This window comes from Stegostoma tigrinum, chromosome 23 (genome assembly GCF_030684315.1).
Source record: "Stegostoma tigrinum isolate sSteTig4 chromosome 23, sSteTig4.hap1, whole genome shotgun sequence".
In the NCBI taxonomy this organism is placed as follows: Eukaryota; Metazoa; Chordata; class Chondrichthyes; order Orectolobiformes; family Stegostomatidae; genus Stegostoma; species Stegostoma tigrinum.
The window spans coordinates 43,640,814-43,929,171 of record NC_081376.1 but is presented as its reverse complement, the minus strand read 5'-3'; the positions used below and the strand labels follow the sequence as shown (position 1 = coordinate 43,929,171).

The window sequence follows — 288,358 nt, the reverse complement described above, 5'->3', positions numbered from 1 at the left end:
CCAAGCAGCAATCAGATTTCCTGCTCCTCTGATGCTGCTTGGCCTGCTGTGTTCATCCAGCTCTACACTTTGTTATCTCAGAACTTCTGACATGCCTGTTCTTATCTGATTGGGCTGGATTAACAGCCCCAGTCAAGGAAGTCATATTCTATGAGGCCCACCAGGCTGACCTTGTTACAATCACTACAGATCTAACTGTATTATCCAGATTTTTTAATATAAGTACAAATCCCATCAACCCCAATAGTGGGATTTGAATCCATGTCTTAACACTTTATCTCAAGCATTAGGATCAGTAACATAAGCACTACACTACTGCACCACCACCCCCACCCCCTGTCCCCCCACCCCCACAACAACTTGCTCATGATTTCACTGGTTGCCCCCTGTTTTAGACTGAATCAGAGAGTTTGGGCTGGAACTCAGTTTCTGACCAAATCTCCCTGCCTTGAAGCACAAACATACATTTCCAAATGAGCATGTCTGCCTGAAATTAATGTTAAATACACTTCTGCACGTCTTTAAAAACAGAATTGCACAGCAATTACCGCAGGCTGTTCAGCCAAACCAGTGTGTGTTGCTGTTCCTCTTCCACACAACAATGATTCTAATCAAATGCACTCACTCTTTCTCCATTTTTCTTCAATCTCTTTCATTCTGCACGAGTCTAACCTATTCTTAACCGTTGCTACGAGCTCTGTTTCAGTTGTTTAGTTGGTCATGCATTGCAGTTCTGTGTAAGAAAGGTTTCTTTTGATGTTTGTCCTTGAGCTCTTAATATTTAACTTTTCCCTTTGGTTTCGACCTGGAAACATTCAATTCAGCCAGTTGTTCCCTCTCCTTCCCATTCCTTCATCATTGGAAGCACTGCTTGCAAATGATTATGCAAGATCCTCTGTATCAATGAAAATAACACAAATTATGTTTGCAATTCCTAATGCTAAAGAGTATCCTACTAAATCAGTGTGTAGCCTTCTCTTTGGCCTTCCCATTGTGAGGAGTTCAAATCTATTTGCTGTACTCCACCAGTAGCCAACTCCAATCATGTAAATAAGACTTTATGTAGAATTACCACCATGTCTTGCGTTTGATATTCCACAGCCTTTTCAGAAAAGTATCCTGTTAATAATTCCAAACCACTCTGCTCCTGGTATTCCATTTACATTTCTAGGTCTTAACATGTTTGAGATGCTACTTGCACTGTGATCCTGGGCCTCCCCAGTTCCAATCCCATTGTTCTCCCACACGTCAGTTTCCATCCAATTAATACACAGGCTTCCTATCCCAGCAGTTCTGTGGCTCATATCCGACCTCCAGAGTGATGCTCCTTGAGTGTTGTTGAACATCTTGCTTCAATGATAGTTTTCCTCCCGAACCGCAATTAGGTGAGTTAATGTGAAATAGGGTTAGACTAAACAGAAAGGTTAACTTGTCTATAATATTTCATAACATGCAGAATTTAGATGCTGTGAAGATTCGTTAGCTGATTAAACAGAATTCCAACTATTGTGCTTTGTTTGTTCTTTTTTCTCTCAACATTTTATTTGTAACCTTTCAACAACCTCAGCTTCTGATTGGGACTCAACTGTACAGCTTGTTAATGGCAGGGTGCCACCAAACGGTGTCACTAGTGTCAACTTCAGTCCCCAAGATTGTGCATGATGAATGCTCTTTCCAGAAAGCCTGATGGTGAAGGATGGAATTGGACCTGATCCTCTTTGTAGACATTGATTTACAGAGACACACATTACAGACACTGCCCCCAAACCCGACTACCACAGTTTCAGGATAACAAAGTGGGAAGCTGGATGAACACAGCAGGCCAAGCAGCATCTCAGGAGCACAAAAGCTGATGTTTCGGGCCTACCTCTTACCACAGTTTCAGTCTGGGTCTATCTACAGTGAGTCCCAGTTGTTGTTTGCATGCAATTAAACACAACTGATAATACACAATTGTCGACGAAGTGGCAGATGTGAGGAATGGTTGGACCCACAACCATGAGCAGGGAAGAGGAAGTTCCCAGTTACCAGGCTTATTTACAGACAGACAAATAGGCTATAGGCCCAGTCCCCTTGTCCCTGCTCCACCATTCGATATAGTCAAAGCTGATCTGATTACATCTCTTTCCCACTTACCCCCAATTACCTATCACCTACGTTCATATCAAGAATGTAACTACCTCTGCCTTAAATATTCAAAGAGCCTACTTCTACCAGCTTTTCAGGAGCAGCGTTCCAAAAACTCATGATCCTCTGTGAGAAAAATATTTGCCTCATCTCTGGTTGTAACTGTGTGACCTCTGATTTTTAAATTATTACACATACTTCTTGATTCTTCTGTGTCAATATTTTTCTCATATCTGCCCTGTCCAGGTTCCTCAGGATTTTAGATTTCAATCGAGTCACCTCTTACTCCAGCAGATACAAGCCAAGCCAGTCCAACGTCAACCCATACAATTCAAGATGGCACCGACACAGAGTGACTCCCTGTGAGCTCTCGACAGCACGTCCTATTCTCACATTTCTTACAATCACTCTGCACTTTTAATTCCAATTCTGTTAAAATGACCAAATATGGTCTCTTAAATCTACTTGCGGGTCTAAAGCAAATCTAATGTTGATCCTATTTTTTATACACCTTCTTGACAGCCGTAACTTTGTCATCTTCCTCACTCTGTCCTCTCACCCTATGATCTTTTGTGTGCTATGGTTTGCCTGTGCTGAATGCAAAACAATACTTTTCACTGTACATAGGTACATGTGACAGTAATAAATAAAATCAATCAAATCCATTGTTGGTTTTGGTCTAGTAAAGTTTAAAATGTTTTCAATGCATATTCCTCAGTTGCCTAGATGAGTACACATCCAATAACGCTGAAGAAGCTTGACACCATCCAGGACATAGCAGCCGGCTTGATTGGCACCAAACCCACTCCCTTCACCACCAACACTCAGTAGCAGCAGTGCGTACTATTTACAACATGCACTGTAGATATTCACCAAAGATCCTTAGACAGCACTTTCCATTTAGAAAGACAAAGGCAGCAGATACATGGGATCACCTGCAAGTTCCCCTCCAAGCCATTAACCATCCTGAGCTGGAAATCTATCATCATTGCTTCACTGTCACTGGTCAAAATCCTGGAATCCCCTCCCAAATGAGGGTCTATCTACAGCACAGGGACTGCAGTGGTTCAGTAAGTCAGCTCACCGTTACCTTTTTGAGGGCAAAACTAGTTTTGGGCAATAAATACTAGCCCACCAGTGATGCACCCATCCCAAGAATGAATGATTTGCTTCCCTAAATAAGGAGAACATTACTAAACACTATTCCAGATGTAGTTGCACCTGTACTCTGCATAACTAAAAGTATAGCCTTCCTACTTTTGGATTTAATTCCCTTTACACAAAATGACAATATTCTATTAGATTTTCTCATTACTCAATGTACCTGTGTAGTACCCTTCTGTAATTCATGCATCAGGACAGATCTCTCTGCACCTTAAAGCTTTGCAATCTCCCATCATTAAGTGAATATGCTTCCTTGCTTTGCATTCTGCCTGCCAAAATGGACAATTACATTCCATTGCCAGATCATTGCCAACTCACTTAACCCAGCAATATCCCTTTGTAGCATTCCTACGTCCTCAGAATCCCCTCCTCATATATCATGGAATAGGCGAATTGGGTGATCAAAATATGGGATAGACAACATTTGTTTCCAGATGTCATGCTTCTCTGTTGCTGCACGAAATCTGTTGTCTTCCCAGAATTTTTGTTGCGATTCTAACTCAATTTGTTCTGAACTCAATAAACATGCAGCAGTCCGGAGGGCTGCAGGATCTCAATATTGAGTTCAATAATTTTAGGGCCTAAACTCTGCCATGTCCCAGCCCTCTCCACCACACACCAGGCCTTGTTACCACACAGCCTGCCATTACACACCCCCTGCTGTTAGTCACTAACAGCCCCCATTAACAACTACTCACCCTCCCAGTCTGATCATTATCAACTCCTGATTCTGTCCAACTATATCTCTCTCTTATGGCTCTATCCTATCGTTTACTGCCTACCTCACCCACCTCCCTATTTCCTGCGTATAAAGTGACATTTTCCCAGCCACCATCAGTTCTGAGGAAGGGTCACCGGAACTGAAACATTTTTTATCTTCACGGATGCTGCCAGACCTGCAGAGCTTTTCCAGCAACTTTGTTTTTGCTCCCGACTCACAGCATCTGCAGCTCTTTCAGTTTTTATTCGATAAACACGCAAGCCTGGTTTTAATTACATCAAATTGTTTCATTTGAAATGGGCGTGCACAAGCTACAGATGCTCTGAACTCCATTAACATTCGGTTGATGGCAGTACAAGGATACGTGACTTTACACTTCCACTCCTTCTGTGTGCTTCTTTGAAAGCTTCGTCAAAACTGAAGTCTTAAATTGCCTCCACATGTCGAAAGATGTTGGTGTTCCCTGGGTGGTGCTAACTTGTGCTGAACAAGTTTAAAAACAACTTACAACAGACAGCCTTAGGACAACAGATGGTTTAATATTTATGGATTGTAAGAGCTGGAAATGAAAACATGCAATATCTGAAGAGGACATTTCCAGATGTTAGAAAAACTGGTGTGGTGTAAAAACCCCAGAAAACACAAAGTTCCCCAAAAGCTAATGGCACTCAAGTGATCATAGAATCCCTACAGTGTGGAAGTAGGCCAATTGGCCCATCAAATGCACACCAACCCTCCAAAGAACACCCCACCCACACCGTTCCTGTAAACCTGCATTTCCCATGTGTAACCCCCCTAGCCAGCACATCCTTGGACATTATGGGCAACTTGGCACGGCTGATCCACCCAACCTGCATATCTTTGGACTGTGGGAGGAAACCGGAGCACCCGGAGGAAACCGATGCAGAACGAGGAGAATGTGCAAACTCTACACAGTCATCCGAGGCTGGAATCGAACCCGGGTCCCTTGGCACTCAGAGGCAACACTTTTGAAATAACACAGCGAGGAGCTGACCTCACTGACCAATCCCCACCACTCCCTACCTACGTTCACCTATCACCATCCCACCTACCCTCTCCAGCCCCAACACCATCTCTATTTATTTCAGAGCCCCCTTACCTTCTGAAGAAAGCTCCTGACCCGAAATGTCAACTTTCCTGCTCATCTGATGCTGCCTGGCCTGCTGTGTTCATCCAGCTTCACACTGTATTGACTCTGGCTTCAGCATTGGCAGTTTTTACTATCTCTCCTCATCGATAGAACTTTTTATTTGGATAAACACTTTTACTAAACAAAGGAAGTAGCTGCAATTTTACAGCTGTGAAGTTACATTCAGTTCTATGAAGGTGCAAACTCAGTGGAAATTTCAACAGGGACAATGGTGTCCTGGGGGTGTGAATGGCTCTTTCCTTTCTCATCAGTTGCTAAGGATGAATCATTCAGAAGTTGATGACTGAAATATTAAGAAAAACATCGAAGTGACACCGAGCTTCCAGTTGCCTGCCACTTCAACACACCACCCTGCTCCCTGGCCAACATCTTTGTCTCTGGCTTGCTGCAGTCTTCCAGCGAAGCCCAACGCAAGCTGCAGGAACAACATCTCATTTTCCGCTTTGTGGACCCTACAGCCCTCCACACTCAATATTGAGTTCAATAATTTTAGGGCCTAAACTCTCCCATGTCCCAGCCCCCCACCCCACACGCCAGGCCTTGTTACCACACAGCCTGCCATTACACACCCCCTGTTGTTAGTCACTAACAGTCCCCATTAACAACTATTCACCCTCCCAGCCTGATTGTCGGAAACTCCTTTGTCTGTCCAACTGTCTTTCTCTCTCTTTGGGCTCTATCCTATAGTTTACTCCCTACCCCACCCACCTCCCTATTGTCTGCATATCAACTGCTGTTTTCCCAGCCACCATCAGTTCTGAGGAAGGGTCGCTGGACCCGAAACGTTAACTCTGTTTTCTCCTCCACAGATGCTGCCAGACCTGCTGAGCTTTTCCAGCGAATTTGTTTTTGTTCCTTTTTATCACAGTCTGTATTTGCACACAGCCCATTGTTAGCCACTAACAGGCCACATTAATAGTTATTCATCTCCTAGCCAGATCATTATCGACTCCTTTGTCTGTCCAACTGTTCTTCTCTCTCCTTTGGGTTCTATCCCCACCTATTGTTTACTCCTTACTTCTTCCCCCCATCCTATCTTCAACGTACAAACCCACCTCATCAATTCTGAGGATAGGTCACTCAACCTATAACGTTAACTCTGATTCCTCTCCCCAGATACAGCCAGACCTATTGAGCTTTTCCAGCAACTTCTGTATTTTTGTATCAAAAAGCAGATGTTGGAGCTCTGAAATTAAAGCAAAACGTGATGAAGAAACCACAATTCCAAATAAGATTCATTCTCGACCCGAAACGTTAACTCTGTTCCTCTCTCCACAGACACTGACAGACCTGCTGCGTTTCTCCAGCACTTCCTGTATTTATATATTAAACAAAAACTGACCACAGCTATAAAGCAGATGCTAAAGGGAAGGTCTGTGAGACATGGGTCAGCACTCTGTGTTCCTTCAAATATACAATCAGCTTAAAGAGTCATTAAACGATACAACCTGTTGTGTGCAGGTTGTCATTGGAATCAGAACTGAGAACAGACCAACTGCTGGAGTGAACATCTCTGCCTCTACACGATTTCATCCACGTTTGCACTCTGCTTTGCTGAGATAAGTGTCCACCTTCATGCAGAAAACAGACACTTTACCACAAAGCTGTTGGGATTTTCTTCAAGGAGTGGGATGAAAATGGGTCTACCAGCAAATGATTCCAGTGATGAGCCACAGACCAGTCACAATTAGTGAATATTTGTTGACTTTACTGTTCCTTCTGTATCTTACGTTCTGTAAAGTCACATTTCATAGAATCCCTATGCAGCGGGAGCAGGATCATTCAGCCCATCTAGTCCAGTCTGAACCTTTGAACAGCATCCCATCCAGTCCCAACTCCCCCTATCCCACCCTGCATTCCCCATGGCTAACCCAACTAGCCCACACATCCCTGGACACTGTGAGCAATTTAGCATGGCCTGACGCGCACAACTTTGGATTGTGGGAGGAAACTGGAGCACTCAATGAAATTGACACACATACAGGGAGAATGTACAAACTCTACACAGACAGTCACTCGACAGTGAAATCAAACGCGGGTCCCTGGCACTGTGAGGCAGCAGTGCTAACCACTGAGCCACCGTGCCACCCTTACTTTTCTACAGGTTTGAGAAGTAGGACATATTTGTGCACTTTGAACATTTTCAATATTTTGAGCTGACCGATTTGCGCAATAGGACTAATCTCTCACATGTTTAACTCAAGAGCACTAATCTGCCTTAGTTCCTTCAAAACCGCACACACAAGTACATACTAAATTGGCAAATCAGCATCCTTCTAAAATTCAAAACCTCTGCTATGACCAAATGGGGAATGGGAAAAAAAGGGAGACCATTTCTTCCCTTCTCATTGTGTCATACCAAAATCTAAAATTCTTCCCAAGATTCTGGAGACAACAAAAGCAATGCCTCGGAGGTATTCCGAAGGGTCTTCTTCGTATGCAGAAACATTGGTGTTAATGACTGAGAGAAATTTGCTATTGACTGCTAAGAATGACAACACCCTGCCAATCGAGCTGCGTGACATTTCAAGCCTTGATGCCTTATTGATGAGGCAAAAAATAAAATTGCACTTTGTTTCCTGCTATCTCTTGGGTTGTCTTAACCCACATCTAAAAAAGGGATGGCACGGTGGCTCAGTGGTTAGCACTGCAGCCTCACAGCTCCAGGGACCCAGGTTCGATTCCAGCCTCTGGCGACTCTCTGTGTAGCATTTGCACATTCTCCCCGTGTCTGCGTGGGTTTCCTCCGGGTGCTCCGGTTTCCTCCCACAGTCCAAAGATGTGCAGGCTAGGTGGATTGGTCGTGCTAAATTGTCCGTAGTGTTCAGGGGTGTGTGGGTTATAGGGGAATGGGTCGGGGTGGGATGTTTCAAGGGGCAGTGTGGACTTGTTAGGCCGAATGGCCTGTTTCCACACAGTAGGGAATCTAATCTAATCACCCAAGGACCTGCAGATCCAGTCGCATGAGGACCCGCCACAGAAATCCTGGAACCCCAAGTGAACATCATCCTCAAACTGACAGACAATCAGCAACAGCATCTAGAAACACAAATTCTCAGGAACTGTGTAGATAGCCTCTTGATTTTGAAGAAGGCATTGCAAACCTTGCATGAGACAGAAGGAGTTAACTGTTGTCTATAAATATACCGCACATATTTCGCAGTCTAACTGTAGGGAACCTGTGCTGAGGCATTAATCTCTCACAATCTGAACTAAACAAGTGACAGTGTTGAAGGTAACATCTTGGCTGGCACTGTGTTTCAAAGATAATTAGAGGTGCAAAAAGAAAACAGTCTACGCTCTTTAATTTTGGAAACACACATACCAACATTAGTAACATTTAGATATTTAAAGCATCACCACAGTGTGATTAACATTAAATGGGGCTTAACTGCTCAGTACATTACAGGGCAATGTCAGAGCAATGGTGCCACTTGAGCTCAAACATGTTATTCTTAAAATGCAGCATTGAGTGTCTGCTGAAACTGTAAGGATCACGTGGCTGCTGTGTGCTCCCTCTGATGAGCACCCTTTCAGTTGTGTAGTGTGTGACTCATACAGCAATGATCGACTGATAATATCATGTTGTAGGCTTTCATTCCAATGAGAGTCAGAGAGAAATTATATAATGTGTATATCCCAGGAAGCTGCACATTGTCAAACAGTGCTTTTCTTTTAATTCAAGATAACTAGGAGGAGTTGAGGTAATCCACTGATATGCCAAGCAGCATTCACCATCCCAAAATTTAGGATTGCAGTTTTTATTTATTGCAAGAGTTGATAAGCTAAATAATGGTTTGAGAAAAATAATAATGGTTTGACTTATACCACATGAGAAGCAAGCTTTTTTTAAAATGCATTCATTTGTGGAATGTAGGCTTCACAGGCTGGCCAGCATTTATTGCCCATCCCTGACAAATATATTTGAATTCTTTGAGGAGTTATTAAGCAGGATAGATAAAGGGCAAATAGTGGATGTTGCCCTTGAGAAGGTGGTGGTGAGCTGCCTTCTTAAGCCACTGCAGTCCACCTGCTATGGACTGACCCGTAATGCCATTAGGGCGGGAATTCCAGAAGTTTGACCCAGTGACAGTGAAGGAACAACGATATATTTCCAAGTCAGGATGAAGAGTAGCTAAGAGGGGAACTTGTAGGTGGTGGTGTTCCCATGTATCTGCTGCCCTTGTCCTTCTAGATATAAGTAGTTGTGGGTTTGGAAAGTGCAGTCTGAGGACCTTTGGTGAATTTCTGCTGTGTATCTTGGAGATAATAGACTCTGCTGCGACTGAGCATCAGTGGTGGAGGGAGTCGATGCTTGTGAATGTAATGCCAATCATGTGGGCTGCTTTGCCCTGAATCGTATCAAGCTTTCTGGCTGTTATTGGAGCTGCGCTTATCCAGGCGAGTCGTGAGTATTCCATCACACTTCTGACTTATGTCTTGTAGATGGTGGACAGGCTTTGAGGAGCCAGGAGGTGAGTTACTTATTTAGCTTATCAACTCTTGCAATAAATAATGTATTCACAGCCCCTGACCTGCTCTTGTGGCCATTGTGTTTACTGGTGACTCCAGTTGAGTTTCTGGTTAAAGATAGCCCCCAGGATTTGATAGTGGAGATTCGTTGATGGCCATTGAATGTCGAGGGTAGTGGTTAGATTGTCTCTCATCAGAGATGGTCATCGCCTGGCATAGCCTGGCACAAATGTCACTTGCCACTTGCTGGCCCAAGCCTTGATATTGTCCAGATCTTGTTCCATTTGGAGACGGACTGCTTCAGTATCTGAGGAGTCATGAATGGTGCTGAACATTGCGCAATCATCTATAAGTGTTCAAATTGAAGGTTTTTTCTGATTGATAGGGACAAGAGGATACAGAGATGAGATAATTGGTGAAAAATACCTGAGGGGAATTTATCTTTCTACATTATGAGTTGTTTTTGACCTTGATGTTAGACCTTAAGCAGTGAACACGGGGTATTAAATATATTTTCCCACCTTGCATTCCATCTGGTAGGGTTCTGCATATTCACTTAATCTGTCTGTATCCCTCTATGGAACACTCTCTCATCCTACCTAACTGCCTTTCCACGTATTTTTCAGCTTTTTGCAAACTTGGCTGTTGTACATTCATATACTCCTCCTCCACATCTTGGGCCCTTATCCTATTAAGCAGCCTAATGTGTGACACCTTATCAAATGCCATTTGAAAATCCTAACATATTACATCCATTACTTGCCCTTTATGTATCCTGTTCGATAACTCCTCAAAGAATTCAAATACATTTATCAGGTAATGATTTCCCTTCATGAACCATGCTGATTATGCTCGATCATATTATATATTTCTAAAAGCTCTGCTATTACATTGTGTATAAAGGACTCTAACCTTTTCCCAGTAAGAGACATTAAGCTAACTGACCTTTATTTATTTGTTTTTATCTCCATCCCTTTTTAGATAAACGTTGCTGGTTTTCCAACCCCCTGGGACTTTTCCAGAATCTAAGACTTCGTGGAAAATTCCTACCAGTGTATATACCACCTTTGTACTACTTCTTTAATAATCCTAGAATGCATCCCATCAGGCTCAAGGGATTTATTGGTATTTATCCTCATTAGTTTTCCTAACACTTGATCTCTAGTGACTGTCGTAATTATTTCCTCTCCTGCTTTTGCTCCTTGACTTAACTTCCCTGGTTAAACATGGTTAGCTTATTCCCTCTTAGAATATTTCTTTCTCACTGAAATGTACCTTTCTGTGAGCCATTGACCATTTTAAGTATTTGCCACTTTTCCTCAACCATCTTTTTTTTGCTAAACTCTTTTTCCAATCCACTCCAGACAGCTCTGGATTTATTTCTGCACAATCACCCATATTTAAACTTAATACACTTACAGAGTCATAGAATCATGCAGCACAGAAATAGACCCTATGGTGCAACTAATCCATGAACAAAAACAAAGTTGCTGGAAAAGCTCAGCAGGTCTGGCAGCATCTGTGGAGGAGAAAACAGAGTTAACGTTTCGGGTCCGGTGACCCTTCCTCAGAACTGAAGACGGATCACTGGACCCGAAACGTTAACTCTGTTTTTTCCTCCACAGATGCTGCCAGACCTGCTGAGCTCTTCTAGCAACTTTGTTTTTGTTCCTGATTTACAGCATCCGCAGTTCTTTTGGTTTTTATTTAATTTCCAACTAGTCCTTGCTGACCATAATCCCAAACTAAACTAGCCCCACCTGCCTGCACTTGGCCCGTATCCCTCTAAACATTTCTTATTCATGTATTTATCTAAAAGCATTTTAAACACTGTAACTGTATCTGCATCCACCACTTCCTTTGGAAGTTCATTCCACACACACTGTCTGTGTTAAAAAAAATTACTGCTCATGTCTTTTTTAAATCCTTCTCCTCTCACCTTAAAAATAGGCACTATTGTTTTGAAATCCCAAACCCTAGGGAAAAGACACTGGCCATTCACTTTATCTATTCCCCTCATTATTTTATAGTCCTCTATTAGATCACCTCCAAACCTTCTACATTCCAGTGAAAACGTCCCAGTTTATCCAGCCTCTCCTTAAACCCTCTGTTCCCAGCAACGTCCTGGTAAATCTCTTCTGAACCCCCTCCAGCTTAATAATATCCTTCCTAAAACAGGGAGACCAGAACTAGACACAGGACTCCAAAAGCGGCCTCACCAATGTCCTGTACAACCTCAACATGCCATCCCCACTCCTACATTCAAAGGTCTGAGCAATGAGGGCAAGCGTGCTAAATGCCTTCTTAACCCCCCTGTCTACCTGTGATACAAACTTCAGTGTGTTATGTACCTGAACCCCCTAGGTCTCTTTTTTTAACACACTTCCCAAGGCCCTACTTTTAATTGTATAAGTTTTGGCTTCCAACACATATTCTTCCTTCTCAAACTGAAAACTAAATTCTACCAAGTTATGGTCAATGTTCCCGAGGGGAATTTTTACTGTGACATCATTTATTAAACCTGCCTCATTGCACATCAACAAACCCAAAGTTGCCTGATGTCTGGTTGGGAACTGTACCAAATGCATCCTATGATTTCTTCCTCATGGCTTCCTTTGCCAACCTGACTATCACAATCTCCATTGAGATTAAAGTCACCAGTAATTAATGTGCTGACTTTGCTACATGCCCTCACTGTCATCTGATTTGTTCTCTGTCTCACTACATAGTTATTGGTAAGGGGCCTGTAAACTATTTCTAACAATGCATTCTTCCCCTGTTTTTTGCCTACCTCTGCCCATATGGATTCTACATCTTCCATTCCAAGATATTTTCTTGCTATCATACTTATTCCATCCCAAACAAACAATGCTCTGTCACCACCCTTTCCTTCCTGCCTGTCCCTTTGAAAAATCACATCTCCTGAATACTTAATTCCTAGCTTTGATCTCCTTGTAGGCATGTCCCTATTGTGGCTACAAGATCTTACCAGTTAACCTGTATTTGTGCCATCATTTCATTTAACTTTCTCTGAACACTACACATATCCAAGTAAAGAGCCATTAATTTCGCGTTTTTACCATTTTTCCTTTTGCTTATTACTCTTTTTCAATGTTTGTACAATGCCCTTCCTTTCTGAGTATTATTACACAAATAGCTGCCCTATGATGTTGCCATGCCCTCTTGCTTTGTGGGCCTATGTTTCCCTCCCTGAACATCCCCGTCCTCTTATTAGTTTAAAAACCTTTTTCTATAGCCCTAGTTGTTTGACATAGCAGGACACTGGTCCCACAGGGTTCAAGTAAAGCCCATCCCAGCAGAACAAGTTGCTTCTGCCCTTGAAGGAAATGAGGGAGGGAGTCACTGAGCACATTGTGACCTCCTCTGTGTGAGCAAGATGGCTGCCAACCACCTGTCTTATCTGTTGTCCGCTCCATACCCAGTCAGGGCCCTCTGTCCAACTCTATTCTAACATGTGCCTGAGGAACAGCAACTCATCTCTTCATTGGGCACGTTTCCAGTCATCCAAACTCAGAGCAAAGTTCAACAATTCCAGATCATACACTCCACCAGAGAAACAGCCATTGAAGATGATAACACGGCCGGTTCATTTTCAGCTCACTTAGATTCATTTTTTGCTTCTTTAGTTATTCCATGACTTATCTCTCCCATCTTCCATCTTATCGCAGACTTTTCATTTCTTCTTTTCTTCCGTCTGTCCATCACTGCCTCCAGAAACCCCTCGTATCCCGAAATCCTTTCAGATCTGAACAAAGGTCATTGACCTGAAATATTAAGGCTGTTTCAGTTTTCACAAATGCTATAAGACTTGCTACATCTTCACATCAGATTTCCAGCAGCCACTGTGTTTTGCTTTCTGTGCAAGCTTCAAGGGTCCATAAATAACAAAAATTCTGTACCAATGCATAACGGTAGCAGCAAACACCATCTACAAGATGCATTCCAGCAACTCACCAAGGCTCCTGCTGCAACAAAATATTCCAAACCCACAATCACTACTATCTAGAACAACAAGGGAGCAGATATATGGGAACACCACCACAATGTCATTTCCCCTCCCAGCCAGGCACCGTCCTTACTTGAATACGTATCGTTGGTCCTACACTGTTGCTGAGTTAAAATCCTGGACCTCTCTAAGTGCATTGTGGGTACACTTGCACCCTCAAGGGCTGCAATGGTTCAAGAAGGCAGCTCACCACCACCTCCTCCACTGCCATTAGGACTGGGCAATTAGAATTGGCTCAGCCAGCAATGCCCAAGTCCCATGAAATGAACAAAACAAACATAAGTTAGTTGCTTGAAAACTGAACAAGCATGATGTGTCACTCCTCAAAGAATTGTATATTAAAATAAAACTTTCTGTTAATTAAGACCTTTCTTTATTTTCCATACTCTAACATGTGTCACATAAAAGATTAAACTACACCGAGTATAGAGTGTGCAGTAACCACAGTGAAGGGTGCAAATTCATTCTCAAGTTTCTCCTCTTTAATAGCCCAGTGCTGTTGTAGATAACATCGCACGTTGCCGTTTTTAAAAGCTGTTATGCAAGGGAAATATGTTGCTATGCTACAATCTGCACAACACACTCAGCCTTCGTGCGTCTTTAATCAGGGTAAGACGACAACGCAATTCTGCACTTTGATACTCATACTTTAACTGCCTTTCCACCCGCTGCCAAGCACTGTGCAACAAACAGCATTCCTCCCCCCAGTCTTAACTGATGCTTTCGGCAAACTGCTTGGTTTCAGGGGGTTGCAAGTATTTCTTGGCAGGTTCATAAGGATCATGTGGTGTGTTGATGGTGTCCTTACCTTTGGGCCAGGAAGTCTGCATTCAAGCACCATCTGCTCAAGAGGAGTTTTCACCACACGGGGCATCAAGCCAAATCAAGTTAGCCTCCCTATCACTTGATGTGTAACATTCAATGAGCCTCAAAATTGTTTCTGACCAGACTTTATCAATAATGGATCTTAGACACCAAGTTTATAACTTAAACAAAAAGTTAACAATTTATTATTTGGAATATATTTTTTGCAGAACACACAGAATTACAATGCAATCTAATTAATCAAACTAATCTAAGCCCCATCATATTTGAATACAAACTGCCACTCTCTCACTGACAGACAGAGTCAAGAGATAGTTTCTTTTTAAATCGTAATTTTATCATTCAATAACCATGTCTATGATGGATGTCAGGCTTACATGAAATCCTTTGACTGGCCAATGCGAGCAATTTCCATAGGTCCCTTAAGACTGTTACTCATGTCTTATGGACTGGGTATTTTTTCCTCAGAATTTTCAACATGTCAATAACTGGAGAATAAAGCGAGGGAGCGAAGTCAAAAAAATAAAAGCCAGTTGGGCAGTTTCTAAAGCTGCCTTCTGCCCGAAACCCTGTCACAGCCAGTTGACTCCATATTCTATTTATTTTTCAACATTCTCTGTGGTTGGTTGGTGAGCTCCAGCACCCCCTTGATTCACCAAGATGTGAAGGTGCCTATGTTAGACTGGGGTGGGCAAGGTCAGAAATCACATGACACCAGGTTATAGTCCAACAGGTTTATTTGAAAGCACTAGCTTTCTGAGCCCTGCTCCTTCTTCAGGTGTTAGTGAGAGAGGTAATATTAGACACAGAATTTATAAGTTAAAGATCAAAGGTTCACGCCATTGATGTGAATGTTCTGAGCAAACCTCAGATGCTGTTAAATCTCCAACCAGTTAGAAGGTTTTAATTGATTAATATGGATCCTCGAATTCCTTTCAAGTTCCTGTCCTATGGGATCTAGAGGTTTTATCAGTGTGAGGAAGAGGTGACATTTTAGGTCAGACAATGCATGTTAGGTGTGAGGCCTTGTTCAGAATCTGCCTGTGCTTTGGTTTGGAGTCAGACTGGTTTTATTTCTAAAGTAGGAGTTTATAAAACACCACATTGACTGACTGTCTATAAATTATGTGTTTTTTGAACAAAATGGAATGTATTTGCATATACAAATTCACCCCATCGATTCACGTGTGTATGTGTACATGTGCGTGTGCGTGTGTGTGTGTGTGTGTGTGTGTGTGTGTTGTGTGTGTGTTTGGCTATGTGTGGGAGAGTTCACCAACTCAACATCTAACCAGTGCAACAACATCTTTGTGCCAAATTGTCTACAGTGTTCTCAAAGCAGTAATTAACTTGCAGTATCTTTCCAGGCCAGTTCCCAACAAAAAACATCTCTCTCTTAAAAAAAATAAGCTGCTGTTCAAAATTCAATTCTCAGCTGCAATTCACAGTTCCAAACCAAAAAAGAGAAAAATAAAGGAAAAATTACAGTGATTTCAACAGTGTGTGGTAACATCTCTAAATAGATTGATTAAAAATATTTAGTTAAGTGTGGCTGAGTAGTCTAAAATGTTGGATTCAATGTGCAGTATCAAACATGGCGTGGGTTGAAATCGCACTCCTCCTAATGTTCTGTTATTTAGCTTTTGAGCGTGCTTGTGGTGCAGTGGTATTGTCCCTATATCTGAGCCAGAAGGCCAATGTTCAAGTATCACCTGCTCCACAGGTGTCATAACAGACACCTGTTATTGATTATAAATGGTTTCTGAATAACTAGAACAGAGATTGCCCCATTAAATTATATTGGTATTGCATACTGTCACTCTGTAGATATAATTGAAAAGAGTGGGAGGGTGTCAGGATGATAATTCATGGGAATTATTTGCATCTAAGCTTGCTGCCAACAGCAAGTGAGCTATAGCCTGACAGGTACAATAAGCTGTGAAGAAATTTTGTTTGATTTGATTTGATTTATTATTGTCACACCGTACAGTGAAAAGTTTTGTTTTGCGGGCAGTACAGGCACATCGTACCATACAAAGTGAGGAATACAACGTTACAGCTGCAGAGAAGGTGCATAGAGAGTGACGTCCACATTAAACTTGACAGTTGACGGGTCCACTCAGAAGCCTAGTAACAGCAGCGAAGAAGCTGTTCTTGAATCTGTTGGTACGTGTGTTTAAGCTCTCAGATCTGTCTGACAGAAGATGTTGGAAGAGATTATAACCAGAGTAGAAAGTGTCTTTGATTATGTTGGCAGCCTTCCCAAGGCAGTGAAAAGTGTAGATGGGGTCAGTGAATGAAAGGTTGGTTTGCGTTCACAGCTCTAAGTAGTTTCTTAGCAGTTGCTATTCCAAGTCATGATGCATCCAGATAGAATGCTATCTCTGGTGCATCTATAAAAATAGGTTATAGTCTTTGTGGACATTTCCTTAGCCTCCTGAGGAAGTAAAGGTGTTTATGTTTTCTTGACCATTGCGTCCACTGAGACAAAAGTGGGAATTTGTGTGTGGACCCTGTGGACGTCGGCGAGGTGCTAAATGATTATTTCTCATCTGTTTTCACTGAGGAACAGGAGAATATTGAAGAGGAGATGACTGAGTTATGGGCTACTAGAATTGAAAGGATTAAGGTTAGTAAGGAGGTGTTATCAATTCTAGAAGGTGTGAAGGTAGATAAATCCCCTGGGCCGGATGGGATTTTTCCGAGGATTCTCTGGAAAGCTAGGGAGGAGGTGGCGGACCCTTTGGCCTTGATCTTTGAGTCCTCATTGTCTACAGGTTTAGTACCAGAGGACTGGAGGATTGCAAATGTGCCCTTGTTCAAGAAGGGCAGTAGGGATGACCCAGGTAATTATAGACCTGTGAGCCTTACATCTGTTGTAGGAAAAGTTTTGGAAAGGATTATAAGAGATAGGATTTATAATCATCCAGCAAGCAACAATTTGACTGGAGATAGTCAGCATGGATTCGTCAAGGGTAGGTCGTGTCTCACAAACCTCATTGAGTTTTTTGAGAAGGTGACCAAGCATGTGGATGAGGGTAGGGCAGTTGACATGGTGTACATGGACTTCAGTAAAGCCTTTGATAAGGTTCCACATGGTAGGCTATTGGAGAAAATACAGACGCATGGGATTGAGGGAGATTTAGCAGTTTGGATTAGAAACTGGCTTTCTATAAGAAGGCAATGAGTGGTGGTTGATGGAAAATATTCAGCCTGGAGTCAGGTCACTAGTGATGTGCCTCAAGGATCTGTTTTGGGACCACTGCTGTTTGTCATTTTTATAAATGACTTGGATGCGGGTATAGGTGGATGGGTTAGTAAGTTTGCAGATGACACTAAAGTTGGTGGAGTGGTGGACAGTGTGGAAGAATGTTGCAGGTTGCCGGGAAACTTGGATAAACTGCAGAATTGGGCTGAAAGGTGGCAAATGGAGTTTAATACGGATAAATATGAGGTGATTCACTTTGGTCAGAATAATAGGAAGGCAGAATCCTCGGTCAATGGAAAGATTCTTGGTAGTGTACATGTGCAGAGGGATCTTGGTGTCCATGTACATAGATCCCTGAAAGTTGCCACCCAGATTGATAGTGCTGTTAAAAAGGCTTGTGGTGTGTTAGGTTTTATTGGTAGAGGGATTGAGTTCCGGAGCCGTGATGTCATGCTGCAACTGTACAAAATGCTAGTGCGGCCTCATTTGGAATATTGCATGCAGTTCTGGTCGCCCCATTACAGGAAGGATGTGGAAGCATTGGAAAAGGTGCAGAGGAGATTTACCAGGATGTTGCCTGGTCTGGAGCACAGGCATAATGAAGAAAGGCTGAGGGACTTGGGTTTGTTCTCATTGGAGAGAAGAAGGCTAAGAGCGGATTTAATAGAGACATTCAAGATGATCAGAGGATCAGATAGGGTGGACGGTGAGAGTCTTTTTCTGAGGATGATGACTTCAGCTTATACGAGGGGACATAGCTACAAATTGAGGGGTGATAGATTTAAGACAGATGTCAGAGGCAGGTTCTTTACTCAGAGAGTGGTAAGGGCGTGGAACACCCTACCTGCAAATGTAGTTAACTCAGCCACATGGGGGCATTTAAACAGTCCTTGGATAAGCATATGGATGATGATGGGATAGTGTAGAGGGAGGGGCTTAGATTAGTTCACAGGTCGGAGCAACGTCGAGGGCCGAAGGGCCTGTTCTGCGCTGTATTGTTCTATCCCACTCCGTTACTGACAGATGCCCTCCCCCATGGCTCCAGACTCGTGCTATTCACCCGTAGCCATCACTCACATGTGGGCCTGGGTGCCTCGCAGACCCTGAGCCTTGTTTGGATTAATTACCAGCAGCAGCCACCGCTCCTTGGTGGCGCTGCTGAGCAGTGCACAGCTGCTAGATACCAACTGACAAACAGCCCCTGTTGGGTGGGGTATCACAGCGGGGTCTTTGATCCCAGGAAAGCTCAATGCTGTCCAGTTAAGGCAGTTAATGCAGTGGGAATTCCCCTTGTTCTGCAGATGACCAACAGTGGCCGGTCACTTAAATTAATTTTCACTCACTGGTTTTATTAAAAGGATATGACTGAATTTCTCAAGCTATTAAGGAGAATATGAGGATAGGTAGAACTTTTGTCTAGTTACCGAATCGAGCACTAGCAGTAATTTAAGTACCAGTCTTTTGAGGGATGAAGTTGTTAGACTGTTCTACTAGCTGTATCTTTGGGACCTGTTCTGTAGATAGCAGTTAGTACTAGCTTTATTGTACCTTTTAAATTGAGATTGTTAGGTTTGTTACAAAGAAAAATATTACAGCATATGAGGCAAGGGTGAAGCTGGGCCAGCCATGACTTGTGGAATGGCAGTTACAGGTTCAAAAGTGCTGAACGACATCCTCCTGTTTCCATATTTCCTTATACTTAAACTGGGCTTTCTGGTACATCGACTCTGTATCTTTGTAATTTCTCCCAACACAACAATCCTCCAAGGTACCCCTTTAATTTTTCCTTTAATTTTGCCCCTTTTTGCACTCCCAGTAATGATCACTGTTCCTTTAGTGACTGTAGTTGTGTAGGTCCCAATTATGGAAATCCCTCCCCAACTCTTCTACCTCTGTACCTTCTTTCTCTCCTTTGGGGACCTGCTTAAAACCTACATCTTTGACCCAAATCTCCATTTGTGGATTGTGGATTGTGCTTTCTCCCTTTCATGATGTTCCTGTGAAGCACACTTAGATATTTAAAGGTGCTATCTGAATATCAGTTGATGTTGTTGTTGTGTCAGTGTTGGCACAGGATTTGTGCCCAGCACAGCCGATGTGCCTGGCATGGAATGAATTGAAAGAACAAATTATTACTGATGATATTATTACTGATCCTCTGCATGAAAAATCCAATAATCCCTCACTCTTCTTAATTTATTCACCACCAACATCATACATTGACTGGCTTATGAGTTCATTGCTAGCTGTTGGACTGGCGTGAAGATACAATAGTGGGGGCAATTTAAAATAGAATAGGAAGTTGATCACCAAGACTTCATGTTCAACATTGTTGCTATGGTTACATTGTATGCGATAATGCCAGCATGCATCAATGCAAAGACAAGCAATTATCAAATGTAGACATCAATTAAATTAAAGTTAGTGAAATTCCTGAAGATTTCCTGTAATCTCTCAGTGAATTATTTACTGTTGCTCAATTAGAGACAGCTTTCTTGTCTGTACAAAGCAAAACAAAAATTGTATTTCCCATTGTTTACGAACAAAAGTTTTGGACTGGACAACACAGCATCAAAACCAGTCAAAGCATTTCATACAACTAATGACTTTGTTATTAATTTATTATTAATAATTGTATGTAGCAATCAATCAATATTAATACAAACAATCCAATTAATATTGATTACTCCAGTCAGTATTTTTTATTCATTCAATGAATGAGGATGTTGTGGCTACAGCAACATTTATTGTCCATCCCTAATTGCCCAGAGGACTGTTAAAAGTCAACCACATTGCTGCGGGTTTGGAATCATATGTAGACATTTTCTTTCTCTAAAGGACATCAGTGATGGGTTTTTTTTCCTGACAATCAGCAATGGATTCATGGTCATCATAGACCCCAGGTTTTTATTGGATTCAGATTCCATCATATGCAGTGGCAGGATTTGAACCCAGGTCCCCAGAACATTACCTGGGTCTCTAGATTAGTAGTCTAGTGATAATATCACTAAACCATAACCTCCCCTTGTAATAACAATTGTTATTATGATAACATTTACTAACAGTTGCAATAGGAGTTGTTTGATGTTTGTATATTAGATCATTAAAAATGTCAATGTGTACTTGATGCGTTTACATGTCCCATGCACCCAATGGCAGCTTTTCTGCAAACAAAAACTTGAAACTCGATATTGCCCCGATTTTCATTGCTCTCCCATTGAGATTTCTCTCCAATCATGAGGCCCTAAAATCTAAACTACCTGTTAACAATGAGGCCCACAGATCTGGAGACTTTGCAGAATAGAGTCATGGAATCATAGAGTCATACAGCACAGGCACAAACCCTTCAGCCCAACTCATCCACACTGACCCAGACATCCCGATCTGACCTAGTTCCGTTTGCTAGCATTTGGCCCGTATCCCTCTAAACCCTTTCTATTCATGTACCATCCAGATGCCTTTTAAACATTGTAATTGTTCCAACCTCCATCATTTCCTCTGGCAGCTCATTCCAAACACGCACCACCCTCTGCCTGGAAAAGTTACCCCTTGGGGTCCCTTCTAAATCTTTCCCCTCTCACCTCAAACCTATGTCTTCCAGTTTTGGACTCTCCCACCCAAGGAAAAAGACCTTGATTATTCACTCTACCCATGCCCCTCATGATTTTATAAACCTCTATAAAATCACTCCTCAGCCTCCGACACTCCAGGGGACGAAGCCCCAGCCTATTCAGTCTTTCCCTATAACTCAAACCCTTCACTCACAACAACATAATTGTAAATCTTTTCCGCATCCTCCCAAGTTTAACAACATCCTTCCTGTAGAAGCATTATCAGATTTGTATGCAGTATTCTAAAAGGAGCCTCACCAATGTTTTATGCAGTGCTACACGACATCCCAACTTCTATACTCAGTGATCTGACCAACGAAGGCAAGCATGCCAAATGCGTTCTTCACTACTCTGTCTACCTGTGACACCACCTTCAAGGAAGTATATACCTACACCCATAGGTCTCCTTGTTTGGCAACACTCCTCAGGACCCCACCACTAACTGCATCAGTCATGCCCTGGTTTGCCTTACCAAAATGCAACACCTCGCACTTGTTTAAATCAAACTCCATCTGCCACTTCTCAGCCCATTGGCCAATCTGGTCAAGGTCCCATTGTACTATGAAATAATCTAATCGAGTGAGCAAATGTACCATATGTTTCCTGTCTGTGTACCCATTTTGTTGCAAGTCTTCAACACTAGGTCTTTATTGAACTGAGTCTAAAATGTCTGCCTGCTGTGCACATGACTCATCAGAGAAGTCACCTGACTACAACAAGCTTGAAAGGACATGTTGTCCATGATTGCAAACCCTCTGTGTACACCAGCTCCCAGACAGATAATGAACTAGGGATGGATGACCCTTCACTGTAAGTGTAGTCCACTTGCACATGGCAACAGGCTTTGCGAGGTGTGCTTAGAGATTGAAAAGAAATTAGACAATCTCAGGATGCTGAAAAATAATTTCCAACCAATTCATTCCAGTTGATAAATGTTCATTGCTGGTGCGCAGCTAAGGTCCTACAAACGGAAAAATTAGACAAATGACTGGATTTGCTTTGAGCTATCCTGAGATTCTCTATTCCTGGTGAATCAACAGACAGGGCCTCATAAAGGCAGCATCTGTGACATTACAGGGCTCCCCAAGTACTGCAGTGATAAACTCAGCTTAGGTTATAAGTTCAAGTTATAGTCACTCCCCAGGGCTCTACTCTGGAGTCTGTTCACAGATCAATTTGATTTGATTTTGATTTGACTTATTCTTCTGACACTGAATGGAAAGTATTGTTTTGCATGCTGTTCAAGCAAATCGTAACTTACATAAGCACAACGAGGTAATAAAACAAAATGCAGAATATAGTGTTACAGCTACAGAGAAGGTGCTGGGAAGGAAAGGAGGTTTAAGAGAACATTGTTAGTAATTCTGACTGACTTAAAATTGAGATTTAAAAGACAATTAGGGCAAAGCCATTGAAACGTACAACAGGGAAACAGACCCTTCAATCCAACTCGTCCATATCCTAAATTAATCTAGTCCCATTTGCCAGCATTTGGCCCATATCCCTCTAACCCCTTCCTATTCATACACCCATCCAAATGCCTTTTAAAGGTTGTAATTGTTCCAGCCTCCACCACTTCCTCTGGCAGCTTATTCCATACACGCACCACCCTCTGCATGAAAAAGTTGCCCCTTAGGTCCCTTTTAAATCTTGCCTCTTTCACCTTAAAACTATGCCCCTCTAGTTTCAGGTTCCCCTACCCTGGGGAAAAGACCTTGTCTATCTACCCCGTCCGTACCCCTCATGAGTTTATAAATTTCTATACCATCACCCCTCAGCCTCTGACACTCCAGGGAGTACAGCCCCTGCCTATTCAGCCTCTCCCTGTAGCTCAAACCCTCCAAATCTGGCAACATTCTTGCAAATCTTTTCTGAACCTTTTCAAATTTAACATCTTTCCTTTGGCAGGGAGACCAGAACTGCACACAGTATTCCAAAGGTAGCCTGACCAATGTCCTGTAGACAATGATCACCCAACTCCCACAGTCAAAGCACTAAACAATAAGGCAAGCATACCAAACATAGATATATGGAGACGATCTGCTGGGGACAGGTCACAAAGAGTCTCTGTGCTCCAGTGCCACCTTGGAATCCTTACATACGCACATCGGAACCCCACAACGCGGGGCGATGGAAAGCAGCATGTCTAAGTGCAGGAAATGTTCATTTGTTGGGTCTTTAAAATTACAATGTGGGTTGCGTTCGTAGGGATGAGCGTAAGTAAGATGGGAACACTAGAATTTACAACTGCTGACGCGGTGGGATCAACTCTAGGTTCAGGTCAAGCTGAACAATGTCTCAGCAGTTGGTAGGATGTCTCCACGAGCCTGTGGCAACCAGCTATGCATAAGAACAGAAATTGCAGGAAAACGTCAGCAGGTCTGGCAGCATCTGTGAAGATGCTTCTGATTTACAGCATCTGCAGTTCTTCTGGTTTTCATTTAGCTATGCATAAGATTTGGTACTAGCTGTATGGTGAATCAGACTTGACTGCTGAAACCAATACCTTTGTTGTAGTCAACCTTCATTATGTGACTGAAATGTGTGACCCATACATATCTCCCTCTCCTTACTGTGACAGGGTGTCAGTCCCAGCCTAAGACCCCTGCCACTAAAGCCAGCTGACAGAGACCCAGCAGAAATAGCTGGTACACAGCATGCAAATCACATCATTCGCTGTACGATCCCCGTATTCCTTTTAAAAATAAACTGGAAAGGCTTCCAACTGCTCTTCATTGAATTGCAACTGACAGACAAATGTAACTAGCAGAAATCATTTAAAACACATCCAACATGTCTGTGTGCTTTGGGAATACACCAAGGATAGAATTCATGAGTCAAACTGACAAAGGGATGCTCGCATTGTACTTTGTAAAAGCTGTACAGTAAATGGCAGAATCCTTATTTGCTTCAACATACAGAAGGATCTTGGTCCACAGCTTCCTGAAAGTGGCAACCAACTGGATAAGCTGGTGAAGAAGAAATATAGTTTGGAATATTGTGTACAGTTCTGGCTGCCACACTACCTGAAGGATGTGGAAGCTTTGGAGAGGGTACAGCAATGGTTTACCAGGATGTTGACTGGTTTGGAGGGTATTAGTGTGTGTAGAGATTGTAGAAACTTGGTTTGTTTTCACTTGAATGTCAAAGGATGAGGGGCAACCCTGATAGAAGTTTACAGAATTATGAAAGACATGGACAGAATGGCTAGTCGGATCTTCTTCCTTGAGTAGAAATTACTGGGAGACATAGTTTTAAGGGTATGTTTAAAGGAAATGTGAAAGGCAGATGATGGTAAGTGCCTTGGATGCTCTGTCAGAAGACATGGTGGAGACAGGTACAATAACAATGCTTGAGAGACATAGGTAGGGAATAGAGGGATTCAGTTTGTAGAGGCAAATGACTTTTTTGTTTCAAAAGGCACGATGTTTCAATGCAGTCTTGTTGTTCCTGTGCCGTATTGTTCTTTGTTCATACTGTCTGCAAATTCATACTAACTGAACCGTACCACCTTGTAAAACAGAAGAATGTAATTTTTTTAAATAAAAAACATCCATTTGCATCAAAATCACAAAATGCCCTGTGATTACAAATTTATTTGACAGAAAACCTCTACTCTACATGCCTAATGCCAATGTAACAAATAGATTAGTAGGTAGAAAGAACTTGAATTTATGTAGCACCTCATCATGTCTCTCAGGATGCCCACAAAGTTCTGCACATCTATGAATGTCCGTCTAAAGGCCTGATGTTCTATGGATGAACCTGACAGCCAACATGGCGCAATGGAAATAAATAATTCAGAGATGTGAAGAAAGGAAGAATTAATGCATTCACAAAATCATACAATTGGTTATTGGTTAAGCAGCCATTAAACCAAGGTACCACTTGCCTGTTCCAGTGATTGTGTCAACTTCAAAGTCGAGAAAAATACTTTAGGATTCAGTGTTTGGTTGATTATTAATATGGAACCCAATTGTATAACCAAAGCAACACAGTAAGGAAAGCTATTCAGACTAAAAACGTGAACTTCACCTGACGAAGGAGCAGCACTTGGAAAGCTTGTGACTTCAAGTAAACCTGTTGGACTATAACCCGGTGTCATGTGGCTTCTCACTTTGTCTACCCCAGTTCAACACTGGCACCTCCACATCATGGCTTCCCAAAAGTTTAACATTTTTATTCTTTGTGCTATTTTGCCTTTCAAAGATCACTAGTAAACCCATTTCCCCAGCCTGCTAGTCAACGCACTACAATTCCTAACCATTCATTCAATAAAAACAAGATTTTGTGCTGTTAAAAAAAGGCGTATTGAGTGAAACTTTATTTGCAAGAATAGCAATGTAAAAGGCAACAAAATTTCATACAGCGTCAGAAGAGAATGCTGATTGGTTGGTTAAGTGAAAGCCGAAGGGCCTGTACTGTGCTGTACTTTTCTATGTTCTATGAACTGATTGGCAGTGACAACAAAGTCTCTATTTACTGTTCAGCCTCTGGAAACAATTTCTCATTATTAACTTTTGTCATGATTTTAAACATTTCTATCAAGACTCTGCTTAGCATTCTCAGTTCTATAGGGGATATGGTGGCAAAAAGTTGAGTTAATCTGGACATGAGGACAACTCCTGCCTTTCTCCAGATCTTTTATGAACTACTTTTATGAATCACTAAACTAGGCACCTTGGGTTTAACAGCTGTAAAACTTTCTTTAATGCTCCCATATTGGTTTTCAAAGCTGCGAATGCACATTGGAATTCAGTGCTGGGTTCATTCTCAATGTGGAACAAAGCAGACCTTTGTATGAACTGAGTTATGCAACAACACATTGGCGACAAGAACCTTTGTTTTACTAACATAGCTGCTTCTATGATCAATGCCTTTCATTGACTCTGCAAGTACAATTGCTACTTCCTCTGGAAGAAGGCCAGGCACAGAACAATACCTTGAGGTAATGCCTGGAGAGTACAATTAACACGAAAGCATTGCCTTTAATCGTGACGTAACACGTCAGAGAGAGAGTGGAAATTAACCATTTTGCAGATGGCTGGCAGAAGATAGAGAGATAGCAAATGCCACATTTGGAAGGCAGTGATGAGAGGAGTTATCACAAAAGTGAACAGTACATATTAGTTCATTCTTCGGGATAGATATTGATTTTGTGCTGATCAGCCAATTTTTATTTCTGATGTCAAGGTGCTGGTAAATTGCTGGAAAAGCTCAGCAGGTCCGACAGCATCTGTGGAGAGAAATCGGAGTTAATGTTTCGGGTCGAGTGGCCATTCCTCAGAAGGAGATGCCAGTGTTGGATTGGAGAGGACAAGGTCAGAAGTCACACAATACATCAGGTGACAAAGGAGCAGGGCTTCGAAAGCTTGTGATTTCAAATAAACCTGTTGGACTGTAACCTGGTTAATAAAATGTGAGGCTGGATGAACACAGCAGGCCAAGCAGCATCTCAGGAGCACAAAAGCTGACGTTTCGGGCCTAGACCCTTCATCAGAGAGGGGGGTGGGGGGAGGGAACTGGAATAAAGAGGGAGAGAGGGGGAGGCGGACCGAAGATGGAGAGTAAAGAAGATAGGTGGAGAGAGTGTAGGTGGGGAGGTAGGGAGGGGATAGGTCAGTCCAGGGAAGACGGACAGGTCAAGGAGGTGGGATGAGGTTAGTAGGTAGCGGGGGGTGCGGCTTGGGGTGGGAGGAAGGGATGGGTGAGAGGAAGAACCGGTTAGGGAGGCAGAGACAGGTTGGACTGGTTTTGGGATGCAGTGGGTGGGGGGGAAGAGCTGGGCTGGTTGTGTGGTGCAGTGGGGGGAGGGGATGGACTGGGCTGGTTTAGGGATGCAGTAGGGGAAGGGGAGATTTTGAAACTGGTGAAGCCCACATTGATACCATATGGCTGCAGGGTTCCCAGGCGGAATATGAGTTGCTGTTCCTGCAACCTTCGGGTGGCATCATTGTGGCAGTGCAGGAGGCCCATGATGGACATGTCATCAAGAGAATGGGAGGGGGAGTGGAAATGGTTTGCGACTGGGAGGTGCAGTTGTTTGTTGCGAACTGAGCGGAGGTGTTCTGCAAAGCGGTCCCCAAGCCTCCGCTTGGTTTCCCCAATGTAGAGGAAGCCGCACCGGGTACAGTGGATGCAGTATACCACATTGGCAGATGTGCAGGTGAACCTCTGCTTGATGTGGAATGTCATCTTGGGGCCTGGGATGGGGGTGAGGGAGGAGGTGTGGGGACAAGTGTAGCATTTCCTGCGGTTGCAGGGGAAGGTGCCGGGTGTGGTGGGGTTGGAGGGCAGTGTGGAGTGAACAAGGGAGTCACGGAGAGAGTGGTCTCTCCGGAAAGCAGACAGGGGAGGGGATGGAAAAATGTCTTGGGTGGTGGGGTCGGATTGTAAATGGCGGAAGTGTCGGAGGATAATGCGTTGTATCCGGAGGTTGGTAGGGTGGTGTGTGAGAATGAGGGGGATCCTCTTGGGGCGGTTGTGGCGGGGGCGGGGTGTGAGGGATGTGTCGCGGGAAATGCGGGAGACGCGGTCAAGGGCGTCCCAGGCCCCAAGATGACATTCCACATCAAGCAGAGGTTCACCTGCACATCTGCCAATGTGGTATACTGCATCCACTGTACCCGGTGTGGCTTCCTCTACATTGGGGAAACCAAGCGGAGGCTTGGGGACCGCTTTGCAGAACACCTCCGCTCAGTTCGCAACAAACAACTGCACCTCCCAGTCGCAAACCATTTCCACTCCCCCTCCCATTCTCTTGATGACATGTCCATCATGGGCCTCCTGCACTGCCACAATGATGCCACCCGAAGGTTGCAGGAACAGCAACTCATATTCCGCCTGGGAACCCTGCAGCCTAATGGTATCAATGTGGACTTCACCAGTTTCAAAATCTCCCCTTCTCCTACTGCATCCCTAAACCAGCCCAGTCCATCCCCTCCCCCCACTGCACCACACAACCAGCCCAGCTCTTCCCCCCCACCCACTGCATCCCAAAACCAGTCCAACCTGTCTCTGCCTCCCTAACCGGTTCTTCCTCTCACCCATCCCTTCCTCCCACCCCAAGCCGCACCCCCCGCTACCTACTAACCTCATCCCACCTCCTTGACCTGTCCGTCTTCCCTGGACTGACCTATCCCCTCCCTACCTCCCCACCTACACTCTCTCCACCTATCTTCTTTACTCTCCATCTTCGGTCCGCCTCCCCCTCTCTCCCTATTTATTCCAGTTCCCTCCCCCCACCCCCCTCTCTGATGAAGGGTCTAGGCCCGAAACGTCAGCTTTTGTGCTCCTGAGATGCTGCTTGGCCTGCTGTGTTCATCCAGCCTCACATTTTATTATCTTGGAATCTCCAGCATCTGCAGTTCCCATTATCTCTGGACTGTAACCTGGTGTTGTGTGATTTCTGACCTTTTATTTCCCTTAAATTTCAATAACATGCGAAGCAGGCTGTTGACCTACTGGCACCTATTTTACATGATGTCACAGAAATTCAAGGGCTTTTCCCCGTTCTCCCCTCCCATTACAATAAAATCTTAACGCCAGCATAAATTTCTCATTTCATTCTGAGCAAAACCTTCAGCCACCTGCTTACAATCAGCATATGTTACAGTCTGATCACCCAACCATTCCTTTTGACTTCCTCCAGTGCTATCATTTGCCCTCTGTCAATTTCTGTACCTAAATCTTCAAACTCATCACTTCAGCATTCATCTGTCCTTCAGAAGAGATTACCTGGTCACTATTATATTGCTGCTTGTGGGAGCTTGCTTGACTCGCATTTCCTGTATTATAACAGTAGCCAGGCTTTAAAATGTTCTTCATGGGCTAAAAAACATTCTTGAGGCTTCCAATAGTTGTGAAAAGAAGAAGCTGTCCTTTGTTTTCTTAATTTGGTTTTGGTTTTATCCAGGCTGACACTCATGGAATCACTTCTTGAGTTTGTTTCTCCAAGTTTCTGAAGAATTCCAGTTCCCACCTGACTGAGAATGCAGAGGGATTTTGCACACACCCTCTAGTTCCATTTGGATCGGTTTATGCCACATCTACAGTACTCAACAAGGTCAATCAATGTTGTGCTACCGGTATCAATTAAAAACAGATTGATGGATGATCAATGATTTAGCATATTATTACATAAGCTGCATCAGCCTTGCATCTGACACCATCCCATCTTTAGAACTGCTTGGTGTTATCTTTGGGAACATATGGAAATTAGATTGAAATTTGCTAAAGTCAATTGGCTAAGTCAAATGAAGAAGATTTTAACAAATATGCCTTTCAGAAGACTTTTGTGAAAGTGTCACTCTGAATTGTGGGAGCTTTGCTTTGCTGACAATTGTTTACAGAATAGAAAATGAGAAATTTTTTTTGCTTTATTTCTTTTTCCTACGAAACAGAATTGCCGAAAGTGTGAATCTCCCTGAAGACAAATGTTTCATCTGACCTTGGAGAGTGACAAGATCTGAACTGACAACTGCTGATATTAAAATCTGCTCAGCAGTTCTGTGAATTGTGGCTGTGAAAAAAAAACAAATCATACTGTCACCTGATAATACAGAACTTGAATATTGATGGAAAGAGTGACATAAAGTGCCATAACATTTTGCCTTGCACTCATCAGGGCAACTGCAAGAATGCCAAATTTCAAACAGACATCATAGCTTATACTAAAGGGGAGAACGGTGTTGATTGGTTGGCAGATCAACTCTGATTGATTGAGGTGTTGCCATGGAGACAGCAAAGGGGAACTGTGGGCTCCCCAAACTCCTGGATAATTCAACATATTCCTTTTGTTTGCAGAGAACAGGTCCGTTCTTATGAAGTATTGTCTTTCTAACAACCATAAATGAGCTAACTTATAAGATCAATTGATTATCTTGTTATGATATCAGCTGATTTGTTACTGGAGAAGTTAGATCCCAATCTGAAATCTAGCTTGATAAATCATGTTTGTTTTGATTTGGTTTTTAAGAGGTGATCTCTCACTGAAACAGAAGCACATAATCTCACAGATCTGGTTTCAACAATAAATCTAAAGTTTATTAAGAAAAATAAATGAAGATACAATAAAATAAGCTAAAGTATTTACATATAATATAACTTTAAATATTTTGAAACACTTGGTAGAAATATAATCCTATTAATCCCAAAACACAAAGAAATCCCAAAAATATCCTTTGACGGTATCAAAAAGAACCCCAGTACAATGCTCACATCGGAAAATAAATCACTTTTTCTAACACCTCAAAGGATTTAAGTGAACTCCCAATCTGGAAAATCTAAAAGCTTTTTCCTAGAACTTGTAGTTTTCTGAGGTTTTAAGCAAGCACAGTTCTAAAGAAGAGTCATATTGGACTCAAAGCAATAACTCTGTTCCTCTGTCCACAGAAGCTGCCAGACCTGCTGAGTTTCTCTAGCAGTGACAATGGGAACTGAAGATGCTGGAGAATCCAAGATAACAAAGTGTGGAGCTAGATGAGCACAGCAGGCCAAGCAGCATCTCAGGAGCACAAAAGCTGACGTTTCGGGCCTAGACCCTTCATCAGAGAGAAGGGTCTAGGCCCGAAACGTCAGCTTTTGTGCTCCTGAGATGCTGCTTGGCCTGCTGTGTTCATCCAGCTCCACATTTTGTTATCCTGAATTTCTCTAGCACTTTCTGTTTTCTCTTTCTGGACTGATTCTGTTACTAAACTCCTTGCTCTAGAGTAACGTAATTTTATCATCTTTTCCCTTTGTCAGGTGCACCTCTTTTTCACATCTGTCTTCATCAAGCAACTTCTGCAGAACTACACTAATAACTAGAATAGCAAAAAAAAACTTTTTCCAAGATGTGGGTGCATGCCTTAATTTTAAAAAGAAAATCCAGAACTTTCTAAATAAAGATCCAATGGTTCTGAAAGGCACTTCCTTAAGCTGTTTTGAACTAAGTCATCAAAGCTACTTAAACCTCTTCAGAAATATAAAAATTAACAAATTCAAAATTCAAAAATCAAAGCTTAAATGTTACTAAAATGCGAATAAATCACACAGTCTGCATCACAGTCTTAAATTGGTTGTTGGTGTATCTATTCATTTGAGATTGTTCAGAAGGTGTGCCCAGTATACTCAGGAAGCCTATACTTCTCCATTATTTTGTCATGCCAACATCTCAGCCAATCAGTGTTGACCTGCCAAGCCGTTTCTCTTCTGTTATAACTAGTGGTGATCATTTGAAATTTGATGTATAAGAAGAGACTGATTAGATTGCAATTGTTTTAGCTAGTGTTCAGACGAATGGCGGGGGTTGGTATCATAGAGATATGTAAAATTCTAACAGGACTGGACAGGATCAATGCAGGGAGGATGTTCCCAACGATGGGTGTGTCCAGAACCAGGGATCACAGTCTGATGATTCAGGGTAGATGATTTAGGATGGAGATGAGGAGGCATTTCTTCATGTATAGAGTGGTGAGCCTGTGGAATTCTTTGCCATGGAAGTAGTTGATGCCTAAACATTGAATGTATTCAAGAAGCAACTAGATGTAGCACTTGGGGTGAATGGGATCAAAGATTATGGAGAGAAAGTAGGATTAGGCTGTTAAGTTGGACAATCAGCCATGCGCATGAAGTATGGTGGAGAAGGCTCGAAGGGCCAAATGGCCTCCTCCTGCTTCTATCTTCTATATTTCTATGTTTCAATGAATTTTTGTGGTTGTTCTGATATATACAAGGTGAAAAGCTTTGGCAGCATGTTTCATTTGTCAGCAAGATCATAGCGCATTGAAACCAGATGTTGGGAGCTACGTGACACCTGCAATATACTAATGTCATCTTCCCAGCAGTGACAAACACACTCCCTGATCCTCAAGTCTCAACCAGGGCACACCTCTACACAAAAAGAGTGGTAGAGGTTTGGAACTGTCTTCCACAAACAGCAGTGAATGCAGGATCAGTTGTTATCCGAGATAGGTAACATTTTGAGAAGCAAAGGTAATAATGGATTTGGACCAAAGGAAGGAGTATGGAGTTAGGCCACAATTCAGCCATGATCTTATTGAATGGTGGAACTGACTCGAGGGGCTGAATGGCCCACTCCTGTACCTACATTCCTAATTGATAGCAACAACAACTTGGATGTTTATCATGCTTTTGGCATCCTGAGAGTGTTCATCAGAAAACAGTTGACACTAGATGGGGACATCATGATAAATGGCCAAATTCTTGCTCAATGAGATAAGTTTAAGCATATCAAATTTTGTTCTTTTCACACATTTCATTAAAGCTTCAAAAAAGAAATCACTCGTTGAATAATAGCTTCAAATTTGAGGATTTCTATCACATTCACCTTCAGTGTCTTTCCTATGGTTCTCAAGATTTTATCAGGGGTTTGTGATGCCAAGAATGGGATCAAATGGAGATCTCCAGCCCACACTCAGAAGGTCACTGATCCTGCAATCTTCCTGGTGTAGTTTATGTTTGGCCTCATCGATGTTTGCTGTCCTATTAAGTCGGGCACTGGGTGCTGCCATCCCGACTGCATTATTTGATCATCCATGGTGTTTCCCCCTCCAAGGAACATAGAACATAGAACATTACAGCACAGTACAGGCCACCTTCTGCCCTTGATGTTGTGCCGACCTGTCATACCAATCTGAAACCCATCTAACCTACACTATTCCATGTACGTCCATATGCTTATCCAATGACGACTTAAATGTACTTAAAGTTGGTGAATCTACTACCGTTGCAGGCAAAGCGTTCCATGCCCTTACTACTCTCTGAGTAAAGAAACTACCTCTGACATCTGTCCTATATCTTTCACCCCTCAATTTAAAGCTATGCCCCCTCGTGCTCGCCGTCACCATCCTAGGAAAAAGGCCCTCCCTATCCAACCCTCTGATTATCTTATATGTCTCAATTAAGTCACCTCTTAACCTTCTTCTCTCTAACTTAGCCAGGAAATCTCTTCTTCTCCGCCAGGTTCCTTGGAGGAGGGTCCCATTGCTGGGTCATGTTGCACTTGGACCCATTATTATTTTAATAATAACACAGGGTCAACACAAACAATTCTTTTGGCACATTCACGATAAACACAATGACCGCACGAATACGCTCATCACCATAGTTACACAAGAACATGTATCAGTATATTCTGCTCAAACTCAGCTCGGGCAACACCTGTTCCTCAGCACCCTATGGGAGCATCCATCTGTAGCCTACAGTGGGAGCGCTTTCTGAGCCAAATGGTCACCTTGAGTTAGAATTGGGTTTTATTCTCACGTGTACTCGGGCACAGAGTGCAGTGAAAAGTCTACAAAGTCACCAATTTCTGGCACCACCTTAGGTACAAAAGTGCCTCGATGCAAAATCTTAGGTACAAAATAGAAAAATAAAGAAACAAAATTAAAAGTTCAATGCTACGGTCCTTCTTAAGTGCCTAGCCATGGGCCTAGGTTGGCCTGCTCCATCCCGACGCTGAGACCATCACCAGCACAAAGCATTCGGCCCACTTCAGGTTCCTTTGCCATCACTGAAGAACCGCACTGCCATTGTTCGGCCCCGTTTTGTTTCTGCCAACAATGAAGCTGCCATGAGTCCGCACTGGGCCTATCTTGGAAATACAGTTGCTGCTGGAGCTGCCGGGTCCCAAACTGAGCGCTGGGTTCAAACCTGCCTCCTTCTGCCACAAGTAGCCAAAGAATGAGTGGGGGGTGGCCACTGAGTCAATCTATAACACACAAACATCAGGGAGGGGTTCGTTAGCTATTATTATTACTTATTAGGATTATTCCACGGCACAACATCGTGGGCCGAAGGGCCTGTACTGTGCTGTACTTTTCTACGTTCTATGTTCTATTGATTTTCCACCTCTCTGTAGACGAGTTAAATAGCAATGGAGACTGAAAGGCTTCAAGACCTTGGCACAAGTACATCTCTAACAACATGTGTTAAGATCTGTTTGCTTAAGGACAATCATATTGGAAAGTGCCCAGAACAGCGGCACACACGCATGTTTAACTATGGCTCAAGGAGAGGTACAAAATAGACCGTTAGCACTTGGAAACCTGTGCTCTTTTCATTTATATATTATGAGTCAACACTTAGGTTTATAATCGCAGTCTCACTGGAGATCTTCCATGTAACAGGAGAAAGCCTGTGTAGTCCTGGTGAGAAAACAAATTGCTTTCTCCCCAGCCCCACTGCGACACATGAGGTGCCTCCCCACTCCCCCTCCTCCCCTACCCTCCACCCCACCCCATACTCTATTTCTGCTCAGGAGGATCACCAGGAAACTGCTCCTCTGGGCAGAAAGGGCAGCTCTGCTCCAGAAGGTGGAAACGAGGTCTCAGAGCATGGAGGAACGGGGCCAGACCTGTGGCGCAAGATAGAGGTGGGCCAAGGCACAGAACAAAAAGCTTGAGAACTCACTACATACATGCTTGGAATCAGACAATTACATACAGCTGAAACATGCAGAATATAGCCCAGTGGTGTAACAAAATAACTGTGTAACAAAATAACTATGCAACAAAATAACTGCCATCCATTTCTTATCGTGGCTAGAGGAACAATGTTTGGGATGTAGGGATGCATGATTTCAAAACAGACATTGCACCCTCCCCTTCCCTTCCCTTGGAGACATGGCTACACATCTGTGCCTATCTGTTGATGGCAAACTACAGGGTTCCCAGGGCTTTGCCCATTCACTGGGAATAACCACACACGCAGCACACATTGCACAGTTGATAAATCTGCAGTACACGCCATATTTCAACATATTTCCCGTCATTGATGTCTCCTTCATCTCACTTTCTGGTGCAATTAATGAATGACAAAACGAAAGGGATGCCAGTGAATCTGTGTTGATCCCACACGGTTAAACAGAACTGTGCAAAAGGAGCACCCAATGATATCCATGAATGAGTGGATGACAAAGCTGAAGAAGAACTCAATCTTCACCAAGTTCAAAGCAAACATTGGCTTTTGGCAATTCACCTTCGACAAAGAACCTAAACAGTTTAGAGCTTTCATGATGCCATTTGCGTGATACCATTTCATTGCCTACTGTTTGCTAACAGAAAGGAGTGCACTTGACAATCATTCTGGAAAGATTAGAGTTTGCAATTTGACATCCTTATCCACAGGGCCACCTTAACAGAGCATGCTCCTACAGCGTCACTAATGATGTGGGCTCTTGCAACCAAACATGACATTTCTAGGGGACATTGTGCATGCTTCAAGATTACAGAAGGCTCTCAGAAGACCAAAGCATTTAATGAGAAACCATCACAACATCCTCTTGGCTGCTAAAACACAGGTAGATTGTTACCTTGGCCAAACAGCAAGGGATGCCGGGTATATTAGCCAAATAAAACTCTAAAGCCACAAAACCAACACATTAGGCACTGCAAATGCAGCATACAGGCGCTAATGAATATTTGCATAATGTAAAAGGCAACAGTAATCCTGGACAGGGATATCTCCAACAACTTATCCATACAAAGGAGGGCCCAGACAAAAAGGCAGTGGATCCTGCTACATAATGAAAGAACCAGCAACAAGCCATCCAAATAGTTGGCAATGTATCAAAATATTAACTGAGTCTCTCTGACTGCCCAAAGCAATAACAAGTTCCAGAAAACCTCCAAAAATACATATAAAAACAGGGTTCACACGCAGACCAATCTCCTGGACCTTCTGGAGACCTTCCGAGTAGATCAGCACGGCCAAAGGCAGAGACCCACTGACCATCAGAGAGAATGGGAGAGAAAGCAGCTTTGCAGTCCCACAGAGACAGAGACAGATAGAGTGACTGCAAAAATCTATGAGAGGCTTGGTAGGTATTATAAGTTTAAGGTGACAAATAAGATTAGAGACAGCATTATTGAGTATTAAAGGTTATTATAACTTGCTTCCCAATAAAGTTGAGACTGTTTGCACTGGTATCTGCTTGTGTTTGTAATGATTTGACCATTTCGGTATTGTAGACACATGGGCAAATTCATTCATAACATTCTGGCTGGAGCTGAATAACTTGCTTTGAGGAAGGACTAGACAACACCATCATCTTGCAATTTCACAGAGCTTTAGCAAGTTGTTGATCTGATGAATCCAACAGGAGAATTCTTATCTAACAAACTACCTGTCAATATTGGTTACTAAGGCAAGGCTGAGCATGGTGCTGGGAAGGGAACTGAGCAATCTCTTTCGAAAGGATAAAAGAGAAATCAATTTCACCCAACATATTAGCTCATTATAATCTGAATGCAACATCAACCAGACAGCAATAATTTTCCAAGTTCAGGGAGGTGCAAACACCTAGACCAGTGTACTCTGCTTCATGTTCTTTGAAAGAAACAGCAAAGCTACAGTGTAATTGATGGTGGCGAGATAAGTATTTGTTTAAGACACCAGGGACAAGCCTCTACTGCAGAATCTTTTACATCCAATGGGGTCTTGGTTTAATGCTTCATCTGTAAAGACCATCTTCCTTCACAGTCAGTTTACATGTTTGCCAATGAGTCATGCATATAGCATGGAAACAGACCTTCTGTCCATTAGGTCCATGCCAAACCGAAACTAATCCCACCTGCCTGCTTCTGGTCCTTAACCCTGCAAACCTTTCCTATTCATGTTCTTATCAAAATTTGTCTATAATTGCACCCACATCCACCACTTCCTCAGAAAGTTCATTTCACACGCAAACCACCCGCTCTGTAAAATGTCCTCATGTCTTTTGTTAGATTGATCTCCTCTCACCTTAAACATGTGCCACTTAGTCTTGAAATCCCCCATCCTAGGGAAAAGACAACTATCATTAACTCTATCTATACTCCCATTAGTTTATAAACTTCCAAACAGTCACCTCTCAACCTCCTATGCTCCAATGAAATAGTCCCAGTCTATCCAACCTTTCTTTATAACTCAAACCTTCCATACACAGGGACCTACGGACCCCCCGAGTCAGGCAATGCTACCCACTAAGTTATAGTTGCATCAAAAGTTGGAGGAAGCTCCTTTGGGACTCAGGTTTTTTGTTTGTTTTCAAATGGTACCACAGTACAATGACATGTCAGCAGCACCCAATGTAAAGAGGTGTGTCATTTTACAAGTTTACATGCAAGAGGGCAGGATTGGAACTAACCTAAGGTCTGCCAATGTTACTTTCAAACATTAAAAAGCATGGTCATTAAAAGCATGGAACCTTTCAGACAAGACACCCCAAAAATTACTTCCAAATGTTCCTCCCCTTCCTGGGTTGTCAATAATTTCCCATTTTTAAAAATCTTGTACAATGTCTTAGGAGCCTGTTTAGGGGAGGTGGTGATGTAATGGTAATTCTTTTATAATTCTGTTGTGTGATATGGGCATCACTGGCTGGACCAACATTTATTATCCATCCCTAGTTGCCCCTTGACAATGTCGTTTGAGCTGCCTTCTTGAATTGCTGCTGCTTTTTTTAGACCCACAATGCTTCTAGGGAAGTAATTCTGGGATTTTGACTGGGGCAACCGTGAAGGAACTGCACTATATTTCCAACTCGGGATGCTGCGTGGCTAGAAGGGGAATTTGCAGGTGGTGGTGTTCCCAAATATCTAGTGCTCTTGTCCATCTAGATGGAAGTGGTTGTGGGTTTGGAAGGTGCTGTCTGAGGATCTTTGGAGAACTTCTGCAGTGCATCTTGTAGATAGTACACACTGCTGCTACTGAGCAACAGCAGTGGAGGGAGTGAGTGCTTGTGGATGTGGTGCCAATCAAGCAGACTGCTCTTTGTCAAGCTTCTTGAGTGTTGTTGGATCTTCACCTACACGGGCAAGTCAGGAGTATTCCATCACAAGCCTGACTTTGCCTTGTAGATGGAGGACAAGCTTTGGGAAGTCAGGTGTTGAGTTACTTGCTGCGGTATTCCAAGACTCTGACCTGCTCCTGTAGCCACTATGTTTATGTGGCAAGTCCAGTTTCTGGTCAGTGGTAACCCCCAGGATGTTAATATTGGGAAACATAGTGAAGGTAACAACATTGAATGTCAGGGGGTGGTGATCAGATTGTTTCTTACTGGAGATGGTCATTGCTTGGCATTTGTGTGGTGCAAATGTTACTTGTCACTTGTCACCCAAGTCTATATATTGTCCACGTCTTGATGCATGTGAACATGGACTGCTTCAGTACCTGAGGAGTCACGAATGGTGCTGAACATTGTGCAATCATTGGAGAGCATCCCCACTTCTGACCTTATGATGGATCATTAACGAAGCAGCTGAAGCTGGTTGGGCCCAGGACCCTACCCTGAGGAACTCCGGCAGTGATATCCTGGAGCTGAGAAGACTGATCTCCAACAACCACAACCATCTTCCTATATGCCAGATATGACTCCAGCCAGTCAAGCAGCATCTTAGGAGCACAAAAACTGACATTTCGGGCCTAGACCCTTCATCAGAAAAGCCTTTTCTGATGAAGGGTCTAGGCCCGAAACGTCAGCTTTTGTGCTCCTGAGATGCAGCTTGGCCTGCTGTGTTCATCCAGCTCCACACTTTGTTATCTCAGATTCTCCAGCATCTGCAGTTCCCATTATCTCTGATGACTCCAGCCAGTGGAGAGTTTGTCCCTGATACCCGTTGATTCCAGTTTTGCTCGGGCTCCTTGAAAGGCTCGCTTGAAAGCAGCCTTGATATTAAGGGCTGTCACTCTCACCTCACTACAGTATCCACAAGCTGGCAGAGTATGTTCTAATCTCATTATGGTAGTGCTGGAATGTGAATTCAATGAATAAATCTAGAATGCAAAATTAGTCTCAGAAATAATGACCATGACAATTATTGTTGTTTTTAAAAAATATAATTTTGTTTAGAGAAGTAAATGCACCATCTGTATCTGGCCCAGCCTACATGTGATTCTAGACTCTCAGAAATATGGTTGAGCCTTAACTGCCCTCTGCTACATCCTCATTAGCCCCTTGGCTAAACAATGGGCAAAGCCAATCACATCTATATCCCCTAAAAGAATAAAGCAAACAAAGAATCATCTCTCTGTTGTGATGTTTCTCCTCAAGGCTCTCAATGTTTTTCTCTACACTCTGAGCTACATTGTATTCTGTTTATTGCACTTGTGTTTCTGAATACCCCTAAACTGTCCTTTCAACTGTCCCTCTGAACTCCTCCACTCCACTCTGGTTCCCATTTTTAGTTTTCCTTTTGTCATCTTTTCCTGTCTGACTCTGAGATAATGAGTTGCAAAGCCGGTCTGAACTTGAATTACTGGGATTCTTGGCGAAGATCTGATCAACAGATCTACTCTGATAATCGCTGCAGCGACCAGTGTAATTCACCATTGCCCACAAAAAAGCTTGCAGGGACAAGTGTCTGTCAGAAATCTTTTCCAGATTTGTCTGCAAATCTGTGTTCCTGTTGAATACAAATGGGAGGAGCACCATGATGACAGCACATGTGAGTGTCCTGGGCAGGTTATAGGATGCTCAAGCACAACATTGAAAATATTGAAGCTAATGGCCTCGATCTCTGATGTTAAAATAACTATTTCTGAATTGTGGATTGGAGGTGTCCATAGAATTCCCAGCTTTGCAGAATCTCAACCAATTGCCCTGGAATTCGAAGATTCCATTGGATGATACCCCCATGCCTGGAAATCTCTGGAAGTCTCCATTTATATTGGAGAACACTGCAATTAAGCAAACAGTTGCTCAGGAAAAGTGAGATTATTAAATACAATCCCTGCGGTGCAAAAATAGGCCATTTTGCCCATTGAGTGTGCAGTGGCCCTCCGAAAGACATTTCATCCAGACCTACCTACCACCCTATCCCTGTAAGCCTGCATTTTCTGTGGATAATCCACCTAGCCTGCACATCCCTGAACACTACGGGCAATTTAGCATGACCAATCTACCTAACCCGCACATCTTTGGACGATGGGAGGAAACTGGAGCACCCAGAAGAAACCCATGCAGATACAGTGAGAATCCTCACAGACAGTTATCCAAAGCAGAAATCAAACAGGGACCCTGGCACCTTACCGCCAATCTACAGTGAATTCATGGTCACCGTTAGACTCTTAATTCCAGACTTTTATGGGGAGGCGAGGACAATTTATGCAAGAGGAGCTGAAATGGGAACAGAAGCAGATGATGCTGCAGATGCTGTAGTTTGTCATAACAACCCATCTGGTTCACTAATGTCCTTTAGGGAGGGAAACTGCCATCTTTACCTGGTCTGGTCTCCATGCGACTCCATACCCACAGCAATGTGGTTGATGCTTAACTGTCCTCTGGCAATTAGGGATGGACAGGTAATGCTAGCCTAGCCAGCGATGCCCTTATCCCATGAATGAGTGAAAATTCAACTATTCAGTTTGAATCTCTCCTTGCTGCCCTGCCAACCTGATACAGCGAATACAGATTTCCCCAGTTTTTCAGGTGAAAGCTGGACATGTTTCTCACTGGGGCACAGACTCCCGTTTACAGCAGGAGAAAGAAACCTTACAACATTAATCAGGGCCAGCGTGATCATGTGCACTAGTTCTGATTGATAATTGTATATTCATTTTATGCAGGTGATGGGCATCATCCCCAAATTCCCTTATGTTGCTATGAAATGAAGTAGATGGGATCTTATAGCACAGTAACACTGTCCCTACCTTTGGGCCAGAAGATGTTGGCTCAAGTCCCATCTGCCGTAGAGGTGTGTCTGAGCAAGTTGATGAAAAATAATTACTTGAAGAAGAGTCGACTAAAAATATAGTTGTTGAAGTATGTGTATCTCTGTTAAAAAAAAGTGATAAATGGCTGTGAAGTTTAGTTCCAGTTGTATCCTTCAACTGGCTTTCCAGAGTCGAACACGGTAGTGCAAATAGGTTACCAAAGTATCAGGTTAAACACACAAAACGTATTAAATTGTATCACTATGTAATAATGACCTTTTCTCCACTAAAAGAAACTTGAGTATAAACAAGGCAGACTAAAGAAGCATTCTGTCAGAAATTTACTTTAATCAGTAGTTTGAACCATCACCACTGCTATTAAACATAATCCTGGTAATTAACTTTGTCTCCAAATCTGCCTCTTATACTCCTGCATTTAATCAATCTGGTATTTGATACAAAGACAGATTATATTGGAAGAATTTCCCAGGTGGATACCTGAAAACGTGACAGAAAACTGCAAACGTTAGCAGTCATATCCCAGAGGTACTTCACAGTTTATGGTGTGCTGTGGTAGACAGGAACTACAGAGAGATTGCTTATGAATAAAAAATAATTTCTACTGATAGGGACTAGCTGAAGTTTCCAGTTACTCATTAATGGTAAATAATTTCTACAATTAAAACTGAAATTTTAAAATTGAAATAATTTAGCACCAGCACAGCAGGAATGTTCAATCAAACTGGACAGTTACGCATGTTGCCCCATTTGTAGCTCAGCAGCTTCAACCAATAATAGAACTAAGAGTATCTCAGAAATAAAACTGGAAATTGCTGGAAAAGCTCAGCAGGTCCGGCAGCATTTGTGGGAAACAATTAGAGTTCACATTTTGGGTCGAGTGTCCTTGCCTCAGAACTAGTCACTCGACCTGAAATGTTAACTTTGATTTCTCTTCACAGGGGCTGCCAGACCTGCAGAGCTTTTCCCGCAATTACCAGTTCTGTTTCTGATTTACAGCATCCTGCAACTCTTTTGTTTTCATAATCAAGAATATCTCAGGATTGATCCCTTAGTCTGATTTGATGGTACAGGCAAACAATTGGCTACAATAATGCTGGGGGGCCATTTCTCCCAGGATTCTCTGTTCATGGAGTCCTGCCACACCATCTCCAGCCCCTCCCCCACAAATGCTTTGGAATATATCTTTGTGCAGATGTCAGGTAGTTTGGGTACAGTCCTTCCTTCCTGTGTGCTAAAACCATCATCTTGTGCCATTCACCATTCACACATTAATAGTGACCACTTGGATAAATTATAAGTAAGTGACTGTTAGCTATGGAACCATATTAGTAGCAAGCTTCTGCAGCTTCAGAAGAGACATGGAAGGAATGAACTGACAGAGAAAAACATATTTATGCTAAAAGCATGTTTGCCAAGGCACGGCTTCCCGACACGTTCCGCAGTGCCTTGTTCAAAAGATCAACTAGATGAAGAAAATGTTTGCTTTGAAATGTGTTCTCTTGTAACAGCAGCAACCTGATCAATGCTGAATATACTTAGCTCAGCACATTATACGTTCCACCTGGAATACTGAAGCAAGTAATCCCATGTTCTCCAATAAGGTGACGTAAATTGAAAAATGTTGCAAGCCCCCTTGTAGCTAGCAGGTGATTCAGGAGAAGGGAAAGCATCATCAAGCACCAAGGTAGAGACATTTTTCCATCCCCACCCTTGTCTGCTTTCCGGAGAGACCACTCTCTCCGTGACTCCCTTGTCCGCTCCACACTCCCCTCCAACCCCACCACACCCGGCACCTTCCCCTGCAACCGCAGGAAATGCTACACTTGCCCCCACACCTCCTCCCTCACCCCTATCCCAGGCCCCAAGATGACTTTCCACATCAAGCAGATGTACACCTGCACATCCGCCAATGTGGTATACTGCATCCGCTGTACCCGTTCTGGCTTCCAGAATGATGCCACCCGAAGTTTGCAGGAACAGCAACTCATATTCCGCTTGGGAACCCTGCAGCCCAATGGTATCAATGTGGATTTCACAAACTTCAAAATCTCCTCTCCCCCCACTGCATCCCAAAACCAGCCCAGTTCGTCCCCTCCCCCCACTGCATCACAAAACCAGCCCAGCTCGTCCCCACCTCCCTAATCTGTCCTTCCTCTCACCTAAATGCTCCTCCCGCCTCAAGCCGCACCCCCATTTCCTACCTACTAACCTCATCCCGCCCCCTTGACCTGTCCGTCCTCCCCGGACTGACCTAACTCCTCCTTACCTCCCCACCCATACTCTCCTCTCCACCTATCTTCTTTTCTCTCCATCTTCGGTCTGCCTCCCCCTCTCTCCCTATTTATTCCAGTTCCCTCTCCCCATCCCCCTCTCTGATGAAGGGTCTAGGCCCGAAACGTCAGCTTTTGTGCTCCTGAGATGCTGCTTGGCCTGCTGTGTTCATCCAGCCCCACACTTTGTTAACCAAGATAGAGGAAACTTTTTTTGGGGGGGAGGGAGCAGGTGAAGCTGCTTAATATGGATACAGCACTGAATCCCTCCAAAACTATGTGAGACAAGAAGTCTGAGGGGAGGGGTTGTGAAGTGGAGGAGGGGGCGGGGATGCGCGAGGTGGTGAAAGGAGATAAGTAGTGATGGCGCACAAGGAAGGTGACCATCAAATGTTGCCCTTCAAATTGCTTATCTGCCCCACTCAGAACTAGATATAGCTTCTGTTACTGGACATCTATTATAGATTGCTCCGAATACATTCAATAAATTCTTCACTTTACCTTATATAGCAAGTCTTTACCTTATATCAGACAGGAAAAGATGATCCATGCATCAATTAAGTCTGCACAATACCTTTGGGACACATGTGTATCACAATACACTCCCGGGCTGAATAACAAGATTTAGAGAAAAACAAAAATTAATTAGGAGGACAAGAAGCTGAAAGATTCTTGTCTGAATCCTTTAGGCATTGAAACTAGTCTGGGAGACCACCTGGCCTTAATTAATCTTGCATGATAACTATCTCCTCCTTAAGGTGATCCCTCAGTCTGTCCAAAATAAAGTCAGGTTGCTCGAGGATACATTGGTGGAAAACCTAATCTAGCCAAGACAAAAAGAAGAAGGAGAAACATTAAATCTATTTCTGCTCTCCAACAGCATGCAGAAAAGATCCTTGATCCGACCTCGTCAAATCAATTTCATTAACTGGGCTATGTTGTAAAGGGAATGATGTGTATTGTTATCATTCTCTCCATGCTCAACGAAAACCGATTAATGCTTACCCAGATGAATGTGGACCTCACCTTATCACAGATGTCAGTCAATTTAGAACAGATGGGCTAGGTAGGCCAGCAGCTGTGAGATAGCAAATAATTACATTGCGGCCGATAGAAACTGGAATTTTCAAGAAATAAGCATAGAGTATGGGTCCAAAAGGGATGGCTTGTTTTGTGGGCAACATGTACGTCGTCCAAAGATCCCTAAGTTCTTCACAGCAAACAATTCATTTGCAATCATAGTCATGTAGCATTTTAAAAATATTCTTACATGGAATGTGGGTGTCACTGGGAAAGCCAACAGTTGCTGCCCATCCCTAGTTGCAATCGAACTAAGTGAACTAACCTACTGAGAAGACATTTAAGCGTCAATCACTTTGCTCTGGGTCTGGTGTTACCATGGAGACCAGGTAACGATAGCAAATTTAATTCCTAAAGAGCATTGCTGAACCAGATGGGTTTTGACAACAACCAAGAGACTATTGCCAAATCTAACTTTCAATTTAATATTTATCAATTGCATTTAAATTGCACTTAATGCTATTTGAACCCATGGCCCCACAGCATTAGGCTGAACCTCTAGATTGTTAGTTCAGTGTCATCACCATTGTCCTTCATGCCATACCAGCCAATTGCTCACAGACTGAACCTAGCAATTGGATCAGTGCCTGGTCAATGTGTTTTGCAATACAGCAACAACTTACCAGATCTTAGCCAATATTCTCAGATCTGGCATTTGGAGCTACACAAGTGGGCTTTTTTGTTCTGTTTCCTGGATTTCCTCCAAATATTGCCCTGTATTTAAGGGGTCCTCTGAAACAGCCAGCTTGATGAAGTATTGTTTGTTGTTGAAGTAGAGATATTAGGAAGAGATTTTTAAAACATGTCAAAATGATATACAAGTTTTTATTACATCAGAATTAGCAACAATTGGATCGTCCTATTCACATTGCATGTTGTTCGTCTATGTCATCATTGTGGGGATCCATAAGACTACGACTGAATGCCCAACTGTAAGTAAAGGATTTTACCGATTGTTTCTTAGGTTTAGTAACATTGAGTAAGTCAATCCATAATTAATGGATGTAAATAATTTCAGACACTCAGGCATTCTCTCTTCATAGAATCCAAGGCACTGTCATCTACAGTGTGTGGATTTATGACTGGCAATCTAATCTTAGTATCCATTAGCTTCTGAAACTTCCAGATTACAGGAAAATTGCTTGAACAGCAATATGAGAATTCATCGTTTCGGTCAGACCCTGTAAAGCAATATGACAAGAAAAAAACTGATGTTCCAATTTCTCCAGAAAAATGACAAACTAAATAGTCACATTAAATATTGGAGACAATGGGAACTGCAGATGCTGGAGAATCCAAGGTAATAAAGTGTGAAGCTGGACGAACACGGCAGGCCAAGCAGCATCTCAGGAGCACAAAAGAGATGCTGCTTGGCCTGCTATGTTCATCCAGCTTCACACTTTATTACATTAAATATTGGGAACATTTTAGTTTGTACCATAGCAAATTACCCTCAGAATTCAAGAACAAATTACATTTTTCAACCAATGAGTAATCATCAATTAAAAGATCCCTTACATTTATTTTCCAGCAATTTCACAAGACTATAAAAAGGACTTAAATGGAAGAATGTTAACTGCCGATGAGAGCTTTGCTTTGGAAACTTCTTTTCAAAGTTTTCACCCCCTCACTGTTTCATCGTCCCATAGCCTTGTGACCATTGGCTTTCTCAGTCCAAAGAAGAAAGCTGACAAACTGGGTCCTTGCAATGCTACTAGAGCTGGGGAGGAATTTAAGGGATGAAATAATCCCTAAAGTATCTTACTCCTGTGCGACACATTCCACAGTCTTGATCATATGCAGGAACTCTACGGACGTATACATTTCCTCACTTGACACTCAGTCAGAACCGAGCTTTGGAGTTCCTAATGTATGTGACATACAGCACTTTCTTAGTAGAAAAGTTAATTTTTATACTTGCACAATTTTCCTTTTTTTAATTTATTAAAGTAGGATTTGGGAACTCTACGCTCTTGTAAAATCTCACATTTGACCTGTTTCCAAAGGATACGGATTAAACATTTAGTAAACAGCCTTTGAATTCTGATACTATCTCATCTCTTTAAAACTAGATTCAAACAAATAAATGTCTGCTTGATGTTGGACCAATCTCATCATACTGGCTGGCTTGCTGTCAAATTGATTGTAAGTGAGTGCTGGTGCCACTGTGTAGGCTGAAGAGTTAGAGGAGCAACTTATATTACAGCAAAGAAAATGTATTTATTTAACAAACAGCAGGTAATCCTTGCACAGGCTGCTACAACAAACGACACTGGAACAAGCAATAGAGTAAAGTAAACAGAGTCTGCTAAATAGCAACTCAAGACATAAGGAAACCATAAGGAAGACTCCCTGTGAAGCAGAATCATGGACCAAAATGTATACATGATGGAAATTGAGTGTAAATCATTCTCAGTCACTTATAGCAGATTGTGGTCCCCCACTCGATTGATGAGGCGATTTTTACTCGGGCCTATGTTGGGCTGCCAATAAATGATTATAATGTTCCAGCTTCAATGAGGCTATATTCAATTTGAGTAAAAGCTGACATTACAGTCAACTTGACAATGGGGGAAAGAAGTAGACTGCGGTGATAGCATGCCTTGCTTTGATCTGAAGATGAAACTGCAAAAATAAAAAAAAACAGAAATTGCAAGAAATGCTGCCAGACCCGCTGAGCTTTTCCAGTAATTTCTGTTTTTGTTTCTGATTTACAGCATCTGCAGTTCTTTCTGTTTTTATTTAAAAAGCTGCAATACAATGTTCTCTTTCAGCATGATTCAATGTACAAGGAAGCATTGCATACCCATTGTTTTGTATTCATACATAAAGTCTAATTGCACTGATTAAAATAAGTGATTCCAATTATAACTATTACTCTCTATGTTCGCACTACATGGAGACGAAAGTTTGCTCTAATAGTTTTATTGAAGAATTGTAAGAATGTCACATTTGGTTCTGATTCTGTCTCAAGTTTCAGTTGTATCAGTGGCTCTTGTGAACAATCTGAGCATCTTCCTCAGATGGGAGTTGATGGGCACTGTCTTATTTGGCAGCATCACCCAGATTTGTAACAAGAGTTCATCATTTCTGATCTGACTTGGATAAGCTCAGATTGTTCTCTTTGGAGCAGAGAAGGTTGAAGGGGGGCCTGATTGGCATGCATAAGATCATGAAGGGCATGGACAGAGCTGATAGGAAGCAGCTAAACGTGTAGCTGGATGAACACAGCAGACCAAGCAGCACCCCACAGGCACAAAAGCTGACGCTTCGAGCCTAGACCCTCCATCAGAGAGGAAGACCCTCTCTGATGAAGGGTCTAGGCCCGAAGCATCGGCTTTTGTGCTCCTGAGATGCTGCTTGGCCTGCTGTGTTCATCCAGCTTCACGCTTTGTTGTCTCGGATTCTCCAGCATCTGCAGTTCCCATTATCTCAGATAGGAAGCAGCTGTTCCTTTTAGCTGAAGGGTCAATAACAAAGGGAGAACACTTTTAAGGTGAAAAGCAGGTGGATTAGAGGGGACTTGAAAAGATTTTTTGCCCAGATCATGATGGGGATCTGGAATACACTACTTGGCAAGTAATTGAGGCAGGTAACCTCACAGCCTGTCCATCTTCTCACTCGCCTATCTGCTCTAGCCTTCCCACTGACCAATCACAATAGTCCCCTAGCTGCATCCACTATCTTCATCTCATCTACCCTTCCCCCAGCCCCACCCTCCTCCCTCTATTTATGTCCCTACATCCCCCCCTCCCTCTCCCCAGTCCTGACGAAGGGTTTAGGCCCAAAAGGTTGACTTTCCCTGCTCCTCAGATGCTGCCTGTGTTTTTCCAGCTCCAAGTTTATCAACCTTTAAAAAGTACTTGGATGAGCATTTGAAGTGTCAAGGTGCTGGCAAGTGGGACTAGTGGAGACTGCGGCAGTACGGGCTCGATGGGCCAAAGGATCTCTTCCGCACTGTATGATTCTATAAATTCGTCTCTTTGAAGTGTATTTCTTCAATCTCTCAGCAGGTAGACTGAGCGAAGACGGGATACAAATCGTTGAACTAATTTGTTTACAGCAATTGAATTTTTGCAGCAGCAGTTGTGCGATTGGATTAATTTATTTCAATTATACATGTCTCTGTATAATCAAACAAAATGATGAACATGCATTGCTTCCCTATTACAGTGGATCAACTTTAGTTCACAGAAACAGAATAATACTTAGTGTTTTGGTCTTCAGTTCAGAGCTTGGTTCTTTTACTAAAGTGTCACAGGAACATATACAAGAGCCTGTGAACATGGACCAGTATTCCATTCGGCTGCTGGAGCCTTCCCCTGTCTTTTCTACCCTCAGCTAGCCTCCAGTCTCAGCATTTAATTCAAACTAACTACTTCCTCAACAAAGCCTAGCTTGACAATGACTTACTGAATTTAATTGACCAGCTGCAGTATTGACTATAAAGCATCAGTACAGAGTTAGCCTTTCAATGTTTGCAGTTGCTGGCTCAGAAGGGCTGTCTGTCACTAAATCATTACCCTCGACAGAACCTATAGTCTCATGGGAATTTAACCCAATACACCAACATCCAATTCAATAATATTTTAATACATTTAATGTCAATTCTTCCCTCTCTTGTTGTGAGGTTATTGTCAGAATCCTCTAAACATGATGAGAGAGACATCCAATTTTCTTGTAAGCCAACACCAATTTAAAGAGTGATAGAGTCATACAGCACAGAAACAGAAATATCAGTCTAACCAATCCATGTCAACCATAATCGCAAAGTCAACTAGTCCCACCTGCCTGCACTTGCCCATATTCCTCCAAACATTTCTCATTCATGAACAAAAACAAAGTTGCTGGAAAAGCTCAGCAGGTCTGGCAGCATCTGTGGAGGAGAAAACGGAGTTAACGTTTCAGGTCTGGTCACCCTTCCTCAGAACTCTTATTCATGTACTTACCTACGTGTCTTTTAAACACTGTAGCCACATGCCCCACTTCACCTGGAAGTTCATTCCACATATGAACCACACTCTGTGTAAAAAAAAAGTTACCCGTAATCTTTTTTAAATCTTTCTCCTCTCACCATAAAGTACGCCCCTTAGTCTTGAAATCACCCCTCCTAGGGAAAGGACAGCTACCAGTCACCATATCTATACCCCTCATTATTTTATAACCGCTGTAAGGCCACCTCTCAACTTCCTGTACTCCAGTGGAAAAAGTCCTAGCCTATCCAGGTTCTCCCTGTAACTCAAACCCTCCATTCCTGGCAACATCATGGTAAATCTATTCTGGACCCTCTATCCCAGCTTGATAATATCCTTGCTATGACAGGGTGACCAGAACTGGACACAGTATTCCAGAAGAGGCCTCAAGGACCGCAACTTCTCCCCCTCGCAGTGGTTGAGAACTCCCTCGACTGTGTCTCCTGCATTTTCCACAACTCATCCCTCACACCCCACCCCCGCAATAACCACCAAAAGAGAATCCCCCTCGTTCTCACACACCACCCCACCAACCTCCGGATACAACGCATCATCCTCCGACACTTCCGCCATCTACAATCCGACCCCACCACTAAAGACATTTTTCCATCCCCATCCTTGTCTGTCTTCTGGAGGGACCACTGTCTCCGTGACTCCCTTATCCACTCCACACTCCCCTCCAACCCCAACACACCCGGCACTTTCCCTTACAACCACAGGAGGTGCCACACCTGCCTCCACACCTCCTCCCTCACCCCCATCCCAGGCCCCAAGATGACTTTCCACATCAAGCAGATGTTCATCTGCACATCTGTCAATGTGGTATACTGCATCCGCTGTACACGGTGTGGCTTCCACAACGATGCCACCCCAAGGTTGCAGGAACAGCAACTCATATTCCGCTTGGGAACCCTGCAGCCCAATGGTATCAATGTGGACTTCACCAGCTTCAAAATCTCCCCTTCCCCCACTGCATTCCAAAACCAACCCAGCTTGTCCCTGCCTCCCTAACTTGTTCTTCCTCTCACCTATCCCTTCCTCCCACCTCAGGCCGCACCTCCATTTCCTACCTACTAACCTCATCTCGCCCCCTTGACCTGTCCGTCCTCCCTGGACTGACCTATCCCCTCCCCACCTATACTCTCCTCTCCACCTATCTTCTCCTCTATCCATCTTCGGTCTGCCTCTCCCTCTCTCCCTATTTATTTCAGAATCCTCTCCCCATCCCCCTCTCTGATGAAGGGTCAAGGCCTGAAACATCAGCTTTTGTGCTCCTAAGGTGCTGCTTGGCCTGCTGTGTTCATCCAGCTCCACACTTTGTTATCACCAACGAATTAAACAGCTTTGGAACTTTTAAGCAATTGGACTTTGTAACTGAAGCTGATATGCGTGCAGATTATCAATAAGGATGCCTATTTGAACAACTGTTAACTGAGCCAGCACTGAGCTGAAATGATGGGTGGTGAAAAGTTAGTTAATAATTCAGATCGAGACTGGTTCTATTCATAGCTGTTTGATAGAGCTGCAGAGAAACAAAAGGCAATGATCTGTCGTTTTATAATTTAATTCAACGTATTCTATTTTTTATTGCCTATCAATTAGAGAATACATATATGGTAAGGTTACAAGGATTGAAGAATTCAAATGTTGTTATACAGGAATTATCGCTAAAGAAAACAAAGAATTGCTGGAAATCTGAAACAAAAACAGAAAATACTTAAGAGATCAGCAGGTCTGGGCAGGATCTGTGGACAGACAAAAACAGAGTTAATGTTCGAAAAGATGGATCACCGGACTCAAATGTTAACTTTGTTTTCTCTCCGCAGATGCTGCTAGATGTGCTGAGATCCTCCAGCAGTTCTGTTTTTTGCTTCATGAATTATAATTGTTTTAGGAGATCCTAAGTTAAATTAGTCCTGAATTTCCACAGTGGTATTGGTTATTTGAAACGTTGCACACTCACCTCCTTAAAGTCGAACTTGTTTCTGCCCCTTTTCACTGGGGATTGAGATTTGAGTGACCTCCAAGGCAATGTCATGCCTGCAGTTCCAGTGATTCAATTTATCACAGTTACTCAGACCCAGCAATATGTCAAACTCTTTTAACCAGACTACGTTCTATAACATGTATAACAATTTTAAAAGGGAAATATGTTTTAAAATAATTCTCCACTCTAGTAGGGCCCTGGGGAGTGTTGCCAAACAAAGAGACTTAGGGCTGGAGGTTCCTTACAACATAGAACAGTACAGTGAGTACAGGCCCTTCGGTTCACAATGTTGTGCCAACTTATTATCCTATTAAGATCAATCTACCCTGTATACCCCACATTTTACTAACCTCCATGTGACTATCCAAGAGTTGCTTAAGGTCTCTAATGTATCTGACTCCACTAGCACTACCAGCAGTGCATTCCCCACACCCGCCACTCTCTGTGTGAAGAGCCTACCTCTGACATCTCCCCTACACCTTCCTCCAATCACCTTAACATTATGTCCCCTCACAATAGTCATTTCCACCCTGGGAAAAAGTCTCTGACTATCCACCCTATCTATGCCTCTCAAAATCTTGTACACCTCCATCAAGTCACCTCTCATCCTTCCTCGGTCCAATGGAGCTCCTTGAAAGTTAGGGTGACAGGTGGGCAGAGTACTGAAGAAGGTGTTCAGCACACTTGCCTTCTTTGATCAAGGCACTAAGTACAGGAGTTGGGATATCATGTTGCAAATGTACAGGACATTGGTCAGGCCACTTTTACGGCCACATGCAAATCTGGTCACCTTTCTACAGGAAAGATGTTATTAAACTTGAGAGGGTTCAGAAAGGATTTACAAGGACGCTGCCGGGACTGGAGGGTTTGAGCTATAGAGAGGGACTAAATAGGCTGGAACTTTTTCCCCCTGGAGCATCAGAGCCTGAGGGGTGATCTTATAGAAGTTTATAAAATCATGAGGGGCATGGATGGGGTGAATAGCCAAGGTCTTTTCCCAACAGTAAGGGAGTCCAGAACTAGAGGGCATAGGTTTAATGTGAGAGGGGAAAGATTTAAAAGGGTCCTGTGGGGTAACTTTTTCATGCAGAGGGTGGTGCACGTATAGAATGAGCTGCCAGAAGAAGTGGTGGAGGTGGTTATAATCAGAACACTTAAAAGGCGTCTGAGTGGGTACAAGAATAGGAAGGGTTTGGAGGGATGGGCCAAATGCTGGCAAATGGGACTAGGTCAGTTTAGGATATAGAACATAGAACATAGAACAGTACAGCACAGAACAGGCCCTTCAGCCCACAATGTTGTGCCGACCATTGATCCTCATGGATGCACCCTCAAATTTCTGTGACCATATGCATGTCCAGCAGTCTCTTAAATGACCCCAATGACCTTGCTTCCACAACTGCTGCTGGCAACGCATTCCATGCTCTCACAACTCTCTGGTCAACACGCATCGATTGGACCAGGGGGTGTGTTTCTGCGCTGGATGACTCTACGACACTCTTACACAGCCTTCAGCTGAGAGGACCTCATACAATCCAACCCCAAATTTCTGCATGTGCCATTGTCTAACCAGATGGTAGGAAATGTGAAAGAAAGACAGGAGTGAGAATTTTCCCAAGAATTTTGGGAAAATCAGCATTTGATTCTGGCTTGTCCTTGCATCTGCACAGCTGCAATCAGTAACCCAGCTTTACTGAATCAGAAGTTAACTCTCTAAAGCAACACTTTGTACAACTTTACCCATCACGCAGCCCACTCAATCAAACTGCTTGTGAGGTGCGAGGCTTCCGGTCTCTCTATGGTTTATTATTCTTTTGACAATAGCTGTTGGCTCAGATGTCATACTATCTGTGATGCTCACATCGCCTGGCATCATGAATGGACTGGCAGGAAATTCTATTCCACTTGAAACTGTAGCTTATTAATCAATACTGCCCCGAACAAAGTACATTCTTTACCACATGACTAACAGTGCTAATAGTTTCAGTACCGCTGAAGGAAGACACATTTTGTCGATACTTGCACTCATTACAGCAATTTGCAAGAATGCCATGTAAAGGAAAAAGAATGCTGTTTTCCAACAACACTGCTAATAACTTCAGATAACTTGTTTTAAGCATTAAATAACTGCTCTTGAGGGCCCTTAGATCACCCTAACTTGCCACAGATTACTCACCAATTAAGAGGATAAATATTTGTGCAACTTTAATTTTTTGGTGTTGTTTATCCCTTAGTTTTTTATTTTCCCTTGTCCATCTCCTTTACCTCTCACTGACTTCAATTCTATCTCTTACAACTATAAACTATTTCTCTGTTTTCCTCAATCTCTCTTTCTCCATTACCCTGGGTCTCTGTAACAAGGGTCCTCCTGATTCCGATGGCCTGCCAAGAGATTTGGAAGTGAGCAAGGGCCAAATACTGTCTCTGGCAGCAAAAAAAAGTTGGAATGCACTGTGCTATTGTAAAGAATTCAACTTTGATTTGGAAGTATATTTATTTATTTGCAAAGCCTTTAATTCACATTTACGAATTCACTGAATTATGATCAACTTAAAAACAAATGGTAGTTGCATTATTTAAATGAACTGGTTGCTTCAAAGCTGACCTGCCTCATCTTTTTCGGTGCACTTTTCAGCAAAAACATAGTACAATGCTGTGAGGAAGAACAAAGAACTTGCATTTAGATAGCAGCTTGCACGATCAAAGCAGTTCAGAAGCAAAAATTTATTTTTAAATCTTCCTGCCACCTTAGTGGGAATTTGGATACATTCCATGACTGTGAGCTCACAGCCCACCCAACCAGACAAGAAATTCAAATTCAGTTTTGATGTGGATCACATTGGTACTGCATCCACAAGCATTCATTCCCTCCCTCCACCACCGACGCTCAGTAGCAGCAGTGTGTACTGTCTACAAGATGCACTGCAGAACTTCACCAAAGACCCTCAGACAGCACCTTCCAAACCCGTGGCCACTTCCATCTGGAAGGACAGGGGCATCAGATATATGGGAACACCACCACCTCCAAGTTCGCCTCTGAGTCACTTACCATCCTGACTTGGAAATATATCGCCATTCCTCCGCTGTCACTGGGTCAAAATCCTGGAATTCCCTCCCTGACAGCATTGTGGGTAAACCCTCAGCAGGTGGACTGCAGCGGTTCAAGAAGGCAGCTCACCACCACCTTCTCAAGGGCAACTAGGGATGGGCAATAAATGCCAGCCCAGCCAGCAACACCCACATCCCACAAATAAATATAAAAAAAATTAATCAAATGTAGTTGGAATTAGTAGTTTTGGTAGTGGTGAATATGTAGTTATTGTACTCTTGGAACAACTCAGCCGATTTGTAATATCCTTTAGACAGGAAAATCGATTGTCTTTTGCTAGACTTGTCTACATGTGACTCCAGACCCACAGCAATGTGGTTAACTCTCACATGGTCTAGCAAGCCACGATCATAGGCAGTTTTCCATCTTATGAAACCATGGTGTGTGCTGTGGTGGTCACTTATGTTAAGCATTGTGGAACATGACTCAGAAGCCTCACCCTGGCTTGGCAGTCCCTAATTGCTCAATGTTCAGCACCATTCACAACTCCTCAGATACTGAAGCAGTCCATGTTCAAATGCAACAAGATCTGGACAATATCTCAGCTTGGGCTGACAAGTGGCAAGTAACATTCAGGCCACGTAAATGTCAAGCAATGACCATCTCTAATAAGAAAGATTCTAATCATCGCCCCTTGACATTCAATGGCATTACCATCATTGGATTCCACACTGATCAACATCCTGGGAGTTACCATTGATCAGAAACACAACTGGACTTACCACACAAATACAGTGGCTACAGGAGCAGTTCAGAGGCTAGGAATACTGTAGCAACATACTCACTTCCTGACTCCTAAAGTCTGTCACAGGCACGTTAGAAGTGTTATGGAATACTCCCCACTTGCCTGGGTGAGTGCAGTCCCAACAACACTCAAGGAATGTGATGCCATTTAGGACAAAGCAGCCCACTTGACTGGCACCACATCTGTAAGAATCCACACCATCCGCCACCGATAGTCAATAGCAGAAGTATGTACCATCTACAAGACACAACACAGAAATTCACCAAAGATTCTTAGTCAGTGCCTTCAATACCCATGATCTCTTCTATCTGGAAGGGCAAGGGCAGCAGATATGTGGGAACAACATCACTTACAAGTTAAAATAAAATAAAGAGCAGCAGATACAGGAAATCTGAAACAAAAACAGAAATCCTGGAAGATTTCAGCACATCTGGCAGCATCTGTGGGAAGAAAGCAGACTTAATGCTTTGGGTCCACTTACTTTTCATCAGGATCGATTCTGAACAAAGGTCACGGGACTTGAAACATTGACCCACCACTGATGCCGCCAGACCTGCTGAGTCTCTCCAGCAATTTCTGTTTTTGTTTCAGATCTCCTGCATCCAATGTTCTTCACTTGCAAGTTCCCCTCCAAGTTCCTCACCAGTGCAGTATCATCAGAGTGACTTGGAGCACATTTGTCCTGGACCTCAGGCAGGGAAGGCTGACCAGCCTTCCGTCAGTTCAGGTAGACAAGTATCAGGTAACTAAGTAAGTCTACACCTTCTGTAGATGACCTGAATGCATAAGACAGCAGCAAAGAGAATTAATTTCCAAACGCTGTCAGTGGGTCAGAACACCACCTCACTGACTGTCCCACAATGGAAAGGAATTACAGAATACAGCAGCCTGAATATAGGGGCAAAACACTGACATTTTCAGAAAGGCAAAATCGACTCACCTAATTAAATACATAATGAAATAAACTTAATAGGAATGAAATGAAGGCTCGAGTATCTAATGTTGGCCCATCATCATTGTTGTCATGGAGAGGTCACATCAAGCACCTTCGGTAGACAGCCAGGATTCTCCAGCAGCTCTTACTGCCCATGGCGTTGGTGAAATGAATGTGGTTGATATATAAGATAACAAAGTGTGAAGCTGGATGAACACAGCAGGCTGAGCAGCATCTCAGGAGCACAAAAGCTGATGTTTCGGGCCTAGACCCTTCATAGTTGTCCTTCATTTCCTTTGTTCACCTCCTCATGTAGCTGCTGGACTGAGAAGATCAAGTCAACTGTGGACCTGCCAGTTCTGAAGCCAGACTGGCATTTAGGTCCAGTGCCTGCAATGAGACTCTCCAGGCTGACAGGGGCAATGGTAGGTTTCCCATGTGATGCTCAGCAGGGAGGCATCTCCATTGATTTTGCAGGCACTGTAGACATCATTGTCCTGGGTCAGGGTCACAATCTCACAAAGCCAAAGAGGTTCATGCAAATGCTGCAGGAGTGACAGATTCTCATTTCTGATGAGTTTATGTGGGGCTGCACTAGTGCCTCAAACTTTAGCTTATGGATCAACAGCCTAACAGAGCCTCCCTACTGTGGGTTTGATATCCAGCTCTTCCAGCACAGGCAGACCTCCTTTGGTTTCTCAAGCAGAATTCCTGAACTTTTTCTCACTGTGACCCTCTTTCGAAGCTCGAAAATTCTCGTGACGCCACGAGGATGGACAGCCTGTTAGAGTGGGAACAAGAGTTGTAATGACTTATTGTGACCATTGCTGCAACCCTAAAACCTCAGCTCATTCTCCGCTGTGGAGTTCCAACTTCCACTTTGGGAAGCGCCAGTCTAAGGCTTCCTGAATGGCAATGTTCTCCCTGGAGTACAGCTCAAAGATGACAAGATTTAGACTTTATTAATACTGACCACAAGCTCCTGTGAGAATTATTAAAAATGCATTTGCAGGTTCCGAGCGTCCTGTTCTTTAAATTCAGGCTTGTTTTAAGAGAAGTAGCAGCTACAAATCTACAGTTCCTCCAGCAAAGCCTCAACCAGGTAAATTATTAATTATAAAAATTGGAAATGTTGCTTTTATTTATGAATCAAAAACATTGTATTTTGGCAAACAGCAGCAGGTCTTAAGACGCAACATGTTCTCACAATGGAAAGGAATTGCAGAACACCGCAGCCTGAATATAGAGATAAAACCCTGACATTTGCAGAAAGGTGAAATCAACTCACCTGATTAAATACATAATGAAATAAACTTAATAGGCATGAAATGGAGGCTCGAGTTTGAAATGTGGGAGCTCGAATTTGCAAATGGATTTTGTGGCTGCACAGGGGTTTAATTCACAGTAATTTGTGGAAAATAGCAATCAGCTTCTTCCCCACTCCTCAACAACAACAAAACAAGTTGTCTTTATTATTAAAAATGGAAACGGAAAAAAAATCTATAATTATTTGAGGGGAAGTCTACGCTAGTGTATGTGGACAGGACCCACAGAATAGTTACACAAAATTGAAATGTTGTCAAAAATTCAATGATCCAAATCATTTTACAAACAAAGGCGAAACGGTAATTTGGTGCAAATGTAAAACTGAATGATTGAAGGAACCAGTTTTGAATCAAGAACAAATTATATAGATCTCACGCTGTTTTTAAAAAATTTTTTTTGCTGCTTCATTTTTTTGCGAGGGCAGCCCGTTAAAATGGATCCCAGCGCCGAAAATAGTGCAATTTGCAAGAGAGAGACTAGAAGCTCAATATTGCATTCTGCATTGAGACTGTCAAAATGGAAACTTCACCTGACAGCCTCTTCCCCCTTGGCTGGTCCGGACTGTGGGCGTCTCAGTCTATCTCTCTCTCTCTCTCTCTCTCTGTGTGCCTCTGTCAATCATGAAGGAAGCGGATGAGCTCAGAGGGACGGGCGGTGCTTGTAAGACCGGATCAGCCTCTCACTGCCAGTGTGTGAAAGTGACAGGGGAGCGCGGGGGGGGGGGAGGAAGAGCGAGAGGCAAGCGGAGCGGGTTCCAGCAGTTGGGACTAGGACACGGACTGCCGCTGAATAGCAATAAAATGCAGAGAGAGCCTGGAGTTTTCTACAGAGAAAGCTGCAAGAACCGGGGAACGATTCACGCTGGGGCTGCAATGTGAAAAGATGGTGAGCAATCGAGTGAATATTGCAATCGCTGCGTTTTCTTTTGATACACAGACGCCTGCTCTTTTTTTGTTCTTACTGAGCCTCCTGTACATTGAGCCACAGTGTTTAGGGGCGCTGCGGATACTCTGCTCCTGCATTGCTACAAAAGTGGAGGATGGCGAAGGTGGAAAAACAAAGCGTGTTGCGTTTTGACCGTAACATTGTTAAACTGCCGAGAGCCCGCAACATTTGGGTGCTAGTCAGAGCCGGTACATTCTCTTGGGGGCAAACCAAGCATGTGTCATGGGGAATTAACAAGCTGCTTTCTAGATGTACGTGGTTTGTGATACATTTTGACCGTAATCGCTGCTAAAAATTGAATTTTTGTTACTTCCCTGGATTGCCATGTTTTATATATTTACATATGCACTGGATTTTTTGATAGCATACCCGCATAAGATATAAAATAGTACGGTGTAATTTTGTATATGTTATATACATTCAGGGTAATGTATATATAAAACACAATAATGTGTAAATATAAAAATGTATATAAATTATTTTTTAAATTCATTTGAACCTTGTGGTTGGGTGAACTGCCCTTTTACTGTATTTTGGTGAACAACACTGATGGTTTATTAACAGTTGTGTTGCTGGTCATTACTAAGCTGTTTTAACACGTGGATACATGGTGAGTAGGTGAATATTAGAGAGTACAGTGTCAGGATAGGTCGGGGTGATACTAACTAACCTATTGCTGACTTTGGAATGTTCAACCGTGGAAAAACCTGTTTGTGGTTGGGCGTTGGGTCATTCTTGATTGAAGAGTATAAAGTCCCTTCGTAATTCTCTGCTTTGTCACCAGGGCATTTCCCCTCTCTCCCCATTTTTTTTTGTCTCTCTCTGGATGACCAGTTCTGTCCTGAGAAAATATTGACAAAAATTTTGCATGAAAATGGAAGCTAATTCTATTCAAACATTACAGCTGAAGTTGGAGTTTTGACTGGTATATTATTGTTTCTATTTAGTTTTGAGTGTGTTGCACTGCGGTTTGTCAGAGCAAGTATTTTTTTTAAAAATGTATTTACCACCAGCTGCAATAACTCTGTAATGGAGAAATAGTCACAATTTTACTGAACAGCAAAGCAATCCCGATGGACTGAATGGCCGACTGCTCCCGTGTTCATAAATGTCCTCAAGGATCTTCAGGATAGCTGCATGGCACTTAATACGACCTGGGTGCACCATCAAGCAAACACATTTAAAATTGCATCAAAACAAAATTGTTGGAAAAACTTCGTTGGTCTGGCAGAATCTGTGGAGAGAGAAACAGAGTAAACGTTTCAGGTCCAGGTTAGCTTCTTCATACATTTTGTGTCACCGGACCTGAAACGTTAACTCTGTTTTCTTTCCATCAATAGAGCGAGACCTGCTGAGTTCTCCCAGCAATTTTCTGTTTTTGTTCTAGATTTCCAGAATCCGCAGTTCACTCTGCTGTTTGCTCCCTACTCTTTTGAGTGCTCGTTCTTATTGTCTCCATCACCTCAAAACATCACTAAATGTCTGATTAAATTTCCAGTCATCATTCCTGATGAGTTGCTCTGGGTCTTGATACCCTTCTACTGTCAGTTTCTGTGTTTTGTTTTCACGTTGCCACTAATTAAACATCTTGAGATTTCCTTTCTAAAATGAACAGTGTACATAAGGCAGATGTTGCAGTAGTCTGTATCAGAATTCATTTCAGTGGGACTTGTTCGGTTTTACAGCCACATGGTACACTAATGACTAGTGATTGGTGAAGGACTTCAGTGGTAGAAATTGGATAATATGAAAATTGTTGTAGCTTTTTTATTGTTTTGATGAATGAGAAGTTTATACCCTGCAGTTGGAAAGAGCAAGTTACTTCTATGAATGTTGCACAATGCAGTTTCACACTAAACAACGAGGTGGTTTTAAAAATCTTAGTTTGGATATGATGAATCATCTTGTTGAGATGTACTATTGCATACATCTGGAGCTTGTGGCACTTGAACCCAAGCCTCTTAGCTCAGAACTACAGAAATGAACTGTGCCACAAAAACCAGAGCTCACAGTTTTATGTAATGGAACCGCAGGAATATTGACTGAAACTAGATTAACTGGTTACCAACCTGTGCAGGAATTGTGCTAATGGCTTGGGAATTACCACACTGACTTTTGTTTTAATTCATCTTATCCAACTGGGTGTAGGAAAATGGCTCTGAAAGGGTTTTGCCCTGCTAACCTAACTGTAAGACATAGGAACAGAAGTCTATTCAGCCCATCAAGTTTGCTCTGCCATTCTATACTTTCCACTTTCTGGCCTTTTCCCTATTAACCTTGATTCTCCTACCAATTAAAAATCCATCTATCTCAGTCTTGGATATACTTAAGTAGAACCCTTAGGAAGCCCTAAAGGAGGGTCAAAGGGTCTGTTCTTGCAGAACCCTTAGGAACATTAACACATAGATGGATCTGGGCGTGCAAGTCCAAAGTTTCCTAAAAATGGCAACACAGGTGGCCAAGGCGGTGAAGAAGGCATACGGCACGCTTGCCTTCCTGGGCCGAGGCATGGAATACAGGAGTTGGCAAACCATGTTGCAGTTTTATAAAACCCTCGTTAGGCCGCATTTGGAGTACTGTGTGCAGTTTTGGTCACCACACTACCAGAAGGATGTGGAAGCTTTGGAGAGAGTACAGAGAAAGCTCACCAGGATGTTGCCTAGTCTCAAGAACATTGGTTATGAGGAAAGGTTAAAAAGACTAGGATTGTTTTTACTGGAAAGACAGCAGCTGAGACAAGACGTGATAGATGTATGTAAAATTGAGAGGCATTGATAGGGTGGATAGTCAGAGCCTTTTTCCCCAGGGTTGAAGTTTCAGTTACAAGGAGGCACAGGTTTAAGGGAGATGTGTGAGGGATGTTTTTCACGCAGAATGTTGATAGGAGCCTGGAATGCGCTGCCAGAGGTGGTGGTGGAAGCAGGCACATTGGAGACATTTAAGAGGCATCTGGATGGTTACATGAATGGGGAGGGAATAGAGGGAGACAGATAGAATAAGGGCAGAAGATTTGTTAGTGCACGACAGTCAGCATAGGGCTGGAGGCCCGAAGGGCCTGTTCCTCTGCTGTATTTGTCTTTTGTTATTTTCTTCTTAATGACCCACCTTGACAGCCTCCATGATAAATAATTTCACTGATTCAGAACCCTCAGAGAAGAAATTCCTCATCTGTTGTAAATGAACAACCACTTTGAGATTATGCTGTCTGATCCTAGACTCTCCCACAAGGGGAAACAGTCTCTCTACATCTATCCTGTCAAGTCCCATAAGAATCTTGTGTTTCAACAAGGTTGCCTTTCATTCTGCTAAAGTTCCAAAGGGTACAGAGTCAAGCTACTCAAATGCTTTTCCGAAGGCAGTATTTCCATTGCCTGGTATCAACCTAGTGAACATTCTGTGGACTGCCTTCAGTGCCAGTGTATCTTTCCTTAGATAAGGGACCCCAAGCTGTTCAGTGTTTCAGCTGCAGTCTGTAACTCTGTGAATTGTACAATTGTAACTCCTTGCTTTTGTACTCCATTTCCCTTTGAAATAAAGCCAACGTTCTATTTGCTTTCCCTATTACCCACTGAACTTGGATACTCGTCTTTGTCATTAATGAGCACTCCCAAATCCCTGTGTTCTGTAGTTTTATCCTTTTTAAATAATATTCAGCTCCTCTATTGCTCCTGCCAAAGTGCATAAGCTCACATTTTCCCACATTATATTCCCTCTGCCAAGTTTAGATAGGAAACAGACTGGAATCCTCACAGCTGCTGTGTTATGCTTAGGTCATATATATAGAAATACAAAGTGTGCAATATCCTTTTAGCATTTTTCTTCCTAAGCGCTGGACTCAAACAGACCTTACGTCAGCACATCCACTTCAGTTCCAGACTGCTGACTTTTGTCGAGCTCCCGGACAGTAGTGCTGTAGCTCCACCATCAAGGTGGAGTAAGATTCTCCAGAGCAATTCATTTGATTACTACTTGACCAAATACACCACTACACAGATGCAATGATAATGGGAAGTTTGTGCCATTCTGCTAAAGAACAGACTCCAAATTCCAGTGTAGCATCACTTAATCTGACCTGGGCACAGCAATTTTACACAAGGAGGGCAGGGAAACAGACCGACCTCGATTTGTTTTCTTGAATTTTTAAGACCACTTTGTAATTGCAGGAACTGCTCGCATTTGAATGCAGCACACACCATGTTCAAACTAAAGTTTTTAAGAAAGTTCTGTTTTAAATCTAGTTGCGGATATTTGTTATTTTCAAATTCCTATTGGCAGCAATAACTAACAAAAAAAGTACTTGCAGCATGATGACAGTCGTATGACACTAGAATGTTGCTTCTTTAAGGCACTGTATTTCCTGGTGAAGATTTCAGAAACTTTGTACTTACAGAAGCCTTCTGTTTTGGCAAAATTGTTTTTTCCAATTTGCCTTTTAACTCAAGAACAGGGTGTTGCTAATGAGGTAAGAAACCAAGAGTGAATATTTCCTCTGCATCCGGCTTACTGGTTTGAAGTTCTGTTTGTTTAGGTAAAGCTTAACCTTTTGTAAAAAGAGAAATGTGTAGGTTGTTCAAGAAATAATATCCATTTATAATACCATTTCATGTCTGCAGGAAGCCTGTCACTGGTGTTAACCCAGTAGTCAATGTATTTTGGTAATGTTGTTTGCAGCCGAGACCAGACGGAGAACAGCAGTTGATAATAAAATGTGAGGCTGGATGAACACAGCAGGCCAAGCAGCATCTCAGGAGAACAGCAGTTGACTGTTTTACACACACTTTAGCAGGAAGAAGAGTTGATTTACAACAATTGCTTCAACATAACACTAGAATACTGGATATTTCCTGGCTGTGAACAGATATGTAAGCATGGAGCCAAACAACAGCAATCCCACTTAGCTCAACAATGGAAGACAAACGTGGACACATGGTTAGAAACAGAGAGGAACACAGTAGCATAATCTGCTAGTTTAGAGCAAACCTTCTCTCTTCCTTGGTTAGAACCTTTTCACTACAGTGGGATAGGTACAAACCTGTTTGGAGAAATTCACGTAGGGCATTGTGGAACACACAGAGCTCCTGGACAAGATCATGTTCAAGAATTGTAGTTGGTGGGGGGGGGGCGCAGGGGTAGAGAAGAGGAAGGGTTAGAGAGCTGGGAGGCCAGTTTGCTAGGACTGTATCATTTGATGGATTTGAATGGTTTTGAAGGGTGGGGAAGGTACAACAGAATGCAAAGATAAGGATCCATTTACCATATTAATAACATTGAGGCAAAAAATGGGTGTTGGGTACTCAAAAGTTGACACATCATGGAGTGCACCTTGAATAAAAATGTGGATTACATTAGAATTGACTCACATAGGAATAAAAATGTTGACCAGTCACCATGAGTTTTGATTGTATAAACTTAGAAAATTGGAACAAGCACAGGTCATTTGACTTGTCAAATCTGCCATGTCATTGAGTACTGTCGTAGAGTATCAGTCAGTCAATCTCACTACCATACTCACTCTCTCTCTGTCTCAATATACACACATGTATACCCCTTAATGCCTTAATTGTCTAAAATTCAAATCTGTCTTGAATCTTTTTTAAAAACTGAGAAACTTGATAACTATAGGAGATGCTACTGCTCAATTTAGAAAAATCTTTGATAAACAATTACAAATAAAAGGCTTCAGTGATGCACTGTATTAATTTATGATTTGGTTGTCATAACTGGACACTGCAAATGTTGACCTATTGTGTTTGAGTTTCAAAGTTAGTCCTCAAAACTAATTGCAGCAATTGAATTAAAATGCAGGAACTCATTCTAATGTTTTAATCTATTCAATGAAACATGCTTTCCAAGTAATACTGGATTGTCCATCTTTTAAAATCTGATTAAGACATTGATAGACATTTTCTTTGCAGATCCATAACTCGTCTAATAGTGTGGAAACATGTTGCTTGAGAGCTCCAAAAATTAATCACGATAGAAAACACAAAATAATCATCTCTTCAAAATCACTGATAAAAAGAATGTCAGATTTACTTTCCAAGCTTTGTTTTAGGTTTTGACTCTTTTATGGGAGGCAAACTACCTCAATATATTTGAACTGCCATCTAGCCATTTGTATCTGTGATAAATTTTGGTCAGAACAGAGGTGAGCCCATCTTTTTCACATAAATTTTTAAGATAATAAATTAAATCTTTCAAACAAACATCTAAATTCTCTAAAGTTAATATTTAAAGAATAGTTTGTCTCCTAGATAAACAGTTTCATTAATACCTGACAGTAACAACTTCGAGAATGCCAAAAGTGATCCAGTTCAAACCAGTTGATCTGAAATATTTTCTCTCTGAAGGAAACAATGTATTTATTCAGCAATTTACTGGTCTTGTCACTTCCTACTCATTATCCACTTGGTTCTGGCATAGTAGAAATGACAACAACAGGAACTTCAAGTGGACAAGATTCTTCTTTTGTGCAAACAAGAAGTCCCAGTCTTCCTGCGCCCCATGGAAAATTTTAAATGTAACAGGGACATGATCAAAGTTCAGCTCAGCAGCCTAAATAAAAGCAGATTACCATCTCCACAGAATTTTCCTCAGCAGTAAGAACTCAACATCAAGATGTGTGTTGATACTGTAGGAGTTATTTCATTCACATTCTTAATCAGATTAGATTTCACATGCGGCTGTAGCTGAAATATCTTATTAAAGCCATAACAATGATGCAGATAGCATTGAAAAGGATCAAAGCTACAGTGAATCGATTTAATATTTGTTACAGAGCATAGCCACACTACATTTTGGAAGGAAAATGGTACTTTAAAAAAAACACCAGTTAGGTATTATAGAAAAACCCAGAGTAGGACTTCTACAATTGTACAGCTGCATGCTTTTCATAGTTCAAGTGAAGATGATAAAGTTTTGCATGTGCATGATTGTGACTGATTGAAATTCCTCTGTAGCAGGCGTGGTTTGTATTCCTGCTTAACAGCTTTCCCCAAATCATCGCAACCACGATATGGGAATTCACGAATAATTTTCTTTTACCTTCTTTGTTACTTTGTTCTTTTAAAAATGAATTGATGTGGAAAGGTTAATACATACACACAAGCAACAGACGACCACAGAAATCCCATCAGGTTTGCTGATTTACTGTGTGGTATGTGCTTCTATCAAGGTATACATTACCCATTCATATAGAAGTCAAGGTTAACTGATTTATGATCTAGGTGGAATAATTCTGGGTGTAGCACAGTAGATATAAATTTCAGAATATTTTCCGACTACTGTCTATGCCAATCTGAATTTTGCGCTCATCTATCAAGTTTTTCCTCTGCATCAGGCAGTTGTGAAATGCAGTCAAAACTGATACTATTTAAATTCTACTTCAAGGCTCCAACTTCAATTTGCTGAGTAGGTAATAAACTATTTTAAAATGTTTCCTTCTCCCTCTACTCTTTCCCAACAAAACACTTATCAAGCAAAGCCAAATATATGTTTCAGTTCCTGTTGATTTCAGCAACATGTAGTGATTTGACCTGAAGGACGTTTTATTTTAAACAGGAGTCTGCCATAGTTCAAAAAAATTTAAGGCACACATTCTTAGAATCTTTTCGCCAAAAGCAGAAACTTGTTCTAAGGATGTTTCACACAGAGCCTTTGGCAAACCTCTAGCATACTGTTCCGGAGACCACTGGTCATCTTGCAAGGGGGGCAGTGTAGCTCAGGGGGCTATTTTATGGTGGTGATGTCATTAAACTGTTTTGTCTTCAGCCAAAACATTCAAATATAAATCCATGACATGGAAAATCACCTAGTTTCCTTCATGGATCCTGGATCTGGAATCTGAGTCAACGGTAACAAGTCCTTTCAAACCCAAATTGGTTAACTCTGCATAGTCTGATGATCAAATCATACACATTCTTGATCTGTGTGTGACAGCATTAACTATCTCATTACTTAAATCGAGGGAAGAGTAAATAATGAAATATGTTCCTCGATCAGCAATCTACTGTAAAAGATTTTGATCACTTGAAATGTAGCATTCTTGTAATTTGCCCTGATGCTTGGAAGATTAGAAGCTTCAGCCTTATTTTAGGAATAAGAATTAAAGTCTTTACAGTGCACTAGACTAAAACTTCATGTAAACATTCAGACCTGCTCAAAGTGCTGCATTGCATTTCAGTTATAGATTAATTAATTTTATTTCCAAAATCTTGGAAATACCTTCTACTGCAATCTGCCGATAGTGTTTTCTACTTCTGTTTTCAGTGTACATGCATTTAATGGCACTTGCAGATCTTTTTAGCAGTTGCATTTCTGCAGTTGTTAAAATGATTTATTATGCTATCACATTTTGGCAGTTCCAGACACTTACAAAAAGGTCCCGTAATAGAAGGTCAGTTTCACTTTGATCAGCTGCATAGATTCTTGCTCCGGCTTTATAAATTTAAAAAATCTTTGTACCACTTCAGATTGTTTCATAGTCTTCCCCCTTCTAATTATGTCCAATATCCGGTCTTCCCTTGCATCCTTTAGACCTCCAAGTAGGCTGCTAGGTTTTGTGACTGGTAGCAGAGACTCCAACTGTCCCTGGCTAGCTTGTGCATCTATCTCTCAACTACTGCATCCTTTTCAATTTTAAACTGTGATTTACCACGGTTTCTAAAAAAGAAAGTGGTTATAAGCTTCAATCAGGCTTGTCACTGATTCTTTCAATCATTTCAAATCTATCCCATTCAATGTGTAGCATGCTAAATGAAGAACTGTCGAGCTGGGGCATCAATGCTAATTAAATAAAAGTAAAGAAAAATGTATTTCATCAAGCCAGTTTTAAAAATCAATTTTATAACATACGTAGCGTTAAAGGGTGGCCGTAACACCATGCATCCTGAATATCATTGCCAAAATCAATCATGAAGGACCAGAGGCCTTTGAGATATCCCAGTTAAAAGGAGAACAGATCTGTTTTTATTTTAAACAAACCAAAGAACTGTAGATGCTCAATCAAAAACAGAAGTTGCTGGAAAATCTTAAGTCTAACAGCATCTGTGGAGAGAAAGCAGAAATTACATTTTAGGTCCAGTGACCTTTCTTTAGGATTGTTTTTAAAAATCACTGTGGTACTCATATTGCATATTTTTGGGGCTGTGACTGCAAATCATTGACCAATGTCAGTTCATGTGCAAAGTGAGGATCAGTAAAATGTGTAAATTTGACCTTCCTACAAAATATGATTGTGTAATGTACTTTACTAACTTAAGCACAAAATGTGGTACCTCCAGCAAGCTGATGGAAATACTTTGCCATACAGGATATACTGGCCAAGTCAGTGAAGGTCTCACCTTCTCAACCTCACCTGAGGTAAGGTAACCCTCAGGTTAAACCACCACCAGCTATTTCTCTCAAGACTATGGTGACTTTCCCTTTAAAAGGATATACAAAGCAGAAACAGGCCACTTGGCCCCGTCATCATCACCCTCTACCCCCTCATCTGCTTGTCTAGTTTCCTCTTAATTGCATTTCCACTTAAACTCCCTATGGTATGAGAGTTCCACATTCTCACCACATCTTGAGTAAAAAAAATTTCTTCTGAATTCCCTGCTGGATTTCTTGGTAACTATCTTTCAGATAACCTCTGGTTGCACTCTTCCTACAAATGAAAATAACATTTCCATCTCCTCTCCACCAAAACCTGTATTGATTTTTTAAAAAATCTTTGTTAGGTCATCCCTCTTCAAAGAACTGATACCCATGCATTTCTGATATCATCCTCATAAATCATCTTCATACCTAGTCCAGTGCCTCTATCCTTTTGGAAGACAGCAAAGTTACATTCAGTATTTGAGTTTTATGTAACAGAAGTTCAAAAAGGGTTTAGCTTAATTCCCTTATTTCCCAATTCTGTCTCTAGAAACTGAGTTTTTGTGGTACAACTTTGGTGAATTTATACACTTACGACATCCTTGTTCTTGTATTCAACCTTATTGCAAGCAATAGGTGAGCTTTCATTCTGTCTGATAAAATATGCTGCCTTATTTTTAAGCTTTGTTCAATTTTTAGAGATCATAGTTTGCAAATTAATGAAAGTACAGAACGAGCAAAAATAACTATCCTCACCACTCTTTCCACCACCCCAGCCCCTGCCAAAAAAAAGCAGTGGGAGTCCGCTGCAAATGTAGCGATTGTGTTTCTGATTCCAAAGTCTAATTACTTCAAGGTCAAATTACCACTGCACCAAAAGAGTCCTTATTTCAAAGTCTAAAGAATTTAAAATAAATTGTGGACAGCAGTGTTCCCAGTATTGATTATGGGAGAACCTGCCCACACACTGTTTCTGCTTTAAAGCTAAACTAGCAATACACTTGACCACTTTGTCCCCTGACTGAACACACTTTGACCTGAAACCTTAGTTTATATGGCATCTTACTGAAGGCCTTTTGTAAATCTAGACAAATCGTATCTACTGTATTTATTGTCTATTCTTTTCTCCTAAAGATTCCCTCAGTTGGTTAAGTATATCTGTGCTAAATGTGCATGACATTTAATTTCTAGAATGTCTTCCATTCTGTACATTTCTAGGGAATTTTCTATTTTCCTTCCAAGCAACGTTCCTTACGAGCGTATAATTCCATGGACATTTTCTGTCCCAATTCTATACTATAGGAGTTGTACTATTATCCACAGGCCTATAGCACCACATTTTTCTGATGAATTATGCAATATGTATAAACCCTCTAATCCACGTAACACAGTAAACCCACATTTAATTGACACGTACTAGCTATAAGTATCTGAAACCAACTTCAGTAATTTACATTGATAATGGGAACTGCAGATGCTGGAGAATCCAAGATAATAAAATGTGAGGTTGGATGAACACAGCAGGCCCAGCAGCATCTCAGGAGCACAAAAGCTGACCTTTCGGGCCCAGACCCTTCATCAGAGAAGGGTCTGGGCCCGAAAGGTCAGCTTTTGTGCTCCCGTGATGCTGCTGAACCTGCTGTGTTCATCTAGCCTCATTTTATTATTCAGTAATTTACATTTTGTTTTAGACAAGAGGAAACAACTCTGGCAAAGAACAATGATGGCTCGATTTGGTTGACCTGTCTACTTTGTATTGTACTTAAGTGAATCAATCAATTGCTAATTGTTTTGCTAGTAAAGTGATCTGTTATTGAATGAAACGTTCCCAGTTATCTGTTGAGCATTAGGTTGAAGCAGAATGCATGGATTACTCAGGTCATAATTGTACCCATACCATTTGTATTGTTAAACTGCACAGAAGAGACTGGGTCAGGGGTTCAGTGTGCCCCTGATTTTCCCTAACTTTCACAGAAATTCACACAGTTTGGCCTTGATTAGATTCCTGATGGAGGGAAACACAATGGTCTCGTATATCAGATTCAGTGTGTTCAAAAACTTAATAGAAGCACCAGGATCATCGGCAAAGCTGCTAAGTCTATGGCGTTATAAATGGAAGGGAAATTTTAAAAGCTTGTTTTATATAGTAGAGGCTGGGGATTTTCAGAATTGTGGTATTCCCCCAGCCAAAACAAAACACCTTCAATATTTTGTAACCCGAGTGCTATGGAAAAATCCCTCACTTTATTAGACAAAAATGAGATGGAGAAAACACTCGAATCTTACCTGGACAGTCAACCAAAATCTTGTGTCTGAAAAATTAAAAAGTGTAAATCTTTCTGTTGTAGTACCAGCTAATAAGCCTCAAATACGGTATACTTACTGAAACATTTTTCTTTCAGGTCTTTTTGCAAGCCTGTTGCCTCTGTCAACCTCTCCTAGCCAGCAATTTGAAGTAGTACTCTTTTCACAATCTGAAACTGAAGGCCTACACTGGACAGTTACCATGTCTATGGACCACAGCCCCACCACTGGAGTGGTTACAGTTATTGTGATTCTGATCGCCATCGCAGCTCTTGGTGCATTGATCCTGGGCTGCTGGTGCTACCTGCGGCTGCAGCGAATAGGTCAGTCGGAAGATGAGGAAAGCATCGTGGGAGAAGGCGAGACCAAAGAGCCCTTTCTGTTGGTGCAGTACTCAGCTAAAGGGCCACGGGTAGAGCGGAAAGCTAAGCTGACAGCTAATGGGACGGAGGGTCATGGTTAACATTCAATCACAGTTCACAACTGCAGATTTTGCCATTTGGACTAAATAACATTTGTAGGATAATCATTTTTCATACTGTGAAGGTTTAATTCTGTTCAAGCTGCTTATTAAAAACAAATAGCAAGGTTAGCAGAAGACTGCAAGGATTAGCCAGCATTCTGTTGATCTGCAACTGCATGTTATCAACAAAGATCAAGACTAGCTATTTGAAATTCTTGTTTATTTTGCAGTGTTTCCTACTTGAATTCTAATGCCTTTTTATCTGAGCCTGTTTTGATGGAGCAACTACTGTAAGTTTCATCCCCATTGAATCTGTGGATCTCTGGAAATAATTCGTATTGATCAGTATGAAAATTTTTTTCTGTATCGTGCAGGATAGTAGTAAAAGGACAAAATGAATTGCTGTAAATGTTACCAGAGCAAAGGCCACATTAAAGTGATCATCTTTAGTGCGTATTTTTGTTGTTGAGCTTAGGTTGTATGGTGAGGGGATGGAGATATTGGGATAAGGCAGTATTGAAGATACAAAACTAGGAATGAACTAGGAATTCAAAGTAACTTTCTTTTTAAAAAAAAGTTTAACACACTATTCCTGCTGATCATTTACCCAAATGATACAGCTATTTCAGCTGACCGCTGCATCACCTCAAATTAGATCCTGTATTGTCTTTAGAAAGGGGTTTTCAGAAAAAAAGTCAAGGGGAAAAAGAGGGAGCCATTATTTCAATGGGATCACAAAACGAAAGATGTAGAATTGTTATTGCATTTTGCACACTGAAGTTGTGCTGAAGTGTTGTGCAACTGCTAGGATGCTACCAAAGTACTTTTTCCTAAACTGCTTCTAGGCTGGGCCTATGATGGAGAAGGCTGTAATTCACAGTCTACAAGTGATCCGGAAGGTCAGCAGTGGAGTTAAAATGGTGGCTGAGCAGTTTTGTGTTTTAATTAAAAGCATGTTTAATATGGTCAAATTGTACTTAGAACAGTATCATTTAAAAAGAACTTGATATGTTGTCGTATCTTATGACCTGATTTTTTCCCCTTGTAATTCATTAGTTTACTGAAATAAAATTTAATGTAATAAATTTTACAATAGTGCAATATTCAAATGTAAACAAATAAAGAATTTCCCCTTTTAGCAGATTTTTCATTATTTACAAAAAAGATGCTCAAGAATGGAATTTGAGAAATGAAGTTCTTGTAAAAAAATAATCCAGTCCAAAGAAAGAAAGTTTTACTGACACTTCAAACTTCACATGAGAACTCCCTCACCCTGATGTCGAATAGTTTGTGTCTCTGGTGCAATTTAAAGATAGGCAGCAAAATGGCTTGCGTCTCTGCAGTTTCATGATTATCCCACTTCACAATGTATGAGTGTCATGACTTGAGAAAGATTCTGTTTCAGCATTATTTTCTGAACGGGAAGTTAACAGAGCTTCCTCTTCAGCAGGAATTGGAGTTGAGGAGGGGTAAGTGTTTTCCTCCAGTAGTTCTTCAATTGATGCCATATATGTTTTAAGCAAAGCATTTTCTTTGAGGAGTTTCTCAGACACTGCTGTAATCTCACTCAGTTTCTCTGCTGTTTCAGCTAGCTCTGCGTTTCTCTGGTTATACAAATCTTGCAGTTTCTCATTATGACTTTTAAGCTTTTCGTTTTTCTCCTCCAGAGCTCGATTATGGAGCTTCAGTTGATGCTCCTCCTGCCTGGCTGCTGAGAGCTGCAAAGCCATTTGCTTCTCAGCTTGATGCAACGCCTGCATCTCTGCACGGAGTCTCTGAAGTTCCTCCTCCAGTTGGCTAATTCGGTCTTTCTGTAATGCTGCTGCTTTTTGGATACAGTCTGGATTACAAGACTGGAATGGGTCTTGATGAACTAACTGGGTAGAATGCGATACAATGAACCTCACTAGATTAGGAACAGTAAATGGCAGATCATCAGGGTACTTCATGCTCAAGTCTTTCCTGAAAATTAAAAAAAAGTGTAGAAATAGTAAATTTGTAGAAAATAGCTTGATGTTGACAAATATGAACATTTTTCTATTACCCAAATTTTTACTCTGAACACTCCATTCTTGATGTAACAGGTAATGAATCAATGTTTTTTTCCTCCAATCCACATTTTTCACTGCTCCTCAAAAATATAGGATATCAACCAACCCAGACATGATGGATTCAACAAGAGGAAATCAATGTAGAATCACAAAGGGTATTTATCCAATGTAAAAGGTTCAAAATTGGATAGGTTAAAAGAATTATTAATCCTTCAACTTCATACAACTATTCTCCAACAAAAGTTTCCTTTAATTGTGGTGCTCCCGCATGTGTGCAATACCTCACACGGTAACATGATTCCTTCAGCAGCAGCATTCCTTTGGTGCATAAGTGAGTGTTGTTTATAGTTAAATACATATTGACAGGCTTGAACGGAGGAAGATACGAAAAGAAACACTGACAAGTATACTTCTCAGTAAAGGTTGCCCATAACAAAATAAACCCTTTGGTTGACATTCATCCTGAGTGTAATTGGCTTCCAGGCCCTTGGACTATCTTTTAAGACAAAAGCAGCATTCAGGTTGGAATTAAATGAGACCTCTAGTCTATAACAGTTTTTGGAGCCCGAAGAAAGGACAACTCACATTTTGGTCTGTTATTCCAAAAAATTTCAAGAGATCCTGAAATAGCTGATCTGGGATCAAACTGAACGCTTGTAGAGTTGGAAGAACTTCTTTCCAAAAAAGGTTTGTGCTTTCTGTAATTATTCAACCACAAACTAAAGTAAGCAATTTTATAACTGCTTTCTCATTCAAGTCAGTCGTAATGTTGGTGCTTTAAAAAGAAACCCAAGTTCAAATTAAAATCAAAAGGAATTGAAACAGATTTTAAAAGAAAAATGATACACAGCATTGGCAAGGGCAACATCTATTGCCCTTTATCAATTGCATAAAGTGTTGGTGAGTTGCCTCCTGGGATGATGCTCCTACAGTGGTTCCATCACTGAGTCAAATTTATGGATGAGGAAAGGGTGATAGTTCCAGGTTAGGATGGCAAAAGAGATTTGGGAAAGGAACATGCCAATGAAGTTCTCCTGCACTTTCTGCCCTCTTCCTTCTGTTGGTGGTAATTTCAGGTTTAGCTTGTGCTATTGAAGATGCTTGGGGTGGCTGGAGTCTCTCTTGTAGAGAGATTTTCTGCCATATAAACATTTTCTCTCTCTCTCTCCATCTCAGGTGCAATGCAGTAGATGGGACGACAATCAAGTAAACTATTGCATCTCACTCCCTGTAGATGCTGGGCAGTTTTGGGTTGGGGTTCAAGAATTATTCACCTCAGGATTGCCAGCATGTATGTGGCTGTGCCTTTTAATAGTGACTCCAAAATATTGATAGTGGGGAAATTTTTGATGGTAAGAAAGAAGTTTCTGAAAACAAAGGGGTAAGTGATTAAATTCTGTTTTACTGGAGATGTTCATTATCTAATGCTTGTGTAGCACAAATAGTTTTTTGCCATGAATTATCCCAAGTTCAACTGCTGTCTAGGGTTTTGGTGCATGTTGGCATGGTCTGCCTCTTTATTTGAAAAGTCTGCAGTCATCAACAAAATATTCCCATTTATGACTCTGAGGGAAGGTAAAGATGATGAAGCAGCTAAAGATGGCTGAGCCTAGAACACGGCCCTGAGGAACTCCTGCAGTGATGTCTAGGGGCAGGGATGATTGGACTCTAACAAATGCAAATAAACTTTAGCTGGAATTTAATCAGGCCCAATGAAAAGTAATGTCCAAAAGCACACTTCTGTTTTCTAGGTCTTCCTGATGTCTCACTCTGTCCTTAAGGACAATCACAATCACTTGTAGAACTCAGTGCTTTTCTGCATGTTTGGGAGCCGGTGAGTGAGTGCTGTTTGATTATACTGTCAACTACATCTTCCAACTCTCTCCTGATGATCAAGAAAAGACTAATGGACTAATAAGTGGCCAGTGTGCAAATGGAAGCTCCTGCACCCCTTTAGAATTGGATGGTGTTCTTCTTACACAAGTGAATCACATCATTTTTCTGCGTCAATGTCTATCTCAACGTCCAGTAACGATTACTACTCTGGTAGTGCTGACTGAGCTGCCAGACTGGGCCTGCTGCAAGTGGGGAGTATTGTAATCAAACTCTAGCAGATGCTTCTGTCCATGACAGTACCAGTAGGACTTTGTCTCCACAAGGACTGTGTGGTAATAAGTCTTGCCATCACATAGAAGAGATCATCCAACACTATCCTGAATGGGATAGATCTTGAACAGCAAAACAACTCGAGGCAATTAATTACCATCAGCAGCAGAATTGTATTCCACCACAAATTAAAATCTCTCAGCCTGGCATAGCCTCCACTCTACAATTACCAAGACAGACGTCCATAAAATGAGGTGTCAATCTGGTAAAAGCTACCACATAGGTCTACTCTTATGACAAACAGCACATATAGGCTGTGGTAGACAAAGCTAAATGATGCCACCAGACAGACAAACACAAAGGTCTGTTCAACACTATTTCCAACTTCAGATACTGAAGCAGTCCTTGTCCAAATGCACAGATCAATCAGACTTGGGCTGATATGGGACAAGTAACATTCACATGTGCCAGACAAAGACAAACCAAAAAGAAACCACACTTTGCTCACTGATATTCAATATACTACCATGGCTGAATCCAATTTTATCTTGACATTGCTACTGACCAAAAACTGAACTGGAATAGCTATATAATGTGGCTCTAAGAGCAGAACACTGGCTGAGAATTTGACAGATTATTCACTTCCTGCCTCCCCAAAGCCAGTCATCATCTATAAGGCACAAATCAGGAACATGATGGAAAACTCTCCTCTTGCCTGGATGGTTGATCAGCTCCAGCGACCTTCAAAAAGCTCATCATCTAGGACGAATCAGACCACTTGACTGTCACCACATCCAATGCCTTCAACATTCACTCTCTCCACCAGCACTGATGTAGAGTGGTGGCAACGTGTGTACTATCTGTCAGATGTACTGCAAAACTCACCAAGGCTTCTTTGGCAGCCTCATCCAAACCTGCATCAACCACTGAGAAAGACAACGGGAGCAGGTAAGTGGGAACACCCCATACCTAGAAACATTTCCTCAAGAAACAAGTCAGCCCAATTTGGCATTATATCACTGTTCTTTAACAGACAACGGATTAAAAGTCTTGGAATTTCCTCTCCAACAGTACTGGTGTACCTATGCCACATGGATTTTTAGGAAGGCAGCTCACTATGACCTTTGGAGAGCATTTAAGGATGGGTAATTAACGCAAGTCTAGCAAGTGACACCTACATATGTCCCATATGTCTTAACTTCTGTTACAGGTAAGATGGTTGCAGTATTAGACTGGTGTTAGGCAGAAGAATGGTTCATCTTATTGGAGTTGAAGGGCATGAGTATACATTTGTTATTCCTGCACATCTCTCTTCTGGTCTCAGAAATATCATCAGAAGATAATCAGAGGTCAGATGGACATTTCCTCTCACAAGAGGCAGAGGAGTTATCTTGGAATCTTCTTTTGTACAATTAACACTGTTTGAAACAGCAAGTGGGACAGTACACCAACACTTCAGAGGTTCACTGATGGTTTTAACTAGCAGGGTGACGAAACGTCTGCAATCAAACACACTGGCTTGGCGAGCAAGTCTACAATCTCTTCTTGTACAATGTAAAGGTTGGACTCCAAAAGGTGACGGACCCCTGTTTGCAAAGTTCAATATACTTAAGAAAGAGACATTTATGCTAAAATGCTCTGCAGCATCTTTTCAATCAAATGTTTCCTAAAACACGTCTTTTGGCTACAATGAGTAGGATGCAGCATGTACATACTTGGTCATTGGAGAGGCTGCTCACTTTTAACCAGAACTTTTTTTTAAAAAAAAATGTATTAAGTGTTTATTAGAACCCAGATAATGTCTGGCAGAGAAAATTCAAAAGGCTGTTCCATAACACATTTGAGGCTAACTTCAAGGAGTCATTAGGTAGATGTAATCTGTTGTTGCTGAACAGGTTCAATGTAATGCTCAGAAAGAACAAAAAGCTTAGACGAAAAGCAACATCCTTACTGTGCGAACATACTCTCTTGCATCTTTTTAAAATTTTTTTTTAAAATAGACTTCTGCTTGAAGTATTCCACATAGATGTTGTTGAAGTTTCTGTTTTTAATGAAAAGTTAGCGATTGTCTCCCAAACATGGTCAATGCTGACTTTGTGACCATCTGTTTGTCACCCTCAGCAAGTTACAAATAACACTATGCTTTCAGTTTTAACAATTGATACTTCCTCTGACATACTTAGCGACTGAAAAATACTCATGCTGAGTTTGCACATTCTGCCCACTCTGCTGCAGACTCTCTCAGTGATTGCAATAATTAAAATAAAAATCAAAAGCATGGCCTAATGTGCCTTGTGAAATGCACAACTCAGACTGTATCATGGATTAGTTCAGCACAATGCCACAAAGTACCACTGACCTGATATCTTAATAATAATTTTAGTTTCAGGTTCATTTTCCTGCATTTGTAACAATAAATGATTACTAGGTCATTTTGCAAAATGACTGAATGGCTTGAAAGAATTGTGGATTAGCCTGATGTTGTGAAAGCCAATGCATAAATGTAACTTCTTGCTTTCTTCAACACATTTAAATAGGAAAGGGTCAGAGTCACCATAAAATATTTCAAACACACCACTTCAAATAAATTACAATTGAGTTGCAAGATAAGGAGCCTTGTTTAAAAACAGTTCATGCTGAAGGAATCATCAGCAATAGCTGAATTGGTTTTGAGGTGTTAATAAGAATAACGGTGCAACAGAGCTGAAACACCGCTGCATTAAAATGTACATTACTCGCTTGTGGTTGAAAACCTTCAAAAAACAACTCAGTCTGTTTAACTGGCTGCCTTAACCCAAACCCCTCCTTCCATGTCAGTTTACCCACCAACTCTTGGGTTGCTGGCACCTACCATTAAAAAATAAGTTTTGTTCAACACAAAGGAAACAGCAGGCCTAGACAGCATCACGTTTCAGTCCATTGGAGCTCAAAGATTCATGCCCACTGTGTAGTGTTACCACACACACACCCTAACCACTGAACTCTGTAGTGAAGCAAACTACAATTATATTATTAAGCCAAGAACTGCAGTCCAGGTTGTTGGTTTCCAAAGCACAGCCACAGCTTTCAGAAGCTGATGTTGAAGTCGTGGTAAATTTATTTTCTTACTGCACAAGAGCTGGCCACACCAGGAGGACCTGGGCATGTAAAAGTAGCTCTAACAGTGATTAAAAACTAGCAATTATTTTTATCATTTGTCCAAGTATAATCAACTCAAATTCCAAGGTTATTGCAGTTGGGAGTTATACAAAAAGGTAAGCAATGAGCCCTAATAAAAATACATGCAGTTTATCCATTCACGCATTACCTGTTTCTGGGGAAAAACAGAATAGTTGGAATTCGGTCAACCATATACTCCCAAGGAAGATCATTTTTGGCAACATTGATTCTGAAAGTACAAGAGCAACTTTGTGAATGAGCTGTGAATCCTGTGAAAAAGGAGCACCAAAACAGAAATCAGGATCTATTTCTTTTGAGTGTACATACCAATGCTAAACTGCATGAAGAATTTAAATAACAAACTCATTCGTAGCAAGTGGAAAGATGTTTGAAACCATGCAGTATGATGTACTGCACTCATTCATGATAAGTCTTGTTTGGATAATACCTTGATGGCATGCCTTTACCTGCAAGTTAGTGCCTTATAACTTTAAATTTCCAGTTGGAACAAACACACTTTTGCAATTTTTGGCAAATCATTTTGCATTTCATTTTTCCAGTTACTATATTTTCATATATAAATTATTATACAGACACATCTAAATCATTTTGAATTTATGAATCAACGATGTAGCTTTAGAAACGTACACTGCCACCATGCACAGTTTCTGAGAAATAAGTGTTCCTGGTTCAGTTCACTCTAAAAATAGCTTAATTGTTGCCATGCTGACAAATCTGCAAAGATGTGGTAACTAATCAAATGTCACATACAATAAGCTTTTGTATCAAAAGCTGTACTTTTAAGAGATGAAGGTAATATTGAATCTTTATGCAAGTCTTTGAAGTTCAAACAACCCATTGCAATATGTTAGTTTAAATATGATAATTTAGCTAAACACTCCTCAGTTTAGAAATGCAATGCAGAATCTGTGAAGCCTTATAAAATTTACCCTCTGCAACAATGCACAAAAAAATTTTCCATTCATAATATGCCCAATTGCATTTGTCAAGCGTTTCTGAAACAGTTCTTAGAAAATGAAGCAGGCATTCTTTTACAGAAGACCCCAGTAAGCCATGAGCCGAACAACCAGCGAAAGCAACTTCTTCACACAGACGGTAGTGTGTGTATGGAATGAGCTGCCAGAGGTGGTGATGGAGATAGGTACAATTACAACATTTAAAAGGCATCTGGATGGCTGTATAAAAAGGAAGGGTTTAAGAAGGATATGGGCCAAAATGCCGGCAAATGGGACTAAATTAATTTAGGATTTCTGGTTAGCGTAGACAAGTTGGACTAAGGGTCTGCTTCCATGCTATACATCTCTATGGATATCACCTCGAGGAGAGGGGCCAAGTTAAGCAGACCTGTGGGAGAACAGCCAATCCACCTGCCCAGGTTTAAGTTCCCCTGCTGGTGGTGTAATAATATGCATCAGCAGGCTGATTAGTAAAATAGGTTGCATTAAAAAGATCTATCCAAACAAGTGGGCACACTTCTGGCTACCACCTCATTTAAAAAAGTAGCCCAAAGAATGTAGCATCTGCTCAACAATGTACTAGCATTTGTATGTAATACTACATAACTTCCAGTTAGCTTCAACTCACAGATGGAACATAGGAGTGACAGTAAGCCATTTAAGACCTTCAAGCCTGCTCTGCTAATCACTAATATTGTAATGGATCCGATTGCGATCTCAACCCCATTTTTCTGGCTGCCCCAAGTAACCCTCAACTTGCTCATCAATTTAAAATCTCTTTACTGAATAAACTCAGTGACCAGCCCCCATGGGCTGCACACTGGCTCAGTGGTTAGCACTGCTGCCTCACAGAGTCAGGGACCTGGGTTTGATTCCATCCCTGGGTGACTGTGCGGAGTTTGTACATTCTCCTCGGGTCTGTGTGGGTTTCCTCCGGGTGTTCTGGTTTCCTTCCACAGCCCAAAGATGTGGAAGGGGGATGGGATGCTCTGAGGGTCGGTGTGGTGGGTGGTGGGTGGACAGAACTCGATAGATCAATGAGCCTCTGGAGGGGGGAGGTGGGTGTCTCATCTCAGCTACCAAAGTGACACTTGCCAATTTACCTCCTCCCTTCTCAGTATCCAAGGGCCCAAAACATACCTTCCAGATGAGACAGCACACTACCTGCTTTTCCCACAATCTAGTCTATTGCATTTGCTGCTCACAATGTGCGCTTTACATTGGGGAAACAAAGCGTAAACTGGGTGACTGCTTTGCGAACACCCACATTCCACAGGTAAAAGAAGACCCTGAGCTTCCAGTTGTCTGCCATCTTAAAAGACCACCCTTTGCCCTGGCCAACATCTATCTCAGGCCTGCTGCAGTGAAGCTCAGCACAAGCTGGAAGAACAACACCTCATTTTCTGCTTGGGAACCCTGCAGCCCTCCAGACAATGTCAAGTTCAATAATTTTAGAGCCTGAACGCTCCCAGGTCCTAGACCCCTACCGCACACACCAGGCCTTGTTATCACACAGCGTGCCATTACATGTTACCTATTGTTAGTCACTGACAGTCTCTATTAACAGCTCCTCACCCTCCTAGCCAGATCATTATCTACTCTAAGATAATAAAATGTGAGGCTGGATGAACACAGCAGGCTCAGCAGCATATCAGGAGCGCAAAAGCTGACGTTTCGGGCCTAGACCCTTCATCAGACAGGGGGATGGGGTGAGGGTTCTGGAATAAATAGGGAGAGAGGGGGAGGCGGACCGAAGATGGAGAGAAAAGAAGAAAGGAGGAGAGGAGAGTATAGGTGGGGAAGTAGGGAGGGGGATAGGTCAGTCCAGGGAAGACTGACAGGTCAAGGAGGTGGGATGAGGTTAGTAAGTAGGAAATGGAGGTGCAGCTTGAGATGGGAGGAAGGGATGGGTGAGAGGAAGAACAGATTAGGGAGGCAGAGACAGGCTGTGGCACTGCAGGAGGTCCATGATGAACATGTCATCTGAAGAACGGGAGGGGGAGTTAAAATGGTTCATGACTGGGACGTGCAGTTGTTTATCACAAACCGAGCGAATGTGTTCTGCAAAGCGATCCCCAAGCCTCCGCTTGGTTTCCCCAATGTAGAGGAAGCCACACCAGGTATAATGGATACAGTATACCACATTGGCAGATGTGCAGGTGAACCTCTGCTTAATATGGAAAGTCATCTTGGGGCCTGGGATGGGGTGAAGGAGGTGGTGTGGGGGCAAGTGTAGCACTTCCTGCGGTTGCAGGGGAAGGTGCCGGATGTGGTGGGGTTGGAGGGCAGTGTGGAGCGAACAAGGGAGTCACGGAGAGAGTGGTCTCTCCGGAAGGCAGACAAGGTTGTGGATGGAAAAGTGTCTTTTGGAAACCAAGCGGAGGCTTGGGGACCGCTTTGCAGAACACCTCCCCTTGGTTCGCAATAAACAACTGCACCTCCCAGTCGCAAACCATTTTAACTCCCCCTCCCATTCTTCAGATGACATGTCCATCATGGACCTCCTGCAGTGCCACAAGGATGCCACCCGAAGGTTGCAGGAACAGCAACTCATATTCCGCCTGGGAACCCTGCAGCCTAATGGTATCAATGTGGATTTCACCAGCTTCAAAATCTCCCCTTCCCCCACCGAATCCCACAGCCAGCCCAGTTCGTCCCCTCCCCCCACGGCATCACACAACTAGCCCAGCTCATCCACTTCCCCCCACTGCATCCCAAAACCAGTTCAGCCTGTCTCTGCCTCCCTAATCTGTTCTTCTTCTCACCCATCCCTTCCTCCCATCTCAAGCTGCACCTCCATTTCCTACCTACTAACCTCATCCCACCTCCTTGACCTGTCAGTCTTCCCTGGACTGACCTATCCCCTCCCTACCTCCCCACCTATACTCTCCTCTCCTCCTATCTTCTTTTCTCTCCATCTTCGGTCCGCCTCCCCCTCTCTCCCTATTTATTCCAGAACCCTCTCCCCATCCCCCTCTCTGAAGGAGGGTCTAGGCCCGAAATGTCAGCTTTTGTGCTCCTGAGATGCTGCTTGGCCTGCTGTGTTCATCCAGCTCCACACTTTGTTATCTTGGATTCTCCAGCATCTGCAGTTCCCATTATCTCGGATACGATTTTCCGAGCTACCATCAGTTCCGAGAGGTCACGGGACTCAAAACGTTAACTCTGATTTCTCTTCACAGAGACTGCTGAGCCTTTCCAGCAACTTCTGTTTTTATCTCATTTTTCTAAACACTGTTCAATTTTTCCTTACGATAAGCCCTTCATTCCAGGAATGAGTTACGTGAACCTCCTCAGAATTGCTTAATCCCTTTGTAGGCTCTCTACATCCGCCTGACAAAGTATTTCCTTACCTAATTTGGTATCAGCAGCAACTTGGTGCCAGCATACATTAACTCCTAACAAACAGATCAATGCTAGGGATTATAAGTAGTTGAGGATCCAGCATTGATCCTTGTGGTACTCTACTAATTACAGTCTGCGAACTTGAAAAAGACCTTTTGTCCCGACTACCTGCAGGCTGTTTTCTGGTTACAGTGAATGCTGTCTTTCAGAATGACCACATTAGAGAATTCTATCCTTTTTCTTGCTCCCCCTACAGCATCCAACCCGGCCCCCACCCAAACTCTCTAAAAGCATTCTCTCATCTGCAAGATAACCAGAACTTTGAAATAAATGGCACTTCTGGCAATGGTAATTCTAGACACAAATCAGAGTCATGGCTTTATCCAAAGGCAAAAAAACTGTATGGAAGCCAATCTAATAAAACAGATACAGCTATCTCCATCACCTGTCTAATACAAGCAGATACAACCCCTTGGCATTTTCTCATTACTGGCACATAATGCCCCAACACGAAGCTCACAAACACACAAAAGAAAGAAATGGAATATCACCCCCAACATAGTCAATTTTGAAGAACAAGATTTTGTAAAGCATGACTGGATCTACGTTTGCAGTTATTCACTACTCAAGTGGTTTACATATCTCACTGATCCTCGCTGAACAGACTCTATTCACACGTGGGACTTGGGCGTCGCTGACTAGCCATCAATTATTGCCCACCCATAGCTGTCCTTGAGAAGGTGCTGGTGAGCTATCCTTTTGAACCACTACAGTCCATATGCTGCAGATAGGCACACAATGCCTTTAGGGATGGAGTTCCAGGATTCTGCACCCTGTGACCATGAAGGAAAAGCAATATAAGCAATATATTGCCAAGTCAGGCTGGAAGAGCTGCAGGAACAAAGACACACAAGGGGCACAGGGAAAAACAAAGCAGGGCAAAGGAAATGTTTTTTGAAACAATTGCAATTATTTCTCACCTGGCTATTATGATTCCATCATTAGCATGGAACAGACGGGCAACCTGAATGAACACATGATTGAGAACAGTGCAAAATCCACACCATTGAGTGTAGTAGAGTAACAAAACATTCTGTAAGAGAATACAGTATTGCCAAGTCAGTCAGCACAATATTATGCAAAGACCTGACCAAAATGATAAGATTATGTTGCCTTACACCTATCCATTACTTTAGGACCGGAGGGAATTGGAAGCTATTTGGGATGGGAATGAAAAGGAGGAGATATCGGCTATTCACATTCCCTTTTATGCACTGCTTTACTAAAAATAAAATTACACACATTTATTGCGAAATTCAAGTAAAGCTTATGCTGGTATTCCAGTAAGAATCAGAATACAAACATCTTTAAAAAAAATAAAAATCGAACTTATAGAACAATTCATAACCAGGTCCACGGAACAAATGCCATGAAATTGTTGGAGGTGGCGAAGACAGGTTGTCATTTGAACATGCACTACATCAGTTCCGCACTGGGAAGGTAAGCAACACACTAGGTGGAGTTTACATAGGCTTACTGACTTCCCGGACAAGTACTGATCATCTAAGAGTGGTGAGAACTAGGCGTTTGCTAGATGTTTGTTCATATGGATGAAGACAGAACAGGATCTTGGGTGCCACACTTAAATACATTACTTTTCAAACTTTCAATTTTAAACTATTCCCATCCCAAGGCTTTATTTACCACCCAAATACCTTTTCCACAATGACTATGAACAGTACTTGAGCTCAATTATGCTTGAAATTGTAAAAACAATACTGGCAGGATATTTTATTAAAGAATGAGGCTAAATAATCAAAGATTTAAAACAATTAGTATTGCACCAAACAGGAAACTGCTCAAAAGTCTGGCTTTCAATGAAGGTATTTTTTGAGCATGGCACATAATGGCAAAATGTTTTGTTACTGAATAAATGCCACTGAGAATAACCTCAGATGTATAAAGCTTGTACAGATTATGCAATGGTATCTGAATGGCTGTGCATAGCAAGTTGAAGACTAGAAAGAAACCACATGTCTCACCACTAATTAAGCAATCACCAAAGCACTTAAATCTTCAAATATACATTGAAAGGAAACACGCTAAACCAGAACTTCAGAAGGTGTGCGATTCTCTCAGACAACAATTTACAAGGATTGTTTAAAAAAATAAAGAAATTGCTAGTTTTGTCTAAGAAAACCTGGTTACAAACAATAATCCACTGAGACATTAACTTACTACTGGTATGGAAAAAAAACTAGAAAATATGATATCATAATTACGATGTATTGAACTTAAGCAATAATAACTTCAGCATTTCCAGCATGTTTACAAAAGGCAGACTATACTTTGTACAAATTCATTGGCAAGTTTTTTAAAAGGGGTAACAGAAGCAAAACACTAGGTGCTGGAAATCTAAAAACAAAGAGAATGGTGGAGAAACTCATCAGATCTGGCAGCATTTGAGAAGAGTGTAACTGAGATAATGTTTCAAATTGTATGTGACTATGGGCAAACAGAACTAACTAGATTGCTACACAGAGTTGGCATGGAACTTATGGGACAAACGGCCTCCTTTGTGTACCAAGAACGTTATGGCAACAAAAATTAGCGAAGACACTTGTCAGCTCTTTTTATTCTGCAGTTTATGTGCAGGAACTCCTCAAAACCAGGCTTAAGCTGTCTTGCTGTACTGAATGACTAACCTTGCCACAGCCCTCATTACCTATCCATGTCACTCAAGGAGGAATTTCACACAAAGACTATTAAACAGCTACCTTCAACCAATAACTTCAAACAAAAGACCAAACAAGGGAGGAATACAGATTGTGTAAAAGCATCTGCACAAAAGATTTGTTTGCAAAAATTACAGTTTTACAATAATTCAGATTTTGAAAGTAGCGGTGATACACTAGAAGTTCAATCGTTGCATGTGTTAGGCAAGCCATCTGATAAAGTGCTACAGAAATAACAAAGTGTGGAGCTGGATGAACACAGCAGGCCAAGCAGCATCTTAGGAGCACAAAAGCTGACGTTTCGGGTCTAGACCCTTCAGAGGCCCGAAACGTCAGCTTTTGTGCTCCTGAGATGCTGCTTGGCCTGCTGTGTTCATCCAGCTCCACACTTTGTTATCACAGATTCTCCAGCATCTGCAGTTCCCGTTATCTCTCATAAAGTGCCACAGTTAGGTTTCACTAGCCTCAAGTTAGGCAATGGGGGCTAAGAAAAAAAACCAGCAGCCAGGGTTACTGTTCTTTCATGCTGTCGCAACAATGACCAGTTCTGGAAAATGTATAAAAGTCAGAGAACAAGATCAAGATCCATCCTGATGACAAATCTTGTGGAACAGATGACACAGCATCCAGGCTCCAAACAGAATTAAGCTGGTGTTTAGGCAAGAAGCCAGAGGCTTGCCAGTATCTATGGAATTGTATCAAAGCATTAACCTCTCCTCTGCAAAGGAAAGGAGATGCAAAAGCTTAAACACATACCAACAGTTTCAAGAACAGCTTCTTCTCTGCTGTTATTAGACTTCTGAATAGACCGCTCAAATTTCAAAGCTAATGTTGATCTTGCTTTTTGTACACCTTCTTTGCAACCATAACTTTGTATTCCTCGCTCTGTTCAGTCACCCTATGATCTTTATATGTTATGATCAGCCTGTATTGCACACTAAACAAAAAACTTTTCACTGCACTTAGGTACATGTGACGATAATAAATCAAATCTAATCAAGACTGCAAGTTTCAAAACAGGTTTCCTAATTTGTGCCAACCTGAATTTAGCTATATATTGGACGCTAAAATTGGCATCAATATCTGCAGGAATGCAGTGGAGGGGCATAACAATCCTAAGTTAGCTTCCAGGGCTCCTGCTTCTGTTACTTCACATTGTTTTATTAAAGTATGGCCAGAGTAAATCCAAATATGATACTTTGCCTCCCCAAACACTATCTGGTATCATACTTGTAAATCGCCAATTCAGGCAAGCCACTAGAAGGATGCCATAGCCTGCAATAACCAATTACCATCATGAATCATGACTTTCAACAGTGGAGGAAAACTAGTTTAAAAAATCTCATGACAAAAACACTTGTCAAACTGTAAGGTTTCCTCAAAAATGACACGATGTAAAAACACATCTTTATCTGCAGTCAGACCTAAATTTGCAACAGTGAGCAGAAATGCAACAGAAACACAAAATCAGCATAAAGCCTAAACAAATTTTGCGAACGTCTCCCAGCTGGCAGTGTGTCCAAGAACTAACTTTTAGCTTGTGTGTTTTACAGAGAAATGGGAACTGACATTTCAGAATTTGTTACATTATAATGTCTTGCAAACTAAACATCATATTTACAAAAATATACAATAGCATTTTCAACAGCATATATACCAGCTGTTATCCAAACATAAAAATTGAAATAACTCGCAAGAAAGAATTAAGGCTAACCTTTTCAGCATCCAGAACTATGCTGTCAAAGGTCTGGGTCGTGACTTCAGCAATTAAATAATTTTCCTGAGCTTGAGACGTTGTTCCAGCAATAAGGTATCGATTTAATGGACTGTATGTCCTACTATAGTTCTTTATAATGTTTTCTGAAACAAGAAAGCAATAAATAAAACTTGTTTCACGTTCTGACCATTGCATATTCCAGACGATTGACATTCCACAGTTTTAAGAGTTCAAAATTCAGAATATCAAGCAGTAAAGAGCCAGAATCCCAGAACTGGGGTCCACACAGTACAGATTCGAGCAGAAAAAAAACATTAATGGGCTGTATAAATAGAATGAGACTGCACAAACACTTACACAATTTGCTGTTAATCCTATGAAGCAAATCATATTGAGAAAGTGCTTAACAAAAGTTATGTATAAAATGGGAGTTTTCACATTTTCTCCATGGGTTTGCTCCAGGTGCTCCAGTTTTCTCTCAGTCCAACAGTGTGCAGAGGTGGTGGATTGGCCATGCTGAATCGCCCTTAGAATCCAGGCACCTACAGGTTTGGTAGATTAGCCATGGGAAAGGTGGTTGGGTTGTGGGAATGGGTTTAGTCCGAGTTGGATGCTCTGCGGAGAGTCAATGTGAATTTGATGGGCCAAATGGCCTGCTTCCACACTGTAGGGATTCTATGAAAACTGGAAAAGGAATAGGACTTGATTCTAAACTGTTGAAACAAATGTAGAGACAGCCGTCATCTGTTTTTGAGTATACTTAAGATAACCTAGTTTCTGGAATGAGATGTAAAGACACCGTACAATGTCTCAGCTGAATGGTAGACGTTCAGTCTTGATGCAGCATGTTGGCTGGCCTTTCAAACAAAATGGGGCGAAGCAGTTGAGTTAGACTCCATCCTTAGCTGCTGTCCATACCTGCACGCTTCCAAAGGAGGTTGTGAACAAGTGTGCGAAATGATGTTAAAACATTGGCCTTTTATTTGAAGAGGCCCACAATATCAAGGCCCAAATACAAAACAACCAGAATGCCTCACGGTTCAGCGTGAGTATTTTAAGCTCTTGATGCATTCATATCTAACATGCAACACTTTTAGTACTTCAGTGATCGTATCAGTCTTATTTGTTCCCAGAAAGAATGCTTCAGAAAAGGAGTAATGCAAATCTGAGCTAGAAACATTATGCCTATTAAGCTCTCAACTAAAAATTCAAAATTGAAAGTGAAGACAGTTTAATTTGGGTGTAAAATTTAGCTTCTAGCTGTTAATTTTACAATAATCATTTTCCTGCGATGGTTAATTTGTAGGAGATTGAGGTTGGTAAGGTGGAAGTGCACAGCACTTAAATTAAGTCTTTTAGGATGTTTTTCATTCACTCACAGGATATCGGCATTGCTGGCTGGGCTGGTCTTTGTTGCCCATCCCAAGTTTCCCTTGAGATGGTGGCAGTGAGCTGACTTCTTGAACTGCTGCAATCCACGTGCAAAATTTGACCAAAATTCACAATTAATGAATTCAAAATAAACTGTCAAACCAATTAATTAAATTTAAATTGGTCATGATCATTTTTTGGATACCTTCTTTGTAAAATAATCAATGTTATGGGAGGGTATTACTTGTACCATAAATGTTTTCAAAAGCATCTTCAGTAAGAGTATCAGCTGCAGAATTGATCCAAAGTATGCAAGTATGGAATTTTTTAGAAAATAAACTACAAATAATTTCTGCTAAGGCATAAGCCTCCATTGAACATGTGAAATTCAAGAATAAATCATATGGGGATTTAATCTTCTAATTCAGGCACTGAGATATAGTCATTATTCCCTCGTACAAATCTTTGCAATTCATTTGTGGTGCACAAGATGGCCCACAACCAAAGTGACATTGTTGTAGGGATTCAATTTCAAATACCCATTTCCACCTCAGGAGATTCTCTCAGGAGGGTCAAGCACATATTTCTAATCAGCCTGTTCAGATATGTTATGTCACATTTCTGGAGCAGGTGCAATGTGAACTTGAGCCACCAGGTCCACAGGGAGAAAGACTACCATTGTGCCACAGGAACCCTGCGAGGGGCAAGCATTAAAAGTGAGGGAGAAGAACAAGGAGTTAATGCCCTAAATAATAAAGGTTATTGAGTAAGGCACAACATCGTGGGCTGAAGGGCCTGTTCTGTGCTGTACTGTTCTATGTTCTATGTTCTATGTTCTATCATTACCCAAGTGGTCAATGCAGATAATGAGCTCAACTGAACCTCGATGAAGAACTAAAGTAGAGGCCATATCTTTAGAAGAAGCATGGTAAATTTAGTACACTGGTTAACTGACAATCGATCTTGAAACCATGATTTCAGAAAGTAAATAGTGGATTACATTAAGTAGAATCAAATGCCTATCTAAATTTAGAGCACCTTCATTAAGTTGATCCGGGATTGTTAAATGTAGGGACCAATTGAGAAGGGGTGAAATTTGATCAAATTCATTTCATTGAAATAGCATCTATACTTGGACTGGAATCTGGAAATTGGAACCAGAGATTAAAATCAGCAGTTAAAACTACACAAAGTATTACAGATCATCAAAATCTCAGCTACAATCAAATACATCTTTTCATAGATACGTACCAATAGAAGATTTATCAAGAATTTGCCTTTGGTCAAGGACATAATGAACTTCGTCCAACAGATCAATAATTGTAGCAAATTCTTGCACCTGTGCAGACTCATTGGCTCCCAATCTAGTGGCAAATCTCCAGTGCAAATTTGAATCCATCAAATAAAAATTCAGAGTTTTATTGGTATTACAGCTAAGTCCTGTAATGTTGCTTTGAATGAGGTGCAGTTCTAGAAGAGTTGATACTCTGTCCTCAACATGAGGAAAACTGTCAGAAATCAGCCAATGCTTCTGCTCTGCACGGAAACACAGTTCTGAAGGGGTAAAGGGATTAATTTGTTCAGAATTAAATGAACTGTCCAATGTCCTACAGCAAACAGTGTAGTAGTTGAAAGGATTGTAATAGCTCAAAAAGTTGCTGCATTCTACAGTGTTTGATCGCAGATGAAAAAACGTGCGTTTTCTGAGGTAGAACAAATCCAGTGCTGCCTCTATCTCTATAGAGCTGCACTGTCTAAGGTGGACCACACTTGGTCGCATTCCAACTGTCTGATTAATGCATAATTCACAGATGTTGAGAATTTGGGGTATACGATTCCACTGGGGAAGCATTATTGAATTACAACAAGTTTTCCTCATCTGGAAGAAAGGTTCCACTACATGTGCAAAAGAATCTGTGGCCTGATCTTTGTGGTCAGCCTGCTCGGCCTCTTCTATGTGTTGTAGCACACGATGAACGCTCTTGCTGTTATTACAGTTGTGATATTTAAGGGCAACTTCAGTTATCTAAGAGAAAAAGAGAGGAAAAAAAAACAGATGATACTGATCTCAGCTCTGCATTACTTAACTAGCCCAGGATGCAATAAGAACACAGGCAGAGTACCCCACCCTGACCCACTGAGTGAGCTCTGTGTTCTTTCTTAAAAAAAAAGGTGGAAGAGCAGCATATATGCTTGCTAGGATGTGCTATTCCAGATTGCAGTAGCATACCCACACTCAACACTAAAGGCCTACGCATGAAACAGGCATTTGGATAAGGCTATGGAGGGCTGCAGCAACCATGGAAACTAAACCAGCATGATATCACAAACATTATTTTGGGGCAGAGAATGGAATACAAAATTTGAATGGTCGTTACAAAACTTCCCTATCTTTAAGGGGTTTTTGAGTCTTAGTGCATAACACAAGGACCACATCATTGCTCGGAACTGTCATTCTCGACCAAAAGAACAGCAACCCAAACAACAGAATAAATTTAAAAATACAGTTACTGCCTATAAAAAGGTTTTCCACATATTACACATTCACATTTATGGACCATACTAAAAATGATTTTTACCATTTAATACTAGGTTTTAACATTTTCCTCCTCCTCCTCCTCAACACACAGTAGTTGGAACACAGGTTTATTTGTGGCTTAAGTTGTTCGGCAGATTCTACAAGCCAGAAATCAATGAGCAATCAAATACGAATTCCAGCTACAGCAAGTACATGTTCATAATGAAAACTGAAACTTATTTTATGCATAATAATTGGTACAGGTTGAACTGCTGTTAAATTTAGTATTTTCAGTGACTGAAAGAAGACAAATAGCAGCAAATTAAGTAGATTGTCATGATATAATTTTAAAACTGAAATTTTAAAAACGCATATCTTTACAGCTTCACTTTAAAATGAACAAAACATTCCAGACTTTCATTTTTTGAAAACACATATCATCGGATGACATGAAAAGCAGTATTGCTTTGAGGCTGCTCATTCTCTGAATAGGTGGGATTGTTGTTTTATTGAAATCAAGTTTAGGAGCATTCTGTTTCAGAAAATACTTGTGTGGAGATACTACAGATTAGATACTCTGCATCCCTTGTTCTGTGCAACGTAAGTGCATAAATTCATTCTTGCAAAACAGATTTACCCATAGATTTGAGAATTTTAAGTATCATATAAAGAGGCACACAAGCTCATACATTTCTTTTTATTGCATAAATAGGGAGAGTACGGTTTGAAGTTCCTTTCCGTAAGCATACTGCTTCAACTTGTTGAAATGAACACCTTTATTAGAACTGGATGTTCCTACTCATATCTTTTCATTACTAAAAGAAATGACTTTTGAAAAATAGGCAAGTACATTAGACAACTGCCTTGGCGTCAAACTTCAGCTCAAATTCAAACCAGAATAAAAAGGTTAAAGGAAGTTAGCCTACTAGCTATGCTGGTAATGACACTGAACTAACTTGGGTAATTTTCAATTCCAATAACTCTGCAACTGAGTACTCTTAATCCAGCAGTCTCACTCACCAAAGAAAGACAGAGGTGGGGAATGAAAAATTGTCAAACTGGTGCAGAGGTTCTGAGGTTGAAGCAAGAGTAGAGTCGATTTTAACCTGCTTTGATCACTCCAGGCAATGCCCAACCTGCAAATGCTTAATCGGTACACTGTGACCCAAAACAGGAAACGTTCTCATGTTCTAAACTAAACTAAATTACTCACTTTGAAGACCAAAGTAGTGAAACTAATTTATGCCAAACATTTTTGAAGTAGCATCATGCTAAGGCTGTAGTATCTATGGGGGTAAAACCATTTCCTCTCTTCTCACGTATTACATAAAAGGTGTTTTCATATTAAAACCATTAGAGGAAGCAAAAATGGCATGATTTTGCAGCCTTAGCTCTTACAATGATCACAAAAACAAAAGATACTGCAACAAAATTTGTTTCTAATTTTTGGAATCTCTTTAAAATGCTGAGAAATCTTCTTCGATCAATTATTCAGCTAAAGAAGAGAATGTTTGTTTGTAAAGAACAATTTTTCTTTGCATACATTATAAATAGCATCGGGAGGTAACTTACTGTAAACCATGGCATGTTTAAAAAAAGTTGAATCGTTTCCTGGCAATTTCCTTTTTAAGTACCTGTTAAAAAATTCCCTCACAGTTAAACCACTCGCTTTTCACATACCAGTGGCTGTCTTTGTGTTTTTGTAGTAACGATAGATTTAAGGAAACTCCAAGTGTAGTGCAACCCCAATGCATTTGAGCATCCAGCAAAAGGAAGCACTTTAGAATGACCACTTATAGGTCACAAGATTCTGCTTCAATTCTACTGAGTGACTGAATAACTAAGCAATTGTGCACACTCTCAACCGCAAGGGGAAAACTGTATGGATTTTCCAAGCAGCTCCATAATTTAAACTTGAGTGTTTGGAAATATAGTGGCTACCATGAACAGTGGACCCAAATTTCTAGACTGTCAACAGAATGAGGATTGGAAGTTATATTCAGTTGCACCATCTGGGCTACAGAAGTGAAACAGCCAGAAAATTGTGAAGCCACTAAGCACATTTACAGAATCAAGACTACAGAGGGAAATTCCAAAGTTTTCTATAGGTATATAAATAGCAAGAGAGTAGTTAGAGGTGGAATAGAGCTGATCAAAAACCAGGAAAAAAAAGGGGATTTATGCATAGGAGCAGGGAGCATAGAACCTAAGAATGGTACAGCACAGTACAGGTCCTTTGGGTCACGATGTTGTGCCAAACTTTTACCCTAAGCCCAAGGTCTATTTAATCTCCACTCCTAACTTATATTGTCATTCACATGCCTATCTAATAGCCAGTTAAATGCCCCTAACGAGGCCGACTCCATTATCCTTCTCCAGCAATGCATTCCACATCCCAGCCACTGAGTAAAGAATCTACCTCTGACATCTCCCCTACATCTACCTCCACTCACTTTAAGACTATGCCCCATGTGATAGCTACCTCCACCCTAGGAAAACGTCTCTGGCTGTCTACTCTGTCTATACCTCTCACCATTTTGCACACCTCTATCAAGTCACCTCTCCTCCTTCTTCGTTCTAAAGTGAAAAGCCCTAGATCTCTCAACCTTTCCTCGTAAGGCCTTCCCTCTATTCCAGGCAACATCCTGGTAAACGTCCTCTGAACCTTTTTCCAACAGTTCCACGTCTTTCCTGTAATGAGGCGACCAGAACTGGACACAATACTCCGCATGTAGCCGAACCAGACTTCTGTAATAGCTGGAGCATAACTTCACGGCTCTTGAAATCAATCCCGTTATTAATGAAAGCTAAAATCCCTCTATTAATGAAAGCTAAGCTGAGGCCTTAAATGAATGCTTTGCACTGGTCTTTACCAAAGAGAGAGATACTGCCCAGGCCATGGTGACAAGGAGGGAAGCTCAATCACTATTCAAATTGATAGGATCAAAGTGTTGAATAGGCTGTTAGTCCTCAAAATTATCAAGGCACTTGGACGAGGTGAGGCACATCCAAGGATTCTGGAGGAAATGAACGTAGAAATTGTAAGGGCACTGGCCACAATCATTCAGTTCTTTCCTGGACTCAGGGGAGATGCCAGAAGACTGGAGAAATGTAAGCACTATCATCTTGTTCAAAAGAAGATAATCGCAGCATTAACAGACCAGTTAGTCTAACTTTGGTGCTGAGGGAACTTCTGGGAAAACTTAATTTTTGTGGTTAATTAAGAAGAGTCAACTTGAATTTCTAAAGGGGAAACAAAGGAGATCAGATGAAAAATCAGAATTAGATCAATCTACAAATTGATTTAGCAAGTACGGTAAACAAACTAAACAAAACCAACCTAAGATAATAAAATGTGAGGCTGGATGAACACAGCAGGCCAAGCAGCATCTCAGGAGCACAAAAGCTGACGTTTCGGGCCTAGACCCTTCATCAGAGAGGGGGATGGGGGGAGGGAACTGGAATAAATAGGGAGAGAGGGGGAGGCGGACCGAAGATGGAGAGCAAAGAAGATAGGTGGAGAGGGTGTAGGTGGGGAGGTAGGGAGGGGATAGGTCAGTCCAGGGAAGACGGACAGGTCAAGGAGGTGGGATGAGGTTAGTAGGTAGCTGGGGGTGCGGCTGGGGGTGGGAGGAAGGGATGGGTGAGAGGAAGAACCGGTTAGGGAGGCAGAGACAGGTTGGACTGGTTTTGGGATGCAGTGGGTGGGGGGGGAAGAGCTGGGCTGGTTGTGTGGTGCAGTGGGGGGAGGGGATGAACTGGGCTGGTTTAGGGATGCAGTGGGGGAAGGGGAGATTTTGAAACTGGTGAAGTCCACATTGATACCATATGGCTGCAGGGTTCCCAGGCGGAATATGAGTTGCTGTTCCTGCAACCTTCGGGTGGCATCATTGTGGCAGTGCAGGAGGCCCATGATGGACATGTCATCAAGAGAATGGGAGGGGGAGTGGAAATGGTTTGCGACTGGGAGGTGCAGTTGTTTGTTGCGAACTGAGCGGAGGTGTTCTGCAAAGCGGTCCCCAAGCCTCCGCTTGGTTTCCCAAAACCAACCATCAGGATGTAAAGTAGGGCTTAATTTGCACTTGATCAAATAAATGAAAAATTAAAATTTCTTGCCTTAACAAATATTTACAGCAGCTTGGCTCATAATTACAATTTTGAAAACAGCTGAAGCAACGGGTGAATCCTGCTGGGTTTGGATGGTGCTTCAAATTTAAAATGTTTCTTTTGTCTAACAAACAGTCATTTAGATATACAGCACTGAAACAGATCTTTGGTCCAACTCATCCATGTCAACCAGATATCCTAAATAAATCTAGTCCCATTTGCCAGCATTTGGCCCATATTCTTCTAAACCCTTCTAATTCATATATCCATCCAGATGTCTTTTAAATGTTCTAATTGTACCAGCCTCCACTACTTCCTCTGGCAGTTCATTCCATACATGCACCTATCTTATACCAGAAATGAAGAAGGGTTTAGGCCTGCAACGTCAGCTTTCCTGCTCCTCCGATGCTGCTTGGCCTGCTGTGTTCATCCAGCTCTACACCTTGTTATCTCAGGCGTTAAAAATGCCCGTTATTGGCAAGCACACAATCGTGCCATCAGACGTAAAATTCCAATGCACTGTTTGCATTTCTTTTACCTCCTTGAAAAGATTGCATAGGATAGAATGAGACCCGTTTTGCATGTACTTTCAAGTAATTCTTTTAGGAGTGAAGTATATTTTTGCAACAAAAAACATTGTTTGATTATAGGCTATGAACATAGCACTGCCTAATCAAAATAACATTTCTCACATGCATTCAATCAGTAGTACAACATTGTCAATTACCTGGCACCTTCAACTCCACCTTTATTCAAAGCCATATATTATCAATGTTTTTAGTTCTCACCTCCTCTATCAGCGGCTGTTTCTCAGCTAATGGGCTGAAGGGGAAAAACAATAATAATGCTGGGCCTTTCTTCAGTTCATTGTTTAGGAGAAGGCTCTTGCTTCCATGTGGTCGCAACCAGTGTATAAAGGTCTCCCGGTTCTCAAAGGCCCAGCTGTAGATATTTACTGCAGTGGCGTTTAAAACCTCGTGAGGAAATATCTACGATAGGAGAATAAACCAAAGTTTCAGGATGTTATAGCAGTTACTTTACAAAGAGAAAAAACTCAAGTGGCCAAAACTACATTTTAAAAGAAACACAAACTGACAATGTATTTCACTGCATTCTTATTTTCCCTCATCCTTTAGGTCACAAACAGAACCTCAGCTGATTTATTCCCCATATTCCATCAAAGATGAGCCTAAAAGCAGGTTTGGTAAAAAGACCACACCAGGGAGCTCTCATCCACCAGTCTTTCCAGACTCTCAAGGAGGGTAACATATCCCAACTCACCTTGCAAGTAGATCCATGTTCTACATGTAAGAAACAAACTATATTGGAAAGGCATCAATTTTCTATCCTAAACTGTCAAAACAGGCTGTTTGACACAGGTAGTTCAAATTGCTGCCCATCCTTTCTGTGACAGTATGTCCAATTCATGTTTCCATTATTTCTTTTCTTCATCATCTACCTGATCTCTCTCTCCTTTATTCTTTCATCCCTCTTTATCTAGGAAGGGAGTGGCTCGCTCAGTCATTTCAGAGGACAATTAAGAGCCAACCACACTGCTGCGTAATGGGGATTACAATAGTCCAGACCAGGTCACAACAACATATTTCCTTCTAGAAAGGATATCAGTGAAGGAGATAGGCTTTTACAACAACTGATAATAAGTAATGGTGACCATTGGATAAGGCTAGCTTTTACTCAATTAATTCATAAATCTGAAAATGGTGTTCCACTGCTACCCAAGTGGGGTTTGAACTTTTAGCCCCACAGTTTTTGGATTAATAGTCTCGTGATAATATCACTAACTGACCACATCCCCCATTCTAAAAATGTTATGACAAGCTCGTCTTCAATTTAGTCATATCTAATCTTACAAAGTTTTGAAAGCAATATATCGCAAACTATTTCTCCAGGATTACAGCTATGCATAAAATACATATAAATAAAAAGACTGGCTATAAGTTATCACTTACTATGGAAGAGTTGAAATGCCTATGCATATAAATTGTTCCAGGATTGGTTACAGATATCTTTTCTGCCACCTGTTTGCTGGTTATCACCCCAAAACGAATGGTTCCTTGATAATCTGAAATCACAAGAACGTCCTTATATAAAATAAATCTCAAAAATTCATTCAACAATATCTTAGAACATCCAACGTAATAGAACCATACTTTCACATGAGATTCCCAGGTACAATTAATAGGTTAGAGATATCACTGTTTTAACATGCTGGTTAGATGAGCTGAACAATGGCAAATGGAATTTAATCCTGAAAAAAGAATGAAGCGCATTTATGGAGAACTAACAAAGCAAGAGAGCAACTTTGAATGGTAAGGACCATTGGAAGTAGATAGTATCATCGGAACCACAGCGTGCACGTCCGTAGGTCCTTGAAGACAGCCGAACAGGGAGACAAGGTGGTTAAGAAAGCATATTGAATATTGCCTTGACTAATAAAAGCAAAATGAACAGAAAAGCCAAGGAGGTTATGATCAAGCAGTATACAAGTGTTAGTCGGGTTATAGCTGGAGTTCTAAGTGTCACACTATAGGACTGACATGATTACACTTGAGTTGGTGCTGAAGGTATTCACCAGCATGCTGCCGTCTGGGCGCAGCAATTCAGCTATGAATGTTGCTTTCCTTATAGCAGAGAGGGCTGAAGGAGGATCTGATTGACGTGTGCATAGGGTGGATTGAAAGAACCTTTTCTCCTTTTAGTAGAGGGAATAACCAAGGGGCAGAGGTTTGAAGAAAGGAACTAGTGGTTCAGAGGGGTTTTAAAGGAAAAGAGCTTTCACCCAGATGAATGTGGGTATATGAAACTTACCTGTCTAAAATGGTGAAATGGGCAGGAGCCATCAATAAATCTTACCACTATTTAGACAAACACCTGAAACACCACAGCATTCAAGGCTACGTGCCGAGTGCTGGAAAATGGGATGAGAATGGAATGACTAACACTATCACAATGGACCAAAGGACCTCTTCTGAAGTTGTAAAAGCTCTATGACAATGTTTTAAAAATCAAAAGCACACACAACCCCAAACCCTGAAAAAGGGGAGTTACGGAAACTGATGAGATATTTTATGCACATCATCTAGCTTCCAAAGATTTAAAAAAACCAAAATCAATAAAGATATTTTAGATTGCAATATTAAATACCAATCAAGCAACTTTGTTGGCAGATTAGAAAGCCACCTTTATTCATCTAAACAAAATATGCTGTGGTAACATAGTATAATTTTAACAAAATATCTTAGCATAGAAATTTTAAACAATAAAACCTGACACAGCTATCTTTAAATCGGCAGTACTTAAACAGAGACCAATTAGCAGAATGACGTATCAAGCATAATGACTTTAAACAATGATCTCTGTAATTCTAGCTGATATGACATTTTAGACATTAGCACAAAGTATTCATAAAAGGGACTTGCAAATTCCATGCATATCCACTGTAGCTTGTAATGCTCTGCTTTAAATTAGAATTCAGAATGAGTGCACATGCCCATTCTATTGACGTCTATCAGATCTGTACCACTAGTACAATGGAATTAAACAGATTGACTATGCATGTAGTCACTGAAAATTTTGCTGTACTGCAGAAAAAAAGTGAATAAGCTCGCAATGTCAAGAGTATTGCCAGCATAGAGAGGCAGGTTGAGAGTTCAACTTGTCTGAAGTCAAAATCAAAATGACAGCAGTGTTCAAAATTGTTGACTACATTATTCTCTGCAGTGAAAAGGAAATCTTTTAAACACCGCATTTTTAATGCATTTTATTGATGATGCAAATTTAAGTGATCAAATTCCAATTAAGTAAACATATATTCAAAATAATCTAAATAGTAAATGTTAACTTTTCAGTTTTCCCCTCTATATTTCTCAAGGTGTTAAAGATCAAAAACCATGCATATTCCTTTTGCAAGAGTACATGACGCTCAGAAGAAACATGTGTTTTCCTCACTGAAGTAAACACCACCAAACTGGCTTTTATTAATGCCGTCAAATAAATAACACCATGCTACATTGTAATGATAAAACATGCTGATATTTTAATCTTAAATCAATGCAAAGTGTCCAGAAAAGCATATTTATTTTGTCTTTTCACATTTCTGAAGGTGGAAAATCGCAAGCATCTTGAATACAACAGCAAAAGTTTTTTGGCTTCCTTCAAACAGATTTAACACTTTACTTTAGTGAGATTATATTTTTAAATTATAATTTTTTCCCCTTAACTAGACATGAATTCATCTTTACAATCCTCTATTGTAGTTTGTGACCATCCTGCCTACTGTTTTACTTTCTTCTGAGAAGGCAGGACAGGACCACTGGCAGCCAAATGATTTGCACTTCTAAGGCATTGCATTGTTCGGTTACAGTTTTCCTGCAAATCCCTCATTCCAGTCAACTCTGCGCAAGCTCTGTTTTAGTCCTGAAGTCTACTTTCCACCAACTTATTTTTCTCATTCTGGACTATTGCATGTCAATCACCAACATCATCCTGAACCTTACAATCCAAGCATTACAGATAATAGAGATAATGGGAACTGCAGATGCTGGAGAATTCCAAGATAATAAAATGTGAGGCTGGATGAACACAGCAGGCCAAGCAGCATCTCAGGAGCACAAAAGCTGACGTTTCGGGCCTAGACCCTTCTTCAGAGAGGGGGATGGGGAGAGGGAACTGGAATAAGTAGGGAGAGAGGGGGAGGCGGACCAAAGATGGAGAGTAAAGAAGATAGGTGGAGAGAGTATAGGTGGGGAGGTAGGGAGGGGATAGGTCAGTCCAGGGAAGACGGACAGGTCAAGGAGGTGAGATGAGGTTAGTAGGTAGATGGGGGCGTGGCTTGGGGTGGGAGGAAGGGATGGGTGAGAGGAAGAACCGGTTAGGGAGGCAGAGACAGGTTGGACTGGTTTTGGGATGCAGTGGGTGGGGGAGGAAGAGCTGGGCTGGTTGTGTGGTGCAGTGGGGGGGGAGGGGACGAACTGGGCTGGTTTAGGGATGCCGTAGGGGAAGGGGAGATTTTGAAACTGGTGAAGTCCACATTGATACCATTAGGCTGCAGGGTTCCCAGGCGGAATATGAGTTGCTGTTCCTGCAACCTTCGGGTGGCATCATTGTGGCAGTGCAGGAGGCCCATGATGGACATGTCATCTAGAGAATGGGAGGGGGAGTGGAAATGGTTGGCGACTGGGAGGTGCAGTTGTTTGTTGCGAACCGAGCGGAGGTGTTCTGCAAAGCGGTCTCCAAGCCTCCGCTTGGTTTCCCCAATGTAGAGGAAGCCACACCGGGTACAGTGGATGCAGTATACCACATTGGCAGATGTGCAGGTGAACCTCTGCTTAATGTGGAATGTCATCTTGGGGCCTGGGATAGGGGTGAGGGAGGAGGTGTGGGGGCAAGTGTAGCATTTCCTGCGGTTGCAGGGGAAGGTGCCGGGTGTGGTGGGGTTGGAGGGCAGTGTGGAGCGAACAACGGAGTCACGGAGAGAGTGGTCTCTCCGGAAAGCAGACAGGGGTGGGGATGGAAAAATGTCTTGGGTGGTGGGGTCGGACTGTAAATGGCGAAAGTGTCGGAGGATGATGCGTTGAATCCCGAGGTTGGTAGGGTGGTGTGTGAGAACGACGGGGATCCGCTTAGGGCGGTTGTGGCGGGGGCGGGGTGTAGGGGATGTGTTGCGGGAAATACGGGAGACGCGGTCAAGGGCGTTCTCGATCACCGTGGGGGGGAAAGTTGCGGTCCTTGAAGAACTTGGACATCTGGGATGTGCGGGAGTGGAATGTCTTATCGTGGGAGCAGATGCGGCGGAGGCGGAGGAATTGAGAATAGGGAATGGAATTTTTGCAGGAGGGTGGGTGGGAGGAGGTGTATTCTAGGTAGCTGTGGGAGTCGGTGGGCTTGAAATGGACATCAGTTACAAGCTGGTTGCCTGAGATGGAGACTGAGAGGTCCAGGAAGGTGAGCGATGTGCTGGAGATGGCCCAGGTGAACTGAAGGTTGGGGTGGAAGGTGTTGGTGAAGTGGATGAACTGTTCGAGCTCCTCTGGGGAGCAAGAGGCGGCGCCGATACAGTCATCAATGTACCGGAGGAAGAGGTGGGGTTTGGGGCCTGTGTAGGTGCGGAAGAGGGACTGTTCCACGTAACCTACAAAGAGGCAGGCATAGCTGGGGCCCATGCGGGTGCCCATGGCCACCCCCTTAGTCTGTAGGAAGTGGGAAGAGTCAAAAGAGAAGTTGTTGAGGATGAGGACGAGTTCAGCTAGGCGGATGAGTGTGTCGGTGGAGGGGGACTGGTCGGGCCTGCGGGACAGGAAGAAGCGGAGGGCCTTGAGGCCATCTGCATGCGGAATGCAGGTCTATAGGGACTGGACGTCCATGGTGAATATAAGGTGTTGGGGGCCAGGGAATTGGAAGTCCTGGAGGAGGTGGAGGGCGTGGGTGGTGTCACGGACTTAGGTGGGGAGTTCCTGGACCAAAGGGGAGAAAATGGAGTCCAGATAGGTGGAAATGAGTTCGGTGGGGCAGGAGCAGGCAGAGACGATGGGTCGACCAGGGCAGGCAGGTTTGTGGATTTTGGGAAGGAGATAGAAACGGGCCGTGCGGGGTTGGGGAACAATGAGATTGGAGGCTGTGGGTGGGAGGTCCCCTGAGGTGATGAGGTCGTGAATGGTGTTTGAGATGATGGTTTGGTGCTCGGGTGTGGGGTCATGATAGAGGGGGCGGTAGGAGGTGGTGTCGGAGAGTTGGCGTCTGGCCTCGGCGATGTAGAGGTCAGTGCGCCATACTACCACTGCGCCACCCTTGTCCGCCCCGCCCCCCGGCGCCCCCGGCCGTCGGGGCCCCCGCCCCCGCGCCGTCGGGGCCCCCGCCCCCGCCCCCCAGCCGTCGGGGCCTCATCGCTCAGCCCACAACCTCCACAGCCAGCAACCCCAGAGAAGACAGCCACACTGAGCCCTGCCGCATCTTCACCATCCCCCCAGACCTCCCACTGACTGAGGACGAACGGTCAGTCCTTAGTAAGGGGCTCACCTTTGTCTCCCTACAACCACACACCAACGAATACCAGTCACGGTTGGACATAGAGCAGTTTTTCCGCCGTCTTTGCCTCCATGCCTACTTCTTCAACCGGGAACCTAACCCTCCTTCCACTGACCCGCTCACCCGGTTCCAACACAAGTCCTCCTCCTGGAAAACACCCCCAGGCCTTCTACCCTCCCTCGACCTCTTCATCTCCAACTGCGTCGAGACATTAACCGGCTCAACCTCTCCCCCCCCTCACCCACGCCAACCTCTCCCCCGCAGAACGGACAGCCCTCCGCACACTCCGCTCCAACCCCAACCTCACCATCAAACCCGCAGACAAGGGTGGCGCAGTGGTAGTATGGCGCACTGACCTCTACATCGCCGAGGCCAGACGCCAACTCTCCGACACCACCTCCTACCGCCCCCTCGATCATGACCCCACACCCGAGCACCAAACCATCATCTCAAACACCATTCACGACCTCATCACCTCAGGAGACCTCCCACCCACAGCCTCCAATCTCATTGTTCCCCAACCCCGCACGGCCCGTTTCTATCTCCTTCCCAAAATCCACAAACCTGCCTGCCCTGGTCGACCCATCGTCTCTGCCTGCTCCTGCCCCACCGAACTCATTTCCACCTATCTGGACTCCATTTTCTCCCCTTTGGTCCAGGAACTCCCCACCTAAGTCCGTGACACCACCCACGCCCTCCACCTCCTCCAGGACTTCCAATTCCCTGGCCCCCAACACCTTATATTCACCATGGACGTCCAGTCCCTATAGACCTGCATTCCGCATGCAGATGGCCTCAAGGCCATCCGCTTCTTCCTGTCCCGCAGGCCCGACCAGTCCCCCTCCACCGACACACTCATCCGCCTAGCTGAACTCGTCCTCATCCTCAACAACTTCTCTTTTGACTCTTCCCACTTCCTACAGACTAAGGGGGTGGCCATGGGCACCCGCATGGGCCCCAGCTATGCCTGCCTCTTTGTAGGTTACGTGGAACAGTCCCTCTTCCGCACCTACACAGGCCCCAAACCCCACCTCTTCCTCCGGTACATTGATGACTGTATCGGCGCCACCTCTTGCTCCCCAGAGGAGCTCGAACAGTTCATCCGCTTCACCAACACCTTCCACCCCAACCTTCAGTTCACCTGGGCCATCTCCAGCACATCGCTCACCTTCCTGGACCTCTCAGTCTCCATCTCAGGCAACCAGCTTGTAACTGATGTCCATTTCAAGCCCACCGACTCCCACAGCTACCTAGAATACACCTCCTCCCACCCACCCTCCTGCAAAAATTCCATTCCCTATTCTCAATTCCTCCGCCTCCGCCGCATCTGCTCCCACGATAAGACATTCCACTCCCGCACATCCCAGATGTCCAAGTTCTTCAAGGACCGCAACTTTCCCCCCCACGGTGATCGAGAACGCCCTTGACCGCGTCTCCCGTATTTCCCGCAACACATCCCCTACACCCCGCCCCCGCCACAACCGCCCTAAGCGGATCCCCGTCGTTCTCACACACCACCCTACCAACCTCGGGATTCAACGCATCATCCTCCGACACTTCCGCCATTCACAGTCCGACCCCACCACCCAAGACATTTTTCCATCCCCACCCCTGTCTGCTTTCCGGAGAGACCACTCTCTCCGTGACTCCGTTGTTCGCTCCACACTGCCCTCCAACCCCACCACACCCGGCACCTTCCCCTGCAACCGCAGGAAATGCTACACTTGCCCCCACACCTCCTCCCTCACCCCTATCCCAGGCCCCAAGATGACATTCCACATTAAGCAGAGGTTCACCTGCACATCTGCCAATGTGGTATACTGCATCCACTGTACCCGGTGTGGCTTCCTCTACATTGGGGAAACCAAGCGGAGGCTTGGAGACCGCTTTGCAGAACACCTCCGCTCGGTTCGCAACAAACAACTGCACCTCCCAGTCGCAAACCATTTCCACTCCCCCTCCCATTCTCTAGATGACATGTCCATCATGGGCCTCCTGCACTGCCACAATGATGCCACCCGAAGGTTGCAGGAACAGCAACTCATTATCCGCCTGGGAACCCTGCAGCCTAATGGTATCAATGTGGACTTCACCAGTTTCAAAATCTCCCCTTCCCCTACGGCATCCCTAAACCAGCCCAGTTCGTCCCCTCCCCCCCACTGCACCACACAACCAGCCCAGCTCTTCCTCCCCCACCCACTGCATCCCAAAACCAGTCCAACCTGTCTCTGCCTCCCTAACCGGTTCTTCCTCTCACCCATCCCTTCCTCCCACCCCAAGCCGCACCCCCATCTACCTTCTAACCTCATCTCACCTCCTTGACCTGTCCGTCTTCCCTGGACTGACCTATCCCCTCCCAACCTCCCCACCTATCTTCTTTACTCTCCATCTTCGGTCTGCCTCCCCCTCTCTCCCTATTTATTCCAGTTCCCTCCCCCCATCCCCCTCTCTGATGAAGGGTCTAGGCCCGAAACGTCAGCTTTTGTGCTCCTGAGATGCTGCTTGGCCTGCTGTGTTCATCCAGCCTCACATTTTAATACAAGCATCACGATTTGTTTCCCACATGACATTTGATCCACTTGGCCCACCTCCGTTCCAAGAAGCAGATCCAACAGTGTTGTTGGGCTGGAAACATACTGTTGAAGGAATCGCTTTCGCACACAATCCAGGAACATTTGCTCTTTGCAGCCCCGTAGACTACAAGTATCCCAGTTTACGGTTGTATAATTGGAAGTCTCGCATTATAATCTGGGCGTTTCTCTGTAACTTCCTTGCAGCTTTGTTCTCCTACATCCTTTCCACTAGTCAATGATCTAAAGACTGTGTGCAGCAATGCAACTGTACTCTTTTTGTTTGTTTAGTTCAAGCCAAATTGATTCTTTACCTGTAGCCACCAAGATATCCTCTTTCACCAGCACTACAATGCAATTTTATTGATTTGGCTTCGCACTGTACTGACCAATGGCTACGCTGCGTCAGGAGGGAAACTGCATTGTCAACCAAATTAGGGGTCCAGTATCCAGCTTTCAACTCAAAACAGCAGTTCATTTTCAAACATACACACAGTTGAAGTATTAATTTATATACCCTCACACAATGATTTCAATTGGTGTTTGTTACACTTCTAAAAGGTAGAATCTCATCAACCCTTCAACTGATTTTTCTGCTTCACATGGCAACAAAATAATCATTTCACTTGCAAACTGAGCAAATTGAAAAGTTATAAAACCAAGTATAGCTATAGTTCAAAAGTAAAATATAAAGTGAACAAGTATACAGAAAATGGAAGTAATAGCTGAAAACAACCAAAAACAGAAGTGAAGCTTGGGGTTGAAGAGCCTATCTATACCAACATGTGTCAAAAAGAGGAACATCAGGTTGACAATATCAGATATGTACAATATTTTGAAGACTCTAAGCTCTACTGATAACATCTTTAGCATTGTTACGGAATAGAATACTAATTTCATTTAAATGCATCAATCAACAGCTAGTGCATTTAATCAAGTTAAATTAACATTATGGGTAGCAAAAAGGGGAAAAAAAGCATCAAAAGTCAAACAATGGACAACATTTATTTCACAAGTCAGATTTTCTGGGCAAAACAAAAAGAAACCGAACCTTTCTTCTACTGATAGAATACATTGGTCAGATTAGTGGAAGACAAGAAATTCTCAGAAGGATTTCACAGACTTGGTGGGCCAAAGGGCCTGTTCCTGTGCTATGTTGTTCTAAGGATAAACTTTGCCACTCTTAATTAATTAAATTACTGATGGAAAAATCTAGATTTACATTTAAACAGAGAGCAGTGATTATGGCATTCTTAAAATTGCACAACACCAAAAACTTGGTACAAATTCCTTTCTTGAACAACATTTTCAATGGATGTAAAGCATAAATCCAACATCCTGCATTGACTAATTTGCCAATAATACTGAAGTTAAAACATTTCGGTTTAGCTTCAAAAATCACTCAGAATACTATCACTTCAGTTAATGTTGCAAGCAAGTCTGCTGGACCCATTCCAACCTGATTGTAGCTAATTGAAAATACAATTCTGTGCTAGATTGGAACCGGCAGCATCCTTTTTTTTAAAAAAAAAATATGGTCAGTAAAACATTCACATTAGTTATTTTTAAACAGGTATATACACCTTCCCAAAATAAAAAAAAACTATGGGAAAGGATGGTCATGCATGCTGTAGGTCAAATGACTGTGCCCTCACTGCAAAATTCTATGAAATTACCAAATAAATTAGAATGCTTTCACCAGACAGTAAATTGGAAGTCTATAATCGAATAATTTACTTTGGACATAGATCAGGTAAATTTGGGAGTTCTTGTGCATGATACACAAAGTTAGCACACAGGTGCAGCAGATAATTAAGGCAGCAAATGGAATTTTGGCGTTCATTGCTAGAAGGTTGGAGTTCTAAACTAGCGAATCTTTGTTACAACATAGTGTTGGCGAGATCGCACCTAGAGTGCTGGGTACACTTGTGCTCCCCATAAATAAAGTAGTATATACTGGCATAAGGAGCAGTTCAAAAGAGATTCACAAGGCTGATTTCAGACATGAAGGAGCTAGCTTACCGAGAATGGCTGAACAGGTGAGGCCTTCATTCATTAGAGTTAGAATGAAGGATGATCTTATTTGAACATACAGGATTCTGGGGAGGCTCCATTAATGGGGGAAATCTCAAACCAGGAGTCCAGAGTTACTGAATAAACAGATGCCCCGTAAAACAGCAATGCAAGGGAATGTTTTCTCTCAGACAGTAGTGAATACCTAGAATTCTGTATCGCAGTGTGTTTGTGGAGGCTAAAACTAAAGAGAAGGTAGATAGAGTTTTGAAATATCAGGAAGTCAACAGCTATGCTGAGTTGGCATAAGGGAGGAGTTGAGGCCCGAAACAGATCAGCCACAATCTTGTTGAATGACAGGACAGGCTTGGGAAGCTGAACGGTCTATTCCCGTTCCTATTTCTTATGTTCTCATGCAAGAGTTGCAGTATTCAAAAACTAATGAGGAATCTCACCTCTTTTTAGTGCATGCAATGCAGAGACATAGAGAGTCAGGTAACCCGGAGGCTGTGGTGATGAGTTAAACTCGAAATATCCAAGAACACCTGGCTGAGTCAGGGAAAAGAAGACATAAATTAAAAAAAAGTTCAAGAATGTTTCAGCAACTTTTACATGTTGACAAAAATTACACCCAAAACCCCTGATTTGTACAACCGTGTCATTACTTCTACTGAAGTCAAATGATTCATCCAGAGTCCCAGAACATATAATCCTGAATAAAATGTTGTCACAATTAACACAACACTCAAACAATCCTCTCTACTCAAAATAACTCAATCAGATGAAGCTACATTGGGTAAACATGAGTTGCTAATATATCCTGCATTATGCCAAAACATCACTTGTAATGGGCCTAGTTTACCTTCACACACTCATCAGAAAAAAAAAGTGTTCCTCAAAACAAAAAAAGGGGTTTGCAGTCATAAAAGCAAAAAAAAAGTTACCAGCGTACAACACCACAAGTGGCTTCAGCAAAACAATCTTGTCTTATTCGTAGTCTTGCTGGAAAGCACAGGACCAATATTTACAACTAAATTCTATTTCAGTTGGGCATAAAGTGTTAATCACAAACAAGTATTCATGTGGAAATAGACCTCAACTCCACCAGGTTAGTTCAGACATCTCAAGACAGGATTCCCTCTATCCTCTTGACTCTTACAAGTGCATACAGGCAATCTTGGAGACTAATCCTCATCTTTAAAACCAAATCATACTCACACAGGCGAAGAATTGATGACATGTGGAGCGAGTGATTGAATCAAATGCGCAAAGTGCACCAAGTGCACTGGGAGTAAGATGAGTGCAGTGGCTTGTGCCTATGATCTAGCCACTTGGAAGCAGCAGAATTCTGAGGTCAAAGAATCTCGTCTGCCAGCAGGCTAGTTCTGATCAGGCATGCACATCAAGTTCAGCAGTTACATGGTGCATCTTGGAGAACCTGGAAGTAGGGTCTTAAGGGAATGGCTGTGCACTTAACTCTGGGCTAGAAGGTCCAGGTTCAAGTCCTACCTCTGAGGCTATCGTATCCTGAGGTATATCATATCACATCTAAAAGAGACTGAAAGTAAGGTGAAGGTAAGAAATATAACCAGTGCTAACAATTTCAGCATTTAAAAAGTTATTAAATGGGCTCAATCATTCTGGGAGCCACAAAGCAAAGCCAGCCTAAAAGTGATGAGAGAGAAAGCAGAATACTGTAAATCTAAAATAAAAGCAAAAACTGGTGGAAATACTCAGCAGGCTATGCCAGCATCTGTTCCAATGTAAGGCCTAGTCCTGAAAATTTAATGTTATTTCACTCCACAAAGAGAGCTGTTGGGCATTTCTTGGGAAAAACGACTTCAACAAGAGAATATTTATTCATACAGCCCAGAAAATATAATAACAAAATCAGATAAATGCTTTCAGCTTGAGTATTAAAAGAAATGAAATTCTCAATTAATGGAATCACCTGAAGCTGCCCTCAAACCTCTAACTTTTCGCTAAATCTGAAATACTTATTCTCTTTTAATTAGCAACCAGAAAGTAAAATTACACTCAGAAAAGTTGAATCATTTTGCAAAAAAGCAGGCATTCTGCCATCTTCTCATTAGGGAAGGAATTTGACCACATACTGTTATTAAAAATAGCTATCTTATTTAACTTGGATCTAAATCCCATACTTAAGATTATGCTAAGGATGGGACACCAGCAGAGTGGAACTCAAGACCAGGCCTGCAACCTACATGTTCTTTCTATGTCAGCAGCACGTGCTGGGACAATTCGAACAGCAGCCATTAAAGTAGTTTCCAGTTACGACAAGGACTCAGCATTAACTTACCATCAACACCACAGTAAAAACAACGAATATGGGAATCGCTCAGCGGGTCAGGCAACATCTGCAAAAGTGGAGGGGGGAGGCGGTGGTGTTGAAACAGACATACAGGAAAGCATGGCATCTCTCTCTCCACAGATGCTGTTCGACTTGTTGAACATTTGTTTTTATTTCAGATAAAAACAAATGCCCAACCGAAGCATTTCTGTTGCTTCAACAGAATTTGCCTTTCCTTCAACTCAAACACCTGATGACTGATTTTTCAAACCAGTCTTATTTTCTTTACGTTCACAACCTCCTTCCACTTTTGCACTTAAAGTCAGAATAAATATTGACACCATAATCAACAGATACAGGACAAGGGTGACAAGTGATCTATATTTTGCTCAGACTAAATACTATAAAAAAGGCGAGGATGGTGTGGTTGTTTGAAGAGACCAAATCCTTAACAATTCGATGAAACACAAAAACGACTGCAGTCAGTTCTATGGAAAGGAAGTGTAACCATGTAAACTTCACATTGGAAGGATTAAAGCTTTGCTGCCCCTTCGTCGTCCTCATCCTCTTTTCCAGTCCTCCTTCTAATAAAAAACACAAAACAAGCTTTCCTCTCTTAGTTCTCACTGGAGGGCAACAGATGGCTTCTTGTGGAATTCATCAATTGCTCTTTCCATATGGCAAGTCAAAAAGTGGAAGAGAGGGGGTAAAAAAAAACTTTTGTGCAGGAAGAGAGAAAAAATATGGAGAACAAAGAAATGGTTGAGAGTGTGACAACAAATGCATATAGAGTTGGGGGAAAAAAGTGCAACCTGCTTCTGCAGTGCCTGTGACATCACAGCCATCCTTCCAACAGGATTCAAATCCCAACCCAGATGGAAAATCATTGTAAGATAAGGGTCTTCATTCGTGGTATGTCTGACAGCATTACATGCATAGAGCAAGTTCTTGTCTACTTCTAAAGCATTATGTGGTTTTAAAACATGATCTAAATTTAACCCTGCTGGCAGAGATTACCAATTTATTCAAATCAACATCTTTAAAGGAGACAGGGTAGCTTATTTTCATAGATTTTAAGAATTTACTCGTGGGATGAGTGTGTTACTGGCAGTTAAGAGTCAACGACATTGTTGTGGATCCTGCAGTCACATGTAGGCCAGACCATAAGGACAGCGTATTTCCTTCCATAAAAGGAAATTAATGAACCAGGTTTTTACAACAATAGTAATATGATCAGCTTTTCATTCCAGATTTTACCAAATTCAAATTTCACTATCTGCCATGATGGAATTCAAGCCCATGTCCTCAGAACATTGCTCTAGGTTTTCTAGATTGCTAAGCTAGTGACATTACCTTCATGACACCACATTCCCTAATTACACAAAGCACTGCACCTCATTGTACCCAAAAATGTCAACATTTTTCCCAATAAGATTAATGTCGGATTTAAGTCCCACTTGTACTAAAGGTTTCTCACAAAATTTTCCTGAAGGAGGGTCTAGACCCGAAACGTCAGCCCTCCTGCTCCTCTGATGCTGCTTGGCCTGCTGTGCTCATCCAGCTCTACACCTTGTTGTCTCACAAAATGTCCAAACAGGTTGGTTAAAATAATTATGTATTGAAGAGATGCTGGATAATTATCCAGATGTTTATTCTTACTAGATATCCTGCATTCACAAATGTCAATAAATTTGACAAAGTGCTGACTACAAATCAAATGTATAATTGCACAGGAATATAGCACTTTCAATAGCCTTGTATTCCTTTGTGATTATGATTTGCTTGTATGGCAGCTTGAGGGTACTGGTTAGCATATGGATGTTCAAAATAGCAATATGTCACAGGAGAAAAGCTACACCACTATCCTAAGTGTTTAAAACATCCTCATGTCATTGCAGTCAAATTGTGATACAATAGCAAGTAAAAGAATCAAAATAGAATCGACCAAGAGAACACATTCCAAAAAGCTACAGTTCTGAAAACATTCTTCCAGATAATTACTATAATTGGTTTTGAAATGCTTAAGAGTTAACTTGTTCACAGCGCTGAGCTTTCTGGAGCGGTTTCTAAGTAGTTTGGATTTCTAAGAAAGTACTTCATTGTTTTTGATTTGATTTGATTTATTGTCATGAGTACTTAAGTACAGTGAAAAGCTTTATGAGCAGTACAGATATAACATAGTAAGCAAGGACATACACGTCATGGACTGAAAAAGTACTTGGGCAGAGGCATACAGATTACATTGCAGAGGAGCGCACTAGGAAAGCGCAGCATGAGCAAGATCAGTATTATTTGAAGTTACAGTGTCCATTCATCAGTCTAATAACAGCCAGGAAGAAGCTGTTCTTGAACCTGCTGGTGCACGTATCAAGCTTCTGTATCTTCTGCCTGACAGAAGAGGATGTAGGAGAGCATTATCAGGTGCGATGGGACTTGAATGATGTTGGCAGCCCTTACATGGCTTGTTGCCATGTAAATAGAGTCAGTGGATGGAAAAAAGTCAGCTTCTGTGATGGTCTGGGCTGTGCACACAACCTTCTGTAGTTTATGGTTCTGGGCACAGCAGTTGCCATACCAGGCCATTACTGCGCCCAAACAGTGGTGCATCCGAAAAAGTCAGTGAGGGTCCCTAAGGACATGCCAGATGTCTTGAGCCACCTGAGCAAGATGAGGCATTGTTGTGCCTTCTTGACTCTTACATCTACGCAAGTCTAGGGCAGGTTGTCAGTTATCATCACTCAGTAATTTGACACTCCTAGCCCTCACCCTTAGCTCCACTGATGTAGGTAGGGGCACATTCTCCTTCTTTCTTTCTGAAGTCAATGATCAGTTCTTCAGTTTTGTTGAGGTGAGGTTGTATCATTGCACCACGTCACCAAGTTCTCTATCTCCTTTCTGTATTCTGCTTCATTGTTGTTTGATATCCGCCCTACCACAGTGATGGTGTCAGAAAACTTGCAGATGACCTTTACTGGCTCCGAGCTCAAAAGAAAGTACACAGGAAACTTCAGTGATGAGTTTGTCAGAAGGGCAAAATGGCAGGGATCAAAGAACGTCAACTTGTGACAAATCTGGCATTATTAGCCAACCAATCATGCTATCATCTCTGAAAACAGCTTGCAAGTTTGGATTTCATATTTATTACAATGGCATAAATATGCCACACTGGTATGGCAAATCCAACAGTGATGGAGGGCAAAATATATGTATATATCCATTAGGAGTAAGCTATTGCAGTCTTTCAAATATCATCCTTAAACTTCTACCAAATGGAAGCTCCCTTTTGAAGGGGGAACATTCTAGAATAGAGGTAAGGTAATAATTTTTAGACAAGAAGAAACCCACAATCTGCCTAATTCAGCTTCTAAGATTTAACAGTTGTTTGGTGCAATGGTAATGGAGTTGTAGACTGATCGTGGCAGCCGAGCTTCATTAGTCTTCATATCAACTCAAACTAGAAAAGTGTGCAAATTTTCTATGGAGTTAATAAACAAGTCCCAAACTAAGCTGTTCCTTTAAGTAAGCGATGCCAACTCACTCAAGCATGGTACTCCTAATGTTAAATCAATTCGACTTCCACTATCACCCGATGGCCCTATTTCACAGGTTCACCACTTGTTTCCCAAAATATTTCCTTGCAGATGGAATTTTCACAAAGAAAAGATTAAACCTTTGTGGTCCTTTCCTCCTCACCCCATCTTTTCATTTTTCTTTTAATGAAAGCTTTCTTTTGGGTACTACTGGTCATTTGTATCAATAATTGGTGGGCCGTTGTTGAGGCACAGCGCTGCACTCAGTCCTCATTTCTAGTATTTTTAATCAACCTATTTAGACTTGTTGTGATACACCTCTGGGGTAGGTGGAGCTTGAAACTGGAACTTCGGGCTCAGAGATAGGGACACTACCACAGGCTGTGATCCTCCTTTCTAGATATTTTTAAAATCAACCTATTCAGATGAGTAATGACAGTTCTGGAGTAAGTGGGCATTGAGTACAGGATATTGTGGCCCAAGAGGTAGGAACACAACAGTGCGTCACAGGATCCTTAGTTCTCCTCACTAGTCTGATTATCAGGGCCAGTCTGATTCGCAACAGGAGGGGATATACCACATTATACCATGTGCTATAGAAAAAAAAACACAAGAGTTACACAGCGAGATCTAGTCTGTTTTTCCATGACAGCAATAGATACAATTTCAAAGGCTATCAGAAGCCAGAAATGACAGGTCTGTCTCCATGGACTGTGTGCTAGGCTGCATCCTTTTCACTCAAAGACTGAGACATCTCCATATTGGATGGACAGTAATACAGCTTAAACATTCACTGTTTCAGAACCATAACTGTCCAAAGCATGCTCCTCAGTCAAGCAGGAGTTTCAAGTGAAATAAAATTTCATTTACTTGGCTGGACAAGGTGAAACAGCTAATTATGGTCTGCATTATCAATTACGTTCAAAATCCCAAAATCAGAAATTATAATTACACTCCAACCTTTTCTCCCCCTCCCAGTGAGAACAATGTATTACAATTATTCCTTAACCCAAGGCTTCAAACAATTCGGATTCTCTTCTGTAACTTTCCAATATCCTTTTGGTGCTATGGCAACCAGAACTGCACAGTGTTCAGGCACTGTTGTAACAATTCATAAAGTAGAAAGATTCCCTCCGTTTGATTCAGTAGTGACATTTAACATCTTAAAAGGATTGTAGAATCAATCAATCTCCATAAATTTTAATGGTCACTTGGCATTGTATTTTAAAGAGAACTCACTCAGAGTTGGGGGTGGGAAGGCATGTCAGACCAAATGTGAACCGATGTATCAAGGGCCTGAAACATTAACTTTTCTTTAATCCACAAAAGGTGGTCTGAGTGCATCCAGCCTTTGTTGCTTTTATTTTAGATTTCAAGCATGCCCAGAACACACTTTTATTAGCAGGATCATCGCTCTAGAACCTGCCATTTTACTCTGTCCCACCTCAATTCTTCTGCTTTGTACACCCCCACCCGATCACTCAACTCATGATTACGCTCAAAACTGCTGATGCGAAAGCCAGAGCACATCCTCAGTATGTCAGGCTATTTCCCACATAACCTCAATTAGAGAGCCAAAGTCAAAAGACAGCCTTTGGAGACACTTTCTACATCTGTTAGCCTAAATTTACATTGAAATAATACCCTGTGGGAACCAGACATTACTGTCCCCTTCCTGTGCCATTCCCATGAAAAATTGAGTTAAAATTTGTATTTGCTACCTAAACTTCAGTGAAACATTGTCTCTCCAGCAAAATTCCTGTTATTAAAACACTGCTTCCACAGCAGTCCTTTCATTTTAAATTCCTACAAAACTAGGTCACAAGCTAGCTTCAACTGCTCAAAGCAACAACAGAGCTGATTAATTAACACTTGCCAGTGGGATTGCATGTACAAAAAGGTAGCACTCTCAGAAACATTTAAAGTCACATAAAACACTAGTTTTGAGACAGCGTTTACTGGCATTTTAATGAACAGTGACAATGACGTTTCACACACCCACAATGGAGCTGTTTTCCATATCCAAGTCTGACTGCAAAGAGGTGATACTTTCCATGTTCAATGGAACTGAAAGTCAAGTTATAGATGGATTCATTTACTGAAGTTGGTTAGTGCCAGTTACAAACCGTATAACTGTTTTCAGGGTTTCATGTAAACAGACAGGACGTGATGAACTGCAATGAGTTAGAAGAACAGAAATTTTGGTCAATACCAGGTTTTGTACAATGGTATTTTTTTTTCCCCTCATGATGCACTGTTATCAAGTGCTCTCCAAGTTATGAATTTCTTCTACGCAGGACTCAGGGTTGTGCCCTAGCCCAACCAGTTTCATCTGTTTCATCAAGACCTTCCCTCTATCATAAGGTCACAAGTGGGAGTGTTTGTTGACAACTGCACAACGTTCAGCACCATTCAGGGCTTCTGATATTGAAGCAGGCCATGGTTTAAATGCAACAAGATGGACAAGTGGAAAGTAACATTTGTGCCAAACAAATGCCAGGCAATAACCATATCCAATAACAGACAATATAACCACTGCCCCTTGACTTTCATTGATGTTACTATCACTGAATTCTCCCTCAACATCCTGGAGGTCACCATTAACCAGAAACTGAGTTGGACTCATCATATAAATACAGTGGTTACAAGAGCAAATCAAAGGTTAGGAACACTATCGCAAGTAACTCAACTCTTGACTCTCCAATGCTTGTCCAACATCTACAAAGGTACAACTCAGGAGCGTGATGGAATACTTGCCTGGATGGGAGCAGCCCCAACAACACAAGCAGCTTGAATGGCACCACATCCACAAACGTTCATTCTCTCCACAACTGACACTGCAGCAACAGTGTAATCTACAAGCTGCTCTGCAGAAATTCTCCAAAGATCCTCAGACGACTCCTCCCAAGCCCACGATCACTTCTACCTAGAAGGACAAAGGCAGCAGTTCCCCTCCAAGCCACACAACATCCTGACTTGGAAATATGTCACCAATCTTTCACTGTTGCTGTCAAAATCCTAGAATTCCCTCCTTAAAAGGCATAGTGGATCTACTTACAACACAGGGGTTGCAGCAGTTCAAGAAGGCAGCTCATTAATCCTTTTGAAGGGAAACAAGGGACAGGCAATAAATGCGAGCCAACCAGTGACACCCATGTCCTACGAGTGAATACTAAAAATAAGAAAAATATTCACACGTGGAGCTATCCGTTTTCAAGCATTACTTCAGCCAACTTTACTCCAAGCTGAATATTTACAACATCCTCTTCAATTTATACCACTACCATTGACAAGACTTCAGAATCAGCAGAAGTGTCCCCAAAGGAACTAATAAAAGCTGGGTCTTTGGACATAGCCAAAGGTGACATCTACGGGAACCTGAGAGAGAAATTAAGAGCTTGCTTGTCAATTTTTACTTCAATTCAGATTCTGGAACCCAACAATCAACAAATGGTCTATTAACATTTACGCTATTGAATCAACTTTCCAAAATCTTTAAACTGGAGCTTATTAGGAACAATGTGGAATTGATTGAGTAACAACCAAAAAAACCAACATAAATAAAAACAGCTAAACAATTCTAGAGGAGGTGGCAATACCAGAAAAGGTAATTAGAGACAATGGGCAAAGGTGGCCTCTGTAGAAACTACAATTTTCACACTTCCTTTATGGGATATCAGATCCTTAATTTAAAACCCAGATAATCCTTCTCAATAAGGCCACAGGACACAAATGAAAAACCAGCCTTACTATCTTCAGGAGCTTAATTTCATCTCCGCCTGGTGAGCATTATCATTATCTCAATAGCATTTTTTTCTGATGAAGGGTCTAGGCCGAAACGTCAGCTTTTGTGCTCCTAAGATGCTGCTTGGCCTGCTGTGTTCATCCAGCCTCACATTTCGTTATCTTAGTAGCAACCTATTTAAGGCTTTTTAAAACTGTTCTACCATGCAAGTCTATTTTTGTTTGCATCACATTTATATAATTATGAGTGTACAGAAGGAGGGCATTTGGCCCATTGGATCTAAGCCTACTCTCTATATGCTTAACCACGCGTATTTATTTTCTTCAGGTGCCGAGTGATTTTTCTTTTGAAATGATTAATAGTCGCCAATCAGCAGCCTCACGGGCACTGAATTCTAGAAATTTACCATTTGTTGCATTAATAAAGTTCTCTCACATTTTCTGGTACATCTTATTCAAATCTTGAACTTAAATTTAGGGGTAAGCAACAAATATCAGCTCAGGCAACTATGTCCACATCGCAAAAAAGTTTTTTTTTAAAAATCTGTCTCCCTTTTTTTTGTTGTAAGCTACAGTTCAAATAAGGACAACTAAACAAGCCAAAGCTCATCCTGGAGATCTATGGGCACATGAGGCAGATATCCTCTAAGGCAGCAAGACCCAGAGCACAGGACTGACTTCCCTTTCTTCCACAAACTGTGCCTCATCATTAAGACACTCAGGCTTATAGTATACAGTTTGATGGACAAGCTGTCACTACTTCAGATGACTGATAGCAAGCTCCTCCCAGTCACTAATGTCAATGCTACTACGTTCAAGAAAAGCTTCAGAGTGCTTTTAAAGCATTTTCTGTGACCACCTTTGGAAAGGGCCATTTGAGAAAACTGGAGAGATACTTCTTACTGTCCGGACCAGAATCAAATCATTGTAGTTTATTTTGCAAAAGGTTTGTTTGCTTACACAGTACCTACTTTAAAAAGGACACTAAATATGTTTGTTCAAAAGTCCTACTATCAAACCCAGAGAATGTACCACAGACATTGTTGGCAGAGGGGCTCTAGGCCTCTTTATGTAGCACTCAATACGACTGTAGTTATGACAATAGTTCTGTCCATAAGACATTTGTCAACTTGAAGAGCTGTTTACTGTCAAACACTCACTACCACATTTTATAGAAGGTGACACTAATACAAATGACCCAGTATTGAATTTCGTCCATGGTAGCCTTCTGAGAAGTGGCTTCCAAAGCAAGGGAAGTATTCATCACATTCCAGAGTCTCTCCTTCAGCATTAATGGTAGCTAGAATATTTGACTAAGCAAGTTGGGTTTTTTTTAAAATGAGTTTTGTTTTGGTAACAGAGAGATTGAGTTTATGGTATACACAACTGTAGAGGTCAACAGTGGCTTAATAAATCTGGTGCAGAGCAAGCTGTTGTCCACATGCTTTTGCTCTTGTATATCCCTCATTTCCTTGCATCAATTAATGGGAACAGCATTATTCGTCTATTTTGTCCAAAGCTTTAATAATTTTGTCCAGAATTTGTCTAGTCAAATTCGGTCTAATGTTCTTTGCTGCCAGATTCTAACCCAACCCTGTAGCTAAAAGCCCTCATCTTTGGAATCAATGTTGGTAAATTTTCTTTTCATTCAACAGTCCCTACATTCTTCCTGACGTGTGGTTGCCAAAACCGGATGTAATACTCTGGCTGTGGCCTAACCAGAGCTTTAAAAAGAATTCAACATTACTTCCCTTCTACAGTACTCAACAATTCTATTTACGAAATCTAACATTCCTAAATTTGCCAACGTACTCTTCACTATATCCTGCCACCTTTAAGGTTCGATGCAAATTAACATGCAAGGGGAATCGTTAGTAAACCTCACATCTGAATTGTATTTACAGACTTCAAAACCATTCAATGAATTTATCAATTAGTTTATGAAACACATTTTGTTGAGTGGAGAACAGCTCCATTATGAGGATGCTGGGTAATCCAAGTTGGAGGATGGGAAAATTTTGAGGCTGTAAGAGCTGCTTTTTCTTTTGAGGTATTTTCAGCATTGGAGCAGATTTCCTCAAATTCTAGGAGCAGTAATTACTGTTTAATAGGCTGTTGTATTGTTTTGGAACTTTGCGGGGGGAAAAAGATCAAAAACAATGGCACTTTAAAAAAAAGGAGGAAGACAGACGAAGGCAGTGGCAGTGGCAGTGACCACATGGGAAGTGATTCAAACAGAAAGAAACCTACAGTACTGTGTGACCCAGCAGTGAATCTGCACAGCTACTGCCACTGTTTGATTTCAGGTACCTCTGGACATCCGAGTTTATCTAAGAAAAGTTAACAAACAGTGAAATTGACAGCTGATCTTGAAGAAACGTGTGTAGCAGAGGTCACAAGAGGGCAGCACAGTTAAGTGGCATTTTAAAAGCTTAACCTCACTGTTTATTTTGTAAAGCTTCAACAGCAGGTAGAATGTGTTCTTTTTAATTATATGTCTTATTGAGATCTGCCTCTTAATTACACTTAAAACATAAAACATAAAACATAGGTACTAACTTAGCCTGGAGCAGTGTGTTTTTTTTTTAAAAAGAGAAGTAAGACTGCGTTATTTTCTGGACCTGTAAATAGTCAAGGTGCAAAGATGGCCTTTAGTAGAGTGATATACTCTTTTTGTCGAATGTGGGAGACTGGGGAGAGTTTCCATGTAACTGATGATTTTGTCTGCAGGAAATGTGTGTGGTTGAGAATCCTATCAGATTGCTTGGATCAGCTGGAGTGGCAGTTAGAGGCAATGAGGAATTTACAGGAGCTAGGGGATTGTGATGCATAGCAGCTGTAAGAAGGGAGAAAACGCAGAAATACAGTCAGGTATCAGAGATAATGGGAACTGCAGATGCTGGAGATTCCAAGACGATAAAATGTGAGGCTGGATGAACACAGCAGGCCAAGCAGCATCTCAGGAGCACAAAAGCTGACGTTTCGGGCCTAGACCCTTCATCAGAGAGGGGGATGGGGGGAGGGAACTGGAATAAATAGGGAGAGAGGGGGAGGCGGACCGAAGATACAGTCAGGTAGATGGGTAACTGCCAGGAAAGATAGGGGAGGGAACCAGGTAACAAGGAGTTTCCTGTGACAACCTCCATCGCAAACATGTATGCTGTTCTGGAAAAAATAAGGGGTGATGGACTCTCAGAGGAATATAGCACAGCCAGCCAGTGGTACTGAGACTGGCAATAATGTAACGAGGGGTATGTCAGGTTCCAAGCAATTGACTGGGGTAGGGGACTCACTAGTCAGGGAGGCACAAACAGAAGTTTCTGGGGCCAACAGCAAGAAATCAGAAATGGTGCGGTGCATTCCTGGCGTCAGGACAAATGATATCTCGGAGAAGATGCAGAATATTCTTAAAGGGGAGCGGAGCCAGCAGGAGGTCATCGTACACATTAGAACTAACATCAGAAAAGAGAAAAAAGGACGAGATTCTGAGAAAAGAACATAAGAAATTGGACTAGAATTTAAAAAGATTGTCTGATTCAGTATGTGGATGCACCTACTCGGCTAGGTACAAAACTCGACCTACAATTGGGTAATAAGTCAGGACAGGGTGACGGAGGTGTCAGTGGGGGAGCACTTTGGGGCCAGAGAGCATAATTCTATAAGTTTCAAAACAGTGATGGAAAAGGATAAACTGGATCTAAAAGTTAAAGTTCTTAATTGGAGGAAGGCCAATTTTGACGGTATTAGGCAAGGCAAGAACTTTCAAAAACTGATTGGGGGTAGATATTTACAGGTGACGGCATGGCTGGAAAATGGGAACTCTTTAAAAATTAGATAATGAGCCCAGGGACAGTATGTGCTTGTTAGGGTGAAGGGCAAGGCTGGTAGGTATATGGAATGCTGGATAACTAGACAAAGAAAAACCAAGGTTTTGGTCAAGAGAAAGAAGAAAGTATACATCAGGTGTAGACAGCAGAGACTGCATGAATCATTAGAAGAATACAAAGGCAATAGGAATACAGTTAAGAATGAAATCAGGAGAGCAAAAAGGGGACATGAAATAGCCTTAGCAAATATCGTTATGGAAGATTTTAAGAGTAGATTTATAGCTCGGGTTGGGGATGTTGTGGTTAGTTGGCTCGCTGAGCTGATTCTTTTTGTTCTGCAGACGTTTTAGATTAGATTAGATTCCCTAGAGTGTGGAAACAGGCCCTTCGGCCCAACAAGTCCGCACCGCCCCTGGAAGAATCCCACCCAGACCCATCCCCCTATAACCCACTCACCCCTGAATACTACGGGCAATTTAGCATGGCCAATCCACCTAGCCTGCACATCTTTGGTCTGTGGGAGGGAACTGGAGCACCCGGAGGAAACCCACGCAGTCACGGGGAGAATGCGCAAACTCCACACCGACAGTTTCCCGAGGCTGGAATCGAATCCGGGTCCCCTGGCGCTGTGCAGCTGCAGTGCTAACCACTGAGCCACCGTGCTGCCCCGATTTTATTACCCTGCTGGGTAACATCATCAGTGCAACCTCTGATAAAGCACTGTTGTGTTTTCACACCTGTTATTTAAACTCTGGAGAGGTAGAGCAGGGTCACCTCACTTCCAGTTTTCCTTTGCAATGGAGTATATACAGGGTCTAGCTCTACATGTTTATTGATGGCTTTCTTAGTGCAGTACCTGGCTTCTAGGAATTTCCATGTTTGGCTCTACTTTGCCTGTCCCAGGATTCTGATGTTGTCCCAATCAAAATGGTGGTTCACCTTATCCATGTGGATGAAGATGAGTGAGTATTGGTCAAGTCTTTTTGTTGCCAATTGATGCTCATGCACCCTGGTGGTTGGACATTGGACAAACAGGAAGGAAATGAACCACAAGCATAATGAAAGGTCTGTGGAACAGTGAACCAGCTCAGCAAGCCAACCAACCTCAACAGGGTTATGGAAAATCCAAAGGGATTTCTAAATATATTAGCCCCTTAAAAGATCAGCAGGGCTGCCTTTGTCTGGAACAGGAGATGGGGGGAGATACTAAACGAGTATTTGCATCAGTATTTACTGTGGAAAAGGGTATGGAAGATATAGAACATGGGGAAATAGATAGTGACATCTTAAAAAATGTCTTTATTTCAGAGGTGGTGGTGCTAGACGTCTTAAAATGCATAGAAAGGTGAATAAATCCCCAGGACCAGGTCAAGTATACCCTACATCTCTGTGGGAAGCTAGGGAAGTGAGCAGGCCCTTGCTGACATATTTGTATCATCAACAGCCACTGGTGAGGTGCAGGAAGACTGGAGGTTGGCTAGTGTGGTGCCATTTTTTTAAAAAGGTGGTAAGGAAAAGCCAGGGATCTTCAGACCTGTAAACCTGGCATCGGCAGCTGGTAAGTTGTTGGAGGGAATCTTAAGGGACAGGATTTACATGTATTTGGAAAGGCAAGGACTGATTAGGGATAGTCGACATGGCTTCGTGCTTGGGAAGTCACGTCTCACTAACTTGATTGAGGTTTTTGAAGTAACAAAAAGGATTGATGAGGGCAGAGCAGCGGGCATGATCTTATGAACTTCAGTAAGGCATTAGGCAAGGTTCCTCATGGTAGACTGGTTAGTACCATTAGGTCACATGGAAGACAGGGAGAACTAGCCAATTGGATACACAGAACTGGCTCGAAGGTAGAAGACAGGGTGCTGGGTAGAGGGTTACCTTTCAGACTGGAGGTCTGTGACTAGTGGTCTGCCACAAAGATTGGTGCTGGGAACACTGCTTTTTGTCATTTATATAATTCATTTGGATGTGAACATCAGAAATATGGTTAGTAAGTTTGCAGTTGACACTGGATAAAAATTAGAGGTGCAGTGGACAGCGAAGGTGGTTACCTCAGAGTACAATTGTATGTTGATCAGATTGGTCAGTGGGCTGGCGAGTAGCTGATGGAGTTTAAATTTAGATAAGTGTGAGGTGCTACACTTTGGAAAGGGATGTCAGGGCAGGGCTTATACACTTAAATGGTAATGTCCTGGGGAGTGTTGCTGAACAAAGAGACCTTGGACTGCAGGTTCACACCTTCTTGAAAAAGTGGAGTCACAGGTAGACAGGATTGTGAAGGCGGCATTTGGTATATTTGTTTTTATTGGTCAGTGCATTGAGTACAGGAGTTGGGAGGTCATGTTGCGGCTGTACAAGACTAAGGTTAGGCCACTTTTGGAATATTGCATTCAGTTCTGGTGTCCCTGCTATAGGAAAGATGTTTCTAAACTTGAAAGGGTTCAGAAAAGATTTACAAGGATGTTCCCAGGGTTAAAAAAAGGGTTTAAGCTACAGAGCAAGGCCGAATAGGCTGAGGCTATTTTGTCTGGAGTGTTTCAGGCTGAAGGTGTCCTTACAGAGGTTTATAAAATCACGAGGGCCATGGATTGGGTAAATAGACAAGGCCTTTTCCCTGGGATTGGGGGAGTCAGACTACAGGACACAGGCTTAAAAAGGTGAGAGGGAAAAGATTCAAAAAGGGACCCAAGGGGAAATGCATTCCACGCAGAAGGCGGTAAGTGTATGAAATGAGCTGCCTGAGTAAGTCTTGGAGACTGGTACAATTACAACATTTATAGGGCATCTGGATGGGTATATGAACAGGAAAGGTTTAGAGGGATATGGGTCAAATGCTGGCAAAATGGGACTTGATTTATATGGGATATCATGTCGGCATAGACAAATTGGACCAAAAGGGTCTGTTTCCGTGCTGTACATCTAAGGCTTTGACTCTATAACTACACAAACTGATGACTTTTTCCTTTTTTTATATGAAATGTGCTGCATAAACACTTCAATGGTTGACCTCCCTCTTGTGGTCAACAGGAAAATTTAAAGTCAATACTGTCTGTGGATGTTAAGAGAACATTTCTAAATTATGTCTACACTTGAAAGATTAGTACTCAAACCCAAGTGCCAAGTCTAACAGTTTGATATCTAATTAGATAATTCTGTTTTAAATGCATCAGCAATACTTTAGATACAGGACACATTCAATATAAAAATGCCAGTAGAAAGAAGTCTCAATTATTCCCACTATCATTAACTTGGATAATGCAAAAGGAACCCACAAACTTGAAGCCCAATTAATGTTCAGTCCTTTAAGGTTTTCAGGAAAAAAATTTGTGCTGTCAAATCACAAGACCATTGTAAAAATAACAATGCAAGAGAGTTGCTGAAAATTGCTAAGCGTTCTGGGATAAACTTGGCAGGTAGAAAAAAAAATCACACAAAATCAAAATGATATACTGAATATGACAAGGACAATGAATACCCAGTATGCAGCATGTAAGGAAGAATTCTAATTTACACAGTAACTCATTACATCTTCAGGGGCATCCTAAATTGCTTCACATTCAGTGAGTTACTTTGTTATTACGCAGACAAAGACAGTACGGTTCTTTTGCTCAAAAGATTCTACAAAGAAGCAGCAAGATAAATGACCAACTAAACTAGTGCAGACTGAAGGTGGAAACCATAGAAGTCAGTCAGTCATGAAAACTACCTCCTTCTTGAAGATAGAGCTAAAGAAACCTTTTTAACCCATCTAAGCAACCAGGAGGGGACTCAGTTTAACATCTCACCCTAAGACACCCATCTCAGAAAACGGAGTCACCACATCAATGGCATGAATTATCCAAGACTGAAACCAAGGCCTTGCCTGCCCTCTTTGCACTACTTCTTTGAAGTAGGTTAAATAGTCATCCCAGTTCTCTGACCAACCCGCATTTTGTTGGGATCTTGTGTGCTTTCCTAAATTACAACATTGGCTATATGTTGCTGCTTATAAATCAGGTATCATGAGGTTGTACTGTAATAAAATTACAAGTCCTGATACATAAACACACAGATATCATCATGAGCTCAAATTTCAAAACAATTTTTTTTTCCTTTACAAAGTGAAAACAGCCAGTGACAGAACAAACACAAAGTTTCTGGAAAAGCTCAGCAGGTGTGGCAGCACCTGTGAAGGAGAAAACAGAGTGAACGTTTCAGGTCAGTGCAGCCATTTTCTTGAGAGGTACAGTATTCTGTGACCTCCAGAGAATGACACTTGCTGCAAGATGAAATTACACAAGTATAAATGATTACTTTACCCGAACCTTCAAAGCTCTGGAGGAGCTTGGAGAAGATAAGCATTAGCAGAAAACTGCTCTTCCATCTAAAATTTTAGACTCCTGCCTTTATCATGCTTTTCAAGTTAAAGTTTGCTTATTTACACGACCACAATTGTTCCTCACAGCTTGGGTGAAACATGATAGCATCATTGTGGAAGCCTCTGATACAAAAGCCATAAATTAAAATAAACCCATTTATTTTGAATTTTCCAGAAGTGAATGCCAATTTTGTCCTGGAGAGAACCTCAAGACATTCAACATCACTTGGGAGATCACAAAAGAGAATTTGCTTTTGAAGTATTATCATTAGCTACAGAGGTAACCAGCTAATTTACTGCTGGTAGTGTTCAAGAAAGATTGTTGACTAGAAATCAAGGAGAATGCTGCATTTCAAATAATGACTTAAGATCTTAAAATTCCATTTGATGTAACATCTCCAACAGTATTTTATGATAGGTTATATAACCTATCTGTCCTGTCACCTGATGAAAATGAGGCAGCCTAGGGATAATGTATTTAGCAAATACACAGATGCTACTTCACTTATTAAGCTCTCATAACTAATCACATTCACAGAACCCGAACTTCAGACTTCCTCCTTTACCTACCTCATAATGTGAAAGAAAATCCAGCAAGATAGAATGAGTTGAGATGTACTGAAGTGGACTCATTACTCGTCGAATGAAATCATGAATGTAAGCAGATGTAAGAGGGCCTTTGTATTCGATAGGTCCAAACCTTATACGATAAAAAGAATTTCCATGAATTGTGATATTATGGAGGATTAAAAATTAGACAGTTTAACATAATTAATAAAACAAAAAACAAGAGAAAGGCAACTTTTGGGTAGATATTCTAGACCTACATCTCAGCCATAAAAATCTCCAATGCTAAAATTTCTGCTTCACTGATGCTGCTTGGGCTGCTGTGTTCATCCAGCTCTACAACTTATCTCAGATTTGCCAGCATCTGCAGTTCCTACTATCTCTGAATGCTAAAATTTAGTCGCCCTCAAGTCTCAAACAAAATTTTCAGCTAACAGCAAACTTGGTGCAACCTTTTTTGAAATTTTTTTTCTGGAAAACCTTAAATCGATACTAGCACATAACATAAAACTGATAAAGGTTAACTCATTAAAAATTATTTATTTTTACAGGGAAGAATGGGCATGATTTAATACCCAAGTTGATAAATGCTAAGACTAAATGGATTAGGATATAACTAATAGCTTTCAGGAAGTAAGCTGGATGCACATTAGAGAGCTTTCCTAAACACCACACTATGCCTTTAAAAAAATTGCAGATTGAGTAACCCCTATTACACCAATCAGGTGACAACACCAAACACCCTTGGTGACATTTCAACAGACAGGCCACATATTGTCAATCTTCTCCTAATGGCCTGTACTATAAAGTAGATTTTGGTTGCGACTCTTACATCTGAGTGGGGTAATGAACCCAAATCAAAACATAATATATTTAAAATGAAAAGTTTAAATACATGTCTAAATTTCATGAGCCACCCAGACAACTTAAATCTTGAAAGTGCAATTTGTTGATCAAAATATTTTATAACCTTCTGGAATTGCAGTGCTTCTTTGTTAAAAATCCAATTTAAAGGCTCTTTCGGTATGTAGGCATTTCAGTAATTCTTCCTCTTGGGAACGATAAAAAATTGAGATCAAGTATGAAGGTAGGCTAGCTAGTAATATCATAAATGATAGTACAAGTTTCTTTCATTACAGAAGAAACAAACGTGAGGCAAAAGTAGATATTGGGCCGCTCCAAATTGATGCTGGAAGGCTAGTGATGGGAGATTAGGAAATAGCTGAAGAACTTAATAAGTAATTTGCGTCAGTCTTCACAGTGGAAGACATGAGTACTATGCCAACAATTAGGGAGAGTAGGGAACAGAGTGGAGTATGGTAGGCATTACAAAAGAGAAAGTACGACGAAAGCTATAAGGTCTAAAAATTGATAAATCTCCTGGCCCCGATGGGCTACATCCTAGAGTTCTCAGGGAGGTGGCTGAGGAAATAGCAGAGGCTTTGGTTGTGATCTTTCAAAAGTCACTGGAGTCTGGGAAAGTCCCAGTTGATTGGAAAATTGCTGTTGTAACCCCCTTGTTTAAGAAAGGATCAAGGCAAAAGATGGAAAATTATAGGCCGATTAGTCTAATCTTGGTTGTTGGTAAAATTCTAGAATCCATTGCTAAGGTTGAGATTTCTAAATTCCTGGCAGTGCAGGGCCAGATTAGAACAAGTCAGCATGGATTTAGTAACCTGTTAGAATTCTTTGAAGAGGTAACAAGTATGTTAGACCAGGGAAAGCCAGTGGATGTTATCTATCTCGACTTCCAAAAGGCCTTTGGTAAGGTGACTCACGGGAGGCTGCTGAGCATGATGTTCGAGGTGAGCTGGCTTGGATTGAGGATTGGCTGTCTGACAGAAAGCAGAGAGTCAGGATAAAAGGCTCTTTTTCGTAATGGCAACTGGTGACAAGTGGTGTCCCGCAAGGTTCAGTTTTGGGGCCGCAGTTGCTCACCTTATATATTAATGATCTGGATGAAGGGACTGGGGGATTCTGGTGAAGTTTGATACGAAGATAGGTGGACAGGCAGGTAGTACTGAGGAGGTGGGGAGGCTGCAGAAAGATTTAGACAGTTTAGGAGAGTGGTCCAGGAAATGGCTGATGAAATTCAACGTGAGCAAATGCGAGGTTTTGCACTTGGGGAAAAAGAATACAGGCATGGACTATTTTCTAAACGGTGAGAAAATTCGTAAAGCAGAAGTACAAAAGGATCTGGGGGTGTTGGTCCAGGATTCTCTAAAAGTTCATTTGCAGGTAGAGTCCGTGATTAGGAAAGCGAATGTAATGTTGCCGTTTATCTCAAGAGGGTTGGAATATAAAAGCAGCGGTGTGCTTCTGAGACTTTTATAGTCAGGCCCCATTTAGAATACTGTGTCCAATTCTGGGCCCACACCTCAGGAAGGACATACTGGTCCTGGAGCGTGTCCAACTGAGATTCACACAGATGATCCCTGGAATGGTAGGCCTAACATATGATGAATGGCTAAGGATCCTGGGATTGTATGCATTAGAGTTTAGAAGGTTGAGGGGAGATCTCATAGAAACTTACAAGACAATGTATGGCTTAGAAAGGGTGGACGCTGGGAAGTTGTTTCCGTTAGGAGGGGAGATTAGGACCTAAGAGCACAGCCTTAGAATTAGACGGGGTAAATTTAAAACGGAAATGAGGAGACATTTCTTCAGCCAGAGAGTGGTGGGCTTGTGGAATTCATTGCCACGGAGAGCAGTGGAGGCCGGGATGTTAGATGCCTTCAAGGCAGAGATCGATAAATTCACAAGGAATCAAGGGCTACAGGGAGAGTGCAGGGAAGTGAAGTTGAAATGCCCATCAACCATGATTAAAATGGCGGAGTGGACTCGATGGGCCGAATGGCCTTACTTCCACTCCTATGTCTTATGGTCTTATTACTCATACCAGAGAGATTTTAATTTGATGACCAAGCTGTTGCTCAAATATTGCAGCAGCTGAGACAAAACCGTAGAACAGGCTTTCTGTAATGTTATCACAGACTCACACCATTGTTTAAATAAGCTGCCAATAACATTTTTAATACAGTTAATTTTTCAACTAATGGCTTCTGGATTGCAAGCAGCTGTGCAGAGAAACAAAAAAATTACCATTCCAGAAATGAACAAGCACGGTCAGCTGCCCAGTTGAGTACCATGCAATTTCCATTACTAGCATTTATAAAAATTGTCATCCTCATGTCCTTTCCAAATCAACTTGAAAACGGTGAGAAATTTACTGAAGTATTTTCCTGTCTGCATAATCTAATCTCTAGATCAGTTACCCCGAATTTAGCCATTTTCCCCAAGGATTGATGAAACAGGGCAATATTCAGCATTACACTCACTCAATGGTACTGGAACTCAGAGCGCAAGCACTTATTTTCTAGAAGCTATTTTCCCTCACCCGCAGCATCAATAATCACTACAAACTACACCATTGTGGTGAAGTAGAGTTATGTGTTGCTTAGCAAATGATTCTAGAAATTCTACAGTTACTTCAAGTGCTTTGGAGTGTTTTAGTGCCTGAGAAGAGTCCTTTTGTTTCAAGTGCAAGAAGAGCAATTATTAGGAGGCTAATGTCAAGTGAGAATAAATCCAATTATAACCACCAGATTTGGATAAGACAGCAAGTTAAAATATTTCCATCCACATTTTCGCAATGGAAGTGAGTGCGGATATGATTAGCTCTGATGCCATCACCACTTGGTCAAGCTTTTACAGGAATAAAAGCCACTTGGGCCTGTCACTGGTGCATCACGATCTACACCTCAGAAGTTAAGTACCTGAGAAGGAGAGAGAAGAAGAGAAAGACGAAAAGTTGGCTTAAACACAGAAACTCACTTAAGTTTACAGATTTGGTGGACTCAGAAGGTGTAGTGTCATTTTTCAGAGAAGCCATTACATCGAGGCCCCATCAAGTCTCTCAAAAGAATGGCACCATTTCAAACAAAACCAGCGGCGTTCTCCTAGTGTCCTGGCCAATATATACCTCTTAATCAGCATCACAAAAAACTAGATGGGCCTTGCTGTACACAACCTTACTGTTGCATTTCCTACATTACACTAACTATACTTCAAAAATAATTCATTGACCGTGAAGTACTTTCAGATACATCTGGATCATAAAAGGTTCGGGATAAATTCAAGCCCGTTTTTCTTCTTGGTAAGTTCACTCACATAAATGGAGAAATATTCTCCCTCATTTGAAGAAACAGCAGGCTATTCCTGTCATCTCACTGAACTATATTTACCACTAATCAGACCAGGGGAATGAACATACTCTCTTTTCAACATCTTAGCCAATTTCCATTTCAGCAAGTTTCCTTCACCTCGTGAATGGATTTTATAGCCCTTTGTCACTGGCATATATAATTCAATACTGTATAATGGATTCAAGTGAAAAGGAAACCACTTCTCCTTCACACTACTACCACGTCACACCACAAATCTTGAACATATTCTAAAAAAATTCAGTTTAGTAAAGCTTGTAATCCAGAAGTGGATACTTCTTACATTTCAATAATATGTCTCTAGTTCCTTTTTAAATATTGCAGTATGTTTTATACAAACATAAAACTTAGATTTCAGGAAGCAGTCTATGGCTTATGAACTAAATTGTGAGGGGGGGGGGGTGGTTGCCATTACGCACAGGACTACCTACCACCTCTCCTCCACCATCCCAACGGCCCAAACAAGTGCCTGTAATGCATTTCAGTGGTCACTCAGCAGGCTTATTGGTGGTCAGCAACAGCCCATCCTGCCATGAGGGGAGAGTAATCTCAGCGCCAACCAACCCAATTATTTCTATTTCTCAGGAAGGGAAAATTCAGGCCCAAGGTTCTCAGCTGTTCAGTCATGTTTGTGGAATTTTGCTTTAAGTTTCGCAAGTAAAGAATTCAGTACATAGTGAACACAGACTTAATGACTGGCAATTTTTCTTTTGAGAGGGCTGAGCAAATGTGTGGAATTATTACTAAAAACTTCATGAAATCTTAAACTTTACCGAACATTATAGAAATTGCTTCCTTTGTACACTTATGAAGTAAGCTTCCTGAGTTGACAAAACAGGACAGTGCAAGCCTGCTTATCTCTGCCAAAGATATGACTCCAGCATGGGATCTGAAGCAAGATATTCCTAAAGCCGATAACGTGAGATCTCATGACCCACATGTAAACCCACTGTCTGACTGAAGGTTAAACAGGGTGTTCTGTCAAATAACAGGCACAAAATTACTATGTGGGTTTCAATAGATATAGGAGGGATTACATTGAATATCGTTTTCTTGCCAACGGACAAATGATTGATCAATGTTAACCCAAAACAAAGATATACAAGAGAGACACAGAAGAGCGAATAAAAAAAACAAACTTCAGATAGGACAGAACTTACTGAAATTTGAACAGAGGATGGCACTGCAACGTGATTCATATCGACTTTGGCCAAGCATTATGTTCAGTTCAAGATGAAACAGAACAGACTGCCGAATCCAGCAGCGGACTCAGCTTCATTACCCGTTTGTCCAATTTGGGACCAGGAAGTGATTCTAAGGAGAATGCTGCTGGTGGTCACTGGTATCCGGACACCCATACTTCTCTTGTCTGCCCTGATGTGTGATCTGTAAACAACTCTGACCTCTTGCAGACTGTATTTATTTTCTGATTTTTAGCTTATGTACAATATCTAAACTGCTACTTAGTCAACTGCTTTAAAATCACTGATGGCATTGACCTCCTTTCTGGGTATGTTTGAACACAGAACATAGAACACTACAGCGCAGTACAGGCCCTTCAAGCCCTCGATGTTGTGCCAACCTGTGAAACCAAACTGAAGCTCATCTAACCTACACTATTCCATTATTATCCATATGTTTATCCAATGACCATTTTAAATGTCCTTAAACTTGGCAAGTCTGCTAATGGCTGCAGGCAAGGCATTTCACGCCCTTACTACACTCTGAATAAAGAGCCTACCTCTGACATCTGTCCTATATCTATGACCCTTCAATTTAAAGCTATGTTCCGTCGTGCTAGCCATCTCCATCCGAGGAAAAAAGCTTTCACTGTCCACCCTATCAAATCCTCTGATCATCTTGTATGTATCTATTAGGTCACCTCTAAACCTTCTTCTCTCGAATGGAAACGGCCTCAAGTCCCTCAGACTTGCGTCATAAGAACTTCCCGCAATACCTGGCAACATCCCGGTAAATCTCCTCTGCACCCTTTCCAATGCTTCCACATCCTTCCTATGATGCGGCAGCCAGAACTGTATGCAATACTCCAAGTGTGGCCGCACCAGAGTTTTGTACAGCTGCAACATGACATCACGGCTCCAAAGCTCAATCCCGCTACCAATAAAACCTGACACACCATACCCCTTCTTAAGAACCCTATCAACCTGGGTGGCAACTTTCAGGGATCTATGCACATGGACACCGAGATCTCTCTGCTCATCCACACTACTGAGAATCTTACCATTAGCCCAGTACTCTTTATACTCAAAGAAGCTTCTTTCAGCTTTGGGCTTCTGGACCAAAATTTAACAGTGTATTAGTTAAGAAATCTTAAAAAGAAATGAATAGTAGTGAAAATGACGTTACATGTCTCTGAAGAAATCTGCACATTTGGAGGTTTTAAAAAAATCAAGATCAATGCAATCAAACAGCAAAGTCAGTAGAGGAAACAAAAGGTCAAAAGTCTTTTCTTCACTAATTTCAGTAGGACGATCTGAAACCTGAGAAAAAAAAAGCCTTGTGCTGAATTATCAAACACGGCCAGGTGTAGTGATAGTAGGAACTGCCGATGCTGGAGAATCTGAGATAACACAGTATCACCCAGCTCTATACTGTGTTACACTGCCAAGCGTGATCATTTCAAAACTGACAGCTGTTTTATTTTGTACAAAACAAATGGGTGAACAAAATTAAACTTTCACAAAGACCAAACGCAAAACATATGGTTATTACTTCTTTATTAAAAAAAGATAACTTTACTACCTCCCTGTCAAAACAGTGCAGACATTTTAAAACTTAGAGAAGTTACAATGGCTGCCGGCTGGAATACATACAGTTCAACTGGCAGGGTGACCCACCAAGAAAAAGCCAGAAGGATTTTTTTTAAAAATCCCCTTAATAGCAAAAACAAAATAAAGTGACACATTTGATATTACTACCCTGAAGCTCATACCTAATACAGGATGTAAGAGTAGGAGGCTTCCGTACATCTTTTAAAGCTTCCTATTTCTGCTGGATAGAATGCATTCAACACTAGAGACACCACAAGGAGTGGTGTCAAATTGGGTTGTATTTCAATTTGTAGAGCTAACTAACAGCAAAATCGCTAATGTTGAGAATACTACAAACTGCTAGGTTACTTAAAGAAAGGGAGTGTTTAAGTTAGCATCACAAAAACATTTGCAGTTAATAAATCCAGCTCATGTAGGACTGGTAAAACAAAGTGTCGTGGTTGAATGAACATAAGAATACAGTCATTTATGTCATTTTAAGACTGGAAAGAGGAAATTTTGAAGTATTTTAAAATAGATTAATTAGTGGCCTGGATGTTGAAATTTACTGGACTATGTGGAGGAATCAGAAAAAGTAATTTGAAGAACCAAACTTGACCGTGTGGGGGAATTTAAATGTCAAATTAGATGAGAAAAGTTGATGAACCAGCTCACCAGGATGTTGAAGAAATTAACCTGGCTTATGTTTGGTTTCATAAATTGAATCACTTGAAATAGCCACAAAACAAAAAAAGCGCCAAAATTTTAAACAAGCGTCAAAAACTAAAATATCTTAGGCTGTAGTTACCCTCAAAAAGGCCGGGTAGGAAGTTTTCCATCAGAACTTGCACCTTTTTTCAAAATTGCTGAAACCATCCCTTCAAAAATAATCGGGTTGGAACCCCTTTTTCAGAAATGGGGAGGGGGAAGGGAGCTGGGAAAGAAATAGAGGTGGGTCTGGGGGAAGGCAGGCGGGATGGTGATAAGTGAGTGCATGTAGGGAGTGGTGGGGCTTGGTCAGTGAGGTAGGAGTGGATAGGTGGGACAAAAGATGGACAGGTTGTGTCAGGTCAAGGAGGTGGGGATGATCGGGAGGTTTGGACGTGGGATAAGGCTAAGGGATGGGGAAGATTTTGAAACTGGTGAAAAATCGGAATAAAATGGTAAGTACCAAGAGTTTTAGATTTCTTTGTCAATCTCATGCAAAAAAAAATCAATCCCTGATTGACACATCAGTTGAGTATGTACGGTATTCAGTACCCCTCACCCCTTACATACTCAAAGTATGGTCTCTGTGTGCAGTACTTCTTTCGTGGACATTTTTCAGTTTAAACCATTTTTGAGTGGTTATCTATTTTGCAGGCTGCTTATCACTTACTGGATTGTGAAATAGCTTCTTACCTTCTCTGATATAAATGAATTACTGGATAATAAAAGAGATTCATTTGCTTCCTGCACTTGCCCTGGTGCCACCAGCAGTTTACAGCAATGAACAACACCTAGACAGAGGGAAGAATCCAGTTCCATTACATGGACTTAAGTCAGCCCAAGCAACACTATCATACTTTAACAAAGTAAACTAAATGCTTTTTATTTTAATCTAAGAACACCTCAAATTCAAAATGCATAACCGTTCAGTGGCAAAATAGACTCAAAAAAAAAAAAATTGCTCAACAGAGGAGTTGAAGCAGCAGTAGGTGAATTCTACAACTGGTCTTAATTGCCAAGGATCCGGAAAGAGCTGGTGATTCAAAAGCAGGGGAGAAAAAGAGCAAGAAAAACATTTTTAAAAGATTTCAAGAGATCTGTCTGCCATTCAAGTCTATTCGAAAAGACTTTGGTTCAACAAAACTGAGAAACATCATCGCTGACATTAAATACTACATTCCCACGTTGCCCTCGAGCAGGAACTGAACTTGTAGATTCAAGCAGACACTAAAACATACCCAAGTACACATACAGGGCAAATAAATGAAGAAAAACCAACTAAAGGAGTGATTCGGGGGTGGGCAGAGACACACACACACACACACACACACACACACACACACACACACAAACTGACAGCTATAAAGGAACTTACAATGATCTATGTTCGTTTGCATAAGCTGACAAATTTAAGCTACCAGTGTTTATAAATTCCTTAAAATTACACATTTCAATCTAATCTAAGAGCCTCCTACAACCTGCCAACAATAGATTACTGGTGAGCAAGTAGGCATGAAGGCGTAGGAGGCAGGAAGGTCAGTGTCAATAGGCACATAATTTAAACTACCTTCTGCCGCCTCAGTCTAATCAATAATTCTAAAAAAAAACTCGAGTAGGAGTCCACATCAAACTGAAGTTTACTATAATCTCCTGCATAAAATCTGTTTTGAAAGATTCCTCACTGAGTCATAAGCTTAAGGCACAAAAAAAGTTAAGAGTTATAATTTAGGCTTTCTGGCACCCTTGAAAAAGAAATGAACTGGTTTTGCTACTCAAATAACAGTAATTATGTTCAGCAGTTAAACTTTTAACTTGCAAAGTTCTTTCCTACCAGCAACATTCTGCCCTAGAAATTGGGCCAGGTTTATAAGAGTGGGGAAACTGCTTTAAATAGCAACCTCCAATTAAAAAATGAGAGCAAAGCCAATTGTGTCTCTGGGATTTAATTCTACACAAGCAGAAAACAGACATTAAAACAAGCTGTGCAACTGAAGAGATGTCAGAATTTGAAACGGTGTAAACACACAAGGAGAACACTAAAGGTGCGTAGCAGCCCAACAAGGAGTACTGTACATTGAAACTTCAAGGAGAGTTAAAAATTAAGAGATTGCTCCCTGAAACGTTGAGAATCCACAACGGATTTCAGTTGACAGTCGATTTGACAGTATGAAATAATCTTATACTAGCCCCACTCTCAAAATCATCTGCAAGGCCGAAATTATATTAAATTCTCATTTGTCGTGAGAAATAAAATCTTATGCCCTTTTCTCCAAATTTACATTGTAACCCAGAAAAAAAACTCATCTAGTTTCTTAAAAGGAGGAAACTCAAAAATACAACCGAGATTAGCAGAAACTTAAAGTAGTGACCACACAGTAGTAGTTTAAAATTTCCACAGCTTTGAGACTGTGACTTTTGCAAACAAAAAGTGTTCAAGGCTAAATCATTTAACAACAGACAATTATTAAGTAACTTTTTTTGTACAATGTGAAATACAATAATTACAATATGGAGTAATTAGGAAAAGAGAGAGAAACCTACCAATATGTAAAGAATACACCAGACTGTACCTCTAGTGCAAATGCACTAAATGGATGTTGTTTAAGTTGAGGATTTACTTCCAACTGTGAAGACTACATATATTTTATTTGGAAACAAACTGGAAAGGCAAGTTTGAATTACTTGTTTTTAAACAACTGCAAGTAAAATTGGAACTGTATGATCTTCTTCTTTTGGAACTGGATTTGAAATATTTTCCATATCAATTTGTTCAGAAATGTTACTGCACACTCTTGAGCAGGTGGCACTTGAACCCAGGCCTGCTGGCACAGAGGTAGGAGAACAGCTACTGCACCACAAGAGCCCCTTTGGAACTGGATTTGATATTTTTGTACTGACACAAAGATGTTTTACAGTGAAAATAAGTAAATACCCAGCAATAGGTTTGCGCTGGTTTTAAAAGTAGTAGTTGACACTGAACTAAGAAGAGAGGAGAATATTTGGGACACAGGCCTGCAAAAAGCTGAAAATCACTCTCTCACTAATTTGAAAAGAGCTAATATTCAAAACCTTTGCAAAAAAAAAACTAAATTTAATCCAAGAGCCAAGTCCAACTGATGGGCTACTAAATTAAAGATTGTCACGGCTGATAAAATAATTTCACTACTAAAAAATCAAAAGGGATGTGCAAAGTAGTCACTTCATTCCCCCTTTTGGTTTGAACTCAGATCCACAAACTGTGCCTTTTTTGCCTGTATTTATTTTCCACCCACGATATTCCTTAACAGACTGTCAGTCTCTCCTATATGTGAATGAATGCATTTATGCATTTGGATTTAAAGAGGGCAATTTAAGTTTGTGTTATGAGTTAATAATCTGTTTTGCCATAATTTAGAGCAAACAGCTTATAATAAAGAAGTAGTTTCTTGTTAAATGATGAAACTTGGTGAGTTTCTTTTATCTTTGATAGTGATCACTATCAGGCCAGGTCAGTGATTTAGGCTTTATGCTAGTGATTAAACTGTTCATATTTCACACATGACAATTCAAAGAATAATGGGGTTTTACTTCTAGAGCGCTATTCTCACCAGGGTATTGACAAAGGACAGGGGAAAGTTGGCAAAGAAAGATTAAGGACATAAGCAATGCTCACCTGATCCCGAAGCTCCATTGCTACCTGATCGATTTCTTCTCTGACAGAAATGGATTCTCCACACCAAGGAGCATAAAACAGAATAACATAGACTTCAGATACGTGGCAATATCTTTCTACTTGATCCAGTTGTCCCATGTACAGGTCAATAACAGGAGAGTTGGGGGAGAAAAACCGAACAGGTGGTGGGGCCATTTTGACCACATCTTTGGCCCTACTGTAAAAGAAACCAAAAGCAAATACTTGTTAATCATAACAAAATCATAATTTAAAACTGAACAATTGCACATGCTGACAGACTTTCCCCAATTTCTCACCTCTTACCATGAATGTCAGGCATTGTGGTCATGACTTGGAAGCAATGTTAAAAGTACTAAATCAATCACGAACAGAAATGTAAATAAAATGACCAATATAGATACAGGAATCCATCTGAAATCTTGCATTGTGCAAAGCGCTTTGCTGTGCCCACAATGTCCCCATAATGCACAGGCAACCAGTGAAAAAGCAGAATCTCCCACTGGGCATTCATTGCTCAAAAAAACAACAGGCCTCACACTTCTTCAATAGGATTATTTTCATGCCACATGTAATTCAGCAATGCACCATACCAAATAGCTGTGATAAGACATTAAAATCAATGTAAATGTTTTATTTTAGAAAGGAGTAAATGACTTAATATGATGCAGAATGTTGTGTTAAGGATAAACCTGATGTCCTTGTATATGGATTACAAAAAGTCAGCATGCAGTTACGGCAACTAATTAGGAAGGCAAGTGTAATACTGGCCTTTTCTCATGATAAAAGTAGAGAAGACTTGCTACAACTATACAGGGCAGTGGTGAGGCCATTTTCTAGACAGTGCTGTGTAGAGTTTTGGTCACTTTGCTTAAGAACAGACCATTTCAAGAAGATTCACAAGGCTAATTTCTGGGTTGAGGAGTTTGCCTTATGAGGAATGTTCAAGCAGGTTAGGCTATACTCAGATGGAACTTGGAAGAATGTGAGGTGATCTTTTTGAAATGTAACATTCTGAGAAAGCTTGAAAGCATGAAGAGATCTTTAACCAGAGTTTAAAAACAAGGGATCTTTCTTTTACGACAGATGAAGTAGAATTTCCTCCAAAAGAGGGTCTTTACTGTTTGGAATTCTCTTCTACATTGCTGTGGAAGCTGGGTCATTACAGTCAAACAGAATGAAAACCAGACCCTTCGGTCCAAATCGTCTATGCTGAACAGACATCCAATCTGACTTAATCCCATTTGCCAGCATTTAGCCCGTATCCCTGTAAACCCTTGCTATTCATATAACCATCCAGATGCCTTTCTAAAATGTTGTATTTGTATCAGCCTCCACTACTTCCTCTGGCAATTCATTCTGTACAACGCTATCCTCTGTGTGAAAAAGTTGCCCCTTAGGTCCCTTTTAAATCTTTCCCCTCTCTCAAAACTGCGTGACCTTGGTCTTGGCTCTGTCTTATGCAACTGGGTCCTCAGCTTTCTGATCCATAGGCAGCCAACAGTGAAGATAGCTAACAGCACCCCCTCTACAATAACAGTGGAGACCCCCGCCCACCCCCAAAGGATGCATCCTCAGCCTCTTGCTGTACTCCTTGTACACCTATGACTGTATTGCCAAATTCGGAACAAGCACCATCTACAAGTTCGCTGACAACACCACTGTAGTAGGATGGACATCTAATGACTTAAAATACAGAAGTGGAGAGGGGGGGCTTGGTGACGTGATGCAATGAAAACACATACTGTCTCTCAACAATCGGCAAAACTAGAGAACTGATCATGAGCTTCAGAAAGAAAGAACACATCCCCATCTACAATCAACGGAACTGAGGTTGAGAGAGAGAGAGAGAGAGAGAGAGAGAGAGAGAGAGAGAGAGAGAGAGAGAGAGAGAGAGAGAGAGAGAGAGAGAGAGAGAGAGAAGAGAATCAAAAGATCCTCAGAGCTACAACAGTGGACAACCTGTCCTAGACTTCCCATGTGAATGCGAGAGTCAAGGAGGCACAACAACACCTCCTCTTCCACAGGCAGCTGAGGAAATGTGGAATGTCCATAAGGTCCCTCACCAACTTTTACAGATGCACCATTGTAAGCATGGTGTCCGGGTGCATAATGGCCTGACATGGCAACTGCTCTGCCCAGGACTGTACGAAACGACAGAAGGTGGTACGCACAGCCCAGACCAGACCATCAGGGAAGGCAATCTTCCATCCAAGGATTCTATTTACACAACTCGCTGCCACAGAAAAGCAGACAAGGACCCACTGCACCCTGGTAATGATCTTGTACAACCTCTTCTGCCAGGCAGAAAATAGAGAAGCCAGAACACATGCGCAAGCAGTTTCAGGAACAGCTGCTTTCTGGCTATTATCAGACTGTTGAATGGACTCTCGGCGCAAATAGCGTAATCTGCAATGTAACCTGTATGCCACTAAGTCTTTTTGCTCTGTACACCCTTTGCTTCTTCTTGCACCGCTCATAAACAAAGCTTTTCATTTTATTATCACACATATCAAAATGCACACAAAAACAATTAAACCTATGCCCTCCAGCTTTGAAATCTCCCACCCCAGGAAAAAAGATCTTGCCTAGTCACCCTATCCATGTCCCTCATGACTTTATAAACCTCTATAAAAGATCAGCTCTCAGTCTCCGACACTTCAAGGAGAAAACTGAAAACACCAACACAACACAGGTGGAGTGAAACACTTTACTTGGAACTTTTGGTTATGGTTGGCTATAAGAAGGCTCATTTGGACTCGAAACGTTAACTCTACTCTCTCCACAGATGCTGCCAGACCTGCTAAGCTTTGACGAATTTCTGGTTTGCTGTGCAATGGGCTGCCTGGCGCCTTGGATGAGATCGCCCCAGTTGAACATCAAAAATTCTCTCGAGCAGAAACTAGAATCAAAGTAATGTAAAACGAAAAAGGATGAAATTCCCCCCCACCCCAATAATATTGATAAATCTTTTGGGGCAGCTTTCAGAGAACAGCAGCTAATCTCACAGTTTTGACACTGACTGCAATATCCAAGCAACAATTTCTGTAAAAAAAAAGTGTGTGAAATGATGAGAAAGCCAATAAATACAAGTTCTAAGTCTTGCTCCAGCTGTCTATGTATCTTCCAGTGCATCAAACATGAACATTCAATGGTGTGTAATACAGTGCCACCTAGCCACAAAACCTTGGTGCTGCAGGAAGGCAATGCAACGCAACACGATACTGGAGGTTGCAATCAACAGGATGGGAGGAGTGTTTAGCACACTGTTAAATGTAACTAAAACCTGGGGTTTTATTTAGAAGCAATAAAACCCAGAGACAGGGGCAGAGGCTCTACTAGTGCAGCACTTATAACCAAAAATGTCCAACAGTTTTGATGTAACAAATGATGCATGCACCTACTTCTGTTTGTCAGACTAATGAGGAAAGCCCTGGAGTGTGCCAGCCTAAATTTCAAAATAAAATGGAAACTGCCCAGAGCAGCAAAATTTGAGCACTTTCAGAGAAACAGAAATTTTCATACAAAGGTAATCAATTACAGACAGCACCATCAAATGGAGCTAAAAGAATTTGTTTTAAAATGTGGCTATTAATAGTGAATACAATCCATTGAAGACTTTGGAAATCTCCAAATGGGTGCAACTGCAAGAAAGTCTGAAGGAAATAAATTATTGCCTTAATTGAAGAAACTGAACTTTGGTCAACTTCACAAGTCCATAGGCAATTAATGTTGGCTAATGCTAGAGTCAAAATTTGGTTTTAAAGTTAAACAGGACTCCTTTTTTTTAATTAAATGCATTCAATTAATTATTTCGTACATTGCTTTATTTCTTTATAAAAACTAAATTTACTATAAGTTTATGGTCAATTAGTTAAATTATTTTGCAGACCAGGATGAATTCTTTATATATGTGGATACACATAATGAGCTTGTAGTGTTACACTTTAAATAGAAAAAAAATGTTAAAATTGGACATCAGGTTAAATCAATAGTTGAAATGGCAAAACGAGATGAATACTATTTGGTTTATTATGTTCACAGTAAACAAAAATAATACACTCTATCCATTTGATTTTTAAAAGCTACTAAACAACTCCTGCTTTCAAATACACTTACTTTGAATGAAAGCATTTGGGAAGAGAGTTTAACAGGTGTTAAACCATGGCGTGCAACTTAAAATGTAAATGATAAAACATGTTAATTAAATTTCCAAGTACAAGTCTGGCAATTGGCACTTCAATTCTAGTCAGCATTTCCAGTACAGTACAAAAGCATTAGAAGGTTGAGGTCCAGTACAGCATCCCACACAATGGCTAGTTTTAAAAAATAATTTTAAAAAGATAAATTGGATTTCAAAAGCAAAGATGGCAAGAGCATTGCAAACTAATGTGAGAACAGCTGTTGACATTTGATGCAGTTATATTTCAGGAAGAATTTCAAAAAAGGTGTTGTTTGCTTGGTTTGCATTTTCAAACTGTGATTAAAAACTAACATTCCTAAAGTAGGATATTTCCATAAAATGGAAAAAAGTTCTTGAGGAAGTCACTTAAACAGAAACCGCACAACAGACTGGCAATTGTTAATGCAAATACACAGACACAGGACACACAAAGGAAAAACATACTCCATAGACAAATACACAGACATCTCTTCCTCATTTCAGTTTCTGAACTTGCTTGTCTAGACAATGAATTAGTCAAGCATGAATGTATCCCCCAAAAAGACACTTAAGCCTCAGTACATCATTTCAACTAGTTCACAACGAGAACATTTAAAATTAACTGAAATTGAACCACCACAAAATTGGATTTACAGCAGTTAGCAAAAACTGGCACACCACGAAACAACTTCTCCGAAATTTTATAAGAGAAGCCCCAGAGGGACCTGTCAATGGATGGTTAATTTACCAAACAAATTTTCAGAACAACTTCATCCCAGTAATCAGCAATAACAAAATATGACCCTGTCTGGCAAAACTCCCACTATACAAACAGACAGTTACTGCAGTCAGTATGTATACTAAAGAAAAAAGCTGATGATTTTACTGCTATACTAAGGTTTACTTTTATACATTCATTCACAGGGGACAAGTCGCTAGCAAGGCCAGTTTTACTGCCCATCCTAATTACCCATGACATGGTGATAAGTCACCTCTTGAATTACAGCAGTCTAGGGAAGGTACACCAACAGTGCTGCGATATAGAGCTCCAGCATCAACAACATATTTCCAAGGCAGGATGGTGAGTGACTTGCAGTCGTGGTGTTTTGCCCTTATTCCTCCATATGACAGATATAGAGGGTTTGTGAGGTATGGTTAAAGTAGTCTTGCAAAATTGCATTGTCCGGATGATACATAATGTTGTTATTGATGACGAAGGGAGTAAATGCCAATTATTCTGGCTGCAAAGTTTCTCATTTTATCACAACTAAACTCATTCAGCCAAGCAGGAAATATTCCATCACATTTCTAACTTGTACTTCGTAAATGGCTCGGAGGTTTTGGAGAATCAAGAGATCAGAAACTTAACACTACCAGACCTTGATCTGCCCTCGTAGTCACAGTAGGAATGTTGCTGATCCAGTTAACTTTCTTTCCAATGGATACATTGATAAAAATCCAATGACAAAAATGCCATCAAAAATTAAGCAAACGCAGCCAGTCACTCCCACATTGGCAACAAGCATTGCCTGCTCCTTTTGTGACATGCATGGTTCATGTTACTTATCAACCAAGCTGGAACACTGTCCGAGTGTTGCTGGATGCAGACAGAACCGTTTCATTATATGGAGTTGCTAGTGGTACCAAACCGTAAAACCATTAATGAAAATCTCAACCACTTCCCTGGCCTTATAAAAGGAGGCTCATTGATGAAGCAGCTGAAGATAGTTCTGCCTACAACATGACCCTGGGAAACTGGGGTTCTGGTGGTAAAGTGGCAGCGTCCCTACCGTTGGGCCATGAGGCCTGTGTTCAAGTCTCATCTACCTTCATAAATGTGCCATAATATGTTGAACAGGTCATTTAAAATGTCTAAGATAATGAAATGTGAGGCTGGACGAACATAGCAGGCCCAGCAGCATCTCAGGAGCACAAAAGCTGACGTTTCAGGCCTAGACCCTTCATCAGAGAGGGGGATGGGGTGAGGGTTCTGGAATAAATAGGGAGAGGGGGGAGGCGGACCAAAGATGGAGAGTAAAGACGACAGGTGGAGAGGAGAGTACAGGTGGGGAGGTAGGGAGGGGATAGGTCAGTCCAGGGAAGGCGGACAGGTCAAGGAGGTGGGATGAGGTTAGTCGGTAGGAGATGGAGGTGCGGCTTGGGGTGGGAGGGAGCGATGGGTGAGAGGAAGAACAGGTTAGGGAGGCAGAGACAGGCTGGACTAGTTTTGGGATGCAGTGGGTGGAGGGGAAGAGCTGGGCTGGTTGTGTGGTGCAGAGGAGGGAGGGGATGAACTGGGCTGGTTTTGGGATGCGGTGGGGGAAGGGGAGATTTTGAATCTGGTGAAGTCCACATTGATACCATTGGGCTGCAGGGTTCCCAAGCGGAATATGAGTTGCTGTTCCTGCAACCTTCGGGTGGCATCATTGTGGCACTGCAGGAGGCCCATGATGGACATGTCATCTAAAGAATGGGAGGGGGATTGGAAATGGTTTGCGACTGGGAGATGCAGTTGTTTATTGTGAACCGAGCGGAGGTGTTCTGCAAGGCGGTTCCCAAGCCTCCGCTTGGTTTCCCCAATGTAGAGGAAGCCACACCGGGTACAGTGGATGCAGTATACCACATTGGCAGTTGTGCAGGTGAACCTCTGCTTAATGTGGAAAGTCATCTTGGGGCCTGGGATAGGGGTGAGGGAGGAGGTGTGGGGGCAAGTGTAGCATTTCCTGCGGTTGCAGGGTAAGGTGCCGGGTGTGGTGGGGTTGGAGGGCAGTGTGGAGCGAGCAACAGAGTCACGGAGAGCGTGGTCTCTCCGGAAAGCAGACAGGGGTGGGGATGGAAAAATGTCTTGGGTGGTGGGGTCGGAGTGTAGATGGCGGAAGTGTCGGAGGATGATGCATTGTATCTGGAGGTTGGTGGGGTGGTGTGTGAGAACGAGGGGTATCCTCTTTGGGCAGTTGTGGCGGGGGCGGGGTGTGAGGGATGTGTTGCGGAAAATGCGGGAGACGCGGTCAAGGGCGTTCTCGACCACTGTGGGGGGGGAAGTTGCGGTCCTTGAAGAACTTGGACATCTGGGACGTGCGGGAGTGGAATGTCTCATCGTGGGAGCAGATGCGGCGGAGGCGGAGGAATTGGGAATAGGGGATGGCATTTTAGCAGGAGGGTGGGTGGGAGGAGGTGTATTCTAGGTAGCTGTTGGAGTCGGTGGGCTTGAAATGGACATCAGTTACAAGCTGGTTGCCTGAGATGGAGACTGAGGGGTCCAGGAAGGTGAGGGATGTGCTAGAGATGGCCCAGGTGAACTGAAGGTTGGGGTGGAAGGTGTTGGTGAAGTGGATGAACTGTTCGAGCTCCTCTGGGGAGCAAGAGGCGGGGTTTGGGGCCTGTGTAGGTGCGAAGAGGGACTGTTCCATGTAACCTACAAAGAGGCAGGCATAGCTGGGCACACACTTAATCTGTAGGAAGTGGGAGGAATCGAAAGAGAAGTTGTTGAGGGTGAGGACGAGTTCGGCTAGGCAGATGAGGGTGTCGGTGGAGGGGGACTGGTCGGGCCTGCGGGACAGGAAGAAGCGGAGGGCCTTGAGGCCATCTGGATGCGGAATACAGGTGTATAGTGACTGGACGTCCATGGTGAAAATGAGGTGTTGGGGGCCAGGGAATCGGAAGTCCTGGAGGAGGCAGAGGGCATGGGTGGTGTCACGGACGTCGGTAGGGAGTTCCTGGACCAAAGGGGAGAAAATGGAGTCCAGATAGGTGGAGATGAGTTCGGTGGGGCAGGAGCAGGCTGAGACGATGGGTTGACCAGGGCAGGCAGGTTTGTGGATTTTGGGAAGGAGATGTTTACGTGGAACAGTCCCTCTTCCACACCTTCACAGGCCCCAAACCCCACCTCTTCCTCCATTACATTGATGACTGTATTGGCACCGCCTCTTGCTCCCCAGAGGAACTCGAACAGTTCATCCACTTCACCAACACCTTCCACCCCAACCTTCAGTTCACCTGGGCCATCTCTAGCACATCCCTCACCTTCCTGGACCCCTCAGTCTCCATCTCAGGCAACCAGCTTGTAACTGATGTCCATTTCAAGCCCACCGACTCCCACAGCTACCTAGAATACACCTCCTCCCACCCACCCTCCTGCCAAAATTCCATCCCCTATTCCCAATTCCTCCACCTCCGCCGCATCTGCTCCCACGATGAGGCATTCCACTCCCACACGTCCCAGATGTCCAAGTTCTTCAAGGACCGCAACTCCCCCCCGCCCCCCCCGACAGTGGTCGAGAACGCCCTTGACCGCGTCTCCCGCATTTTCCGCAACACATCCCTCACACCCCGCCCCCGCCACAACTGCCCAAAGAGGATCCCCCTCGTTCTCACACACCACCCCACCAACCTCCGGATATAACACATCATCCTCCGACACTTCCGCCATCTACAATCCGACCCCACCACCCAAGACATTTTTCCATCCCCACCCCTGTCTGCTTTCCGGAGAGACCACTCTCTGTGACTCCGTTGTTCGCTCCACACTGCCCTCCAACCCCACCACACCTGGCACCTTCCCCTGCAACCGCAGGAAATGCTACACTTGCCCCCACACCTCCTCCCTCACCCCATCCCAGGCCCCAAGATGACATTCCACGTTAAGCAGAGGTTCACCTGCACATCTGCCAATGTGGTATACTGCATCCACTGTACCCGGTGTGGCTTCCTCTACATTGGGGAAACCAAGCGGAGGCTTGGGGACCGCCTTGCACAACACCTCCGCTCGGTTCGCAATAAACAACTGCACCTCCCAGTCGCAAACCATTTCCACTCCCCCTCCCATTCTTTAGATGACATGTCCATCATGGGCCTCCTGCAGTGCCACAATGATGCCACCCGAAGGTTGCAGGAACAGCAACTCATATTCCACTTGGGAACCCTGCAGCCCAATGGTATCAACGTGGACTTCACCAGCTTCAAAATCTCCCCTTCCCCCACCGCATCCCAAAACAAGCCCAGCTCGTCCCCTCCACCCACTGCATCCCAAAACCAGTCCAGCCCGTCTCTGCCTCCCTAACCTGTTCTTCCTCTCACCCATCCCTTCCTCCCACCCCAAGCCGCACCTCCATCTCCTACTTACTAACCTCATCCCACCTCCTTGACCTGTCCGTCTTCCCTGGACTGACCTATCCCCTCCCTACCTATACTGTCCTCTCCACCTGTCTTCTTTTCTCTCCATCTTCAGTCCGCCTCCCCCTCTCTCCCTATTTATTCCAGAACCCTCACCCCATCTCCCTCTCTGATGAAGGGTCTAGGCCCGAAACGTCAGCTTTTGTGCTCCTGAGATGCTGCTGGGCCTGCTGTGTTCATCCAGCCTCACATTTCATTATCTTGGATTCTCCAGCATCTGCAGTTCCCATTATCACTGATACAATTAAAATATCTACCCTGGGAAACTCTAGGGATCTAGGGTTGAGATGATTCACTTCTGACAATACAAGCATCTTCAATTGTATTAGGAATGGTTTCAAGCAGTGGAAAGTTGCACTGATTTCCACAGATTCCAAATTTTAATAGGATGCCTCGATACCATACTCAGTGGAATGCTGCCTTTATTGTAACAACTTGGCTGGAGGCACATTTATTTCTGGTGTACAAGTCTTCGGCACTCGATTCAGGGATGTGTAGCCCATAGCCTTTGTAGTTTCCACTGCATGCTGGTCAAATGATGAGCCATCGAGTGCGCCGAATTGTCTGAAGACAGATTTATGTTGAGAGACACCCAGAGAGAACACAAGAATTTTTATTTTTTTTCCTCATCATTCACAGGATGAGGGCGTCGCTGGCGAGGCAGCATTTATTGGCCACCCCAATGGCCCAGAGGGCAGTTAAGAGTCAACCACATTGCTGTGGGTCTGGAGTCACATGTAGGCCAGACCAGGTAAGGATGACAGTTTCCTTCCCTAAGGGACATTAGTGAGCCAGACGGATTTTTCAGGCAATTAATTCACGGTCATCATTAGATTCTTAATTCCAGATTTTTTAATTGAATTCAAATTCCACCATCTGCCAATGGCAGGACTCAAATCCAGGCCCCCAGAACACGAAACAGGGGTCTGGGTTAATAATCCAGTAATAATATCACTAGGCCATCCCCTCGCCTGAGAATGAGTCGTGGCATAGACATGTCTGGTTGAATAGAGTCAAGAAACTTTAAACCTCGACTTTTGGTCTCACATTCGAAGATTTGCCACCATTCATGGTGCCTCCTTCGTTTGGTTGTTCAACACAAAATCCTGAAGTTACAGTCCACCAATGATTGCACTGCATCTCACCCTCTATCCACAGCCTACATATTATCATCATGTATAGTCACTGAAAGGAGCTACAAAGCCATACCTGCCAGCTACGCAAGATAATAAAAAAACTGCGGATGCAGGAAATCAGAAACAAAAACTGAAATTGCTGGAGATACTCTGCAGGTCTGGCAGCATCTGTGGACAGAAAGCAGAGCTATCATTTCAGGTCAAATGTGTAGTGTTGTTGAAGTGCTGTTGTGCTACCGACAGTAAGAATAAAAAGCATAGAGAGTCAATTTCTGTTAGTATCCTAATAAATGAAAAACAATAGTTGAATCAGGAACTCGATTAATGGGAACACAGAAGAATGGAAGTCATAGATCACTTTCACACTGCATACTTCACATGAGGACACTACAGGGAACTTTCAAGGTTATACTAGCACTCTATTCACCTTGCAAAAGAATAGGCCAAGTTATGTTCCACACACAATTAATTGCTTTGATGTTGTATGTCTTATTGAAATAAAACTCAGCTACTACAGCACACACAGAAGATTCCCTGAATGTAGCAGAGATGAATGACCTATTAAATTCAATTTTTGGCAATCTGGGCTAATGGAGAAATTCTATCCAGGGCACTGGAGCAACTTCTTGCTTTGAAATGGCAAACTGAAGACACAATCAAACTTAGTACTTTGGGAAGATCACCTAAACAACATGTTTACACCCTGGAGTGGAACTGGGCATTTCCTTCCAGATTCAGGAATATGACCAATAGACCTTGTGCAGGATTCAAGAGTCCCTATACAGGCTTTGAACTTACAAAGGCTATCAGTTCATTCACGATGATTAGAACTCCCAAAGGAAACATATTTATGGGTTGAATTGTATGCAGATCTGTGGGGCTGGATTAGCCTCGACTGATCAGAAGATGTTCAACACCAGTCATGATTCCTCAAGTACTGAAGTCATCAGTGTCAGCAGTGCAGCAAGGGTTGGACAACATTCAGGCTTGGGTTGATGACTGTTACACAGCATTTGCACCACATATGTACTGGGCTACGTTCAACTCCAATTAAAGAATTTCATTCCTCAACATTCATTCAATGGCATTACCATCATTCTCTCACTATTAAACATTCTAAGGTACACTATTAAACATTCTAAGGTTACACCACTAACATTTTAAGGCCAATCAGCACTGCCTGGTCTCTAGTTGTCTTGGACTCCACCCCCACACTTCACACTAGACCAAGACCTTGCACTGCTAAGCCCATGTGGCAGCCAGTGTGTAACCGTTTTGCCACATTAAAAGAACTTTCACACAGGCACCTTCCCTCACCCTGAGTGTGGAGCAGAGTGCCATCCTCATCTGCGAGGGACCACCAGTGAAAGAAAGATTAACATTCTGTAGTTACCATTGATCAGGAACTGAGTTAGAACATAGAACATAGAACATAGAATAGTACAGCACAGAACAGGCCCTTCAGCCCACAATGTTGTGCCGACCATTGATCCTCATGTATGCACCCTCAAATTTCTGTGACCATATACATGTCCAGCAGTCTCTTAAATGACCCCAATGACCTTGCTTCCACAACTGCTGCTGGCAACGCATTCCATGCTCTCACAACTCTCTGCGTAAAGAACCCGCCTCTGACATCCCCTCTATACTTTCCACCAACCAGCTTAAAACTATGACCCCTCGTGCTAGCCATTTCTGCCCTGGGAAATAGTCTCTGGCTATCAACTCTATCTATGCCTCTCATTATCTTGTATACCTCAATTAGGTCCCCTCTCCTCCTCCTTTTCTCCAATGAAAAGAGACCGAGCTCAGTCAACCTCTCTTCATAAGATAAGCCCTCCAGTCCAGGCAGCATCCTGGTAAACCTCCTCTGAACCCTCTCCAAAGCATCCACATCTTTCCTATAATAGGGCGCCCAGAACTGGATGCAGTATTCCAAGTGCGGTCTAACCAAAGTTTTATAGAGCTGCAACAAGATCTCACGACTCTTAAACTCAATCCCCCTGTTAATGAAAGCCAAAACACCATATGCTTTCTTAACAACCCTGTCCACTTGGGTGGCCATTTTAAGGGATCTATGTATCTGCACACCAAGATCCCTCTGTTCCTCCACGCTGCCAAGAATCCTATCCTTAATCCTGTACTCAGCTTTCAAATTCGACCTTCCAAAATGCATCACCTCGCATTTATCCAGGTTGAACTCCATCTGCCACCTCTCAGCCCATCTCTGCATCCTGTCAATGTCCCGCTGCAGCCTACAACAGCCCTCTACACTGTCAACGACACCTCCGACCTTTGTGTCGTCTGCAAACTTGCTGACCCATCCTTCAATTCCCTCGTCCAAGTCATTAATAAAAATTACAAACAGTAGAGGCCCAAGGACAGAGCCCTGTGGAACTCCACTCACCACTGACTTCCAGGCAGAATATTTTCCTTCTACTACCACTCGCTGTCTTCTGTTGGCCAGCCAATTCTGTATCCAAGCAGCTAAGTTCCCCTGTATCCCATTCCTCCTGACCTTCTGAATGAGCCTACCATGGGGACCCTTATCAAATGCCTTACTGAAGTCCATATACACCACATCCACAGCTCAACCCTCATCAACCTTTCTAGTCACATCCTCAAAAAACTCGATAAGGTTTGTAAGGCATGACCTACCCCTCACAAAGCCGTGTTGACTGTATTTGATCAAGCCATGCTCTTCCAGATGGTCATAAATCTTATCCCTCAGAATCCTTTCTAACACCTTGCAGACGACAGACGTGAGACTTACCGGTCGATAATTGCCGGGGATTTCCCTATTTCCTTTCTTGAAGAGAGGAATTACATTTGCCTCTCTCCAGTCCTCAGGTATGACTCCAGTGGAGAGCGAGGATGCAAAGATCTTCGCAAGTGGCGAAGCAATTGCATTTCTCGCTTCCCAAAGCAGCCGAGGACAAATCTGATCCGGGCCTGGCGACTTGTCAATCTTAATGTTTGACAAAATTTTCAGCACATCAGCTTCGTCTATCTCTATCCATTCCAGCATGCACACCTGCTCTTCAAAGGTTTCATTCACTACAAAGTTCGTTTCTTTCGTAAAGACAGAAGCAAAAAACTCATTTAGGGCTTCCCCTACCTCCTCAGGCTCCACACACAAGTTCCCTATGCTATCCCTGATCGGCCCTACTCTTTCTTTGACCATTGGACCAACCATTTAAATAACGAGGCTGTAAAGTGGGTTAAAAACTGGAAATGCTGCCATGAAAATAAGTAACTTGTCTCCCAACTCCTCAAAGCCTGACCATCACCACCAAGACAAGTTAGGGATGGAACGGAACATTTTCTATTTGCCTGGCTGTGCAAGTGCAGCTCCAAAACACAAGCAGCTTAACAACATTCAGGACAAAGCAGCCTACTTTGTTGTCACCCCATCTCCAAGATTCGCTCTCTTTTCCATCAGTGATAGCAGTGCTTACCATCCACAAAGATCCACGGCATGAACTCACCAAGGCTGCCCCAACAGTATCTTCCAAATCCACAACTTCTACCCTCATTGGCAGTCCCTCACAGGCACGGATAACTCTCTTCTACTGTTAGGATGAGTCCGTATGTGACTGTGCAGGTCAATATGGCTACCGCAGGCTCTGTAACACTTGGGGCAGAAGGTGGTCATGGGAAGGGGTGGGTGGAGCATTGGTGTGGCAATGCGCTCCTTTCTGTTTTTGCCTGGCTTCCGCTTTTCCCCCAAAAGCGGGTCTCAAGGTGCTTGATACCTTCCCAGATGCTCCTCCTCATCTTTGGATAGTCCAGGGCTACTGAATCACAGGTGTAGGGAGGAATGCCACATTTCCCCAGTGAGTCCTTGAAAGTATCCCTGAAGTGCTTCCTCTGCCCACCTGGGACTTGCCTACCATTTCAGAGCTGGGAGTAGAGCACCAGCTTGTGGAGTCTCACGTGGGCCATGCAGATGTCATGCCCAGCCCATCAATAGTGGTCAATACCTCAATACTAGAGATTCTGGCCTGGTTAAGGATATTGGTGTTGGTGCAGTCTTTCTTCCCAGTAGAGTCTCAGGATCCTACACAGGCAGCATTGGTGGTACTGCTTCGGCACCTTGAGGTGCTGTAGTCAGTTCACATCTCGGAGCTAAATAAGAAGGCGGGATCCACCACTGCTCTGTAAACCAGGATCTTGGCACTGGGTCTGATGTTGTTCTCAAAGACCCTCTTCCTCAGATGCAGCAACTTCTCCATGTTGCCAGCGCAGCCTTCAGCTGTCTGAGGAAAAGGGTCCAAAACTTCTACCACCTAAAATGGCAAGGGCAGTAGATAGGTGGCAACATCACCAGCTGCAAGCTTTCCTCCAAGCCATTCAATATTCTAAACTTGGATCTACATAGTCATTCCTTCACTGCTGTTGGGTCAAAATCCCGGAGCTCCCTACCTAACAGCAGTGTGGGTGCCCCTACTGTAAACAGACTGCAACAATTCAAGACGACAGCTCACCACCACCTTTTGCTGGGCAATTAGGGATAGCCAATTAATGCTGGCCTAGCTCATAGCACCTACATTCCACAAACTACACTAAGAAATGGGGGAATGCTTTGGGTGGGCAGTTTGTCAGAATCTGAGAGGAAAGGCATCATCATCCAAGCAGAAGTCACAAGAGGAAAGGAAGAGAAGATCCAAAACTGATAGCCATTTTCACCATTTAATATTGACTACACAATTCTGTATTGGTTGGTCAGGTTAGGTCTGCCCCAGAGTTGATGACCCACCATGATCAGATCTATTCAGTGTGCAGCAGCAAGATCAATCCAAAACCTGATCTTCCAAAATAAGTGCTGAGGGACACACTAAAGATCGAGGCAGCCATCCAAAGGCTCAAACAAAAAGGAGTGTGGCTTTTCCACATTACCAAACCAAGAGGCTGGAAGCTGTGCAAAGCTGCCTGGAGCATGCACACCAAGTGAATGTACAACATTAAATATGAATGTGCATTATAAACATAAGTTGTTAGTGCATGATTGAGGTACTTCATATATTATACTGAAAGAAACTGATCTGTGTGCACTTTAGGTATGTCCAATTTTAACTGTTACATATTGTGCCTGTACAATTTTTTTATGAAAGTATACTTCTGGAAAGACCTCTCTGCACAAGCTACATACAACCATACCCCTAAGTTACGACATATGTGCAGCCAAGCAAGAAAAAAATTAAAAGCATTATGAACTGCAAACAAAAATCTAGATGGCATGTTTGTTTCTTGATGTTACAACAAATTATACATCATTTTTTGCAAAACAGGTGTTCCTTCCTTCCTGCATGCTGACAGTTATTTAAAGATTTACAAGGATGTTGCCAGGACTGGAGGGTTTGGAGCTATAGAGAGAGGCTAAACTGACTGGGGATTTTTTTTCCTCCTGGAGCATCAAAGGCTGAGGGGTGACCTTACAAAGGTTTATAAAGTCACGAAGGGCATGGATAGGACAAATTGCCGAAATCTTTTTCCTAGGGTGGGACAGTACAAAACTGCAGTACATAGGTTTTGTCAAGAGGGGAAGATTTAAAAAGGACCTGTGGGATAACAGGCGCATGGTGTCGCAGTTTGGATGAGCTACAGGAGGAAGTGGAGGAGGCTGGAACAATTATATAATTTAAAAGGCATCTGAAAAGGTATATGAATGGGAAGTGTTTAAAGAGAGATATGGGGCAAATGGGACTGGGGTAGATCGAGACATCTAGTCGCGTGGACAAGTTGGACCGAAGGGTCTACTTCTGTGCCGTATGACTGAGCATTATCACATTGCTGTTTGCGGGAATTTTCAGTGTACAAGCTGTTTGACTGCTTTACCATCTAGATTGCTACACTTCAAAAAGTACACCTTCAAACTGGGCAACATTTTGGGATGTCCTGGGGTTAGGAAAGGTGCTATACCAATGCAAGTTCATTCTCTCTTTTTTAGTTAGTGCATATTGCTGCTACTTAAAAATGTGACTGATTACATTTTGGAGCTTTATATTGTTGATATGTTACACTGATCATGTTGTAGTAGACAGTAGTTTTGAGAACCAATACTGCAATTAAACCAAAAAATTAAAATGGAACAAATTACTTTATGGAGTGGTATAGATTAAAGATTCGGGTATTTATAGGTTTGATTACCACCCTCCAAATGATAGTTGCATATTCAATGACATTTAACACAAGCAAAAATGGGGAAAAAAAATTAACATTGCATTTAAGTCATCATTGGACAAGCATATGGACGTACATGGAATAGTGTAGGTTAGATGGGAGTGAGATCGGTATGACAGGTCAGCACAACATCGAGGGCCAAAGGGCCTGTACTGTGCTGTAACGTTCTATGTTCTATGTTCTACAACAATTCTATGCACTCTTCACAAATTTTAAATCACAATACAAGAGGAAAACAAATCTCCTTAATAATAGAACACCCCTCTCAAATAAGTATTTTTTGAAAGTTACACAACTTAGTTGAGGATCTAAAACCATCAAGAATTGAGCTTGATTGAGATTTGTGGTCACAGCTCCCAGCAGGATTCATAGTGATGAATCATCTTAACAGAACGAACAGAGTTTCAGTGCATTAAACTACATCTGCACAGACACAGATGACAAATTAGGTGTAAAGCACAATTTGTTATTGCACTCACATAGCACATTTTTTAGATGCACAGAGAATGCCCACCTCTTGTGTTACTCATGTTGCAGCTGCTCTCCTAATTTAAAATAATTAAATCCAAATTATTTTTGGTAGTTGCTTAAAGTTGTCCTTGCAAAATAATTTACTGATATGTTATAAAGTGGCACAATTCAACATGTTACCCAGATTATGACAATTGATACAAAAAAATTAGATTTGTAATTCCCATTCTTCACTCGTATTTGTTCAAGAGGATACTATACAAGTGTTGACAATATATGACTTCCACTCTATCGCTTGACTAAGGAGTACAAACATGCTCAAGCCCTGTGACCTCTGACAGCAAGAAACAGTCCTGCACCCACATTATTGAAGGGTTCTTCCCCCTCTGAGAGAATTAGTGTACAACTGTGAATAAGGGAGTGCGTGCATATGCGTGGCTCTTGGCCCCCTCCCATTCTCTCCCTCCAACATTCGAAGTCCTGGACCCCTTGAAAAGGGAGTGTCTTATTTTCTTCCCCTTTTCTCCCTGACAGTTGGAGGCCCACCACCTCTCTGAAAAGAGGGGAGTCCTGCCTACCCCTCCCTCCAATTTGAATGCCCTATCCCCAGTCTCCCCCCTCTAACAGGGGTCTCTCTCACCATGGCAGGGCACAACAATCGAATAAAAGGACTGGGTGTATGTATATGTCCTGCCACACGCAGTCTCTCTCTGACATTAGGTGCATCTGCGGGACAGCACAATTGGCAGGCACACCAGGGACCTTACGCAAGACTGACCGTGTTGAGCGGGTGGGGGCATGCTTGACAGGCCTCGCAGGTTGGGTAGAGATTTGTGTAACTGGCCCGGCAGGAAGGGGGATGTGGGGGAGGGTATGCGTGACCGACAGTGTGTGGATAAGGGGTTGGGCGGGGGGGGATGGGAGGTATGCATGACTGACAGTGTGGTGGGGAGGTATGCGTGACCGACAGTATGGTTGTGGGGGGAGGAGGAATGCATGACCGACAGCAGTTGGGGCCGGGGGGGGGGGGGGGGGGGGGGGTATGCACAACCAACAGTGCGGGGTGGGGGGGGGGGGGTCGGATCACGTAACTGGCCCTGCAGGAAGGGGGGAGGGGTCGGATCGTGTGACGGGCAGTTCCGGGGCGGGGGGGGGCAAATTGCGTGACTGACACCGCGGGGGGGGGGGTTAGTTTGCGTGACTGACACCGCGGGGGGTGTCACTTTGCGTGACTGACAGTGCGGGGGGGGGGGGGGTCACTGTGTGACTGACACCGTGGTGAGGGGGTCAGTTTGCATGACTGACAGTGCAGGAGGGGTCACTTTGCATGACAGTGCGGGGGGGTCACTTTGCATTACTGACTGACACCGCAGGGGGGTCAGCTTGCGTGACTGACACCGCGGTGGGGGGGGGGGTCAGTTTGCGTGACTGACACCGCGGTGGGGGGGGGGTCAGTTTGCGTGACTGACACCGCGGTGGGGGGGGGGTCAGTTTGCGTGACTGACACCGCGGTGGGGGGGGGGGTCAGTTTGCGTGACTGACACCGCGGTGGGGGGGGGGGTCAGTTTGCGTGACTGACACCGCGGTGGGGGGGGGGTCAGTTTGCGTGACTGACACCGCGGTGGGGGGGGGGTCAGTTTGCGTGACTGACACCGCGGTGGGGGGGGGGGGTCAGTTTGCGTGACTGACACCGCGGTGGGGGGGGGGGTCAGTTTGCGTGACTGACACCGCGGTGGGGGGGGGGGTCAGTTTGCGTGACTGACACCGCGGTGGGGGGGGGGGGTCAGTTTGCGTGACTGACACCGCGGTGGGGGGGGGGTCAGTTTGCGTGACTGACACCGCGGTGGGGGGGGGGTCAGTTTGCGTGACTGACACCGCAGGGGGGGGGCGGGTCAGTTTGCGTGACTGACACCGCAGGGGGTGGTGGAAGAAGCAGTTTGCGTGACTGACACCGCGGGGGGGGGGGGTCAGTTTGCGTGACAGACACCGCGGCGGGGGGTCAGTTTGCGTGACTGACGGTGTTGGGGGGGGGGGGAGAGGGAGAATCAGTTTGCGTGACTGACAGTGCAGGATGGGTCAGTTTGCGTGACTGACAGTGCGGGGGGGGTCAGTTTGCGTGACTGACACCGCGGGGGGGGGGAGAAGAATCAGTTTGCGTGACTGACAGTGCGGGGGGGGTCAGTTTGCGTGACTGACACCGCGGGGGGGGGGGAGAAGAATCAGTTTGCGTGACTGACACCGCGGGGGGGGGGGAAGAAGAATCAGTTTGCGTGACTGACACCGCGGGGGGGGGTCAGTTTGCGTGACTGACGGTGTTGGGGGGGGGGGGAGAGGGAGAATCAGTTTGCGTGACTGACAGTGCAGGGAGGGTCAGTTTGCGCGACTGACGGTGTTGGGGGGGGGGGAGGGAGAATCAGTTTGCGTGACTGACAGTGCAGGATGGGTCAGTTTGCGTGACTGACAGTGCAGGATGGGTCAGTTTGCGTGACTGACAGTGCGGGGAGGGTCAGTTTGCGTGACTGACAGTGCAGGATGGGTCAGTTTGCGTGACTGACAGTGCGGGGAGGGTCAGTTTGCGTGACTGACAGTGCGGGGGGGTCAGTTTGCGTGACTCACAGTGCAGGGGGGGTCAGTTTGCGTGACTGACTGTGCGGGGGGGGGGGTCAGTTTGCGTGACTGACAGTGCGGGGGGGGGTCAGTTTGCGTGAATGACTGTGCGGGGGGGGTCAGTTTGCGTGAATGACGGTGCGGGGGGGGGTCAGTTTGCGTGACTGACAGTGCGGGGGGGGTCAGTTTGCGTGACTGACTGTGCGGGGGGGGTCAGTTTGCGTGACTGACTGTGCGGGGAGGGGGGTCAGTTTGCGTGACTGACTGCGGGGGGGGTCAGTTTGCGTGAATGACTGTGCGGGGGGGTCAGTTTGCGTGACTCACAGTGCAGGGGGGGGTCAGTTTGCATGACTGACTGTGCGGGGGGGGGTCAGTTTGCGTGAATGACGGTGCGGGGGGGATCAGTTTGCGTGAATGACGGTGCGGGGGGGATCAGTTTGCGTGAATGACTGTGCGGGGAGGGGGGTCAGTTTGCGTGACTGACTGCGGGGGGGGTCAGTTTGCGTGAATGACTGTGCGGGGGGGTCAGTTTGCGTGACTGACTGTGCGGGGGGGGTCAGTTTGCGTGACTGACAGTGCAGGGGGGGGTCAGTTTGCGTGACTGACAGTGCAGGGGGGGGTCAGTTTGCGTGACTGACTGCGGGGGGGGTCAGTTTGCGTGAATGACTGTGCGGGGGGGTCAGTTTGCGTGACTCACAGTGCAGGGGGGGGTCAGTTTGCATGACTGACTGTGCGGGGGGGGGTCAGTTTGCGTGAATGACTGTGCGGGGGGGGTCAGTTTGCGTGACTGACTGTGCGGGGGGGGTCAGTTTGCGTGACTGACTGTGCGGGGGGGGGGTCAGTTTGCGTGAATGACTGTGCGGGGGGGTCAGTTTGCGTGACTGACTGTGCGGGGGGGGTCAGTTTGCGTGACTGACAGTGCAGGGGGGGTCAGTTTGCGTGACTGACAGTGCAGGGGGGGGTCAGTTTGCGTGACTGACTGTGCGGGGGGGGGTCAGTTTGCATGACTGACAGTGCAGGGGGGGTCAGTATACGTGACTGACTGTGCGGGGGGGGTCAGTTTGCGTGACTGACAGTGCAGGGGGGGTCAGTTTGCGTGACTGAAAGTGCGGGGGGGGGTCAGTTTGCGTGACTGACAGTGCGGGGGGGGTCAGTTTGCGTGACTAAAAGTGCGGGGGGGGTCAGTTTGCGTGACTGACAGTGCGGGGGGGGTCAGTTTGCGTGACTGAAAGTGCAGGGGGGGTCAGTTTGCGTGACTGAAAGTGCAGGGGGGGTCAGTTTGCGTGACTGAAAGTGCAGGGGGGGTCAGTTTGCGTGACTGACTGTGCGGGGGGGGTCAGTTTGCGTGACTGACTGTGCGGGGGGGGGTCAGTTTGCGTGACTGAAAGTGCGGGGGGGGGGTCAGTTTGCGTGACTGAAAGTGCGGGGGGGGTCAGTTTGCGTGACTGACAGTGCAGGGGGGGGGTCAGTTTGCGTGACTGACTGTGCGGGGGGGGGTCAGTTTGCGTGACTGACTGTGCGGGGGGGGGTCAGTTTGCGTGACTGACAGTGCAGGGGGGGTCAGTTTGCGTGACTGACAGTGCGGGGGGGGTCAGTTTGCGTGACTCACAGTGCAGGGGGGGGTCAGTTTGCATGACTGACTGTGCGGGGGGGGGTCAGTTTGCGTGAATGACTGTGCAGGGGGGTCAGTTTGCATGAATGACTGTGCGGGGGGGGTCAGTTTGCGTGACTGACTGTGCGGGGGGGGGTCAGTTTGCGTGAATGACTGTGCGGGGGGGTCAGTTTGCGTGACTGACTGTGCGGGGGGGGTCAGTTTGCGTGACTGACAGTGCGGGGGGGGTCAGTTTGCGTGACTGACTGTGCGGGGGGGGGTCAGTTTGCGTGACTGACTGTGCGGGGGGGGTCAGTTTGCGTGACTGACTGTGCGGGGAGGGGGGTCAGTTTGCGTGAATGACGGTGCGGGGGGGGTCAGTTTGCGTGACTGACTGTGCGGGGAGGGGGGTCAGTTTGCGTGACTGACTGCGGGGGGGGTCAGTTTGCGTGAATGACTGTGCGGGGGGGTCAGTTTGCGTGACTCACAGTGCAGGGGGGGTCAGTTTGCGTGACTGACTGTGCGGGGGGGGGGTCAGTTTGCGTGACTGACAGTGCGGGGGGGGGGTCAGTTTGCGTGAATGACTGTGCGGGGGGGGTCAGTTTGCGTGAATGACGGTGCGGGGGGGGTCAGTTTGCGTGAATGACGGTGCGGGGGGGGGGGTCAGTTTGCGTGACTGACAGTGCGGGGGGGTCAGTTTGCGTGACTGACTGTGCGGGGGGGGGGTCAGTTTGCGTGACTGACTGTGCGGGGGGGGTCAGTTTGCGTGACTGACTGTGCGGGGAGGGGGGTCAGTTTGCGTGACTGACTGCGGGGGGGGTCAGTTTGCGTGAATGACTGTGCGGGGGGGTCAGTTTGCGTGACTCACAGTGCAGGGGGGGGTCAGTTTGCATGACTGAAAGTGCGGGGGGGGGGTCAGTTTGCGTGAATGACGGTGCGGGGAGGGGGGTCAGTTTGCGTGAATGACGGTGCGGGGGGGATCAGTTTGCGTGAATGACTGTGCGGGGAGGGGGGTCAGTTTGCGTGACTGACTGCGGGGGGGGTCAGTTTGCGTGAATGACTGTGCGGGGGGGTCAGTTTGCGTGACTGACTGTGCGGGGGGGGTCAGTTTGCGTGACTGACAGTGCAGGGGGGGGTCAGTTTGCGTGACTGACAGTGCAGGGGGGGGTCAGTTTGCGTGACTGACTGCGGGGGGGGTCAGTTTGCGTGAATGACTGTGCGGGGGGGTCAGTTTGCGTGACTCACAGTGCAGGGGGGGGTCAGTTTGCATGACTGACTGTGCGGGGGGGGGTCAGTTTGCGTGAATGACTGTGCGGGGGGGTCAGTTTGCGTGACTCACAGTGCAGGGGGGGGTCAGTTTGCATGACTGACTGTGCGGGGGGGGGTCAGTTTGCGTGACTGACTGTGCGGGGGGGGTCAGTTTGCGTGACTGACTGTGCGGGGGGGGTCAGTTTGCGTGAATGACTGTGCGGGGGGGGGTCAGTTTGCGTGAATGACTGTGCGGGGGGGTCAGTTTGCGTGACTGACTGTGCGGGGGGGGTCAGTTTGCGTGACTGACAGTGCAGGGGGGGTCAGTTTGCGTGACTGACAGTGCAGGGGGGGGTCAGTTTGCGTGACTGACTGTGCGGGGGGGGGGGTCAGTTTGCATGACTGACAGTGCAGGGGGGGTCAGTTTACGTGACTGACTGTGCGGGGGGGGTCAGTTTGCGTGACTGACAGTGCAGGGGGGGTCAGTTTGCGTGACTGAAAGTGCGGGGGGGGTCAGTTTGCGTGACTGACAGTGCGGGGGGGGTCAGTTTGCGTGACTAAAAGTGCGGGGGGGGTCAGTTTGCGTGACTGACAGTGCGGGGGGGGTCAGTTTGCGTGACTGAAAGTGCAGGGGGGGTCAGTTTGCGTGACTGACTGTGCGGGGGGGGTCAGTTTGCGTGACTGAAAGTGCGGGGGGGGTCAGTTTGCGTGACTGAAAGTGCGGGGGGGGGTCAGTTTGCGTGACTGAAAGTGCGGGGGGGGTCAGTTTGCGTGACTGACAGTGCAGGGGGGGGTCAGTTTGCGTGACTGACTGTGCGGGGGGGGGTCAGTTTGCGTGACTGACAGTGCAGGGGGGGTCAGTTTGCGTGACTGACAGTGCAGGGGGGGTCAGTTTGCGTGACTGAAAGTGCGGGGGGGGTCAGTTTGCGTGACTGAAAGTGCGGGGGGGGGGTCAGTTTGCGTGACTGAAAGTGCGGGGGGGGGGTCAGTTTGCGTGACTCACAGTGCGGGGGGGGTCAGTTTGCATGACTGACTGTGCGGGGGGGGTCAGTTTGCGTGACTGAAAGTGCGGGGGGGGTCAGTTTGCGTGACTGAAAGTGCAGGGGGGGTCAGTTTGCGTGACTGAAAGTGCGGGGGGGGGTCAGTTTGCGTGACTCACAGTGCGGGGGGGGGTCAGTTTGCATGACTGACTGTGCGGGGGGGGTCAGTTTGCGTGACTGACAGTGCAGGGGGGGTCAGTTTGCGTGACTGAAAGTGCGGGGGGGGTCAGTTTGCGTGACTGAAAGTGCGGGGGGGGGGTCAGTTTGCGTGACTCACAGTGCGGGGGGGGTCAGTTTGCATGACTGACTGTGCGGGGGGGGTCAGTTTGCGTGACTGACTGTGCGGGGGGGTCAGTTTGCGTGAATTACTGTGCGGGGGGGTCAGTTTGCGTGACTGACTGTGCGGGGGTGGAGGGGGGGGAATGGGGGAGGTTCGCTTGACTAACCCGGCCCGTAACCCCGTGCCCCCCGCCCGCCCGCCCGCCCGCCCTTTACCTGAGTGCCAGCCTGAGGCTGAACAAGGTACAGATGACAGCTACGGCCCCGCACACATACTCGGGTCTCCTCGCCATCTGCCACACCGTGTGACTAATCCACACCCAGTGCCGCTGTAGCCTGATCATCCCTAGCCGCCGGCCCTGCTCTATATAGCGGGCGGTGGGGGTTGGCCTCCTCGCCCAGGCCTCGGATCTCCGCCTCCTCCGCCGCCAATACCGCACGAACCCCGCTCCGCCACGTACTCGCCGACACTTCCGCTCGGTAACCCGGGGTCACCGCGGAGCCGCGCCCGCTGGCCCGCGCATGCGTGCGCGATGACGTTAGGCTTGGGGCCGCGCGCTCCCAGCCGGGCTCCGCCCACCTCTGTCCAACAGCCGGGAGGTGTGGTGGAGGAACAGGCCGGCTAAGTGCGACCGCCGCATGGTCCTAGCGCCGGGCGGTGTGTATCCAGCGTGCCCAGGAAAGTCCCGCAGACCTTTTGTTTTGTTTTAGTCTTCTGTTTTTGCAACCTTTCGGGGCGGGGGGAGGGGTTCAGCGCGGGAAAAAGCAACCTGCCCTTCAAACTGCCTTTTTCAGTTGGGTGGTGTAAATTCAATATCTCCTTAAAAAACTTCAAACAGGAAAGGAGAAGGCAAACATTTGTATAGCCCCTGTCATGACCATTAAAGTGCTTTACAGCCAATGAAATGTCACCTTTGTGGGAAATGTGTCGGCACAGGACAGCCAACCGCAAACAACAACATACAGTTTATTTATGATCTGGACTGAAGGGTAAATATTGGCCAGGATACCCAGCCAATCATCAACCATGGGATTTTTTGTATCCTCCAAAACAACCTGATGGGATTTCGTTTAACTTTTCAGAAAGTCACCTCTAATTTTTTTTTAATGCTCAACTCCTGCACTTGCACCAAAAATTTTCTGACTTAAAGGCCAAGAATTCTGCCACTGATCTATTTAATGAAAATCAAGGTTTGTTACAAATTTAAACTTCGGAAATGCCTTATCTTCTCAATCTCCTTTTTGTGGAGATTATCCCGTCATGAGAAAGCATGGCTTCCAATATTTAATTCTAAAGGAGATGTGTTTTGATTTAATAATGAGTTTGAGTGGGACAACAAGCAGAAACATTGCTCTGGAGTTGTCGCAGAACAGTTACCAAAATATGTGAAAAGCAAATTAGATTGACAAATGAAGGTTTTATTAACAGAGGAGTGAGTCAATTTAAACTAATGCTGTGTTAGCTTTTATGGAGTCAGAGTCATACAGCATGAAACCGGACACTTTGGTCCAACTAGACCATGTTGACCACGTTCCCAAACTGAACAAGTCCCACCATGTCCCTCCAAAATTCCCTTTTCATGTCTTTTAAATGTTAGAAGTCACACGACACCGGGTTATAGTCCAACAGGTTTATTTGAAAACACAAGCTTTCGAAGCTCTGCTCCTTCTTCAGGTGTTAGTAATGGACGTGGTATCAGACAAAGAATTTATAAGTAAAATATCAAAGGGTCACACAACTGATGAGGATTATTAAGCAAACCTAAGAAGCCGTTACAAAAACAGAAGTTGCTGGTAAAGCTCAGCAGGTCTGGCAGCATCTGTGAAGAAAAAAATCAGAGTTAACGTTTCGCGTTCAGTGACCCTCAGAACACGTTCTGAAGAAGGGTCACTTGATCTGAAATGTTAACTCTGATTTTTTTTTCACAGATGCTGCCAGACCTGCTGAGCTTTTCCAGCAACTTTGTCTTTGTTCCTGATTTGCAATATCCACAGTTCTTTTGGTTTTTACTAAGATGCAGTTAAATATTTAATCAATTAGAAAATTTTAATTGATTAATACATATATGTCAATCCCAAATTCCTTTCAAGGCACTTCCTGAGAGAACTACAGGTATTATCAGTGTAAAGAACACATGACATTTTAGGTCAGACAATGCTAGTTAAGTGTGAGGCCTTGTTTAGAATCTGTTTGTATTTTGTTTCTAAAGTAGGAATTTAGTAAAAACCACATTGACCTACTGTATTAAGTGTGTGCTTTTCGAACAAAATAGAATGTGTGCATGGTTGTGTCTGTGTGTGTGCTTGTGTGAGGCAGAGATATACTGAGTGTGTGTATGTATGTGTGTGAGAGACAGGAGGGAGACAGAGAGAGACACTGTGTGTGTGTGTGCGTGCGCGGGGGTGAGAGAGAGACAGTGTTTGTGTGCGCGCACACGTCTGTGTGAGAGAGTGTGTGTATGTGTGTGAAGGAGAGAGAGAGTGTGTGTGTGTATGTGTGGGAGAGAGAGAGTGTATATGTGTGTGTGTATGTGAGAGGGAGGGAGGGAGAAAGTGTGTTTGTATATGTGTGAGAGGGAGAGAGAGACTGTGTGTGTGTGTGTGAGAGAGAGACAGAGGACGAGATATTGAGTGTCTGTGTGTGCGCATGCGTTTGTGTGAGAGAGAGTGTGTATATGTGTGAGGGAGAGTAAGAGTATGTGTGTGTGGGAGAAGGAGAGAGAGACTGAGTGTGTGTTTGTGTGAGTGAGTGTGTCTGTATGTATGAGCGTGTGTGAGAGAGTGTATAATGTGGTGGAGTCACCTGTAGTGTGACATGAATCCAAGATCCCAGCCCTCATGGGAACCGAACTTGGCGATCAGCCTCTGTTTGGCGACTCTGCGTTGTTGTGTATCCCAAAGCCCACCTTGGAGGATGTTAACCTGAAGATCTGAAGCGAAAAGTCCTTAACCGCCAAAGTGTTCCCCACTACTTCTTCTGGCTGTTTGGGTAACTAACAACTATGGATGAGGAGTTTGATGCCAACAAGGTCAAGTGACAGAATTGCAAAGGACCAAAAATCTTGGAGCATTATTCATTATGAAATTTCAACATGGGTGGGTGCATTGATTAAGTGCCCTCTGTCTATAACCTTGGCCCTTATCTTCAGTCCTCTCTTGCAGGGATGCATCTAAGATTAGGAGAAGCAGGAACTTTAACCAATATAATGCTATGGCATCCCCTAGCTGGATTGCCTTAGGACCAAAACAGTACAATATTGCTCAGCAGAATGAGAACCGCACCTGGGCAATGGAAGCAACAAAATTGTTTCTGGTTTTAGTGGATACTTGTGACTCTAATGCAATCTATCTCAAGATCTTTCTCCATAATCACCAGAGCTGGACTGCTGGCCAGATTAAATTTCTCTCACTGGCTTGTTTCATCTGTTCTGTGTTGGAGCAATTTTTTCTCCCCACTTTCAACTCTGAAGGAAAGCAACAGTTACTGGTTTGACAAGTTTTATCTATTGAGATTTGGTGATTATTCGGACTTTGTGTTATCCACAAACTGAATAAAAATGCCTTTGCAGATAAGCCTCAATGGATCGTTTTAGACATTTGTTTCATCATCAGAAAGGTTAAAGAGAGCAGTTATAGATAGGAAAGCAAGGGAATGAAAGAGATAGCAATTCAGGTAGATTGAAAAAGTCAAAAAGCTATAACAACAGTCATATTTTCCAAAGGACTTTTAAAATTCAGTTTTGGGACTTGGGCATCAATACTTGGCTAGCATCTATTGCTCAGAGAACAGTTAAGATTCAAGCACATTGTTATTCGTTTGTAGGCTAGACATTGTAAAGATGACAGATTTAATTCTGTATAGTGCATTAATGAACCAGGTGGTCTTTCACAACAATGACTGTATGTTTACCGTTAGGTTATTTTTTTCCCTTCCAGAATATTGTGGAATTAATTTTCCACGATAGAATTCAAACACATCCCCAGAACATTATCCCAGGAATCTGTATTATTAGGCCAGTGACATTATCATTCTCTAGCACCTCCCCTTATTAAACAGGTTTCCACTTTAACGGAGAGATAGTAGAACTGCCGATAGTGGAGAATCTGAGATAACAAGGTGTGGAGCTGGATGAACATAGCAGGCTAAGCAGCATCAGAGGAGCAGGAAAGCTGATGTTTCGGGTCTGGACCGTTCTTCAGAAATTATTCTTCAGTTCTGGTCTCCCCACTGTGGGAAAGATGTTGTTAAACTTGAAAGGCTGTAGAAAAGATTTACAGGGATGTTGCCAGGGTTAGAGGGTTTGAGCTATAGGGAGAGGCTGAATAGACTGGGGCGATTTTCCCTGGAGCTGAGAGGTGACCTTATAGAAGTTTGTAAAATCATGAGGGGAACGGATAAGGTGAATAACCAAGACCTATTTCCCAGGGTAGGGAAGTCCAAAACTAGAGGGCATTGATTTAAGATGAGTGGGGAATGATTTAAAAAGGACCTAAGAGGCAACATTTTCGCACAGAGGGTGGTGCGTGTATGGAATGAGCTGCCAGACGAAGTGATGGAAGCTGGTACAAATACAATTTTTAAAAGGCGTCTGGATGGGTATATGAATGGGAAGGAATATGGGCCAAATGCTGGCAAATGGAACCAGATTAGTTTAGGATATCTGGTTGGCATGGATGAGTTGGGCTGAAGAGCTTCTGTGCTGTATGTCACTATGACTCTATGACTACCTGGGCAATGTAACCTGGGACTCGTTGTTGACATGCTGTAAACTGTCATGTTAATTACAGTAGACTCTTGTAGTTTGTGGCAGAGGCTTTCCTCTCCCACAAAGGACCAAGCAGATCAGTTCCTACAACGGAAGAACAGCCTTCACGATGAACTGCAGCTCATACATACAATCTGAGTTGGCATACCCTCACAACACATTTGTTGTGGTGAAGATTTGGTTTAACTGCTACAGTACATGGCAATCTGTTTTAAATTGTGGTACAATCAACAGACAGCTGAAGATTTAATATCTTTACAGATTGACCCTTGCAACCCTCAACAAGGAAGAATACTGCAGCCAATGGTAAAAGTATTTCAGGTCTGGTAACAAAGAGCAGTCAGAGTGCACTCAAAACATTAACTCTGCTTTTCTCTCCACAGCCGCTGCCAGGCCTGCTGAGTTTCTCCAGCAATTTCGGCATTTGTTTCTCATAAGAGATGTGCAGTCGCAGGAGAGTTTGTAACTTCCTGGCGAAGGAAGATACAGTTTGTATTGTGAGGCAGTGGTCTGTGGGAAGGAGTCCCAAGGTTACAGTTCACTGGTGAGTTAGCAGACAGTGGAGGCCCTATGAGTGAACGTAAAATCTCTGGTGGGCCAAGAGAATCTATAAACATTGCACTAAACCAGGTAGGAAAAGTGAGATGTTGAAAAAACACTCAGATCAGTTCATGGGGCTAAGAAACATATCAGCCATGGTTGAATGGTGGAACAGACTCGATGGGCTGAATGGCCTAATAGTTAATGGTCTTGAGCATCACCACCATAGCAAGAGATGCCACAAGGCACAGCAACAGGAATGACAGTAAAGGGCTGTCTAAAAAGTATTATTGAGAGATCACAGACCCAGGGATATCACAAAGCCAGCAATTCAAGTGATAATATTATGTAGTTTAAGGATGAGATGGCTGATGAACAGCACACTCAGTTTGAGCCAATTGATTTAATCTATAACTGACGTTGCTCAAAGTATGACACAGCTTGGTGAACAGATGTGTCTGATGTTCAGAGACTGAGGTAAGTTCAAGCAGGATCTTTGACCTGCTCATCTCCCCAGGAAGAATCCTCAGTCACTGTGAGAGAGATCGTGGTAAGCCTCAGATTGCAGGATTACGAACACGTCAATTTCACAAATAACGCAATCACTGAGGACGATTGGAAAGTACAAACCAATCAACATATTAGCATAAAATGTTCACATGCTTCAGCACAAATCTGCATGTGGATTGCAGATAACAGTGTGCCTGGTTGAAGATGCAGGGAACACAGCTCCATGCAAACCACTACTTAGATGGAGAAACCAATGCCCAGTAATTCAGGATACCTCAGAAAAGAAACGGGCTGCTTCAGGAAAGAGGACATTCTGCATGAAGGAAATTCAAGAGATTGGAGGTTCTCCAGTTTAAAGTGGCCTACAGATCTCAAGACTACAAAGCTGTCACCCTGCCATCAAACAAAGTCTCGCTCTTCCAAGTCCAAAGAGAACACTTGCACATGAATAGTGGAGCTTCCAGATCGGGTGAATTTGTGAACTATGAGGTTTCAAGGGGATGTGGCTGCAGCATTGTAATTATTGACAAAAATAAATAATGAAAAGCTCAGAGAGAGGCATATGGGTCTGAAAGGGTTAATGCTGAGGAGCGCCATAAGCATCACCCAGTCTGACAAAGTCACCTGGATTTGTGACCAGATAGCCAACAACATCTCAAAGGAATGAGACCCAAAGCCTGCTTTTCAAGATGGCGGCAGGGTAGGGTTCCTGAGTTGGATCTTGTCTGTCCTGACTGCTTTTCTTTCTTCTTTTCTCACTTTCTTCTTTTCTCTGTCTGTTTTTCTAGTTTTTTTTTCTTTGCACACCTTCTGGAGGGAGCTTGGGCGTGGAGGTAGTGACGAGGACGGCGGTGGCTTGGTGGGTGGGCGGGGGTGTAGCAAGTGCAGGGCCTTTGGCAGTGTGTGGTGTGGTCTGGGCAGAACTCTGGTGGTTGGCGGCTTCATGAATGTGGCTGAGGGCCTGGAGTGGCACCAGAGCAGGTCTCTGGCGGTGGTGGTGGGGCTGGTGAGCCCAGATGACGGTCTGTGGCCTGACAGCTGTGGCAAAGCATGGGGACCAAGAGATCATGCCCAGCGTGTGGAGTGATCAAGCCTAGCATGGCTGAGAGATCAAGCCCAGTGCTAGAGAGAGATGGAGCACTCATGGGGAAAGCCCAGCATGAGGCAACTCAGCCCTAAGGCTAAAGAAGGACAGTAATTTGGAACTTTTAACTTTACTCCTTATTTACTACGTTATACTGACAATAACTGTCTAACTTATTTCTTTATTTTCTACCTTGTACCTAAAACGTTGCTGTGAATGGTGAAATTGTAAACTTTCACTGCACTCCGTATCCCTGCACTTGGCTACACATGACAACAAAATCTAATTCTAATTCAACAACTATTCCTCTTCAAAATCCATAACCATGTCTATTGGAAGAATGGAAGCAACAACTAGTTGCTACCACGTAATAGACGGTCTTGTTAACGACAGAAAACTCTTCTAGTTAGACCACGGAGCGTTTCCTTCTGTATCACACTAACCAAACAGGGCCTGTCGATCTGACAATTAAAGAGGATATTGCAGCAACCTTCATTGTGAGCACCAGCTCATACAGTGCAGGCAGTTGGCACATCCACATTACAGCCTTTATGGCCACATTAGCACCTCCCAAAACACTTCACAGCCAATGAAGAGATTTGGAAGTGTCATCGCTGTGGTATTTCAGGAATTTGTATCAATATCATGTGCTACCACTAATGTTAGTTTCAGCATGAGTTCCAAACATCAAAGAATTCTTCCAGTTGAACTGGTATGACCTCCGTGTGCCTGAAATATTGGGCTGAATCTGTCCACATTTCGGCCATTATTGTTTTCAGGGAGATTCTTCCACTGCCAACCTCATCAATTGTATATCAAAGCTCCAGGGCACCAGATGCCTGCTATCCTGTAGTCACTTGGGGCAGAGTAGTGACCCCTGTAGAAAGAAAACTCAGCAATTTAGGAACCGATATAGAAAGAGTAAGTGCTACCTCTTGTCTCCAATACCTCACACACAGTGTGACTCTGCCATTGCTCACACCTCCCAGTGAGCCTAGAGTATATCGTTCTCGCTATTGCATGCAGCATCTTTACTCAATGGCTCTCATCCATCTCACTCTCCCAAACTACTATGCCTTCCAGCCATCTGCACTTGTTATTCACTGACTCAGGACACTGCAACTACTCCTGAGATCTTTCACCCCTTCTGACAGCCACTGCCATCTTCCTCAATTCCAAATTTTGCCTGCATGGTGAATCCCCCCCGCCCCCCCACCGCCCCATGTCTCCATGCCCTCCCATGCTATTATCAAGTCTGTCCCTCGCACTCAGAGTTTCCCCTCTCACAAACATTATCCTCTCCTTGTTTCTGTGTAATTGCTTCAATCCCCACCATTGAATTTCCCACTTACCTCAATGCGGCATGGATTTTTTTTTCTTTACATGTTCATGGGATGAGGGCGTCACTGGCAGTTAAGAGTCACCCACATTGCTGTGGGTCTGGACTCACATGTAGGGAAGACCAGGTAAGGATGGCAGTTTCCTTCCCTGAAGGACATAACGTGAACCAGATAGGTTAATTGCCCCCAATAATGCCCTTGATGTTTACTGCCTAAGCACCTTGGCCTGACCATGGCTAACCCCTCGAACTGAGATCTTGACTGATTGTGGTGCTATCTGGCTGACCATAGCACCCCTTCAATTGACTAAATATTACTTCCCTTAGACTTTCGGGTGTGTTCATTTGTTTGAAGCACAGTGTAAGCTGCCATAGGTGTAACGTTGATGTAGCACAGCGCAGTACAGCAACATGGTCACTCCCTTAACTGTTCATTGTTGACAAATTATGAAATGCTGTCATGCCTTCTGTCTGCACAAAATGGCCAAGCAAAACAGAGGTGCTGAGGGCATCCAATTATGCAATCATACAGCACAGAAACAGGCTCTTCGTTCCAACCAGTCCATGCTGATCATAATCCCAAACTAAACTAGTCCCACCTGCCTGTGCCTGGTCTGTATCCTCCAAACATTTCCTATTCACGTACTTATCTACATGTCTTTTAAACATTGTAACTGTAGCCGCATCCCCCACTTCCTCTGGAATTTCATCCCACACATGAGCCACTCCCTGTCTAAAAAAAGTAGCCTCATCTTTTTTAAATCTTTCTCCTTTCGCCTTAAAAAATGCCCCCAGTCTCAAAATCCCCCACCCCAGGGAAAGGACACTTACCATTCACCTTATCCGTACCCCTCATGATTTTACAAACCTCAATAAAATCACCCCTCAACCTCCTATGCTCCAGGGGAAAATGTCCCAGCCTATCTCGCCTCTCCCTGTAACTCAAACACTCCAGTTCTGGCTACACCCTGGTAAATCTTTTCTGAACCCTCTCCAGCTTAATAATATCCTTTATACAAGAGGGAGACCAGAACTGGACACAGTACTCCAGAAGAGGCCCCACCAACATCCTGTACAACCTCAGCATGGCAGCCTGTGCAGACACATGAGGTAAGTATATGTCCCTGTGCATGCTGTAACCTAATGGGAGCATGGCAATGTAAGGTATCTGTGAGCTCCAAATTTTACTAGTGAAGTGTTGACGAGTTACCCCAAGATTAACTGTAATGAGATGGTGAAGCTGGTATTTTGCACTTACTGACTTGTGTAGGGTGGAGATAGAAAATAGACAATAGACAATAGGTGCTGGAGTAGGCCAGTCAGCCCTTCGAGCCAGCACCGCCATTCATTATGATCATGGCTGATCATCCACAATCAGTATCCTGTTCCTGCCTTATCCCCATAACCCTTGATTCCTCTAACTTTGAGAGCTCTGTCTTTCTCTTTCTTGCAAGTATCCAGAGAGTTAGCCTCCACTTCCTTCCGGGGCAGAGCATTCCATATATCCACCACTCTCTGGGTGAAGAAGTTTTTCCTCAACTCTGTTCTAAATGGCCTACCCCTTATTTTTAAACTGTGTCCTCTGGTCTTGGACTCATCCATCAGCAGAAACATGCTTCCTGCCTCCACAGTGTCCAATCCCTTAATAATCTTATATGTCTCAATCAGACCCCCTCTCATCCTTCTAAACTCAAGTGTATACAAGCCCAGTCGCTCCAATCTTTCAACATATGATAGTCTCGCCATTCCGGGAATTGACCTCATGAACCTACGCTGCACTCCCTCAATAGCAAGAATGTCCTTCCTCAAATTTGGAGACCAAAATTGCACACAATACTCCAGGTGCGGTCTCACCAGGGCCCTGTACAGCTGCAGAAGGACCTCTTTGCTCCTATACTCAATTCCTCTTGTTATGAAGGTCAGCATGCCATTAGCTTTCTTCACTGCCTGCTGTACCTGCATGCTTGCTTTCATTGACTGATGTACAAGAACACCCAGATCTCGTTGTGCTTCCCCTTTACCTAACTTGACTCCATTGAGATCGTAATCTGCCTTCCTGTTCTTGCCACCAAAGTATATAACCACACATTTATCCACATTAAACTGCACCTGCCATGCATCCGTCAGCTCACCTAGCCTGTCTTAGTCACCCTGTATTCTCATAATATCCTCCTCACTTTTCACACTGCCACCCAACTTTGTGTCATCAGCAAATTTGCTAATATTACTTTTAATGCCTTCGTCTATATCATTAATATATATTGTAAACAGCTGCGGTCCCAGCACCGAACCATGTGGTACCCCACTGGTCACTGCCTGCCATTCCGAAAGGGACCCATTTATCACTACTCTTTGCTTCCTGTCAGCCAGCCAATTTTCAATCCAACTCAGTATTTTGCCCCCAATACCGTGTGCCCTGATTTTGTTCACAAATCTCCTATGCAGGACTTTATCAAAGTCTTTCTGAAAGCCCAAGTACACTACATCCACTGGTTCTCCCTTATCCATCTTCATAGATACATCCTCAAAAAATTCCAGAAGATTAGTCAAGCACGATTTCCCCTTCGTAAATCCATGCTGACTCTGACCTATCCTGTTACTGTGATCCAAATGAGTCGTAATTTCATCTTTTATCATTGACTCCAGCATCTTTCCCACCACTGACGTCAGGCTAACCAGTCTATAATTTCCTGTTTTCTCTCTCCCTCCTTTCTTGAAAAGTGGGACAACATTTGCCACCCTCCAATCCGAAGTAATTGATCCAGAATCTATAGAACCTTGGAAAATAATTACCAACATGTCCACAATTTCTAGAGCCACCTCATTAAGTACCCTGGGATGCAGACCATCAGGTCCCGGGGACTTATCAGCCTTCAGTGCTAACAGTCTATCCAACACCATTTCCTGCCTAATATAAATACCCTTCAGTTTGTCCATTACTCTAGGTCCTTCAGCCACTATTGCATCTGGGAGATTGCTTGTGTCTTCCCTGGTGAAGACAAATCCAAAGTACCCATTCAACTCTTCCGCCATTTCCTTGTTCCCCATAATAAATTCACCTGTTTCTGACTTCAAGGGCCCAATTTTAGTCGTAACCATTTTTTTTATTTTCACGTATCTAAAAAAGCTTTTACTATCCTCCTTTATATTTTTGGCTAGTTTGCCTTCATAGCTCATTTTTTCTCTGTGTATTGCCTTTTTAGTTATCCGCTGTTGCTCTTTAAAAGCTTCCCAGTCCTCCGGCTTCCCACTCATCTTTGCTATGTTATACTTCTTCTCTTTTATCTTTATATAGTCCTTAACTTCCCTCGTAAGCCACGGCTGCTCCTGCCTCCCCTTAGGATCTTTCTTCCTCTTTGGTATGAACTGATCCTGCACCTTCTGCATTATATCCAGAAATACCTGCCATTGTTGTTCCACTGCCATCCCTGCTAGGGTATTGTACCACTGAACTTTGGCCAGCTCCTCCCTCATAGCTCCATAGTTCCCTTTATTCAACTGCAATACTGACACTTCTGATTGTCCCTTCTCCCTCTCAAACTGCAGATTAAAACTTATCTTATTATGGTCACTATCTCCTAATAGCTCCTTTACTTTGAAGTCCCTGATCAAATCTGGTTCATTGCACAACACCAGATCCAGAATTGCCTCCTCCCTGGTAGGCTCCAGTACAAGCTGTTCCAGGAATTCATCTCGGAGGCACTCCACAAACTCCCTTTCTCGGGGTCCAGTGCCATCCTGATTCTCCCAGTCTACCCGCATGTTGAAATCTCCCATAACAACTGTAGTGATACCTTTGTGACAGGCCAATTTCAACTCTTGATTCAACTTGCACCCTACCTCCTGACTACTGTTTGGGGGCCTGTAGATAACTCCCATTAGGGTCTTTCTACGCTTAGAATTTCTCAGCTCTATCCATACTGACTCTACATCTCCTGACTCTATGTCCCCCCTTGCAAGGGACTGAATATCATTCCTCACCAACAGGGCCACGCCACCCTCTCTGCCCACCAGACTGTCCTTCCGATAGCACGTATAGCCTTGAATATTCATTTCCCAGGCCCTGTCCACTTGAAGCCACGTCTCATTATCCCCACAACATCATACTTGCCAACTTCCAACTGAGCCTCAAGCTCATCCACCTTATTTCTTATGCTTCGTGCATTCATACATAATATTTTTAATTTGTTTCTCCCCTCACCCTTCCTATCAATCCCTATTTCACTTGGCCATACTGTACGATCCCTTCTTGAGTTTTCTGCTCTCTTGATTCTGTCGTCCTTAACTTCTCTTATTCTCACTTTCCCTTTAACTCGGTTCTTAAATTTCCAGTTTGGCCCCTCCCCCCCCCCATTACTTAGTTTAAACACACCTGTGTTGCAGTGGCAAACCTGCCTGCCAGAATGCTGGTCCCCCACCTATTAAGATGCAAACCGTCCCTCTTGTACAATTTATTCTTACCCCAAAACATACCCCAGTGATCCAAGAATTTAAATCCTTGCTTCCAGCACCAGTCCCTCAGCCACATGTTCAAGTCCATTATCTCTCTGTTCCTGCCCTCTCCAGCCCGAGGAACTGGAAACAAACCGGAGATAACCACCCTGGAAGTCCTGCTTTTCAGCCTTCTTCCGAATTCTCTTAAGTCCCGCTGTAGAATGCCCCTCCTTTTCTTCCCGACGTCATTAGTGCCGACATGCACCACCACCTCTGGCTCTTCACCTTCACCCTCGAGGATTCTCTGCACTCTATCAGTGACGTCCTGGATCCTGGCACCAGGAAGGCAACACACCATCCTCAAATCTAGCCTGTTGCTGCAGAAACCCCTGTCAGTCCCTCTCACAATGGAGTCCCCTATTACCACAGCTCTCCATGATGTCTGACTCTGCCCCTACACCAATTTTTGACTCGCAGACCTGTCCACCTCTCGGACTGGCAGTGTCGTCTGTCTCGACAGTTTCCAAAACAGTCAGCCTGTTTACAATAGGTGCTTCCCCTGGGGTCTCTTGTACTTCATTCATGTCTTCCTTTGTCATCAACATCCCCCTTCTCCCTTCAGGTATCCTCGGTGTAATGACCTTGCTGAAGGCCCTGTCCAGAAAATTCTCATTCTCTCGGATAAGCCTGAGGTCATCTAGTTCTTTCTTCAGGGCTGCAACAACCTCCTTCAGAAGCCGAATGTGTACACACTTACCACAGGTATAGGAGCCAGAAACATCATCAGTATCCCTGACCTCCCACATCATGCATGCAGCGCACTGAATCAGCTTGTCAGTCATGTCCTCACCCTCTTCAGCAGTGGCGTAATCTCCTCACTGAGCCTCTTCGCCGAAAACTCGCACTTTACTCACCAGGCACTTCCCTCAACCCTTGTTGTTTGCTGTGAGTCTGTGGACTCTTAATTAGGTTAGAGGAGGAGGGTGGGAGGGATGGTTGCTGCAAGTGTGTAATGAGATGTTGGGAACAAACTTCATTATGGAGGCCTAGGAGATGCCACTGCTGAGCTTCATCCACCTGGTAACAAATCAGACTTTCAAGTCAGGAATTGACGCCATCTAGTTTCTTACTGGCGTCTGGGAAAGTTGTGAAGTGCATTAAATGAAGCAAGACTAGCTGATAATGAGCAACAAATACTTGGAAACAAGGTCCTTGCTAATGAGATCCTCATCTAGCTGTGGAAACATTCAGGAGAAAATTGGTCTTCATTTTTTTGACACTGAGAATTGCATTTTCTTTAATTTTTTGCCGCTTTCTCCCAAATTTCTTGTTATTGCCCGTGTCGATCAAGGGCTGGGAAAATTCCACAAATATATGAGCTCCAATGCTTTTACAATTAACACCAAATTGCAGAGCTAAAGCTGGAAATAAATATGTTATCCTGTAGTCTAGCCTAGTGAGCAATCAAAATAATGATTATTGGTGTCAAAGTTATCATGATTTTATTAACGCAACCAAAAGATCCTTCTATGGCACACTATTGATTGTGAGGCTGATCTACCAAAGTTTTGATGCTAACCTTCATCTTGAATAAAAAGACTAATCTTGGAATATTTTCAGTGCTAGTGGTGATGGCGTTCCCACAATGGTAAGTGAAGAGGCCCAAGATTCTGATCCAGTGTCAGTACGCCAACAGTAATATATGTTCAGGTAAATAATGGTGCACCACTTGAGAAGTGATGTTGATCCCCTAATGTCACTGCTGTTTCTATTCTTGGTGGTAGAAGTCGCAGGTAAGGAAGGTGTTGTCAAGTGTAACGTCCTGGAGATGTTGCAGTGTATCCTGAATCTCGTATATTCTCAGTTTTACAGTGTTTGTGGCAGAGAGTTGAGGTGATATTGAATCAAGAAAAAGCATTAATCGTATGAACAGATATAAGCTGGCGGTGTCACATCACTTCCTGACATTGGCCTTTTAGATGGTTGAGAGGCCAGATTAACCACTACCTCTGATATACACAGCCTCAGTGGTAGCCACAGTGCTGATATTCCTGTGCATTTCAGCTTTTGGTCGGCAGTGACCCCTAGCGTACGAATATTTTGGGTGGCACACTTCAGTGATTGTAGTGCAACCGGTATCTAAGTAAATTAATCTTTATCATATTTAGAAGTCATACAATACCAGGTTTTAGTTCAACAGATTTATTTAAAATCTCTAGCTTTCAAAGCACTACTCCTTCATCAGGCACTTCACCTGACGAAGAAGCAGAGTTCTAAAAGCTTGTGATTTTAAATAAACCCACTGGACTATAACCTGGTGTCGTGTGATTTCTGACTTTGCCCACCCCTGTCCAACGCTGGCACCCCCACATCATGGATACCATACCTAAGCGATCAACACCTCTCAACAATATTAGCAGCCATTTGTCAACCCAAGTCTGGATGATATCCATGTGTTGAAGTGGATATATATGAATATATACATACATGATTTGGATGAAAATGTAGGTGGTCTGATGTGTGTGTTTGCAGCAGAGGAAGCGATAGATGCAGGTACAATTACAACATGTAAAAGACATTTGGAGAGGTACATGGGTGGGTGGTTTAGAGGGATATGGGCAAAACACAGGCAGACGGGATTAGTTAAGTTTGGGAAACTTGGCCAGCGTGGACAAGTTGGGCCAAAGGGTCTGTTTCTGCGCTGTATGATTCTATGACACGAAAGTTGGTGGAGTTATGGATCATGAGGAAGGTTATCAGAGGACACAGCAGGATATAATTCAGTTGGAAAGTGGCGGAGAAAAGGCCAGTGGAGTTTAATTTGGACAAGAATGAGATGATGCATTTTCGGAGGTTGAGCTATGCTGTCGACTCTGGTGCAGGATCGTGTGGCAAATGATTAGCAAGCCCTGTTAAACATTACCCATTTGCTTTGCTCTTAAGGCTCCACAAGAGCCTGTCTAATGAAAAGTTGATTTTAAAAATATAAATACAAGCTGAAAAGCATCGGAAGTCTGACTTTTACTTAATATGAGCTCTCCCAAGCCTGTAGTGAAGCCCCAGGAGGAACCGCCCTGGCTGAAAGGCAATATACCCACTGAGTACTACCATCATAGAATTAATTCAGAAGCCAGAATCTTTACCACGAACAGATCCTATAATGTGAAATGATAATGCCTTGAAATCTCTGGGCCTAGTATTATGGAAGTGAGAAAATGATAATGGTAGAAGCAGAAAACCATTCACAGCGAGAACTTATTTTAAAGCTGCTGCTTCAGGGTGTAGTGACTGTAACGAGGTCAGCCTGGTGGATGGCAGTGGTGGAACGGGGAGCACCATTTGTACTGATTTTGAAGCCTGAGGTTTGCCTTTGCAGCTGGATGAACACCCAATCCCTCACATAGAGGATTTATACACAAGGCCGGCAGGGAAACTGTCCTTCATGAAGTGGACATGAGCCCTGCATGCTTGCAATTTGTTGAGGAGTCCCAGAGGTACGCTACAATTAATACCCATAACGTTTTGCACCAATATGTGAGGCTGCCACTTGGGGTATCGTCAGCCTGTGCTCTTTTTCAGCAAATGATGGAGAACACTTTGTATGGTCTACCCCAGGTCACCATTTATCGGGATGACATGCTAATAACTGGGGAGACCAATAAGGAACACTTAGAAAACGCGGCCGTAGATGTTTCTCCCAAGCAGGCACATACCTTAGAAGGAAAAAAATGTGTGTTCCAGCCAAGTGACCTGCTTGGGCTACAGAGTCAAAAGCAGCAGGTTGCACCTGGTGGAAGGTAAAGCAATCAAAGGTGCCCTGGCTCCCATGTTTATACCTGAGCTTAGGCCTTTCCTATTACGGAAAGTTCATATGTAACCTGGTCTCCATCCTGCCACCTTTGCACCAACAGATCGGCATTGGAAATGGTCACATGGCCAAGCCATAGCTTTCAGGGAAGTGAAAAAACAGTTATCAGCCTCTAAGGTGTTCGCACACTATGATTCCAAGCGAGATCTGATATTGACAGGGTGGCACAGTGGCTCAGTGGTTAGCACTGCTGCCTTAGAACGTCAGGGACCCAGGTTTGATTCCACCCTTGAGTGACTATCTGCGTGTCGTTTGCACATTCTTCCCGTGTCTGTGTGGGTTTCCTCTGGGTGCTCAAGTTTCCTCCCACAGCCCAAAGATGTGCAGGTTAAGTGAATTGGCCAAAGCTAAATTGCCCACAGTGTTCAGGGATTTGTAGATTAGGGGGATAGGTCTGGGTGGGATGCTCTGAAGTTCGGTGTGGACTTAGTGGGCTGAAGGGTCTGTTCCCACACTGTACGGATTCTATAATATGTGAAGCCTCCCCATATGGGATTGGGGTAGTATAGGTGGCCCAATGGAGAGGAGAGCCTAACAGTGTACGCATGCAGTGCTTTGGTTAATGCAGAGTTAAATACGCCCAGAGAAGGAAGGTTTGGTAGTTTTATTTGGAATTAGCAATTTCTATCAATGCTTTAACAGACGTACATTTGTAATAATAATGGACCACAAACTCCTGGTGGGTCTACTTAAAGAGGACAAGGGCGTGCTGCTCATAGCACAAGGCTGAATCCAGCAGTGAGTCTTAATAATAAGTATATAATTACAAGTTGGAACAGTGTCTGGATGCATTGAACTGCCTCCCTCTGACCACTGGTGGTACTGCAACTGGAACAGTGTGCAATGATTTTAAGTTTTCTGGACACACTTCCAGTCACAGCTGACAATATCAGACTCTGGAAGCAGAAAAATTCCGTCCTGGCAAAACTGAAACACCCGATGGTAACTGAAACCTTTTTTGGAACCAGAGGTGCCAGATGATCACAGGGGACAGCGTGTTATTATGAGGAGCGAGAATGATTGTCTCCACCAGATACTGGCTGAACTCCACCAGAGTCACCCAGACGTTTCCAAAATGCAGATGTTGGCGAGAAATTATGTTTGGTGGCCAAGATATAGCTGTGTTGGTGGGGAAGTGCTCAGAGTGCCAACAAGAATTACAGCCAACAGTTCCCCCACATTTGTGGGAATGGCAAGGAAAACCCTGATCTCACTTACACATTGACTATACGGGTCCTTACATGGGCTGAATGTTCTTAGTCATTGTGGATACCCACTCAGGGTGGCCAGATGTGTACAGAGTTCATTCATCAAACACGGGAATGACAATTTAAAAACTGTGTACATCTTTTGCAACACACTGATGCCTAGAAGTGTTGGTTATGAATAACGGGTCACTGATCACCAGTGGAGAATTTGAGTATTTCCTAAAATCAAATGGAATTTGTCAAAGAAGGACTGCTCCATACCATCCTTCATTCAATTGTCTGGCACAAAAAAACAATCCAAACTATTTTTTTCTTTATTCATTCATGGGATGAGGGCATCACTGGCTAGACAGCTTTTTATTGCCCATCCCCGATTGCCCAGAGGGCAGTTAAAAGTCAACCACATTGCTGTGGGTCTGGAGTCACCCGTAGGCCAGGCAAGGTAAGGATAGCAGTTTCCTTCCCTAAACGACATTAGTGAAACCAGATGGGTTTTTCCCAACAATTGACTCACAGTCATCATTAGACTCTTAATTCCAGATATTTTGCTGAATCAAATTCCACCATCTGCCGAGACAGGATTCAAACCCAGATGCCCGGAACACTACATGGGTCTCTGGATTAATAGTCCAGAGATCATACCACTATGCTGTCATCTCCCCTATGAAGGCAGGCCCAAAGAAACAGCCTATAGCTTCACTAGATGCCAAACTGTCCAAGTTCCTATTTAATTATAGGACTGTCCCCCATGTAACTATAGGGATATCTGTAGGATAATGGGGACAAGGCTCCTCCCCAGATTAAGTCTGAAGTTCCTGGACTGTGGTGGTGGTGGTCATTGGTTTTGGCGGGGGGGGTGGAAATGGGAGTGATGGTGACATAGCATCTAAAATGCCAATGCCAGATGTCAGACTCCACTAACCAAGAGACAGTTTATTTCAGGGGACAACGGTTGGTGTGGGAACCACAGGAATGGCCCTGCATGGGTAAGAGGCATGTTTGACACAAGGTCAGGTGCAGCGACATAGAAAATTCAGGTAGGTGTGATGATCCTGAACAAGCACATGGATCACATGGAAGACACTGGCTGAACTCTGTTAGGGTGGCGATATCTTGGGGGCAGTCCATATCACAGCAGAGAAGGTGTTGCAAGTATTTGAATGTATGAAGGTGGATAAACTTCCTGGTCCTGACCAGATGTATCCAAAACCCTGTAAGAGGCTAAAGGAGAAATTGCATGTGTCCTGGTCATATATTTGCATCATCATTAGCCATGGGTGAGGTCCTGGAAGACTGGAGGGTAGTGTGTTGTGCCCTTATTTAAGAAGGCCTACATAGAAAACCCTAGGAACTATAGACCGGCGAGCCTAACACTTGTGTTGGGTAAGTTACTTGAGAAGATTCTGAGGGATAAGATATACATGCATTTGAAAAGACAGGGTTTGATTAGGAGTGGTTAGCATAGCTTCATGAGTGAGAGATCATGCCTCAAAAATCTGGCAGAGTTCTTTGATGAAACGACCATGAAGGTTGATGAGGGCAGGGTAGTAGACGTAGTCGATATGGATTTCAGTAAGGCCTTTGATAAGGTTCCACCATGGCAGGCTGATCTGAAAGGTTAGATCTTCAGAAGGGTCTTTTTCTGAAGGGTCTAGGCCTGAAACATTAGCCTTTATGCTCCTAAGATGCTGCTTGGCCTAGGTTGTGTTCATCCAGCTCCACACCTTGTCACCTCAGATTCTCCAGCATCTGCAGTTCTTACTATCTCTGAAACCAACTGGATACATAATTGGCTTGAGGTAGGAAGAGGGGATCCCCACCGCAAGCCGCACCTCCATTTCCCACCTACTAACCCCATCCCGCCCCCTTGACCTGTCCATCCTCCCCAGGCTGACCTATCCCTTCCCTACCTCTCCACCTATCTTCTCTTCTATCCATCTTTGGTCCGCCTCCCCCTCTCTCCCTATTTATTTCAGAACCCTCTCCCCATCCCCCTCTCTGATGAAGGGTCTAGGCCCGAAACGTCAGCTTTTGTGCTCCTGAGATGCTGCTGGGCCTGCTGTGTTCATCCAGCTTCACACTTTGTTATCTTGGATTCTCCAGCATCTGCAGTTCCCATTATCTCTGATTGCAGTCTGTCTTTTATCCAGGTTTGGGGAATCAAGGGCAGGAGGGCATCAGTTTAGGGTAAGAGGTAAAAAGAATAAATGGGAACCCCAGGGGCAATTTTGTTTTAAACACACAGAGGGTGGTATGCATACAGAATGAGCAGCCAGCGGAAGTGGTTGAGGCAGGTACATTAACAATATTTAGAAGGCATTTGGAAAAATACACGGATAAGAAAGGCTTGGAAGGCTATGGGCTAAGTGCAGAGAAATGGGGTTAGCATGCATAGTCATTTTGGTTGGCATGGACCAGTTTGGGCCGAAGGGCCTGTATCTGTGCTGTAGGACTCTGACTCTAGAAGCAAAATGTGCCCAGCTTCTTGGTTGTCTTTCCATCTGTTCTGGAACCCATGGGCTCTCCATATACGTCAAACCCTGAAGATACCCTGGAATCTGAGATGGAAACAGCAAATGTTGCTGCTTCGATGCCTTAGCTGCCTGAAGGGAATGAATTTCTTTCAAGATACTCTAGGCACAAGGGGTGAGCTACTGTGCATAGCATGGCAGCGTTCATCTAGTTAGAGCAATAAGCGGGTCAGAAATAACCAAATAGATTCAGACATTTACAGACTCAATGCTGGGTCCAGAGATAGTAGGAACTGCAGATGCTGGAGGATCTGAGATAACAAGGTGTAGAGCTGGATGAACACAGCAGGCCAGGCAGCATCAGAGGAGCACGAAGGCTGACGTTTCAGGCCTAGACCCATCTTCAAAAAATGAAGGAGGGTCTAGGCCCGAAACATCAGCCTTCCTGCTCCTGTAATGCTGCTTGGCCTGCTGTGTACATCCAGCTCTACACCTTGTTATCTCAATGCTTGGTCATTGTTTTTAAAATCTAATTGTCCTGAGATGGAAGGGAGTGCTGTTGCAGAATCTGCATATGCACTGATGGTAACATTATTATCAAAGGCATATGGTAATAACAGAAGCCCACGTACAAACAATGCTTATTGCAGTCAGCAGCAATTTTGGCGTTTGGAGTGCAAGAGGAGTTCATACTATTCGTTGTCCCAATATTTGTTGATCCATAAAAATGTCCATATTTTATTGGGAAGCAATTTTCATTACACGTTCGGCTGTTTCATACATAAGTTGATGTTTTGGTGCATTGCCAAAATCTCATTAATTCTTATGGGAAATAAATCCCTGTTCTTAGCTGTTTTGCCACTCATCCCAGTGATCACTGTCACTTTTTAAGCATCAAGATGCGAATAGATACATAATTACACTTCTCAACACTAACACCAGGTGGCACCTTGATCTCTGAGGTCTATTCTGCACAGTGCTGTATCATAATAATAATGTTCCTTGATCATTATTGCTGCTGACAGCATCTTTACTCTGGCAAACGTGCCTGTGTCTGACTTTGATGCTACAGTCTCTTCCTTTCGACCTATTGCTCTCATAAATTTCCCGAAACTCAGTTTATTGCCCCGTCCTCAACAAATTCAAAGCGCAATGATACTTAATGGGGTGAGGAACTGGTAAAACAGGAACATACTGGCTATTGGCTGGGTGGCGGGAGGTGTACAGATCAAAGTGTACAAAAACTATGATGTTGATAAAGAAGGATTGTACAAAAAACACAATGAGAAACAGATCAGGGAAAGAAAGTGCAGACAGGCAAAGCATTTTCAAATACATCCCATCAAGACTTGTTGGCAGTTACCAAAGTCATTTATCAACAGCTGATAAGTTGGTCTCACTTTATGACTCCTACGTATGCTTTCCACAATCAGAAATGTTTCTGCCTCGGCTGTTTCCTCTCATGTCAATTTAGTCTTGGGTGCAACACGTGACACCAATTGATCTCTTCTGGTTTTGCTCCCTTTCAGTGCTTCTTTCACGAAGTATTTAAAGTAATTATCTAACTCACTGCAGTGTCTCCTGTAGATAACACTTGAACCAGTCACAGTCATCATCAAAATTTCGTTCAACTCTGAGTGTACTGACTTCCCCTTTGCATATGCGTATTCGCTGTACCATCAGGGAGGTCATGTCTGGATTATCAGCCAGTGGCAATTAAAGTGGACATCATAATTCTACAGACAGAACACCATGCACTCCAACAATGTGTAATGTAAACATTTTTTATATCCTTTATTGACAATATTGGTCCATATATTTTTGCCACCTGGCAATTCTTGTGATTCTTAAGGAAATCAACATTTAAATAGCAAGCTTTGTACATAACAAAATCTTAATAATTTTGAATTTTGTATTGAAATTATTTTATGCAGTTCTTTTAACACCTGCTTCCCAGTTACCAACAATGGAGCACATAATTAAATGCTGGTAAAATTTAAACCATTCAGCTTATATATTGATGAATGATTTTCCTTAAAAACTATTAGAAGAAAAAAGTTATCAAAAGAAGCATCCTATTGCTCTAACAAATTCAGTGATGCTAACTCATCTTAACAGGTACAAACTATCCACGTTGGATTGCCACATTACTGATCCCCATTCCTCTCTTGGTTTCACTTATTTGGATACTGAAATGTCTATGAATTCTGTATCTTTTCAGCCTCACATTTATTGCAATCCGAAGTTTTTTTTCCCCATGTCTCAAGTTACTCAAATATATTCCTATGACATTATGGAGAATATCACAAAAATATTCAAGTCCCTGCATTTTAATATAACCCACGATTTTTTCTTTAATAAGTTGCATGTCTCCTTGACAGCAAACCATGGCCTTTTGTTACATGGAAATGCAGAGAATACTGCCGTCCTCCTGCCTCTACTGTATGCCACTTTCACAACACCTTAGTAGTTATTACTGTAGGAAAGTAAAGCAGGAGAACAATTCAAAGATTTACTGCTTATACACCTTTTAGTTTTGGTTTCAATTGAAAGAAATGTCAACTTCTACCACATTTCTGTAAATTCAAACGTACCATTGTTATTATATTAATTTAAGTCTTTAATCAAAAAATCAAATTTTCCAAAGTCGTCATCATCCGGAGCAATCAAATGGTCTTTTTTAGCTTTGGCTAGTTTCTGTCTTAGAACTTCTCTTCGATCCATCCATTCTTGCAATTCTGCTTTACTATGAGCAAACTGGCAATTCTCCTCATCTGGACAGTTACCTGCCTCATGCCTGAAATTAACATAAACATTCATTATATTTCAATGGTTGTTTATTTCCAAAATGCATTGCCTTTCAATAGATGTTGACACAAGATTATAGATACAGTACAATAAATTTTTCAAAGAATGGGATAAATCTCTTCGTAGAAAGTGGTCAAATTCATCAAGTGAGACTAAAGTGAGGACAAGGTAGGTGAACGGGTGTCAAAACCTTTGGGCAAAATTGTGTGCATATGCTCTTGCTGACTAAAAAGAACAGGGCTCTGTGTATTAACATACATAGTTTCCAACATGGGTTAAGTGTGCCACACTGTGGGGGTCTGACTTATAGTGTTAAATTGGCTGTCAGCATTGTTCTTAGCATACCCAGGATGATTTAGCAAATGCAGTCCAATCATAGAATAAACCCGCTTCTTTGCAACTCTTACTGTCGAGTTCAGCTTTACTTACACCATATACGCCCAAATAGGTGGTGTTGCCACGGAATCCCTGCGAGGCCCATCCCTTGCAAAAATCTTTCTTCAGAAATGTCTCTATGGTGAAATTACACTTAACTTCCACCCCTTGCATATTTGTGTTATGTACACGATACATTTGCTCTATTGGATTCCAATGCTGCATGTGGTAATTTCCTTACATGTTTTAAAGGGCTCTATCCTGTACTCAAACTCAGTTTGAAATGGAGTGGTCAAACATAAAAAATAGGAGCAGGAGCAGGAGTAGGAGTAGGTCATTTGGCCCATCAAGTCTGCTCTGACATTCAATAAAATCATGGCTGATCTTTTTGTGGACTCAGCTCCACTTACCCGCCTGCTCCCCACAACCCTTAATTCCCTCACTGTTCAAAAATCTATCTATCTTTCAAACATTCAAAGAGGTGGCCTCAACTGCTTCACTGGGCAGGGAATTCCACAGATTCACAACCCTTTGGATGAACAAGTTGCTCCTCAACTCAGTCCTAAATCTGCTCCTCCTTATTTTGACACTACGCCGCCTGGTTCAAGTTTGACCCATCAGCGGAAACAATCTCACTGCTTCTATCTTATCTATTCCCTTCATCATTTCATATCTTCTGTGAGATCCTCCCTCACTTTTTTAAATTCCAGTGAGTACAGTGAAACAAACTCCCTCTCCACAATATCCTAGTTGGGAATTGGCCGGGGGTTTTCTACCACTGTCTAATTGTTTTCAAACAATACTCAAGTTCAGTAGTACTAATCGACACGTGACAATAAAAGCTAATTCAAATTATCATTTTGTGGAAGTCACTGTGAAATAAAGCATCAACTGTAAGAGTATGTACAGACCTTGGCTTGCAGATTTTATTAGTTTTCAGTGAATTAAAGAAAGATTAATATTAAGATAATAGCATTGACATTCAGAGGGATCACAGGCAACAACACAGGTGGATAAGGTGGTCAAGGAGGCATGCAGCACATTTGACTTCATCGGCCACAATGCTGAACATGAAAGTAAGCAAGTTATGTTACAGGTGTATAAAACTTTAGTTAGGCCACACTTGGAGCATTGCATGCAGTTCCAGTTGCCATACTACTAGACTGATGTGTATGCTTTGGACAGGGTGCAGAGAAGGTTTACCAGGACATTGCCTGGTCTGGAGGGTTTTAGTTATGAGGACAGGTTGGATAAACTCGGATTGTTTTCACTGGAAATACGGAGGCTGAAGATCGACCAGATAGAGGGTCGAAAAATTATGAGAGGCATAAATAGGATGGATAGTCAGAGGGCATAGTTTCAAGGTGAGAGGGGAAAGTTTAGGGGAGAAATGCTGGGAAAATTTTTCATACACAGGGTGGTGGGTGCCTGGAACTCTCTGCCAGTGGCGGTGGTGGAAGCAAGCATTTTGGCAACATTTAAGGTATATCTTGATCCATGAACATGAGGCAATCAGAGGGACAGAAACCACAGCTGGGCAATAAGTAGCAGGCCTACATGAAGATTATGAATTGGCACAGGCCTGGTGCGCCGAAGGGACTGATCCTGTGGTGTATTATTCTTTGTTCTAATAAAAAATTCAAAAAAGAAGTATGCTTCAGCAAGGAAACAAACCTATCCATGATCATGGTTTAAAAATGTGAAAATCTCAAAGAAGATATAGATATTGTACTCATGCCCTTCAAATATTATAAAGCACCACTTACTATGGATTCTACTATGTCCTGTCCATGTGAGCAAAATAAATTATAAAGGAGCACAAAGTAGATGCTGTATTACTATTTAGGTTATATACAGATCATTACTATTTACCACTATAACTGGATTAAATGTTCTGGAAGACAGTGACTTATTATCTGAATGGTGTAAACAAGCCACTTTTTAAAACTAAAACTAAATTATTTTGCTAAAAGATGAATTGAAGATATATCCTTACATTTGACAAACACTGAACTGTCCTGTTGGAAAACGATGTTGCCAGCAATTTTGGTCATCCTCGCAACTAAAAACTTTTTCTTTGTGTTTCTCCGAGGTTATATGCTGCTGCCATTGCTTCTCACTGTTACAACTCTTCCCACACAACCAACAATGATAGCCGATCTTTAAAAGAAAGACAATAACAAATTGCTTTTGAGTGCACTTCACTATTAAAGAGAACGGATAGAGGCAAAAGCCACAAAGTAAATAGGAAAAGAAAAAATATGCACAGCTGTCATTTCTTACATATTTCCCCTTTGCTGCAGGAAAGCAATATTGCGAATAAGATGAATGAAAATCTATACAATGATTTCTAAAGTTTCATTAATATTTGTTGTACAGAGGCCTGAAACACTAATGAAAACCACTAAGCAACAACAGGACACAAGTTGAGATTTCAGAATCTTATTGTACAGATGCTTAAAAACATGATGAATGAAAGAAATACTCAGATCAGTCAGCATCCAAAAAAGGACAATGACAAGGTGAGATGTGGGCATTTTCATTTATTATTAGAATCTTGATTGCATATCATTTATTTATTAAAACACTATGTATACATAAACCAAACAGCAAGCTAGAGACAGGTTATCTCATGAAATTATGAGGTCAAATTTAATCCATGATGCTTTACATGCCACAAATGTAACTTTTTAAACTGTTGGAGCCACTGAATACTTCACTGAACATGAACAGAACTGGATGCCAGCAAAGCTAAATGGGTTCCTCTGGTAACACTTGCCCCCTTGTCTATCATCTTGAGTTTGGCTCAATGTGGGCAGATCTGCCCTCTCACGTACACAAGAAAGCAGCTGAAACAGAGATGGGGAAGAGAGGGCAGGACCAAACCAAGGGGTGGAGTGTGGTGGTGAAGATGGGAAGAGACAGTTGGAATAGTGGGCTGGTGGGGAGGGTAGAGGGTGGTGGTGGGGAGAAGGTGCTGAAATGTGGAGGGGTGCTGGAATAGGGTCACTGAGATTGGAATGGGGGTGGGGAGTGAGGTATAAATGGAGATCAAGAATGGGGGCACTGGTGACATTCGGAAGGGGAGCTGAAAAGGGATAGGGAATAGTGTGCTGGAATGGATGGGGGAAGGTGTACTGGAATACATGGTGTAGGAAGCCGGGGAATGGGGCAGCAAAAGGGATGAATCTGGAAAGGAAGAGATGTTCTGCAATGGGTTGATGAGCTGATAGGGCAGGTTGAGGGGGTTGTGCAACCGAAAAACCATGCACATGAAAACCAAGAAATAGCCCTTGAGAAACCTTAAGCTGTCAAGAAAAATATTTTGAACAGTGCAAGACAACAATGTTCTTTTATCAGTGCAAATCTGTACAGACCACTTCTGACACCAAAGTAGGCCTCAAACAAACTGGCACTTTGTGCTAATTGTCCTCAGCAACAAAAAGGAGAATGGGTGACAAGTCGGAGACGCACTTTCAGAACATGTCCAAAATAAGCCAACCCATGACAGGAAAGCTATTAATTTTCCTTCAAGGTGCAACACCAGCATTAATCTCACTATGTTACAATTTAAGCTCCAACTAGTCACTACTTTTATATTTAAGACTTTTGTTAGTTTCCAATTACAAAAAAAGGGGAAAATTAGATTCGACTGAATGCAGTCTCTGCTAATCATAGCTCGAAGAAAGATAATACATTTCCTTCACAGGTTTTTTTCCACTTACAATATATGATTTTTTTATTCTGAGATTAGTGGCAGTGAAAGACAATAACCAATTAAGGGCAATTCCTAGTATTGCAGAAAAGGCCCACCCCTCCCCCATTCTCATAGAGACAGTCTGACAAGAAAAAAGTAATCAAACAAGGTTATCAAGACAAAATAATTCAAAACTACTGGATTCAGCCCAGGATTGAGGTCATGAATTATAACTTAAGAGACATAACTTCCATCAAGTTTGCTAGGTTCCATGGATTAGAGCTTCATTTACAGTAATGCATCTTGCTTGCGAGCATACTATCTTCCTATCATTGATCAATCCTGCCCAACTAAGTGCTTACAATCTGTTGTACAACTGTTCAATTTAAAAATCTATTCAGCAGTGGAGTAAACAATCCAGTAGCATTTGCAATTAATCACTTACCACAAGATCAGCATAGTCAGTTGGCATGTGGATTTGTTTGCCATTTTCCTTTGGTGCATTAACTACTTCCTCTTTCTCTGGCTCCTGGCTCTTCAGCCACATTTCATACAGTTGTTCCATGTCTAAGACTGGTCAAGTTTAATTTAAAGCAGTACAGTTAAAAAGGAACTCAAGTCATGGAAAAGTTGAACAACAACGAGCAGAAATTTAAGCAAATCAATTGACTGATTTTCAGACTGAAAGATGCAGTCTGGATTAATGTAACATGGTAGTGTAAGTCTTTAATTTGCATTACAGTCCATCAAGCCTGCCCAATATTTTAAATTAAAACAATCTGTGAATGACTTTCTACTGTAGAAACTTAAACACACAAGAATTTCGAAGGAATTCAGTTATAAATTCTTCCTTAATGATTTCATGTCAGGCTATGAGTCAGATATCTGCAGATCAGAATTTCTGAGATTGCATTTTTGACCTTTTTAAGCTTTTAAGTCTTCTCCCCAAAGAATGCATATTACATTCAAACAAAATATCATATTAGCAAACAGTGTCATTTGTGGTTCTATTGTTTACCACAATTAATAGCCTCGAGCTAAAATTGGCTTCTCACTCTGAAAAATACAAGAATTAATATGCATCATCAATTCAGAACAATACTCTCAATGTACTTAGGAAGCTGTAATAAGGGATCTTTATAGCGTATTTACAGTGGCATTTGCAGGAAATAAAATAAATTAGCTTCTTCAGTGAAAACATAAACTTTACTTCAGTAAGAATTGTGCAACTATACTGTTTTAAGAATCAAAGGGGAGGGTCATCTTATCATGATGAACAATCATTTAAAATTCAACTTAAATGATCTAACTACAGATTTCAAACTCACTTTGCATTTTAAAGTGCAGAAAATAAAGCTTTAATTTGCACTTACTGTTACTGTCTTTCATATAGGTCCACATGTCTTTTTCCTCAAGACTATGGGCAAATGAGCAAAGCCCAGTGTACGTACATTTCTTTCCTTTAGCTATATGCAAGCATAACTGAAAGGGTGACACAAAAGGAGGTTCAATTGGGAACATACTTTAAAAAAAAACATAATATTCAGAAACAATATTCCAAACACTTACATCAAACTGCTGTGGAATGGGTTTCTTTGACGGCAGAGGACGTATAGTTGTCCACTTCTTACGCTCATTGGACATCACTAGCAGCACACGACGTTCTTTGGTCCAACTTTAAACGGTTAAAAAAAAAGTTAATGTGACAGTTAAGTCCAGAAAGATATCATCTGTGAACTTAATGTTTTGCTTCCAGTAGAATCTGTCCATTGCAATAATAATGTTGCACATTGACGAAAATTAAAAGATATTCATAAACAGTGTCATTATAGGGTAAATATTAAAAATCTTAGCCTCTACCCATAGTTTACTACTAAACTGAGATAACCTTCACACAGCAAGGTGGGAGAGATGAGAATCGTGGGTCTATTTTCAAGGAGACATGTCATTACTTTGTTCGTAAAACACAAAAACTGTCACCAACAAGCCACAGGGCGAAAAGACCAAACTACCGAAGACATTTTACCATCCCCACCCTTGTCTGCTTTCCAGAGGGACCACTCTCTCCGTGACTCCCTTGTCTGCTCCACACTCCCCTCCAACCCCACCACACCCGGCACCTTTCCCTGCAACCGCAGGAAGTGCTACACTTGCCCCCACACCTCCTCCCTCACTCCCATCCCAGGCCCCAGGATGACTTTACACATCAAGCAGATCTTCACCTGCACATCTGCTAATGTGGTGTATTGTATCCATTGCACCCGGTGTGGCTTCTTCTACGTTGGGGAAACCAAGCGGAGGCTTGGGGACTACTCTGCAGAACACTCACGCTCGGTTCGCACTAAACAGCTGCACCTCCCAGTTGTGAACAGCTTCCCCGCCCATTCCTCAGACGACATGTCCGTCCTGGCCCTCCTGCAGTGCCACAACGATGCTACGCGAAGGTTGCAGGAACAGCAACTCATATTCCGCTTGGGAACCCTGCAGCCCAATGGTATCAATGTGGATTTCACAAGCTTCAATTCTCCCCTCCCCCTACCGCATCCCAAAACCAGCCCAGCTCGTCCCCACCTCCCTAGCCTGTTCTTCCTCTCACCTATCCCCTCCTCCCACCTCAAGCCGCACCCCCATTTCCTACCTACTAACCTCATCCCCGCCCCTCGACCTGTCCGTCCTCCCCAGATTGACCAATGCTCTCCCTACCTCCCCACCTACACTCACCTTTACTGGCTCCATCCCCGCCTCTTTGACCTGTCTATCTCCTCTCCACCTATCTTCTCCTCTTTCCGTCTCCTATCCGCCTCCCCCCCTCCCGATTTATTTCAGAACCCTCTTGCCCTCCCTCATTTCCGAAGAAGGGTCTCGGCCTAAAACGTCAGCTTTCCTGCTCCTAAGATGCTGCTTGGCCTCCTGTGTTCATCCAGCTCCACAACTTGATATCTCGCATTCTCCAGCATCTGCAGTTCCTATTATCTCTAGTAGTGAAACTAGTTTCCCCTTATCATTATTTAGATGCAAATAAGGCCAGATTCTTGACAAGTATGGAAACGAAAAAGTTACTGCAGAGAAATGAGGCCCTGCTGTTAGCGCCACCTGAAAAAAAAACATCTCATTGGCTTCAACTCAGTATATTGAGCAGTATGAAAATTCTGAATTTGCGAAGTAGATGTGATGTAAACTCACTACAAAAATTATCGAGTGCTTTCAAGTCAGATTACTCCTTTAGTTACAAATGTTAATTACTGCCAGGCAACATACTGCACTGAAAATTAACTACTGGAAGTGTGGAATTGCTTTCCTTCAGATTATAACAGTTGAGTTTTTCTGTAAGACAATTTTCCTACTTTTTCTTTCAATCATTTTAATTTCAATTTTAATCCAATCGATATTTTCCTTTTAATTCGGTGTCAGATTTAATAATGAATTTCATTCTCACTTCCTCCTCAGGTATTAAACTGGTATTTTCAAATCTTCTAATCAGATCAGGTTGAAGAGATATTCATTCAGAGAGCACTCCATCTTCTGTGCTGCATGCTTTCAGCAACTTAAGGCAAAATATTGTTGACAATAAACAGGCAAGGGCAAGTCTAACAGTGGGTGTCATTTGCAGGCCTAAATTTGCTGTTATAGGACAATGCATCATTGTGCTGCTCTGTAACCAGGAAAATCACAATAACTAAATGATACGCTCAAGATTTTCCAATCTCATGAATGTTGTAAAAATCACGGAAGTTTAAAAACACTGAATTGTAACAGTTTAATCGAAGAATTTCTACAGTGCTGAAGCAAGCCATTTGGCCCATCAAGTCAACAGCACCCATCCAAAGAGCATCCCACCCTCTACCTATCCCTGTAACCCTGCATTTCCCAAGGCTAACCCACCTAGCCTGCACATCCCTGGACACAATGGGGAATTTAGCATGGTCAATCCACTTTGGACTGTGGGAGGAAACTGGAGCACCCAGATGAAACCCACACTGACACAGGGAGAATGTGCAAACTCCACGCAGACAGTCCCCTGAGGGTGGAATCAAACCTGGATCCCTGGCAGGAGTGCTGAACACTGAGCCACCATGCCACTCCAAACCATAGCAGTTGATCCATTAAAATTCAACTGAATAGTTTGGTGTTCATAACTTGATACATAATATACAGTGTGCTATCCAACATCGTAGGAATCAGTAAAAATAATCATATTATCAGATGTGTCTCTGGTGATATATTACAATTACTCAATATAGATAATTAGTTCTTCAGGAATACTTATCATTTGACTGAATGGACAGTAGCATTGATGATTTAGCTACTTACGGGTGTCTGGCTTTAGCATTGCAGTATTTCCGGTTCTTGTCTGGCTCGCTGACTTGCCCATGCCTCCAACACTGTCCACACACAAACTTGAGCTTTAAGTTCAGGTTTCTGGATTTTGACATGCCAAGAGGTACCTTAAAGGAGAAATTTGTTTATTACAGACTGCTCATCTCAATCAACTGTTTGAATACACCATAACGTGTATGAGGACAGATCTGAAATGCTATGAAAAGAAGCTGGATTTTGCACCAAAATGATCTTGCACCAAAAGGATATCTGTCCAAAATTGTGGAAAAAAAATTACTGCAATGGCTTTAAGTATTATGAACATAATTATTTACTTTGCATTAATTTGAGAGATGCACACTTTGGTGCATGTATTAAGAATGTAAAAACTAGGAGCTGGAGTAGGCAATTCAGTTCCTCGAGTCTGGTTGATCTCATCTTGGCCTCGACTCCACTTTCCTGCCAACTTTCCACAGCTCTTCAACCAGTTACTAATTAAAAATCTGTTCATCTTCTTTAAGTTTACTCAATTTCCCAGAGTCCAGCGCATTCTGGGGCGGTGAATTCCACAGATTCACGACTCCTTGAGTGCTTTCTCCTTGTCTGTTTTAAATCTGCTACCCCTTATTCTATATGAATTACCCATAATTTTATTTGAAATATGCGCATTTCATTGGCAGAATGGCATTTATATTTAATATCCAGTTAACAAAAGGTTACTGAGTTATAAAAACAAACATGAATTTATACATTCCAAGTGTCTTGTTCAGGTGACTGAAGTATCGCAAACAAAACAGTAAGGTCCATAAGCCAGAGTCACAGAGTTCCAGTCCCATTCAAGCCCAGATCATGTGAGTGGTGCCAAAGCAAGGCATCGAGAATCTCCTCTGCGGAAGAGTGATCAGAAGGGCAGTCTTCAAGCATTTGCTGCCAGTTTCAGAATGCTGTTGCAACTCCTAACCACTCCTGCTGTGAGATCTGCTGTCACAGTATGCCATGCTTGTCTGTCTTTTGCCATCCTCACACATCCACTGTAGCTTTAATGCAACTATTCTGTGGCATCCATCATCTAACTACAGCTAGTTCAATCCCTCTTTCTACACACCTGTATTTGTAGGTTAGCCACCACTTGTTTACAAGGGGTAAATGATGGGGATGAAAACAGAACAATTAAATAGGTGCTGATAGAGACATAGAGATGTGCAGACCCTTCGGGTCCAACTCGTCCATGCTGACCAGATATCCAAGATAAATCTAGTCCCATCTGCCAGCATTTGGCCCATATCCCTCTAAATCGTTACTATTCATAAACTCATCCAGATGCCTTTTAAACGTTATAATTCTATCAACACCACCACCTTCTTTGGCAGCTCATTCCTTACATACACCACCCTCTGTGTGAAGAAGTTGCCCATACATCCCTTTTAAATCTTTCCCCTCTCACCTTAGAGCAATGCCCTCTAGTTTTGGACTCCTCCACCCCAGGGAAAAGACCTTGCCTATTTACCCCATCCACGGCCCTCGTGATATTATAAACCTCTACAAGGTCAGCCCTCAGCCTCCGACAGTCCAGGGAAAGTAGCACCAGACTACTTGACCTCTCTCTCTAGCTCAAACCCTCCAATCCTGGTAACATCCTTGTAAATTTTTTCAGAATCCTTTCCAGTTTTACAACATGCTTCTATTTCGTTTTTTTTAGAAGGCCTAGAAATGCACTGAAAGAAAAGTATGAGAACAGGATAAAGGGCAGGAAATAGGGTCAGAATAGGAATCTGTAATATGAGCAAAGAAAAGGCGACAGATTGACTGACTTTATCCACTCAGTGCTGAAATGTCAGTCAAAATATAGACAGGAATCATCTCTAGTTGTTCTGATTGGTCTGGTAAAGAGACTTGTTCGGGATTTGACTGTTCTCCATTTTCAAGGAGCTTTGTTTTAAGGAATATTGTTGAATGAATTCAAAGTGGAAAGGTATGACTTCAATTCCAGTAAACCTTAAAATAATTTACACCCGAGATCCTAGTTAATGTTGGCTCCAGTCCTACATCAAAACATTCAGACTTAAATCATGACTGTCACTAACAGAATGTCTGCAATACTCAGCTCACTTCCACTCTACCCCTCCCGAAAATAAAGTGATTTGACAACATGAATGCTGCATAGAAACAGCCGTCTGTGGACATCACACTGGTGCAGGTCACAAAGGTACCAAATTTGACGCTGGAACAAGCATTTGAAAGCTGCATGCTTCCAGACACCAGCTAGATTTCTGAAGCTAAAGGTCTGCAACAATGCAAACAATATCTGGAATTTGTATGTCAGTCTGACTGCAACACGATACCTAACAGTGAAGTACTGGTGGACAACAGTTGATGGTACCTCTGCCTTTTTTTAAATAAGTTACAAAGTATCAGGACCAGAAAGACTGAAATGATGGTCATTCCAACTAGGTAAGTGATACAATAACACTTTACAATGGAGTTACAATATAGAGTAGAGGTCAGTTATCCCAGTTGACTGGACAGCTAGTCTGCAATGCAGTGTGATTCCAACAAAGTGGGTTCAATTCCCACACCAGCTAAAGACTCTCCTTCTCAACCTTTCCCTTTACCTGAGGTGTGGTGACCCTCAGGTTAAAGCACCACCAGGTGTCTATCTCTAATGAATGGGTAGCCCTAAAGCATGCTCCTTCAAATCTGAACTGTGCTGTTCACTCAGCAATTGTTCAGCTTAATTTGTAACGTGCCTTTAATTGGATTTGCACAGAGAATAACTTGGAGCAAAAGCAGAGAAAAAAGTCAGAAAACCTCTTTCGAATGTGAGATGGAATTACGGATTAGGTGATTTGTAAAATAGCTTGAGTTCATAAATGTGGATGCATGATTTTAGAAATGGAAATTGTTAAAAATACAGTTGAAATATCCAGAATAAATTGACACAGAATTCTGTTTGTGTGCAATTATCTCTTTCCTTCTACTCCTAAGTCTCTGTACTGGGTATTCATGCACTATTTACAGAAATATAACAAAACAGGCACACTGCACATACAACATTGTGGCTAACATCAGGTAAATTAGACAAGTGATTTAATCTGTAAATCCCTATTCAAACCTGGCACATGTAGGATTGAATAGATCTGTCCACCACTAGATTTTATTGCTACATTTCATTACAAAAAAACACTTTACTTGTTAATTTTAAAAAACTGTAATGTTACCTGAATCAATTTTCCTGTCAGAATTTACATTTGGAAAATCAATACTCATGTCAATAAATACTCAATAAATTTCAGCACTGTACCAATTTTCTATAAAACGTCTGCTGACCAATAATCCTTCTGCTGCAGTGAAGCTGCAATAAAATTTTCCCTGTACTTAACTGTCACTTAAAATCAGAGAATGCTCTAATCAAACAACTTGCCATTCAGGGGCTATCAGGACACAGGTATCAAAGTGGCTTCCAGAATCTTACCAAGTTCATTAACCAGCAATTGTGAAGAATTGTCAAAGATTGGAACGCATTAATCAAACAGCACACTAGTCAAATCTGAATTATGTATAAAAACATATGTAAATGATGTTTACCTGTCCTGACTGGCTACTAGCTTCCAAATTCTGCCAATACTTTTTTGATTCCTGAGTAATTGCTTCGTGAGAGATATCTGGTGATTAAAAAAAGTTTCAATATTTAAAGACACAAACATGTACAAGACATAAAACATTTTGAGATCTGATTTTTGTATCTGGTTTTAGCTCCATTTCCACGTCTGTCCACTACAGTGTATAGCTCAGTTGGTAGCACTCTTGCCTTGAACCATGAGGTTCCAGCTTCAAGTTCTACTTTTGGGCTTGAGCACAAAAATGCAAACTGACTGTCCGATGCAGTAATGAGGGAGTGCTGCATGTCAGAGGTGCCGAGTTGAAGATATGTTAAATCGGGGCTTTAATATCACCTGCTCGATATAAAAGATTGCGTAGATAATTTCAAACATTAGCAGGGGAGTTAAACCCAGCTTGCTAGGAAATGTTCATCCCTCAATCATTGCTACAACACGACATTATTTGGTCATTTTAGGAGTTTGTTGTGTGAATGCATGTCAAAAGCTCGTCATAGGCAAATAGCACTTTGAGTTATTCGATGGTCATGAAAAGTGCTATACAAATGCAAGTCTTTCTTTGTAAACTTTCTAAAAATGTCTACTATAGCCATATAGTCTAAGATTTTTGAAATAGAAATTTTTTATAACAATCAATGCTATGTATACATTTGTTTATCAAACTTAAGTAGCTCTAGTAAATTTTATTCTGGTAGGGGGATATTTGCTTGTAACAAATTTGCAAACTAGAAATTTTCAGAGTTAACGAATGCCATTCAAACTGTTCTGATCCCAGCTGGTGGTAATACCTGACAGATCAGATTCCAGAATGAAGCCTGACTATTTAAACTCAGGATCTAACAAAAGACACTTACAGGATTATGAAGAAAGCGCTGGCTAAAGTCGGCTGGGAAGAGAAGACTCCGAAATGTCAATGGATGCACAGTGGGAGACATTTAAACAGATAGTTCACAGCACTCAGCAGAAATTTATTCCAGTCAAAAAAGGAAGGACTCAACAAGTAGAATGATTTGCCAGTAATTAACAAAAGTGATCTAGGAGACTATCAATCAAAAACTAAGGCACACCAAGTGGCTAAAACATGTGCTACGCCAGAAGATTAAGATTTTTTAAGGAATTAGAGGAGATGACTAAAATAATTAAGAGGAAGAAAACTGACTATTAGAATTAATTGGCAAGAAATATAAAAACAAAGAAGAGCTTCTATGAGTATCCCAAAGAAACAGGATAGCTAAGGTAAGTGGTGCATGTGACTGGAGAATTAATCCCAGAATACAGGGAAATGGTAGGTAACTTAAAAAAATATTTTTCACCCCTCATAATAGTGGAAGAAGGCACTACAAACATCCCAAGGATAACAGATAAGCAAGGTGCTAATGGAAGGGAAGATCTTCTACCAGTCTTTACCACAAGGGACAAAGTATTTGACAAAGTGATGGGATTGACGGCAGCTATATTGTCAGGATATGATTACCCGCATCCTAAGGACGTAAAGGAAAGTGGCTGCAGAAATAGTGGAGCAATGGTCAAAATATTTCAGAACTCTGAATTTCAGGAGGATTCCAGCAGATTGAAAAACTGCTAATGTAATGCTCATGTTCAAGGAGGGAGGGAGACATAAAGCAGGAAATTATAGACCAGTTAGCCTAAAATCTGTCAGAGAAAATACTAGTCTACCATTAAAGAAGAAATAGCAGGACATTTGGAAAAGCAGAATGCAATCAAACAGAGTCAACATATTTTTGTGAAAAGGAAATCATGCTTGGCTGAGAGAGTTCTTTGAGGATCTAACTAGCAGAGTTCACATAGGGGAACAGGTAGAAGTTGAATATTTAGATTTGATAAGAGGCTACATAAAGGGTTACTGACAAGATGGAAGCTCACAGTAACAGGGGCAGCGTATTAACATGTATCGAGGATTGTTTAACATACAGAAGTCAGAGTCAAGGTTAATGGATCTTTCTCAGGTTTCAAAGACATGGTAGAGAAAAAAATAGAGTGCCACAAGAAACAGGTCCTTCGGTCCGACTCATTCATGCTGACCAGATCATTTCACATTAATCTAGTCCCATTTTCCAGCATTCGGCCCATATCCCTCTAAGCCTTTCCTATTCATATACTCATCCACATTCCTTTTAAATGATGAAATTGTGCCAGCCTCCACCAGCAGCTCATTCCATACACATATCACTCTCTGCATGAAAAAGTTGTCCCTTAGGTATCTTTTAAATCCTACCCCTCTTAACTTAAACCTATGCCTTCTAGTTCTGGGCTCCCCTATCCTGGGGAAAAGATCTTGGCTATTTACCCTATCCACGCCGCTCATGATTTTATGAATTTCAGTAAGGTCACCCCTCAGCCTCTGAAGCTCCATGGAAAATAGCCCCAGCTTATTCAGCATTTCCCTTTAGTTCAAACTCTCCAATCCTAGCAACATCCTTGTAAATCTTTTCAGCACCCTTTCAAGTTCACAACATCCTTGCTATGGCAGAGAGAATGGAATTGAAGGCAGTATTCCAAAAGTGGCCTAACCAATGTCCTATACAGCTGCAACATGACCTCCCAACTTCTAAATTCAATGCACTGACCAATAAATACCTTCTTTACAACCCTGAGATTCTGTATCAAGGAACTATGAACCCGCACCCCAAGGTCTCTTGGATCTGCAACACTGCCCAGGACCTTATCATTAAGTGCAAGCACTGCCCTGATTTGGCCTAAGGATTTGGAGGAGGGGGCAGGGTGAAAATGTACCCATTTCTTGACAGTAAGAAAATGGATGAGAGGGCACTTGTGATGAGGACATAAACAATCTGCAAGGGGATGTAGATAGGTCGAATATGTGGGCAAAATACTTGTTAAGTGGATTTTACTATATGAAAGTGTGAGGTCATGCATTATCATTGGAAGAATCAAGCAGATTGAACGGAGAGAGAACCGAGAAAAGCAAAGAAGAGTGTGATCTCGCTGTTCTTGTACATGAAGCACAAAATGTTAGAATGCAGGTGCAACAAGTAATTATGAATTTTGCCCTTCGTTGCCAGGGGTTGGAAGACTTAAAATAGGAAAGCCATGTTACAACCATAAAGGGTGTTAGTAGGTCACACTTGGAGTGTTGTGAACGGTTTTGCTCTCCATATTTAAGAAATAATATACTAGCAATGTTTAAAAGAGGATAAGTTTAAAAGAGATTCACTAGGCCGATGCCAGGGATGAAGGAAATACTTGACTTACCAAGAATAGCTAAAACAGGTTAGGCCTTTATTCAGTAAGAGATTAGAAGATTGAGGGATGATTTTATTGAAACATACAAGATTCTGAGGTTAGTTGACAAGGTAGATATGGAGAAGTTTTTCCACTAGTGGGGGAATCTCAAACTAAAGGACACACATTTAAAACTGAGATGAAAAGGAATTTCTTCTCCTTTAGGACAATGAATATCTGGAATGGTCTACCCCAGAGAGCCTTGGAGGCTAGATCACAAAGTATTTAAGGAAGAGGTTTGAAGTATCAGGAATTTGAGGGTTATGAGGACCTGACATGAAGCAGAAGTTGAGACCTAGGACAGATTAGTCTTAACCATGTTGAATAGCAAGTCAGTCTTTAGGTGCTGAATGACCTACTCCTATTTCTTATATTCTTATCATAAAGTTTGGTTACCATCATCAGTCACCGAACATACTCACAAGGCTGCCCATGTGCTTTAAACAAAAGATCAGTTCATTACACAAGAAAAGCGGAAAAACCCAAGCTACTCATAAGACAATTTAGAAAAACCTGACAAACAGCAAAAAGGATTACCCCCTCTCCCATCAATGTCCTTAACAGTCACTTTATCCCAGGTGAAGTATCACCTATATCTTTGGAACAGGAAGAGGAAATATCACTTGCTTCATCAGTTTAATAGAAGTCACATCATAAAATCACAGTGGAATGTGTCGTCACCCAACCCAGTGAATACAGACTTGACTGAGAAAAGAAACTTGACAAATTCCAGATTCAGACTGCACACGTCCTGAGGTTAAAAGGGAAAATGAAGTTACTCAGAATGGATGGTGAGCATTTAACATGCTGAGCTAGAGGGTGAATGGACTGGCCCGTTCCTATACCAATTGTGTTGCATCTTCATTTCAGTTAGGGAAGCTCTGTGGAACGCTGAATCAGTAGGCTTCCAATAGGGGGAAAAAACATTCCTGTATTACTGGACCTACGTGTATCACGTTGCATCATCCAGACCTTCAGTTCTATCAAACTGTGTGCATAGAAACATTCATCCTCTCTGTTACAACCAAAGCGAACTTCATGGCGGCAGAGGTCAAGTAGCCTGGTACTGTCAAAACATCGGATTTTCGAACATTTCACCGTTGTCTCTCGAAGGATGTGAACAAGGCACCTATTTAAAATAAAACAAATCACAAATTGAGAATCTGAACAGGAGCCTCGGTATATATTTAGTAATTTTACTGAGAAACTGATGAAAGTAAATCCACTCAACTCAAAAGTTGCTACTGGTTATCAACAATGAGAGTTGTAAGGTCATGTAGATTTATCATAGTTCTTAAAAGTTGGTTGTCCTGTCATCTTTCACATTTTCTGTTTGTACTGGAAAAATGTAACCTAGCTGAAACTACAACAACTGAACCAGTCAGCAATGTGATTTCTGGGCCATCCTTACAGCAGTTTTCTAAGACAGATGAACTCGATCGTTCTCCTAACTGTGGTCAGATGATATGTCTCAGTCAGATTTTTCAAACAAGTTAATACAAAGTCAAGTCACTATAGAAAACAGTAATTGAAAAAGTGTAACTGAAGTTCTATGAAATCAAGCTCCCATTTTTAACCTGCTATTAATGAGACAAAAACATCAAGTTCAAAAAGCTTATATATGCATCTATACACTTCAGACTCTGGACAAAAGGTACATGTTGTAACTCATTTTCCTTGGAAGATCATAAAACTAAAGCCATGCAGGTCCAATATAAAACACAGGAAATGGTAAAAGAGACAATTATAGCATCATAATTAAAATAAATCAATAATTTAAAGAAAAGGGTTGGTGGACCGAGAGTATTGGTGTGAACTAAGGTGGAGAACATAAATGCCTCATAAACTAAATGAAGGGGAAGATGAGAGTCACCACGAACTGAGAAACAAGAGAAGGCAGAAGAAATAATACAGCATGAATTAGGAAGGGAGACTGGACTGTGTAAATTGGGAACATCTGATAGTAGAATGCAAGCTTGAATGTGAAAGATGATATCATTCCTATAAACATGGTGACTCAGAGTTTAGCACCGCTGCCTGACAGCACTACGGACATGGGTTCGATTCCACCCTCGTCTGACTGTATCTGTGTGGAGTTTGCATGTTCTCCCCTGTGTCTGTGTGGATTTCCTATGGGTGCTCCAGTTTCCTCCCACAGTCCAAAGATGTGCAGGTTCAGGTGAATTGGGCATGCTAAACTGCCCCTAGTGTCTAGGCATGTGCAGGCTAGGTGGATTAGTCATGAGAAAGGCAGGGTTACAGGGATGCAAAAGAGAGTGGGTTTTGGTGGGATGCTCTTCAGAGGTCAGTGTGAACTCAATGGCTGAATAGCCTGCTTCCACCCTGTAGGGATTCTATGATCCATGATAAACTGAAGATGCAAGTACTGTCTCCACGCCAGAATACAATTGTACAAACTACTTCAGAATTATTTATCAGAGGTTACGACACAGTACCTATATCCATGGTACAAAAACAGAAATGGTTAGAGAAACTCAGCAGGTCTGCCAGCATCTGGAGAGAAAGCAGAGCCAAAGTTTCAGCTCCAGTGGCTTTTCTTCAGAATTAATTGTAGCTAGGAAAAGCTGAAGTATATACTGAATCTGGAGGTGGTATGGTACATGGCTTTCCATTTCTATAAAGTTGATTTATACCCCATAGAAATTTTAGTGCAATTATTAAAGATTAAGGATGGCTGTACCCTTTAGTATTTTAGTCAATTGCATTGGTTTCTAGCTTTACATACAACAGTATTTAGACCGAGTGGCTTCCACTTTGAGGAACTACTTGCTTAACAGAAACCCAGTGATGATCTGAAAATTTGATAGGCTATAGTTTATATCACAAATAGATGCCTACAGATTCGACAGTCAGTTATTAAAATTAGTTACAGCGGCATTGTTATTCAATTTCAACCATGTATCCCAAATCAGCTGAGTATTTAACACGTTACCAAAAGAAACTATTGGATTTTTGGCAAGATAGGGGTTGAAAGTTATGGGAACAATCATAATTAGATAATCCATGGATGAAGAACACATCAGTCCTCAACAGCAAACACAAAATGCATGAAGTCTTTAAAGTCCAAAAACACAGGTTTGTTCCAGCTCAATTAACTTTTGTACCGTATGTACTTACTTGTTCTGCTCAAATAAATGCTTGGCATCCGGATTGGAACAGTAGGCTTGGTTATCCTTATTGTTTTTGTGTATCATTCTGGGCTTGTTATCAAAACATATCTGAAATCAATTAACGCATGACGGATAGTTCCACAATTAATATCCATGTCAGAACACACCTTGTAGTACACAATTATTTTCAAATTAAAATCTAAACATTAAATACAAAAACAGAATTGAAATATAAAAAGCATGCTGATCGAAACAAAGCTAAACTCAATCACAATATATATTAGTTCGAGAATGGCATTCAACATACTCTGGGATAGTGAATACCACAAATTTACAATCCTTTGAGAGAAACGATTGCTCGTCTCTCTTTTCAATCAGCTAGCCTTATCCTAAAATAATGATAACTGATTCTAGGTTGCCCAATGAGAAAACATCCTATTGACGTTTACAAAGGAGAGTCTATTACATAGCTGTAGCTATAGTAATCTCATTAATTCTATTTGCTGGTCTTGTGCATTTACTATCAAACCCAATGGAGATTTAGGAATGCAGAAGAGGTCACAGGAAAAACCATGAACTATTTGCCAATTATCTACACAGCTCAGTTGTTCAGCTGTTCTGAAGCTTATTTCTCAAACATGCATCCGTCCCATTCAAAAACAATGCTGGAAGATTTCAATGACTCAGGAAGTCAGTGCAATACTTCAGTATGGAGAACTAAAAGGGATGCAAACAAAGATACCAGGCAGAATGGGGAAATAAGAAGCAAAAATAGAAATCAACTGTTTCGACAAACAAAGATCCACAAAAGGATTCATTGCTTTTCCACTCTGCTCAATTAAAAAATGAAAAGCAGCCTCACTGGTTGCCTGAAACAATGTTCACTCCCCTGCGCCAATCCCATAACATCCTTTTCTCCTTTTATGGCTTATTCTTGCACTAATGTGCCACATAAAATAAAATTATAGTGTGATTAATTAAAAATATTGCATATCTAATTTACCTCACAGAGAAACATAAATATGCCATGATGTTCCTGTAGAATTTTGGCTACAGTTAAATTAACCTTCCTGCTACTTCCAAAAGGATCAAACAGCAGTTCACGATTAAATGCTCCTTTGCGTTCTAGGGTCCACACATCTATCTCTTCTTGGCAATATGCAAACGTGCAATGACCAGGGTATCTACATTCTTCTCCTGCAGCAACATCTAAAATGAAACAAAGTAACTTGAACCTTCCATGCACACACTTCAGTTCCCCAAAATTAAAACCATTTGATGTTTTTGCAGTCCAAATGACTTCACAGCTTGAATCCCAAGTATTGAGCAAAATATAAGTGTCCGAGGTGTTTTAAAACGCTGCGAGTAAATACGTATTTCAGTCAAATATAACTCAATTCACAACAGAATATATATTTCACTGCTGCATTTACTGGCTAAAATACCCAGCTTTCACACAGACTAATTGTTGTCTATGATTATCTCGCTATCGGTTTTAGCAAAATATATTAGACTAGATTTTAAAAGATTAAAGGTTTTGAAAGCAGAATTCAAATATGGTACAATACAGAAATATATTTAATCAGAGGTAAAAGTCTATAATTAACTACAAAATATTCTTATTGGTGAAAATTGTACACATCTTGCATGTCCTTATAAAGAGGTTAAAGTCAACTACTTCAAAATTTATTGCTGATTGTCCTAAAAATCTACAGTTTACCAATTTTTAAACTGGTCAAGTGTGAAGGATACCCACTGAAGCATGCCAAAAAAAGCACCTACGCTGATGTTGGGCAAGGTCAAGAACATATATTTAGTTACAAAGGGCTGAACTTTACCTTTTTTTTGGCTAAGTGTCAGCAATGACGAATTTCTTGGAGTGTTTCTCTCTGTGACGCTTGGTTAGATCTCTCACCCTAACTTACCAAACTCACCTCATTAATTACATATACCACCTCCGCAGTGTCACTCTCACCATTCCATTACTTGCTGTTCCTGGAAGAACTCGCTATTCACTGGTTATCCACCAAAAGCCCAGCAACCCTGGCACCTCCACTATCTTCAAAAAGCAGCTAACTGCCCAGATGAAAATTGGCATTTCAAAGCTACCCTGTTTGTTGGCAGACAGTTGTTCCAAAGATTCTGGAGAAGGGAATAATGGTGCTGTGATTGTCCAAAACGGCCCAGCAAATCCTGGTGTATAGGGTGATTCAGAGGGAGGTCATCCTTTTCCTAAAGGACAAGGCACAGGAGGCTACATCACTGAATCCTAGTAGCCTGGTTGCAGATCACACATGGATCAGCACTGAAGCTATGGTCGAAAGGAATGGCCGACAGTGCTGCAAGGTCAATTGCTTTCTCTGCTCTGCCAAGGTAAATGCCCTCGCTGTCTGCTGCCTCACCCACTCACTCTCTCTCTCTCTCTCTCTACTCCTGCACCCATCTCTTACCAAGGCTTATGCTCTGTTACACTCCCTGCTGCATATTACATATTCCCTCACTTGCACCCCCAAAACACAAACACTGCCCACTTACTCGCCTGGGATACTTTAACACCTTTTGACCACTTGCACCTAACAGCCGTGCTAGCCACTACAACCTTGATCCCTCCTTTCTCCTGTTACAGAAGAAAACAACAAGAGGTGTACAAGGTAATGTGAGGCATGGATAGAATCGATAGCCAGAGACTTTTCCCCAGGGCAGGATTGACTGCCACAAGGGGTCATAGTTTTAAGGTGTTAGGAGGAAGGTATAGAGGAGACGTCAGAGGGAGGTTCTTCACCCAGAGAGTTGTGAGTGCATGGAATAGTTTGCCAGTGGTAGTCATGGAAGCGGAGTCATTAGTGACGTTTAAGCGACTGCTGGACATGCACATGGACAACAGTGAATTGAGGGGAATGTAGGTTAGGTTATTTTATTTTTGGATTAGGATTATTTCACGGCACAACATCGTGGGCCGAACGGCCTGTACTGTGCTGTACTTTTCTACGTTCTATGTTCTAACTTATAACTTATAACTTATAACAGGGCAGGAGGAGCCAGGACAGGTTCAGGGATGCTGCCATTGTGCTCCTCACACAGGAGCGAATACCATCCCTTGCAGGAGGCCAGGACCAGTCCTGCAGTAACTTCCATCTCCTGCTGATATAGTATCACTCTTCATTTCACTAAAAGTCTCACATTAACCTCACGATTAGCATTATTCATTGCTCAACTCTTCTAATGATTGGCTGTGATGCTTTCTCTCTCATGTCCTGCCAGCAGCAGCAGGACAACTACAGTTCCAAAAGAGAAGTTGTCAAAAAGCTAAGAAAATAAAATACAGATGGATGGCCAGGCAATGTGTAGCAAGTTTATGGTGTGGGAGCTGGTGGACCCCATTGTGGTTCATAGTGGCCACATTTGTGAGGTTGTTGACTTGCTCACTGAGCTGGCTTGTTTACATTCAGACGTTTCGTCATCATGCTCGGTGACATCATCAGTGGAGCCTCCAATGAAGCGGTGTTATTCTAGTCCACTTGGAATTTATACTGTTTGGTCTGTTACGGTGAGTAGTGTCATTTCTGGTTTTGATCTATATGGGTTTGTATATGGAGTCCAATTCTATGTGTTGATTGCATTATACCTTTAGGAATTTCCATGCGTGTCTCTGTTTGGCTTAGGCTACCATGGTTATCTTGTCCCAGTTAAACTTATGGTCTTCATTGTTTGAGTGTACCAATATTAAGGAGAGTTTGTCATGCCATTTTGCTGCTAGTTGATGCTCACGTATTCTGATGGCTAGTCTCAGTTTCTGTGAGCTGTCTGCTGGAATAGTTTCTTATCCATGTGTCTACTATGCTGTTGTCCTTGTTTTTGTGGTGGATCAGTCTGGTGAGTTTCTCCTGTAGCTTGTGTCTTTTCTTAGTTTTGGTTTTGTGTTGATTGATGGTGATGGCCTGTTCTAGGATTGTAGCCCACTGCAGGTCCGTAGTGTTTACATGCTGTGATTTCTGGCACAAAATTTCCTGTTCGCGTCTGTGGAGTCGATTATGGGCATCATTAATCATTTCTTGTGGCATTCTGTGTCCGTTCTGTTTAGCTATGTTATATGCCTGTGGGTTGTTGAGTGGGTGTTCGCACTTCATGCTGCTGGGCGGTAACTAGTTCCTGAGACATTCATGGAGAAAGTGAAGTTGTTTGCAGTTAGAGCTCAGTCGGTTGGCAAAGGTTTTCCATTGGTGGGCAATTTTTATGCCGTTGGTGTTTTAATTTTGGCAAAGATCTGTAGCTGGGGCTGTGGGTAAAGTTGTTGACTTGTTCGCTGAGCTGGCTTAGAGTAGAATAACACCGCTTCATCGGAGGGTCCACTGATGATGTCACCTAGTATGGTGAAAAAACGTCTGAAAAAAAAGACAGCTCAGTGAGAAAGTCAACAAACTCACCCACAACCCAAGCTAGAGATCTTTGCCAAACCATTTGTGGCAAGTTGGTTGTTTGACAAACTCCAGCTCAGAACAGATGAGCTGGAGTCTGAGTTTTGAACACTGCAACACATCAGAGAGGGGGATGAGTTACCTGGGCGCCATGATTCAGGAGGCAGTCTCACCCTTAGATTAACTACCTCAAATTCAATCAACGGTAAAGGACAAGATATTGTGTTTACAAGTGACGCTGGTAAGGGGTCCTGGAGATCATGCTGAAGGAGCCTCAGCCCTTGAGACTTTTGTCCCCTGTGTGATTGAGAGCAGAGACTGTAGGGAGGATGAGGAAACTGACCATAGCGGCATGGTGCAGTGAGCCATTCCAGAGGGGGCAAGAGAAGAGAAATGTGGTTGATCGGGGATAGTATAGTCAAGGGAAATAGACACTGTTCTCTGTGGCCAGGATCAATAGTTTTGAAGGCTGTGTTGCCTGCCTGGTGCCTAGGTTCAGGATATTTCATCTGGTTTACAGAGGAACTTGGAGGGAAGGGACAGATCCAATTGTCACGATCCACGTAGGTAAGCAGAAAGAGGTTCTGCTGAGGAACTATGAGCAGCTAGCAGCTAAATTATAAAGCAGAATCAAAAAAGTAATAATCTCTGGATTACTGCCTGAGCCACGGGCAAATTGGCATCGAGTCAACATGATTAAAGAGGTGAGCGCGTGGCTCAAAGATTGGTGAGGGAAAAACATACACGGAGATACAGTTCACAGAGAAATATTGATAGGTTAAGTAAGTGAACAAAACATGTGTGGTAAAAGGCAAAACTGGTCAGTTTGAAAGGGTAAACTAAAGAACAGAATATTATTTAAATGGAGAAAATATGCAGAAAGCTGCATATCAAAAGGAACTTGAGAGTATTTGTATAAGAAACTCTGAAATCAGCATACAGATACAGCAGGTAATCAGGAAGGCTAATGGAATGTTGGCCCTTATTTCAAGGATGTTGAACTGTAAGAGTAGGGAAGTTTAACTGCAACTGTATAAAGTGCTAGGGAGACCACATCTGGATTACTGTGAGCAGTTTTGTTCCCTTAATCAAAGAAAGATATAGTTTCTTTGGAGACAGTTCATAGGAACCTCACTAGGGTGACCCATGGTATGGAGGAATTGTTTTATGAATACTAAACAGGTTGGGATCCTACTCACCAGAGCTTAAAAGAATGAGAGATTATCTCGTTGAAGCATATAGGGTTCTTCAAGGGCTTGACAGGGTAAATGCTAAGTGGATGTCTCCCCTTATGTGAGAGTCTAGGACCAGAGGGCACAGTGTCAAAATGAAAGAGTGCCAATTTAAACCTGAGATGAGGAGGAGGAATTTTTTTTTCTCAGAGGGTTGAGTGTCTTTGGAACTCCTTGCCACGGAAAGCTGTGGGGCAGAGTCCTGCATACATTTAGAGCTGAGAAAGATAGATTCTCGATCAGTAAGGAAATCAAGGGTTAAAGGAGCAGGAAAACAGATGTGAGGAATGTTGGATGGTCCTACTGAATAGCGGAACAGGCTGAAGGTAGCTGAACGGCCTGTTCCTATTTCTTATGATCTTAGGACTGCCAGAGACCAGGCAGGAGAGCATTTTGTGGAGTCATCAATCAGGGACTTCGTCAGAAATACACAAGAAGGGACAGGAACAGCAGGCAGGGATGCGGGAGACAATGGCTCTTATAGTCCAGAGGATGCCTCAAGCACAATTTTCCTGCCTGTCAAATGGACAAGTTGACAGTACCATGGAGGGCCAAGTCCAGCACCCTCAGGGTCTTTCGGATAGGTGCACAGGCCTGCACCCCATCACCCTAGCAATTAGTCATCATGGCATGGCAACTGAGGGAGGGAGAACCTTGTACCTACTCTGGGTATCTCTTCCTCACAAGAGATAGGGCGGTCAGGGAGGCATCCAGCCAGAGGAGGAACCACACAGAGGCCCCTCAGAACACTCCAAAGGCAACCAGGCCCTCAGCTCCACCCTGTATGCTCCCCTTCTGACCCGTGGAAGTTAAAGCAGAGGAGGATCCACTTGCCTCCAGCAAGAAGATCCCCCAAAGCCAAGGTGCTCCTGACCTCTCCCAAATAAACCTGTTCTGTATCTATGCTTTATTGTATCCCCCAGTCCTTAGTTGTGATGTGATGGACTGACTGTGGCTCATCCACTTAGGCAACTCCAGCCCATCTCCTTGGCTGGCTGTACTCCCCTACCACACACCCGGCGGTGCCATGCATTGTGCTTGAGATGCTGTCATGTGATCATCAATATGGAGGCCCTTTGCAGCCAGTGGCCAGCTGAGGTCGCTAAGTACTCACGCTGACTGCGGTGTGGTGTACTCTTAACATCTGGTTTGCTCACGACGGACGTTATGACAGAAAGGAGCACATTAGTGAAATGTGAACTACAGTTAATAAGGTTGTTAACAAGCTATAATCCCTGTTAATAGGCAACTAGCTGCTGCCATGACAGAGTCTCATCCCAATACCCAGAAACTAGTTAAAAGATGCAGTTAAGTTGTTTCAATGTCAAGATATTCCTCATTGGATTGTCTCAAAATATTGCACTGGCCCCCATAAGATTTTGCCTATGGTCTCTTCAATGCAGATAGAAGTGTATCACATGGATATGAAGAAAAACAGTCACACAAACAAAACTAAATGAACAATTAGGAAAAGTGACCAGAGTGATAGACAAACAGGTAGGTTTTACGGAGGCTTGTTACAGATTGAGCTGAAGAGGGAGAAAAGCAGATGTTTACTAAGAAAATTCCATAGAATGATACCCAGGCACATGATAGAATGGCTACCAAATGGATAGAATCACGACACAATGGCAATGTCATAGACTCTTCTTGTCATAGCCATTATCTGCAGAATAATCAATGCCATGGAGTCTATCATCTCAAAGATGAGAGCAGTCTAAGTGTAAGCAGTCTACGGGCCCTCCATATGATCAAACAGCATCACAAAACGTGACTGCGCTAAGTTCAGAATTTGTTCTGAATTATTCAAAACTGCTGTAGCTGCAATTTAAAATTTATAAGAAATGAAATAAAACAATAAAGAATACCGACAATCAAACATCACATTCTGCTTCTCTTGTCTGCAGTATTATGAGTACTACTTCCTACCTAGATGTTTAATTCTTTATACTCAGTCACCAACATCTGCTGAACCAGCTTCCAGCTGCCCCAACACAGATTAGACATTGGAAAGCATCTATATAACCCACAATAAATTCTCCAGGCTTTTCAGACTCATCAAGCACCATGCTCAATATCATCAGTATCCCCTTTGCTAAAGAATACTAACAAACTATGATCATTAGTAGATCCCACATGAATTATAATGTATTCAAGCAATGTGCTAATTATAAGTAATTATTGCCACTTGGTAAAATAAGCTGTTCAACAGCTGTGGAGTGAAAAACGCCTATGAGGTTGGTCCCAGAACAGAAGAGAATAAAACTGATAATCGCGTCTTATTGCAGGGTGGCTAGATAGGTTAAGCAATTTTTGTGTTTCTGCAGTTCCTATTTGGATTAAGTTCGGCCAGAAAGTTTAATCAGCTGCAAAGTACTCCACACCATGTAGAAAGGTAATCAAACTGGCAGAGCTCAATCCATCCCACCAGAAGTACATAATATTTGAATGTTCATATTGCATTGAAGCCAGCCAAAAATCCACAGTACAGAACATTCAACATTAAAATACAAATGGATAAAAGAATATTCACAAGTCTACTACTGGCACTACACAGGGTGCAATGATTATCTCCAACGAGAGAATGTATAACCAGCTGCACATGACATTTGAATGGCAATGCCTTATTAACATCACTGGGTTACACATCAACATCTCAATGATCTGCATTAGTGCAAAAGTCAACTCGACCAAATAAATGTTGTAGCTACTAGAATTAATCAGAGGTTAAATACTGAAAGCTCTGTGTCCTCAAACTGTATCCATCACTTACAAAAGACATATCAGGTGTGTGATAGAATACTCCACGCTTGCTTAGAAAGGTGCAATGACATCATCATCTAATAAACTAAACATCCAATCCCTCCACTGCCATGAGCAAACTCAGGCTACAATATGCACCACCTACAGGATACACTTCAGGAAACTAAAAACAATTGTTCTGCCAATGATATTGAGCATAGTGGTGGCTGGTAAAACAAAAAGCCGGAAGAATTTGTAGAAGGGTACACAAATGTTTTCCCATACCTAATTTGTGTCAAGAAATCACATGATACCAGGTTATATTCTCACAGGTTTATTTGACAACACAAGTTTTTGAAGTCTCAGTCCTTCTAAAACCTGAAGAAGGAATGAGGCTCCGAAAGCTTGTGTTGTCAAATAAACCTGTCGGAATATAACCTGATGTTCTGTGATTTCTGACCTTGTCCACACCAATCCAACAGCGGCACCTCTGTATCATAATTTGTGTCAAAGCAGCTGATGATGACATCTCAATATAAAAGGGAAAAAATCTAGGTAAATGAATATATGCTCAGACAGCAAATAAATGCAGGCAGAAGTAATAGTTGAAGCAATGTCTCCCAAATCTAGAATACCAAAAGTGGCAAAGGCCATTCATGAGCATAAATAACTGTTCCTACATTGTTGTTTCTGTGAGGTCAGAATCCTAGAAATCCTCGACTTCGTGGCATTGTGGATGCACCTTCACCATATAAACAGCAGAGGTTTAAAACAGAAGACCCAACACTATTTTCTCAAAAGCAACTGGGAATAGGAAGACAATACTAACCTTGCCAACAACACTAAAATTAATTTTAAAAACCCTTCTGCAAGATTGCTGTATTTCCTGCTTTGCTTAGAAGGGAAATTACAACATGCACAAAAAAAAGTGTAATTCTTACTAATATAGCTACTGTACTCATTTAGTCCTGAATAATATTTCAAAAGCATGAGACAGTCAACACATAATTAATATTATATTAAACTTACAATGCACAAAAACCCCCAGGGAAGTACTAACAATCCCTCTATTGCGTAAAGTGAACATTTCTTTGACATGTAAACTAAATGTGCCAGGAGCTGAACAGTAATCTTCCCAAATTTGTGTAGGATATTCTTTCCCTTCCTCCCTCTGATGCCTTACCTTTACATATGTAATAAGGACCCACATACTGATTCTTTGTTGGTCTGGGTCGTATCTTCTTCCAGGATCTACCATCAGGGTTCTTCAATCGACCAATTAAAATATCCTTTGTACACTTATGTTCTACATCTCTGTTGTAGGTGTATGTAAATCCTTTGGAATCTAGAAACAGTGCATGATAAATAAATTCCTTAAAACTGCATTATGACATGGTCAATTCAGTTACTTATTCTAAGTTTGCAGAAACCACTATCTGTATTGACGGACAGCTCCAAAGCAACCAGTTTCACTTTAAAACTTCACTTTCAAAAGTTAACATCCTTACTTAGTTCAAGCTTGAAAAATAATGTTTGAGCTCATGCAATTCTCAGTGGTTGGGGGAAAAACTATATAGTCCAATGATTACTAAATTATATCATCTGCTGACAAATGGAGAATTACGGTATAGGTCTGTGTGCAAGGTCGTGTGATATAAGGTGTGTAATCTATCATTACGTGTCATTTATTTTAAGAGCTTGGATTTTGAACCATTACAACATGGGTTTGGGATGTGCATAACGAAGAGATCTAATGACTAACTTGGAAGTATTTGTGTAGCTTTGGTGATTTATTTTCAAACACTATTAGAAAGATAATTTCTGGATAGCAATGTGTTTTTTACATTGGGAGAGTCTTGGGCTTAGGGAAAATGCTCAGTCTGGAAACAGGCTTTTCAATTTGGCAGTTTTGCAGAAATCTAGGCTGGAACTGGATGGGCAAAACTGTTGCTCCTGAGAAAGTTTAAGACTGTTAAGAGAAAGTTACGACAGTGCAAGGATTTTAGTTTAAAATTCCAATGCAGATGTGTTTCATTAAAATGCTTAAAGGGTTATCTGAAGCTGAGAAAGTCTAAACTCAGTTGTAGGAAGACTTCTTTTTGAAGTTCTCAGATCCTCAAGGTGGAACATTGAAGCCACCATTAAACTAAGCCTTACCGATGTGAAATAGACCAGAATTTTCTTGGTATGCATTCTGCAAATGAGTGTTTTTGGTTTCTTTCAATTTATCTTCATTTCTTTCACAAACTAAACTTCTGTTCATTGTTAAAACTGAATTTGAGGTATTTCAAGTTTGTGTTTCAGTGACAGGTCACCTTATTAAAACAAACAAAACAACAAACAACGTATGAATTAGCAGGCCATATTTTAGTATGGGATCTGAGTTGCCCAGTGGTAACACCAGCTAGGATCATCACAGTAGACATAAATGTGCACATGCTGTGCATCAGTGACTGAAAACAGTATAATTATTAAATGTGTTTGAACTTTCTTTCCTAGCAGATTATAGGCTTAATTTTGAGTTCACCTTTCAAATTTGAATTGTAGCTTTCAATATTTCTGTTATCGATTTACAATCAACACGTTTGCAACAAGACCTCCAATTAATTACTTTCTAAAAGAAAAATTCAGTTTCTAACTCTCCTATGTTTCTATTCATCCGATATAGCATTGCATCAGCAATGAGGTGATGGGACTGGCAAGGTTTTAATACCAAACAGCCTCAATATTCACTGGAAGGCAGTGAGCTGCAACTCTTCATTGTTCCTAAGAAACTAATTCACATGTTGCTGCGACTATTTAAAGAAAGGAATATCACACCACACTAATTGGGTTTGATCCAAAAGTTACCTTTTGAGTAACTACAATCACTATAACTGAAAATGCATTTTTAAGATAGATTTCTGAACAGTTTTGAACAAAACAATGCTTGACACTGGCACAAGTGAATGATTAATTTTCCAAAGATCAACTAATCTGAACTGGGATACATAGAACAATATTTTTTGCCATGAGGTAATTTTATTTTAAGGAGTAAATATTATTCATGACAAACAATCACAATGCTGAACATTGGACAAGGAATGTTGCTAGGATGCAAATCCGTGGAACAGTGATAATGAAGTCTAAGTTATGCACCATTTTAAATCAAACACACTTTTTCTTAGATAGGATGATATAATTTGCTTGATGCCATGACATCTTTTCCCATGATCTAGCTAATTTTAAAAAAAGCACAAATACAAAGACAATAGAGCAAGTTGTCTGCTAATCCTCACTTGGAGCAGGACCAAAACACAAAATCTTTGTGAAGTACTTGGTTCTTCATGTACAACAATAGCTGTAATGAAACGGATTGCTTATGGTCACGATTTCGTACTTTTCAATTCTGCCATTAGGTCACATCTGAAAGCATCACTTCAGTGGAAGAAGAGCAGCTCAATTTTGTTTGTTAGCTACACCTGGAGCTTTACTATTATGACCATCTTCGCTACTCAAAATACATAGTATGTTAAACCAATGGTACTTATCTAGAATATGAAATTATTAATACCAAATTAAATTTCAGAAATACAAAAGAGAAGCATGAACAGCTCCATTGTTTCCAGAGAGATATTTTTCAATTGAATCCAATGAAGATTCACAGTTGAACGTATTGGTTCTTATGAAATGTAAGTCTGCTGGTGGAATAATTACATTACACAGTCCATTCTTCAAGTATAAGTGGAGGTGCATGAACAGATAAATACTGCATTTACAGTATTGGTCATTTCATTAGATGAAAATTCGAAGAACATAACCAAATTATTTTTTTCTCACCTATTTTAAAGCACGAAGGACAGGCCTGCTTAAATTCATGCGTGTCCGACAGCGGATTTCTACCTAGTGTTTGTGTGGATAATTCATTTGCTCCCATTTCTGATCCTCTTGAAAAGCCACTTCCATTTTGACCTATAACTCCTATATTTCTGTTACTACTGAACAGACTGCTTGTACTATTTAGCTGTAGAAAAAATAGATACAGAAAATGTATACTAAGTATTTTTACGGGTACTGAAAATTGCAAAGTAGAAAAATCATTTTAATACCATAATCTGAATCAACCTTGAAATGTGACATATATTTGACATTGCCAGTGTGTGGACCTTCCGCAGCCAAGTGAATTAAGAAGCACAATTATATATTTTTAATTATAAATTAGAAACAAAAAAAAACTTAATTTTTGGAGCTTTTTAAAAAGAAAACAGAAACATGCTTGGTGAAATAGATAAACTTTAAAAGCTAGAATTTGAAATATAATTTAACTTTTAAAAACTCAAAAGAAATTTTCAAAATAGTATGACTGAATTGTAAGTAGATGTAATTTGTATAAACAACATAACAATGATGCAACTTTCCTTTACAATTCCAGTCTAATTATTCATTATTCTGCTGAACAGGGATAATCTCAATTAAAGGTGGGGCTTATAGAGTGTCAGGATAGTATAGCCGATAATGTAAAGATGTGGTTATTGAAAGAACTGATCAACAATCTTGCAGATCTTTATTTTAGCCATAAAGTAGTAACTAGATTTAACTTCACCATGAATATCCATGATCTTTTATAAGAAATGAATGGCCTGTTTATTTTTACAATGCACACAGTTTCCTCACCTCCTTGCCTACTTAACACTTAAACATATTGTAAAGGTTCTCAGAAAATAAGCACGGTGGTAATATAGAATGTACTTTGATTTAAATAACATTGCACAAATGTGACTAAGTTGAACGCTTTTCGTGTGATTTGCATTCTGATGTTTCTAATGAGTGTTTAACAATTCTTATCGGGAAATACTGGAAAACCACTAAACACAATTATAAGTTTCACATAATATTCCACCAAACAAACTTCATCAGAATCATTAACACCAGAAAATACAGTTCTACATTCTATTTAAAAACAAATGAAATACAGGATTACTTTTGTTATACTTTTTCTTTCTGAATGAGTACTTTGTTAGATAATGAAACATAAAATCATTATTAGAGCAAAGAAAACAGGATATTTGCAGTACTACCACCAATACATGCTAAGATTTAACTTCCCTCATTTGAAAAGTACATTATTGCAATCCCTTCCCCAATCTATCTTTTCTGGGCATTTTGTGGGCATCACTATATTTCTTACTTATTTGATGAATCCAAAATTGAAGTTCCACATTGAAATTGGTAAACTCAACTTAGAGGGAAAGGCTGAGCTCAAAGGAAATATCAACAAAAAAAAATGACCAAACTTTTTCTTCTGAGGTAAAACTTTTTTTTTGGTTCCCACTTTCTTTTCTGGCTATTTAAACCCACCAACAACTCATTTTCCAATAAATATTGATTCCTCGCTGCAGCAAGGTTCTGCAAGCAATGTGTATGCTTTGTCAATATGCTGTTCCATTGTAGGGACATCATAATCAACCTAATCCCAAGATCAAAGGCATTGTCTTTTATCAACAACAGCAAAACAGTGTGGATGCTGAAGATTTGAAATAAAAATACTCAATCATTAAGAAAAGTAACACGGGATGCTAAATGTTAGATCTGTCCCTCTCTGCGTGGGGTTTGCCAAACTTTCTCTTGCACTATTTTTACTGCAAGGTTCTCCTTCGCAGGCTATCAGCTAAAAAGAACCCCAGTCAACATCTTCTCAATTGGGTATTCTTGCTGCCCTCCATCACCCAGCAAGTCTGTGCACAACCTGACTCCCATGGCATTCTTGGTCACCTCATCATCTTAGCCATCTTCACTCTGTGATTCTTTTCCTCGTCCCATTATTTATTTTGCACGTCAAGATATATTCCACCCTGGCTTCCCACACCCAAGTCTTAAATTTCCTTATGTTCCAGAGACCATTCAAAAATTTTCTCGCAATCTCGCCTTCCATGCTTTTCAACCGTATCAACTCTTTAAAGTTTGTCTGCCAGGTGCTTCTGCTGTCCCAACCTGCATGATTAAGACCCCAGTCTTCTACATTTCATTTGTGTGTACTGGCCTTTTAATTTTTGTTCTATTACCAAGGTTGTCCCACCTTCATTCTTTTCAATTCCCCTGTATTAGCAGCAGCACATTCGGTGACTGCTATAAATGGACATAATATTTGCTGAGCCAGTTACTGACCCAACTGCATAGCAAGACAGCAAGAATTCAGTGAACTTGCTCGCAGCAATGTGACAGGAGATCTCATGAATAAACTAAATTTACGCAATTATTGAAGGCACTTCAACAAACATGGTATGAAATTAAAAGAAATTTGCACCAATAAAGTTAATCTTGTATGCTGCAGCTCATGGACATGATATTTTCAAAGTCTTGTCATTTTCATCTTTTGCATTGTATGCCTCTCTCATTTTTCATTACTGTCTCCTTCTCAGCCTCTCTTTTCAGGCAATTTTTTCCTGGTCTATCTCCTCGCTTCTGTATGCCTCATTCCTTTCTCCTCTCAAATTTGCACTCATCCACGTTCTTCTCTCTCTATTACTGTGCATGCCTCTCATACACTTTCCTTTTCCTTCTCTGCATGTCTGTCTCCTTCTTTCTCGCATGTCTCACACAGTGTTCTTTTCTCGCCTGTAACCTACCAAAGAGATGAGAAGGCAGATTTGAGGCTGCAAATTTCTGATAGCTGCAAAGGAAGAGAAAAGAAATTGTATTTATATAGCGCCTCTCACGTCCTTGGGACGCGTCAAAGCGTATCGTCAAATTGTAGACCTCTGTGGCACTGGAAGTGCCCACTCATTGAACAGAAATTTATTTAGTCCCATTTCCCTGCCTTTGGTCCTTTATTGTAGTGTACTCATTTTAAAAACATGTTAAAAACTATGATGGATTTTGTATATATTGTTGATATATGCCATACCCTAAAAGTCAAGTGCATAAAAATAATTCCTCCCAATCCATTTTGTTTTAGGAACCTGGAGCAAAATAATCTTCTGTTTACAGTTTCTAGTGACCAGAGGCAGGAATGTCTGGTTGGTCAACTGAAAGCCTTCAGTGGCCTGGACACGATATGCAGTAGTAATAACAATGAAAATATGTAGCCCTTGACAGGGTGGTGGTGAATTGCCTTTTTCAACTGCAGTCCATAATGCTTGTTTCACCACCTCAAAGCTTAAAGTTAAAGTTAACGATAAAAACCTTTCAACTGCCTGCTTTTTTCTACCTGTGAGAATACTTCAATGTGACTGACTACTTAGCTATGCTTGTACACTTTGATGCAGCACATCATTTGTATTGACGCCAGAGACAAACTGCAAGTAGGAAAGAGGAGGTCCACAGAGATCGCTGGATCTTTGTTGGGAGGTTTCTTTGAGATTAAAGATGTGCTGCTGCTTTATTGTTGGCTGCAAAGCCTATGACAATACAGTTCCTTCTGCATTCATTACAACGGCAAATTTGCCTCTCTCTTCATAATTAAAGATTCATTACTGTTGCTGTCACTCTTAAGTGAATACCTTCTGCACCCTGATCTTTAAGTAGGGGCATATCTGGAAAATATTCTACAAATGACTTTGCCGATGGTTTGTATTAGCTTGCCATTAGTTCTCTGCTTTTGCACTCTATTATGCAGCTCTATCTATGAAGCCAATGATCACTTAATTTAAAAAAAATCTGTTCTCCCACTTTATGACCACAGTTCCCAGTTTTTTAGTTCCTCTGTGCATTAAGTTTTTAAACATTTAGGGTATGTTTTTTCTCCTTATTCTTCCACAAGACGTCATAATTATTGCACATTAAATAACCAAAACCAATGGAAATTCAATCTGTCTGTCTGGATGTGAGTTTGCTTGCTGAGCTGGAAGGTTAGTTTTCAGACATTTCGTCACCATTCTAGGTAACATCATCAGTGAGCCTCCGACGAAGCGCTGGTGTTATGTCCCGCTTTCTATTTATCTGGTTAGGTTTCCTTGGGTTGGTGATGTCATTTCCTGTTCTTTTTCTCAGAGGATGGTAGATTGGCTCCAAATCAATGTGTTTGTTGATGAAGTTCCGGTTGGAAAGCCATGCTTCTAGGAATTCTCGTGCGTGTCTCTGTTTGGCCTGTCCTAGGATGGATGTGTTGTCCCAATCAAAGTGGTGTCCTTCCTCATCTGTATGTAAGGATACGAGTGATAGTGGGTCATGTCGTTTTGTGGCTAGTTGATGTTCATGTATCCTGGTAGCTAGCTTTCTGCCTGTTTGTCCAATGTAGTGTTTGTCACAGTTCTTGCAAGGTATTTTGTAGATGACGTTCATTTTGCCATATACAGACAACAAGCAAAACAAACATTTTTGATTTGGAGCCAATCTACCATTCCCTGAGGAAAAGAACAGGAAATGACATCACCAAATGCAGGAAATGACATCACCAACCCAAGGAAACCTAAACAGATAAATAGAAAGTGGGACATAACACCAGCGCTTCATTGGAGGCTCACTGTTGATGTTACCTAGAATGGTGACGAAACATCTGGGAACAAACCTTACAGCTCAGTGAACCAGCTTACATCCGGAACAAAATAAGGACCCACTCTTCTGTGGACCGAGAGGAGGAGAGTGCTGTGTTGGAGGTGGAAGGAAGACGTCGGGTTGGCTGTGTGCCTTTGCAACCGGTGGATCTTAATGCTGGCTTCGGCCTAATGCTGGTTCAGGGGAGCAGCCAACCTGCAACGATGGCTGCGGCAAGTGCTCGTGCCCCAGGTCAGGGGGTCCGGAACACCATCCGTGTTTCTGTGAAGAAGGTGGATGAAGGTGCACCTGTGGACCGCACCTTCTTCATGAAGAGGGTCCTATTGGACTGTTGTGGGTTCGCTGCTGCGGACATTTACTGCCTGCAGGATTTCCCTGGAGGAGGTTTTTACGATGTAACCTTCAGAGTGACAAGCTTTGCGAGCGCTTCCTGGAGGTTTTCAAGGAGAAAGGAGGTGAGGGCCCCCTCTCTGTATTGACCGCTGTCCCGCTGTTCGTGATGCCAGCACAGAGAAGCCGTATGGTGACTGTACACATGTACAACCTGCATGTGCCAGCAGTTGATGTCCTGACCTTCCTTGGAAGGTACGTGAAGGTGGAAGGGGACCTAACCGACATCATGGACCCCTTTGGCATCTGGACCAGTAAGAGGCAGGTCAAGGTGACGCTGAAGATGGGCGCGGACGGGAATGTCGTACACCCACCGTCCAGCTTCGCGATCGGCGGGAGCAAGGGCTACTTGACCTACGCAGGGCAACCTAAAGTCGCCATGCCTATGGTAGGTCAGGTCACGTGGCGGCCGACTGCAAAGCCACCATCTGCAGGAACTGCAGGGAGGAGGGACACCTTGCAAAGGATTGCCCACAAGAAAAAAGCTACAACCTTTGTGGGGAAGCGGGCCACCTCTATAGGGCATGCCCGCAGCGGGGGACCACCTACGCCCAGGTCGCCAGCAGGGGCAATGCGGGGCCAGCCCCCACGGAGGAGAGGAAGGCACCAGGGCCCTGCAAGGACCCAACTAATGTGCAGGAGGGCCCAGCTCCGCAGGATGGGCCCGAGGTCAGCAAAGGGCCCCTGCAGGCTCCACTCTCCCGACAACCCGGAGTCGATGGGGGTGGCGACAGGTGACCCAGGGGAGTGGACAACGGTCCGGAAAGCGAGGAGGAAGGTGCATCGGTGGGCCCAGGAACCGCAACCATCAGGCGGGAAGAGACAGCTACAGGGGGGCTATAAGAGCTCCTCTGACGAGGGAGATTCGGAGAGGGCCCGCCCGAAGCAGAAGCTAAAGATCTCAAGGGAGAAGGAAAGCAGCACCACACTTCCAGGTGATGGGAGGCGTCCTGACGCTCCCTCTGACACCCAGTCACATGCCGCTGGGGCACTGGAGGGCGCCCCGGTACTTCCAGGCAGGAAGGAGGAAACAGCGCGTCCCCAGCCTGACCCAGAGCCGGACTCTCCTGCCTCCGTACCCCCGACGGGGGGATGCCACCCGGAAGGCAGCACGGACGGTTTCCTGAGCCCGGAGAGCGTCCAGCAGTTAGCCCGAGCAATGGGCATGAAGGGACAGATGGAGAGGCTGGACCTTGGACTTGGGGAGGGTACTGCGGTCACTGCCCACAATGGGGGTACGAGTTGCGAGCATTAATGTGCGCAGCGTCAAGCCCACCGCAAGATGTGTATCCACGTTGGCCTACCTGACCACCGTCAGGGCGGACCTCCTGTTACTGCAGGAGTGAGGGATACCGCACCTCAGCAGGTACGGGAAATGGTCCGGCGCCTGGACCTGCGGGCCTTCGATCTGGTCGGGGGGTAACGACTGTCGCTCCTTGGGCCTGGCTGTTCTGCTGCGGGGGCGTGACTTCACCATCTCTCAAGTTCAGGAGGTGGTGGTGGGGTGGGGGGGGCTCCTAGTGGCTGACGTCACCTACAGGAACACTCCCCTGAGGCTGATCAATGTGTACGCCCCAGTGGTACGGAGTGAGCGGTTGGCCGTCCTGCAGCGGCTTCCACCCCTGCTGGCTACGTCCAGGCCGGTCATCCTAGGTGGAGACTTCAACTGCATCATCGATGCAGACTGAAGATCTGGCGTGGGGACAGTGGGTGGGGGGAGTCAACTGGACGTCACGTCCAGATTCCTGATGGGCACGGTGAAGGACGCCAAGCTGCTCGACGTCTTCAGCACCCCTGCAGACGGAGCGCAGCGGAGGTACACCTGGTCGCGGCCAGACGGGTTTATTCGCTCAAGGATAGACCTCCTGTTTGTGTCACGGGCGTTCTCGGTCAGGTCCACCGGTGTCGAGCCGGTGTTCTTCTCTGACCACTGCCTCCTGCTGGCCGACTGTTACTTACAGGACGACCAGCCGGCCGGCAAGGAGACGTGGAAGCTCAACACGACTCTGTTGACCCCAGAGAACGTCGAGGAGCTTAAGAGGGAGTACGCCGGTTGGAGAACCGTGAAACCCCTCTTTGAGTCTCCGGGCGACTGGTGGGAGACGGTGAAAGAGAACATCAAGAGGTTCTTTGTCCTCAAGGGTGTTCGGAAGGCGAGAGAGAGGTGGGGAAAGCTGTCGCGACTCCAGAAAAGGGTGCAGAACCTGCTCCTTCTGCAGTTGATGGGGGTCGATGTCACGGATGACCTCCGTGAGGTGAGGGGCCAGCAAGCCTGCTCTTCGCCGCGGAGGCCTCCAGGATAATCTTCCGGTCCAGAGTCCGCTCCATGGAGCAGGACAAGACGTGCTCACGTTTCTTCTTTCAGAAGGTGCACAAAGAGAGCTCTGTGCTTAGCCGGCTGAAGGAGGACGACGGCTCGGTCACATCGTCTCGGCCCGACATTTTGAGGATCAGCAGATCCTTCTATGCTGGACTGTACGACACGAAGCCCATGGACAGCACGGCCTGCGAGTCGTTCCTGTCGTCTATCACGGAGGTCTTAGACGATGGTACGAGGGAGTGGCTGGACCGGCCGGTATCCCTGGACAAGCTGACCAGAGCCCTCAAGTCCTTGGAGAGGAGTAGGACTCCCGGGAGCGACGGCTTACTGGTCGAGCTGTATTCCGCTCCGTGAGACCTGGTCGGCCAGGACCTGCTGGAGGTGTACGATAGTGCGCTTTGGGCAGGGGAAATGTGCAAGTCCATGAGGAAGGGCATCATCACCCTCATTACAAGAGGAAGGGGGAAAGGGAAGAAATTAAGAATTGGCATCCCATTTCACTATTGAACGTGGACTACAAAATCCTGGCCAAGGTCATTGCCAACTGGGTCAGGTCTGTCCTGGAGTCGGTGATTCACCCTGACCAAACCTGTGCTGTGCCGGGCAGGAAGATCGCTGAGAGCCTCGCGCTCATCAGGGATACGATCGCCTACGTACAGGACAGGCGGGTGGACACCTACCTCGTCAGCCTGGGCCAGGAGAAGGCCTTCGACAGGGTCTCTCATGCTTACATGAGGGCCATCCCCTCCAAATTGGGGTTCGGGGAGGGCATCCGCAATTGGATCCGGCTGCTCTACACCAACTTCATTAGCGCAGTCTCGATCAACAGGTGGGAATCGGACAGTTTTCCTGTTAGATCTGGAGTCAGGCAGGGCTGCCCACTCTCTCCTGCCTTGTTCGTGTGCTGTGTGAGCCCTTCGCCGCATTCATCAGGAAGGACGTGAGCCTGAAGGGCGTGACTATCCCAGGCAGCGGAGGCCTTCAGGTCAAGACCTCCCTGTACATGGACGACGTTGCCGTCTTCTGCACCGATCGTTGGTCGGTGAGTGGACTGTTGGACATCTGCAGCCAGTTTGAACTGGTCTCGGGGGCCAAAGTCAATAGGGGTAAGAGCGAGGTCATGTTCTTCGGGAACTGGGATGACCGCTCCTTCATCCCCTTCACCGTCAGGACAGAGTGCCTGAAGGTGCTGGGTGTTTGGTTTGGTGGAGCTGGGGCGTACACTAAGACTTGGGAGGAGCGTATCACCAAACTGAAGCAGAAGCTGGGCAGGTGGACGCTCCGGTCCCTCTCCATCGCAGGTAAGAACCTGATTGTCAGGTGCGAGGGGCTTTCGGTACTGTTGTATGTGGCGCAGGCCTGGCCCATTCCCTGGACCTGCGCCGCTGCGGTCACCCGGGCCATCTTCCACTTCATTTGGGTGTCGAGGATGAACCGGGTCCGCAGGGACACCATGTACAAAGACCTGGAAAATGGGGGAAAGGGCGTACCGAACGCCACCCTCGCCCTGAAGGCTACCTTTGTGTGCGGCTGCATCAAGCTGTGCGTAGATCCTCAGTATGCAAACACCAAGTGTCACTACTTACTGAGGTTCTACCTGTCCCCGGTGTTGCGAAGGATGGGCCTGGCCTCGTTGCCGCGGAACGCTCCGAGTAGTTGGACCGTCCCGTACCACCTGTCCTTCGTGGAGAAATTTTTGAAGGGAAACACCTTTGACCACAAGGCAGTCAGGCAGTGGTCAGCACGTAGTATCCTCGAGACCCTTCGGGAAAAGGAGAGGGTGGATCCTGTTGTGTGGTTCCCCACGCAGACTGCCAAAGTCGTTTGGCAGAATGCCTCATCGCCAGAACTTTCAAACAAGCACAAGGACATTGCTTGGCTGGCAGTGAGAGGGGCTCTGCCAGTGAGATCCTTTATGCATGCCCGGAATCTCTGTGTCACTGCACACAGCCCTCGAGACGGCTGCGGGGGGGGGGGGGACGAGACTGTCGATCACCTCCTTCTGGAGTGTGCCTATGCGCAGGAGGTCTGGAGGGGGATGCAGTGGTATTTGTCGAGGTTCGTCCCGAGCAGCTCCGTGGCGCGGGACTCCGTGCTCTATGGACTGTTTCCCGGGACGTGCACTGAGACCAACATCAACTGTGCCTGAAGGACCATCAATGGCGTGAAAGACGCTCTTTGGTCTGCCAGCTGAAAGAACTGACCCCGACTGAATGTTGCAGACTGGCGCACTCCAAGGTCCAAGACTACGTGCTGAGGGACGCGCTGAAGCTTGGGGCAGCCGCCGCCAAGGCGCGGTGGGGAAAGACCACGGTATGAAACCGCTCGTCCAGAATAGAAAAAAAGGGTCCTATCTGGTAACTGGGCCCAGCTGGCGCCTTCCCCAACTGGTCAGGGGGCCAACGGGGACTGTGCGGGGTGACAACTGCCGGGGTATTTTCTTTGCTTTGTTTTTTTTTCTTTCTTTGTTTGTTTTTTTCTCCTTTAGTTGGTGTACGTACCCCCTGGGTAACCCGGAGCGGCTTGCATGACTGGGTAGGTGTATAAATGTTTTATTTTTTTGTACATCTTATGAATAAAGTATATTTTTTCAAATAAAACAAAGTGACGAAACGTCTGAAAACCTTCCAGCTCAGCGAGCAAACTCACATCCAGAAACTCAACCTGAGCTACAAATCTTCTCAAAACTCAATCTGTCTGTGTTGTCCTTCCTGAAGTTAGTCCTTCAGTTAATCATTTTGACGTTATCTTCAAATTTCACATAAAATCCTTTACTGTTTTCCTTCATGACTGCCTTACCTTCTTTACACCCTCTCAAACAGCTAAAATTTTGTTGCTTCTCTTTGACCTCCAACATTCCACTTGATTTCTTTTGTTATTAGACCTAGATTTGTTGCATTCCCATTCAGTCTAATTTTACTTTGAAATTTTCTACTCACTCGAAGATCTTTAGCTTTTGCTGTACCCCTTCTATTTCTTGCATTTATTCTATAACTAATTTTACCTTTAAGGATGGAGTTGCTACAGGAAGATGCATTGCTTTAATATGGCTAGTAATAAGTTTAAGAATCAGAAAACTTTCGTGCTTTCAAATTCAAGGCAATCACTGCAGGGAAACGCAAAAGAGAGGAAGGTAGGAATATAGGATTATGGCATGATTTTACTGCATGGTGGTGCAGGCTCAAAGGCTGAATCTCCTGGTCCAGTTTCTAATTTGTACGTTTGTAACTACATCTACTTATCAAAGGTAGTAACAGTAGAGGTAGTGGTAAAATGGTCACTAATGACGGATATAAAAGTTTCAATAGTTAGAAGAAATATTTTGCACTATTTGGCTAGGATTCACAATTAATTTTTTTAAGATCTCTTTTCTTTTCCCTCCAATTGAACTGCCCCGATAAACTGAACAATGTCTATTTTTAGTGTTATCATGTGCTCTAAAGTAATGAATCGCAATATGGGTTACCACACACTTTATCAAAATTACTGTGAATTACATTTACTCACAGGCAAATAAGACGAGGTGTTGCTATGTCCTTGTACTCCAGTACTGACTCCAAGACCTGGAGGTTTTGCTTCCAAAGAGAAAAGTTAATGTGAAAATATTGCAGTGTAAAAATCTCAGACACCTTCTCAGCCAATGATGTATCTATGCCCAAGTGCAGGAAGCAGATCCGTTAATAAAACAAACGTTAGCTTACTGTCTAGTACAATATGACTGCCTTCACTTCCTAGTTGAAGTGTACTCAAATTTAGTCTCAAAATATAAGGAGCTCATAGAACATAGAACATTACAGCACAGTACAGGCCCTTAATGTTGTGCCGACCTGTCATACCGATCTGAAGCCCATCTAACCTACACTATTCCACGTACGTCCGCATGCTTGTCCAATGATGACTTAAATGTACCTAAAGTTGGCGAATCTACTACCATTGCAGGCAAAGGGTTCCATTCCCTTACTACTCTCTGAGTAAAGAAACTACCTCTGACATCTGTCCTATATCTTTCACACCTCAATTTAAAGCTATGCCCCCTCATGCTCGCCGTCACCATCCTAGGAAAAAGGCTCTCCCTATCCACCCTATCTAACCTTCTGCTTATTTTACATGTCTCATTTAAGTCACCTCTCAACCTCCTTCTCTCTAACGAAAACAGCCTCAAGTCCCTCAGTCTTTCCTCGTAAGACCTTCCCTCCATACCAGGCAACATCCTAGTAAATCTCCTCTGCACCCTTTCCAAAGCTTCCACATCCTTCTTATAATGCAGTGACCAGAACTGTACGCGGCCACACCAGAGTTTTGTACAGCTGCAGCATAACCTCTTGGTTCCGGAACTCAATCCCTCTATTAATAAAAGCTAAAACACTGTATGCCTTCTTAACAGCCCTGTCAACCTGGGTGGCAACTTTCAAGGATCTGTGTACATGGACACCGAGATCTCTCAGCTCAGTTTGGGAGGAGAATAAAACATATGGCAATAAATTTTATTCAGGTTATCTTGTTTTCACAAAGGGAAATTCAAATCTTACCAAAGAATTTCCTCAACTTTTCTTACATGCTAGTTTTTCTCCTAGATTTCAAACCATAAAGCAAAATATCACATTTGTCAAACCTTGTCTCTGAAGCCAATTATATGGAACATGCCTACGTGTTTTCATTTGTAAATAGCAGATTTCAAAAGGGTAGGAGTTTTGTTCTGAAATTAACCAAATCAAGAGACCTCACTTCAGATTGGAAATGTAAATGTTGCCAAGGTTGCCTTGCTATGAACAACCCTCAGGCCAGTTGGAACTCATCCTTACTGTTCTTTAAAAGGGAGCCACTCCAACTAGAAAACATCAATGAAACTCCTCATGAAAAAGGAATGTACTGCACAGGCTGGCAATCAGGGATGGTCTGTGATCAGGTCAACGATAATGTTAAAAGTATTCAATCAGAAAGCAATTTTTTCCTCTGCCTCCAAGTCCTGGAACCTACCAACTGAGGATTCCATATTTTAGACTACAGTAGAGGACAAAATTAACAGAAAAGTTAATGCCATCTGTTCACTCTAAGGGCAAGGAAGGGGCTTTGCTTTGTCTGCATGGGCCCTTCAATTCTGTCGGTCTAGCTTTTTGTATAAATTGAGGTAGGGTGCAGGCTTCTTATACCTGTCTGTGCAAAGTGTCAATACTATTGTCTGATTGAGGGCTGCTTGCTTGTTTTGCCATGCTTCTACTGTTCCAAAAGATTTTTTGCCATTATTCTCCTTATAGAGAAAGTCACTTCAAGAGTTCTGTGAGAAAACAGGCCATGTAAATTCGCCAGCACTTGGCATGCTCCTATCTTGATGAGATGGCCTAGAGGGTGCGTCCTCAGTGAAGTTCCCAACATTCATGCAGCAAGAATGCACTTGAAACATCATGTAGAACAACTATACTAGAAATTTTGAGCAGCAGCTCACCTATTTAAGGTCCACAGCAAAGCTGACAGGCAGATAAACACTTCCCATGAATGCAAACAACTTATTTAATATTCAAATGAACAGCATAGTTTATCAGATTTAACAAATTTTGCTGCATACTTAAGGGACAATTCTTACCTCTCTGGGACTCCATAATAGGCAGAGAGTCTAAAGAATCCATTCTAGACCCAAAAGTATCATAGGGTAGCATATTCATTGATAGTGAATACACTGACGGAAGAGTCACCGAAGGAATACTGTTACTTATAACTTGGGGTGGTGGCACCAAGACAGAACTGGGACAAGGAATACTGGAAGGCATATTGGCTGGCAGGCTAGAAGAAATACTTCCTTTAAGATTCATGGGCTTCTGTAAAATAAATAAGTAAAACAAATCAAAATTTCACTGTGGCACAAACAATTCATAATATCAGAAAGCAGTTAAAGAAAGAACTTTGCATTTATTGCACGGTCACTTGCGTCTCGAAGCATTTCACAAACAAAGAGGATATTTCTGAAATGTAGTCACAGTTGTTACATATGTAACTATCACAGTCAGTTCACTCATGGCGAGAGCCCATAAGCAGCAATGAATGGCCGGAAAGTCTTTTTCTCATGTGGTATTAGTTGTGCCAATACTGTTGACAGAAAAGCAGAACAGTGTGCCGTGAGATCTGATACATTGAGTTGGGCAAGCAGACATGCCGGTTGAAAATTTCTATCAAAGGCCTGTGCCTCCAATAAAGCAGCAGACCCTTAGTTCTGCTGAATGGTCATTTGCCATGTGCAAACTTCCAATCTTCTGACTTACAAGGTAAACATACAATCAACTGTCTGGCGAAGTTATTAGCTTCTGGCAAATAAATATACCTCTCTTCTACACAGATTTTCAGCCTTTTAAACCATATCCACAACAGAACCATTTAAAAGATAACCACTACCCAAATTAAGTCTGTCACCTGGATAGTGTAATTCCAATAAATGGACTGGTACCAGATCATAAAATTGAAACAGTGGAGTAACTCAAATGCTATCTAAAGATTCTAAAATACTGCCCTGATTCATTGTATTTCTAACTTCACACAAATTTTAAGACATTCTTCACCAATTTCAGAAGATAATTAATTTTCATTTACCAAAGCAACTGTAAAGATAATCGATTATGCTAGATTTGGCTTATCCATACGGGTGAAATTTGAAAATCATTGTACACCAAATCATAACAAACCGTAAAGAAGCATGTTAAGAAACGTGTCTTTAGGGAGATGCTCACAAAGAAGTATCAAAGTAATAAGTCAACCACATTCAATTAAGATAGCTATTTGCAAGAGAAGGGTGGAAAAAAATTTTGTATCAAGGCAAGTTTACAACAAGCCAGTAAAATAATTTTTCCATCATCTTGGCTGCTTTTTTGTTGAAAATAAGTAAATTAGAAATGTGTTCTGTGAGAGACATGCAAAACTAAAATATGTAAGTGATGACAAGAACATTTTCATTCAGAATACTAGTGTACAGCAAGATATTCAAGTCTCTCATCAGGCCTGAAGCGCTAGAACACAAAAGGTTCTATTAGGGCACCTGTAAATTGCACTTTCAAATGCAAAATGGTCAATCAATCTTTTTCAAAGGAATGCAATTACTTGACATGAGATTTTGCGATGGGCAATTAAATAACTTCAGTTGTATATTAATCTGATTTTGGATACCAATGTCTGGAGTTAACAGTTCAGTATGCTCAGGGCAATGTAAATATGCATTTCCTTTGAGACACAGTTTATTTGGATGCAACTATCAACAACAATCTATATTCAGACAGCATCTTCGACATAATAGAGTCCCAACGTGATTTCACAGGGTCATCATACCACAAAATATAAAATAAACCATCCAAGGAGAAACCAATTACACAGCTTAAAAGATGGTGAAATTCTGCACACAGGTGAGTGTTAAATGCATAACTGCAATATGCATAAGCATCTTTGCTCCTTTACAACCATCCCTCAAAAACTATAAAATTAGTCCACCATCAAATCCAAAGATGTAAGAACCCTCTAACTGCATTCATTCAGAAAGGCTCCCTCATGTTGTAATTGGATTTTCATGCAAAGCAGGGAATAAATGTTCCAGTGCTGTTAGAAATCCGTAGGAATTATATTTTAAATGCATTTTTACAATATAATAATAGTAATGGAAAAAGTTCCTGACTGCTAGTTTCATTTATAATTTTTAATTTATTCATTTAGAGGATGTGGGCATTACTTACTGGGCCTGAATCTATTACCCATCCTCAGATGCCCTTGAGGGAGTGATGGTGAGGTAGGTACATGCACAACAGCGTTGGGAAAGGAGTTCCAGGAATCTGACCGAGTACCAAGAATAAACTGAAAGGAATTTGTCAAGTAGATTTCATCATTGTAGCTGTATTAAAACAGCTCAGCTAGGGATGTCTCTAGGCCCGAAACGTCAGCTTTTGTGCTCCTGAGATGCTGCTTGGCCTGCTGTGTTCGTCCAGCCTCACATTTTATTATCTTGGAATCTCCAGCATCTGCAGTTCCCATTATCTCTCAGCTAGGGATGTAACTAGTTCTGGAGCATTTACTGTTTTCATTACAATTGTTGGAATGCTCTCAGGGCCTATAGCCTTTGCATTATCCAGTGCCTCAAGCTGAAGACTATGATGCTGTGGACTTCTGGGAGGAAGCAGTGATAGATCATCCAATCAGCACTTCTGGCTTAAAATCTTTGCACTAATGCGCTGGGCTCCTCCATCATTGAGAATGGCGACATTTGTGGAGGCTCCATCTCCAGTGAGTCGTTTAATTATCCACCACCATTCACAATGCATGTAGTTGGGCAGTAGTATTTGGATCTGATCAAATGTTTGTAAAATAATTTCTCACTGTCCACCACTCCCTGCTTTAAGTCATTTTGAATTATGTGGTTCTGTAGAATCATAGAATCAAGCAATTCTGAAGAGGCTTCCAGCCCATCGAGTAGTTACCGCCAAAGCTATGCTAAACTAGTACAACTTCTCAGTACCAGGAACATAGCTTGAATGTTACAAAGCAAAAGGCATTGTGCCTTCTTCGGAACTAAACAAAAACATGGGCACAACAAATTCCCTGGTCCATTTTCCATACCAACAGCTCAACTAATCAGAGCCAACCTCTCAAACATTGTTTCACGCAATATAAACTTTTGCTCCCTTCAAAATTTGGCATTCTTACATCTGCCCTGATGAATGCAGGACAAAAGGTTTCAATATTATCTCTTTTATCAGCATTTCTCAATCTCTACACCATCAAGTGATTAATTATGATTTTCAGGAATTCACAACAATGGCTGTATATCAAATATTCTTAGTAACATTATTTACTGAAATATAGTGTTTTATGAAAACTTCAGAGTTCTGTTTTACCATTTGAGTTTCTTCAGCTGTGGACATTGAATCTAACAGCTCATCCAAATCGTCTCCTATTTTGTCACCATCACCGAATTCTAAACGTGACTCAGGCACTGAAAAAGGTACTTCTCCATTCACCAGTGCAGTACTGCAGAGGTTGGTTTTCTCTGACAGTTTTGGAGTGGGTGATGCAGAATTAGAAACAACTGTAATTGAGGCTGAATCACATAGTGTTTGAGGGATATCATCCAAAGAGGCAGATGAAGAAACAGAAGGCTCTGAACTCAATCCTGGGAAATCTGCAATAAGAAAGTGATAATGTCAAACTGTCAATTCTCACCTCAAGGATAAAAAGTTATTAACTAAGATTTAATCTTAAAGAAGATTTTTTTACATAAAAAAAGGGAAAACATTTCAAAAAAAACATATTACTAAATTTCATCCACCATACTCTGTCAATTTGTAAATGTAATGCACTTTCAGAGTCCTGTTCTATTGAACCTCCTTGGGATATGAACCTGTAATCACTTGCAATGTGACAACAGTAGTCACACCTCATGATAGTAAGAACAAAAATGACAAAATTAAACTCCTTTTACCTATTTCAATATCTTCAACAGAATCCAAACCACTGGTGGGCTACAGAGAGAAAAAAAAACCTTTTATAATTATGTTCACCAAACCCATTAAAAGACACACGCTGTGATATGAGAATATATAACTCCTTAAATATCCAGTTCCTAGTTCATTTCTCTTCTTTCACCTCTATAACGTGACAAGAAGTTTCAAAGTGTATGATTTTTATTTAATTGACACTCGTCTGTAATTGTTCAGGAAGGTATTAAGTTGTCAACTGGTATAAATCTTGGCTATAAGCAGGAAGCTATGTGTTCTCTAGTTTTTAAAAAGATATTTCGCCTTTGAATCAGCTGTATGTTGGTCAAAAACAATATCTAATCTTTTTCATCCACCATTTTTCCTATTTTTACTATTCTTTCAACATGTGGTAAAAGCAGAGGCAACTAGCACATCCACGTAGGGCCCTCCTTTCAGCGGGTAGCCAAAGCGGCTCATTAGTATAGTTTACCTCCATAACTCCCCTCAATGAAAGATATTACAACAGTATTAAAAAGGAAAAGGCTTCTTAGCCCACTTAAGCAGTACAAAATTTATGGTCTTCAATTAATTTTCACAGTCCTCACAATCAAATAATTAAATATGCATTGATTTTTCTGTAGGTTACATTTACCATTAGTTTCATTGTCTCTCAATTTTCCATGATCAGCTGGACAGGGAGACAAAATGATGTTTTACACCAATACTGCTTCAGATGCTACAAAGAAGGCTACCCCAACATGTTTCACATTAATCAGGAAAAAAAATAACATTTTACTGAACCTGTGAACATGAGGATTTGGCACCAAATGCATTCCATTGGTCATATGCTGTTTTAAACAGGCAAATTAAAAGTTTGCGTATGCAAACCGTGAAACTTACGACAGCAAAAATTTGACTTTTCTGAGAAACTTTCCAGTTTGTGTTTAAATTCGTCACAATATGCAACTAACATTTTTAACATTAAATTCTCAGATTTTTAAGCTACCAAGGGTAAGTTTTATTCTTTGGAGGAATTGTTCTCTACACCCTGCTAAAACAAAATTTTATTTTGGTATTACAAATAAAATGGCAGGCAAACAGGTCCATTTTTGTCACAGACCTCTTGCACAGGTATTTTAAATCCAACTGTTGTATCAACAAAACTGCACAAACTTGGCTCAATGCTCAGTGATATTGAATAAATACAATACTGAACACTCAAATGCTAACAAGACAGTACTCACTTGGTTAGAAGATTCAACAGAAGATAAAGAGCTGACAGCAACAGGAGTTAAGGGAGGCTAAAACAGAATGACAAAACATTCAATTAAAATAACATCACAAAGGTTCTGAATGAAAACTTAAGAAAAATATCAGTCCGTAGCAAAGAACTGGTACTCACTTGAGTTCTAACATAAGCTTTTCGAATTTTTAATCCTAATTTCTGAGCCAGTTCCTGGGTTAATTTTATCACAAGTTCATCCTGAAATATAAAATTTAAATAATTTCTTGATTTGCCCTTAAAACCAGTCTTTTGTATAATTAATGCATGCATGATAAGCATTTCTGGGTATTGGCTGGTGACCAATATTCACTGTAAACCACGAGACTCCCACAGTTACCTTGACTATGCATCGTCACACCCTGCTTCCTATAAAGAATTTATTCCATTCTCCAAGTTTTTTTTCTTCTACATCACATCTGTTCTTACAATGCCAACTTATACAAGGAGTCCTCCAAAATGTCCACCATCATTCTCAACTGATGATTCCCCAGCACCATGGTTGACAGGGTCCTCAGCTTGGTCCAATCCACATCCTGCACTTCAGCCTTCACCCAACACCTGACCTACCATCGCACCAGCATCCACATCCAGAGGATCATTAACTGCCATTTCCACCACCTCCAGCAGGATATCACCACCAGGCACATATTCACTTCCCCTCCCTTGTCAGCCTACTGCAAGAACTGTTCCCTCTGCGACATGCTAGTCCACTCGTCCTTCACTCCCAACATCCCTCCACAGCTCTGGGGCACCTTCCCCTGCAACGGCAGAGGGTGTAATACCTACCTGTTTAATTGCTCCCTCCTCAGTATCCAAGGGCCCTAGCACACCTTCCGGGTGAAGTACTGCTTTTTCTGCACTTCACTCAATCTAGTCTACCACATTTGCTGCTCAATGTGGTTTCCTCTGCACAGAAGAAATGAAGCGCAGACAGGGTGACTGCTTCCGACACCTACGTACTGCCCCCAAAAAAGACCCTGAGCTTCTAGTCGCTTGTCACTTCAATACAGCACCTTGTTTCCTGGTCAACATCTCTGTCTCAGGTTTGCTGCTGTGCTCCAACGAAGCTCAGAGCAAGTTGGGAGAACAGAACCTCATTTTCCACATATAAACTCTACAGCCTTGTGGACTCAATTTCGAGTTCAAGAATGTTAGGATGAAGCATCTTCTCCCATGTCCTTACCCCCAATCCCCACATACCAGGCCTTGTATCCCATTAACAGTTATTCATTCTCCTAGGCTGACCGTTATCCTCTCCTTTGTTTGTCCAACTTGAGTTCTATCTCCACCTATCATTTACTCCTTGTCCTTTCCCCAACCCTATATTTTGCACAAACACCAACTTTCTCCTCGCTATCATTAGTTTTGAAGACGGCTCGCTGGACCTGAAATGTTGACTCTTTTTCTCTCCAAAGATGCTGCCTCATCTGCTGAGTTTTTCCAGCAATTTCTGTTTTTATTTCTGATTTCCAGCATCCGCAGTGCTTTCAGTTTCTTGAAGAAATGTTAACTACAAGGGTTGGAGTTAAAGTGAACTGGGTTAAAAGGCAGGATAGTAGAGATCCAGCAGCAGACGTTAAATGAAATATTAGCAACTTTAACCAGGCATATTGAACTTGGCTTTGATGAAAGGGGAAGTGTTTAGCTTATTTATGATATCTTTGAGAAAATAATAAGGAAGATTAATAAAAAGGAAACTTGCAGATATTGTGTACTTGCAATTCCAAAAGGCATTAGATAGATGTGCCGCATCAGAGGTTACTGCAGGAAATAAGCTCAAATAGTGTAGGAAGTGACATAATAGCATGCATAAAAGATTGGTTAACTATTAAGAAGCAGAGACTAAACATCTTACCCACATTAGCAAATCTGTAGTTAAATGAAGTTTCAAACAACCAGTGCTGTTTATAAAGTATTCACAATTTATATCAATGATTTGGAGGAAAGGCCTGACTACATGCAGCTAAATCTGTCAAAGGCAAAAGTAAATTGCCCAAAGATGGTAAGAGTCTGCAAAGGAATATCTACTGTTTAAGTGAGTCAGAAAAAGTTTAGCAAAGGGAATATAATGTGGTTAAATGGAGAGAAACAGCCGAAAGTGGTGGTACAGAGGGATCTGAATGACCTGAGATATTGATCACAAAAAAATTACAGATACAGCAAGTTGATTGTGAATGCAAGTCAAATGTTGATGGTTACTGTAAGAGAAATAGAATATAAAAATTGGGAAGTTTTACCACAGTTAAGTGGGCTCTGTTGAGATCACATCTGGCTTACTACATTTGTTTTGGTTTGCTTACTGGAAATATAAATAATTGCACAAGAAGCAGTTCAGAAGGGTCATTCAACTCATTCCTGGGACAAAGGACTTGTCTCATAAAGATAGATAAAACTAGCTGTGTGCTTTGGTGCTTAAAAGAAAGGAGATGATCTTATTGAAACATACAAGATACTGAGGGGAATTAACAGGATAGATACTGAGAAGATGTTTCCTTTAATGGGTAGATGAAAACAAGGCGGCATTGTTTAAAAGTAAGAGGTTTTCTTTTAATACAGAAATGGAGGACCATTTTATTTCTCTCAGCGTCATTAATATGAAAAATTCTCTTTTGTAAAGGCAGTGAATGTTAAATCATTTTATTTCTGATTGAGATGGATTTTTGACAGACAAGAGAGTTGGGAGCTAGAGAATGCAAACAGGAAAGTGGAGCTGAGACAGCAAAACAGACCAACCAAGATGTTTAGGAATGGCGGAGCAGGTGTGAAGGTCCAAATGGCTTACTCCTGTTCTTGAATTCATTATTAATAATAGAAAATGGTTTCAGTTACTGTTTGGCAAAATAGCTTTTCTAGTACTTTGCAGTTTTGAGAAAGGAACAAAAACACTGGATTCAAATAGCAGCAGAGAACTTCCTCTTAACACTCGCATACGAAGGGAATGTTCAACACCTGCAGGGCACCAAAACACAATGAATTTTAAATGCTGTTACTTTCAAATGATCTAAGCTGTATGTTTCATTCATTCTGAAGCTAACATTTAAAATTATTATACTGAAGAGTGGAGGTGATAGGAACTTGGATAACAATTTAGAAATAAGAGAATGTTGAAATCACATTACTCAGAAGACAGCAAAAAAAAACTATAATGCTTTCAGCAAAGTAAGAAACCAATCACAATGATTTATTTCTCTCCTCCCTTTCCTACTTGCCTTAAGTTTATCATTTTATCCTCTATCTTGAGGCTCCCAACTCCATGGCCTTCTGATCATATTAGAGCAGACAAGCATTCTGATTCCACCACTCTGATAATGCTACTTTCTAACTGGCACTCGGGAAACATGCAAAACCTAATGAAATTCCAGCTGCCCTTTTTCCTTTACCTCTTCATAAAGAAGTTTCTCGTCTGTTGATAGTAGCCCCATGCATATGACTGAAATCAAAAGGTCTTTGGCACGTTAAACAGCAGACAAAATCAACATCCTAGCAACCTCAAAACAGTGAGCACAGAGACATAGTTTCTACAATACTGTTAAAATACCACTACAGTCAGATTGCTAATATAAAGCCGAATATCTGTGTTACCTCCTGACATGAAGCGTTCACTTTTCTGATACAAGTACTGCCATCAGTAGTTGCCACTTTTCTTTAAAGATTATGAGCTGTAAACACCTGAATAGTGAAATTGCTCAATTTTTTGTAAAATAACATTCAAAATAAATAATCACTGTACCATATAAACGGGTTGAAAGTACAATGTTTTGAATAATGATTGTCAAGTAAATGAAATTGCCATTTCCCTCACCTGTGGCACAGCTAGTGAACACTCTGCAATAACTTTGTAGGCTTCCTCATGCCTTCCTAACACTTTCAAGGATTTTCCTTTTCGATAGAGTGCTCTGTAATTACGATCATTCAACTGTAAAGCTTTGTCACAATCATCTAATACCTGATTATAGAGACCCTAAAATGACAAGAGAGTTGCACATGTAGAAAAATATTATTTAAGATGGTGACACAATTAGCTTTAGCCATCAAAAACAAATATGGGGAGGAAATAAATAAGACAAAAAAGTTATCAAGTTATTTCTTCAGGAAGTGTGCACGCACAGTACATAGACAAGCACAGATCTAGGTTCAGTTATGATACTAAACAGCTCATAACCAAGAAAGATATCTATTTTTAACCTTGGACAATTTTGAAGCAAAATTACAAAACAGATTTACATTTTCACAAAAGTTTATTCAAAGTATAAATTCTTGTCGTATTGCTTCATATGAAATAATTAGGAAGAAAATTTAGCAGCAAAAATTAGACGTGTGTTGCTATGCCCTTTATCTTACCATATTCAAGTAGCAGGCTGCACGATTTGCATACAGCTTCTCTATTACTCCACTTACAATACTGACTTCTTCAGATGCATAATGAGCCACATTTAAAGCCTCAGTATACTGATTCAAAGCATCAGCCCAATTGCGTTCTCTGAACTTATCATTTCCCTCATCATATAAATTTCTCACGAGGTCTTGAAGAAACACCTAAAAATTAACATAATTAATGTAGATGCAAATATCACTCTGTACAACAATAAACTCGTAAGCCTTTTTAAAGAGGTAAGAAAATTTAAGGTAAAAACTCTGTTTCAAGCCCTTTTTATTACTAGAATACAAAAAACATCCAAATCTTTACTTGAATAAGAAGCATTATTGAAGATTCATGCTATCAGACCACATTGGCATTGATGCTTAGGTATCAGCCATGGGACTGTCCTCTTACTTTCACTTCAGGAAGTTGTGGTTTTAAGTTCCATCACAAGGACTATTTCACTTTCATGATAAAATCAATCATTTGCAGCTTTTTGTTTCCCCTTCTAGTTTGTTAAAATCATATAGACATAACGCTAGAGGTTGAAATGTGCTCGTCCCAAGTAATACAAATATTTGAGTGAACTGTTAGGCTCGATGCACCCCTCAGGAGTTGCATTATTAGTAAACCTAATATTGTGCAAGTTCACTTGTGCATTTTCCATCTAATTCCTCTACGCACTGTACTCAAGTAACCCAACAAAAGTAAGTATAGGAAGATGCGAATCTCTCCAGATCATATGAACATCTTGATGTATTACAATTTTAGTCTCAGGAACAGAAATACATTCTTCTGAATTAAGTTTAAATTCTCACAAATAAACCTTAAAAAGTTTCACATTATCTGATCTACACCCTCCTAAAAACGTACTAAAACTACTAGATTAATTGAGATACAATAAAAATATTTACTTTACCTCATATTCTCGTTCAGTACCAGGATACGGCAATGGAGATCTGCAAAACAAAAGGAGTTTTGTTGATAGTCAACCCATCAAACTCTTTCCAGCACCTGTTTCCAACAATTAAGATTCTACTACAGACAGCATTGTTGCAATTATCAGCACTTTAAAAGTCAGATTACCAAAACATCCAAAGTGATTTTGAAACTGCGCAGAAACAAAGATGCACACCCTGCAATCAGTCTTCACTCACGCTATATTATGATAACACTTTCCAAAAAACATTTCTGGTTAATTGGTTGATTTCAAAAGTCATGAGATGTGCTTTCAATACAAAATCATACTCTTTCAATACAGAATTAGAATTAGATTTTATTGTCATGTGTACTTAAGTATACGAATCAATGAGTGCAGTGAAAAGTGTACAAAATCACTATTCTGTATCTTACTTATAAAATTCGAATTTAAAAACATATTTTTGTATACAAATGTTTACTACAGCAAAAACATCAAACTATAGCATAGAACAGACTGCTCAAAGCCAGTTTGGTCAGTCAGCTCAGTTGGCTTTATAAATGGTTTGAGATGCACAGCAATATCGACAGCACGGGTTAAGTTCCTGCACTGGTTACCATGAACTCTCCTGCTCAACCTTTCCCCTCCCCTAAGGCAATGATGACCATCAGGTTAAACCACCACCAGTGTCCTCTCTTTCTCTAATGATCTGGCAAGACTACAGTAACCTAACTTACTCAAACTAAGCTTTTCCTGTTCTTAGCCCTTTTCCCATAGGTTTCTGTCTGTAAGATTCAAAAACTGGCTCAAATTACTCATGACCAATTGTCTCATGTATTAATACATCAGAAAAATAATGCATGAATCAGAGCCAACATATGTGGATATGCTCATATTTGTGAAAATCTGAAGAGTTATTTCACAATCTGGTTCCATCAGTAGTTATGACTTGGGTAATTATTGACACAATTTACTGGTCAACAATGTCAATGAACACAAATATATTGGCTGCATACCCAGTAAATCCCTAGACATTCTTCCAATTAAAGTTCTTCCCCACCGAGATCATCAGGTCCCAAGAAATAACTCTTTCATGTTTACACCCACTACCACAGACGATTCACAATCTCCAAAGAACATCAAGCATTGATTATTACCACAGTCACAGAATTCACTCATCATTTCTTAAATGTAATGATATCAACCGTATCAGGTTGGCCAGGTGCTCAACTGCAAGTTAAGGCAAAGAAAAGAAACTGGAGACAATTTCCTTTTAGCTCTTAGCTTGTGGGGAGGCAATATTATCGAGAGACTATTAATCCAGAAATTTAGCTAATATTCTGGAGTCCCATGGCAGATGGTGAAATTCGAATTCAATAAAAAGAATGTGGCATTAACGGTCTAATGATGACCATGACACCATTGCTGACTGACCAGAAAAACCCATCTGGCTTACTAACGTCCCTTAAGGAAAAAAATTTGTCATCCTGCTCAGTCCTGTGACTCAAACCCACAGCAATGTGGTTGACTCTTAAAAGCCCTGAGGGCAATAAATGCTGGTCCAGCCAGAGATGCCTGTATCTTCTAAGCGAATTTTTAAAAATCTTTAACTGCACCAGAATGAAAAACAGTGATAGGTAATAAATATTAAGATAGCCATAAGACCATAAGACATAGGAGTGGAAGTAAGGCCAATCGACCCATCAAGTCCACTCCGCCATTTAAATCATGGCTGATGGGCATTTCAACACCACTTCCCTGCACTCTCCCCGTAGCCCTTGATTCCTTTTGAGATCAAGAATTTGTCGATCTCCGCCTTGAAGGCATCCAACGTCCCGGCCTCCACTGCACTCTGCGGCAATGAATTCCAAAAGCCCACCACTCTCTGGCTGAAGAAATGTCGTCTCATTTCAGTTTTAAATTTACCCCCTCTAATTTTAAGGCTGTGCCCACGGGTCCTAGTCTCCCCACCTAATGGAAACAATTTCCTAGCGTCCACCCCTTCTAAACCATACATTATCTTGTAAGTTTCTATTTGATCTCCCCTCAACCTTCTAAACTCTAATGAGTACAATCCCAGGATCCTTAGCCGTTCATCATACGTTAAACCTACCATTCCAGGGATCATCCGTGTGAATCTCCGCTGGACGCGCTCCAGGGCTAGTATGTCCTTCCTGAGGTGTGGGGCCCAAAATTGGACACAGTATTCTAAACGGGGCCTAACTGGAGCCTTATAAAGCCTCAGAAGCACATCGCTGCTTTTATATTCCAACCTTCTTGAGATAAATGACAAAATTACATTCGCTTTCTTAATTACGGACTCTACCTGCAAGTTAACCTTTAGAGAATCCTGGACCAACACTCCCAGATCCCTTTGCACTTCTGATTTGTGAATTTTCTCACCAGAGACATCCTATGATTTTTTAAAAAATCAATGCTAAAGTTGGAGCAAACATCTAAAGTGGTTCATCTTTCATGATCAGTTAAACACTGTACCATGAGAAATGGTAGCAAATAGTTTATTCTGTAGTCTCTACTGCCAAGACTTAATGATCTTCACTACTGATGCATGATGGGAGCAACGTGTACAAGCTACCAGATACACTGCAGCCATTCATCAAGCTCTTCTGACTGCTATTTCTGAGCCTACAACCTCCACAACTACAGTGGATGAACAATAAATGCTGAATAGTAAGCATCACAGACATCTTGAGAAATGATGTTTTGGAAAGTCAAAAAATCAGTCTGGCCAGGTACACGAAATAGCAACTTACTTCAGTGGGAGAAAATTTAATTGAATACTACAATGAACAGTCAAATGAAGTGAGTTGCTTAGAAAGATATTTACTGGATAAATTGGAGTCCTTTCTGAATTTCTTGCCACCTATTACTTCTGTCCTTGGATACATTGGACATGTTATCCTTTACATCCAATTCCACGAGTGATTCAGATTCTAAGTCAGAAAAAGAAATAATAAATCATAAACAGCCATGCAAAAGATTTGTCATAATTTCCTTCCTCCTTAACATTATAAAGGGTAACAATTAAATTTTCATTTAAAAATTCATGCAACTTCAGTGCTATAGGCATGTACTAAGGATAACTCTGAATTAGCATTTTTTTGCCAATGTATTGAACATCTTTTAACTAGGAATCAAAATTCATGTTTGGGCATATAAAATGCCACAATACACCACCAACATTTCCTGGATTTTTGTTTTAAGTTTTAGCTCTTAGACTCCAAATGAACGTAAGGCTTTTTTTCCCTTGAAATCTGGTACTGACAACTTATCCTCAGCCCATACATATAACAGACCATCCTAGAAAAACATCAAGACTTGTTATTTAGTGCACAAAAACTGACAATGTTAGAAACCATCAGCAGGACTGGCATGGACCTGAAACACAGAACACTGTCGGAGTCAGTGTCAGAGTGAGAGTCAATCTCCACAGATACTATCAGGCCTGCTGAATATTTCCAGCATTTACACGTTGTACTCTGCATGCTGTCTGATTCAAGGCTGATCATCATAGAAGCAGAAACACTTAGAGCACAGATTAAGTGCTTGTGTTGACTCAGTGAAATTTGAAACCAGTTTTAGTGCCTTGACCTTTGTTGTCACATTGCTTATTTTACTGTATAGACCCACTTATAAAACTGAAAAATGCTGAATCCAAACATGACAGAAAAACATATTTGTGAAATTTTCCACAGGCTTACGGAAAAAAAATCTACCAACTTTCAGCACTCTGTCACAATACTTTAGTAACATCCAAGACCAATTAGGTATTAATAACATTTTTCCATCCTGATTAAATACACTGTGTTGAATCTTAATACTGCCACTAAATTCTCATTCTTCAAGTCAGCAGTGAGATTAGTCATTTGCATTTTGCTCGCTGTTGTGTTAAGGTTATAGGCATAAAAGGATCAAGAAAAGTTGTAGAACAAGTAAACCATTGAAAAAAAACTGGAAAAGAAACTTGATGTTGAACCGTAAACACAACCGCAAACTTTAAACATAGAAGAAGCACACGGGCTTTAGGAGACAGTATAAGATTGATTCATCATTCTAAATCTTTGCCTATCACAGCATCGTTCCGCCTTTACACAGACACTTGGACACTTTTAAAAGAATGTGATAAATCAAAGCAATCTGCAATTTTCTTCTATGACAATGAGGAAAACACCACAATTCACACACCATAATTCTGTTATTGTAGAAACGATTTACAATACATTAATAAAAAATACAGCTCAGCAAATCACAGAAACTTAATTCCAAGTGAACAGAATAAGCAAAAAAAATTTTAGGAACAGATTTTAAGCTACACAAGATGAAAAACACATTCTTCTTCACGGTGTTTTACAAATTCACCCAAAACACAGAATACATAAGGGACAATGAATTTTGTGTCCTTCCTTATTCTATAATATAAACAATCCTTTCCAACAGAAATAACTTGCTTAATTATACTACATAACAGATCTCCATGTCAGTGATTAACAAACTGATGCAACTGACAAACCATTTCATAATGAACATAATCATGAAGTCAAATGTGATCACAGATTTCCAGAATACGCACATACTATATTATTATAAAGACAGACATTTTCTTTGCACAAGATGACATTGTCCTCACACTGTTTTGGTCTGTATACACCAATTTTATATCACAATCTATTTAAACAGATACACAGACATCAGTCCAATAATGAAAACCTAATGCAACATGTACGAAAAGAACAAAATTTTTCCAGGTGAAGTGATAGCAGAGGCTGTAATTCGGTCTCAATCCTTAAAAACTGCAGACATATCACCTTGACAAGACTGTTAAAAGATTTCAGTAGTTATCCATCCAGATGACTCAATTAGGGAAACAGTGAAACAAATTAGAGAATAATCATAATAACTGGGGAGAATAATAATAGCAGGGCAACAAACAAATCAAGAACTGCTAACCTATCTGTTACTGTAGTGTTAAGTTTACTTGAAAGTGGTTCAGTATTAATATAATGTGTCAGTTTGTTTGGAATATTGAAATAGGATGCAAATCTTGTGTTATTTAAATACTTTTCTTGCATAGCTGGGAAATAACACAGAATGAAAGGCTGATGACCCTTCACTCAGACTATGGTTCAGAGGGGCCAGGGTAGATGCAAAATCTTGGGAGAATTGCATATCCAAGGTGAGGCAGAAACTGAGAGCAATGGTCCCTCTCCATTACTAGTAAAATCCTGGTCATCAGAAGTGTGAGAAACTCTCTGTTGCTGTGCATGGCACAGGTCTGGCCCATTCCCCAAACCTGTATCTTTGCAATTACCTGAGCCAACATTCAACTTCATCTGGAGGTCTAAGATGGATCAAGCCCACAGGGACACCGTGTACAAAACTCTGGATGGGGGGGGGCCGGGTTGTGTACTCGACACTGCCCTCATCCTGATGGCCACCTTTGTGTGTAACTGGATGAAGATGTGCATAGACCCTCAGTACACAAACACCAAATTTCACAACATAATGAGGTTCTATCTGCTGTTGGTTGCAAAGGATGGAACAGGCATCATTGCCAAGAATGCTCCAAGAAGTCGGACCGTTTGTATCATATGTCCTTTGTGGAGAAATTTGCAAAGAGAAACACCTTTGACCACAAGTCCATCAGGAAGTGGTCGGCACACAGTGTCTTTTGAGACCTTGCAGAAAAAGGTGAGGGTGGATCCTGTCGTGTGGTACCCTAAGCAGACTGTCAAAATCGATTGGCAGAATGCTACGTCACCAGAACATATCTACAAGCACCAAGTCAACACTTGGCTGGTGGTGAAAAGGAGACTATCTGTGAGATTCTTCATGCACACCCTGTCTGTCTGTGCCACTGTACATTGCCCTCGAAGCAGCTGTACAGAGGTAGAGACTGTCTCCTTCTGGAATGTGCCTTTGCAAAAGAAGTCTGAAGAAAGATGCAGGTTTTTGTTGAGGTTTGATCCGAGCACATCAGTGACACAGGACTCTGTGCTCTGCAGTCTGTGCCCCGGGACACACACCAAGACAAACACTGACTATGCCTGGAGGCCATCAACTCGGTCAATGGAGCTCTTTGGTCTGCCCAAAATTTGCAGGTCTTCCAGAGTAAGGAGCTGACTCCGACAATGTTGCAGACTGGCACATTCCAACGTCCAGCGCTGAGGGAAGCACTAAAAGGTGAGGACAGCCGGTGCCAAGATGCAGTGAGGGAAGACCAGCGTCCCTGAGGTCTTTCACTGTGACAAAGCTGTGGTTTTAAGAGGTTATTTTGTTCTTTTTTGTCAAAAGAGAGCTTGTAAGGTAGAGGTGTCAAGCTGGCTAGTAAAGACCTCTTTTGAGTGAACAGCTTGGGAGACCTCAGGTTTTTTTTTAAAAAATCTTAAATGGGTCTGGCCAGCTCTCGGATCAGGATTTCTTCGTTTTGTTTTTTCAGCAGCATCAGAAGTTGTTGGTTTCTCGACAGAGCTGGAAGCTTCAGTAAATGTCTCCTGGCTGCTACTCCCTCTGAATTTTTTCTCGTTATTTCTTCTTCTGGATTGGAGAACTGCATTTGAGAATCTGTGTCTCAATTTACCTTTTTGCCAATGGGTGTGTTTGCAGAATGTAACTATATTGGAACAGTTAATTAGTAATAGTTACTGTATCTACTGTTTGGTTGGGTTTTCCACTCGAGTTAAGTTATTCTAAATTCCTCCTTCTTTGGTTGCACTTTAACTATAATGTTTAAGGAAGTTGTGTTTTGCTTACTGTCAAATAGTTTGACCAGTTCAATTACATCTAGAAGACAGGATGTTATAGCTGCCTTTAAAATAAGAAAAAGTTAGGGTCAGGCTACCTTCTTAAAACATTTTTTGAGGGGGCCTAGTCTGGACCATAACAAATTTCCAAATGCAATTCAGTTGGTAAAATTACTCAACATTAAGCAAAACACAATTTATTTAAACCCTGTATTGTTATAATACAACCAAATAAAGAGGCAATTTAAAATAACTCTAGTGAAAACCCAACCAAATAATTGATACAATGACTACTAATTAACTATTCCAAAACAGTAACATCCCATAAGCAATAAAATGTGAGGGTGGATGAACACAGCAGGCCCAGCAGCATCTCAGGAGCACAAAAGCTGACGTTTCGGGCCTAGACCCTTCATCAGAGAGGGGATGGGGAGAGGGAACTGGAATAAATAGGGAGAGAGGGGGAGGCGGACCGAAGATGGAGAGTAAAGAAGATAGGTGGAGAGAGTATAGGTGGGGAGGTAGGGAGGGGATAGGTCAGTCCAGGGAAGACGGACAGGTCAAGGAGGTGGGATGAGGTTAGTAGGTAGATGGGGGTGCGGCTTGGGGTGGGAGGAAGGGATGGGTGAGAGGAAGAACCGGTTAGGGAGGCAGAGACAGGTTGGACTGGTTTTGGGATGCAGTGGGGGGGGGGGGGGAAGAGCTGGGCTGGTTGTGTGGTGCAGTGGGGGGAGGGGACGAACTGGGCTGGTTTAGGGATGCAGTTGGGGAAGGGGAGATTTTGAAACTGGTGAAGTCCACATTGATACCATTAGGCTGCAGGGTTCCCAGGCGGAATATGAGTTGCTGTTCCTGCAACCTTCGGGTGGCATCATTGTGGCACTGCAGGAGGCCCATGATGGACATGTCATCTAAAGAATGGGAGGGGGAGTGGAAATGGTTTGCGACTGGGAGGTGCAGTTGTTTGTTGCGAACTGAGCGGAGGTGTTCTGCAAAGCGGTCTCCAATGCAGGTGAACCTCTGCTTAATGTGGAATGTCATCTTGGGGCCTGGGATAGGGGTGAGGGAGGAGGTGTGGGGGCAAGTGTAGCATTTCCTGTGGTTGCAGGGGAAGGTGCCGGGTGTGGTGGGGTTGGAGGGCAGTGTGTCCCATAAGCACACCCCTTGGCAAAAAGGTAAATTCAGACACAGATTCTTACAATGTAGTCCTCCAACCCAGAAGGAAAAAGCTTCAAGACAAAATTCAGTGGGAGTAGCAGCCTGGAGACATTTACTGAAGCTTCCAAATCTGTTGAGACCCCAACAACTTCTGATGCTACTGAAAACCAAAACAGAGAAATCCTGATCTGACAGAACTGGCCACACCCATTTAGGCTGTTTAGAAAAAACAAGGCCTCCCAAGATGTTTATTCAACACATCATCACTAGCCAGCTCACTACTTCTGCCTTAGAATCTCTCTCAAAAAAAAGGTCATCACACCTTTGAAGGTAAATGGGAGTCTGTTCAGTTACTGGATCCTCCCAGTCCCTCAAATGCATGTAAAGATCGTCTTGTACAACTAAGAGATGCCTTTGGTTTGTTTGTTGAACAGAGTTTGTCTCCTGCGTCCGTCTGTTCTCCTCATATGTTACTGTACACAACCGAAGCATGTTTATGACCTAAGTATATTTTTGAAATAAAAAAGTTTCTGGTTCTCAAGCAATCTGCCTAATGCCACTCCCATCCTCCTCCCTGTAGCCTTGCTCATTTGTTCTTCCTTTGCAGTTCGCAATCCAGTTCTATCTTGAACACAGAAGCAGTAAAAGTTTTCATTAAAAATGCAGAATAACATGGAAGTACTGCAAATTATAAAGGTTCAATGCAAACAAATCGTTTCAATCTCAGATTATAACTCTGATCAAGTGCCTCCTATTCATCGCAATGGTTAGTGGTGTGAAAAGTGGCGAGCTTCCCTTCTGAGGTTGGGCATCCAGTTTGGGCCAGAACTGAAAACTCAACATTTAATAACAAAATGGGAATTAGTCCATTCGCCAGACTCGATTTGGGCTTACATTAAACAGCAAAGAGAAACAGGGATCAAAACCTTTAAATCTTACTGCTAAAACAATATCAGCATATTCCCAGCTGAATTAAAGATAGGTTTCTTTATGGAACTCAAAGTTGTGCTGTTTCTATCATAAGGAACTGCTTCAACTGCATTTCCAGCACTAATGCAGTCTTCAAGTGGCATAAGACACAAAATCTATTCAAAATTTAAATAACAATTTGAAGAACTATGCTCGTAATACACTTCAGAATGCTCTCTGGGAACATTTGGTAACATTTAGTGCGAATAATTTTGAAATCCACATTTTGACATATTTTGCCCATCCTTAAAATTAACAGTTACAAAATCATAAAGGAACAGAAACCCTCAGGTACTAGAATGCACTTCTGGACTGGTTTAGTAATAAAGTAATATTCTATGAACTAGGGCATGAAATCAACAAACAATTGAAATTTGCATGCATAAATTAAATCTGGAGACAAAAAGCCATATGGAACAATGAAAATGCTACTGTATTATTGAGTCATAGAGTCATACAGCATGGAAGCAGACACTTCAGTCCAACCAGTCCAAGGCGACTATAATCCCAAACTAAACCAGTCTCACCTGCATCCGAGGACAGGGAAGTCAACATTTTAGGCCAAAACTCTTCATCAGTCCTGATGAAAGGTTTCAACCCAAAACACTGACTTCCCTGCTCCTTGGATGCTGACTTGCTGTGCTTTTCCATCTCCTCATTTAGTGACTCTAGCTTCCAGCATCTGCAGTTCCTACTATACCCCAGTCCCACCTGATCTTGGCCCATCCAAATATTTATGTATATACTTATCCAAATATCTTTTGAACCTCATCAACACTTTTTTCCCTCCTTGTTCTTCTTGATTGCCTGTCTGCTGTAGAGATGTTTCTTTCACACGGAAACATTAGACATACGTAAATTAGTACTTTACACCATGTTAAAAACAAACTTGCTTTAGAAGCCACATGAAACCATTACAAGTCTTTTGTTTGACTACATTCTACAGTAGGAAATTAATGATTTTTAAAGACCTTGGAGTCAATTCTACAAATATTGCACAATGTAGAAGATATCCTCCGTCTCAGATAGCATCCCTCTACAGCAGGTTAAGCAGCAACAACGATCTTGATTTGCCACACGAAATGATGGTCAAATCGACAGCAAAGGTAAATACACTGATAAATTTAGACAAACTGTACGTGTGCTCATTCTGTACTCTTTATATTCACAATAACAGCTTTAGCAGCTGCTTGATGTGGCTTTTCAATGAAGCCAATAGTACTAACTTCACCCTCAGGAAGAGGCCCCGAGCAAAACAATAACCACACAACAGAAAAGCAAAATATTCACAAGAAACTGGAAATGTGAACAGAGAATAAAAGAAAGATTCAGTGAGAATAGACAGCATATGTCGAGACAGAGTTAACATTTCAGATTGTAGTGATCCTTTGTGAAAGATCATCATGACTCAAAATGTCAATGAATACATCCATACAGTTGGGACTTGCATTTCCCTTAATATTGCTTTACCTTTGAGGACTCCTCTGTCCAAGAGGAGCTCAAGCCTTATCTACTCAGATTTATACCCAGACCTCCTGGTCCAGAAATATGTTACCTGCAAGAGCTGGTTAGCTTGGTTGGCTGGTTTGCAATGTAGAATGGTACCAAAAACACACAGTTCCAATACTGTCTGAGGTTACAGCCAAAGGATTAATTTTCTCAACCACTCCCCTCACCTGAAACATAATGTCCCTCTGTTAAACCACCACTAGTCATCTCTCTCTAATGAGAAAGCAGTCCTACAGTCTGTTATGACTATGGCAACTTTACCTTTATGTTATAACACCTCTGAACAGGCTGATTACAAAATATACTCTTTTACTTCTGCCCATTTGAAGGAAAACTAGATTTTCATTTTCTCCAATCTACAATGTTACTGATCATCATAAATGGGAGCCTCTAACTAAACCCACAGAAGAATGTACCTGGGTCAAAACTGCGTGTTCTTACTATGCTATACATTAAGTAAATCTCGAAATAATCCTACTGCCATTATAATAAACTGAAGAGTACTGTGGGTCTGTCTACATGCAATTGGCTGTGCTGCCACCTTTTTGAGGGTGCTTAGGGACAGGCAACAAATTCTGGCATTGCCAGTGATGCTTACATTCTGGAAATGCATCATAAAAAACAGAATATAACTATATATCATCCAACTTCAGGACATAAATGGGATGAAAAACTATCACCGGTAATCTGTAATGTGATGTGCTGTGTAAATAACATCATGAAAAACCCAGTGGAAATAACTGAAGTTCATTTCATGTAGCACTGTTACTCAATTGCAGAATTGTTGCAGTGCAGGATCAGCCAATCATGTCTGCACCAGCTCTGTGAATGGCACTAAGGGAACTGCTCATTCTCCTGCCTTGGATCCATAACCTTGTGCATTATTCCTTTTTACACAGCAGTCTGGCTCCTGCCTGAACATTTCACTTAAGCATGTGCCCACCAAAGTTTCAAGCAATATATTTGAAACTTTACCAAAAAAAGTTTAAAAGTTATTCCTTGTCACTTCTGCTTCTTTCACCAATTACTTTAATCTATGTCCTCTCGTCTGCAATTCTTTAATTAATTGCATAAGATGCCTTGGGACATCGTGAAGTCATAAATGGCATTTTCCATCCTTCTTTTTAAAAGTGTATGTTTGTAATACTAAGCTGCATTCTTGTGCTAGGTTTTAGCAGCTTCTTCAAGCATTTATTAGCTCAGTAAGAATAGAGCTGGCAAGGAAAATGTAACCTAAACAGTTTGGGCTACATTCAAATTTGCGTCCTCAGTCTGCAGCAAAGGTCACTGAATTACTCTACTATCCAGTCCCCTTATGCCAAGCTTTCAGTTCAAAAGGAAAGACAATACAATATTACTTTCTAAAGCAATAGGACTATAATCAGCAAATAATACAAGTTAAAAATCATTGGAAGGCCTAAACAATGGCAAATAGAATATCCAATAACTGTGAAAGGTACTGACTGTTGCTATGACCCCATTTTTGGGAATAGTAGACAAGCTGAACATTTTGAATATTTTGAAGGGCCTGATCTGAAAAACCATATTAATTTAAAGGATACACGGCATGCAAGAACCAAGCTTAAGAAAATAAGGAGCAAGACTCCAAGATTACACAGAAATACCATAAGACTCTTTACTGTATAAACATGAACAAAATGAAGTCAAGCAATAATGACAAAATAGATACAGTGAACAAGAAAGATAATGATTCTAAATAAGCTTTTATATTAAAGACAATCAACAGAGTTGACCCAGCTTAATCTTTTTCAACATGGCTTTCACTACAACAAGCTTTTAAAAGATACTCCTATACTGGAAGACAGTTCCTTTTTATTTTTGCTGCACTGACCATACTTCAGATCTACGGTACATCCCTACTAATACACTCTTCTGGTCCCAATACTGGCATCACTGACAGTCACATGCCTTAATCAGCCAGACACAAAAACACTCACCATTCCCCTGACATCTATTCTGAGGATGGACTTCACCTCTTTTCACTGAGCTATTTGGCACGAATCAATTTCATAGAACCTCATACTCTGTTGGAACACAGAACTGTGGTCTTCGGTTAAACAAAGCGGACTGAATGCCTTGCAGTCTCCAAGGCGGCTTTCTTCTCACTTACTCATTTTATTTTGAAACCAGAGCTCACCAGCTGTTATTTAAAGACTAATTCCAACCTCAACTATTCCATAGCAAACCAAGTGTTTTCTTGCTTCCAATAATCTCTCAGCTGACTCAAAGGTCAAACATCATTTGTTCACATACGCAGATATTATAAGTGAAACAGAAAGTAAACAACCTCCAGTTCACCTTAAACTGAAACCAAAACTCCAATGGTGAATATAACACAGTAATTCCAAAGAACAGCTAAGGGGATAATTTTAATCCATTTGGTACCACAAGGTTGTATTGCTTCAGTGATATGGGTATCTTTAAACCTTTCATTCAATGGAAATAACTCTGAATAAAAACATCACACCTCAATCAACTTTTACAGAATCACAAAATTGCAGGACAGAGGCACAGAAATCAAGCATCTCTTTCACTGGCAGAAAGGCAGCAAAAACCAGAACTCTCAAGCCTAGGATATTCAGATCAGTAATACTTCCTTTGAGTCAATGAATTGAGCAGCCCTCATTACACTTGTCTCTTCAAACTAGCCCCACCCCAAAATTTCAGTTCTGCAGTATGATAACATTCCATTTTTAGCCCTTTCTTGTTCCTCCTCATCTACAATGCTGTCCACGAGAGGTATTCTATGTAAACAATGAGTCATTTTTCAGGTGTATACTAAAATGAAACAAACAACAACGAATGCTGGAGATTTGAGACAAACAAAAACAGAAACTGATGGACAAACTCAGCAGGTCTGTTCTGAAGTTGACGTTTCGGGCCTAAACCCTCAGACTCAAAATATTAAGTCTATTTTCTCTCTACAGATGCCATCACACTTGCTGAATTTCCCCAGCAAATAGTGTGTTTTTTTGTTTCATTTATATGCTGATGACAACCAGTTCTATTTCTGCACAAACTATCATATTCAATAAAGAAAAAACAGTGAATTGATTGCATTTTAATAAACAAGAGCACTTCTTAAGTGTACAGTCTGGTTTGGGGAAGGTTGTTGCGCAGGAGTGGTTGCTGCATTTAGGAGACCAAAATTCAAGTTACTGGAAATACTCGGCAGATCAGAAGCAGCCATGGAGAGAGAAACAGAGTTATCAGAGCTGCAATGTGGTTGCTGGACAATTGGTAGGCAAAACTGAATGCAGAGAAGTGTGAAATGTTTCATTTTGGTAGAAAAGTCATGGAGAGGCAATGCAAATTAAAGGGTACAATTCGAAAGGTGTGCTGGATCACAGGGTCCTAGATGCATAAATGTACAAGTCATTGAAAGTGGTAAGACAAATTGAGAACAGTTAATAAAGCTTACCGTAACCTAGGTTTTATTAATTGGGGTACAGCGTACAAAAACTGGTAGTTATGTTCAATTTGTATAAAACACCGGTTCAATCTCAACTGGCATACTATCACCAAATGCTGGGTGTCATGCTTTAGGAAAACGTGAAGACATTAGAAAGAATGCTGAAAACATTCACAAAAATGATCCTAGGGATGAGAAATACCATTTGAGAGGTTTAGACTGTTTTCCCTGTAGAAGAGAACATTTTCAAGAGACTTGATTTGTCATACATAATAATGATAGGTCTATACAAACTAAATAGGAAAAGAAAAACTGGAAGAAACAAGAATGAGACGGCACAGATGAAACATCATTGGCAAAGGAAGCAATGGTAACTTGAGGAAAAGTGGCTGCGATCTGCCTGAGATTTTGGTGGAGGTAGGTTCAATTGAGGCATTTGAGGAGAAACTAGGTTATTCTCTGAAAAGGAAAGATGTGCTGCGCTACAGAAAGTGGCATTAGGTAATTTTTCTCATTTTGAAAGCCAAAGCAGGCATGATGCAGCAATGGCATCCTTCTGTACTGTAACCAATCTATGATTACCACATGTTGTAAGTACAGATCTTGTGACGAGTTTGATGTGCTTTGGAACATCCCAAGGATATAAGCATTATACGGTGTCAGCACACTCATCTCAGCAACAGAAAGAGTTTGGAGTGTGTCACCTACAAACTTGGAAATGTTACTTTAAGTCCCAATATCCAAATCATTAATACAGATTCAGAATACCAGAGGTTCAATCTTGTTGTACGTCAGCTGTTATGTCTGCGAAGCTGAAAACGGCCCATTTATTCCTAATCTCTGTTGTATGTCCATTAACCAGCTGTCAATCCATATCAGTACATGGGTACATGAATAGGAAGGGTTTGAGAGGGATACGGGCCAAATGCTGGCAAAGGTGGTTAGATTGGTTTAGGATTTCTGGTGGGCATGGATGAGTTGCACCAAAGAGTTCGCTTCCATACTGTACACCTCTATGGCTCTGTACGAAAGAAAAATTCCACCCAATCCCACATTAATATGTGTCTTACTAAAAGCAGACAGTGTGATATCAACTCATTCCAATTGTTCTGTGACTCTGGACGAGAAGCTGACTAAACAGGTAGTCGTGCAATAGGTTATTCCAACAAATGACTATGTGAATAAAGCCATATCGCAGGGTCACGTCTCAATCTGTGGCATGGTAACAATAACAAAACACGAGTCTAATGTATCTTAAGGGAGGAAAAGAGCAAATTCAACATGGCATCACAGAGACATGGTTGCAGGGAATTCAGGACTGGCAGTTAAACATCCAAGGATTCACAACTTATCGAAAAGACAGCGAGGTGAGCAGAGGGGATGGGGTTGCCTTGTTAGTTAAGAATGAAATTAAATCTACGGCACTACATGACATAGGGTCAGAGGATGTGGAGTCTGTGTGGGTGGAGTTGAGGAACCACAAAGGGAAAAAAAACCATAATGGGAGTTATGTACAGACCTCCTAACAGTGACCAGGACCAGGGGTGCAAGATGCACCGGGAAATAGATAGGGCATGTCAGAAAGGCAAGGTCACAGTGATCATGGGGGACTTCAATATGCAGGTGGACTGGGTGAATAATGTTGCTGGTGGATCCAAAGAAAGGGAATTCATGGAATGTTTGCAGGATGGCTTTTTGGAACAGCTTGTGATGGAGCCCACAAGGGAGCAGGCTATTCTGGATTTAGTGCTATGTAATGAGCCTGGCTTTATAAAAGATCTTAAAGTAAGGGAACACTTAGGAGGCAGCGATCATAATATGGTAGAGTTCAATCTGCAGTTTGAAAAGAGATAAGGCAAAATCGGATGTAATGGTGTTACAGTTAAATAAAGGTAATTACAGGGGCATGAGAGAGGAATTGACGAAAATCAACTGGAAGCAGAGCCTAATGGGGAAGACAGGAGAGCAACAATGGCCTGAGTTTCTGCATGTAATTGAGGACGCAGTACAGAGGTTCATCCCAAAGAAAAGAAATATTATCCGGGGTGGGCTTAGACAACCATGGCTGACAAAGGAAGTCAGGAAACATATCAAAGGAAAAGAGACAGCCTATAGAGTGGCCAAGAGCACTGGAAAATCAGAAGATTGGGAAGGTTACAAAAACAAACAGAGGATAACAAAGAGAGAAATAAGGAAGGAGAGGATTAAATGTGACGGTAGGCTAGCTCGTAATATTAGAAATGATAATAAAGGTTTCTTTCAATACAGAAGAAACAAACGTGAGGCAAAAGTAGACATTGGGCCGTTCCAAATTGATGCTGGAAGGCTAGTGATGGGAGATAAGGAAATAGCTGAAGAACTTAATAAGTACTTTGCGTCAGTCTTCACAGTGGAAGACATGAGTAGTATGCCAACATTAAGGGAGAGCCGGGGGCAGAGTTGAAAATTGATAAATCTCCTGGCCCCGATGGGCTACATCCTGGAGGTCTCAGGGAGGTGGCTGAGGAAATAGCAGAGGCTTTGGTTGTGATCTTTCAAAAGTCACTGGAGTCTGGGAAAGTCCCAGTTGATTGGAAAATTGCTGTTGTAACCCCCTTGTTTAAGAAAGGATCAAGGGAAAAGATGGAAATTTATAGGCCGATTAGTCTAATCTTGGTTGTTGGTAAAATTCTAGAATCCATTGTTAAGGATGAGATTTCTAAATTCCTGGCAGTGCAGGGCCAGATTAGAACAAGTCAGCATGGATTTAGTAAGGGGAATTTGCCTGACAAACCCGTTAGAATTCTTTGAAGAGGTAACAAGTATGTTAGACCAGGGAAACCCAGTGGATGTTATCTATCTAGACTTCCAAAAGGCCTTTGATAAGGTGCCTCATGGGAGGCTGCTGAGCAAGGTGAGGGGCCATGGTGCTCGGGTGAGCTACTGGCTTGGATTGAGGATTGGCTGTCTGACAGAAGGCAGAGAGTTGGGATAAAAGGCTCTTTCTCAGAATGGCAACCGATGACAAGTAGTGTCCCGAGGGCTGTGCTGGGGCCGCAGCTGTTCACTTTATATATAAATGATCTGGATGAAGGGACTGGGGGCATTCTGGCAAAGTTGCCGATGATACGAAGATAGGTGGAGAGGCAGGTAGTACTGAGGAGGTGGGGAGGCTGCAGAAAGATTTAGGCAGTTTAGGAGAGTGGCCCAAGAAATAGCTGATGAAATTCAACATGAGCAAATGCGAGGTTTTGCACTTTGGAAAAAAGAATACAGGCATGGACTATTTTCTAAATGGTGATAAAATTTGTAAAGCAGAAGTACAAAGGGATCTGGGAGTGTTGGTCCAGGATTCTCTAAAAGTTAACTTGCAGGTAGAGCGAGTTTTGAGAAGATTTGTAGCTCAGGTTGAGGTTCTGGATGTGAGTTTGCTCGCTGAGCTGGAAGGTTAGTTTTCTCATCACCATTCTAGGTAACATCATCAGTGAGCGCTGGTCTTATGTCCCGCTTTCTATTTATTTGGTTAAGCTTCCTTGGGTTAGTGATGTCATTTCCTTGCAGTGATTAAGAAAGCAAATATAATGTTGTTGTTTATCTCAAGAGGGTTGGAATATAAAAGCAGTGATGTGCTTCTGAGACTTTATAAAGCTCCAGTTAGGCCCCATTTAGAACAGTGTCCAAATTTGGGCCCCACACCTCAAGAAGGACATACTGGCCCCTGAAGCGCGCCCAGCAGAGATTCACACGGATGATCCCTTGAATGGTAGGTATAACGTACGATGAATGGCTAAGGATCCTGGGATTGTATGCATTAGAGTTTAGAAGGTTGAGGGGAGATCTATTAGAAACTTACAAGTTAATGGCTTAGAAAGGGTGGACACTGGGAAGTTGTTTCCATTAGGTGGGGAGACTAGGACCCGTGGGCACAGCCTTAGAATTAGAGGGGATAAATTTAAAATGGAAATGAGGAGACATTTCTTCAGCCAGAGAGTGGTGGGCTTGTGGAATTCATTGCCACTGAGTGCAGTGGCGGCTGGGACGTTAGATGCCTTCAAGGCAGAGATCGATAAATTCTTGATCTCACAAGGAATCAAGGGTTACGGGGAGAGTGCAGGGAAATGGAGTTGAAATGCCCATCAGCCATGATTTAAATGGTGGAGTGGACTCGATGGGCCAAATGGCCTTGCTTCCACTCCTATGTCTTATGGTCTTCCTGCTTGTTTGCCATCCAGTGAAAATGCATGCATGCTGAATGCCAAACGAATGTGGAACAGAATTCAACCATGATGACAGCCAAACAGTCTGCAATTACTAACTGTCTTGGTTCACACACGGAGACTACTTGAGCAAATTATCAAAGGCATCCCAGTCCCGTGAACCTCAGAATGTCCTCTACACAAGAATTAACATTAAATGAGAAAACAGGAAGGGACAACTGAATTTTTATACATCAAGCTTGCCTTGAACTCTACATAGTAAGGAAACATATTTACATTTCCAATCAGTTTAATCTTGAATATCAAAGAAAGCATACCAAAAGATCTGAGATTACAACTATGTTTTACAACAAGTGCTGTGGCCAGTATCATTGTGCAATATGGTTGCACACTCCTGAAATTTCTGTGCTCTTCCAATTCAGGCTCCTGCGGCAGCTTTGATATTCTTTGTTATTGTCAGCCATTCCTTTAGCTGCCAAAGTCCTAAGGTTTGGAATGTCCTCCCTAAATTGCTCTACCTCAATTTCCTCCTTCAGGAAGCTCTTTAAAAGTTGCGTGTCCTGATAGTCCATTATGTGGCTCAGGATGCTTTGACAATTGCTCTGTGAAATGGGTCATTTGGCTCGGTTAAAAAAGGTATACAAATGCAACTTGGAGATAGCAAGAACTGCAGGTGCTGGAGTCAGAGACAATGCAGTGTGGAGCTGGAGAAACACACACGGCCAGGCAGCCTCAGAGCACCAGGAAAATTGATGTTTTGGGTCAGGAACCTTCCTACTCCTCTGATACTACTTGGCCTGCTGCGTTCCTCCAGCTCCATGCTGTATTGTCTCTATACAAACACAAGTTGTTATATAAACAAGGACTCAATAGTAGGGAAATTTACACCCCAAAATGACTATTAAAAAAAATCACGTAAGTGATGACTGATCAGAGAAAGACTGCGCACTTACAAGAGATACCATCTTTCCCACTCTTGCTCTTCATCAAGATATTGAACCTAAGATTTGAGGAGCAGCAAGGCCAAGAGAGATAAAATCTGTGACTGGGGAGAAACTAATGACTGCCTGAGAGAGGAGGGGCTGCATTCAGACAGTGACCCTGGGGAGGAGCAGTCGCGGTCAGACACTGAACATAGAACAGTACAGGCCCTTCGGCACACGATGTTGTGACAAACTTTTACCCTAATCGTAATATGATGACAGTCAGTGACCAGAGGAAGAGAAACTATGGTCAGAGTCCACGGGGTGGAGGGCCCGTGGTCGGTGAGATAGGCCCAGACTGCAAGATGTAGTGGGTAAGTCCTCAGGCTATGCAAAATATGAAACAAAAATCAGGTCTCTCACTTTCAAACAATTGAGCAAATGGCTTCAGTTTCAAAACTCCTCTTTTCACTTCAGAACCAATTGAAATCAAATATAGGCTGGTCATCTTAATATCCTGAATTATAACTGTGTTAGCATTTGTGCAGTCAAGCGGAAGCAACAGCAATTTAATAATCATGTGCAAATCTCTGCAACATCACTGGCTTGAAAGTAGTTGAGTTTAATGTCATCTCTTTCAGACATCTACAAAGTTCATGAGCCAAGGGAATTCTTGTGGACTCACTTCGCATTGCAAGGGCCAGCTCTCTCACCTTAGAAGTATGGGCTGCAAAGCAATTTGGGAACTTCTGGGATCATGAAAGGCATTTTATTAATGTACGTCTTTAATAACATGGTCATTAAAAACAACATTTGGTTCAATGTGGTAGGTTGAGCAGATGCTCGGGGGTACAAACACAAACCATCATCGACAAATTATCAATCTATTTGATTTATTATTGGTCACACATATGTACGTACAGTAAAAAGTTTTGTTTTGCATGCAGTACAGGCACATCATGCCATCCAAAGTGCGTTAGGATAAGAGAACAGTGTTACGGCTGCACAGAAAGTGCACAAAGGGCGAGATCTACATTAAAATTTTACAGGTCCATTCAGAAGTCTAATATTGTATATTAGTATTACAACAAAGCAACATTTGTTGAAGTTTTATGAACCAACAGCAATTTAAAAAGAAAGGTTTGTTATGCCTGGGTATTCTGTAATGCCTGTTTGATATCAACAGTTGATTACTTAGGACTTTTTCCCAAGGGATTATAAGTGTGGTAGAGTACAATAGTATACAGAATAGCTTTGCAGTGCATAAAGAGAGGAAAAGTAGGTGACGGTGCATCTCACGGCTGCTGAGCGAGAGGGAGGTGGGGAGTTTGAAAGAGGGGTGTGTGTTTACAGTTTCAAGGGGTATGGAATATGGACTGCTCAGTGTGTGAAATTGTGCGAAGCCTAGCAAATATTGTTGACTGAATAATTTATCATCAAAAATGCTTGGAATTCTTTCAATTCATAATTGGTCGTTAGATTTGCAATCAGAAACTCATATCCAGGTTTATCTACTAAATTTGAATCACTTGATGTCAACTGGGTCAGGTGAGGTTGTTCTATGATCTCATTATGGAAACAGCAGAATGAGAAATTCATTGTAAATTAACGAAGAAAAATCATTTGCAGACTCAAAATTAAGAAGATTTTACAACATATAATCCTTGGTATTTATGCTATTGTTCTAAAGAAGAAAACTTATTTTAAAAATTCAACACAAATTCAGACTGAATGTTTAGCCCATGGCTATATCAGCACTCAGCTAATAAAAGAATGAAGAAAGAACCGCCGAAAATCAAAGATCTCAATGATATCTCAAAGAACTCTTAAAAAGATTAAACCCTTCTAATGAACAGATATATCCAACTCCAAAAGTTTCCCTTCTTGGTAGAATACACCAATTTTTTCGTCTTAGTGTATTTGTTTTGCACCTGTGACATATTTTGAAGGTAACAACTTAAAATTGGAACTTTGGTTATATTCCAGTTGAGATATAAGTTGTGCAAAACCCTCAAAATCGGATCATAGTCTTCCTCAAATTCTAAATTATAAACCATTTGAATTTCTGACGACACTTTTTCGGGGCGAAAGTGAGTATATAAACACGAAAAGCGCCCACTATTTGATGTTCAAGTTAAGCCCGGAGTTCTGGTTTGATTCAGTCCGAGCGTCGCGGTCCCTGAATCACAGAGTAGCCAGTGGTCGCCGAGCGCTGCTACTTCAGCCCGCGGCTTTGCGGCCTTGTCTGCGCGTTAGACCGAGCTGCCTTCGTCAGTCCCTAGTGCCCGAGTCGGTGAACACAAGGCCCTGGCCTCGCCAAGCGGAGCCGGGGAGTAGAGTGATGTCCTCCTCCCTTCCCCAGCACCCGGGGGTCCCCGCCACCAAACTTACGGTGCGAAAGGAATGAGCGGTCGGACGCCGGCTGCTCGGTGACCCCCCTCCCGGGGAGAGGGCTCAGATCCAACGATCCTCCCATCCCCCCGCCTCCCAACGTCCGAGCTGCTGGACCCCGGCCGCGGTTGCTAGGGGTTGGGGACCCCGGCCGCGGTTGCCAGGCGCTTTTGTTCGGCGCGAGCAGCTTGGCTGCTGCTGCAAGTTGCTCTAGATTGCAGCTCTGGGGAAACTTTTGCACCCTCCCTATGCAAATCTGGGTGCAAAACAAAAGAGGGTAAGCTGAAATAGTTTGTTCTTTTCTTTCATAATATATAAAATGCAACGCACAAATGCACTTACCTTTCTCCTGTATTTGTTGACGGAGTGTCTTTGTTTCTCTGCCCTCTAGTTCTTGTCAGTGCGCTTCCCCCCACTCTCTCTACACACATAACACCTTATTTTCCTTTCTCTGCTGGACCAGTAACGTGTCTTTTCTTATTCCTCGCTGTCAGTAACAACCGCCACCTACAGAGCGATAGTGAGCTCAAATATTGCAACTAGCAATGTACAGTACAGTACATGGGAACTCAAAATCTGGCCGCTAACATAACACACCCCCTCGTAATTACATTACAGTCGGAAATGTATACGTGTACTCACTTTTAAAAGTCCAGTTTGTCTAAATGTTTGCTGAAATTCCAACCAAATTTTGGTGTATCTTTTCGTAAAGCTTCCCCCCCCTTAATTGTACCGAAAGAACGTTTTTAAAATGGACAACATCGATGTCAAGATGCATGTATTTTAATTATTTAGTGTTGTTGACAGGAAAGAGTATTGCGTTCTTGAGACGGTATTGCAAACAGCAGTTTTACAAGAAAAAAACCCCAGTCGTAAAATGTTGCTCACAGTGAATTGGTTTACCCTTTTTAAGCTACAAGTCTGTTGAAATAATGCAAAAACATATTTTTCTGCTGCTAAGGTGGAAGTCAGTTTGAGCCAAACCCTACCGCACGAGTCTATTTGCTTTAAATCAGTGCAGGTTGTTTGTGTAGGGGCTTTTTTTAAAATCTTTTTTAAATCACTGTTTCCAGTGTAAAGGTGTAACTCCAACAGGAATCCAATATGTTTGGCACTGCCCAGGAAAAGTCCTGTGCTTTAAAAGGAAGTAATTTTTAAGCAGCATTGCTCCAGATGAATGAACATATATGTTTGGTCCAAGGTTGCTGACTTGTTAAAGAAGCATTTCTGTCTTGGTGAGAGGGCCTGAACTCCTTGCAATTCCTCTTGATCCACCTTGTTCCTTTTTACTTGTGCTGCATGTCTGATCACGTTGATTTAAGAACAATTTCCAAGCAAGGTGACAGCCTAGTGGCATTACCACTGGGCTGATAAACCAGGGCTCCAGAACCAATGCTGTGGGTCCATAATATGTCTGCCCAGCTTGATTATGAATGAATAATTACTACGCAAAGCAGAACATGAGCACCTATATGGAGTCTTCAAAAGGAATGAATACCCGAAAAGCACACTCTACTGTTACCTCTGAGATAGACCACAACAGGAAGACACAACATGATCAGATTCACTAATCGCCCTACCATACCTCAAGGACATTATCAGAGATGACCACAAGACTACTCAGACCCCTAGGTATCAGAGTAGCCCACAAAGCGACAACCACCCTATGATAATGACTGACAAACATAAAGGAAACCACACCCAAAACCAGTGTAATATACAAAACACCATGCAAGGACTGTGAGAAACACTACATGGGCCAAACTAGTAGAAAATTGACTATACTGATACATGAACACTAACTAGCCACCAAGTGACATGACCAATTCTCACTTGTATCACAACACACCGACAATGAGTGAGACAAATTTGACTGCGACAACACATCCATAATCACACGAGCCAAACAGAGACCTGCCGGGGAATTCCCAGAGACCTGGTACTGCGGCCAAAACTCCATCCACAAACACGTTGAATTAGACCCTGTGCACAAAACACTGAGAAACAGAACTGGAGGTAATACCAACCACCCCAGCGAACCGAAGCATATAAATAACAAGCAGGAATAGTGACACTTCATGATGATGTTCCCTAGCAGGGTGATGAAACCAAATATCCAAACCTACCAGCTCAGTGAGCCTATCTACAACTTCAGTAATTATTAAATGCATTTGCCCTGATGGGCTGAGTGTTTTCTTTATTGTTTGTTTCAATCTGCAAAAAGAGCATTAAGATGTATATTGGTATCTGATGGCACATTTGAGGCTTTTAGGGGCCCCCCGTAGGGGAGGGGGCTGGTTGTATCCTGACCTTCCTCCAATGAAGTCCTAGCATAGTTAATTATTTATTTCATCATGCTGCAGCAGTTTGATCTCTTTTGTTCCGTTCTTTTCCCTTTAGTATAATTTAGATTGGTTTAGCTTTTCGTTACTCAATCCCAAATATTAAAATATATGTAAATAAGGATTCAGTGATAGTGTCTGAACCTCAGGCCAAAATGGTTCTCCGGGTTCCTCCTATCCTGGAGGCGCTTTACAGCATTATCTGAATAGGTTGTTTTTGTAAAAAAAAGTACAGATTTTTAGTTTCCATCTCGCTGACTGACTTGGAGATGATTTGACAGTGTTGGGTAGATGGGAGTGGGCAATATGGTTTAGCTGAACTAAACAAGCTTGGTCTAATAATGAGCCAGACAAGTGGCAGGATCGGAGATCTCAATGATTTGAAAGATCTGTAGGTTATGACTTGCATCTCACCCACTGCCACCCGTAAGACCTTTTTATTTAAGTTTGATCAGTTTCTTTTATAACTTCACGTTAACTTTTTTGACTTTTTTGTTATGCTTCCCAACAGACACCATCTAATCCATTTCTTAGTTTTACTCTGAAAAGACTTATGCTCTTGTGATGCAGTGGAGTGTCCCCACCTCAGTTCAAGTCCAATCTAGCACAAGGATGTCTCATATCACGTCCAAAAACATTCATTAAAAAATACCGCATAAAGAGGCAGCCAGAACAATGATGGGCTTCTTGGCATGTGGTTGGTTTAAACAAAATTCTAACTAGAAAATTTGGACATTGTATAAAAACACTTAACTTCTCATGTACAACACCCAAGACAATTCATATTTTCCTACAGCTTTCTCTAATTTTCCACATTATCCTGTTTGTCTCCAAATATTCTTTGATATAACGTTTTAATACCAAATAGATGAGCTTAGCTAATCCTCCTTACCTAAGAATCAATATGAATTCCCCAGCAATGAAACAGTGTGATGAAATACTCTTCACATAACTGGATGAATGTACTGTACTAACCCTCAAGAAGCCATCCGGGATGAAGCAGTTTGGGTGATCAACAAACAGCCCATTCACCAACTCCAAGATACATTCAAGTCAAAAGTCTCAGGCAATGATCACCTTCAATAAGAAGGATGATCCATCTCCGCTTGACTTTCAAGGGCATTATTGTTGTTAAATCCTCCACTATCAATGCCCTGTGAAGGTTACTATTCATTGAGAATGAATTAGATCAGCCACATTTTAGACTGTGGACACAAAAGCAGGTCATGGCCTAGGAATCCTGCAGTGAGTATCTCACCTCCTGACTCCCCATAATCCTGTCTACAATTGACATGACATGTTAGGATTGTGACGGAATACTCTCCCCTTACCTGTGAGTTCAAACAACACTCAATAAGCTTAACACCATTCAGGACATTGCAGCCCATTTGACTGGCACTACACTGTTGCTGGGTCAATGTTCTGGAGCCCTTTCTTAAGATGCACATGTATAAGCAAGTGAAAATTGCCTTAAGTTTTTATTTTGTGTTCATTTGTTAATTTCCAGAAAGCTATAGCTGTACTTTCTTCTATTGTTTCATGGGATGCAGGTGGCTGAGTCAGCACACATTTCCTTGAGTGGGTGGTGGTGAACTGCCTTGTTGAACCACTGCAGTCCATGAGGTGTTAGACCATCCATAGTGCTGATAGTCAGAGAGTTCCAGGATTTTGTCCCAGCGACAGTGAAGGAATGGTGATATATTTCCAAATGAGGATGGTGAATGGCTTGGAGAGGAACTTGTAGGTGGGGGTGTTTCCATGTTTCTGCTGCCTTTGTCCTCCTAAGTGGTAGAGTTTGTGAGTTTGGATTGCACTGTCAAAGAACCTTTGGTGATGTGCCACAGTGCAACAGATAGATTGTACACACCGCTGTCTTTATGCATCAGTGGCGGAGGGAGTGAATGTTGAAGTTGGTGGTTGGGTGCTGCTCAGATGGGATGCCCTGTCCTATGTAGGTGGTAATTGATGAAAAGTATAAAAAAAAATTCTGAAAGCTGTGTGGATCTCCTAGAAGGCTGGTGATGAATTATCAAATTCATCAACTGTTTTATTAATGAAAAGCTTATACTGTCTAAGACATAGCTTGAATGCCTCTGGTATCAGGTATTTCCTGTTGGTGAAACGTTGTTTCGGTGGTGAGGTAGCGAACGTGGATCTCAAAAATAGATCACAAGAACAGCTTGTCGTCATTTCTGGTAAAAACATGGGCTACGTGGACTATCAAATGTAACAAAAGTCATACTAGAAGGAACCTTAATTACTCACTGCAGTCACTTAAATAAAAAGATCCAAATTCATTCATAAACACGGCAAATACTATGGATGCTGGAAATCTGCAATGAAAATAGAAAATGAAATACTCAGCCCGTCAGGCAGCTTCTATGGAGGAGAAAAATGCTTAACAACCCAGTCACACAGATTGTTCCTGATCTGCTGAAACATTTACAGCACTTTTGGTTCTCATTTCTTACACTGCACACTGCCCAACCTTTCATCAAACATGAACTGTGAAATTCAGCTCAATGTAAAATTATGTTGTAAGTACACCAACGTTATGGGTATTTCAAACATTTATTTCCCGTAATCCTGCTGGAATGTAAATTGTATTTATTGGTCTTAGTCACAATAGCTTACTATTAGAAAAAGATCACCTGTTGTATGTTACTTCAGAGTCACTGTCACATGAAACCAAAAAAGCCATACTATACTTAACTACTTTTTTTCCCCATGTTGAATTCTCCTTCCTCCATTCTTCTTAAACTGTTCACAACCACTAAGAATAATTTCCTTCCGAGCCTTTTTAAGTACCACTTCATCCGAAACTTGTCTAGTAGGTGCTGTGATTGATTGGTATTCTGCCCCTCCTTCACATCTGGGACTTGCCTAACCTCTGACTGATACTTCCCTTTTGGCGAAATAGTTCCATTCCTCCAGAGGAGAACAGACCTGAACCTTCAATGCTCAATGCAGCTACAAATTACGTGATCTTCAAGGCCGGGGACACTGCTACCTGCAGGTCAGACATTTATCGGTTATGGCAAGTTCCAGCAACTGTTAAGATAGTGTCCAGAGATGGACTAACTTCAGTAGCACCCAAGTGTTAATATAACATGTAGAGTAGGTGAATGGGGTTAATTGATTGTCTGGATAAGTATAACGGGACAATAGTGGGAATTGTTGTAACACTTCCACAATTCTAATCCAAATGACGTGGGTTCAAGTCCCTCCTGCCCTACAGGTATGTTAAATATGTTCTAACAGGCTCATCAACAATAGTTTAAAGGTGCAACAAGTAAGTGGAAGGAGCTGTAAGACTACATAGATAATAAACTCTAGCTCCAAAGCAAAGTGTTTTGTCTCTGTGTTACTCATTGGTTTGGATCTAGGCCAACACTAAACAAAGGTGCTGGGATCACAATACAGGATTAATATATGCTCACAGCCACTTTTCAGTGTGATGCTGCCCATTCTTTTCAATGATTTGAGCATCCAGCCAGCACTCACCACTGATTGGACACTTCGGCAGAGGGCTGAGGGGTAAACACCATTTAAAGCTATCCTGTTCCTTATGAAGGGAAGGTGCATTGAGGTTGAAGCAGATACTGGCAGTAATAACAAGAAGTGAGTCAGACTTTGGAGATGTTTAATATTGGGGTAACATTTGAGAGATCAAATAGTGAGGTTTCTGGACACTGCAGTGGAGACTTGTTGGAGAGAGTGGGAGGAGAAGAGCTGCCCCTGTACTTGACAAGGAATCTAGAGGCCCTGAAGGTGCATGCTGAAGAGGCAGTTGGAGCCAATGCCCATGGATGCCAGTGTTAGTGGCACAGACCTTAAAAACCAGATGTAGTGCTACACATAGTCCAATGGTGAGCGAAAGAATCTTTCACTGTCACACCAAGTCAATTACAGCAGAAACCTCACTGTTCAGTTCACCATTATCTCCATGACTGACCCTCCCAGTAATCACCATGATTCACCAATATATAGGTGACATTCAGACACTGCAGTGCAATTTTGCATGTAGACTGGGATTCTGTTGGAGTGACAGAGGTCTCAGAGAATGGGGAGAGAACACCCATCAGTTTCAATGTGAATTGCCCAATGCTGCATACCAGAGTCGACCATATCATTCACAAATAAACTTGTCACGCAGTAGCCATACTTCAGTTTGCCATGTGTGATGATTGAAATGAAACTGACTGCCACAGAATTAAGACAGTCAAGATACCAGACATTAATGTGCATGATTTATTATCTATGTTCACAGATCAAGAGAGTAGAATTAGCAGTAACTGGTTGGAAAAGAAACCTTATAATAAGCAAAAAAGCCCCTCTGTACCTGCCCCATTAAACCCCTGTTGGCTTCTGCAAATTTAAATGACAGGACAAAAGCAATCAAACACTTCTAGAATCAAAGCACCGAACAGGAGAAATCAACCAGAAACTAATCTGTGAAGAGTGGTGTTCTGTATAAACAGTGTGGAGAGGGCCTGGCTGTGCAGTGTTAGGAGGAGGAATTAGCTCAAGTCCCATGTTACAAAAGGTGATACTGACATCAAATGAGTATGGCACATTGAATGTATTCATGACATTGATAATCTGAATACATCTTTCTTCCTAGTGGTTTCGCAGGATCTTGTACAGGCAGCACCGGTGGTACTGCAAATTCGCTGGGAAGAAAGACGATCCAACACCAACGTCCACAACCAGGCCAACATTCCCGGCATCGAGGCATTGATCGTCCTTAATCAGCTATGATGGGCTGTACATGCCATCCGCATGACCGACAGGAGACTCTTCCAGCCTGGGCTCTACTCCCAGCTCTGAAAAGGCACGCAATCGCCAGATGGACAGAAGAAGCGCTTCAATGACACCCTCAAGGCCTCACTGGTGAAGTGCAACATTCCCACGAGCACCTGGGAATCACTGGCTCAAGACTGTCCAAAGTAGAGGAGGAGGAGCATCCGGGAAGGCATCAAGCACATTGAGACTGGCAAAAACAGCAAAAGGAGCTCGCTGCCACAACAACGCCTCACTCACCCCCTTCCCGTGACCATCACCTGCCCTATGTGTTACAGAGCCTGCGGTAGCCATATTGGCCTGTACAGCCACATACAAACACCCTGCGAGTGGAAGAGAGTTGTCCTGGTGTGCGAGAAACTACCGACAATGAATGACTGAATAGTTCTGGTGGTTGGTCATCACGTGTGCAATCACACGCACCAATATTATGTCCACCACAATTTGCCAATGTATTTCTGCAACACCATTTTGGAAATCTCAAAAGCAATTGCAGGACATGGAAACAAGCCAACAACCCAGTTTCTCACTCGAGATGGGAATAAAGGAGGGATGATCACCATCAAAGGGGATCTGAGGCAGATGTTCACCATGAACGAAGAAATGCCAGGTGTAAGGATGATGAGTAATAAACAGACATTTAAGATGAACAGAATATTACATTCACTACTGTGAAAAATTGAGGGTGGTTTGATGTGCCTCGACCATTCAGCACCACAAGGGAGCAGCTAGGTTTCAGGCTCAGCCTGCATTTCTGACAGAGCTGGGGTCTGTATTGCCAGAAATGTGGAGCTCAGTCCTGACACAAAACAATACAGGCAGAGTGGTGATCTGACTATGGCGACTGCTGCTCCTCAGAATATCTGGGCCACTGTCTTGCAGTAAAGTGGGTGGCATTGTAACTACTCACCTGAGATGAAGCATACCACATGATGTGAAAACAGACACAGGAAAAAATGCAGCGATGTTCAGTAAAACTGTCTTTTCCTCAAAATATTTCAAAGATCTGGCACCATTACCCTTATGGGATCCTTGTTTCTTGTTACAAGATATAAATCAACAAAGATGTCAACGTCCAACGTTAATAGGTACTGTCCAATGGGACAATGCAGCATTGTGTAAGATCAATGTAAAGAATTTCTAAAACAGTCATGTGCTATTACAAAACTTAAGTATTACTGAAGAAAAGACACTTTGTGGAAGCTTTCCGCCTTGCACTCATCAGGGCAAGGTTCGAATTTAACGCATTCGAACGTAAATGCGAATTATATTTTATACCGTATGAAATTCATTATCAGAATGATGTATTCTCCATGGCAACACATCTACCAGTCACAGTCCACTTGCCAATCAATCAGTATTCTGTTCTCATACAGTAGAAAAATGTCATTTCTCATTATACTGTATTCCGACAAATTGTCCTAATGTGTGCAAGACAAAAATCCTAGATCCAACATTCTGAACTTCTAAAACTCAATAAACTAACAAAAACCAAAGGAATTGCAGATGCTGTAAATCAGAAACAAAACCAGAAATTTCTGGAAAAGCTCAACAGGTCTAGCATCATCTGTAGAGAGAAATCAGAGTTAACTTTTCGGGTCCAGGGACCCCTCCTCAGAACTAGGGAAGTTCCCCAGACCTGAGGAAGGGTCACTGGACCTGAAACGTTAACTCTGATTTCTAATTACAGATGCTGCTGGACCTGCTGAGCTTTTCCAGTAATTTCTAGTCTTGTTTCAATAAACTAAGAGATTACTAGTAAATGCATTAAAATAGTTTAACCATGGACCTGCAGGGGAAGGTAGTGGCCTACTGGTATAGTCACGGGGCTTGTCATCCTGAGTCATAGGTTTATGGCAACGTGAAAAACACAGTGAAATTTGACTTCAATAAAAATATAGAATTTAGGCAACAAATGATGACAAATGGTGATCATATAACCATTGTTGATTGTCAAACAAAATCCTATCCTGTTTTTTAATGTTTGTCAAGGAGTATAATTTGCCGTCCTTATGTTGTTAGGCTTCAAGGGGTGGTGATGGCCTAGTGGTATTATCATTAGACTGTTAATTCAGAGAGCTAGTAATGTTCTGGGCACCTGAGTTTGAATCGTGCCATGACAGATTTGGAATCTGAATTCAGTAAATATCTAGAATTAGTATAATGATGACCATGAAACCATTGTCAACTGTCAGAAACAAAAAAAAAATCTGGTTCACTAATGTTCTTCGGGGAAGGAAACTGCCATCCTTACCTGGTCTGATCTACACATGACTCCAGACCCAAAGCAACACAGTTGACACTTAACTGACCTCTGGGCAATTACAGATGAGTAATAAATATTGGCCAGTGACACCCAAATCCTGTGAATGAATAATGGAATCCCACAGCAACGTGGTTGAGTCTTGACTGCCCTCTGGGCAATTACAGATGAGTAATAAATATTTTAGGAACAACTCTACATTTATACAGCACCTTTAATGTGATAGAACATTTCAAGGCACTTTACAGGAGCATTATCAAACAAAATTTGACATTGAGCCACTTAAGGAGTTATTAGGGCAAATTATCAAATAGTTGGGTCAAAGTAATAGGTTTTAATGATGGTCTCCAAGGTGGAAAGAGAGGAGAGCTTTGGGAGGATGAGGAAGGTGGAAATGCAGAACTTGGGGGGCCTAGGCAGCTGAAAGCAATATTGAATGTGAACAATAATTTAATCATCGAGATGTCATCAGCCAAAGTGTTGACTCTCTTTTCTCTCTTCATCTGACCTGTGGAGTATTTCCAGCATTTTCTGATTCTTCTAGATTTCCAGCAGCATTTTGGTTTCTTCCTTTTGAATCCATCCTGGTTTTTGTGTACAAGTTATGATGCACAAAGGCAGTAATTTTTAGAATGCTTGTTGCAGTTAGGATACACAAAAGCAGTAATTGCAGCTGAGGTCACAGCAAAAACACAACAATTTGATTCACAGTTTTCAATTCCTTAGCTTGGCACTCAATTAGTGTAACTATGAAGGCTGATGCAACCTTTAAAACAGAGCACTAAATTAAAATGACACAATTTGTTAAAAAAACAGTAAACTTCAGGATACTTTCAGCCGTTTTACGAAAGCATCAGGAATTTAGTCTTTGCAATATCAATCACAAAACAATTAAAGCCTCTTAGAGGTTCTCTTGAGAAACCATGCAATTGAACCAAAGCAGAGGTAGATCTGGAAGCTAAATGGTTTTCTCTCTGAAACGCTAGAAAAAAAATGCTAATTAATATTTGGGAAATAAAATACGATTCCTTAGGTCTTCAAAATGCTTGTATCCGACTTAAATGTCAACTGAAAATTCATTTGTTTATTGTGCAATATATTTTATCTTTGATGAAAGAATAGATTCCTGAATCTCTCCCAGATCTGCACAACCTGCTGAGTATTTCCAGCATTTTCTGTTATTTATCCCAATATGTTTAATCTGTCTTTTTCTTCCATTTGTTGAACTTTCATTTAAGTTCATTAAAGCTTTCAGCACTGAGGAAACAAGTTTTTTTCTTGTCCACTCTGCAAACAGGTAATGCTATCTTGAATTAATTGAACCGGTTGCAGAATTGGGATGTTCTGATGTTAACTATGTCCTGATCATTTGTTTTAAAAATAGAGGAGTGCAAAGCAGACCAAAGCTGCCACGATTGTATAAACAGTCACAAAAGCAAGTTTCCTTGAGATTATTTGCTCTACAAAAGAGGCACAGGTTCAAGGTAATTATTAACTTGGACAAAAGAGATATGTCAGTCTTTGCTAGGAATTCCAGTGGATTTGATTAGTGGTACGTCTTAGTGAGTTATCCTTGGAGAAGGCTGAGGGAAGACCTGATTGAAGTGTACAAAACTATGAAGGACACAGACAGAGTCAACAGGAATAATCTTTTCCCCTTAGCAGAGGGATCAGTTTGCAGGAGCAGATTAGAGGGCAAATTAAGGAGAATTTTTTTTCACTTTGAAGCTAGTGAGCGTGTGGAAGTCAATACCTAAAAGCGTAGGAGAAATAGGAACTATTTACAACATTTGAAAAGTATTTAGATGAACATTTGAAGTGCCATTGCATACAACACTGTGGGCAAAGAGCTGCACAAAGGGATTAGGACAGATAGATGCTTAATGACCTGACACAAACATAGAGTCACAGAGATGTACAGCACGAAAGCAGACCCTTTCGTCTGACTGGTTCATGCCAACCTGATATCCTAAACTGATCCAGTCCTGTTTGCAAGCATTTGACCCATATCCTCTAAATCCTTCCTACACAGGTAGCCATCCAGATGCCTTTTAAATGTTGTAATTGTACTATCCTCTACCTCTTCCTACAGTCCTATGCAGTCACTTTCTATAACTCAGACCCTCCATCCTGCTACATGTTGGGGTAAATACAGAAAATGCTGGATATACACAGCAGGTCATGCAGATCTGGGAGACAGCAAGACATGATTCAAGTCTGTGTTCTTTCATCTAGGATCTTATATCATTTTCTGCACCCTTTCAAGTTGAACAACATCTTTCCCATAGCAGTGAGACCAGAAATGTACATGGTATTTTAAAAGTGGCCTAACCAATGTCCTGTACCGCTGTAATATGACATTTCAACTCTGATACTCAGTGCCCTGAACAATGAGGGCGAGCATACCAAATAGCTTCTTCACCATCCTGTCTACCTGTGACTCTACTTTCAAGGAACTACGAACCTGCACCCCAAGGTCTCTTTGTTTGGTAGGCTAAAGGACCTCTTTCTGCTCCGTGGGTCTATGGCTGTGTGATGGGAATAAAAGCTGAAAACATTTCTAAATTTTGATGAGAGTGCTTATTTCTCAGCTGCCTGAAGTTCCAATTTATCATAAATACAGTTAAGTTTTGCCAAAGTAATTCCAAAATGACATTAAAAATGTCAATGTTTAAGTAAATTCAGACCAATTAGATGTGTTTTGTTAGGGTGTGTATGGACACTAAAGTTTTAAAATTGTTTCTTTAACATACTAAATAAAGACTAGTCAACTCTGATGCTCATTACCAAGGGCCCCATTTGTCTGAAGCTTGTGTAATGAAAGTGATTGATTGAATAATTTAATTTTTAATATTTATTCATTCTCTATTTCCTGCGTCCATTTCCAGGATGTTAATTCAGCTATTTTAGAGACATTCGCTTAGCTACTGTTTTTGTTTAACTTTATTCTTTAAACTGTGTTAGAAGTTGCTGAGAATCACTGGCATTTAATTTAATCAGTATGGTACAAAATGAAAAACTTAATTCATTACATTGAAAAACTCAGCGCCACATAGGTATGTAGATCTGCAGTTTACCCAAGCTGAAAGTAGCCCATGCAGACACAGCCCACAACACACAATCTAGATTACAACTGTAGTGTTATTTCTTTTCTTCCAATTGTTTAAGTGCAGATGGCATGAAATTTCATACTCTCTTTATAATGTTCTCCTAAAATCCTTGCAATACCACTATAATGTAAACAGAGCCAAGTGTCAAACACTTACTTTTGGAAGTCACTAGATAGACTGATGTAGTCACCTAGAGACGTACAACACTTGACCCAACCAAAGACAGAGATCAAAGAAGCAAAAATCCCCTGGCCTAATACAAACTGGTTACATGTCCAATTTTGGTCGTTTATAGGTTTTGCGCTCCGTCCGTCGGCTGTGGGATGATGAAGAGCCAGACTCCGCAGTTTCTTCTTCATCGGGTTGTGTAAATGAGTCAGTCATCTCTATCCTACGAGGATGAGGCGGATGCTGCAACAATGGAAGGAGGGCCTGGATGCAATCTGCAAGCCGCTCCAGGGGTTGCCGGATGCCTGCAGCCAACTCTTGAAGATCAATCCGTAGCTCCCTCAGTTCCTGCCTGATACCGTGCAACTCCTTATTGCCATCCCCAAGTAATACATTGCGTTGCTCCTGGATGCCTAAGAATTCTTCCTCTGAAATTTGCTTATGTAACCTTTTCCCTCGAGGCCTTTCTTCTTGAAGATTTGGTGGTGATGCAATGTCTGGTGAAGAATAATCCACATCGAAATTTGGACTAATGTTTTCCTGTTTCACTTCCACAATGGTTTCTGTGAGACATATAATGTAGAGATGAAAAGATACTGTTCGCCCAACATGCACATTGATGCTTTTCAGAGGCTGTCAGTTCACATTTCTGCTGGAATTACATAAGCTTGCCCCAAAGTGCAAGCCTAGGATTCAAGTATCCTCACTTGGCCCAGATTTTGCTGCATCAGGGCATCTAAAGGCATTTGCCATTATTTATGATTTGCTTGTGCATATTTAGATTTTTAGAAACGGCCACAAATTGATCAAAATGTCAGTAATAATATTGCAGCAAAGGAATAAGGGCATCACAGACCTGACTGAACAGCTGTTGTAGGATCTGAAGTAGGCCATTCAGCCCTCAAGACTGTTCCTCCATTCAAATAGCATCATGGCTGATCTGATTGTGGCCATAACTCCACATTACCACTAACCCTGATAGTTATTGACACTGTGACACTCATGAATCTATCTGTTTCTGCCTCCCAAATACTTAATATTTTACATCATGAGGCTGAGGGGTGACCTTCATTGAGGTTTATGAAATCATGAGGGTCACAGATAAGATGAATAACCATAGTCTTTTCCCCACAGTAGGGGAGTCCAAAACTAGAAGGCCTAGATTTAAGGTGAGAGGGGACAGATTTAAAAGAGACCTGAGGGGCAGCTTTTTCACGCAGAGGGTAATGCATATATGAAACTGGCTGCCAGAGGAAGCGGTAGAGACAGGTACGACTACAACATATACAAGGTGTCTAGATGGGTATATGAATAGGAAAGGTTTAGAAAGATACAGGCCAATCACAGGCATCAGTTCAGTTTAGGAAACCTAGTTGGGCCAATGGGGCCTGTTTCTATATTGTATGACTCTATCTCCACCACTTTCTGAAGAGAGAGCTACAACTTGTGACCCTCTGTCTTTGGTGGTAGATTTTTTTTAAAAAATAGATATCCCTCGATCTAGTTTCTGCCACAAGGCGCCACACCCTTTAAGCTCACACCTTGTCAAGCCCACTCAGAATCTCATCTATATCAATAAAATCACTTCTCATTCTTTTAAACTCCAGTGCCTATAGGTCCAGCCTACAAAACCGCTCCTCATAACTTAACCCTCACCTAACCCAGGAACCAGTTGAATGGACAATCTTTGAGTGAATCTCCTTAACCAATCAGAATGAAAGGCTGAAATATGAACAACTTGAGGACTGATAAGGAAGTGGAATCACAGTGAGTAAAATCAATATCAATTCAGAACTTTAAAAAGGAAAGTGAAAAAAGATTAATTTTCCATGCCTTTAAAAGGGTGTTTACATACGCAGTGATTTGAGTGTAATTTCTAAGGCAGGTCCAGTTCCTATCTACTCGGTAAACTCAGCAGTTTCACGGTTTGTTGCTCGGCCGTGATGAGGAAGAGGACAAGTCAACTCTTTTATTCAGAACTTGACCATGGTTGGCACAATTCAACACAGACTTCCAGCTATTGATATTTGGCTTAGCATCTACTGCTCGCCTTCAGATGCCATACATGATTTGTAGGTATCAGAGAACTCCATTAGCCTCATTGTTATTTTGGCCCAACATCTTTCTTTATTTGTTGAACAAAAATCAGGAAATAATATCTGGTGACAGTCAGTATTCATCTGTTCCCATTAAAATATTCTTTTGTAATTCACATCAGAATGTTGGGGGGCATTGCGATGTTATTATGAGTAGAATAGGGAAAGTGACAATGCATTCTTTGTGAAACTACATTTATCAACATTGGATTATCTACAGGGAGGTATATGGAATGAAAATCCAATAGAATGTGTTTGAGGATAGTAAGAACTGCCGATGCTGGAGTCAGAGATAATACAGTGTAGAGGTGGAGGAACACAGCAGGCCAGGCAGCATCAGAGGAGCAGGAAAGCTGACGTTTCAGGTCTCGACCCTTCTTCAGAAATGGGAGAGGGGGAAACGGAACTCAAATAAATAGAGGAGTGGTGGGGCTGGGGAAGGTAGATGGGATGGTGATAGGTGAGTGCAGGGAGGCATTGGTGGGGATTGGTCAGTGAGGTGGGAGGAGTGGATAGGTGGGAGTGAAGACAGTGATAGGGGAACTGCAGATGCTGGAGAATCCAAGATAACAAAGTGTGAAGCTGGAGGAACACAGCAGGCCAAGCGGCATCTCAGGAGCACAAAAGCTGACGTTTTGGGCCTAGACCATCAGGATGAAGGGTCTAGGCCCGAAACGTCAGCTTTTGTGCTCCTGAGATGCCGCTTGGCCTGCTGTGTTCATCCAGCTCCACACTTTGTTATCTGGGAGAGAAGACAGACAGGTTGTGTCAGGTCAAGGAGTGGGGATGAGAGGGAAGGTTGGTCATGGAGTAAGGCCAGGGGTGAGGAGATTTTGAAACTAGTAATGTCCACATTGAGACCATTGGGTTGTGGGTTCCCAAGGTGTAATATGAGGTGTTTGTATTTTGTATTTACTTGCTGTAGATAAGGGGAAACAAGATAGGAGGACTGAAAGATACAGAGGTTAGTTTTGAAAAGCAATACTGACACTGATAGTGCAACAAGTTACACACTTTGATGTAGAGCACAATAGGTTTGTAAATGCAATTTCCTAGAAATTTCCATTTGAACTGGGCCTCCAAAGCTGGGACAACTAGTGGACTGTTCAGTAACCAGTTAAGAAGCGAATGCTAAGGCCAGAAAGCTTCTGTTATAAGAAAATTGAGCTTGATGTAGAGAATTTAAAGAAGTGAGGGAAACCGCCCTTCAAACACTCAAAGCAGAAGACATGGGAAGACACAGTACTGAGATATCTAGGAAAACTCTGTGAGGCAATGGGAACAAAAAGTACATCTGCAAGATTTGGACTGCCCAGCGTCTACCTCTGATCACAGATGACTTCTCACTGCATTCTGATCGGTAAAAGGTTTGGACCAAGAACAGCTGGTGCTGATAATTGGAGGTTGGTCGAGCGAAATGCCCACGGATTTGGAAGTATTGAAGCCACTCACCATTGAAGGTGTTGCCTGCTTGATGGTCCGGGACTCGCTCCCGAATGCTGTCTCGCGTAGCATTCTGGCCCAGTGCGAACAGCAAGACCGGCGGCCACTGCACTCCAGTTTGGTGGCTGAGCATTGGTGGCACCTGCCTGCTGTGCCAAGCTACAGGGAGGGGCAGGGCCGGCGGCAGCTTCTTCCGCTGGCAGGGGGCATCGTGTGGGCTGCTGGCCGGGGCAGCGCTGCTGTCCTGGCTGGCGCCACTGGTACTGGGCTCGCTGCTGTCGTCACCTACCCTGGTGCCCGGGGCAGCTAGGGGGTGACGCAGGGACGCCGAGGGGGGCCCGTCACCTTCCTCCTCCTCCTCCTCCCGGGTCCGGGTGATGGCTCTCTCGTTCCGCAACGCCTCCTGCGCCAACTTGACCACCTTGTCCTTGGTGCGGTGGCACATGTCATACCATCTCTTCTTGATGTCCCCGACGTCCCTGGTGCACTTGGACACTGCATTAACCTTGGCCAGAATTGACAGCCAGATCTTGTTCTTGGCCCCCGGGGGCAGTTTGGTATCCCCTCTTCCAAAGAGTTGATCCTGGTTGAGTGTCACTTCCCGGATCAGGATCTCGGTCTCGTCCTCGTTGAAGTTGAGTTTGCGGCGGCGGAAGACGTCCTCCTGTGCCATTTTGCGGCGGCGTATCGCAAAATTCCGGCGTAACTCAGGAGGGCGGGCTGTGCACCCAGTTGCCCCGCTGCTCGTTTCGAGGGAATGTGCAGATCAATGAGGGGGGGAAAGAAAAATCACCAGGAGCTTTAAGATGGCGACTTAAAGTTGCATTTGCACTCGGACGGGACGTCGCATTTTTGCTGCGTCTGAAAAATACGAGGTTTTGCGGCGTCATAACTTTGTCGCATCGCCGGGAGGGATTGCGACAACATTCAGAGGCTGGGAAGGGGGTTGCAAAGTTACCATTCACACTCACTCTCTCCGCACCATCAAATTTTTTTTCTTTTTTAAAAAAAATCAACATTTCATGCACAGTTTCACGCAATTTCAGTGCAACCCCCCCCCCCCGTTGCAAAATCTAACCATGTCTTTTGTTTCTCAGCAGAGAGGAAGGGGATCTATTCTCTCCCCCTCCACCACCCGACGAGCCGAACGGAATCACGCATTCGGGCCGGAGGGTGGTCAGCTCCGGGAGCGGCGCCACACAAATGCTGAGGTTCTGCAGCGGGCTGACCGAGGTGGAAGTTTTGTTTCTTCCCAGTCCGCACGCAGCACCGGAAAGTGACTTCATCATTAAAACACGTCCCAGGGACTTCGGAGTGACCCAGTTCTCGCCTCCGTTTTTCTTTTGCACGGACGAACTTTCCTCTGAGGAGTTCGTCACACGGGAGGGGAACAAAATAAAAACAGAGCCTTGTAGCCGCTCTCGCGAATTGTTACTGCAATGTTGAGTGTGCCTCAGGTGTTATGCGGCTGCGTTTATATTGCACCTGTCACATCCCAGCGTACAGGATGAAATGTCAGCTTGTTTTTATCAGTGACACTTTGGATGGAAACTGGACTGGCAAGCCTATCCAACATGGGGGGGAGGGGGGGAGTTCTGAAGTTTTGCAATGCAGCGGTGAGTCATGGAAACTTATTCAGAAGCTCGCTTTCTTGGTTTGCCAGGGTTAGAAATCATTAGCTTCTACTTACCTTTGTCACGTAGAGTCACTGGACTCCCATGCATTAACTCTTGTCTGTCTCTCCACAGATGCTGCCAGACCTGCTCGCTCGAGTTTCTTCAGCCCTGGCTGTTTTTGCTTTGGAAATGATTCTGCATGATTCAGATTTTTGGTCACAGCCCTAAAAAGTTACAGCAAGAGCTTGCCTTTGTGTAGCACCTTTAACATTATCCAATGATCTCAGTTATGTGGCAGGAATATTACAGAGCAAGATTTAACACCAGGTGAGGCAACAATTGAATAGCCAAAAGTGAGGAGATTGCAGACAAAGGGGAGTTTGGAAACAAGAATGAGGACACTTTTTTTCTTTCTTAACAACAACAACGTTTCAAATCACAGGATGAGGGTGTCCCTGGCTATTCAGCATTTTATTGCCCTGTCCCTAATTGCTCAGAGGGCAGTTGAGTCAACCACACTGCTGTGGGTCTGCAGTCACATTTAGGCCAGACTAGATAAGGATGGCAGTTTCCTTCCCAAAAGGACATTAATGAATCAGATGGCCTTTTCTGACAATTGGCAATAGATTCACAGTAATCATTAGACTCTTAATTCCAGATATTTATTGAATTCAAATTCTGCCATCTGCTGTGGTGGGCTTCAAACCTGAGTCCCCAGAATACTACCTGAGTCAGTGGCTTAACAGTCCAGCGATAACACCACTAGGCTATCACCTCCCCTAACTTGCACTTAACGTATCACCTTAAATGCAGCAAAAGCCCATGACCTCGTGATAAGGTTCAAGCTGCCAGGAGATGAGCCCACAAATTTCAATGTTGTCAACAAAGAAAAACAGTAAGTTTTAAAAAGTGAAATTTGTCAAACCGTCAAAAATGTAGAAACTCCAGGACTGCAGTTATAAGCTGGTGGAATATGAAATCAGGCAAACACATTGGCTTTGTAATCAAAGTTGGTCAAGTTTTTGTTTTTTTTGGAAGGGAAAGAAAAATACATATGAAGATTTGAAGGAGGAAATACAAATGCTGACCACACAAATATACCAGAAGCCTGGCAACAGTCGTTGGGTTTTACTTTAAAATGCATAATAGAACATTACAGCACTTTGGCCCTCGATGTTGCGCTGACCTGTGAAACCAATCTGAACCCCGTCTAACAAATGATACACAGTGATTATTTTTAAACACATGCACACATCACAGTCAATGAATTGTAGGAACTGCCAATGCTGGAGTTTGAGATAACAAGGTGTGGAGCTGGAGGAACACAGCAGGCCAGGCTGCATCAGAGGAGCAGGAAAGCTGACGTTTCAGGTCTGGACTCTTCTTCAGAAATGGATGGATGTATGTTCCTCTTAGTGACAAAATAAATGACATTTTGATTTTGAACTTTGGTAATTTTCCCAAAATGAATCAACATTCTGCATCGAGTCCTTACCAAAGTTCAATTTACAAAGGCCTTGTAACCTCTCAGGATCCACTTCTCAGCGTCTCTGTAAGTCATATGAGTCCAATCATTCCACAGAGACCCTCTCTCATCCTGCAATAGTATTGTTTGTACAGGATTGTCATTCCTATTGTTGTCAATTCAGTCCGATACATTTCTCAGTCCCCTTCAATTCAACTTCACATTCTCCACCCCTGTGCTGGCAATGCCTCTCCCTTGTTGATGCTGGCATTTTCCATACCCTCCCCACTTTCAGCGTGTCTTAACACTCTCCTCCATCTCATCCTTTCAGCTAAGTTTCAATTGATTGTAACATTGCATAAGTGGAATCCTTTGTTCAATGCCCGTCTTTCATATTTGTTCATGGAATGTGGGCACTGTTGGATGGGCCAGGATTTGATGGCTGTCCATAATTTCCCTTTGACCAAAGTGATTTGCTGGGGCCAGTTCAAAGGGCAGCTGAGAGTCAATCATGTTGCTGTGGGTCTGGAGTCATATGTAGTCGACATCAGGTTTGGATGGCAGATTTTCTTCCCTAAAGGGCATTAGTGAACCAAGTAGGTTTTTACGACAATTGACAATGGTTACATGGTCTACCATTAGGCCAGCAATTAATTCTATGTTTTATTGAATTCAAATTTCACCATCTGCCACAGTGGGATTCGAACCAATGCCCCCAGAGCTCTCTGATGAAGGGTCTAGGCCTGAAACATCAGCCTTTGTGCTCCTGAGATGCTGCTTGGCCTGCTGTGTTCATCCAGCTTCACACTTTGTTGTCCCCCAGAGCATTAGCCAGGGATTCTGGATTACTAGTTAAGTAATACCACTATTGCTATTATGAGGACTTCTTGTCCTTATAAATATTACTCCACTACATATCTGCTGAATTTTGAAAACCAAACTGTTAATGGAAGCCATGCATACTGACTCTAGGCATTGAGCTACCATAGTGAGAATGGTCAAGGCTAAGCAGGTTCAGGACAAGCCAGGACCCCTGAGGAGTCGTCGCGCACCCTGAGGTTCTCAGTGTAAATTCAGTATCCAATTGTGAACATACACAAACAGACTGAACAGCAGATTATCACCTCAAACTCAGGAAGTGAGGAAGCTATCACTTGGTAAATAAAAATAAATTTGTGCGGGTCCTCCCATTTCACTGAAGACTCTCTTGTTGATATGCCCTGTCTACTTGTGAGCACTGCATCAATCTTCACTGCTTTCAAAGTCTTGATCTTAACATCCTGCTTGGGGTGCCCAATATTTGATATTTTCCTCCCAAACTAGATACTGTGGCTCTCAAGCTGTTCCCATTTCAGCATTCATTTTGCATTTCTATTTTCTGTCCACTCTGTTCCTGCCCTTCCTTCCCCCATTCACTTTGTCCAGCTATCCCCCTTCCTTCTGCCTTCCACTCATCCCTCTCTGCTGCTTCTACAATACTCTAAATCTTACCCCAACTTCTCTCCTTCCTTTTCCGTCAATTACCTCACACTCAGGTCCTACTACCAGTGGATATGTTTTCAACCTCTGCGTACTGTGGGAAGAAATTCTTGTGTGACAAAGAACTTTTGGACCAGAGAGGAGTCCAGTGTAAATTGCATTGGCTGACCCGCCAAAATAGCAATGATTTTAACATTTAAAACTTTCAACTCTTCAAATTTCCTGCAGACTAGTTTCAAGGAAGGAGCACGCTTTTTACTAAATAATGGTAGAAGATTTCAGAGGAATAAATCAATTGTAAATAGTACAATGTGAAATGCCTGTATATTGTTGTAATTTTGGATACTGCACTCCCCCTACTTCCCCAAGAAAGTTGGTTAGCTCATTGGCTGGATGGCTGGTTTTGCAATGATGCCAACAGCATGGGCTTAATTACTGGAACAGCTGAGGTTACAATAAAGGATTTTGCTTCTCAACCTCTCCTATCACTCTCAGGTCAAACTAATATCAGTCATCCCTGTCTAATGAGACAGCATTCCTATGTTTGAACAGGATTACAGTGACTTTGCCTTTATTTACTATAGCTAGTGTGTGCTTGCATGATGAGGACAAACAATTACTTTCTTTTCCATGGTCATGTAGATTGGGAACTGTATGCTGAATCTGAAACTCAGGAATAAAACACAATCTACCTTGTTCAGACTATTGCTATTAACTAAAAGTTACAAAGAAACATTTGATTTAAATAATTGTTTGCTAGGACTGAATTTGAGTATTACTGAAAGGAGACAGATTTTGTCACTGCTTTTCATATGGTACTCATCAGGATAATTTTCAAGAATATCGATGTAAAGGGGAAACAACAGTTATGCTGTCTGAGAGGAGATTAGAACATAGAACATAGAACATTACAGCACAGTACAGGCCCTTCGGCCCTCGATGTTGTGCCGAACTGTCATACCGATCTGAAGCCCATCTAAGCTACACTATTCCATGTACGTCCATATGCTTATCCAAAATCCAGCAACATAGTTCCATATTGGGATAGGTAGTGGTATTCCGTTGTATTTGCTATTCCTGTAATATTGAGATAATAAGTCATGGATTCGGAAGGTACTGTCGATTGGAAGCTACTATCAAAAGAATCTTGGTGTGTTTCTGCTTTGCATTTTGTTTATGGAAAATTAAAGGTTTGGCATCCTCAGAAACCCAAGGTGTAAAACCAGTGTCTCTAGAATCAAAGACTATTCAGTGTCTGTTCGGGCATTACTTAAGGTAGCTGTTTAGACTTCTGTCCAAAGGTCAGGTGACCACTAACTACTTTAAACATCAGAGAAAGAAAGCAGAATTCTCTGGGACTCTGGGTGATCACAGGCCTTACTACTTGACTAGTGATCCAGAACCCCATGTTGATCAAGGGTTCAAATCTCGCCACAGTAGATTTAAATCTAATAAATATATGGAGTGAAAAGCTAGCCTAACATTTGACTTCAAATGCACAGGACAAGATTTCAGTAATGAAGTACAAAACAGTAGAACCACAACATCACAGAGTTTAAATCCTTTCAAGCAAAAAACAAGTCTCATTAGGAAGATGTAGATTGATGGATAGTTGGAAGCTGAACTCTAATTGGGAGAGGCATTGTTATGGAGAATATAACAGTTGGACGACGACTGAGAGTTAACTACTCCGATTTGTTCAAATTTTAAACCAAACAGGTTGACCCTGATTTCTCAAGGTAATACCTTGTGAAATGAAGCAGACAATGGCTGTCTCCCATTATGTTGAGTTGAAATGGTCTTTCTGTCTGCAACGAATAGGGCACTGTGTCTTACTATATGTAGTTTCCAGCCAGTGCAAGTGCACCACACTGTAAGTCAGACTGACAGTCCTAAATTAGTTGTTAGCATAATTTATGACACACTTAAAATTATCCAGCTAATGTTGTCCAATCACAGAATTAATTCTAATGTTTGGACTGTGTTGCATGCAAAGGCTGATTGACCATCGTCAGCACCTTGCTTGTTGCAAAAGGCTACCATTATACTGCTTTGATGTGCCGTATTTCAACATCAAGCTTACACCGTGGACAAAGACACAGTCCTTATTCACGAGATTGCGAATAAGTCTAATCTTACAGTGTTTGAAACTGTAGAAATCCCAATGTGTTTATTGACCAGTGTAGGTAGGCACATGATAGACATTAGTAGAAAACCCCCTGGGGCCAGTTTTGCAACTAGGAAAGGAACTCATTTGACTGCTCCATTTGAAAGGTGACTTCAAATACAGGATGGAGCCTATTAAGATGTAAGGAGTATCTTATATGCAGACGCAAATATGCCATCTACGTATCTGAAATATTCAAGGGTGTGGCACATTAGATGCCATTCCATTGGAGATGAGCTTCTCATGAAACTTAAAAAAGCTGTTTTCAAAAGCTGGACCTCATAGGATCCGCTGGCAACATCATCCATTTGGGCCTGCACAGCATTGTGAAAACTGAACTGAATTGTGCGAGTTCCTGATTTTGTGAGTTCGGTGAATGCAGTCCACTTGCTAACCAATCAGCATTCTCTTTGTACACGGTATAAATGTTGCTTTCTTTTTACTTTGGCATTCATGTGAATTGCCCTGATTAGTTCAATGAAATGCTTCAACAATGTGTGTCATTTGTCAGCAATACAGTTTGATTTCTCACCAATGCTTTAAAATAGTTTCAAAACAGTAAAAGTCCTGAAGCCTTAGATGTTCTTGCTCGGTGACTGGAATTACACAACCTGGACAAATTCCTACTGTGTTAAACAAACACCAGACAATAGAAAGCAGAACAGTGGGATGGAAGTTAACCAGAAATCTCACCAATCCAACATATCTGACTGTTCTCTTTGATTTAGTCTAGTACAAAGGAAAATAGATAAAAGCTGTACACACTGCTCCCTATGGAATTTCCATAGGGAGCAGGAAGGCTTTTGAGGATGTGAGATGATGCAATGAGGCTGATAAACAGGGTCTATTATTGAGACAGACATCTCAGATCAGATAAAAGCAATATATTGCACATGCTGGAGACCTGAAATAAGAACAGAAAATGCAGGAGAAACTCAGCAAATCTGGCAGCATCTATGGAGAGAGATACAGAATCAATGTTTTGAGTTAGGTTGGAGATGAGGAGACAATTCTTCACTCAAACAGTGGTAAGCCTGGGGAATTCATTGCCACAGGAAGTAGTTGATGCCAAAATATTGAGTGTATTCAAGAGGCGAGTAGATATAGCCCTTGGGGTGAATGGGATCAAAGGTTATGGGGAGAAAGTAGATTAGGCTGTTGGGTTGGATGATCAGCCATGATGTGAAGAATGGGCAGAGCAGGCTTGAAGGCCTCATGCTGCTCCTATCTTCTGTGTTTCTATGAGTCCCAGGAGTTCCAAACAAGAGCCATGGGACTTGAAACATTAACTCTGTTTCTCTCTCCACAGATGCTGCCAGACCTGCTGAGTTTCTCCAGCACTTTCTTTTATAACATATTAGATCTCTGACTACTGGTAGTACCCAACTCATGTATCAGTCTGAACCACAATAACATCATACATTTTGATAGATGTTACAATTTTCCTTAAACAGAAAGCAATCTTAAAATACTGGGTATCCCTCAGATGTAACCATCAACTGGCAAGTGTATCACAACCTGCAAAGTATGCCCTGACAAGAATTAAGTGTCAGGTATCCTCAGACTGTATTTCAAGAAAGAGCTTAAATTTGTTCAAAATTAATATCTATAGCATGTCCATACATGCTTTACAAAGGAAGAATTGTTTCAAGATATTGCGACTGTTTTTGTTTATTTCAACAAAGCCCCCAGTTTCCATGTATGAATTCCCCCTTAAGTAGTAATGATGACATGAGCTGTTTTAGCAGTGTTGTTTGAAGAGTAAATCTTAGTCAAAATACTAGAAGGATTAAACTGTGCTTCACAAATAGGTAACACTCACTTGGGCAGATGGATAGCACCTTGGGCTTTTTGTAATAGTAGTTTTGGTTTTTATTCACTGACAGGATGAGGGTGTTGCTGGCTCAGCTAATATTTACTACCCACCCCTAACTACACAGAGGGCAGTAAAGAGATACCTGCATTGCTATGGGTCTTTCGCAATTGGGTTGTGTAACATATCAGCTATGATTGAATAGAGGAGCAGACTCAATGGACTGAATGGCCTAATTCTGCTCCTATTTGGTCTTGTTTGTCATAGTTCGACATTTTTTTTGTCAAAGCTCTCGATGCCATCTTTTGGCAGATATTATAAATTGTTTTATTGTGTTTAAATGTATTGAGACAATTATGTAGAGTCACATGTAGGCCAAACCAGGTAAGGACAGCAGTTTTCTTCCCTAAAGGGCATTATTGAACCAAAAACCAGGGTTTTTTACCCCTGACAATCATCAACAAAGTATGATCATCCTTAGATTCCTAATTCCAGATATTTGTTGAATTCAAATTCCACTGTTTTCCATGGGAGGATTTGAATCTGGGTCTCCAGCAGATTAACAGTTCAGTGACATTGCCATTAGGCCATCATCTCCCCCCTTGTCTCAGCTGAAGGATTTCACATCAAGCATTCCAACACTTTTCCCAATGTTGCAACAAAGTGTTAATCTAGATTAAGTGCTGAAATTCTAGAGCTGAACCCAGGACTGCCCGTCAGGAATATTATCTGCTGAACCATGCTAACACTATTATTAATAATTAGACGTTCTGCTCTTGAAGGGCAAAGTCAAGTTAAAGTCAGATCTGCCTGAGCAACAGAATAACATATTTTCTATACCACAGTACTGTGGTCTTGCCATTTTAAAACTTTATCATCTGACTTGTTATGAATAACTCCATGGGAGATCACCTAATTTATATTAAACCTTTTGAGAATGTCTGTAATGTCACATTAAAGAAGGTACATGCCAGACAATACATTTTGTATTAAACATCAACAAATCATGACTGAACAATTTATATAAGCTCCAAAGGAGAACAATCATTTTTTTTTTGCAGCTTGAGTTAATCTGAAGAGATGGTTTAACTACGTAGGAGAAGAGCAAAACTGGGTAAATCTTGAAAACATTCCAACAATAACAAGCTTCTAATTAACCTTGGGATTTGCTTAAATTACTTCCCATGGGATTTATCTGAGCAAAGGGAAGTCAATTTACAATAAATTATCTGAATACAATTAAACACAACAGAACAATATATAATCTCATCCAAAAGATAGCACCGAGGGAGCTTCAACTTTAAAAAAATCTGAAATATGACAAACAAGACCAAGAGGTAAGGAGCAGAATTTGGCCATTTGGCTCAACGAGTCCACTCCATGACTCAATCATTGCTGATATGTTTCTCAAACCAATTCTGCTGCCTTCTCCACATACCTTTGATCTTCTTACTAATCAAGAATCTAAGAAAACAAGGTGTAGAGCTGATGAACACAGCAGGCCAAGCAGAATCTTTTGAGCAGGAAAGCTGACGTTTCAGGCCTAGACCCTTCATCAGATGTGTACATATGTACAGACATCTCTATCCTAGCTACAGTGACTCTCAGCATTTTAACTTAATGCCAATCTCCTGCATTCTCCCCATAACTGCACAGTTTCTATTTAACTGATCATTCAATGACCTCTTGAAAAGCTAAGTTGAATCTGCATCCACCACTCTTCTATATTGTCCATTCTACGCTTGCTGTATAAAAGGGGCTTCTCCTCACATCCCATTTGTTTTTTTTATGCTAAACACTTTAAAACGGTGGCTTTTGGTTCCTGACCCATTTATGAGTGGGAATATTGTGCCCCTTTCAATTCTGTCCAGTGCCCTTGGGATTTTGAAAACCTATGTTAAATCTCCACTTAGCCTTCTCATCTCCAAGGAAACCAGTACCAACTTGGAGTCACGGAAGTGTACAGCAATGGAAAGCAGGCCCTTTGGCCCAAATTGTCCATGCCTCCCATTTTATGCAATTAATCTAATCCTATTTGCTTGCATTTGGTGCGTATCCCTCCATACCTCTCCCATCCATGTACCTGTCCAAATGTTTCTTAAATATGAAATTGTACTCATCACCACCACTATCTCTGCCAGCCAGTTCCAAACATTCACCACTGCCTGTTTGAAAAAAAATTGTCAATATGGACCCTTTTGTATCCCTCCAGTCTCACCTTTAATCTTTCCTCACTGTCTTATCCCTGGGGCCGTTCAACCATAATCATCTGCATTCTCTCCACATCCTTCCTATAGTGCAGCAGCCAGAACTGTACACAATGCTCAAGACGAGTTCTTACCAGTGTGCCATGTATATTCATCATAACGTCTCTGCTGTTGTACTCTATGCCCCAATTTATGAAGCCTAGAATACTGTGTTCTTTATTTACCACTATCTCCTTGTTCTGCCACCTGATATTCATACATATCCAGGTCTCTTTCAATACATACGTTGATGCTGGGCGTTTTGCCTGGCTTTTTTCTATGCATGTTCACCATAAATTCTTTCCTTTTTTTGTTGTATCCTGCACGAAATGAACTACAACACTGTGATTTATGATGAATCAGGATGCCGAATTACTGACAGACATGTTCAACTTTTGGACAGAACGTGTTTCACTTTTGAACATGGTTTGTAAGCCAGGCCTGGCTGATGATGTAATTTCTAAGAGTGGAATTCACTGATTGCTAAAATATTCGCTGTGTGAACTGCTGGTTTGTCTCACTCTGTGAAATTCCAAGGAAGCCTCAAAGAGAGAGAATTCAAAGAGCAAAGGTGCAAGGCATCAAGTTACCATGTTGCAGCAGGAAAGAAACTCCTGTGAGTTATTTTCCAGACTGTGGACATGCATCAAAAGATATATTAAATATTTTACTCTTATACGTATATGTTAAAGAAAGGGGTCTAAAGACCAACTGCAACCCCTAGTCTGTGTATGTTTGAGGGCTGATGTGCTGGTGTGGACTAGTGAAGGCTATGGCTTGAGAACAACCTTTAGACACCCCTGCCGTACACCTGAAAAGAGATTCATTTACTCTGAAGTAACAAAGTGTGGAGCTGGTTGAACACAGCAGGCCAAGCAGCATTTTAGGAGCACAAAAGCTGACGTTTCGGGCCTAGACCCTTCATCAGAAAAGCTTTTCTGATGCTGCTTGGCCTGCTGTGTTCATCGAGCTCCACACTTTGTTATCTTGGATTATCCAGCATCTGCAGTTCCCATTATCTCTCATTTACTCTGAATATTGGATGCTGGTCAGCAAGCAGTTGCCATCAAAACAGGAAACAGAGGTCAGAATTTCCATTGTCCTGACAAATCAAGGTTCTCAAAACTGGCTGCTCAACCTACCAATGTCAGTGCTTCTGATGTCATCTGATAAAATGCCGCAATGTTCCACCATCTACTCTTCGTGAACAAGCCAGAGAATGATCTGTATATCTTTAAACTTCCATCTATTTTTGGACTTATCTCTTACCTCTAATTTGTGTGTATGCGTTACCTCATTACTACTTCTTGCATTTAGTGACTAACAAACTCACTCTAACTTAAAAAAGCCATTGTAAATAGGCTTCTGTTGGAACATAAATTCATTTGGCCTGGTAGAAAGGTACTCACAGGGCGAGGATGCTTGTTAAGTAACCATGCTGTGACCAATGAAGAGGCGGGGGTAAGGTTGCAGGAGAATAAAGACAGGAAGCCAGTTCATCATTCCTAACCTAAGAAGATTCCAGTCTGGGATATTCCGACTGGAACCATAACAAACCAGGACTGGGCATAATAATATTTAGTTTGCTCTTGTAATGGCTTTGATAACCAGCATTGCTATTTTTGGTGATGTAGGTGCCTCCATCCCCATTTAGAAACTTATCTTCCAAGGAAAATGTGGCTTCCTAACTTTTCCTATCAAAATGTGGTACCCCACGCATATCTATACTGAAATTCATTCATTAAAGCTCAGCCTGAAAGCTTACCAACATTTTCCTAAGTTTTCTCACAGTCTGCTTCCATATTAACTATTACTGTTAAAGTCATCCCCAAATATTGAAGTTATATTTTTGATTCCTAGATCTATACTGCTGATATCCCAGCGCTGATCTCTATAGAACACCACTTACTACTTTTTGCCAGGCTGTTCTCTACTCTCTGCTTTCTGTTCTGTAGATAACTTTCTCTACACATCCTGTGACCTGTCCTCGAATCACACTTAACTGTGACCCTGCTTTATCAAAGTTTCAAGATATATACAAGTTTGCTTGCTTAGAAAAGGAATTGATTCAGGTTCATATTCAAGCAAAATCTGCACCTAGTTTGTAGTACTTCTGTTCCCTTTAACAGCATACCAAAAATATTTAACTTATGACTTGATGGGGACAATCTACAAACTTATGTTTGTAATTTGAGATCTAGTCTCAAGGCTCTTTTTAAAAAAGTAATATACCTCAGCATCTGTCTGATTCAGTTCCTGTTATTTGATATTTATATAGAATTCTCTAGAATTTAGAAGGTAAAGGATATTATCAAGATATTAAGAGGAAAGGACAGGCTAAATACAAATAAACTACTTCCACTGGTTGGTGATTCTAGAACTAAGGGCTTTGTCTGAGAATTAGGGCCAGATTATTCAGGAGAGATGTTAGGAAGCAATTCTACACATAAAGAGTATTAGAGGTTTGGAATTGTCTTCCACAAACAGCAGTTAGTGCTGGATCAGTTGTTAATTTTAAATCTGAGGTAGATCAATTTTTGTTAAGTGAAGGTATTAAGGGATATAACCTGAAGGCAAGTATTGGGAGTTAGGCCACAGATCATGTTGAGTGGCAAACTAGGCATGAGGGGTTGAATGGCTCACTCCTGTTTTTATGTTCCTGTGTTTACTTCTTACTGTCAACTCTTCATTTTAAATTATTATTTAATGTCCATATAAAATGATAGGGCCTGATTTATATCTTCTTTTTATAAGTAGACAAAAGAATTTGTTTTTAACAAGTTAGGAAACCAGCCAGGCTGTAGACCAATGGTTATGTTCAATTTAAATGTTAATAAAAAGATAAAAAGCAGTACAAGAACCACATTGCGAACCACTTGAAATTGCTTCTTTCATTTGCGTTTATGTCTGATCAACCTTGGCTATTTTTTAGTATCTGCAGTTGAATTAAGTAAATTTTAATAAAAACAACATGACTCTCGTAGCTTTGCAATATCCAGTTAAATAATATGTTTGACCTTTGACACAGTTGGTGAAAGATCATTTATGGAATAGTTACAGCACAATAGGAGGGCATTTGACTTTTCAAATGTGTGCTGGCTCTCTGAAGGAGCAGGTCTCCCAGTGCCACATAGCTGACTTTACCCTGTAGCTCTGCAATTGTTTCCCTTCCATCGAATAATTCAACTCTCCTGTGAAAACCTGAATTGAC

At 42.4% G+C, this 288,358-nt stretch overlaps 3 protein-coding genes across 6 annotated transcripts; 1 reads left to right on the top strand and 2 right to left on the bottom strand.

The window, feature by feature from the left end:
• The first annotated feature begins 58,065 nt into the window (after positions 1-58,065).
• snn (stannin) lies at positions 58,066-71,617 on the top strand. 2 transcript variants are annotated; one of them, XM_048552191.2, is made up of 2 exons: positions 58,066-58,292; positions 70,115-71,617. In XM_048552191.2, the coding sequence occupies exon 2, from the start codon at positions 70,219-70,221 to the stop codon at positions 70,477-70,479; it is 261 nt and encodes an 86-aa protein (XP_048408148.1). In that variant the 5' UTR covers positions 58,066-58,292; positions 70,115-70,218; the 3' UTR covers positions 70,480-71,617. The 2 variants fall into 2 exon arrangements, with proteins under 2 accessions (XP_048408148.1, XP_048408147.1); XM_048552190.2 differs by lacking the exon at positions 58,066-58,292 and adding an exon at positions 58,407-58,603.
• Positions 71,618-71,691: 74 nt separating this feature from the next.
• txndc11 (thioredoxin domain containing 11) lies at positions 71,692-160,278 on the bottom strand. 2 transcript variants are annotated; one of them, XM_048552186.2, is made up of 12 exons: positions 160,006-160,278; positions 135,883-136,099; positions 132,924-133,021; positions 124,532-124,661; positions 106,648-106,741; positions 96,536-96,648; positions 95,354-95,554; positions 89,192-89,966; positions 86,567-86,712; positions 83,098-83,210; positions 77,944-78,024; positions 71,692-72,441 (listed from the first exon to the last, which is right to left on the bottom strand). In XM_048552186.2, exons 1-12 carry the CDS (start codon positions 160,131-160,133, stop codon positions 71,841-71,843), a joined length of 2,697 nt encoding a protein of 898 aa, XP_048408143.1. In that variant the 5' UTR covers positions 160,134-160,278; the 3' UTR covers positions 71,692-71,840. The 2 variants fall into 2 exon arrangements, with proteins under 2 accessions (XP_048408143.1, XP_048408145.1); XM_048552188.2 differs by lacking the exons at positions 132,924-133,021; positions 160,006-160,278 and having other exon boundaries at positions 135,883-135,983.
• A 21,528-nt stretch (positions 160,279-181,806) lies between these two features.
• On the bottom strand, positions 181,807-275,823 carry zc3h7a (zinc finger CCCH-type containing 7A). Of its 2 annotated transcripts, none has more exons than XM_048551970.2 (23): positions 274,371-275,823; positions 239,645-239,750; positions 236,797-236,836; positions 235,859-236,053; positions 235,320-235,478; positions 231,635-231,715; positions 231,477-231,533; positions 230,235-230,274; positions 229,651-229,934; positions 226,371-226,602; positions 224,297-224,364; positions 213,427-213,610; positions 210,791-210,952; positions 202,222-202,427; positions 201,226-201,326; positions 199,035-199,216; positions 194,792-194,868; positions 191,201-191,334; positions 188,459-188,564; positions 188,263-188,371; positions 187,335-187,462; positions 185,189-185,352; positions 181,807-182,806 (listed from the first exon to the last, which is right to left on the bottom strand). In XM_048551970.2, exons 1-23 carry the CDS (start codon positions 275,032-275,034, stop codon positions 182,617-182,619), a joined length of 3,669 nt encoding a protein of 1,222 aa, XP_048407927.1. In that variant the 5' UTR covers positions 275,035-275,823; the 3' UTR covers positions 181,807-182,616. The 2 variants fall into 2 exon arrangements, with proteins under 2 accessions (XP_048407927.1, XP_048407928.1); XM_048551971.2 differs by lacking the exon at positions 274,371-275,823 and adding an exon at positions 258,479-258,737.
• Between the last annotated feature and the right edge of the window lie 12,535 nt (positions 275,824-288,358).

Bases quoted from the DNA above. Each gene is read 5' to 3' on its own strand.
- snn (XM_048552190.2), top strand. From the start codon at position 58,447: ATGGCGAAGGTGGAAAAACAAAGCGTGTTGCGTTTTGACCGTAACATT. The intron at 58,604-70,114 runs GTACGTGGTTTG...TTTTTCTTTCAG, and splicing joins TAACAAGCTGCTTTCTAGAT to GTCTTTTTGCAAGCCTGTTG.
- txndc11 (XM_048552186.2), bottom strand. From the start codon at position 160,133: ATGATCAGGCTACAGCGGCACTGGGTGTGGATTAGTCACACGGTGTGG. The intron at 95,555-96,535 runs GTAAGTGATAAC...CTCCTATCGTAG, and splicing joins GGCATTTCAACTCTTCCATA to ATATTTCCTCACGAGGTTTT. The intron at 86,713-89,191 runs GTACGTATCTAT...TTCTTGTTTCAG, and splicing joins TCTTGATAAATCTTCTATTG to AAAACATTATAAAGAACTAT.
- zc3h7a (XM_048551970.2), bottom strand. From the start codon at position 275,034: ATGGCACAGGAGGACGTCTTCCGCCGCCGCAAACTCAACTTCAACGAG. The intron at 231,534-231,634 runs GTGAGTACCAGT...ATTCTGTTTTAG, and splicing joins AAGCTTATGTTAGAACTCAA to CCTCCCTTAACTCCTGTTGC. The intron at 194,869-199,034 runs GTAGGTCCAGTA...TTTAATCACCAG, and splicing joins GATGATGCAACGTGATACAC to ATATCTCTCACGAAGCAATT.